We start from the raw sequence: 254,248 nt of genomic DNA, 5'->3' as shown, positions 1-254,248 counted from the left end.
CCCCGAGCCCCCGCAGCCCCCGCTGCCCCGGCGGCCCTGCCCGCACAGCCCGCGGAGCCCTCAGCCCCGCGGCCCCTCAGCCCCGCGCTGCCCCCGCCGCCCCTCACCTCGGGGACGGTCCCCGCAGCCGCACGGTGCCGGCGCTGTCAGTTCTCAGCGGGAGAAGCCGTTCCCTTCCAGCGGGATAAACTCCCCCGCTCGGCCCGGCCTCCCGGGCAGGGCCCGCCTCCCCCCGGCGCCGCCTCCGCCGGCCCACGGCGAGCGGGGCTGGCAGCGAGCGGGGCCGGGCCGGGGACGGGGACGGGGCTGGGGATGGCAACAGGGACAGGGACGGGGATGGGGATGGGGACCGGGGGCGGCCACAGGGATGGCGAAGAAGAGCGGGACGGGAGAGGCAGTGAGGAGGACGAGGAGGAGGAGGCGCGGCTCCTTCCTCGCTGTCCCCTCGGGCCGTCCGTGCAGCCCGGCCGGGCCGGGCCGCGCCGCGGAATCAGCCGCGTGTAGCCGAGGGCAGAGCAGCGCAGCTGGAGTTTGATCTCTGCTCCCTGTAATCTCCCGTAACTGAAAATTCACTTTTTCCGCCTGCCGGCTGCTTTCTCTTTTGCCTTGCCATTCGGCAGCCAGCTCCGCTCTGCGCTGGGTGGTTTGGCTGGGTCGCCTCACGTCAGGCTGTGTCCTGCTGTGACAGGAGTAAAGGCTTTTCTGACAAGGTTCTTAGCAGTAACGGAGGTAAAGCAAATTCTTTTTCACTTTTTTTTTTCCCTTTTTTTTTTTTTTTTTTTTTTTTTCGTTTGAGATTATCTCTGGGCGCTCTTCCCCCCCTGCCAGGAATGCAGAGCCGAGCGGTATAGGCTGTGCTCGGTACCTCTCCAGAGGCAGCAAGCCCCAACAAGCCTGTCACCTCCTCTATCTCAGCCTCTGAGGCTTTGAAAAAGAAGTCAGATGTGGAAAAAAAGGCATAAGATCAACAGGCTTTAGAGAGTCATCCTGGAACTCGAGGTGCCCCGGGATACAACAGTTTATCTTGAAAAACTCCTGATCCCTTGGACATCACTGGAAGGTTGAGAGGATCCCAAATTTGCCTCATTATGGCTCTTAGTCATCAGCGTTTTGAAAGAGAGCCCACATTTGCTTTATTATTTGTATACTGAAGGCAATTTATAGATTAGGGTTGAACACGTCAAAATACCTGGACTACCTACAGATACTAACTTTGCCTCCAGCCTTTTGTTTATGAGAACAATCTCTCTGTCTGCAGAGGCTTGAAGCCTTGTGTTAATTTTTATGAGAATTATCTGTCTATTTGTATAGGCTTGAGGTGTTACCTCTGCCTTGACAGATCAAGGATTTTTTTTTTCAATTCCTGCTTTTTCCCTTTCATCTGAATTTTTTTTAGCCTTGGAAATGTGGAAATATTTTTTTTAAGTGGTTCTTTTTTATTGTTTGGGTTGGGTATTTTAGAAATTATTTTAACATACTGCAGTAATAACCTATTCCAGTAATAGCCTGGCTCAGAATTAGAAGCCAGGTCCTGAAAACAAGTAAAACAAACCCTCAGAATTACCATGGATGAACAAAGAGGCAAATGTGGGTAAAGCAATCTTAACAAAGAGGTTTTAAATACCTCGGTTATTAATATTTCTACCACTTTACAGCAATAGCTGAGGTAGAGTTTCAATAGAAAATTAAAAGGAGAAGGATCTGTGCTGGACCCTCACAGAGTTCTGATTCAGCCCTGCTGAGAGCAGAACTGCTGCTCTGCTGCTGGAGAATTCCCCATTTAGTTTAAGTGTCTGAAAAAAGGGGATCCCTCCCCAAAATCAAGGTTTTAACCTGCAAACTCTTTCAAACTCCATGCAACTGGAAGCATTCCAAAAATTGGCAGGTATTGATAACATCCAGTGGGGACTGTGCAGTCCTGCTTTGAGCCCGGGCTTTTAATAAAGGCAGAAATACAAAGCACAGTTTGGATTTTAATTAAATTGCACGGGTGAGACAGATATCTCTGTCAGTCCAGAGAAATCAGCCAAACACAGCTTTCACAGGAATATTCCAAATACACTGTCAGTCTATTTCTGTTCTAAGCATTATTTTCTTCAGTTCACCTTTTGAACAGAACTCATAAAATATAAAGTAGAATGATAACTTATGTAAAAATTTCTTAGATTTTGTAAATATGCATTTTAGCAGATTGAGACAGGAAAGGAAAAGATTACGTAATCTGATTTCCTGCTTAACACGGATTTTTAGGTAGGATTTGATATTTTATTAAATGTTTCTTTTGGACAGTTAATCTTAATTTGAAGAATGAAGAGATGAAGAGCCCACACATTTTCTCTGATAATTAAAAATTATGCCTTATTTATAACTTGAATTAATCTCTTTATTTTTTTTTTTCCTTAACAAAGAGTGGGTTTTTTTCAGAAAAAGACAATAATTTCTGTATTGGTAAAGAAATAAAACAGGCTACAAATGTATTATCTATTCTGTAATCAAGTTGCTTTATGCAGTAATGAAATGGTCATAATAAAGACATTTATCAGTTTCTCGTAAGTTTTTGTTTGCATTGTTTGACTGCAGTTTTTGATGATCCAGACTTTCTCCTCTGCTTATCTGAGAGGATTCCTAAGTTTGGCTGGGAGCTCCAAGAGTTATGAAACAAGAATGAAATGTCAGGCTCAGGCCTTGCTGAACCATGGGCAGTTCTCCCCTAAGTTCAAAGACAAGCAGAAAAGACTCTCTCAGCATCAGTTCTGGTTTTAAAATTAGAAGATAATTTTCCTTCACACAAGATCAATTATACTCTCTTTTTCTTACTGGGTATAAAAGCATTAGTTAATTCTTTTCATGCGAAAGAATTGCATTTTAAACTAACTTTAATCAGCCCGTTTTTCGTGGTGGGTCTTTTTGAAGCATTTATTGCATCTGAAAAAAAAAAAATTATTTCTGCTTGCAGTTATTACTGACTGACTGTACATTACAGTTTCAGTTATTCAGAAAATTTGAAGTAGATTGGGTTGAATCATATGGCAAAAATAGTTCTCACTGAGATGAGAACCTGAAATGAGGACTTTGTGGAATTTCCAGATGGATCAGGGTGTTAGCAATGACAAAATAACCTCCCCTGAGTGGTTTCATTTCTCTTTCCCATCTTGGTGAAGGAATTTCTGTGCAACAGTTCCTGAGGAATTCCAGGTAGGCATTTATGGTTAGAAAAACTAATTTATTGGAGGTGATGCTGTGATTTTTACAATTGGCTTGAACACGCTGGCAACCTTGCAAGGATTTCTACCCCTTCCCATCTCTGCAAAGACACTAATTCCACATTTCACTGACTTTTTATGTTTCCCCTGGGTGTGTGCTCATCTCTGGGTGCATTACTCAAGTTCAAAATCGCCCCTGACGCAGTGTGTCCCATCCTGGTGCTGTGGGATGGAATGGAGAAGTAGCCAAACTTTTAACATCTAGAGGGCAATCTCCTGCTCTGAGAGTGCAGCCAGAAATCTGACAGCCTCAACAGCGAGTCCTGATTGTGCAAATTGCATTGCTTTAAAGGAATGGAGTTGAAATAAGTTCAAAATGTCCTGTATTGCTGCCTTTTTTAAAAGTTACCCCGTGTTCTGTCTCTTGGGCAATGCAATATTTTAATTCATGTATCTGGTGTCCTTTTATTGATAAAAAGCATATCTTATTTGCCTCAGCATATCTCATTCTGTCTTAACTGGCAGTTTTTGGTCTGGGAAGGCATGTTTTTAAAAAGTAAGTCATAATATCGCAGCACACTCCTATCTGCAGCTTGCACACTCTTCACTCGAAGGGAATTCAAAGTTTCAGCTGCTATCAGTGGCATTTTACACAGATATATGGCAAAAGCTGGGGCATAAACTGCATTCCTTGAGCAGAGGAGAGTGCTGGGTGAATTTCTCCTGGGTTCCAGCAGGAGGGATAGTAGAAGCAGGCACGGTGCAGATTTTCCACAGATAACTGCAGAGCGGGTCAAAACAAGAACCCCTTAAAAATGAGCCTCCTTTGCCTGAACTTCGAGGCTTGGATAAAAAGAGAACAAAGTCCAAAGCATTCTCTAAAGCCAAGATCACACCAACCTGCCTACGTCTAAATTGTAATGGGTTTTTTCCTGACCTTCAGTCTCCCCCCAACTCTTAACTTCTCTGATTTCACCTGGGAATAACTTCCTCTCTAGGACTGTCTGGCTCTTCTGTAGTGGGATATGATATTGCTGTTCCAGTCCCATTCTGATTAAATTGGCCCAAATTGCACATCACAGACAGCTGGCAGGCAAAAGAAAATATAGGAATAAGGAGCTCAAGCACAAACTGGTGTGTTAATCCATCCGAAATTCATTTCTGAAGGAATCCTTTTCAAGCAACCAAAAGGTCGTTTTGAGCCTCATTTAAAACCAGTTTATCCGAATTTCTTGGGTGATTGAGCTGAGACAGATTTATGAAGGTAACTTCAGAAATCCAGATTTCTACAATTATACATGCTTAGACATCTGAAGTGAGGAGCTGATGCAACCAAGGCTCAGGGTTGTGCTAATCTGAGATGGGAAGGAGGTGGCTGGGTTGTGGTTAAAGCATGGGACTGAGCTGCTGAGAGGTCTTGCTTCTATTCCTGGTTGTGTCACTGACTTCCTGTGGGTCACTGGAGTCACTGAGCTCTGTCTCGTTTCACTCATTTATAAAAAAGAAATAATATTGCGTTGCTAAAGCACTGTGAGACAAGTCACTGCTGTCTGTACTATTGTTTTATGCTCATAAAAGAAACTTGTGTCAGCAGATCACAACCATATTCCTAAAGTAACTCCTTTTGGATAATTTTATACAGCAATTCAATGATTCCAGTAAAGACTAAAACCTCAAAAAAACAAATTTTAACTTAAAATGTCTTGAGAATGTTGCTTGCAGGTTCCAATTAAACATTTGCTCATGAAGAGGATTGTGTTTTCCTTGTAAGAGTATGAGAAAGGTACTCAGTCCCTCATTATAATTGTGAAAAAGTAATTAATCCCCCCCATTGTTACTTTTGGAGGACTGCTCATTTTACTCATATACAAAATAGAAATAATATTGCATTGCTAAAGCACCGAGAGACAACTCATTGCTGTCTATACAATTGTTTTATTCTCATAATCTGTATATAATCAGCAGATTACATTTATATTCCTAAAATTATAGGAATATATTTAGGTATAAAACTATATTCCCACATTTATAGGAATATATCTAGTTATAAAGCTATATTCCTAAATTTATAGGACTATATCTAGTTATAAACCTATATTCCTAAATTTATAGGACTATATCTAGTTATAAAGTTATATTCCTAAATTCATAGGAATACGTATAGTTATAAAGCTATATTCCCAAATTTATAGGAAAATATCTAGTTTTAAAGCTATATTCCTAAAGTATCTCCTTTGAATAATTTGCTGTCTTAGACAGCAAGTCAATGATTCCAGTAAAGATAAAAATTTCTGAAGTGCAAACTTTAACTCAAAATATCTAGAGAACTTTGCCTCCAGATTGCAATTAAACATTTGCTCACGAGGAGGATTGTGTTTTCCTTGTAAGAGTATGAGAAAGGTACTCACTCCCTCATAATTATGAAAAAATAATTAATGCCCCCCCCTCCCATTGTTTCTTTTGGAGGACTGCTTGAGGATCTCTTGGTACTTCCATTTCCTATAACCTTTGTCCCGCTTTATAGTTTTTATACATTGTTGTGATGGAGTTAATTTGAAGTACTATTTTTAAAACCCCTGCTTTTTACATATTTTCCCCAAATCTCCAGGGTGCTCAGATGGACGTAGGAAATGCTGCCTGCCCATGAAATGCTGATGATGCTGTAGAACAGCAGTTCTCACTGCAGCTCCTAAATCCCAGGGAATCCTGGAATGGGGAGCATCTCCTCGTCCTGAGGAGCAGTTCTCAGCATTCCTGTCATGGATCTCACTTTCCCGTCTCCACAATTTTCATTTCTACTGCAAAGAGGTTCTAAACCAAGGAAATCAGGGTCTCTTTCAAATGCCCTGTGAATCAGGTTTATTGACTTAAATGATTAAACACATTTTGGAATTATTTAGGGTGGATATAGGTGACAAAGACTGAAAGAGAAGTAGATGGCATTCAGATTATCCTATAGATTTAATGATGTCTGCTGAAATGCCTCCATTGGTCTTTACAGTGAATGGGTTGCATGGCTTTGGATAAATGACCAAAGATTGAACAGAGCAGTTTCTTGATTGTCTTTGCAATTAATATACATCATTGTAACACTGAACATCCTAAAACAATGCCATTTTTCTGAAATGATCACAATAAAAAAGTTCAAAGGGTCTGAAAAGTTCACAATAAATTGTGAGCATCCTTTCTTACAGCTCACAAATTGTGCTGCAGAGGCTTCTTTACCCACAGGTGTTGTGACCTGACAAAATACACAGCACACTCTGCCTTCTGACTTTATCCAGGCAGGAGTGTGAGATCCAGACAGAACTCAGTGAAAAATTACCCCAATATTGGTCCTGTTAGGGCATCCTATTTCCCAGGGCTGTTTTGTGTAAATGCACACAGATGCTGAACCCAAAGGCCTCAGATGAGATTTTTTAAAGTGTAATAAATATCTCCTTACTCTGTGATTAACCCTTCATCATAAAAATGTGCAGGGAATTCTGCTGGGCAGAGAAACAGTGACTTTAATCCTTACTTGGATTATGTTTTGCACAAGTACAAGAGAACAAAATATGGCCAGGCAAAGCAGCTTGAAATAGGTGTTACATTAAAGGCAGCAACGTTCCAGCCATGCAAATTGTTCTCCTGCTTTGTCTGCTCCCCTTCTCAACTGACTCCTGGTAGTCTTTCAAATAAGTCATTATTTTCATTTAAGATCTGAAGACTCCTAAAAAATAAAGTTAATAACTGGTTGTTGGGCTGTGCTGAGCATTAGAGGATGCCAGGTAACTTGAGCAGTGAATCAGGGGCTATTTTGGGGAGAAAAATATTACAATAATTTTCAGGAAATAACCTTTTTGTTCCAAAACAGCTGTCATTGAACACTATTATATCTACAACAATTAAAATTATCTTTGGTAACTTTTAGTATTTGGCACTGCTCCATTATTGTTCAGTTAAATATTTTTCAAGTGTTTTAGGACTTCTGCCCACTGTGTGCCTGAAACCCTTCATCATCACTGGAGAAGCTCCTGGGTTTGTCATGTTTTGCTCTCTCAGGATACTTGACAATTTCTGTGGAGGTTTTTTTGCCATTCTATAGCAGGAGCCCTTCTGCTGACTCAACCTGATCTCTATAGAATTTGCCTTTTCATGTCAAGGGTTGAATGCCAAAAAAAATTTTAAAAATGAAAAAAAAAAGTGCTAGCTAACATATAAAGTGAATTAGGAAGCATGTGCAAACATCCTGGTGAATTTAAATAGCTGGTTGGATCAGAAATGGAGGAAAAATAACACTGGGTCAGGAACAACACACAAAGCAGCCAGAAACCTGGTATTTCTAATTTAGGATATAAATACTCCCTGCTGAAAATTTCTTTGTTACAAGATGCAATTGATTAAATAAAGGCAGGTCTAGAGTAGAGGGTAGTGTTGGTTGATGGCTTTAATATGCTTCAAACCCCAATTAAAAATATTTCCACATTGCTGGGATTTTTTATTCCCTCAGATTATAATGAGCTGATAATGCAAATAACTTTTTTTTGTGTGTTTTTCAGAATGAAATCTGAGTTATTTTTATTGTAATAGCACTTGTAATTGCTCTCTGTGGCTCTGAGTCCTCAGTATTAGCAGAGGAGAGCTGAAAAAGCTCTCCAAAAAGTCTTTCATACACATGTGAGGTATGGTAATTTTTTATTAATAGCTCATTTGCATACTACAGAATGTTTAGTTTTATTTGCATAAGTTAATATAGAAGCATCCCTTCCATGGGATGTGGAACAGATGTCATCAAACTCATTTTTTTTCTACAGAAGTTTTTTCTCTGTGAACCTCATTAAGAGTATTTTCTTCCCCTGTAGCTGTGTGAGCAAAACAATGCAATTCTGGGAATTTACAGAGGACGTTGTGCTGATTTCTGGCCTTTGAGTTCTATATAAAGCAATAAATAATAAAATGCAGCAGTTCAGTACACCATGGAGTAGAAGCTGGCAACCCACTGCTGTTTCGGTGAACTGCAGTAAACTGAATATCAACTTCCCTGCTTTTATTTGACAGTTTTGGAGATTTGGGTCTGGTCATTGTTCTGTGCACAGTTCTGTGCTCCAGCAGCTGAACCTGGAGCCAAACCTGTGGAAGCAAAGTGCAAAAATGGGGGTAGAATGGTAGGACAGAAAATTGGATTCTATTGGGAAATTCTCATGGTATATTATAATTTATTGTGCCTTTCATTTATCTATTTTATTTATTTTCCTGCTCAAATATGCTTAGTAACAAACTATCTACTTGTAAAAACCTTTTTGTGTTGTGTGGTTTGGCTCTTTGCTGAATTTTTTTCTCTAAATGGTCTTTTTAGGTAACTCAACTTCTGTCATCTATCACTGAAAAGCTAATTTTTTAAAGGATAAAAGACAGATAATAAAGTGTATCAGAAATCACGATTATCTTATCATAACCCCTCTCCTCAGAGTGTGACAATTCCAACCAGGTCACAATGGAAGTCGCTTTTTTGGTAACAGCTGCTTTTCCATAATTTTGGGATTTTTTTTTCAAGAATAATTTATACCTGCTTCCAGAGAGCAAAACGCCTCTTTAAATATGAGTGGAAAATAATGCAGAGCTTTCCCTTCCAGCCAGAGCACAGAAGTTTCAGCTCACTGTGAGTAGTTCTCACTTTCACTCCTAGAAATAGATGGGTCACTGCTGAGAGCAGAGGGAAGTTGCAGCAGGAAAGATTTTTGGGGGAAAATGGCTTTTTGTGTACTGGGACTTGGGCAGCTTTGCTCTTCAGGGACATTTTGGCAGGCAGGATAAAATAACAAGGATCCGTAATGGAATAGAAAAAGCATAACAATAAATGCCCAAGAAGTGAAAAGCAGAATTTCAGGTTTAATATCCCATGCAGTATTGCAGAGCAGGAGCACTGCTGGATTTTAACTTCCATTGAGACCAGGAGAACAAAAGAGATAACAAAATTGCCTTTGTCTGTAGATATACATCCAGAAAATTACTAGAAATTGGGAAAAAAGTTACTGGTTTTAAGAATTCAGCCTGTTCCTTGGAACTGAGTTATTAAACCTGTTAATCTTAGCTTAGGAGGAAGAAAAAGCTTGGGGTCACTGCTCTCACCTATGGCAGCAGCCTCCTTCCATTCTGCATTCTCTGGTTCCAGTTTCCTGTTTACTCATCATGCAGCTCCAGGCTGGTTTTGTCTGGAGTTCTATTCATAAAACCATACTCACATTCATTCATATTCATATTAATTTATTAATTTTTAATTTAATTGTTTTTAAAATAATATTGGAATTTTCAGCTCCATTGACTTTTTACCTCAGCTGTTTTTGTTTTGTAATATTCCTCCTTTTAACTTTTGTGATGTGATCTCTGATGGTCTAATCCATTTACCAGCTCAGGCTTTTAAATGGTCTCAAACTTTAAATTAATGTTGGTATTTTTTGAGAAACAGTTTCTATAAAAATATCTGGGTTTTTTTTTTCAACTAGACAGCATTAAAACTTTTTTCCCAGCGACATTTATTAAGTTGTCTAATACTCTGAAACCACTTAAATTGAGAAAATAAATAATGATTTCTAGTAGCCAGGTGAGAGTAGGAATGTACACAAGCTGCTCTGAGATCTGTGGGTATGGCAGCAAATCCACTTGTTAAATTTACCTCTTTCTGTCTGTATTATCTTTCCATCTTTTAAAAATGATTATCTAAATACTTTATATTTGTGCTTCTCCAATATCTGGCCAAGTTATTTATAAGACAATATTTGATAATTATTCCCTCACATGTCTAAACCCTGTTTTATAGGTGTTTTTTTCTGGAGTGTTGCTGGCTTCCAGCTACACTTTTCCTTCCCACTTTCCCACAGCTCTGCTTTTCCAGAAGCCAATTATCTGTTCCCCTTGAGCTGAAATAACAGCCATTGAGCTGGTGCTGGAGCTCTTCTGAATGGCCATTTAAATAAATTATAAAACTTCCCCAGCACTCATTTCAAATTCAAATGTGTGACTCAAAGGTAGAGAGCTGCCCTGGACCTAAGCCAGGCTTAAAATCCCTTTTAAGTGAGACAGGACTACAAAATTGTTTGGGGATCTTTGATTTGCTCAGCCATCACCTTTTACCTGTTGGGTTTCAGCTGCAGGAGCATCAGCAGCCCCCAAGATTTTTTAAAATCCTTTTTTTACTCTTTGTTTCTACACAAACCAGGTAGAAGGAACACTTCCTTACTCTAGAAATATATGCTCATTATGTGGGGCTCGGCAATAACAACAAAAATCCCAAACACCAAAGCAAAACTGAAGTAAGAGGCAGAATAATGATCCAAAAATCCCAAACACCAAAGCAAAACTGAAGTAAGAGGCAGAATAATGATCCAAAGGGCTTTAGATTGATTTGCATAATAAGAACATTAGGAAAAGCCAAAGTTAATTGAAGAAGAGTTGACTTCAGATCTCTTAAATTTGAAATCACCCTTAGTAAGACCTGGGCTTTCTGAGCCCTGGAGACACCCATGGATGTGCTGCAGTTTGCCAGAGCTGAGGGAAATGCATCTTAAATTCTGGAGTTTATTCCCTGCCTGAATGGTGCATCCTGTGCCTTGTGCCCCAAAATTCCATTTCTCCTGCCAAGCAACTGGCCAGTCTAACACTGGGAAACGAAATTCCTCTGATAGAGGAATAATTCCCCTAAAAAAGGAGGGCAGCAGGAGATTTGGTTGTCACCTTCTGACCAACCATGTCTCAGAAAAGCCAGGCTGCAGGTGGGGGAAAGCTGCATTTTGGAGAGGACCTTTCCAAAACACATTTCCAGATTTATTTCCTAATAAACCTACTGCACCTGAGACCATTCACATCACGCCTTTTGCAGAAAAAGTTTTCTCAGTTATTGGCTATCCTGTTTGGTTTTTAATATTTATTTTTTATTTTGTTGTTGTGGTTTATCTTCCAGCGCTTAAATTTCTAAATCTTTCTAAAAAGAACTGCATTTCTGTCGTGGGTGCTGTTAGCTCTCCTGTGAGTAGAAAAGCTGGAATTAGTGAGAAATGTTGACGAGGAACACAGCCCTGAATTGCCCATTACATGCAACCTTAGGTGAGTGGCTCTCATTGGTGGTTTATGGGCAGAAATGTTAAACATTAAAAATCTGCTCAATTGTGTACAAGATGCTTGGAGTAGATAAATGACCCTGCAATAACTTCAGCTCCTGAAGCAGATGTTAATTAGGCTGGGGGTAATTTTTGAAGCATTGCCACAGCCAAAGTTTCCAGAATGTTTTCTGCTCAAAGCAGAATTTGGGGAATTCTGTTTGCCAAGTGGCTTTAGTTATTCCTGGAATATAAGAGAATAAAGACATTTCCATAAATTATTGGTTTTTATTGGTGTTTTTTTTAGCTCATTAAACCAGCAAGGTGATTTGACCTTTTCTGGGATTTCCTTAAAGGACCAGGCTGAAGGATAAAGCTGGATTTTGAATGCTACAAAAGTTTTCTGTCAGCAAAGCCCTTCTGTATTTTCTGTCAATTTTTAAAATATCTTCGTGGTGTCAGTAATTGTCCCCCAGTGCCACACATGCTGGCACGTGTCTGCTGTCACTGCCATGGAATAATTTATATTCATGGGGTGATTTGTGTGTCAAGGACTGCAGGAATGAAGGCTCCAGCTCATTTCTGACAGAAAAATGAGCACAATTTAGACCTTTGCTCCTTTTCTTAGAAGTGTGGGCAGGCTCTGAGGGGGTTCTTTGCCCCAGCTCTCTCTTTTGGTGGGTGATCTGCCGTGGAAAACAGACAGTCCTGAACTGAAAATAATGAATGGAAATGTTACTTTGTGCAGCTTTGCTTTCCCAAGTCTGAACAGCCCTTTCAGACTCCCGTGCAACTGAAACTGCCCGGATGAAATCTGGTGTGCAGACAGAAAAATCCATTCCTGCTAAAACCCAAACCACTCCTTTTGTACAGAAGAAAAAATGCCTCCAGGGATGGGAGCTGTGAGCCAGCTTTTTGTCGGATTCCAGCACATGATTCCTTCCTGAGGCCGAGGAAGGTGCTAGAAGGTGACAAAGTCGTGAGGTGGGAGAGGCAGACTCCACAGAGGTGTGAAGTTCTCAGTGCTGCTCTGTGCACACTTGTTTTGCTCGAGGGTTCGTTTGTGTCTGAAAATGACCCTCAACTTGTCCCCTTGTGGGCACCTTCTCCCTGACTCCTCTTTGCTCTGCTCTCCCTGGTAACTCTGCCAAATATTCCTTTGTTGGTGGCTCCTGGTGGGTGTTAAACTGAGGAAAGGCCCTGGCGTTTCTGCACAGAACCTTTCACATGATCAGAAGGGTTTTGATGGGTGCAGGGCTCTGTTTTGTGCCACAATGGCCTTACAGACATGGCAAGCAGCTTCTTTGGGTTTGGTTTCAACACCGCCGAAGAATCCAAGTAACACTGACACGAGAAGTGATGAAATGTTAGCTGTGGGATTCACATTCTCTGGAAAAAATTCTTTGCTTAGGATTTTTCTCCTGGGAAGTTGAGAAATTTCAGAGAAAAAAGAAAACAATTATTATTTCATTTGCTTCTCTTCTGTTTTGCTTATGTGAAATGTGTTTGGAGATTGTTTATTTACCAGTAATTGTTTTATTAGTTTCTGGTGTAAGTGTTTTAATGGTTAATCAGGGCCAAGCTGTGTCAGGGCTCTAGAGAGAGTCACGAGTTTTCATTAGTATCTTTTTAGCATTCAGCAAGTATCTTTTCTGTATTCTTTAGCATTTTTTAAAATATAATATAGTATTATAAAATAATAAATCAACCTTCTAAGAACATGGAGTCAGATTCATCATTCCTTCCTTCACTGAGGCACCCCACAAATACAATAGTTAGTAAAAACAGGTGATTTTTTTTCTGAATTAATTAGCAATTTAAATGGGCTTCTACATTGCAAAGGCCACTGGAGGTACAACCTAAGGGTATTTGACAGTGTGTGGGAAGAAAGGAAAAGCAATTCCCAGCTTTGGTGGGGCCTGGAGACACCAGGGGCTTGGAGTGACCCCGAGAAGGTGAACATCAATTAGCTGGGATCGAGTCAGGTCAAACCTTTGTGTCTTCTACACCCCCAGTATCTTTATTTATTTATGGGTCTGAGTGTTGAAGATTGGTAGTACCAAGGAATTAATTTCCTTCATCCAGAGTTGCTTTCATTAATTCTTTCCTCTATGCTGAGTAATTTCATGATCAGTAAAATCCATGTAATCTTTCCTTAAACATTATCATCACATTTCCTTCATTCCTTCCTGAATCGACAAGAACACCTCTATCTCCAGAGCAAACTTAACACAGAACGCTTCGCTTCAGAGCTGTTCACAGTATTTTATGTTATTTATTTTATGTTATTTATTATTTTTGGTTTATTTATTATAGCATAATACATACTTCAATAAATATAAATAAATGTAAAATCAGATTATTCAATTAATTTTCCTATTTTTTAATGTACTTATTATAAAATAATAAATACTTCAATAAATAAAAATAAATATAAAATGAAAGAATTCAATTTATTTTACAATTTTTCAATTTATTTATTATAAAATAATAAACACTTCAATAAATATAAATAAATATAAAATGAAATAATTAATGTTATTTGTTATTTTCCAATGTACTTATTTTAAAATAATAGATACCTCAATAAATATAAATAAATATAAAATGAAATAATTCAATTTAGTTTGTTATTTTTCGATTTCTTTATTAAAAATAAACAATTCAATCAATATAAAAAATAAAATAATTCAATTTTTTTTGCTTTTTTCCAATTTATTTATGATAAAATATTTTATTTCATTCAGTACAAAATACAACTCCTGCATTACAGCTTAATTCCGTGTAACTCTATTTAATCCCAGCTCCCTAACCAGCCAGCTTCACCCTTTCTGCTCCTTATCCGGCTCTCCATGAATGTGAGCCATGTGTCCTGCCTGCCATCACACAAGCACACAGCAGAGGATGGAACCGGGGTTCTGTGATCCCCTCAGCTCCATCCCGGGCCAGCCCCGCTGCCGTCGGCTCCGCGCTGGAAATCCGCTGACATCGAGGGAGCTGCAGCCCCTATCCGCAATCCGGATCCGTCCTTCCTCCCTCCCCTGATGGGAAGGCAATTTTCTCCACATCCTGGTGCTGCTGTCAGTGGCTGCCACCTTTGTCCCCCTGGAGAGGGAACGTGCTCGAGCAGCAGCTGGGATGGAGAGCTGCTCCATCCCCGCGCAATGGGGCAGCGGTCACATCCACTCTTGGCACGTGCTCCCAGCCTTGGATCCTGTTCTGGCATCCTGGTGCTGAAAGTTCTGTTTACTACAGTTTGCACAATAGCCTTTGAGAACGAGGACTCCCAGAACACAATAGTGAACCTCCCCAGGAGTTGCCAAGAGGGGAAAAAAATCCATTTCCTTCTCTGGCACTGGTGGGATGTAGGTAAGGCTGCACAGAGCCCTGGCCAGCCAGGGGGGCAGAACAACACTTCTTGGCTGCCATGAAGTTTCATTCGAGAAAATGTCTTTTTTTTCTTTTACAATGGGAGTCTAGAATGACTTTTCTTGTTCAAGGAGGTTATATAAAAAAAGAAAGAAGGATGGAATGCAAACATTTAAGGGGAAAGGAACCCGTGAGCATCTCAATTCTCAACCTGCCCTGCAGGTAGCAAGAAATGCCGTTTAAAATAGAGTACCTATGGAAAACATGAGGACATCTTGCTTGTAGGCAGAGTATGTCTGGAAAACAGACATTCCTGAACTGAAAATAACAAATAAAAATGTAATTTTCTGCAGCTTTGGTTCCCAAGTTATAGTACTGCTTATTAAATATCAGTAACAGAAATTCTGACATGACTGGGAATACCCATGGGATGTTTCTGGAAGTGTGAAACAGCCAAGAGAATTAACCTGAATGTAGAGGACTGCTACTCCAGGGTTTTGCTGATTCTTCTGCTTCCCAAAAATGCTTTCCTTGCATGGGAGAAGGACACAGGGGTTGAGGTGAGAAGCAAGGATGATACCCATGGCATTCTTCCCTCCTTTTCCCTGGAGAGTGGGGAAAGAAGGGCACAGCTACCACTGAGGCTGGGCCAAGAGTGGTACCAAACCACTCCTTCGAGAAGCAGCACGACAGAGATCAAAGAGCTGAAGGACTTGGTTTGTGCTGAAATGGAGAGTGAATCAGGAAAGGGCTGGAGGGATAAAATGGAAACAAGGACACTTCATTGGGAAAGGGAAACAGAGGAGCCACACAAACGAGAAAGAAAGAGAAAACAGACGAGTAGAGGAACTCCATCTTCTGGATTCTGTCATTAGAGTTCCCTATATCTGGTACAGATGTTAGCAGGATGGGTGTTGATTTTGGGTCAGTTGACAAAGGAGAGCTGTGCTCTCACAGCTTGGGCAGCAGCCTGAGTGTGGCTGTGCTGCAGGCATGAGGCCTTTTCTGGGTTTTTTTTCAATTATAGTGTTAGTTTTGTTCATCTTCAGCAGCATTTACAACAGAATTAGTCAGACTTGCACTCAGCTCAAAAGACATGTTTTTTAAATTAAGCTTCAGTCGAAGAACAAATGGATTTAAATAACAGGAAAACGTGTTTCGTGAAACTTAGAGAAGTTCAGTAAAGCCCCAAACTTAAAAATCCTACAGGTCCAGTGACACCCCCTATAGAACCCCATTTTTTTCCTCCTCTCAATTACCCTCTGCAGGACTGCTTGAAATTCCCAGTGCCTTTGGAACAGAAGAGGGCTTGTGCCTTCCACACCTCAGAATCCTTCCACAACTTCACCTTCTCTATCCAGAACTCCCGATTTCGCTGTTCCAGCCGCCAGGCCGGGGGAGCTGGGGACAGTGGCAGCAGCAGCAGAGCCCAGGTGAGGGGCACAGGGCCAGCCTGGGGCAGGTGTGCCCTGCTGGGGCTCGGGGGGACTTTTCCAGGCTGGAGTGGCCAGCTGCAGGATTGCTCTGGGGAAGGGGAGGATGAGAGAACGAGCGTGGGCGGAACACGGGAACTCTCTCTGGTTGGCTGGGGCTGTGCTCCGAGTGGAAATATGCTGACTTTTGTATGTATGTGATAAATGTGTTTTAAGAATAGCACTGATTTCTTAATCCAGTTTTGCAAGTACAAACAATTACGATGCCTTGTAAAAGAGCTGCTTGGATTCCGTAGTCCCAATGTAACAAAGATCAAACTGCCTTGCAGCTCCTGCTGGTCGCTCGAGCTCCTGCTGGAGGGAGGAGGGCAAGGAATGCCAGAGCTCAAAATCAAATATTGGTATCTTAATTTTTTTATTATGAACTTTTGGGTGAAAACACTCAAAATGGTTCCTGCTTTTTTATTATTGTAAGCACTGGTGGCTTTAAACACAGCTTCTGGTTTGTTCTGGTTCCTGCTTTTTTATTCTTGTAAGCACTGGTGGCTTTTTTATTCTTGTAAGCACTGGTGGCTTTAAACACAGCTTCTGGTTTGTTCTGCAAATTCCATGTGAGTTTTCGGACACCCCAGTGTGTATGGAAGTACAAAAGACAGGCGTTTGAGCTCTTCAGGACAGAGTAAACCAATTCTCCATTAACACTTCCTTCATTAGTGGTGGGACTGGCTGGATTATGCTCTCTTCAAACACGTAGAAGACAAAAATATTTCATTGCAATATGTACGCAGCTGTAGTTTAGTTTTAGAAAGGAAAGCACACAATGATGTTTCAGCTCTATGTCCAAAAGAACCCAAATGTGGATATTCTGTTTTATCTATTTTTATTTTAATTTTTTGGCTAATATTTTGTTAGAACACAAAATGTGCACTGCTGAAGTACTTGCAGTTTAAGCCCAGTCCCTGATGAGCAGAGCTGCAGGGGCATTTGAAAGCACAGAGAATAAATCAGCACAGCGTGTCTGTTGGCAGGAATGTTTCTGTGTGTGGATGGATAATCCCAGGCCTGCTCTGCCACTTGTGCTCTGAGCTGTCCTGCATCCCAGGGCTGAGTTATTCCCTGAACACAGGCTCGGTGCTGAAGGTGTTTATCCTTTTAAAGCAGGGATTACAGAGTCTATGGACAAAACTGGAGGGGAAAAAGTTCTACAAATGGGGTTTGTTTCTTTTAGCTGGGATGCTCCAGAGCTCTGAGTTTAACTGCAGTTGTAACTTTCCTTAGGTAGCGTGGCCAAGATCTGTTTCAGAGCCCATGGGTGGAAAAAACCCCAATCCCTGTTTCTCTTTTCTGTTCCCTCGTTTCCCTTCCATCTCCCTGTTGTGAGCAGGGGGAATTGGCACTGAGGTGCACTTGGGTCAGGGCCGGAGGAACAGCCCCAAAAACCTCCTTCCTGCAGCTGCAATAAAGAAAGTGAAATGTGGTGAGTGCCTGCACTCAGCCAAAGAACTGAACGTGGAATTTTTAATTGGATGGGTGTGGTTTTTTTTAATTTAGAGTTCTACCTAAGGTTTTCCCTTTACAGCAGGCTTTTAAAATAATGCAATCATTTTCAAAAGGAATTTGTTATCAAAGGTAAGACACGGTGCATGATTTGGCAATATTTTTGTAGGTCACTCAGTTATTTGTAGCCTTCTCTCTCTCTGTTACTTATTATTTCCTCTTTTCATACGATTTCTTGTTGAGTGTACATGGAAGTTTCCAAGCTGAGGCTGCCCAATCTGAATCTTAACAAAAGAGGAAAAATGAGGAAATGATTAATTGTGCTTGAATTTGATCATTCTTTCAGTTTTAATAGCACTGGGGCTCTTAGCATTAAGCGAGTTTGGAACAAGCACTAACACGAGTTTGTTGCTGTGGGACACTGGGATAACCTGAGATGTCCCTGCGGCTCTGGGCAGAGGGATTGGAGGGATGGGGGGAGCAGTTTGGGGGGGCTGGGCACGGGATGGGGTGTGGAGCTGGGTGCAGGGCAGGATGAGGGGTGGGATGAGTATTGGATGCAGGTGCAGGATGCAGGGCTGGATGTGGGGTGGGACACGAGGCTGGTTGAGGGTGGGATCCGGAGCTGGATGCGGGAAGGTGCGGGATACGGTGACTCCCTGGTCGCTGTCAGGACCGGCCCTGGCAGCGGTTCTGTGGGGCTGGATGTGGCCGGGATATGGGATGCGAGATGCCGTTTGGGATGCAGTGCGGGATGCCGGATGCAGGACGTGGGATGCGAGATGCGGGGTGCGGGATGGAACGCGGTTCGGGATGCGGGATGCAGTTCGGCATGAAGTTCAGGATGCGGTTCGGGATGTGGGGTGCAGTTTGGGATGCGGTGGGGGCTGCGGTTCGGGTGCGGTTCGGGTGCGGTTCGGGTGCGGTTCGGATACAGTTCGAGCGCGTTTCGGATGTGGTTCGGATATGGTTTGCATGTGGTTCGGATGTGGTTCGGGTGCGGTTCGGATGAGGTTCCGGTGCTGTGCGGATGCGGTTCGAGCGCGTTTCGGATGCGGTTCGGCTGCGGTTCGGGTTCAGTTCGGCTGTGGTTCGGGTGCGGTTCGGTGCGGTTCGGGTTCAGTTCGGGCTCAGTTCGGTGCGGTTCGGACGCGGTTCGGGCTCAGTTCGGTGCGGTTCGGGCGCGGTTCGGGCTCTCCCCGGCGCCTCCAGGAGCGGCCCCGGCAGCGCCGGGAGGGGCGGGCGCCAGCGCCGCCTGCTGGGCACGGCCGGGAGCGCACCCGAGCCGAGAGAGCGGCCCGCGGGAAGCACCGGGAACCGGGGACAAATCCCACCCACAGGGAACCGGGGACAAACCCCTGACACCGGGAACCGGGGACAAATCCCACCCACAGGGAACCGGGGACAAACCCCTGGCACCGGGAACCGGGGACAAATCCCTGACACCGGGAACCGGGGACAAATCCCTGGCACCGGGAATTGGGGACAAATCCCACCCACAGGGAACTGGGGACAAATCCCTAACACCGGGAGCCGGGGATAAATCCCACCCACAGGGAACCGGGGACAAATCCCTCCTCCCAAGCCGAGGAGCCATCTCACTTTTCAGCACTGAAACCGAGCGTAGGAAATAAATGTAAGGGCAGCGACTGCCGCGGTATTAACTCGGAGTTTAAAACTTTGTTTTAAAACTAAAGGAGATCTGAAAGCTGCCTTGTCGAGATTTGCCCCACATATCCCCAGTTTTGATCTTCTAAAAAGCACCTATTTCACTTTTTCTGTAATATTTTGTGCTTAGGCTAAATAATAAGCAGTCGCTCTAACAGATAACACAAGTTCAAATGCAAACCCCAGGTGGAAAGCTCGTACAAATAATTACAAATGAGTTAGTGAGCAGCCATCTCAAAATCAATAAAATCGATCTCCCGGCTGCTTGCATCACACAGACTGTCAGAGATGTTTGCCTGACGTTGGTGGGGCTGGGTGTGGTGGCGGTGGCTGGGCTGGGAGCTTGGTGATTAATGGAAGTGCCAGGAACTAGAACATGTGAGGGACGCATTCCCAGGAGCCCAGCCAGCAGTGGGACGGCTGCAGCAGCTGGGGAGTGACAAATCATTAATTCCACACAAGCAGCAGCACTTCCAGGAGCTCTGGGCATTGCAGGAGGGATAAGGCAGCAGACAAGTGAATTAATATATCCTACTAATTTCCCTTCTCTTTGTTTTGATTAAAAAAAAAAAAAAATTAATATATCCTACTAATTTTTACAAAAAAAAGTGACCCAGTGTTTTTACAGAAATTTTCACTGAGAGTTTTCCTTTTAATTATTCATTTAATAATTATATGAATATCAGGAAGCCAGCGGCCAAAGGAGAATTCCAGAGTATCTCCAGTGTCAAATGGCAATAGGCAAATCCATCCTGACCAATTCTGCTCTGGGGAAGGGACAGGCTGGGCCTTTTCTGCTGAAGTGAGTTTTTGGCTCATATTTTCTGTACACTGTTACAAAAGCTGGTGAGCTGGAGTAAGAAATAACACCGAGTGCAGTGACAGATGAATTACAAATGTTGTGTGCACTGGGAGGCAGGAGGCTGATGTGGGCTGTCCATTCTCTTGGAGATCAGAAAGCAGTTTTGCATTAAGATTATGGTGAACATACACAGACAAACATAACATAACAGAAACATAGGAACAGATAAGGCTGAAAAACATTCCATTCCTCAGACAGCACCTCATACTGGTTTTTATTTATTTTTGAATCTATTTTAGGCAAATCTGCTCAGACCTGGGGCCCTGTGCTGCTCTCGGGGATGAGGATGCCACCGAGGGACCCGGTCCAGGTGTCCCCACCTCCCCTCAGGGCTCACCTGCTGCACCCCAGGGCTCGTCCTGGGAGGGTCCCAGAGCTCTTGATCTCTGCTGCCAATAATTGGTCAAACCCTGAGGTTTGTGTCTTTCACAACAGAACAAATCCAGCAGGCTCCTGGTGTGCTGCTCGTGTCAGTGCCACTTTTCCCGCTCAGAGTTCCCTGCTTTTCAGGAGTTTTTGGGAAAAGAGTTAGAGGAGAGCTGATCACAAAGGAGGCTTCTGGCTTTTGGGTCCTCGTTAGTCCTGAGATTCTCACTGGATCTTGAAAACTACAGAACACAGTGTTTGCATTTGGGAAATGGGTATTCCCTGCATTCTGAGTATACCTTGTGAAATGTTAATATACAAAGTAACCCACACTCCCGCTTGTTTAAAATGTAAATTATCCCTGTGATGGACAGCAATCCATTCAGCAACACCATGGCCTTTCCTGGCTCAAATCCTCCTTACAGCACACAGGATTTTTAGCCTTCATTGATACTAAAGTGCAATTGGCTTGTGAATGCAGTGGGCTCCTTTTGGTTTGGGTTTTATGAATAGAAAACGTTTGTCTTAGCAGCAGATGGGGTGCCAATATTTCACAGATAAGTAAAAAGCCCACTTTGCTCCAAAAAAGTGACCAACTCCTCCAAAATTGACATAAATTAGTTGAATTATTGCAAAACCACTTTCAGCACTGTTGCAGTGAGATTAGCTACATAAGCAGAAAATCCCTTGGCCTTTTGTGAGCGTGTCAGGAGCTCAGTGCAAACTGAGGTTTTGATCAATTGTGCTGTTAAATCTCTTTGGATGCTGATTCAGAAGGGCATGGTGCTGAAAACCAGAGCTGGCACGAAGATATTTTCTGGATTAGGTGATGGATTGTATTTTGGAGCCGCATTGTGCAAACTGGGCACAAAAGTCGCTCTTGACTTCATCTTCGTTTCATCGCCTTTTCCAGACTTACTGATCTCAACGCAGAGGAAATGGACAGACTTCAAAATTGGTTTTAAAGTCCCTCCTAAACTTCATTAATAGAACATAGGAAATGCAATTCCTGTTTCAGGAGAAGAAGCAGACTTTCTGGAACACTGTGTAATAAGCCACAAAGATTGATTGGTTTAAATGAACGGGGTTTTTTTCTCGTCCATGTCAATTTTATTCCCATATGTTTGCAATCACTCAGGATTTTTAAGAGCCCTGTTCTAAGAATGAGCCTAACTGGAAATGCAACTTTGAGATTTTTCCTGTTCCTGGAGGCCACTGTTTGAGCACCACACAGCCCAAAGGAAGCGTCTGCTCTGTCACACGGTGATGATGAAACCCCAGCCTTGTGGCACCTTGCTGAAGCACGCACAGGCTGGTATTGCTTCCTGCCAGCGCTCCAGGAAGGGACTGAAATGTTAGAAAGCAGGCACAGCGTGGCAAGCAAGGCTCAGTTTTAGTCAGAGGGGGCTGTAGGTTTGGGAGCAGGGCTGCCAGCCTGAGCAGCGCGCAGAGGTGAGGCAGAAACGTGGGCAAACTGCAGGCTCAGGTACGAACTGCCCGGGGTTTGCTCTTAATGCCTGTGCTCCGTGGCAGGCATGGAGCATGACAAAACAGGCAGAAAATTTCCTGCATCTCCTACTTCTAACACAAACTGACCAGTTCTGTGAAGACCAAACCCAAATACCCAGAAATACTCCCTTTTCCACAAGTCTTTCTTGCAAGGAAAGGAACAGGAGCATTCCTTTTCCACTTCCCCCCACACCTGCAATCGTGTTTCAGAAGGAATTTTGGCCACCCAGCCACAGTAACTTTCTCTTGGGCTGGCTTAAAGTGATGGGTGCAAACTCATTGCTTAGAGGGAAGAAGAGAAAACCCCCCGAATTCTCCTGCTGGGTCCACCCAATGGTGAATAGAAGTCAATATTCCATCTCTGATGGCAGTAGGAGGGGATACTAATAATAATAATTAAAAAAAAAAGTGTTTTAGTGTTTTAATTAAATATTTAACATAGATAATTTTGTTAATCATGGTGCTTTGGCATAGTACCCAAAACACAGACTCCTAATCAATGAGAATTTTATGAGATGTTCTACTTTTCTCTTCAGGCTTCTACAGAATGGACAAAACTCTGTTTTTTTCGAGAATGCCAAAATCACAGGGAAAAAAAAAAAAAAAAAGAAGAAAGAAAAGATGGATGAATCACCAGAATTACCAGGAATGTTTGCTCTCCCAGTTCCATTTGGTTCCAAATCCGAGTTTCCTGTGCTGTGCTGTGACCTGCAGCAGGGGCAGCTGCTGGGCCCTGCACACCCAGCCATCCCTGCTGCCGAGCAAACAGCGGGGTTCGGGGGGGACAGGGCTGGGGAGCAGCTCCTTTGGGCAGTTTTAGAAAGCACGGGGCAGGTTTGGCAGCTGGCAGGCGGCAGGAGCTGGGCTGGCTTCGGGGCTGCTGAGTCACCCCGAGCTGATGCGAGCCCTTCAGCAGCATCCCAGCGCTGCCCCCCGAGCGCTCTGCGCCCCCAAACCCGCCCAGCCCCTCGGCCCCAGCCAGAGCAGGAGGGGCTCGAAACCCTGAAAGGCTGCAGGAAATGTCAGCAGCAGAAAACCACAGCAAAATCCCTCCCAAGCAAAGCCATTCTGATATTTGCACGTGTGGTTCTGGCTGCAAACAGCACAGAGCGATCTGGGTTCAGTCGTAGCAGAAATGATTTAACTGAGCGTAAAACAAGAAATTCTCCGTTTTCAGTCACTCTAATTTTGCCCACAATATCAGATTGTATCGTTTTAATTAAGTCATTTCTGTGAGTGACTAAGTTCATAATGTTTTGTTAGCAGTGGAATGAGGACCAGCAAGGATGCTTCATTCACCTTGTGATCAGCTTGATTAAGGAGAGAAGAAACTGTCCTAAGAAGGTTAAGACTGACCTGGTGAGAATTGTGATACAAATTGTTCTAATCTCTGCAATTAGAATCTTTATTCTAAAAAAAAATTCTAAAATTCTATTTCTAAATCTTCTAAATTCTAAAATTATAATTCTAAAAATTAATCTTTGTAAAAAAAACCCAAAAACCAAAATCAACCAACCAAGCAAAACAAAAAAACAACAGCAACAAAAAAGAACAACAACAACAACCAAAGGAAAAAAAAAAAACAAAAAAAACCCCCCAAAAAACAAAAAAAAACACCCAAAACCAACAAAAACCCCCCCCCCCCATCAGTGCTAGCAAAGTGTTAAGCTGGATTTTAAATTGGCTATAGCATGAATGTAAATGAAAAATTACACTTTCAAGAGAGCTGAGGGAAGTGGGAGATCGATGTATTGCTTGTTTTACTTTAGAAGCTCTCCAGTTTAAAAAATAATTGATATTCCTTCTTCCACACCCTCCTGCCATAATTATGTAAAGAATCTGGATTATGGTTCCGACTCGATTTAACTGTTTTATAATAAGTCACAAGCATACCTTGCCTACTTGATGAGATTCCTTTAAGGTTGTGCCAGTCTTTCCATTATTAAATCATGTTTAGTGTTATGTACTGGTGGCTTAAAAAAAAAAATTCATTTCAAGCTTGAACTTGCTACTCATTCTCAGTTAGCCATTTGTGTGAGGGAGCACAAAACCCATCACTCTTAACAGCTTAACACTCTATTTCTCAGCTTAATGGAAATTTTGGCCTTTTAAAATGTTCATTAATGAGGTCTTTAGTGTTTTAATTGGGAGAATAAGATTAAAAATAAGGAAGAGCTGTATTTTGTGAATATAAACTGTGCACTGCCCCCATCATAAATTGGAGCCACTCATAGAAAATCTGACTTTTGGGTTGGTCTGTAAGTTTTAAACAGGAAAATTCAGATACAAATACAGGTGCAGGTGCTCCAGTTACTCCCTCTCCTACTGTGGACATGTTGGTTTACCTGGACCTCAGAATTGGATGAGAATTGAAGACATTTGTGTGTCTTTTTGTAACGTTTTAGGTTCAGATTTTCCATGCACATCACCCATGTCCCACCCTCATCCCACAGAGACTTTGCCCCTCAGCATCACTGACCAGTCTATGGGAATATTTTGGGGTAAATCAAAAAGCTTTGTGCTTTGTAGGACAAGGTAGAACGTTTTAATAGTGGAATTCATGTTCCAGGAGAGTTAAAAATTAAACATTTAAGTCCTTTATGTGTCCCTAGGTTGAGCTGAGTGCCCCTGCTGCCGAGTTTTTAGCATGATGTGCTGAAAGTCTGAAAAAAAAATGATTTGAAAAGTCTCCATCTCAAGAGGATGCAGCAAAATACCTCTGAAAGATGTGAGCAAAAATCCTCTTCTTGGCTTTGGCCCGAGGAACAAGTGTCCAGTGACTTTAACCATCCCTTCCCCAGGCTGCTGCTGGCTCTGCCAACACCCATTTTTGTGTCTTCAGTCTAAAAACTGACCTGCTCTGTGCCCCTGGACATAATTGTATTTTAATCCCCATTTGTCAGAACTGAATTCAAATAGAATTCAGCTTTTATTCAGTCAGACTTTATTATCTGCTATTTGTAAGGGAACCGAGGCCAATTAAGCCTCCAGTTTGTTGGGTTTTCTTTTCATTTTAGTTTTTTTTTGTTTGTTTGTTTCTTTGCCTGTTTTGGTTAAGGCTTTTTTTTGGCTGGGGGGAAGCCTTTTTTGGGGGTTTGATTATTTTTGTTTTGGTTTGGGGTTTTTTTTTTTTGTTTGTTTGGGGTTTTTTAAAACCAAATTTTCAGCTTTTGCTGTAGTCAGCGAGGGGTAGGCTGAGAAACGCTCCCTAAAACCTCCTTGGTGGGGACATTTACTGTAGCTGTGTGCTGTGAACATCCCTCCCATCCCAGCCAAGCTCTGAGCCCAGCTCACAGCATCCTGTGCTCACATTTAATCCTGTTTTAGTGTAGGATTGCCAAGTGGTCTCTTCTCCAAAGACTTCCTAGGCTGGGCTCTGCTATCTCCCAGATCAGGGAGACAGATTCTGATGTGGCTGGAGACTCTAGACAGTTAAATTCACACCAATCCACTGAAGGCAGCTTGCTTTTCAGAAGCTGCCGAGGGCAAAATTTGGCTTTTTGCAGTTTGAGGGTGGGCTGTTTAACCTGAACAAGTTTCAGCTTGTTCAGTTGTAATTTAACAATGTATTTTCCCCCCGCCCGCTGTGTTCCTCCCAAGAGATGCTTGCACCTCCTTGCTGCATGAAAGGATGCCTGTATTTAATGTACATATTAAATAAGTCTGTAAATTCTCACATAATTTTACATTTAAAAGTCCCACTCGAGGTGTGTGTCTGTGTGTATAATTTTGTTAGGTGCAGGTATAGAAATAAACCAGTCTTTGCTCTTTCTTTTTGTACCTCCTCAAGACATGTAATCTACAAAGCAGGAGAATTGCATGATCAAATGTGCCAGAGTGGAATGCATAATTATTCCAGAGGAGGGTAAGTCAGTTCAGAACTTGTACTGACATTCTTAAGGGCAGCAGGAGTCTTCTTGCCATGGAATTACATCAGCTCCCGTGGCCCAGAGTCAACACAAATGCTTTCCCTTTCTAGTAAAAAAGGCGTGAAAAAATGCTAATGTCTTCAGAAATGTACCCTGGAACAGAGGTGAGGAAAGGAATATTTATTGGAGTGTGGTGCTCACCTGGAAGTGAACCTGGGTTTCAGGGGAGAAGGGATTGAGACATCGTGCTTCTGAAAGAGCCATTTCAGCTCCTTCCATAGATTCAGTCATGACTTGCAAACAGACAAAAACCATCTAAATAAGAAAAAAGAATGCTTCCTTGATCCTAGTTCAGAGACATTCCCACAGCAGGTGGGGCAGAGGCCTTTATTTGAATTGCAGCTCTCCTGCATACACCCAAATTTGTTACAGGTGATGAGCAAACCCCACTCCCCGCTGGATGCAGACAGCAACTCCCACTTCCAGGGGGTGAAAAGATGAGTGTTTGGCTGGGATTGTGTGGTTACAACAGCAGAGATGGAATCCATCCCGGGTGGAAACACCCCTCCGTTCCCCAGGAGCTGGGAGGTGAAGCCTGCAGCCCTCAGTGCCAACGAATTTATTGGAATTGTCACCAGGACAAACACGAGGGCAGCAGCTCAGCGCAGCTCCAAATTACCATCCCTGCTAGGTAGCAATTAGCCCTGGTTCAGCTGGTGGGCAGGGAGTGACTAATTTCCATTTCCCCGCGAGGAGAAGGGAGGAAGGGAACATTTCCTTTCTCTTAAGCTAGAAATCTGGCCCTGGGAGCTGTTTGGTGGATCTATTGTGTGAGGCAAATCTCCCGTGGACTGGGAGCTGATGTGTCACCCTGGCAGCACTGTTTGTTTGCACACCCAATTCCAGCGGCAGGGTTTCAGTGGCACATCCTGTTTCTCACTGCACGAGGCCACTGGAGTTTGGGACTGAAGGTAAAAAATAATTGTGGGGAAATAAAAAAATGTGGGGAAAACCTGCCTAAAGATTCCCTGTGCTCCTGGCACTGGGGGTGCAAAGCAAGGAAAGGGAGGGAAAAGCAGGAGTTGGGCTTGACGCAGCCCAAATTCTGAAGGATTCACTGATGACAGAGTCAGGATAGAAAACCCCTGTTTGAAGGGCCCATCTGGAGGATTTCCACCATCCCCAGCTGCAGAGCCCTGGCAGAGGAGCTGGCTCACAGCTCCTGCTCTCAGAGTGAGGATGCTTTGCCCCCTCTGCTTTCTCTGTGTGCTAAAAGCACTCCTGATTTCAGGGGAGGAGGCATTTTGGGAGAGAGGCTGTGAGATTTTATTACAGCAGGTGTGAATTAAAGAAATGTCTCCTCGCACACTTTGATTGCCTGAAGAAGTTTTGCCCAATATCTCCCCACAGAAGGAGCCTTCAGTGGCAGAATTTGATGTGAAATTTGCTGTAAAAAGAAGTATCAGCGTCTTGCTTTCGTTAAAACAGAACTGTTAATCCACAAGGATTCTTTGGGGGATGACCTTGACTGCTCTGAGGGACAGGAAAATGAAATCCCTTTTTTAGGAGGGCACACTAGAGAAGCCCAGCTCTGGTTAATTTTAAGTTCAGTACTATCCAGAGTTTCTTCAGCACTGCAGACATTCTGTGAGTGATGGAGCAGATCCAGCTGGGTAATTTTATGTCCTTTCACTACATCACCTCTGAAAAGTGCCTGTCACTCAAACACTTTTAACAGGAGGTAGCTCCCAAAAGAAAAAATAGCTAAATACCAGCCCACATGCTCTACTTGTTTCTTTTCTTTCTCATTTGGAGAGACAACAGTTCTTTTGTGTTCCCAGTGTAGGCGCTTTATAAATCTGCATGATTTTTTTACCAAAAATTCACTCCTAGCCAAAAAAACAAGAGAAGAACACAAGCAGCTGCAATTTTGTGCTACTGACTGTAACCATCTTCATGGTGCTGGGAAGTACAGGTCAGTGCAAGGCAATAATAACGACTCAAAATCTTGTCTTCAGGTAAAAAAATGGTCATTCCTCAGAGGTTATAAAGCCCTGAAGGACAATTTGTCCTGGGAAACTCAAGTGTTGGAAAATGTGATGTGGATCAGTCTTTAAACCCCACATCCACCCTTGGCAGTGCAGAGCAATGCCACTGCTGAAAGAAGTTAAAACTTCAGGCCCAGTAAAAAACACAAATTCTGTTTATTTTATTTTGTTTTGTTTAAATTGATCCTCTTTCTAATTTTTTGTGTTGTAATTTGTGGTTAAAAAACTTCCAAACATGTCTCTCCTGGGCTATCTTAATGTGAAACAGGGGGTGTTGTTTCTGTTGTTCTTCTTGGCTTATTTTAAATCTAGAGAAATTACTTGATACTTAAAATATTATTTGAATTCTTTCTCTTTTTTAAAAAAAATTAGTTTTATTATCTTTCTTAATCTTGAGTTAATTTTTGACCTGCAATAATTTGGCTACGGAGGAGTGAATCACTGTTTCATGAAACTTGATGTAAAGTGTCATGTCAAGGTGGAATGCTCTTCCTCAAAAGAGAGGAGAAATCAGGGAAACTGATGGGATGTTGCAAATTTGGCTGCTAATTTGAATAACTGAATATGCATCTGGAAAACTAATCACTACTTTTAGGTACCTATTTTGAGTCTTTTGATAGGAGATTTTAAAAAAACACCTTAAAAATTTTTGCTTGTTTAGAGGTGATGTCTAAGGAAAAGCATTTCCTTGTTGGAGACAGGTACTGTCATTCAGAACTTAGATTGTGATGACACCTGTGGCAATTTAGATAATCTCCCTTCAATTGCTAGGAGTCCAAAGTCACTTCTAGCTACTTTTGGTAGGGAAAAATAAACTCTGCTGATGATCCAAATGAGTGAGTGGTTCTTTGTTTGCAGCGCTGCCTTGCTGAACAGCTCTGCTGTGCCAGGGGAGCAGAAATGCAGAGCACAGTTAAATTGCTTCTGAGTCCCTGCTGGAATGGTGACCAGGGACAGGACCCAGGAGAGGTTTGGGTTGGATATTAGGGAAAGGTTCTACCCCAGAGGGTGCTGGGCACTGCCCAGGCTGCCCCGGGAATGGGCACAGCCCCCAGAGCTCCAGGAGCTCCCAGGGCTGCCCAGGGTGGGGTTGCTGGGGTGTCTGTGCAGGGATCAATGGATCAATGATCCTGAGGGTCCCTTCCAGCTCAGGATGTTCTGGGATTCTGTGTAGAAGACAGCTGGGTGTCCAGCCAGAAAAGGAAGCTCAGTCCCAAGCATTGGCAAGCTGTGTCCTTTGGGATGCCCCTGCCCATCCAGCCCAGGCCTAGCACAGATCCCACCTCAGCCCCCTGCATCCTGGCTTCTGACACATCCAGCCCTGCTGGAAGCTGCTGTCAGTGGACAAGAGGAAATTTATTTGTAGTGTTCAGCCAAAGGGTGGCAAAAGCCCTGTGAATGCCCAGAGAAGTGCAGAGCCTTCCCCAAATCCATAAATAGGAGCTTCCCTGTACGTGATCCCTTCACTGAGCCAGCGCTGGCTCCGACAAGGGGCTTTGTTTTTGTCAGGTAGGAAGTATGCAAAGTACACACAGTGTTTACAAAGTACCTCAGTGCTATTTTGACTAATTTTTACTGGAGAGTTGGTGGTTGTTTCAAAGCTGGATTAGTCACTTTGACCATAATTACAATCTCTTGAAATCTGCTTCAGCATTTTGAATTGGCTTCAGGCCTAATGGTCAGAGAACGGCTCCATCTCAATCTCAAGACTAAACTAGATTAGTAGCTCTTATAGCTTTTATTGCAGCTTTATTTATCTTGTAGCTTTTCCCTGATTTCTCAGTGAAAGATGAGTAGAGATGGAGTGCTGTGCATAGAAACCTGTGGCACTGTGAGCCACGGTGCACATGTGGCATTTCTGTGCCTGGGCACAGAAAAATGCAAGTGAAGAACAGAGCAGTGCTCCCAGGCTGTGGCTCACAGAAATGAGCCCCCAGAGACACCCAAATTCCCACTGGAATTCCCTCCACAGCATCCCATGGGATAACTGGGTGCACACCAAGTGGAACCACAACCCCTTCGAGAAGCGAGACCGAACAGACAATCCAAGCTCCAACAGCCCTCCACAAAATCTCCTTTTCTGCCCTGGCTGTGTTCCGGAGGTGTGCTCCGGATTGAAATGCCTTAGCCAAGAGGCAGAGCCCGGGGAGAGGAGCGTGCAGCAGCTTGTGTGTGACACTCCTTGGCACGCTGGCACTGCGGGCAGGCAGCGTGTTCCGCGCTCTGTGTGGGAGGAAACACCAGGCACCTCGGATTGCATCATCCCCCTGGCTCTTTTTTTTTTTTTTCCCCCCCCCCTCCCCTTTCTTTCTTTTTTGTCTTCCAGATGGTAAAACAAAGGCTGTAGTGAAACCCGTTTTCTCCCAGGAAGAGGTGGGAGGGAATTTTTATATGAGCAAGAAACTTTGCCTGGAGTCGAAATCTGGGGCCTGGACTAATGAAGTACCTGTAATTCATATTGTACTAAATACTGCTGAAACCAGGCATGTACTAATGGTGAACCGTGCCAAACTATGCATAATTACTATGCTTTCTCTGTAGCAGTAATTAATTTGCGTTAGCAACTTTGATTAATCTCTCTAATCTAGAAGTAAAGTGCTTCTCAGACATGAAAGGCTCTCCAAGAGCTCAAGGTTGTTGTTGCAGCCTCGTGGAGGGTGTTTCAATCCAGTGGGGGGCAGGAAGAGGACAAAGCTTAAAACAAAATCGAAGTCTAGCTGATATTTATGACCTAATAACTAATAAAAAGAGTTCTGTTTGGCCACAGAATTGATCAGCTAAGCTACAGGCTTCTGTCCACAGTGGGTTCCTCCTGCAAGAAAAGAGAATTGTCGGTCAGAGAGCTTCTCCAAGGGCTGCTCCGGAGATGAGGGGCTGAGATTCCACCTCACAGAGGGCTGTGAATCAACGTTTCTATCGCTGCAGTGCAAACTCACCCAGAAATTCATCTTGGTCTTAACCCAAGGCCTAGTTCTAGGCAGGGCTGCTCAGCCCTGGTCCCAGTTGCTGTGGTCAGCCCCACAAGGGCCAGTTGTGCTTCCTGGGGGAGCTGGAGCTGCCCATTTTCCAGGAGAAATGTGTGCTGGGCTCCCTGCCCGAGCCTGCTGACAGCCAGAGCCACCAGGTGCTCCCGTGTGAGCTCAGCCCCGACACCTCTGCACATTCAATTTTCCACACTCTCTGCCAGCCTGCACCCAGAGGAACCCCAGGCTGCTGAAAGGCTTTGTGTCATCAAAAGGTGCTTGTGATCTACCCAGGCTCCATAAGCTCCCACATCTCCAGGAGCTAACATTTCTAGGCAAACAAAGGTGTCTCTACAAAGCCACTACAAATCCAAGTGGGTTTTTGAGTGACCACGGTGTTGCTCTTTCTCTACCTCGGCCGTGTTAATATTATTCAGGTTTTTTTTCCTCTTTCCTCTGTTAGCACTGTTTCCTGGCGGAGACTGCATGTAATTCATGATTAGAGATTCAGAGTGACATGAAAATAATTTGGAAATGGGTAGTCTAGAGATTACTAGCAAGCTTCTTCAGGTTGATTCAGAGAACTTCTGTTAAAATCTGCTGCTACTGCCTCAAAGTCTGGGATGAATTCTGTTTGCACGAGTCAGAAAAAAATCTTTTAAACCACACAACTCAGTAGAAAATGTAAATGTGATTCCTACGATTTATAGAGGTCTGTTTTTTTTTATAATGCTGATTCAACAAAGGAATTCATTGTGATAGTTTATTTTCTTACAGCTGTAGTTTGTGTCCAAATATTTTATAATCATAAAGCTACCCTCTTTATATCAGTCAAAATAGACAATATATATTGATGTCTAAACAAGCTTTGTAGAAGACATTTTTTAAATCAGGCATGGGACTTTACATTTATTAGAAGGTGTTCACAAAAATAAGGGTAACATCATGCATATTCTTTGCAACTAAACCCAGTTATGGTTACAGTTTGGAAATAAATTCTTTAAATAGACATATGGAGATACAGTAGTACATATACACTCTATTTATGACATTTAGTGTACTGATAACTCCCAGCAATACATCAGAAGTCCACAACCAGCTGATGGAAGGATTGGATAAGGAGGAAGAAACTGCTTCAATTTCTCACATTATTTACTTGGCTCGACAAGAATGTCAGTGTGAATGGCCTCCTGAGTCTGGGAGGCAGGAACAAGTCAAGACTATACTTCTGCAGTACAAAACATTTACACACGAAATACACATGCATTGCAATGCATTGGGAGCGGGCAAAGCGAGGAGAAACCCATTCCCCAATGCTTTATTAACACAATTCTACAAAGGAGTCTCAAATAGGATTATATACTTCAGTCACAGTAAGGCCACAAAATTACAATGGATAAGGACCTTGGAATCGGACATTCTGTGGGAGCAATGGAACCCTTCCTTCTTTCCAGAGGTTTCCACGTGTTTCTGCGTGGCATCTCCCTCACCAAAGTCCTCCTGCTATTGATTTGTGTTTCTGTAGGTTGAACATATTGCTTGGTACAACAGTGAGCACAGTAGAGAAGGGCGCTGGCACAGGGAGAACAAAACCTATGGGACATTCAGGGCGGTGTCAGACTCTACACGAAGCTGGCTAATCAGAGAACAGACTGGCAAAGGATTTCCTCAGGTTCCGGATGGTCTCAGCTTTGGCCTCGTCCTCGTTCACGGATGACCTGAAGAAGGAGGACTCTGTGAAGCTGAAGGCGTTGGTCAAGGACTGCGACTTGCTGCAAGACACAAACACAGCAATTCTGCATGGTCACGCTGTCCCCCAGCCTCCACCCCCCCAGCCTTGGATCAGGAGAGGGGAAATTGTCCCTGAGACTGGACAAAAATGAGCTTTCACCCATTTTTGTTATGTCCCACACTGTTCTGTACCCCTGACCTGAGAGTAAGGCTTGAGGATAACATTTCCTTCAAGGAACACACCGGTGTTTTCTTTCCTTTCTACAAATCTGACTAGATGGTGCAAATTAGAGCTGTGAGGTAAATGTGGGCCTGGCTACTAAATCCAAATTACAACCCAACAGGACTGATAAATAGTTGTGTTTTGGTGAGGCTGCAAACAGTTGTGCACAGAGAAAAATCAGGTATTTTACAAGAGTTTGAATCTTAAACTCCCTCTGTGCTCTCCCTCTGCCTAGTTGTATTGAACATTAATAGAGGTTTAAAGGCATTTTATATCTTTGACAAAAAAACCCAAATCAGATATATTTTTTTCTTTTCTATAGGCAGTGCCTGGCAATGCTACTCCATTCTTAATGCTATCATGTAACTCTGGTGTAAGTTCCCATAGGCATGAAAAAGACTACAAGGAAAACAAGGAGGAAAATAGCTATAGTCTAAAACTTTGACTCGTGACTTGTCAGATAAAACAGCATCTAAAAAAAAAGCCTTGAATTGAAATAGAAGACATTAATGAGTTATCAGCTTTTTACAAAGACATCCCTACATGGGTAAAACGAGTTACCTGATTTCATTTTTTATCTCAGTACAATAGATTTCAGTTTTGGCTCTAGTAAAACTGAAGCACTTTCCTTATTCAGATTGTCTCAGACTGCTCATGGTGTGCAGCTCCTCTCCTTCTAAACTAATAATGTACAGCAAACAGTGCTGCAGGCATTTTAGGTTTTTCATAAATTATAGTTGTGCTAATGAGAATAGACTGATAAATGTTTGTTTGTACTCACTGAAAGAGGGAGGGTGGGAAGCAGCACTTGACTTGATTAGTAACACAATAAGTAGCCTAATTAAATATTTATTCACAGATTAATAACATGTACATACAGGTTAGGCAACAGCATGTGGGTGAATACAAAGCATACACATGCAAATAGAGTTAATCCTACAGGCAGGAGATCTGAGCCTTGGTGTGGACCTAAAACTGCTTCTGAAAGTTAGAAAGCTGCTCTTATTATGGCTTGCATCTTAAAAACTTTCATTTCTCCTTTGTTATTTTATTTTAAAGAGGGAATCTTCCATTTGAAGAAGAGGAAAATGAATCTAGATGTGAACAAAACGCTTAAAGGAGAAAGCTGGGAAGCAGCATGTGGCAGAGCTCTCCTGTAACTGTTCTTAGCTGCTCTTCTTCAATGTCAGAAGTTTCAAACTACAAACTGATTTCCATCTTGCTTAAAAAAAAAAATCCACCTCTCTATTCTTTGTCATCTGAAATGATGGAGGAATCAATTTGAGGTTTATGATCATAAGACAGAATAAAGAAATACATTGTCCCGGGGAGGGAAGGGAAATACTGTCCTCTTTGCACAATATTGTCACCCAGCATGTCTCTGGCACTGAGCTGGGCTCAGGGAGGACCCGGGGTTGCTTCCCACTGGTGCTAGCACAGGAGTGGGTGGAACAAGGGGATCTGTGTTCCTGGGAGGAAACAAAGACTCCTTGCAGGTCTTTGTACATCCCAGACTGAGGAGATATGTCTGAGATTCTCCTGGCAATGGTTGTGTCAGGGCTGCTGTGCTGGAAAACTGCAAAGCTCTGCTGGTGCTTCCCTGAGGTTTCTTCTGTTGGCTGGGTTTGAGTTCTGAGGGGGGATTTTCCCATATTCCTTACTGGACACAGGTAAATCAGTAAGGAACCTTCCAGAAGTGGGTCAACAACTTTTTTTTTTTTTTTTTTTTTTTTTTTTTTTTTTTTCTTTTTTTTTTTTTTTTGTTTTTTTCTTTTTTTTGAGTTTTGTGCAGCCTTCTCTGGGCAGGGCTTGAGCACTCAGGCAGTGCCACTGCACAAGCAAGGGCAGCAAAAAGAACCAATTTGGCAGCCACTGTCCAACATTACCCAGCCTGGCCTTTGGAAACAGAGTATGTTGTCTCAGTGACTGCAAGGTTAAAAGTTGAACCAGATAAGACTTCCTCTTGGAGGGCAGGCTGACAGCACACCCAGCCTGTGAGTCAGTGGCACCAAAGGAGGAAACAAAGACTAGAAAGATGATGGCTTTCAGACCTGGCTGGGGCAGAAATTGCACAATGGGCAGATGAAATTTTGCATGGTGCTCAGGATAGAACTAATGCTAGCAGCTTACTTTACTCCATTACCAGAGATTAAGCTTTTTGAGCTATTCAACCTTGTTTTAAACTTGGGACTGGAACTAATGCTAGTAGCTTACTTTACTCCATTACCAAGGGCTGTTTTTTGAGCTATTTAACCTCATTTTAAACTTGGGACTAGAACTAACAGTTTACTCCATTACCAGAGATTAAGCTTTTTGAGCTACTTAACCTTCTTTTAAACTTGGGACTAGAACTAACGCTAGTGGCTTATTTTACTCCATCACCAGGGTCTAAGCTTTTTGAACTGTTTAACCTCGTTTTAAACTTGGGAACAACACGTTCATTTTCCCCCTGGCTGTCAGGGAACCCCCAATCCCAGTTAGACAAAACCAGTGCCGTGAGGAGAGAAGAAGAACGGATAAAGCGACTCTTACTTAAGCTGCGGATGCGACTGAGGCTTCTGCTGTGGCGCAGGCTGTGGCTCTGGCTGGGGCTGTGGCTGTGGCTCTGCTTCCTTTGATAACCTGGAGCTGGGAGGACCTTGGGCCTGGGGCCGAGGCTGCTGGGTGGTGGGTCCGGGCGGGCGCTGGGGCTGCGAGGCTGCGGGCTTTGCTGCCTGCCCCGCGGGGAACACGCGCTGGGGCTGCAATGGCTCCTGGCTTTGGGATTGCATTCCTTGGGGTTGCACTGGGCCCCCTAGGTTCAGTACAAGAAAAACTTCATAATGTTATAGTTGCAAAGAGGCCTTATTTAGACTTCATATCCAACACTTTAAAATCATCCTCTCCAATGTGATTAACTCTACTTTCGAGGCAAAAGTCTACTCGCGTGTGCTTGCATGGAGGCAACAGCACTGTTCACACTCACGAGGAACTTCTTGGAGCCCCCCACGAATCAGCCTTAAAACTGCTAGATAGCACCCACTTTATACCAAGTACTGACTTCAAACCAAATCAATGGAGTTACACCCAGAACAGTTTTGGCCCAAGTCAAGGAGAGGCTGTGAGGTAACTGAACACAGTAGTAATATCTAATTCAGCAAGACATTCACTATTTTCTGTGTAGTTATTGCAGGTATTTTCTTCCTCCAAAGTCTTAAAATAATTTCTGTAATATTCCTCTTAGATTCACTCTTACAGCAGCAAAACAATCTCATTTTCTGGCTGGTTGAAAGTATTTTCATAACTTACTTAACCCTTAGTGAGATATGTCAAGAACATTGCAAGAAACACAAGAAAGTCACTACAAATTCTTTACCAGGAAGGCACTTCACTGGCAAACTACTGCATGAAGTGGGAAACCACAACGTGCAGGAGAGACTCAGGCTGTGCAACCCACGGCTGAAAGATGCTACAGTATAATCCAGTGGGTTTTTTCTGTTTTCTGCCTGAAATGATGCTGTGTCAGACACCAGGGCTTGCTGCTTTTATCTCAGCTCCCAGGTCTGACCAGGAGTTTTGTGGACTGATGGCATTTGTAACTGAATTTTAATCCTTGCATATGAAAACGCATTCAGGACATCTGACTTTAGGGGAGAAAGGATGGGATGACATTCTGAGTATTTGTTTGTAATAACGCTTCACTCAGGATAAGAGCTGTTGTAACTACCACAGAACACAACTGAGCTAGACCTTCTGGATGTCTGGGAATTTTTAGCCTTGCATAGGCATTTAGTGCAAGTAAAACACTTAATCTGCTCAAGTGTCTAAAAGCAAACCTTCATATCTAGATGTACTGCTGCAATACATTATTTTTTGTTGTTTTTAAATTGATTTTATAGTTAACTTTCCCCTTACTACATGAATTCCAGTGTGTGTGTGTGAGGACAGCACGTGCTGATGCCTCAGTGAGTTTTAACACAATTGTAGCAGTGTGTTGTGGTGTAGAAAGATAAATAGCACGTACTGAATGTTAAGGAATGTGCCTTCATTGTTTATTAATTTGAACCACTTTTGTAGGAAATATTTGAAGGTGATAACATGGTCTTGCAACATCTTAATAAGGAGCCTTTTCTTATTAGTCTCCTTTCACTCAATATTGAAAACCAGAAAGGTTTCTTTCCCCCACTTGTACGTACAGGCTTGAATGCCAGAAACTTTACACTGAAGACAGATATAACTTTCTTTTATTGCACATTAAGCTGTACAAGAGATTTCACATAAAAGATATACTGCTGTCACATTTCCAGCGTTTGCTCACTTTCTTGCAGCTGGGTTGTACAAAAGGCAACAATCATGAAAGAAACTTTTACCAAAAATAACTCAACAGAACTGAACATTAAGCCTACACTGTAAAACATCTGTTCCCTGTTACCCACAATATTGCACCTAAGCATGCTGACATGCAGAGAGACATCTTGGCTTGTTTCTTGGCTGTGGGATGTAGGAATTGTGTGTGCCCCTGCGAATCCTTCCCAGGGAACAGGCTGGAATCCTGTCTGAGACACCCAGGTCTTCCACACACACACACACAACGCACAAATGTCGTGCGAAAAGCACTTGTGAATACTGGCACTACTCCATGCAAAAAATACCAACTGCTTGCAAGGAAAATCGGTCATCAGATTCAGTTCTCCACCCCAGGGCAGTATGGTTTGTTCTCTTTTAGGGTGTCTGGAGGAAAGGATTTGTGAACCTGATTTCTAGGTGGAATTTCCTTGACATAGAACAAAATAGCCAATGCCATCGTTGGAATGATCACTGACCCAGACAAATGCTGATCACTAAAGCAAAATATTCATGTAATTTACTGATAGGTAGTAAACAGTAGCACTTACCACAAACATTTAAATAGCTAATAATGCATACCTTAATTCTCATCTCACCAGCCAGCTCGTACAAATAAAAGAAACACTAAGAATGATGAGACTCACTGATAACTTTTTCCAGTGTTTGTAGGAAAAACAGACGTAGAACATCAGGCTGTTTTCCCTTTAAACATAATTGTTTGCACTAAACTAATGGCCACTACTCATCTTTGTACATATTCAAGATGAAAATTATAGTTTTGTGGCTCGCTTGCAACTCAGCTTTCTGGTATGCCAGCAGCGTGCAGCTTGTGATTCTAGGCTAGATTTCTCCCAACAGATTAACTGCCTGCCTGTGGAGCTCTCGCAGCATTGCTTATGTAAAAATCATAAAGAATTTACCTACAGAAATTCTAGCAGTTGTCAGGCACCTCAAGTCCTTTCGCATGTTTGATGTCAAGCAGTTCTTAGAAACCCTATTTATGTGGATAACGTCGGGACTGGATTTTCTTTACAGCTCTCTGGAAACTTGTAGATGTAAAATAGGAGACCTGAGTTGGTAAAGAAAACCACTGACATTTTTTGCCTTGCATTTTCTAAGCCAGGATCCTCAGCTGGTTAAAGGTACCTTGGTCTGCCATCCCCTCACGTCTCAGTATTTGCAATGAAATGAGCTCTGACAGGAAGTTTAACAGTCCTTGAGGTACTTCTCACCAAATAACTTGGGATTTAAATCTTAGGTAAGTATAAGATTTTTTGAAAGTATTTGCATTAGTTTTCATTAAAAATCTCCATAGATTACTAATTCAGAATGACAACAAAAGGTACTACTTAATTGAAACAGGATACATTAAATACTCACACTTTCACTGAGATATTGCACATAGGTGGCCCATTTACATAGCTTTGTAGCTAATAATTTAATGCAGAATTACTAAAAATATGAATACCAGTATGTAAAATAGAAGATATTTTAAATATTCCTTGGGAAGAACTGTATTTTATGGAGTCACCAAAATAGCAGACTTCCACTCGCGTATAAGTAAAACTCAAAGGTTAATAAACTTTATAAAATTATAAATAAAAAGCCTCACTAGCAAATCCTAATCTAGACTTTAAAAATATATCTGGATCACCTACCATTGGTCATGCACACGCACAGAAAAATAAAGGCTATGAGTACAGTGTGCACACACTCACAGATTAAGCAAAGGGACGGGGGGCTTGCACCTCGGGGGGATTGTACTGAACAATATCAAATACTCCAGAAATACTGTCTAACCATCCAGGGTGTACATGGCACTGGGCTCTAGAGAGGCACATTCTTTGTACACTGTTGACAGCAGCCCTGCAATCACAAGTTTACAGAGGAAGGTTGGAAAGCATTACACGCACAGACAGGAACAAGGAAACAACCAGACGGGAGAGTTGACACTGCATAGAAAAAACACAGTCCAGGTCAGCACTGAAACAATGGCAAACTGAACAAAACTGGGATGCTTGCATTCAGATTGTTTGTTTCTGTGATTTCAATTTGTTTTGTTTTGTTTTTCACTTTTCATTTTTGCTTTAACCCTTGCTTTTGGTCTCAGTTATCTAAGTAGCCTGGACTTGTTTTGGTCCTACTGCAACGCCATTACAGTCGAGAATGTACTGTAAACAACCTTGAGGTGGTGGTCGCTGAGGTGGGATTTTGTTTGGCTCTGGCTCCTTTAGTGATCCACTCTGGAAAATACATTTGAAAACAGAAGAGAAAAAAAAAATTAGAGTAGCTCGGTTCCAATTTTCCACTAATTTGTCTTTATTTTCATTAAAAAACTCTCTATTGGTGGGGCTGAACATATACTTTAAATTTATTCCAGATACCATTTTTTAATTTAGTTGCTGCCTGACATGATATATGAATCCTAGGCTGGTCCAAGGCTGAGCTCTTATAAAAACTGTTTTCCCTTTGCAGCATGTGATCAGGATGCAGGGAGTGCCTTCCCAACCTTACCTCCATCTGGGGAAGGTCTTTATCCTCAGTTCCCAGCACCAGGAAACATTTTTTTGTATTTCAATGCATCTGCTTTCTTTTTTTAATTTTTTTTTTTTTAGGACAAACTGAATAGGAAATGGATTTCAACAGATACCTTTGTGTAATTTAAGAAATAATTGATTTTTAATTATGTTCACTTGTATCCAGAAGTGTTTGCACAGCAGGAGTTTTGCCAGTGATAGTTTGACTTTGATTTGCTGGCTGTAAGTGGGGAGGGAGGTGGGCTGCTCCAGCTTCACTGTTTTGCTAAGCAAAATGAAAGAAGAAAGCAAAAACCACAGACAAATAATAAAAATAATTGAAATGACTTCATGCTTCTCCATCTGACATGTTATTAGAAACACATGTGATACTTCACTTTTCAAAACAGGAGGTTTATTTGGCAGCATCCTTTTCACATGGATACTTGTGAAAGGAAAAGATGGGCCTGAACCAAAACCTTGGAGCAGAACACCCTCTGGGAACCAGGAGTATTTGAATCCAAACTTTGTCTTAGGCCCATCTCTAACATTTTGAAATGTGAAAGACCTTAAATCATTGTAGATAATAGCTTAGGATTTTTTTAGCAATCCAGAAATCAAATTGCCATCTGTCAAGAGGAAAAAAATGCGGAATTTATTAAAGAGCAAATGCAAAATCAATTAAAAGTGTTTCCTGCAGAACTTACTGGGTTTTTTCTGATAGATTTGTATTTGATCATTCTCCTAGTACTTTATCTACAGAATAAATCTTGCTCCTAGTGCTCTGAATTCCTGCCCAGCAATGCAGTTGTTGAGTTCTAAATGGCACAACTCTCCAGTGCATGCAGCTGCTGCAAGTCGCTGTGTCTGCTTCAGCTGCATAAATAAAAGGACAAGGGCAGCTGCAAAACTCTCATTATTCAGCATTACCAACCTGCAGGAGCCCAAATGAGGAGCAAAAATGATCCTCACAAACTCTGCTCCTTGATTTACCTGACCCAGTTACACAGTGCCTGGTGAGCATCACTAAAGGGGTGAGGATAAGTAGAAAACAAGAAACTTTTGTAAGGAAAGACCAAGCCACCAGAAAATGTCAGAGTACTTTAGTGTGGTTGGAGTCCTCTCTTTTTGTTTCCCTCCTTGCTGTGATGTTCAGAGCCTCGTGCAGGAGCTGCTGGGCTGCCCTGGGCTCGTTCAGCACCCGGGATGTTGGTGGCACCACTCTGGGTAATGTGCTCCTGCAGCATCTGCATTTGCATCAGGAGCTCCCTGGAGAGCAGAGCAGTGAGCCCAGGGTGGCAGGTTGGAAAGCAGCCCTGGAGGAGCAGCTCCTGCCCTGTCCCAGGGCTGAGATGCTCCTGGCACCCCTCACTCTGGTGCTGGGGCACTGGGATGTGCACAGAGCTCTCGGAGGGAAACCACCAGGACTGAGCTTCAAGAACTCCAAGGAATTCTTTCTGGAGTCCCAAACAGACCACGTGACTTTGTTAGAAAGCACACACCAGATTTTATAATTGTGATTATCATGGTTAGCACGTGATGGGCTCCCTACCCTTCCCAAGGGCCACAGCCCAGCCTGGGGCTCTCTGCAGAGGCACAGGGTGGCCAGGGAGGATATGAGTGTTATCCTTTTCCCACTAAAACTAAAGGCTGTGTAGGTAAAACTAAAGGCTGTGTTTGATTTAGAAACACAGGCTGGCAGTTTAAATTCACATGCGCTTTAAGTGGAACAGCACTGCAGGGCCTCTGTCTGCCCCGTGCCCCAAGGCTGGAGCAAATCTGCCATTTGTTCTGGCACTGAAATGTCTCAGGCTCTTCACACAACTGCACTGACTTGACACGACACCACCAGCCCTTACACAATCTGCATATCTCTCATCTCCCAGAGAGATGATTTTATCCCAAACCAATCTTTCAATAAACCCTGTAGGAGCTCCCTAATCCTTCCCTCAGCTCTCTCTCTCCAGTGCATTCTCTGTTGAAAGTGTATTTCCCCCTCCCCAGTCACTGACTGCAGCTGTCCTGATTTTACCACCCACACATCCTTTTTTTCTTATTATTTTTTTTTTCACCAGATATCACCTGGTGCTTCCAGGAACCTCACCCACACTCCAGGCCAATCACATGGGTATATTACTTTGGCTAATTAGCCAACCCACCCAGGCTGACCCAAAAAGTCTAATTAGCATTTCATTCCTAATTGAGATATCTTACTCATAGTTTTTCAATGGTCTGTAGTAATCCAGCCCTTTTCAAGAGCCTTTCTTGCAGACAGTCAGAAACCTTGATACTTGATATTAAAGGCAGGCTTTGAACCAGCCTTGCTTGCTACCCTGAGCCAAGACCTTTAATAAAATCCAGGCTCCTTCTGAAACACCAGAGGACCTGCAGACTGTTCTTCTCACCTCTGCAAGGTGGTGCCAGAGCAGCCGTGGGAGCTCCTCTCTGAGCAGAGGTGCTGGACCAGACCTGTCCCGCACATGGATTCACCCCTCTTGCTGATTTTCTGTTTTCCTATCCTGCCCAGCCTACAAGTTCACCCCCCTGCCACCTTCTTGCAGCACAAACATGTTTTCCTCTGCTGCAGCCCTGATCTGCAGGCATGCTGGGCTCAAACACTGCAGGGATCAAGGGTTACATGCAGGATTTTATCATGGAAAATGGCCCTGCATGGGTCCTCATTTGGATGCTCAGGGCTAAAGAGCAGAATCAGTGGTACAAGAGTGTGTTTGAGATGGTTTGGGGCAGAATCAGTGCTACAGGAGTTTCTTTGGGATGGTTTAGGATTACCTGAGTGAGGTGTGGTGGCTCACGACAGGAGGAGCCCCTTTGGTTTTCATTCTGTGGAACAAAAATTTCACTTCCCAAGAAGAAGGCGTTGCTGCTGTTGACAGGAACATTCTGTGGGGCTGTCTGAAGGGGCTCTCCTGCTCAAAGGAGCTGTTTATATAACTGCCCCCAAAAATACAGCTTCACTTAGGGAAGCCTCCAAGCCACATGAATGCTGCAAATCCACTCCAGGGATTTCTCAGTTCTGGGTAGAACAAGTGAGGATTTGGCTGCATAATGACCTTTAGGAATATTGGCTAATTACAGCCAGAGCACAAACCCCACTCCTTAACTAGAATATAAATGTCTCTAGATGACTCTGTGGCACTTCCTTCCTTTCCACACTTACCTGAAAGTGTCTCCTTAGAGTTTTAGGGGTAGAACTGGCAGAAAAAGCTGTTTATTCTTCAAATAAGTTGCATTAGAACTTGATCAAGGCATTACTTCTTTTTCTACCTTTATAGAAATGCAGATTGGATTCACAGACACTTGAATTTTGAACAGTCTGAATAATGTTGAAATGGGTGAGAGCAAAAGCAGCAACTTGGCAGGGAAATAGCCCTTGGGCAAAAGAGATGCTAAACAGAGTCCCAGCAAAAATTGATTTTGATTTGGCTGAGGTTGAAGACTTTGTGAACTGCAGTTGGAGCACGTAGAGTTGTTTTTGGGTCTCGTTTGGTTTTCTTTGTAATGCAAGGACAGGAGCTTTTCATAGGTATTTCAATATTTGAGGGGAAAGCCATGCTTTCAGGTCAAGAAGGAGAGCGATCAATTAAGAGTTGCCAAAATATGAGCTGAGTTAGAGCTCATAAAGGAACAGGAATAAATAGTAAAACACTTAAGTAACACAAGAACTAAGAAAAAATGTGATTGCTGAGGAAAAAGTTCATTGAGACAGTTTAAGTGGAGAGTAAATAGTAAATGAGTTTGAAGTGTTGTAGATTATGATAAACACAGGAGGAAGGGCAAGATGGCAGGTGGGATAAAAGCTAAAAATGAGATGCAGGTAAAAATGAAACATTCTTCATCTCAGAAATGAAAACCAGCTGACTCATGAAATACAGAATTCCATACCAGGTCTCTGAAAATTGGGAATGGCCAAGCTACACTGAGAAGGTAAAGCACTAATACTGCACTGAGGGCAAGGAAGTGGCTGCTGAGGAAAGAAGCACTTATTGAACAAACAATACTGAGAAGGACATTAGAGGGAGGCAGAACTTGAGTAGATTATTAATTAAGTTGTCACAAAAAAAGTTGGTGTGTGCTGCTAAAACCTGTAGATGATGCAGGGCTGGAAGATTGCGGGGTCAAAATATTCTAAAGAAAGAATGAAATTGATCAGTGGAGTTTTGTAAAAAATATAATAATTTTAATAATAATATAATTATTAATAAAATTATATTATAAAAATATAAAATATTATTTTAATTATAATTTATTATGTAATAAGAAATAAATCTGTTACAAAGGCAGAGCTCACTCACCAGCTGAAATCTAATGGGAATGATTTGTGCAGTGAAAACCCCAGAATCTCCTCACAACTCAGTGCAGCCTTTGGAAGAACCTCTCTGCTTCGTTCAGTAAAATAAAGGGGTTTTATGAACAGAAACTGGGGGCAGTTTCGAGCCAAAGGCCAAAGCAAGCCAAGACAAAATGCACAGAATCTGAATAAAACTGGGCTGCAAATAAGCACATGGTGTGTAATTTAGCAAAGCAGTGAAATGCTGAAGTGGAGCATCCAAAACCACCGAACTTCTCAGTGAGTTGTTGCCTCCTGCTTTATCCCTTCAGCGTGCAGTGAGTGGGGCTGGCTTTTCCCTGGCTCAGACCTTGCCCTGGTGCAGGTGGCTCTGGCCCAGGTGATGCTTCTGCCCCACTGAACAGCACTAGAAATGTTGGGTTATGCTTTTTTCTGATCCAGAGATGGGTAACTGAGAGGTGTTTTAAAAACTTTTATTCTGTTTTCAGTTTTATGAGAAGGGTGAGACAATACAGGTGTTATAATTCCCACTATCATAATTAAAAGCTGGCTATTTCCTAATTACAAAACACTATAAGTGTTTCTTGGTTTATTAGCTTTTTGCCGCACTATGCTGTAGATGCTTTATAACTAGAATCTAAAATTACTCCTTGTAGATCTTACTACAATACATCTTTCATAGTTCTATTTCTCTAAAGTATCTAGTCTTATTTACAAAACCATCCTTTAAAACTTTTTTCTAACTCTGTTTCTCTTTCAACAATATTTGTCTTATTCTATAGCATTTCTAAGTCAACATTTCTTATCTCAAAGTTTACATACAAATACATACTGTGTAAGCCTTCTGTCAAGCCCTGAAAACTCTCTACAAATCCATTTCCCACAACAAATTTTGCTATTTGCTGCTTTTTGTATTCCTTGTGGACTGAGAAAAACAGCCACAATGGAGAGATGAGATTAAAAAAAAATCCACCTTCCTGTTGCCTGTGCAAGGGGGGCAGCAAGAGGGGAGTTCTCTCCTGCTTTTTACACAATTTTGGAGTGCCACTGTCCAGCCTTGCCCTTCTGCACTGAGGGAATCTGTGTGGAAAACACACTCAGCAAAAATGGGGCCAGCCTGGGGTTGCTTTGTGTTGAAGTTGTTAAACGAAACATTAAAATAAAGAATTCATGTTAAAATAAAGAATTCAAAAACTTAGAGCAGTTTTTGTTGTTGCCCAACCAAGTTTCCAAAATCCTCTCAAATTTTGCTATTTGCTGCTTTTTGTATTCCTTGTGGACTGAGAAAAACAGCCACAATGGAGAGATGAGATTAAAAAAAAATCCACCTTCCTGTTGCCTGTGCAAGGGGGGCAGCAAGAGGGGAGTTCTCTCCTGCTTTTTACACAATTTTGGAGTGCCACTGTCCAGCCTTGCCCTTCTGCACTGAGGGAATCTGTGTGGAAAACACACTCAGCAAAAATGGGGCCAGCCTGGGGTTGCTTTGTGTTGAAGTTGTGATAAAGAATTAAAAAACTTAGAGCAGTTTTTGTTGTTGCCCAACCAAGTTTCCAAAATCCTCTGCAAAACATGTCAGGGTCTTCCCCTGAATGGGTAGGAAATGACTGCTCAGAGCAGAAAACAAGCTAAACAGTGATATTTCTCCTTGGAATAGTATTTTAAAAATGCAATGAAAAGGGTTTTTTTTTTTTTTTTTTAACAGTAAGAGTATTCTAACTTTGTTTTTACAGACTGTTTTCCATTGCTACATAACTAATTACTTCCCAGACAACAGCTTCCTTCTTGAATCAGTCTTGAAAATCATAAAATCATAGAATGCTTTGGATTGGAAGGGACTTTCCAGATCTTTTTTTTCCAAAATAATCTTTTTTTTCCCCACCTGGGCAGGGATGCTCCCAGCAGAGCAGGTGGCTCAGGGCAGGTGAGCACCCAGTAGGAGCTCAGTGCTGTTCTCATGGACACTCCAGATTTCCCCTGAGATACTGGAACAGCTCAATTCCCTCTGTCCATTCCAGCCCTATTTTCTGAACAAAAAACAACCCCACCTCTCAGTTTGATGAGGTTTCTAGAGAAATTTTCTCAGGGAAAATGCATTTCTGAAGTGCCATCAGCTATGGTAGCTTTCTGCTTCCTTCCACAGCCAGGCAACAATTGTAATGGACATGGGTGCTTTTGGAATTTCTTCTTCAGCTCTTTTACTGCTTGAGGAAATCAGATTTCCCCTTGTGCTTTTGGAGCAGGGAACATTGAAACCACACAGCGGCACAGCAGCTTTCAGGCAGCTCTTCCCAGGAGAAGATTGTTCCCCACAAACAGGGAGGGAATTTGGGATAGCAGCGAGCTCCCCCGTGTGCTGACACTGCGTGTGAAGGGAGCTGGGAGCAGGGGAAGAGCTCCAAGAGCTCCAAGGCATGAAAAAGCAGGGAAAAGGGTTCAGGAGATCCAGGAGAACATCCTGGGACTGGCAAGGTGGATTTCTCTCAGCTTTCCTAGAGGAACCTCCCCATTCACAGTGGGTAAGGTGGGGCTGGACAATGCCAAAATCCTGTGCTGAGGGCTGGAGCTGCGGGGAAGATTTGACCCCTGAGCCCAGGGATTTTGGGTGATGCTGTGCTGTGTCTGCTCCTCCAGTTTTAACAAAAAGAAGGTTATTTTGATGACTATTTTGAAACATGGGATGGCAAGAGATCCTTGCATGAACAGGAGGAGCTTAAAGGCTGCAGAAGTTCACAGAGATCCATCGGTACTGGAACTACTCAGAGCTGAAGTTTATCCTTGGAAATGAGAGAGGCTGGAAAAAAAGATGCTGGAGCAGCCCAGTCTGAGAACCCCCATTCTGTGTTTTAGGGTCACACTGGAGTGGGAGGGGGCACAGAAAAGAGGCACTGGGAGAGACACCTGAGCTGTCCCCAGCTAAAAGTGGATTTCAGGGCTCTGGTGAGAACCAAACCTGACAATCATCCACAGCTCCTCTTCTTGCTCCTCGTGGTGCTGCTGCTGCCCTCAAACACCCACAGGAGCTTTGGGGGCTGCTCTGAGCTCTGAAAAGGCTCTGTTAGAAGCTGAAAGACCCCGGAGGGGGATTTTGAAACAGCTGAACACAAGTTTGCTCTGCTGGCAGCTCCACAAGTCCATCCCCACATTCCAGAGCTGGAAATGTGTCTGTGTGTGAGGGTTGCTTATTTTTATTTTTTTCTATGGACAAATCAAGAAAAGTTGAAAATGAGCTGCTTTGGCTTTGGATTCTTCCATAACTTCCCTTGGTGCTTCTCCTTGTTTAAAGATTTTGACACACATGGTCCTTATTGAAAATAAATGATGGCAGGGATTTCTGGGGAGAGGGGCAGAATTCCTGCAAATTAAACATGGAGAAAAGCCAACCCCCTCTGCTTAACTGGGTATGATTTAAAGGTCAGAGAAATCAAACAGAAAAGTCAAGTGGAGACAGGGAATAATAACAAAAAAAAGTAGAGAGCAAACACCCACCACATTGGGGAAAGGAAGGGAGACCAAGGAAAAGCCTCCAAAAAAAAAGGTATTTTGTTAGGTTCAGCTTAAATAAACAATAAGAGAGTAAAAATAGATGAAAAAAAAAGATAAAATAATAATAAAAAAAACTAACAAAGGATGTTATCTATGCTAGTAATTACAGCACTAGGACAGAAGAGAGGTCCAGCCTGGGCTGCCCTGTTGGTGTCTGTGGCAGTTTTCCCTGCTCTGTGGCCATGGGGTCACTGCTGCCCTTGCTCTCTTTTGGAAAAGGATGGGCTTTGCTCTAGAATGGAATGAGGAGAATTCCTGCAGTTTCCAAAATAACCCCAGAGGGACCAAAAAACTGCTTCTCACAGAAGTCTACCAAGAACAGACAGGCCCCTCCATCGTGGTGGGCTCAGGATTACTTTAAACCCCAAATATTTATTTTCTTCTTGAGGGGAGGGACCATGGGGTGTCAGAATTCCCAATACCACTGGCAGACTGTGAGGTGATCAGGAGATCATCTGGCAGGAGGTAATAAAAAGTTAGGGAAGGCATAGTTTTGTTGTGCGAATGAAGACAAAAAGAGAATATTCATGTTGTTACATTTAAGAGAAATGTGGGAAAGTATCTGCTAACTACAATAATTGTTTTGTTTTTCAGTTTTACCAGTGCTTTGTGGCATTCTGAATTAAAAAATCAGCACTAAGGCTGAAGCACTACAGACAACTGAGATTATCCAAATCCTCCTGGGCCTGAAGCCTGACCCTGTCAGGGGCTTTTTCCTTTGGGATTCTCTTCTAACCATTCTCGTCTATAGTTTGTGAGTAAACTCTTATCTTACCAAGCTTTGTTGGCTTTTCTGCAGAAATCATTTATTTTTCCAGGTACACTGCTGGTGATAGGCATTCAATATAGAGTACTCAGAAATTTTAAAAAAAAATTAAAAATCACAGCACACCCAGAACACTTTATTGAATTTGGACAAATTTCTGTTGATGTCAGTGGAAATTATGACCAAATAACCCTAAACCTTTAATATCTGACCTTTAGTGTATTTTTCTATAATCTTAAGGCCATGAGATCTCTTCAGAAGGGCACCCTTGGTTATTTCTTGGCACACTGAACCAAACTGAGCAGGATAACCATTATCAGTGTTCTGATGAATCACCCTCCTTTTATGGATACATTCACAGCTAAAATCCCAGAGTTTGTGCAGATTTATCTCCAGTTACCTGGGACCTCTGTTCAGGGGGAGTCTCAAACCCAGCTCTGAGCAGCTCCCTTGGCTCTCACTCCATCTGCTGGTGCAGGGGCTCAGGAAGGATTTTAAACCAATTATTTTCCCTTTCACCATCATTTTGTCAGTGCAATTCCTGCTCAGTTATTTGTGTGTTGTGTCCTTATCGATATGAAAGGTTTTAGGGTTTATTTTCCAGCATGAACTTTGTGGTTTTGATACATTGCAATACCTGCATGTGGAGTTCAAATGCTTAAAATAGTCAAACTTTGTTAATGAAATGGGGGCTGTTTTAAATACATGAACATCCCTCATGCAGCAGTTCCAGCTGAGTGCTGCCTCTCCTGTGGCCTCTGGCCCTCACATGCAGAACCTGCCCCGAGCTGGGGTCGTGCTCAAAGGTGGACAAAATAACCTCAGTGCAGGGAAAAAAAAACCCCATCATTTTAGACTTGTGATAAATAAATTTTACTGGATGAACTGTGCCCTAAATATGGCCTTTTATAAGGTTGTGGTGAGCTCAGGCTCCTACTTGTTTATTTTCTGCTGCTTTTCTTAATTCCCTGTGTTTATATTGGGATCTAAAAGAGTAACAGCTGTTCTTTTATTTTCACTAACATAAAACCTAAGAGTTTCAAAACCCCTTTTGATCAATATAAGCACACAAAGATAAACATTTCATGTGTGTGTATATATATATATATATACACATAAATAAATATATACACAGAGTTATATATGTGCACATTAATGTAGCCTATTAAAATATATTCCATATTAAAATAATAATAAAAAATGAAAGAAATGCATTACAGTAACATGATGAAAAATTTTCAAGTATGGAGCATTTCGGCTTTGTAAAATCTATAGAAAAATGGATTTTTAATGTGATGCAGCTTATGGAATAGGACGTTAATGCATTGTAATAATAAATAAATAATAGATAAATCCCCAAGTCGTTTATTCCAGAAGAGAAGCCACAAGGTGTCGCTGGGATGCAAATAACCAAAATACTGCAGTAAGGGGGCACCACCTCCGGCAAAAATGACAGTTTTCAGAATGGCTTTTGACTGAAATAACCTTTGGAACGTGTTGCATTTCAGGCTGTGTGATTTATGTGCCCCAGCAATATTTTTCCTTGCTCTTTGTGAGCCTTGATGCCAATGGTTTAGATTCTCTACCGATATATTTAGGAAGGCGTCCACAAGAACCCTGTAAGTATTTTAATAAGAAATGTAATTTATCTTACCAAGGACTATGATTTAAAAGGACTTTTATGGACAGTGGACTAATGCTGAATTCTCCATTCCCAAATAACTCCCTGAGGGGATCCCTCCCAATTAAATGTGGTCCCTTCAGCTAAGAACAAACCAAATAACTGCATTTTCTGGTCATCATAACAACTTCAGTGATTGGAAGCAAATTGCTGCTCATCAGAAGTATTTTCCTTTAAAAAATTCCACTAAAGCCAAGAGATGGAAGTGAAAGAACTGTGGCTAATCCTATGGAAATCCAGGAACAGGGAGTTTGCTGATGGATAGACTTTCTCTGGAATTCACACATTTGTTATTTACACTATGTCCACGTGTGGTTCAATTTTCTCTCTGGCCATGGAACAATAAAACTGGATAAACTACAGCATGCAAAGTGCCAGGGAATGGAGAATACACTGAGATCATAACTGGTTTATTAGCACTGTGCCACTCCTTTCTTTGACACCAAACAGAACCAGGATGGAGCTGGGAATGTCCGTGATGCTCTCCGTGATGTCATCAGGTCATGGATGTTGCACCTCTGGAGCACAAAATCCTTCCTTCTCTCCTTCCATTAAGGAAATAAATCCCTTATTCTTTCGTGGGTAATGCAACAGGATTGAATGAACATTTCCCTAACGGGATTTCCCTCAGCTTCAGCTGCTCGCACACCCATAAACATTTGCATTTTATGGTGATTCTCATGGACAATGTAATTTTCTCTGCAGAATTTCCTCCAGCACGATTCACCTCAGGACCTGACGTGCAGCTCTGAGAGGGTGTTTGACCATTTTTATTGTTTTACACACAAATGCAATGGTCAAGGAATGAGCCTGCTCCTGCAAATCCAGAGCAGAGTCACTGGGTAGTTTAACCTATTTTCTTGATTTTTAGGGAAAATTTGAAAGAGGTTTCTCTAAAAATCTGTCAAAAGTAGTCAAAGAGGTCAGAAAATATGGAAAATCCACATTTTTGTTGCCTGCAAGTAGAGCAGGTTTGTTTACGGAAAACTCTTAAAATTGCATTCCTAGATAAAGCTCCATTTTCAGCATGGTGTGGGATAAAACAAATGATCATGGTTTAAATAATAAAAACAACTTCATTTTTGATGGATTTTTTTTTACCATAACAGGTAGAATTTCTGGGAGTCCAAGTCTCCTCCTGTCCAAATTCTCTGCCCTCTGTGCACCAGCAGAACCTGCTACAGAGTCTGGGCAAGAGTTTGCAGATAAGTAAACAAATAACATAGAAAACCTATATTGAAGAAATCTCCCCATTCAGATATCTCAGCTTTAATGGGTTTAACAATCCCAGGCCCTGCCCCTGGGAGGTTTCCCTCTGGAATTTGCTCCCTCTGGCACTGGGACAGGGAGAGCTCTGCCAGCTTTCAGAGCACTGCAGGGCCAACCATCCCCACCAGGACTTGGCTGCCCAGTGCCAAACAAAGGCTGATTTTCCCAATCATTGATTTGTTTCCTGATGGATGCTTAATTGGAGTGGGGCTGACCACTGCGGGCATTTATAAATTGAGGTATGTTTTTATGTAAAATCCACCCAGTCTGGACTAAAACACTTCTGAAACCTCCAGATAACAAAGAAATCCAGAACATGGCACACCTGGAGCTGCATTATTGAGCAAGGGCTGCTTATTTAAAAGCAGAAGCAGCAAAACTCAGCAACTACTCTTTGATATCTTCAGTACTTTGGTTTCTACATGTGCACAGAGTAGATTTGGGATAAATTAGTGGCTTTGCATTTTGTGTCACCTGTAGAAATGGGCAGTGTCCCCCTGCCCTGCAGATGAACTGGCTGTTTCTCAAGAATGGGAAATAATTTCTTACATTAGGAAAGACTGTTCAAAAGTGAAAGGTTTGTTTTAACAGACTGATCTTACTCCTAGCAAAACCCAGCTAAAAATTAACTGTGCATGAGGAGTTATCTGCTTTAAATTCTACAAATGTGTTTCATGGTTTTCCCCTAAAACTGGGAAGATTTATGGGTATTTGCAAATGGAATCTTGGGCAGAAAATCAGGTCCCCTTTACCTGCCCTAAACTGGCACAACAAGGCAATTTTAAGGGTCTGATTAACTGAGAGGAAAACCAACAGATATTGCAAATATTCTAAAGAAATATCTCTGATTTTCGCAGGATTTTTTTGCTCAAGTGCAATCCATAATGTAAGCATAGGCTAAGGAAAAGAAGATTAATGTGGAATAACATCTTGTTGCCCTCAATAAAGGCTGAATCCTTCTGGAATAACCTAAACTAAGAAGAACCGACCAGAACTCCACCATCCCAGAATATTATCTCTGCATTCACCCAAAATTCTGGTTTAAGAGCAAAACTGCCTTTCCATGGACATGTGAGTGACAGCATGACTGAGGAATTTAGGAACCTTCTAAAAATGCTCCTTGGATCCTGCTTCATTCTGGACACAGGTGGGCAGGTTTTCTTTGGGAATTATTGGGAATTTTATTTACATCCAACCAACAGCCAGCTGCTTTGGATGACAGCAGTAACAGTGAACCCTCCTCCTCCCCTGGCTGCTCTGGGATCCAGGACAGACTACCCAAGACCTTACATTTTTTCCCCAAAATGTGAAATATCAACTGTGAATCTATTCATATGACAGCCATGTCTATTACTACTTTAAATTTTGATTTGTGTTGACTTGTACTGACTGAATAACTCTAAATTTACCTCTTTGCTTCATTTTAATATCTGCATAATCTGTTGCTCCTAAAAGGAACTATTTTGGCAAAAGGTGATTTATTTTTTCCCCTTCTTTCTCTCTCAGTGCCCTTTACAATGGACTTGAGTCATGTTGGATGGAAACTTCTCCATTGTATGTGGTTCTGTGGCTGAAACAATTTTGTGCTTAGTTTCAAGTGGCTGCAACATAAATAGAAGCCACACCACTTATTTTTTCATGTGGGATGGGGTATTTTTATATCTTAAAGCATGATGAGGTATTTGAAGAACAAATTAGTCACTCTGCCTCAAGAACTGGTCTGTCTGAGGTAGGCCACAAAATTGTTCTCAAATTGTTTACCTGGTGTGGAGCCTGCTGGGAGCAAAAATAGATCCTTGATTTAGGCTTGGTATTTAGCTATTTAGGCTTGGTAATTCCTGGCTTACAGTTTGGCTGGTTCTGGTGTTCAGCTGATGCCCGTGGAGTGAGGAGGTCCAGGGCAGCACCAAAACCCTTCACAGATCATGGGCAGGGTGGATTTGATTCTATTTCACCCACAGCCTCTCTGCACAAACTCTTCTAGTTCCTTACCACCCTTATTCTAAAGAACTGATGTCTAATCTAAATATCTTTCAGTTTAAAGCCATCCCCCTGCCACTCAGTCCCTAAAAAAAGGGATTATAGACCCCTCTTAAGTACAGGCCCCTCAGGTCAGCACTTGTTACTGGCCTCTATAATTCCACCCAGTTTCTTACCCATCCAAATCCACCCAGCAAATCCACACCTCTCCCAGCTTTTCTGTTCTCAGAGCCTTTTACAAAAACACCACGCTCCCCAAAGTTATTAAAAGGATCACTACAATAACCCCCCCATTTTTAAAGCATGGAAATAAAAACACAAAGGTGGTTCCTGGAAGCCAGCTGGGCCAGGGGCAGAATTCTTCATCCACACACTTTAACTGTCAGGCCATGCAAGATAAAATAAATGAAATATGCTTCTATTTGCAACCTTTGGCCCATGACTTCTACTATGCTGAACATATTTCAGAGGCTTCCTAGATTTCTAAGGTATTTTCATGAATTGCAGCACATTAAAAAAAATATAACATCATTAATTTCTCACAAGAACAAGAATTATCCAGTATTATTTTTAACATCATCAGGACAAGGGTTTTCTATGACAGTGCTCCTTAGTATCTCCATGATATTTTATATATGGGACTGAAAGGAAGCAGTACAAAGCCTGGTAATTCCCTGAACCCACGGGCAGAAACACAGCAATATTTGCACTTCTTGATTACACCTGGAGACAATCTCTTTGAATATAACAAACTGAGAAAATGTGTTGGTAAGTTCCCAAATCCTTGAGGTTCCACAGGTGTCCGAATTCTTGGAGGAAAACTTTGTGCTTAAAATGACAGACCAAGATGCTCTATTTTAATTGAATTTAAATTAAATTTTATCCTACCTGAGGCTGCTGAGTGGCAGTGGGTCTCTGAGGAGATGGAATAGGAGTTTTGGACAACATTTGGTTCATTTTGCTTACGACTAACTCGGTGATGTGCTGCCTGTCTTCAGCCTGGTGCTCCCCAATCAGGGGCATGGCACAGTCCATCACCTGCAAAATGCAACAGGACATCAGTGCTGGGAAGGAAACTGCTCCTCACCCTGCAGGAGGGCAGGCTGTGTATTTACAGCAGTGCTTTTAGCAGGAGTACACAAGAATTGCAGGCATTATATGTGTTCCTTCAGAAAATAAACAAGAGAACAGCAACTTTGCAACGTGATCCCCTCCCCATCTCCCACAAAATGCGAAGAGAAAGAACCTTCCAGAAAAAGCTTCACTTCACACCTGGGCACACACCTTGGGAACAGGGAGAGGAAGCACAGGGCTGACAAGGACAATGAGATTTCTCAGGCTGTGCAGTGATCTGCAGGAATTTCAGCTGAGCTTTCCTCCCTTCCCTGCTTTTGGGGCTCACTCCACGTTCAGGAGCTGAATTACCACAGGGAAATGCAGAGTTCAACTTCAGCTCCCTGGCACTTTGTGGAGTTTTGCTAGAGAAATCTGGATCCTTATTGATTAATGAAAAACTTTAAATAACACCTTCTTATTATTGATAACCTTTTTAAAAAAGTAGTGTGGCTGCAAAGAATAGGTAAGAATTTCTACAGAGAAATTTCTACAGGATGGCAGAGAGGCAGATAAAAATGGGCACATTTCCATTCCAAACATGACAGGTTAATAGTGCTCTGTGGTTATTTATCAGAGCCATTCCGATGAATAAAACTAACACTGAATTCTGCCACTTCAGTGGGCCCCAAGCACTTGTTATTTCTCCAGAATATTTGTTATTTCTCCAGTGTATCCACTTCTGCCACATCTGTGTTTGTTTCAGAGGAAATAAAAGCCTAACATAACCCCAGCTATTATTCACAAGGGCACTGGGTATTCCTACTTGGAAAAATAACAGGATTTAATTTACTTTTGAGAAACTGCAATTCTTTTTGCATGTGCATCAGGGCGTGTCCATGTCACCTGCAGTGCTGCACTCTGGTGTTTCCCACAGGTCTGGGTGGAAGAATTTTGTTATCTGAGGGGTGCACAGGGATCAGTCTGAAGAGCAGGAACCCACCCACATTGTGTGGATCCCTCCTTAGCTGGAAGGGATGGGGGCAGCAAAACCCTTCTCAATCCCCCAGCCTCCACAGAACATCTCCTTTATTAACAAAGAACAGAGTTTTGCCTTCCTCCTTTTAGGTTTTCAAGGGTTTCTAGGAATTATACACAGAAGTTGGGTGTTTACAGGGATATTTGGATTTAAAAGAACCTTGCAGTAGTTGGGAAGATATAAATAATATAAATCTTGAGCTTTTCAAACTATGGTGAGAGCTATAGAAATTCTTCCTGAGTGGCAAAGGGAGATTTTGTTCCAATAATGGGATTAGCTTGAAGTCCCAAATCATTTCCATGATTCTTCTGTTTGTTCATTTACAAGATTCACTGGCATTGTGTGTTGGCAACCAAAATGTTGGCAGTGCTTGTGCTGGGATTTTCAGATCTAGGAGGTCTCTGAGCTTCCTCACAGCCAAAAGTCTTGAAAATAACCCCAGGGTAAACAATGCAACAATAATTGAACTCCAGAACAAATGTTTCCTTAGAAATGAATGACTGGTTTTGACTCTAGGGCCACATCAACAGCAGTGAAGAGATGTTTAATAAGCACACTGAAAGGTTCCTTAAAGTTTACCATGTGTTTTAACACTCATAATTTAAAGCGGAACGTGCCAATGTTTTCCATTAATTGAGAGAAGAGTTGATCAACCAATAAGAATTGATATTTCTGAAGGGGTAAAATGTAGCCTTGCAGGTTGTGTGCTCTTTAATATTCATTTCTGCTCACTTACTGCTATTTAAAAAATTGTATAAACACGTTAAAGATCCACTTCCTTGCATCCTGAGCTGTTTCTTGTGAGAGGAATTTGCATGGTGCCTGGAGGGACCCAAAGTGCCAGGACTGTGAAGTGTTAATAATGACAGAATATAGAATGTTTTGGTGTGTAGGGCATTGGAGGTTTGGTTCTCCACTGCAAACCATCTGATTTTCAGAGCAGGAGTGATGTTTGGGCTCTAAAAAATCGGTTTTAATGAGAGCTATTTTTAAAAATGTGCACCATAGGGTGTAGATGAGTCCCCCTCTTACCCAACATCAGTTAAAAGTTTCCCAGGCAAAAAAACCCTCCCTTTTTTTACCATGCACTTACATTAAAACAATTACTTGGAATGACTGTGACATAAATTGCCTCCAATAAGGTCCTGCCAAAGGATTAGGCAGGATTAAGACATGGAGGATTGGGTTTGGACTGAACTTCTGCTCTCAAGTACTTCTACAACTGCAAGTTCACACATCAGCTTCCTTTGGGAGGTGCTGCCATGGTGTGTAGCAGAACTGGTGGGAAAAGTGAAAATAAGGAGCCTTGAGGTGTCAGATCTTTGTGTCCACTCCAGCAGAGAAGTTGTTACACTCTTTGAATGAAGAATTTTCAGGCATAGCCACAAATTGAGGCACATTCAAATAGGTTTGGAATTAAACCCAGAGCCATTTGCCCTTATCAGTCTCTTATCACTTGGACAGGTTTTGACCTTGTAAAAATCCTTGGGTTTGTTGCCACAGGGGCACAAATATTGTTGGCCAAGGATGTGGCAACAGAGCACCTCTGCCATTCCCTGGCAGAGCAGCTGAGATCCAGGTGGATGCTTTATACAGTGAATTTTGGTGTATTTTCTTTTCCTTTCAGAGAATACAGTCAATTTTCATTCCTAGTACAAGATTTAATGACAACTGGTTTATATTTTGATTTTATATAAATGTATCTTAAGAATATTTTGGGCAACACCAACAGCTTTTAAATCCTGTGAGTGACTACAGGAATGTCAGGCTGGCATTTCCCCCCCTCAGAAGATTTGACAAAGTTTAAACATGCACAAAGCTCCCTGTTTATAAATAGTCTATTTACAGCCTGTGCTAGATTTAAAATCCCATTTAAACCCAGCCAGTTTTTAGTTCAGCATATAGTTTAGCTATTTAAAATACTGGAGTTTCCCACTAAGAGGATTTCACAGAAAAAAAAAAAAAGGGATCTGTAATTTATAAAATCAAATACATTCCTTTTGCAGATGCCAGTAAAAACATGGGCCACTATGAATTACAGTCACTTAATTCATATCACTGTGAACTTGCATTTTTGAATCAATGCACTTTCATTTCAGTAGCCAGTTCTTTGGGATGAATTTCTCTTATCACCCAGGGACTGACTGTAAATATTAGTGGGAAAGGTGAATAGCTAAAATTTGGGGTAGAAGACTGAGACTGGCACAAAGAAGAGAAATTCTGTAATTAGGAAGAGAAATGGGATGGGATTTCTAAAGGAGCCAGAGCATTTATAAGATACCAGTAATTGCAAAGGGATCATGGTGTTTGAGGGAGAAATTCCCACTGCTACTGCCCACACCCAGTTCTGCTGCTTACCCCCAAGGAGCAGGATGTGCTGGGCAGAGATTTGGGAAGGCCTGGGAAGGGCAGAGCTGGGGAGGTTAAAGGAAGGACAAAGGTAAAGAATCCTATGGATAAAGTGGGAAAAGGCATTTCCCAGGATGCTGAAATACAAGAGGAACATGATGGAGCAGCCAGGGGGCTGTCAGTGCTCAGGGAGTCTGGCAGGATAGATGGATCTCCTGAGGGAAAACCCCAGGAATTCCAGGAGAAAACAGGATAAATGGTAAGTACAGAGGAAGGGGGAATTGAATCAGGGTGATTTTGAAGGTCCATGCTTGGCAGGGTGAGAACTGGGCAAAACCATTCCCTTTGGTGTGTGAATACAGCAATGTTCCAGAGCAGAAATGATGAGAGACTTCTGAGTTTATCAGCAATTACAGCTGGATTTACCTCCCTCCCTGAGCTGAGCAGAGGAACTCATCCTGGGAGGGAGGACAGGAGAAGTAGCTGAGGTTCTGAAGGATTTGAGGCCAAGAGCAGAACTTTCCAAACAATTGTGCACAAACACTGTTTCTTCATTTCCTCTGTTGGTTTTCAGTGAAAGTTTTCTTGAAATCCTTTCTAAGACAAAAACACCACTTGGGAGCTAATTTTAATTTAGCTCAGGGTGAAATGAAGCAAGTGGGAAAGACACCTGCAGCAGCCCATTTAATCTAAAACAAAATTTGGGGGACTTCTGGGAGGCCACTCTACAGGATTCTCTTACATTTGTTCTCTTTTACTGCTCTGATCACCATACTCTGAGCTTTTATTTAGTTTCCCAGATCTTTGCTTTTCCAAGAATGAAACAGGAAAGATAATATTCAGTGGGATCAGAAATATAAACAATGCTCTGCTCTTTCTAGTACTGAAACCTCAGAAGTGTTAATTTAAAAAAGGAAAAAGTCCTTATATTTAAAAAGTTAAAAGTTTAATGGACCTTGATTTGATGTCTCATCAGGAAGAAGAGGGGAGGCAGTTAAATAGCTGCATGTTGCAGTGATGTGTTAATAAAAATCCTGTTTCTACAGCTTGTCTGATGCTTGGCAGCTGAGAATTCCCATTGAGGGGGAAAGAACAGACACCAAATGAAGAGATGAGGCTGTTACACAGAATCATAACTTGGCCTTCATCCTGATCAACCTGACAGCCCCTCTGCTTAGCTGAGCCATCCTTTAATTAGTTCATTCCTCCCTAGGAGGAGTTGGGAGCCAGTTCCTTGGAGTAGGACAGGAAGAAACACTGTGTTCCTCTGGAGGAGGCAGTTTTGTCCAGGGAACCACATTTAGAAAACCTGTTCTGTTAAAAGGCAAAGTTACCTCTTACATCCCCCACCCAAACATCTGCAAAGAGCCCAAATCTCCGCAGAACAACACAGGTGGTTTTGTGTTTGAATAATGATAGCACTTCTGTATCTTGTCCTCTTCAGCAAAAGTAGTCTGGATATCTGAAGAAAACTTGGGTAGAATGCTCCCCTAATTCCCATTCCCCCCCAGGGTGGGTGACACACACCTGTGTCTTCCTCCTGGAGGTGACACTGGCTGAATGTGCCAAGCGAAAATCAGGAAGAACAAATCTGCCAGCATTGTTTCACTCATTAGGGAATCTGTGTGTTCCTTGTCAGGTGAGCTCTGCAGGATTAAGGTGTCAGTGGTACCCAAACCCTCGTTTTTTTCCTAGTTTTATCCTCATTTTTTGCTTCTTTTTTCCTCCTGGCATCCCTATGGAAACACGAGGCCACAGCTCCCAGAATGGAGCTGCAGCCCAGGATTTCTGGACTGTCTGTCCTGCTCAGCTCCCTTGAGTGCACCATGCACGTGCCAGTCTTAATAACATTTATTTTCCCATGCTGAAAGGACACAAAAGGAGAAAATTCTCCCAATCTTGGTGCAGACAGTTTTCCATTCCTTATTGTAAAAATTGCAGTATAAGAACTGTTGATATCCTAATTTTTCCAGATGTTCTGGTGGATGTGAACTTTGCAAACAGCCCCACATTTCAATGCCTTTTACAGATTCTAAATGTCCTTGCTGATGAGCATGCCCATCTCCAGGACAATTCAGCTGATTCCAGACAACAGCAGGAATTATCACACTTCCATTCACTCTTTTTTTTTTTTTTTTTTTTTTTTAATTGCAAGGTCTATTCTGCACCCTGATGAAAATGCTCTGTAAAGTCAGCTCCCAATGGATCCTGCAGCTCTGAGAATTCTGGGCTTCAGAAATGATGGCTGTCTGTGGCATGGAAAATCAGGGGATTTGTTGAACAGCAGGAAGTGAGGCAGTCTTAGTCCATTATAGAATTTGCAGTGGTTATTTCATTTTTAAAAAGATTTTCCTTTTTGCTTTATCAACTTTTTTTGGAGTGAGGAGATTCTGGAGATCCTTGCCCACCTACTGAATAAAATTCTAGGAAAGTGGAAGATACTGAAGAAATTGTAATAGGAAAGTGATGATAGCTTGTTTTATGGCTACACAAAGTGATATTTCTCCATAAAAATACTCAAAGGGAATGAAAAACTTCAACTTTTCAAAATTACCTACAGCAGAAACTTCTGATTCATGAGGATTCAGATCTTCAGGGCAATATTTAGGCTACAAAAAAAGTAAGTCATTTCCACTTCGACCTTAATCTCCCTTTCCAGGGCAAGGTATAATTTTGTTGGGGTTCCCTTGGGATGGTGCTATCTATAAACCTTCCTGGAAAAGCTGCTAAGGCTGCTCAGGAAAGAAATCATCAGGGCTGGCAAAATGTGCCATCCACATTTGGCTTTGTTTTGCAGTTTGTGTACATTTCCTCCAACACCAAAAGACATTCCCATCTATAGGGTTACATTTTCCAGCAAGTTCTGCCACTAATTTGGACCTGTGGCTTTGTATCATGATTGAAACAGTGCTCAAAAATACACAGCCTTGCCTGAAACACAAATAAGCCAATGCCCAGCTATCAGAAAGGTTCTTTCCTTGGCTGTTTGTAATAGCTAAAGGGAAATATTGAAAAAAAAGCAAAAGCAGGATTTCTTACCTCAAAAATATAATCTTTTCCATCCTTCCCATGTACAGCTTTAACAGCACAGATGTCCAAGCCACCAAATATTTCAGAACAGGTGTCAACCCAAAGCTTGTACCTGTTTCACAAAAATAATTTGTTCTGTGAGTGTCTCATCAGGCTCTTGATTTTCTAGAGGCTTACCCAATAATGTATGTAATATTACATTCACCCTCAATTCAGAATTTTCACTACATTGGATGGGTCTGGTTCCTGTGTCAGGAAAATGAGTGAGAGGCTCCATCCTAGATCGTGGCCCAGCTGTTTCCTAAAGGAGCCAGGCTGGTTTTATTCCTACAGCACTGAGCAAAAGGAGAAAGAAACCCAGGCAGGAAAACCCTGCAGGTGATGCAGAAGGACCAAAAATATGACATTATGTGGGTTGTGGAGCATGCAGATAAGGGTTATGTTCTTCATGTAGGGTTACAGACAACTGCAGCACAACTCAAATGGAATTTCAATAATTCCAAGGAATTCTACAACTCCTAAAAAGGCAATTTCATACAGAGTTGAGCACAAAAATTATTCAGTATATTTTGTAATGTCATGGTGAGAGACTGAGGATGGACTCTTTACCCACCCTACAAGCAGCAATATGATTTATTTTCCTTTTTTCTCCATGAATAAAGAGATTATCTGACCAACAAGGGGGTGGGGAAGGATTTATTTAGAAGAAGAGTGAGGTAATTCCTGTGAATCCTGTAGCACAAGCTCTGAGAGCCCAAAGGCAAGGGCTGAATCCCAGGACAGCAAAGGCACTGGGAATGTTCAGTGACTCCCAGCAGGGCTGGGCAGGGAGGAAATGATCCTGGAATGATGCAGGGTGATGTCACCAACTGAAGGGCATGATTTGCTAAAAAAACCCCCATTTTTAAAGCATTCATTTATCATGAATTTTCCTCTTAGCTCACTCTTGAGTCAAAAGAAGAGCTATTTCCTCTTCCAGCCCCTCTCCTGCTCCAGCCCTGGAGCCCTGATGATGGATTTGCCACCTCATAGTATTTTCCACTGAAAAAAACCCTGCTGTAATAAACAAAACATTTGATTTTGTTGTGGGATCAAAGGAAATTCCTTCCTGGGCTGAGAGTCTGATTCATGTATAAATATCTTCAGTAACAGCATCCTTTCCAAGTAAACTTATTAAGTCACATTCTTTATATTTTCTTATATCAAATCTGTTCCAATGGAAAAGCTTTTCTTTCAAGCAGAATACAAAGAAATTGATTTGAAAAGATCCTGATGGTAATATCTTAGCAATGAAAATAATTTTTTTTCCTGTGAGAAACATGGTTTTTGTCCAATATAAGAGGGTTTTTTGGATGCCTGACAATTTCAACATCTGTAGATGCACTGGCTGACTGGACTTTTTGCATGCACTTGCTTATAAATAACTTTTTTTCTTTTGGCTGTAAAATATTGTGTATCTTAGAAAGTCACGAGGACAACAAAACTTCTCTTGAACAGTAAATATCTGGACTTGAAATGGAAACAAAACCGAGGACATTTTCTCTAAAACACTGCAGCATCAATCAGATTTATGAAAGTATATTTAATAGCCCATCTTCTGCCAACAAACACAGAGCTGGAAAAATCCATTTGGAAAGAGAGGTTTTGGAGGGAGCAGCCTGGAGTGTTTGAAACCCAAGGCTTGCACAGTAGGTTTGACGAAAGGTCACGGGGCCTCTTTTCCCAGAGCCAGCGGGAACAGCAGCAATAAAGGAGAAAGGATAAAGATAAAGGATTGCTCCCAGGGGGAAATACCAGGTGTGCCAGGTGAGGTGGGCACAGCTGGCACAGATGTCTGGGCAGCAGGAGCTCTGGAACAGGGGTAAATGAAGAATTGTGACCCTGAAATGTGCTGCTCCTCTGCCTCTCCCTGTCCCTTCCTGCCACTCTCTTCTTTCTTCTCTGAATTTCTCCCCTGAGATTTGTGTTCAGCCAACAATGCCCACCAGGCAGTGCTTTCAAGGCACTTCCTCCCCATCCATGGGTGTATTAAACCCAAAATTCAGCAGATCTGATGGGTTTTGCTGTGCTGTGAACCTGCTGCAGCCCTTCAGAAAAGGCTCTTTTCCCCCTGTGTGCCCTGCTCTGCTGTGAGCACCCCCACAGGAGCAGGGCTGTACCCCCCTTTCTCTCATGGAACACATCCACCTTTCCTGTGCTTTTGGCCCCACCAGCACGAAGGAAGTTTGGTTTTGTTGGCCGGTGTGTTCATGGGAAAACCCCCATTCTGCTCTATTGACTGCCACTGAAAAACAGGAGCAGGAGCAGAGCTCAGGGAGCATTTCCAGCATTTCCAGCAGGAGCAGGGCCAGGGGAGCATTTCCCATCCTCTGGCACTGCTTTCCTGGGGGCACAAGTGGAGTTTGTGTGTTGCACACAGCCCACGGGCTGTAATTACACAGCCCAGAGCTCACTCTGCCTCCCCGTCCCAGGGAAGACTTAACCTCACTTTCTAGAGGGAGGTGGGAGGAATGAGAAAGAGAAAATAATGTGGCTGCAGTCCATGCCCAGAGGGGAGATCAGTGAGGACACAGTCTAGACAGGGGTTGGACAGCAGGGAGCTGGAATTCCTGCCTTTCTTTCTTGTTTTCACCTTTCCAGGGCAGGCAATGGTTCTGTTCCTGCGTCTCCCTCAGTTTGTAAGAGGCACCAAGTTGTAGGTTCCAAGCTTTAAAAAAAAAAAAATAAAAAACCCAAACAAACAACCCCACAAGCCAGGACTACTGTTGAACTTTAAAGCACCTTTTAAATTCCACTTTCACTGCACAGACTTTATTTCAGCTTCCACTAGTGGCAGCCTTTGGAGAAGCTGAACAGCAGAAAATTCATAGCCATTCAAAAGCCTCTGAGATTTTGTTTTGCAGGGAAAAGAGGTTTATGGGTTGTGGAGCAAATGAGGGGGATTGAGAAAAAGAGTTCTGAGCTTCAAAGTGCTGCTGCATGAATGTTTTCAACTGGACTGGAGGAATTATCCAGGATAAGAATGGGAAAGAAAAGGAAAAACACTGTAAACCAAAGTACAGAGCTGGAATGATGGCACAGGGGAAATAAAGCTTCAGTGTATCCCAGCAACAGGGGAAAAAGCCTCACAGTGCACTTCAGTGGAAATTTATAAAATGAAAAGTAAGGAGTTTGGGATTGAAAGTAGAAAAGAGAAATGGGATTTAAATAGGCAACGTGCAGACTGGATTGCTGGGTTATGTAGGAGGATGGTAGGATGTAGAAGGAGGAAAGTTTAAAAGAGGTGCGAGACTGGTGGGTAAGAAAGGGCAAATGAACCAGGAGAAATGACTGACAGGCTGGATCTGTGAAATTCAGTTTTCTGAAGGGAATTCCAGACACTTTCTAGGAGCAGAGGTGGATGTAGGAACCCAAGGGCTCATGTAACCCCCAAGGCTGTGAGTGTGGCTGGATAACTCTGAAGCCACATGGAGCTCCTGGCTCTGCTCTTTCCGCTGACGGAGAGATTCCTTTTCCCCCAAATGAACACAATGCATGCACTTACTGTGACTTGTGTACCAACAATGGGATTCTTTAAAAATCCACTTCAAATCAAACTCTGTTAATTTTTAAATTACCTTTTACATGAGACTCCACTTACTTATCTGACATAGCAATTTGTTCCAGCATGGCAGAGCCCGTGTTTGTCTTCCAGTTCCCGGATATGGAAGTTCTCCTGAAAGGGGGAAAACATTACAAAGGCAGCCAGTGGTTTCACATTGCCATTATCAAATGTCTCTGCTTTTCCCATGAGTGCAGCAGCAGTATTGACACCTTTTCCCCAGCTGGCAGCTTGTAACACAACATCTGAACCGTGAGGGGTTGGAAGAGCTTTGTCAGGAATACACTTTCTACTGGAGGTACAAAGAATGGCTGGGAAATTTCTGTCCCCAATTTATTTATTTAAGGGTTTTTTTTCTAAAAGCCCAGCCTGCTTTGATGAAGGGGCAGTGTTAGAAATGAGCTAGTGCCAGCTACAAAGGCACTGAATTATCTGTAGCACAGTGGCGCTGCAAAGGTAAATGTCAAGAAGCTTCAGCTTCTCCTTTCAAACCCACCCCACTGTGTCCCAACACTCAAAAAGCAACACATTTATGTTTCTAACACCTCAGAAGTGATTTCAGGTGTGTTTTGGAGCTGGATTTTGGTTTCTCCTCCAGTGTTCACTCTTTGCTATTTACTGATATAACCTAAACACTCTGTGTCAGTTCACCTTCTTCGATTTAGCCTCTAAGAAAGAAAAAAAAACCCATGTAAAGTTTTTTTCCTACTCAGACCTTAGGACTGCTCCCAGGGCTGGGAAGATTACTGCTTTGTGAAAGCTAAATGCTGTACTGGGAACAGGCTATTTCTGTGTCAGTTCACCTTCTTCAATTTAACCTCTAAGAAAGAAAAAAAACCCATGTAAAGTTTTTTTCCTACTCAGACCTTAGGACTGCTCCCAGGGCTGGGAAGATTACTGCTTTGTGAAAGCTAAATGCTGTACTGGGAACAGGCTATGGACACAAGTTATGAAGTGTTTCCAGTTAGTAAAATCAAGGCAACATCTGCAATGCATTAAAAGTGTATCAGGCAGCAGCCAGAGCTTTCTCTCCTTTTTCCATTAAGTTAATTACGAGGGTCAGTGGCAATTGTGGGGGAATGTTGACTTTTCTCTGGGACCCTCATAAAATTTGCTGGACTTTAAAGCATAAAGTTCTTCTGTGATGGCATGTTCTGTGTTGTGGGAGAAAAGAGAGATGGGAAGGGAAGGGGAAGGAAGGGGAAGAGGAAGAGGAAGAGGAAGAGAAGAGAAGAGAAGAGAAGAGAAGAGAAGAGAAGAGAAGGAGAAGAGAAGAGAAGAGGAAGAGAAGAGAAGGTGCTTGTTGAGTGCTGTGTGTAAGGGAACCTTCCCCAGCAGAGAGGCTGTGTTGTGATTTCTGCTCAGTTTTTAAGGTGGTGTTTATATAAATGTGCCTGCTTAAAAAGGAATAATTTTAGGCTCATTACTACTCCATACAGACTTTTGGCATCAGAGAGAAAATCCCACAAATCACAGTTCAGTCCTCTTGCAGACTTCTCATGGGAATTCATCAGAACACACTCTTTTAGGTGTCTTTTAGGAAGGAAGATGTGACCAAATCAGGGGAAATAGTTATCCTGAAGGCTTTTAGCCAGTATTTAACTCCAGATGCTCAGCTGCAGTGATGGAATCCCAGCACCACTGACTAGAGAGGCAAAGATGGCCAGATTTAAGCCCTATTTTCCCTCCACACTGGGAAAAGCTTCTGCAGAGGTCTCCAAATGGATGCTTGGCTGGCTGTGAGGGTGCTGCAGGAGTCAGAGCAGGGCTGGGGAATGCTGTGGACATAGAATTCACTGGTGGGATCACAGGAGATTGTGTGTTTGACACAGATGAACTCCAGAATGAGAGATCATGGTGAACTGATCCAAAACTACCCACCCAGACACCCTAAGCCCTAGAGATGATTTCTGTAATTATATATACATGAAACATGTAGGTTTCCCACCCTTCTTCACTTCTGATTATTGCCAGGAGCCTTTCACATCATTATTTCCTCCTCTTTAACCAAACACTGAACAATAAATAAAACAACTCCTACACCTTTAAGTGCTTTACACTTAGGCTTAACATGTTTGCACTCGATTTGGTCTTTGCAAGAAGGAAGAACTGTTTTAGAATTGCTGAACAATTCATAGTAACTTGAGCTTCCCCTTTTCCAACACCTTCCTGCTTTATTTAGTAGCATTTGCAGCATCCAATCCAAATTGCTGGGACAGGGACTTGTCATTAGAAAAATATGTAGAAATGTCTGCCTACTATTCTTGGGTAGGCAGCCTGCTCTGTGGTTTGATCCTCCAGCACTATTCCTTTGCTTGATGTGCTTTAATTTTGGTCTATTGACCTTTTGATCAAAGAACTTTAAGACTTGGACTTGCAGTCCTGCTTTTGGAGGGAAGATTTAGATACAGAGCTTTTGTACTTCTGTTTTTCTACATGGTGTGTGACCCTTTTAAACTGGATTTCCTTGAAGTCAGCTGAATGCTGCCCGGGTGCCCAGGGCAGTTAAGTGTGTGTCACACAGCCTCCAGAGGGGCTGTGGTATTTACAGGGATCCAATCCTACTTTTTTGGCCATAATCTCTACTGACAGACGATAAGCACCAGAGTTTGGTGACTCATGGATCCACTTAAACCACAATTTCCCACAGAATTATAAACCCGAGGCTCTTAATAACTCTCTTTAAACTACAAAAACAAATGTTCAGCTGGTATTTTTTGTGGTGGCTCTCTAAGCGCTCTGTTCCTGTGTCACAGAGCAAAATGAGAACCAGCTGTAGAACAATATTCTACTGACATCATGTATATGTATGTGCACATGAAGAATTCTTCAGACGTTTGGTAAATCTTCTCCTTTCCACGCTGCTTTGTAATAACGAGTCCGTATTTCATTGTGGTGTGTGATTTAAGTGGATGAAAGAATCTGGAGAAAAAAATGATCGCTAGGCTTTTAGCATTTGGATGAACCCAGAGTTTCTGAGTAGAAACTTAAAAATAAATAAAAAGGTAGGAGGAACAGGCTGTCATTTTAACTTATTTTTGCTGTCCCTTAGGCCAACTGCTTCTTCTGCAGAGAAGAAACATTTATGTTTCAGAATGATAAATTTACCATGGTTAACTCTTCCAAAATTATTCCTGACGCTGAACAGCATTTAAATTTCAAGTCAAAGGGGAAAAAAAAAGTGGGGCTCTCTTCTACAAAATATTGTGGTCCAATTTCTATCACAGGGGATGAGCCCAGTACTGCATCTGGTACCTGGCCACGTACTGGAGCCATCAAGTGCTGGGCCTTATCCCTAAACTCTGCCCTTGAGAGTGTAAGAGTGGGAAAAATCAGCTCTATTTATTTGGGAAGGGGAAAGATGGGAAGCACGACTCAAGGAATCTGCCTGTCAAAGCACCGACAGGAGAGAAAAGAGAGGAAAAGAGAGAAAAGAGAGGAAAAGAGAGAAAAGAGAGGAAAGCCCCATGCAGCCCTGCAGAGTGGCATGGGAAGGTCTGTGGGGAGAAGAGGGCTGGGACTGGGAGCAGGGCCAGAGCAAGGCTGGGGAATGGCACTGAGGAGGATCCAAGGGCTGAGGGACATCCTGGGCACTGGGAACAGCTCTGGCATGAGGGACACGACTAAGGGACAGGAAGGCTGGAGCAGTCTGGGAAAACAGCAGGGCTGGAGCACGGCCCGGCCCAGACAGGAGGAGAAAGGGACACTGGTGGTGCTGTCAGAAGAGGAGGATGGGAGTCCTCAGAGAGGGGAAATCCAGGGAAAGTCAGGTCTGGAGCAGCAGTGTGAGACAAACCAACAGAATTGCAATGAACCCTTCTGGGAAGGCTGGGGGATAAAAGCTGTAGCATCTGTTTAAGGTTCTCGAGCCTACAGGGAGAGGTGGGGAAGGCCCAACACACCTGAGTTCCACAGGGAGCTGAAATCACAGTCCTGGCATGAGGGACACGACTAAGGGACAGGAAGGCTGGAGCAGTCTGGGAAAACAGCAGGGCTGGAGCACGGCCCGGCCCAGACAGGAGGAGAAAGGGACACTGGTGGTGCTGTCAGAAAAGGATGGGAGTCCTCAGAGAGGGGAAAGCCAGGGAAAGTCAGGTCTGGAGCAGCAGTGTGAGACAAACCAACAGAATTGCAATGAACCCTTCTGGGAAGGCTGGGGGATAAAAGCTGTAGCATCTGTTTAAGGTTCTCGAGCCTACAGGGAGAGGTGGGGAAGGCCCAACACACCTGAGTTCCACAGGGAGCTGAAATCACAGTCCTGTATCACCAAAACCACCGAATATTCCAGAAACCTCTGCATCCTCGTGAGCTTTTTGGGTGTCCTGCCTTGCTCACTGTACAGCTCACATTTCCGACACACAGATTTTGCAATTTCCAGCGAATTCTGGGTTCAGAAGGACTGGGGGTCCACACTGAGGGTGGATCTGACCCCTGGGAACTGTGCTTCCACCAGATCTGTGCTTTCCTGAGCCCCTCACATGTGAGGGAGCAGGGATTTCTGAGCAGTTTTGGGAAGGCCAGACCTTGGATGTTCTTTCCCAAGGGGCCCTTCAGTGCCAGGTCAGGGCAGAGCAGCAGATCCTGTGCCAGCAATGTCTGGGTGAGAACCCAAGAGTGTGTGGCCTTCCAATATCAACCCAAGGAGAGAAATTCTTCACCTTCTCCCACCCTGGTTTCTATTTCCTCATGGCTGTTCTAAATTATTTGATTCTTAACATCAGCCCTGTCTTTTAAATTATAAAACATTTTATGGATTTGCTTTAACCCAACTCCAGCTTCTCTCAGTATTTATGGTTTGCTTGCAATTTTTTACTGATAAAGAACTTAAATGTACCTTACAAATGATTTACAAGGATTCACTGATCCCTCCAATGTTCAGGAGTTCCTTGAGAAATATCCCTGTGTTGGGATGTGGGTGTGGACATGTAACTGTGTATTTTTATCCATGTTCTGTCCATTATTTTATCCATGTTCTGTTACATTTTCCCTGCCTCGGGATTGTAAATGTGAGGGAACAAAGGCATGAGATGACCTAACTTGTCACAAAAATGAGATATGAAACAAGTGTTTGTCAGATTACACTGCTTGGTAATTGAAAGAGTAAAAATCTGCATAAACACAGGTACCAGAGCTCAACTGCTGCATCACAACTGGTTTGCTGCTCCAGCTGAATGTCATTGTGAAGCTGAAACATCCCCTGAGCCTCTCCTTTAGCCATGGCCTTTAAACAAACACCTGGGCTCCAACACGAGAAGAGGTTTTCATGATCTCTGTGAAGGGCACTGCAAGATTGGATTGTTTCTTTGATGGGTTATGTCAAAAGGAGAGGACTTTGTTCCATTAAAGTGTGACAGTTGGTTTGTTTGTGTGAATGAATGCCATCCAACTTATCCGCAGAGGGGAGAAGAAAAATTTGAAGAAAATTTGTCCTTAAATTGATGAAAAGGTACGAAGAAATCTGAATTAACAAGCCTTCTGTGCAACCAAACCCTCTTCCAACTGCTCCTTTCTTTAAATGAAAATACTGAACACAAGTTGGCAGCAAAACCCCTCTGGCAGGCTCCCCTGGTGTCTCATCCTCCTCCTCCCAGCCACAATCAACTGATCAAAAGACTTTGGATAAATCCAGAAAGTCTAAAATACTCTTTCCAGAGAGTGTCACAAGGGAGGCACCATCTCAGAGACTCATCCAACACCCTTTAATCTCACCGGTGCTTATCAGTTTTGAAACAAAAGCAGGAAAGAACATAAGGATTTGGCTCACATGTATGCCTTGTAGTTACTGCCTATTTTTTGGATCCTGATGTCATATTTGGAGTCTATGAAGGGCTCAGTGGTGGCGTAGGTCTGAGTGAGTGCTACCACGCTGGCTATGTCCTGAAAATCGTAGTGGTTGTCTACCTTGATCTGGAGCCATCAAGCCACAAGAACACAGCACAGACAAAAGAAGAAAAGAGTAATTAGGAATAAAATGTAGAATTTGGTTGCAAACGGCATTCATGAGAAGCAAGGTTTTGACAAAATTTAAAAAAATTATATTTAATTTGATTTCTAGGTTCTATAACATTTCTGCTTTAAAATATCTATTTTTCTAGGCAAAATATTACCTGCTCATTTGGAGAAAGCAATTTGCGGGCACTGAAATTTTATTTTGGTTTTTTAAAAATTTTGTTTGTTTATTTGTTTTTGGTGTTTTTTTGTTTGCTCTTGGTTTTGTTTGTTTGTTTGTTTTTGGGGTTTTTTGTTTGTGCTTTTTTTGTTGGTGGTGGTTTTTTTTGGGGTTTGGTTATTTTTTTTTTTTATTTTATGTTAGTCAATTATAGATCGGCTGGCCTCAAAATTTTGGTTTTTTAGGTGTGACATGCAGTTCCAATTGATGTAGATTCTTATTGGTTCTGTAAATTGCTCAGGTAACTGAATATATGTGAAGCCCACCAGGAATTTTCACATCATGCCATCAGCTTTTCCTGTGAGGGAGGAGCTGAAGGGTCCTGATATCCTGGGGAGGGCAGGAGCACAGGGAGCACAGAGCTGGCTCCAGGCAGCAGATTTTATTCTCATTTTTCCATTATTCTCATTTTCCCTCTGCTCTGAAGGAGCTGGGCTTTCCAGGGGTGGGATTTCCCAGGTGTGGAACGCTCTGCTGAGGTGGTGGGTGACACTAAAACATCAGCTTTTACACCTTGAAGGAACAGGGGCATGGACAAGTAGGGAATGCTGATCTAGGGGACAGGAGAAGGAGATTTTGGAGGGCAGAGGGCGGACAGAGACATCACCTCTGGACAGGGAGGACAATCCCTGTGGGGACTCAGAGCTGGACAAGCAGGAGTGAAAGGGGCTGGGGAGAGAAGCCGTGGGCAGTGGAGAACAGGGAAGTGGGGCTCTGATCCAAAGGGCATTTCAGAGTGGTGAGGAGCAGGCAGGGTCAGGGTTTCCCATGGTGGCCAACATGAGGAGTTTGCAGCTCTTTGCAAGCCCAGCACCCTGGCTGCTTCTCCTCCTCTTGGGACTGGAAAACCTGAGGGCCATGGCTAGGAGATGGGACAATAAACGGAATTTGGTGGAGATAAAAGCCTGAAGTCTAAGTATTTGCCCCCAGCTCTCAGATGGAGAAAGACACAGAGTAATTTGCCATCTGAGAGCCACAAACCAGACACAAGGTCTGGTTTCAACTTGATTTTCTGAAGACTGACTGGCCTGTGTGGGCTTAAATGGGACCTGTGGAAATCTGCTGCCAGCAGCGTCCTCAGGGAGGGCTGGGCTTGCAGGGGAACCTTCATTTGCTCTCTGATTGAATTTAATCTTGGAGGGTTTTAAATATTGCACAGCTAAAAGGAAAAATAACTTCTAGACATTTGATACGAGGAACATTTCTGTGCATTTTTTCCCCTTTTCTCTAAATGAGAGGCGAATATCCAAAGTACAGCATAAACATTCTAACACTTCACATATGCAATCCACAGAAAGTGCAGGTTAATTAGTGGTTCACTCTGCCCTCCATTAAATTGGCTGCTGGACTTCCAATTATTTACTAAATATGAAACAAAGCAAAACAGTCATAGGCAAAAAATAACAAACAGTACAAATTGTAATCAAATCAGTTTTCTATCTGAAAATAGCGGCAAATATTATGTTCATGGAGCTTTGGAGATTCAGGATGATAAATGTAACTATTCTCTGATTAATTGTTTTAAAATCTCACCACTTCTAGCACTGAAATGTTTTCAGTGAGTGAAGTTACCCTGCAAGGATTAGGAGTTGGCACTGATAGCAGTGAAAATGGGATTTAAATGCTCTCCCACTGGCCCTGCACTGTGAGATAAGTGACACCAAAACATCTGTACTCACCACTGAAATGCAATTACTTTGGAGAAAGAAAGCAGCAGTTATACACAGGTATGAAACAACCACAGACAACACATCAAGACAGGAAATCAATGTTCAGTACCAAGCTGAAACCAACAAAGAACCAAGGCAAAACCTTCCCACACTCCCAGCTCCAAAATTTGGATTGTGCAACAGACCTTGACTCTTGAAGAGTTTCAGTGCAGACAATACATTAATAAACAAGGTTTTGCTTGCAGAAAGCATCTCAGCACAGTTCAAAGCACATCCCACACAGGGCAACTCTCAAACTGCAAAGGCCAAGTTGTAAAAATACTTTGGGCATGTTTAATTTTCCTAAAGAGAGATGCTTTCTGAGCAGGGACGGGCAGAGATTTGCAAGGGGGCATCCAAGACAGGGTCTGGGCAGGTCAAAGGTAAAACCTCAGGGGAGAAAGGAGCATGCACAGGTAAGGGACAAACCCCAGGCTCCCAACATGCAACAAGTAGCATCTGCACCTTTCCCATGCCTGAGTGAGCATGTCCAATCTTCACAACAACAGGAAAGGTTGGCATTGTGAGCTGGGGGAAACAAAACAGGAACATTAGAGAAGAGAGCGACCACGAGCTCCGAGATTAAACAGCACAGTCTAGGGAAATTATTGAAGCATGATTGTAATGGGGCCAAAGCTCTTCTGGCCATGTGGAGCCTCCAGCTGTTCATCCTCTGTGTTCTGGTGACTTGCTGGGTATATTTTCTGAGCACAGTGTTATTCCCAATACAGACAATAGGTGTTCTGAACTTTTCTTAATATTAACATCTTTTGTATGTCTTTTTACTTCACTTTTTAGACTGAATTTCTGCTGGTTCCTATTTCAAGCTTAGCTTCTGTGTTTTCTGACTCACAAACTCACACTCTTCAAGGCTATAATCAGCAATGATGCCAAATTAACCACCTTTTCCCTTCATTTCCACTATTTACAAATGTAAATCCATTTTCTGGCCACTTATAAAAGCAGTGATGTCTAATTCACAAAAACTTGCTTTAAAGGCAGATCCTAGTTTGTGCTACAGAGCATCCAAGTTTTCTAGAGAAGGCTCCAGCTTCTGCCCAGAATGCAGGGAATAATTTGGAATAATCCAACCACTGAGTACGAAATCAAATATACAGAAGCATATGAAAACGCTTTATCCACTGATATGGGTGTGCTTCTGACCCTCAAAAAGTGCTGTGAATGACCACTTTTACTTCCATCATTCATTTGAAAAAGTTTGAGATCTCCCAGTCATGGCTATGCTTGGCACTGCTTTTTTTTTTTTTTCACTTAAAATTTGCATCTATTGAACTTCTATGACTCAAGCACAAACCTCATTTCACAGAAGAGGTTTATAACTAGAAATAAAAAGCTGAACACCTTCAACAAATAATTAAGCTGGGCAGCAGCAGGACAGTGTTACAGGCTCCAAACCCTCCCTTTAGTGCCACATTCCAGCACAGTAAATACAGTCAGAGGAAAAGCTGATGCTCTGGAACATAAACTAAGAATTGTAGAGGTTTTGTGAGACAATGACTGGTTTCAGAATGACCAGAAGCACTTGCATTACACAGTAGAGGTCACTCCTACAGGAATTTAGGAATGAAGTTCTTGCTAAACTGCAGCAACCAAAGTTCCTGCTTAGTCAACATCCAGTCACTGCTGTATCACTTTCAGATTTTAAACCAGGCTCTTTTTTTCAGTTCTTGAGGGTAGGAGGGGAACAAATCATTGCCAGACTGGAGATTCATCAGGGCAGCAGCACATTTCAGTGTCTGAGCTGCAAACCACTGCAGTGGGGTTTGTCATGGAAATGCTGCAGACCTCTGAGCGCAGCAGTGCAGATGGCACTCCTGTAATTAGCAGGGCCACGGATCTTCCTGTGATCCCAAAGCTGTGGAATCCTCTGTGGCCCACAGCAACCAACACAACTCACATTAAAAGAAAAAAATAAAAAAGAAAAATAAAGGAAAAAAAAAAAGAAAGAAAAAGGAAAAGGAAAGGAAAAAAAGTGCTTTCTCCCTCAGAAAAGTGCAGTAACATCATTTTCTCTGGACCCTGTTCCTGAGATTCCACGTGCTCCACCACATCCCAGCACAGACTGAGGGAACAGGCTCTGGATGCTGCAGCTCAAACTTCAGAGAGAAAAAAAAACAGGCAGGCAAAACTCAGTAATCCCAGCACTTCTCTTGTTTTTAGCTGTCCCTGGGACAGGTCCACGAGGTTCAGCAGTTGTTATTTTGGGGTTTGAGCAGCTTTTCCTTTACTCCTGCTCTGATTTTATCTATCCCAGTTCTCCCTCTGCCGTGGCGCAGCACCTCTCTGCCACCAACCCATGGCCAGGGCGTTGTTCTGCCAACAAAACCTGAAATGCCCATGGAAATGAAAGAAAACCTGACCAGAATCCTCCCATCCCATTCCCAATCTGCTTTTTTCCAGGCACTCCCCAGACTATTCCTGCATTTGGTGAACATTATATATAATACAAGTGTGATAGTGACAGTGAAACTTTACCAGCATCACGGATTTCCCTTTAATTTGCATTATAATTACTGCTAATTATAATTTATATTAGAATTACTGCCATAAAAGCTGTTTGCTTTGAAAAGTATCACTGAGGGGAAAAGGCCATTTTGCAAAATATTGTGGTTTTTGGAAAGCTTTCTTAAAATCAGGAAAGTAAAAATTCTACAAATTCTAAACATCCTAAAAATTCTGCATACTAAAAATTCAGAAATTTAATTCTGGCCATTAAAAACTGAAGGGAAAACCCCAAAAAGCGACCAGAGACATTGAGAAATCTGCCAAGTTCATAAATGTGAGAGATGGAAGGGTCTGCACTGCATGAGCCCTCCCACACACATACAATATACACAAAATACAGCAGAATAAAAAATGGGATTACCAGGAGTTCTAACTTAAATAGCAAGGCAATAAACTACCATTATTAATTAGACAGAAACCAGAATATTTGGCAAAGGTGGAATAAAATTTTCAAAATGTATAGTCATGTATGAATATGATTGGACTGGTAATAAATATTGGTAGCAACTGGAAAAACTCCTGGCTCCTTGTGGGAGCACATATGCAAACAGCTGAGGAGCACACTGACATTGGCCAATCCAATGCCATTAATCAAAATAACAGCAGTGAATATTCAAATTTTAGCCAGGGAGGATAAATGTCACTTCTAGATGAGCATGAAAATCTAAAAAGCCAGTTCATTTCATTATTCCCTTACTGATGTCACAACAGCAAGGATAATTATTATTAATTATGCTTTCTTAGTGTTTCACCTGCATCAACTTTTAAATTTTAAGAATTTTTTGTACTAAGAGCTTAAAAGGCAAATACTTTATTGTATCAATCTTCAGGATCTGGCCACTTAAAGATTTTGTAATGGTGCTTAGCTTGTTTTTACTGTAAAAAGGAATGTTCTAGTTTGATAAAATTCCAGAATACCTCCAATATCACCCTGGCTAATTTGTGATACAGGCAATTCAGTTACCCAGTAGGTGGCTACAGAATTAACCAGCACAGTCCCCATCTGGATTGTTGTTTGCATTTTTCCACATGGAATGGAAATCCCTACCCTTCCACGCTGCAGAAATTTTCTGGAGTTTCTAAGTCTGGTTAATGGAGTGTCATCCTGCAATTATAAGTCTATTAATTAAAAATAAAACCTTCAAATTTAAGCTACATACATTATTATAAGTTCTACTGCAATTTAAATATTTTTGAACAATTTCAATACAAGCTGGGGTTTTTTTCCCAAAAGATATAATTTGAATTTTTCTAAATTTACTTTGAATTCTTTTAACTGAGACATAGTGTGAAATATAATCAAAGACTTCTATAAAAATAGAACCAGGCAAAGATTATCTGAAAAAAAAAAAAAAGTAAAAAAACCCCTCTGCTGGCAACAATACAGACAAAAGAGTTTTCTGAAGGTGGTATTCACCCTGCTTTCATGTCCTCGGGGTTGAGCTGACTAGAAAAGCCACAACAGGAAAAAAAAAAAGAGGGGGCGGAGAAGCAGTGACAAAAAAACCCCCAGATGTTGCATAAACATGACTTACCTCAAGTTCAGTGTTTAAATATTTATCTTTCCAATAATCCCCAAGCAAAGTTCATTTAACCACTCTAGTTCCATGTAATTTATTTGTGGAATATGCATCAGCCTAAATCTAATTTTGCTCTGCTTACTTTGGAGAAAGGAAATTAAAAGTGAAATAATGAAGGTGGCCTTTTATTCATTTTCTTTTTTTTTCTTTCCCAGAAACAGGCAGGAAGAGCCCTAAATCAATAAACAAGCAGCAGATGTACTTTCTCTGGTCTGTTTGGTTTGCAGAAAACACAATTTCCAGATCAAGTGGGGGCTCAGCCAGGCAGGAGCTCCGTCACCAGCAGGGCCAGTCCAGCCCTGGCCTCTCAGCAGAAAACCCCACACCCCACCAGCTGCTGGCCTCAACAAACACAGGCACAATTTTGGGGATGTGGAAGCACATTTTCCTCTCGGCAGCTAAAAGTATGTGTAAAACTCTCTGCAAGGAATAGGGTTTAATACCCCCAAGCCAAGGGGGAGGCTGAGGTGATTTGTGTTATCTTTTTAGCTAGGGCAGTGAAGACACTGAAAGTTCAAGGGGATAAAAAAGAGTAGAGCTTAAATTTATCCGTGGGAGAGGAAAATGTGCCTGATCTGTGAGTCCTGGACCCAAAACTTAAGGTTGAAATGGTTTGAGAGCTAAGTGCAACACAGGTCCCAGGGCCACCTGAGTTCCCAGGGCCACCAGTGGGAATTGGCGCAGAACTGAGCTCTCTTTGAGACTGCCACCACCACCTGGAGAGTCTGGAGCTGCACAAAGCAGCTCCACATGCCCCCTGAAATCAGCCAAAGCTGGAGAGGATCCTGGATTATGGAGTAACTCCACCAGACCACCTGGAGATCCCCCTAAAACACCTTTGTCCTCACAACTGGTGTGTCTGTTAAAAAAATCCCAGTGATCTAAATGAACTCAGAGTGATCTGTTGGCAGAAAGTCTGCTGTTTTCAAACCTGCACAGCATGAAAACAGAAATTGTCGTTAGGAAGGAAAACACAAAGTGTAATTGCAGTGAATCAATGAGAGCAGCTCCCACAGATCCCTGGAAGAAGCTCTGAAGACAAAAACTCGGCAGAAACAAATTCTATTTTGATTGTGGCCTGTCAGTGTTTAATTCATCCTTCCACCAGCTGTTTGGAAAACTGCTGCCTCGAAAGTCAAGTAACACTTTGCCACCTTATAAAACAATTACCCAAATTGCTGTGCCTATAAACCATAAGGATTTTTTGCTGTAGTATTTCAGAGGTGACAGCTCTAAATACCCTCCTGTTTGAAGCAGGCTGTAGCTCATACAGAGGCACTGGAATTTAAAATCCATAAAATCTCACCTGAAATATTTCATGAAATGCTATTCTGAATTTTCAACATGATTGTACAGGTGAGGTACAGGATGTGTAATGTGACTTCATCAGGTAAAATGAAAGTAGATTTTAGAGGTAATTGCAAGGCCAAAGGAAAACCAGGGAGGGAAGAACAGAGTCAAAGCACTAAGTAGGCAACAGATGAATTCTGGGTTGCTGGAATCTGAAATGCAAAGAACCCTCAGAACTTTGGGCCTGTAAGCCAAAGCTTAGAATTAAACACAGGATTTGATCTGAGACCTTCCAAACTTAAGTGCTAGAGGCAAGAATGTGGATTTATAGCTTAAAGCAGAGACACGTTAAGCTAAGTAAAAGAAAGTTTAGAGTTTTAGAGTTTAAAGTATAGAAAAATAAGAGTACTTACAGAAGTAAACAAGGAGTTTAGAATGCAGTAGTGTAGGTTTGTGTGTCATAACGTGATTGGCTAAGAAAGCTTACACTGTAGCCTGAGTCCATAAAATGAAATATTTAAAGATTAGGTCAAAACCATAAATATCCTTGTTAGCAGTATTTTATTAGTCAAGAACTCCTTAAAAAGTCTTGTCACTAAGGGTCTTTTGACCTTCTGAACTATGCCGCAATGATGTGAGCCAAGCTCACCCTTCCTACCTGTGTAGGAGATAAGAAAAATAAACTGCATCACCAAAAACAATTCAAAGGGCCCATCTCAATTTCCTTCCAAAATTCCCCACAAGTGAATTATCACAATGGGTCTGGAAAATCCTGCCTGCTACCATTCTCAAATAAGATTAATTTTCCCCAGTAAAGAGAAAATCAGATTGATATGGACAAAAAATTGCACTCTGTGCACTGGCAGAAGCTAAAGCACGGAGCAGGCAGACCAAGCAGAAGACCCTGAGTAGACTCAAACTGCCTGACAGCTGGAAGGGACAAGGAGGTGGCTGTGGCATGTCCCATCACAATGAAAAACCCTTCAAAGAGCTGTCTGGACAATCCCTGTGCAGCAGAGTTCAGTGCTGTCTGACCCAGCTCCCAGGCTGAGCGTGAACTCCCAGAACTCACTCCATGAACTCACCAGAGCAATGCTGGTGAGCAGCACCAGGGACGGACAGACTGACTGCCTGTGCTGCCTCCCTGGAAACATGGCAAGGGCAGGAGCAAATCCAGCACAGCCAGGCACAGGGGATCCTGCAGCCCTGGGTTATCCCAGAATCCTGGGTTTTCCTGAAATCCTGGTTTATCCCCAGCCCCAGGTTATCCTGCAGCCCTGGGTTACCCCAGAATCCTGGGTTATACTAGAATCCTGGGTTTTCCTGAAATCCTGGGTTTTCCTCTGCCCTGGGTTTTCCTCAGCCCTGGGTTATCCTGAAATCCTGGGTTATCCCCAGCCCTGGTTTATCCACAGCCCTGGGTTTTCCTCAGCCCTGGGTTATCCTGAAATCCTGACTTTTCCTCAGTTCTGGGTTATTCCCAGCCCTGGTTTATCCCCAGCCCTGGGTTTTCCTCAGCCCTGAGTTATCCTGAAATCCTGAGTTTTTCTCAGTACTGGTTTATCCCCAGCCCCAGGTGTGCCCCAGCCCTGGGTTATCCCAAAATCCTCAGTTCTGGTTTCTCCCCAGACCTGGGTGTTCCTGCAGCCAGAGGCTGAGAGAGGAGGGGATGGGCAGGTGGGAAGGGCAGGAATCCCCGGGGCAGAGCTGCCCTGGCACAGCTGCCCTCCCCACCGAGCTCTCAGCTGATGGCCCTCATTCATTCCCCCATCACCTGTCACCTCCAGAGGACAAAATATCCCAAACCCTGGGGTCCAGGGGAATCACCCAAGAGCAAGAGCCCAGTGGATTTAGTGCAGGACTCTGGGGTTTGTTAAAAGACAATCAATGATGGCAACTCCAATTATCAGTGCCCACACTGCTGTTAGTGGGCACTGATAATTGGAAAAAATAACAAAAATAATGTGCATTCTACACGTTCAGTTGAAAGTATTTAATTCTCTTCTATATCTAGAAGATAGTGGACAACTAATTTGTAACTTGTCATAAAATAATTTTAAAATTTTGTTCTGAGCATAATATTCTGCTATTGATTATGTAATTAATTGGATTGTACTAGGTAGAAAAGTCTTTAGGACACCCAGAACATGGCTGGAAGTGTTGTTCTGGAGAATCCTGGACAAAACGTGCCTTAGAGACCAGTAGAGAAGAGTGTTTGCCCAACATATTTCTTTATTATTTGAATTTTGTGAATTCAATTTGATATGGAATTTTATCAACTTGGTCTGTTTAAATCATCTGTAACAGCAGCCCTGTGATAGAAACCAATCAATGACTCCCAATGAATTCCTTCATCACTTCCCAGTCCGAGGTTTGGGATTTGGCAGTCCCAGGGGGCTGAGCCCAGGCACTGGCACCCCTGCCCGGGGCTTTTCCTGCCTCCCTGCAGCTGAAACTCCCCGTGCACACTTCCAGTCCTTCTCATCCCTCACCTCACAGGAAAGAAGTCCGTTTCTTCTAGGTAAGAACAGAGATGTTAACAGGTCTAAATTATTTTCAGGTGTTAGTCCTGGGCTGGGATCCAACCTTATGATTTGAAGCCAAAACTTTAGACTGGAAAAGTAAAAAATCCAAGTGTGGCTGCGTGAAATCAGGACATTTTGTACAGGATTCCTGGCTCAGTGTTTGGTGTAGGTCTAAAGGCTAAAAACTAGACCCAGTTCTAATAATTCTGAATGTTTGTGGGTTTTTTTCCTAACAGACAGAGTGTGTCTTGAGGGGGATGGGAATTAAAAAGAAAAATAATCAGAGCACTAATATTTGTATAACTGTGGAGAAATGAAATAAATCTGCTGTTGTAAAGCATGTACACTTCTCTCTAAAGGTAACAAGCTGCTTTGGGCACACCTAAACCTCAGCCTCAACAAAATACATTTTCATGAGCCTGGATTGGAATGGTTCAGGTCGTGTTAATGAATTTTCAATTCCTAGGCTTGATTTGGGTTGTGACAAAACACAGAATTGTTTAAGCAGCCCTGTCCTGCATGCCAATCCAGAGATGTTCTTTATTACTCTCTAATCAAACCTCGGGTTGCTTCCTCATGGAACATTTTTCTTTATAAAAAGAGGGTGCCCACAGGTTACACACATCCAGATTGCCACAGCAACCAAAGCTCTGAAGGTGGAAAGGATTTCTGAATTCTGCATTTATTCCACTGAATTCCACTTCCAATATCAGCCAGGAAATACAGGCACAGATCTGCTCTGAGCAGGATTTGCATTAATAAGGAATGCAGGGAAAGAGCCCTGCCTCCAAAACACACCACTGGGATGTTTTTCCTTGCTATTCTAAATTAAATCTGCGATGAAATAATTTCGTTTAAGATGCCTTTTATTGCGGCTTTGATGTGTAATTGGTTACTCCCTGTAACCAGGGATTGTTGGAGGCTCACAAGCAGAGCATTGAGAGGTTTCCTTTCCATGAATGAAGTTCTGTCCAGCCCGCGAACAGGGACGGCAGCTCAGGAAAATGCCCAGAAGTGCAGGGGAAGGAAGATCGGGGGCTGCGAGCAAACGGAGCTTCAAACAGGACAGCTCTGTTTACTTGCCCAAAATAAGATCGCAGGGCTGGCTTTTAAATCCAAACTGGACGCAAACTCACTCGGAGGAGATAAAACGCTCAGAAAATCAGCTTCAGATCCGCGTAAAAGCCGGTTTTGTGGGAGCTTTTGGCGATTAACATTTCCACTCCCGAGCTTCTTTGGGACGATGTCACCAATAAATGAGCTCTGAAGCGCGGGAAGGCGGAGCCGGGGCTCGGCGCCGGGGCCATAAATAAGAGGGTCCCATGTGCGGGCGACCGGAGCCAGAGAGCACCGGCAGCGCTCGCAGCATCCCCGAGCGAGCATCCCAGCGCGGCCGGGACACCGAGCAGAGCCGTTCCCCCGAGCGGAGCATGAGGCGAGCGGGCAGCGGGAGCGCCGGGAGCCGAGGGGCAGCGCTGGTGCTGGCGCTGGCGCTGGCGGCGCTGCCCGCGGCCGTGTCCGGCTGCAGCTGCGCGCCCGCGCACCCGCAGCAGCTGCTGTGCGATGCTGCGCTCGGTGAGTCCGCGGCCCGCGGAGCCTCCCCGCGGCCCTTCTGCAGCCGGGGAGTGGGGAAAGGGCTGGTGGGAGCTGTGCTGCACTGCCCCTAACGCAGGGGAAGAGATGCCGGGGGTTGCTCTGCGTCCCGCGCGCTGCCAGAAGGGTTTGTGGTTATAAATTGCTGGGATCGCTGGGTTGGAGAGTGGCTTTTTAGTTATTTTTTTACGTGGTTTTATATATTTTATATATATTTTTATATCTATTTTAATATCTATTTTAATATCTATTTATATATATTTTTATCTATTTTTATATCTATTTTATATCTATTATATCTATTTTATATCTATTATATCTATTTTCTATCTATTACATCTATCTCTATATCTCCATACCTCTGTCTCTACATCTCTATACCTCTATCTCTACATCTATATATCTATATACACCACTTTTATATTATAAACACTATATATAATTATATTTTTATCTTTTATATGTATTATATATTATATATGAATGTCTTTTTATCCTTCGCGTATTTTATATAATTTATGTATTATCTTATACTTTGTATGTTTTACATCTATTACATATAACAGATATTTCCATACTTTATATGTGTTATATATTTTATATATAACATCTATTTTATGTATTTGTATTTTAGGTCCTAACTTAGAAAATACCTGAGCTTTCGAATATCTACTGCTATATGTAGCAGTATCTACTATATATATAATATTCTATCTAAATAAGCCTGCAATGTGTAAAATGCTCATATAGATATTTTTATAGCACTTCAGGGAAAAAAAAACCAAACAAACAAAAATAAAACAAAAAACCCCCAAAACACAAAAACCCAAAGGACCACAAAATATAAGTCCCCAGTGCTAACTTGCTGAAACTTTTGACCTTTGCTCTGCTACTCTATACTTTCTTTAGTTTATTCTTGGGGTTTTCTATAATTTTCTGGAGCAGGAAGCTGATGGGCCCTTTATTTTCTGCAGATAAACTGGCCACAGCAGCTCTGTGTGACCACAGCTCTGCAGCTTTGGGACAATTGTGCCTCATGAGAGCCAGGCAGGACCACAGTTGTCAAACAACTCATAGAAAGAGCCTAAAGTACCCAAAATTAGGCTGCAGGGGGATGAGAAAATGTGACATTTTGAGAAAATGTGACATTTTGCAGCCTTTTGATTTCATTAGCTCAGGCTGAGGCTGGTTAGCTTCCATGGGGTGTGAACAGTAAATGTAGAACATGAGTTTCCAAAGTGCCACAGAATTAGCATCTCTATGGGGCAGGCAATACCTTCTGCATACTGATTCATTGCTTTTATGCCCTGACAGAAAATCTTTGTGGCCATGACAAACTCTGAGCTCTGTTTGTGGCCATCAGTTAAATTGGTTTTTAATCTGCCCGTGTTCAGCAATCCCTTTCGTGGAGGTACCTCCACCAGGCATCACAGGCTTGGGGGTGTTTAAGGAATGGAAGGAAATAAAAGTTGTGCTACAACTAAATATGTGTGCATTTAACTGTGCACGAGAAAGTGACAGCGTTTCAACAGACTTCATGTAAAAATTTTCCAAAATTAACAATTTTACAGTGCAGAGGAAACTAAAAATATTCATTATGGGCCACCTTAATGAATATTTTCATTCATAGGGAAGCCATTCTGATGATACAGATTAGTATTTACTAATTTCTTAGATTTATTTTACAAATAGGAACTATATCATGCACTTTTAACTTTTCTACTATATCATGCTACTTTTTATTTAAATACTTATAATAGTTTTATGCTACAATGTTTGGACTTGATGCTCAAGCTCTCACTCCTATAAATATTCCTATCTAAGTAAACTTCCTCTTTTGGCTGAGGAATGTTTATGTCAAGGATCCCTTTGTTCACTATTTATACTTTTAAAATACCATTTCTGTATGTCACAAAACGGGAGATGAAGGGAGTTCTTCACCCCAAGAAGTGCACACATGTTTTTGTGTATACATTTGCATGTACACACACACACACACAAAACCTGCTCTGAGCGTTCATGGCTGAATCACTGGATAATCTTTGGCCACACCAACAGAATGAAACCCCTCGGAAGGAGCAGGAGTGGAGCTGCCTGTCCTGTGTGGGAGGAAGCTCCAGGGAGCAGCTTGGCAGAGCAGCTCCCCCAGGCTGTGCCAGCAGCCTTTGTGCCCAGGAGAGGAGCTGTGCCCGGCAGGAAGGGGCACCCCGGGCTGCAGCCCTGGCCAGGCACTGCTCATCCCCTGGGAACTGGGGCTGTGCCTCCACAGCTGCCTGGGGACACACCTGTGGCCTCGGGGACACACCTGTGGTCTCAGAGACCTCAGGGCCACCTGGCTCCCAGCTGTGTGCTGAGACTGTTCCAGTTCTTCAGTTATTAAATTCATTAATTCATTAACTTCATCCTACCTAGTCACAAACTAGACTCCCTCACAGACTAAACACAGCCAAGGACTCCCTCGCAGGATTTCCCAGAGGATCTTATTAAAATAAAGATGCCCTGACCCAAAACTCCGCAGTAAAACCAGAGATAAAGTCTCAAACGTGCTCGTGGAGCTACCAACCACCACATGTCCTGCAGCCACTGTGTAAAGGCAATATTTTTAATTTCCTCCAGCATGACTATGGTGGAGGTGAAGGGATTGAACTGACGTTCCCCGAACCACCAATTGAATGTGTGAAGCCACTCAGCAGCAGCATTTTTGAGAGATTCAAGGAAAAACAAGAACAGAAATTAATTAAGTCTGGACAAGCTCTTTTGCTTTGCCTTTTGTTAAGATGATTGGTGCTGTGACACTTTGTCCTTCACTGCCAGGAAGGTTTTGTGGCTCTAGGTCCCCACAGGCAGTGCAGAACCTGAGAGAGATCAGGGGATGTCTGACAGAGCTGGAGTCAGGGAGAGCTCCTGGTCCTGCCCAAAACCAGGGATGGGTGGAGAAGCCTGCAGGGCTGAGGTTGGGAAGGACTGTGGCATTTGCCAGGGTACATCAGAAGTGCTGTGCCAGTCCTGCCATCTGCCTGACCTTGTGTTTGTTCACCTTCCCCCAGACCCTTCAGAGGATGTGATTTTGTATAGTGTCGTTATCACTGCTAATAACAAAGGGGGGACTGTTTTCAACCCAGGAACGATTTATTGCTCAGACAAACATCAGTCTTAGGGGCCCTGAGGAGCTAAGAATGATTTATAGCTCAGACAAACATCAGTCTCAGGGGCTGTGAGATTTTAGAGGAGCAAGCAGTCACCCATAGCTCAGGAGCAGTCACAAGTTCTTTGTTACAAGGCAATACAGAATTTCTGACCCAATGGACAGCTGGCACAGGGTTTATTTTGCTTTTCTAACCCATCACCTTTACTCACTTCTGCTGCACTGCAGACACTTTTGTCCAATGGCTTCTGTGTCACTTGCACACAAATGCTTCTGTTATAACTCCTGAACTCTCAGCTCACTCCACACAACCCCACCCCTACACTACAAACCCTTCACCATCTTACCAGTGCAGTTTCTCACTTACTTAAGGCATATTCTTACAACCACAGAAACATAACTTTATGATTTTTCTACTTAATGTCTATGTATTGTATTTTTACATCAATCCAAGCTTCTTCCAAGGCTGCAGATCAAACCCTTCAGTGTCTGTGGAAGTTTCTGTTTTTCTGATTTCCACAGTACAGATTGGAGAAATTGTCATGAGCTTCTCAGTAATTTTAAATTTCCCCCCAGAGCGAGGTAACTCCTCATTTGTAGGAAGTGCCTGGCACCAGGAGATCCACACCTTTGATACAAAAACAGAGATACATCCCTCTTGTGCTCTTTTAAATGTACTGAGTTCCTTCAGCCCTAGCAAACACCTCTGCTTTCCCAGAGGACTTGCCCTGGGAATGGAGGGGTTTAATTAACCAGATGTCCATGTTAATTATCAGTGCTGACCACAATGCCCAGGTTTTCTCCTCATAAAAATGTGGGAGGAGGTGCTGGATAACAAATTCAGTAGTGAGGCCCTGGAGTGCCCAGCCAGCACATGAAAACTCTTTGGATAATTACCTTTTTTTGGAGAGAAACACAGATGCAATTGAGTTAACCAGATAGTGCCAAGGTAACAGATTTCCCTTTTGCCACTGAATTTGTCATCCTGGCCCCAATGCTGGACAAATGCGAGCTTCAAATCAGGCAATCTGGAGGCAAAAATGGGCTGTGGGCAGCACTGATTCCTTCCTGAAGTCTGGCACTTTAAATTCATGCTGGTTTTTCCCCCCTGGGCTATTTTTTGGACAGTAGGAGAAATATATAAATAGTTCACATTTCTTAGCTGTGTAACACCAGTTCCCTTCAAAGTTGGTTGTATTCATTCTGATTTCAACTGTCTTATTGTTTTTTCATAAAAATATATTGAAAATTATATTTTTACTGAACAGCAATGACTAACAGGTCTTGAATACATATGTATATATAATATAGCTTTAGAAGACATTTCTGCAGCTTTGGAGAAGAGTGGCACATTTCAAAATAGGATGGAAACTTTACAGCTGGAGCTTGGCAGCATTTTCAGCCCATTAAAATCTCCCAAGATCACGGAGATCAAGCACTGTAAAGATGTGCCAGATGATATATTAAATTTTAATCACATTTAAACATAACAGTACAAATTTTCTTTAAATACGCCAGAATTAAGTTTTCAGAGTCAGCTCTTCTGGGAGATAATCACAATATGCTGTTTCTTCATTACTGAGTTTCAAATGAAAACCTTCATGGCTCAGTGTCCCACAATTTTGCCTCTCTGCCATGTAATATCCAGTTTTGTGCTGGAATGGATTAATTTGAACATTATTAGGTGGGAAGTAATTTTTGCGTGGTGGGAAAAAATCAGCTTTGGGGAATGCACTGGAAAGGGGGATGGTGCTTGTTCCAAGTGAGGAGAGGAAAGGTGAGCCGTGAAATTCAAGGTTTTATTGTTATTTTATTGTGTGATACCCGCTGGCAGTGCACTGGGCAGGTCTGGTCCCTGCCTGCCCAGCCTGCTGAGCCCTTCAGGGGGGTCTGACACCAAATTCAGCAGTGGTGCCACTGCCCCTTGTGTCTTTGGGGGCACAGTGTCCATCCAAGCAGTGGATCTCATAAACCTCAGGAACTGGTGACACATTTAATTATACAAAGGACAGTGGTGTGCCAAACCTTGGCTTTCTGTGGAGTTTTTTGTGAATCCTATGAAAAATCTGGGTTCTTGATGCAGTTGGCTTGGGCAGGACAACTCCTGGCAGGATCCTGGGTCATGGGCACTCAGACACCCCAACCTGGGCTCAGGGAACCCTGCAATTCCTACAGCTTTTGGGGCTTCTCCAGAGCAGGGAAAACTCATTTCTCGTCCTGCCCTGTTGAGCAGAGGCAGATCCCAGTGCTTTGCACCACCTCCTTCCCCTGAGTGCAAACCAGTGCCAAAAATGCACATTTCCAGTGCCAATAATGCACATTTCCATTGACAATAATGCACATTTCCAGCGCCAATAATGCACATTTCCATTGACAGCAGCTGCCATTCCTCAAGCCACACTTCCACCAGGACGGAATGTGCAGCTGCCATTCCTCAGGGCAGAAGTGGGAGCTGAAGTTCTGCTCCTAGAATTGGGAACTGGGTGGCAGAAATGCTGTACTGGGCTCATGCTGTTCCAGTTCCCTACCAAAGAACAGACAAAAAACCATCTGACTGTGGTTCCTGCAAGGATTATAGTGGGGAGGCAGCGCTGGGACCACTGGAGGAGGGTGCTGCCAGTTTCTTCTCCAGAACCAATGAATCTTCTTAAAAGAAGCTAAAATTATATTAATTTCAAAACTGATGTTGGTAGGTTTATGCAGAGGAGCTGAAAATGAGGCAAATCTCAGCCTTTTCCTCAGCAAGGGGTGGAGGAAAAAAAGAATTCCAGTCCTGTGTGTCCCCCCAGTGCTCAGGAAATCAGTGTGGGCAGGTAGGAATCATTCACAATCATTCTTATGTCCACATTTTATATATTCCTATATCCAGATTTTGTTATATGACAAATGTTTGGTTCATCAGCAAAAATTATTGAGAAATTAACCTCTTTTTCATCAAGTTTGGCTGCACAGTGCCCTGTCAAATGCAGAGAAAAGAAGACCAGGTTTCTTTACTTCTCTAAGTACAAAAGAAAATAAAATTAATTTTTCTTACTTTTATGCATACTTTTATACATATTCTTAGCACTTTCAAAAAAATTTGTAAAACACTGGACAGCATGAATTCTGAGAGGTTGTTTAGTTTAAAAGAGCTGCTGATGCATTTAAAGAGAAGAAAAAATACCTGGCCCCTGCAAAGGCCCATCCTTGTAAAAATTCCCATGAATGGCAATTCAGGAATAATTGCAGTACACATAAATTGCTTGGTGTCACAGCCTGAAACTTCTGAATGCTTTAAAAAATGCAAAAATCCTACAAAACCTCTGGCTGCAGGAATGCTGTGGTGTCAATCCCAGTTACAGTTCTGTGTAATGTACCTGAATATCCAGTGAAAAACCTCAATATTCCCATTCAGTGAATTCCTGGAATGCTGCTGTGGGAATGGCACTGAGTCCTTCCTTTTGCAGCTAAATAGTGAAAATGAATGTCACTAAAATATTATGTTATTTTATTGTGTGATACCCGCTGGCAGTGCACTGGGCAGGTCTGGTCCCTGCCTGCCCAGCCTGCTGAGCCCTTCAGGGGGGTCTGACACCAAATTCAGCAGTGGTGCCACTGCCCCTTGTGTCTTTGGGGGCACAGTGTCCATCCAAGCAGTGGATCTAATAAACCTCAGGAACTGGTGACACATTTAATTATACAAAGGACAGTGGTGTGCCAAACCTTGGCTTTCTGTGGAGTTTTTTGTGAATCCTATGAAAAATCTGGGTTCTTGATGCTGTTGGCTTGGGCAGGACAACTCCTAGCAGGATCCTGGGTCATGGGCACCCAGACACCCCAACCTGGGCTCAGGGAACCCTGCAATTCCTACAGCTTTTGGGGCTTCTCCAGAGCAGGGAAAACTCATTTCTCGTCCTGCCCTGTTGAGCAGAGGCAGATCCCAGTGCTTTGCACCACCTCCTTCCCCTGAGTGCAAACCAGTGCCAAAAATGCACATTTCCAGTGCCAATAATGCACATTTCCAGTGCCAATAATGCACATTTCCACTGACAATAATGCACATTTCCAGTGCCAATAATGCACATTTCCATTGACAATAATGCACATTTCCAGAGCCACACTTCCAGCAGGACGGAATGTGCAGCTGCCATTCCTCAGGGCTCACACTCAGAAGTGGGAGCTGAAGTTCTGCTCCTAGAATTGGGAACTGGGTGGCAGAAATGCTGTACTGGGCTCATGCTGTTCCAGTTCCCTACCAAAGAACAGACAAAAAACCATCTGACTGTGGTTCCTGCAAGGATTATAGTGGGGAGGCAGCGCTGGGACCACTGGAGGAGGGTGCTGCCAGTTTCTTCTCCAGAACCAATGAATCTTCTTAAAAGAAGCTAAAATTATATTAATTTCAAAACTGATGTTGGTAGGTTTATGCAGAGGAGCTGAAAATGAGGCAAATCTCAGCCTTTTCCTCAGCAAGGGGTGGAGGAAAAAAAGAATTCCAGTCCTGTGTGTCCCCCCAGTGCTCAGGAAATCAGTGTGGGCAGGTAGGAATCATTCACAATCATTCTTATGTCCACATTTTATATATTCCTATATCCAGATTTTGTTATATGACAAATGTTTGGTTCATCAGCAAAAATTATTGAGAAATTAACCTCTTTTTCATCAAGTTTGGCTGCACAGTGCCCTGTCAAATGCAGAGAAAAGAAGACCAGGTTTCTTTACTTCTCTAAGTACAAAAGAAAATAAAATTAATTTTTCTTACTTTTATGCATACTTTTATACATATTCTTAGCACTTTCAAAAAAATTCGTAAAACACTGGACAGCATGAATTCTGAGAGGTTGTTTAGTTTAAAAGAGCTGCTGATGCATTTAAAGAGAAGAAAAAATACCTGGCCCCTGCAAAGGCCCATCCTTGTAAAAATTCCCATGAATGGCAATTCAGGAATAATTGCAGTACACATAAATTGCTTGGTGTCACAGCCTGAAACTTCTGAATGCTTTAAAAAATGCAAAAATCCTACAAAACCTCTGGCTGCAGGAATGCTGTGGTGTCAATCCCAGTTACAGTTCTGTGTAATGTACCTGAATATCCAGTGAAAAACCTCAATATTCCCATTCAGTGAATTCCTGGAATGCTGCTGTGGGAATGGCACTGAGTCCTTCCTTTTGCAGCTAAATAGTGAAAATGAATGTCACTAAAATATTATTGTAACAGCTTCCTAGGATGGAGCCTGCATTTGCTGTTTGGGAACAGGAAGGGTAAGACCTGAATAAGACCTGCAAATAACCCTACATCTACTTGGGGCTTTAGGATAGGAGCAAATGCTTTGAGAACTTGAAAAATCCATGGAAATTCAGTTTCCTAACTCACATTTCAGTGCTGAATTCAAGGCTTGAATCACACTGCCAATGCCATGGAATTCTGGGAAATGATTCCCAATATTCTGTGGATGAGTGCCCTTCAGAGCTCTGCCACTCCAGCCTGAAAATGGGGCTGGGGCTGGGAAAAGCCAGGCTGAGCTCTGCTTCCCCTGCTCGCTGCATTTTCATGGCACTGTTCCCAACCCTTCAAAGCTGTGGCTGTAAAAGGAGGTGGCATCACAAAACTGAACAACAGGATGGGATTTTAAGGAGCCAAACCCACTGAGCACAACATTCCTGTCAATTAGGACATAGCTGAAAAATGTAACTTAATTTAGCTTTAGTGAAAAAAAAAAATACCCCAGAGCTGGCTATTGGGTAGTAAAATGAAATTTCAGAAGAATTGTGCTGCTTGCCTGACTTAGAAGTAACTCAGTCACACCAGCTTGTTGCTGAGTGTGCTCTAAATTCAGGAGAAGAAAACGAAAAAACTGAGTTATTTTATTTAAAATCATTTGTTGTAACTCTGGGAAACCGAACCCCATCATTTCAAAAACAACATTCTACACACACTGAGGGCAGAAACAAAACTCAACTTAGAAACAAAGATTGAGTAATATAAAACAGAGACCATGAAAGGCTGCCAAACTCTTAATCCTATTAATGTGCCAACTTCAATCCAAAACTTTCTCATTAAATGTGATTTCAGCAATGTAGGGTTCTGTCCACCCCGTGTCCCCATGAATGGAAATCCACAATAACATCATGTACGCTGTCCTACAGGCTTGGAGCATAAAGGGAGTGTTATTCTCCAGCTGAAATTAGGCAGATGTTGATTACCAGTCAAATGATGTGGTATCTGAGGCTTGTGAAGCAGAGAGAAATGTTCCTGGTAACACGAGGAGCAGCTGTGAAAATAAAGCTGACCTTGAACAACATTTGGGAATCAGTTTGGGTAGTTTTTAGGTGATATTTAAGTTAAAAGAATCCCACACTTCTGTTAAAAATACACTAGTCTCTTCTATTTGAAAGTTTATAAAAATGAGATTCTAAAACCTCACTCTCATAAATTGAATGTATTATTCTAATTAAAAAAAAAAATAAAACCAATAATCTTCTGGTTTAACAAGGAAGCAAACCCAATTAACTCCTGCCTTCAACATGAGGAATTTGTGCATCCTGAGCCAAAAACACAGAGATACACAAAATCCTGACCTACCTGAGAGTCCTAATGAGCTTAAATATTGGCCTTCCACAACCCAAAAGCCTGAACTGGAAATGCAGTTTGGATGCAGACTAGAACAGGTCTGTTTATAAATTCTGTAGGGTTAATAAAATAACCCCATAGGATTTATTATTAACCCTAATAGGGTTAATAAAACCCGACAGAGTAATCAAATTCTGCAAAGCATTTACCCTGAGAAACAATGCAGTGCAAATGAATATCCTTATCACAAGGTCATTAAAAAAACATCCTTGGTATCTGTTTTATCAACTTGGAGAGTATTTATGGGGTTTTCAGTCTTCAAAAGTTCTTCAAAAGTGAAGTTCAGTCCAAGTCACAAACTTCCCTGTTTGATTTCTCAGTTACAGATTGGATTATCTCAGCACCCTTATCTTCTCATGCAACTGGAAACATCACCCAGACTAAGAAATGCCCTTCCATACATTGCTTCTCACAGAATAAAGGGAAAATCCTGCTATAGTTACAGTTATATTCTTCAACAAGCTCTGTGCTTACAGATCCAAAACACCTTTGTTCAAATAGTCCAGAAAGCTCCACAATTTTTCCTTCTCATGATTTCAGAAACTGTGCTTCAGTTGATTACTGTGTAATGATTTAGTTATTTTACAGCTGGCTATAAGCATTTATTGATGGAATGTTAGGAAACAAAAATACAAAGCAGGAAAAGTAAAACTGCCTTTATATCCCAGCTAGCAGAAACATCTTCTGAACTGAAGATTCCTCAAATTTGGGTCTGGGAGCTGTGGAGCAAGAGTGACAATGTAGATGTACAAACAAGTTTTGGGGCAGCTTTGCTGCTGCTCATTCTTTTTGCATCTAGAACTGAACTCATCCCACAGCCCCAAATATCTGAGTTAGTTTGGAAATGAAGCTACTGTTTGCTGCTCTGTCCTGATGAAAGATTAATTGATTAGCCACTTGCTGAAAACATTTGTTCTTTTCCAGCTGTTCAAAGATCATTCAAAGAGCATTCAACACTGACTTGTTCTCAAAAGAGAAATAAAAATGTAGGTTTTCCACTCCTGAAAGAATCAGGATGAAGCAGCACCTCAGCAGCCCCTGAAGCAAACATCTTTCTCTCTCCTGCAGTCTGAAACAATTCCAAGCTGTGCAATAATTCTGAAATCAGCACTGCAAAAGAAGGGCTGCAGTCCCCTGGGTGTTGAAGGCATCAAAGGCTGTGTGGGACACCTGCACTCCAAGGCTGCCACAGGAGTCAGTGGAAAAATTTCCCAGATTTTTTCTCCTGGCAGTGTGTTGTATCTATCTCACCCCCAACCTGGCAGCACCATCAGTAATTTGGCAGCCCTCCTGTGGGAGTTTAGGAGTCATTTTTGACCCCCACAAACACTGCCTGAGCCATTCTGACACACATCAGCCATCACTCAGTGCCCCGACCCCACTTCCAGCCTGCCCCAACACTGGGAATCTTCTGCACAAGAACGTAAAAAATGGATATTTAAACTATTTCCAAAGGTGGTGAAGGTGGCTAGCAAGTTTTGCTTACAAAACCTCCAACAAAGCCACCTGGAGGTGAAACACTTGGACGCCCGTGGCAGAGGTGGTCTGGACTGACTGGGAGTGTCCCAGCAAACTCATAACACTCAGATTCTGAAAGATCCAATTAAATAGGAATTGATTGCAAAAGTGAGAGTTGCCTGAGTTCAGCTCAGGCTACTTTATGTAAATAAAGAGAAGGATTCATGCTACCAAGTTGCAAAACAAATTCCTGAAGCAGTAAGAAGCAGGAGAGCTTTTGCAAACACAGAGTACAAACCTATTCCATGCAACACAAACCACCTCAAAATATGTGAGAATGAGTTACAGCTCCAGCAGATCCTCCTTTTTTGGGCTCAGAGTAGAGAAAATTGCCACCAGGCAATTTTAAGTGGAAAAAGAACAAAAATATTGGCATTTCCATGAGAGTGTAGTTGGCCGATCCCTCAGCACGAGCAGATAAACCCAGAATATTTGCTGTTCAGGGACTTGCTGTGGAAAGGTCTTACACAGTTATTGACTGATTCACATAAAATAACGTGTTCAGGTTAAAGGCAATTTATTGAGCCATAAAATCACCCTGCTGGCACTGGCAGGGGTGGCTGCTCATGGCAGAAATGGTCCCTGCTCCCAGGGATGTATGGAATACATTCCCAGAGATTTCAAATGACTGACATGGCCTCTGCCTCTCCTGCTGGAAGGCAACATGTGCAAATCAAATACTGAAACACTAAGAAAACAAAACTTTAATTCTCCCCAGAATTATCTCTAAAATAATCTAAAAATATCTGTTAAAAATATGCGTGTACACACTGATAAAAATATCAGTGTGTATGTAAAGGTACACATTGGGTATTAAATTAATTCTTTTCAAACATTATTTTATGTCAATCAGTCAATAACTTTTCCCTCTTTTTGGCAGCATTAGTGATACCTGTGAGCTTCAATCAGAGTTACAATCTGTGTTACCAGAGCTTCTTTCTTCCTCTCATATGCATTCTGAGAAATTACAATGTTTTCTGTATACATGAATATTTAATCTAGTTATTTTGCTCTCTTCATTGGCAAGAATCAAAGCTTCACCATAAGCAAATATGGCAAGTAAAGCTGTGAGACCACTGAACAATCCAGCATGTTTAGTTAGAAGAAGGCAGGGAAAGGGAGAGTGGCAGTGCTGGACAGATGGGACTGTTGCTCTAAATTACAGAGGAAGATTTTACACCCTCTTGTACATTTTAGAGGTTTTGTGAGCAATATAAATCAGCAGCCAACAGACCATGTTTAATTTAGAATTCTGTCCAAGGTATCTATTCTATCCTGTGCAGTGCTGCTTTTAGGGGGTTCATTCATCTTGGTTTCTTGTGACAAATTCTGTGCAGATTCCCCTTCTTTTTGGAGGTTGATTATTCCTTCACTTTGCCTGCTGACTTTGTTCCCTCTCTGCAAGAAAAGTGAAGTGTCTCAGATGTCTAGTTCCCTATCTAAAGATTATTTTTGTCATATCTGTGTGCTCCTGAAACCAAAGTGTTCCACCCTGTTCTTGGGCTCTTGGCAGCTCTGATGGAATTTCTTGCCATTATTCTCCTCCAAGATACCACAATATATTGGGTTCAGCTTCTGTGCCCTCCAGACACAAAGGCCTGAAATTCTGTGGTCACACCCTCTCTCCAGAGATCTTCTTGGACTCTTTGCATTATTTTACCATAGCTTGACTTTAGGTGACTGCAGTAGATGAGTTCTGCTCACAAACTTGAAGTTATTTTGCTTTCTGGTTGCTCACATTTAAATTCTTGGCCATTTCCAGATGCCTGACTTCAAGTGGAGGCAAATCTGAGCTGCAGTGGTGTTTGCTGGCCAGGCTGCACACAGACATTCCCCCTGGAGCAGCTCCCCCCGTGAATTCCAGTCCCCTTCTGGGATTCCCAGCTTCACTCTGCTCTCACACTGAGCCCTCTGAACTCATTCCCCTCCCAAACTGAAGATGGGCACTGCTGAACATCTCATTATCACATTTCCCAGCCTTCTATTGCAGAATACAAATTTTAGCACTCGTGGTGACAGGGTGTTAATAAAAACCCTTCTTTCTTAATCCCACAGCAACCCCCTGAAGGAAATCACCAGTCCTCTGGTTGAGAACATTTGCTAATGGAAAACTCCTGGCTAAGCTTTGTTCTGACTGTGGCACCACCAACACTGCACGTGTGGATGGATGGACGTGCATCATTTTGAAGGCCCTCATATCCAAATTAACTTCTCTCTGTAAAAATCTGTCCTTTCACCAAAATGAGAGCACTTTCGTGAACAATATTCAGCTGTTTCTGCTCTAAGTGGTTTATTTCTAAGTGCTTTATTTCTAGGTGGTTTATTTCTAAGTGGTTTATCCCAATGTTCAAATGAAAATAAATACTATTACACCATTGATTAGTTAATGCAGCAGTTCTGGAAGCTTCTGTTACGTGACTGCAAAATAAATTAGGATCTATAAAATAGGAAACATTACATATCATAATATCACATGCTATATATCATAATGTCATATAATATCATATACATATCATGTATATCATAGGATGTACAAAATAGGAAGCATAAAAAGTGATACAGTTACTTAAACGAGGAGCTCTTAAAAACAGACAAGCACATCTTTGTCAGGCGGTGTAAAATTGTGAGAATTGCCACAGGGGAACTGAGAATGGATTTCTGTTTTGCTGCAGCCAGCTAAGAAAGCAGAATAAAGGAAAAACATCACACCTGGAAGTAACCCCTGCCTGTCACCCCAGGGACAGGGACAGCCAGTGCCACCCAGCTGCAGAGCCCAGAGCCACTTTGGTTCCCTTCTGCTTTATTATTCTACTATTATTATTATTATTACTATTATTATTATTATTATTATCTAATATTTGAAATTCTATTATATTATTCTAAATTTTATTTTCTTATTCTAAATCACTGGACCTGAAAACTTGACCTTTACAGTTCCAAACCCCTCATGTGGATTCTTCTGCATGTTCTTCAGACAAATCCTTTCAGTGTGTAAACCCAAGACACTACAGTGTCATGTTCCAGCCAGGTTTGAGTAGCCTGGGATCAGAACTGCTGCAAAAAAATGGAACAGAATTATTTGGATTCCTTTGGATATATAAAACGGTGCTGGATCTCACAAAAGTGTTGCAATGAGGCAAAATCCTTTTTCAATAAATTCTTTTGAGAAAAAAAAAAAAAGAGTCTACATATACACTTTTGAGGAAATAAAAGCCCTCTTGTCCCCCACCCTCCAAAAACAATCCCTTATGGACAAGAAGAGTTTTTGAACTGAGTTTGCAGTTGTCACTGTGGGATTTTCCTTCTACCAAAATTCTGGGTGGGATCTTCTAGGAATTTGAGACATTCATGGAGCAAGTTTTAAGCTCCTGCACCCCAAAGAGTGAAAAAGTTCTGAAAGATAGAAAAATAGATAGAGAGGTAGATAGATAGATAGATAGATAAATAGATAAATAGATAATAGAGAGATAATAGATAGATGATAGAAGTTTGAGTTAATCTTCCAGCAGAAGAGTGAGCAGAAACAGCTGCATATTGTGTATGAAAGTGCTTTCATTTTGGTGAAAGGACAGATTTTTTCTGGAAAGAAGTTAGTTTGAGTTTAAGGGCCTTCAAAATGATGCACATCCACATTCTGTGTACATAGCTCTGCTACATTTCATACTGCAAACTCTGACTATTTCAGAAAAACACTTTTTGGATGCTTTTTATCTATATTTAGGATGCCGTCCTCACTCCAACCATGTAACAACCACTCATTCTCATTTAGGTTCCTCTCCTTGTGCCTTTTATTCCTTGTCCCTCCAAGAACATCTAAGAGCAGCTTGACTGAAGTGTCAGACACTAAAGAGACAGGTGGAAAGAAGTGCCCAAAAATACTCTTTGTATTTTAGGTAATTAAATGAAAGGACTAAATTGAGCCTTTAAAATACAAGAGGAAAAAAAAAGAGCTTCATGAGTCTTGATAATAATTTTTAAGTAGCTTATATCTTTTCCTGTGAACATAGTTTTTGAAGTGTCATTTCAAGGTTTTTGTAGCAAAGCTGATTGTGATTATAAACTTGTGAGGTAGGAATGAAACTTTCCTGATTTCTGCAGAAGAAGGCTGCTTAGAAAGGGTGGAGATCACATTTCTATTCACAGAGCTCTGGTGCAGCCTGTCAAAAACCTGAAGTGAACTGGAGGCACCGAAACCCAGATTCTTCCTCAATATGCCTATATATATTTACCTATTTATCTATTTATATATTTAAAACAAGAATGCACATAAGGATTTCTATATAACATATTTTCTTGTTATATGTCCAGCAGTATCCAAAATTTCTTAATTTATTCTTAATTATCTTCATTTATTGAATTTCTACTTCTTATGCCCAGCAGTATCTTAAATATCTTCCTAAATAATTATTTTTTACCATGCTGTTTCTGGTACTTAACAGATAGTGGAGGAAAAGACCTCATTTTTTTTTGTCGTTTTTTTACCTTCTCCTTTAGCTCCTGCTTCTTAGAATTATAAAGTTTATCTGGGGACTAAACTCCAACTTGCTTTCCCTTTTGAAGGAGCAGTAAAATTGGTTATTTTAGCTAAGTAGAGTTGCCTGTCTTCTAACACTTGGACTGTGAAAAGTAGCTTGAGGATAATCTCACCACTTCAGTACAGTAATATTATATAAAATATTAAATACTGCAATACAGAATGTCTTATTTAATAATACCTACTTGTAACAATGAGAGTAATTCTTCACTCAACAGTTTTCCCTTCAGTTATTGCCTTAGAAATAACTCAGAGTCTAAAAAGGACACTACTTTTAGGGAATATATTAATTCCAGTATATCAATATATTAATTATATAATAATATATTTTAATATGAATATATTTATATATTACTATAAAACATTATTCTATTATATTCCAATCTAATATTTTAATATTAATATATTTTATATTCATATATTATTTTTCATTAATTTCAGGGATTTGGTTTATCCAGATTCCATCCATATCTGTGCCTTGGAATGGGCCCTGCAGTGACTGCTCAGTTCTTTGTGTTTTCTGTCCCTTCAGATTTCATTGGTTTTGTCACTGTGGTGCAGTAAAATCAGTCTCATGGCAGGGAATTTCCTCAGAGCAAGGAAATGTGCCTGTAATAAAAGTAGTTCCTCATGATCACAAAAACCTCTAACACACAAGGTGATGTTTATTTAATTAGTATTAATTAGTGTAGCTAATTCTAGAAGGAAATCACCCAGGTTTGGGAAAGATGATGTTAATTCCTGTCTTTCTACCCTTACTGCGTATAAACACTTCTGTATTGTACAAACCTTGGCACTTTTCTCCTGACTGTAAAACCACAAATACATCAAATGATAAACTAAATATGTGCTGTGTTTTACCCATTTACAAATGGTTGGGAGAGGATCATTATTATTCAGGAAAGAAGGAGTGAATGTGTTCTGAACACATTTCAGGAGAGTGCCCAAGGGCTGAGCATTGTCCTCCTGTACCTCAAATTCATTTCCTTCCAGCTCAGTCACCTGAGACAACCTCCAGCTGCAAAGTGAGGATAGCAAATGACATTTTATCAAAGTTGAGTCCACAGAAGAGCTCCATGCTCCTACTGAAATGTTAAAGTCTGTATTTTTAGCGCAGAACGAATCCGAGGCATTCGGAATTGCTGGCACCGAAACGTGAAATCCGTGCCTATGTATTCCATAGATGCAAATTCCTCATAAGGAAGCAATAACAGCTAAAATGACATTATTCCTGAACAACCAGAGGCTGTTCTCACTCACACAGAGAGGCCAAGCCAGCCCTGGAATGCTCAAAACCATGTCCTGAAAGAAGTGCAGAGTCGGAGGAATCCTGAGCCCCCCGAGCCACCAGAGAGGAGAGGGAGATGCCCAGGAATGCTCCAGCAGGAAGTGCTTGTGGTTAAAAACAGGAGCAACCACATGAATCAGAGGTTTGAGGAGACAGCCAGACGACACTGATGGCAAAAAAATATTAATGCACAGAAAATAAAAATAAAAAGGAACCCGAGAAGAATTAAAAGGCGCCAAAAGATCCCTGTGTGTTTGGTTTCAGGAGAACAGAAGGGTAAAACCCAAATGGCTCAAAGTTTAGACAATTAAACTTTCTTACTGTTAAAAAAATAAATCTCAATTTGTCCTCCTTTGCCATCTGGAAGTTTTCTCTTAAACAAATGAAGGAAACACACACAACACAAAAATGCTTCTCATTTTCATCTGCACACCCACTGAAAGATCTCCGCATGACAAAGCCCAGGACGTTGCACTTTCAACCTTGCACAGCTCTGTGGAGACCCCTGGAGCTATCAGGGATTATCCATAACCTTCCTCTCATGTGCTAACAAGTGGAATTTCATAAAAATATGGAAATGCACCATGTTTCAACATTGGTGACACGTGGGGAAAGCAATTTCAATTATCCCACACCGAGTAGGCAGGAAAAGATTTCCTGCACATAAACCATGTTATGGTACTTAGAAAATAATGTCGTTTTCTCAGCCCTTTCTTTCAGAATTGAACAGGTTCTTTAATGCTTTAAATCCTTTTTTATTTTTAGGGAGTAGTGATGCAAAGGAGAACATCTCAAAACAAAGCACCACCATCCTAATTTGTCCCTGGCAGCAGGGCAGAGCTCGCCCAACCCACAGCACTTTTCCCCTGGAAGGAGATCAGAGCACTGCAGACACTCAGTTAATTTGTGGGGTTGCTCACATCTGCAGATGATTAAAGAGATGCTGCCACTTTCCACGTGAAATGAGGAATATAAAAGCATGAATTAATGCTTGTACTGAAAAGAGCTCTTTCCTCCCAATAAGTCCAAAATGCTCCTCAAGAAGGGTTTAATGGAGGGAGCATCCTGCTGGAGCCTGGAAGCTGCAGGCATCTGCAGCTTTAATAATAATTAACACGTTGATTTTAACAATAATTGAACACGTTGATTATTCCATCCAGTTTGTTCAGCTCATTAGTGAGGAAATGGGAATTGTCCAGGGTTAGGTGGGACTGACCTCCACCTGGCTGTGTTTCAGCCTGGGTTTCCTATTCCTTTTCTTTAGCTATATGATGTCAAATGTGATAAAAATGAGGCCAATCTAGTAAAAAAATGGGGTTTATTTGTGGGGGGAACATGTGATTTGGAAGTCACAAGACTTTGCTCTGCTCTGGCTTTGCCAGTGTCTCTCCACAAGCACAGGCTGCTCTAACCCAGGAGCTGCAGCAGTGGCCATCCAGGACAGAGCAAAAATGGGGCTCTCACTAATTCTGGGGGATAAAATCCCCAGAGGAATTTTGGCCATGCCCCATATTCTTAGAACCACTTTAGAACCACAATAAAACAATGAATATTACTATGTCTCTGCTTTTTTACTGTCTTTAGTTTTGCCTGTAAAGGGAAACATATGCAATTTTTAGGTGGTTTTAATTATTATTATTATACATCTAATCCAGAAGATAAGAAATTGAATAGAAAATAAATTGCTTTTGCTCGTCTGATGGTGCTTCCTGATCAAATAACTAAACTGAAAAGCAAAGAGGAAATGGGTATGTTCTGTTAGCTGTGCCAAACAAAATTCTGTTCAGCTGAAATCCAAGCTGCGTTCTGATAAATTTATCTTGGTGGCACCAAGCAACTCAATCTAATTTCAATTTTTCCAAAGAGTTCTGGTGTATTTTAAACAGCACACACAGGAGAGATGCCTCAAACAAGGAGAGGGGGAAAGAATCCATTTCTTCTTTCATAAAATCTCCTACTCTCCTTGATTAAATAACAGGAAATAAATTCAGTACCTCTAAACAAGGAGTAATTGATTTCTACAGGTTAACACAACTAATGGTGTGCTCTGTTAAGCCTCAGAAAAGTGAATATAAGATTATTCTTCTCATTTCATGCATGAAATCAATGCTTTCATCTTGCCTGACACAGGCTTTGAGGGGCTTACTTCAAGTCTATTTATTTGATCAACAATTCTGTGATCAACAGAGGTGTCCCTTTCCTCTGCTCACTGATTGTAATGATGGGTGTTTTGTCAAATTTTATGGGATTCAAGTCTTCCAGAGATTTTGATGGACATTTTTTGTCAAAACTGAGTGGTAACATCAATCAGGTTTCCACATTCCTGGGAATTCAGATTTCCATCACAGACAGCCCACTTACTTTTGTTTTCAGGAGCTCAGCTGGCGTTCTTATGGTAAAATCTTTCAAACCTGCTTGTACCTGAAGTGTCAAAACAATGCCAAAATCTATCAATGTAATTTTCATTTTTGCGTGTAAAATTGGGCATCTGCTCATGTGCATTTAAATCTCTCTCTCTCTCTCTCTCTCTCTTCCAGTGATCAGAGCAAAAATATCCAGTGAAAAGGTGGTTCCTGCCAGCGATGATCCCCTTGATACCCACAAAATGATCCGGTATGAAATCAAACAAATAAAGGTACATGGAATCACTCAGCTTTTTTGAAGTTCAATGCTGATAACCTCTGCATCTTTCAGCCCAAAATAATTTACCCCAAAATGCTGGGAGAGCTGCTCCAGCTGCCCCCACAGTTAGACCCAGATGAAGAAATCACAGGAGGGATTAAAAAAGGGGAAAGAAAAACAAAGAAAAGGAAAATTTTAATGAATCTTTGCATTTTAAGGGTATAATAAAATGTCTGCTTAAGAAATAAATACATCAATGCCAGAGAATTCCCTTTCCTCCCACTGGCACTTTAATGTTCTGCTGCTACTCTGCAGCAGAGGAACTTGAGAGATATTCAGGAGGTTTTTGCAAAAAAATTATATTTGCTAAAAAATTATATTTTGATGAAGAATTTTGCTAAATAATGATATTCAGGAGGTGGGGTTTTTTTTGATGTTCAGGAGGTTTTGCTAAATAATGATATTTTGATGAAGAATTTCACTAAATAATGATATTCAGAATGTTTTTTTTGATATTCAGGTTTTTGCTAGATAATGGTATTCAGGAGGTGGGGTATTTTTATATGCAGGAGGTTTTTGCTAAATAATTACATTCAGAAGGGTTTTTTTTTGATATTCAGGAGTTCAGCAAATATTTTTCTGATATTCAGGATATTCAGCAAAAATTCATTATTTGCTAAATAATGATATTTTGATGAAGAATTTTGCTGAATGATGATTTTGAAGGCACCAAAAATGTGCTTCATTCTGTGAGTGCTGTCAGCCCATCTGGGTTTGGAGGATTCCTGGTCACCTGTGCTCTGAGTGTGGCAGCTCTGCATGACCCAAACTTTGCAAGGAGAGGGGAGCATTTCAGCTGAGGGAGCAAAGCCTCTGTTCATTGTGAGCAGGGATATTTGCAGGGCCAGGAGTCCTTCCCTCATACTCACACAAACAAAAATCCATTTGTATGAAAGCTGCCGGGGAAGCAAACACCCAAAGACACAGATTCAGAATCTCACAGGGTTTCCCCACCCTTTGTTCAGCTCCAATAAGGAGATATATTCATTAATGAAATTTGAGAAGACATGCCTTGAGCCCATGGAAGTCACCATCAAACTCTCACTGGTGCTAAAATGATCGTGATGATGATTATTAAAATGATCATTTACTTTTTTGTGGAACATACAAGAAGTAGGTAATCTCTCTAAATTAAAATGTGAGAGTGAGGTGGATTGGCACATTAAAATGTGCACAGGTGAGGTGGATTGGTGGGTTGGTTTTTAAGGTAGTTTCATTTTTCACTGAATATTATTTTATAATTGTTGCACTTTTCCATTTACTGGGAACACTTAAGAAGGTCGTTATGCATGACTACATGCTTTCAAAAATAAAATAAATTCAATCAGTCAAGTTGTACCCACTGATAGAATCCCCTCACAGGAGCTTGAGTAGGAAGAATCTCTGGTAAACAAGAATATCTCCAAGTATTGACAGGGGTGGTTGTCACATGTGACTCCTTGTAAGGTTTTACAGCAATTTCAACAAGTCAGTCTCTACCTTGCTAAAACAAACCCCAAAGCTGTCCCCATCAGGCACTTCCCATCTTCTTAAATGTTAAGGATTTATTCAAATGTTTCTTTACAGAAATAAATACACCAATGCCAGAGAATTCCCTTTCCTCCCACTGGCACTTCAGTGTTCTGCTGCTACTCTGCAGCACTTCAGGAGCTTGAGAGAAATGCAAATCATCCTCTACCTCAGCACAAACAAGAAGAATGAGAAATCTAATCTGAGTGATTATTTTCAGCCTATAATCCCACTCTTTAGCACACTGAACCTCTGAAATATATTTATGTGTTGAAACTGCTTTGGAGTTTCTCCCTAATTTTCAGCAGTGGAGGCTGTTCAAAACTCAGGCAGCAGAAAGAGGTGTTTATTTAATTCCAAGTCAGCCAGGCCTGGACAAAGCAGAGATGAGTTTTTAATAAAGATGCTCTACATCATCACACAAAATACTCTTTTCCTGACCCAGAAATGGGCCAGAGAGTAGCGTTTTAAAAACTTTTATTCAATTTACACTAATAACAGAAGGGTTGTGATAACCCCTACCCCTCAAATCCTTCCTCCTGACCAGAGAGAGCTCAGGAAACCTTCCCCTGCCCCAGGACCCAGCTTCTTGCTCCAGGCAGGGAGGGATTTTGGGAAGGGAAGGATTTCTGGGGGAAAACAGGAGCTCTGTGACCTGCCCACCCTCTGTGCACACAGTGTGACACCAAAATAAACCCAGCAAGGCAACTGTGCCTGATAAACCCCACAGGAGTGACAGGGAGGGGTAACCTCTGACATCCAAGGAATGTAACTGAGGTGAAAATTAAACATGCTGAACAATTAGTCAGCTGAGCTCAGAGCAAGAGCTTGAGCACACCATGTCTCACCTCGGATGGCAGCATTTTGAAGAACTGAACTCCACAGTGTGTGTGAAAGGTGAGGATATTCCACCATTCCAGTCTCTCCCAAGTGCTGCTGCTTTCTCCCGAAGCCCTGCAGTCCCACACGCTGCAGGGTCCTTTGGGTGTCCAGTGGCCCTGACACAGGGCTCTGGGTAATCTCACCATCCTCGCTGCCCCCTCTGGACGTGCTTGAGTGTCTCAATGTCCTTCCCAAACTGAGGGGCCAGAACTGGACACAGCACTCGAGGTGCTCTGCAAGCCCAGGGTGGGGGAAGAGAATTTGCTTTATGTAACACAGCAGGGAAGAACAGACCCCCAGTCATCTCTTTTGGGCTGTAAAATGTATCGAAAATTAGCACCAAAAATTCACAAAAATTATCACCTCAGTGTGGGTTTTGGGGAGGGCTTTTAGACCACTCAGATGTTCACACTTTCCTCATCAATTGTCCCCTCTTGGAAAGGGAACACAGAGCCCTTGGAGGTTTTATTTGAGTGCAACATTCAGCACAATGCTGCTGTTTCTCTGCTCCATTGCTCTCAGGGTTGTTGAGCTGTTCCATTAATGGGATGGCTTACATTCTGTTTCTCTCATTTTAAATCCAGTGCATTAGGCTTAGCATTAAAACGTTGATATTCTAGATGGAAATATTAGATGTAATTTGGATATTTATTTTCAGAAAAAAAATAACAATGAGGCTATTCATTTTATAGCAATAGGTCAGCATGTCAAGAAGCCATAAATGTTTTCTATTACTGTTCTTTTCTTGCAATATTTACAGCATTATATTAAAGAGAGAAGATAATATGTGATTTCATGCAATTGAATATTTCTTCATCATATTTTTGTAACTGACTTGATCATCTCACTCATTCTAAAATCTTCAAGCAAAGCCATGTGCTGGTGCTGGTTCCACCCCTCAGGAGGACAGGGATGGTGTCCATACAGACTTTAGGAGCAGGGTCACATTTCTCTATCCCCCAGATCCTCACCCTATTTTCCTATTCCAATAAAGTCCCACCAGGAGCTCAGGTGAGCATGGATCAGCATCCAGCATCAATGCAGAACCAAACCCAACCACCTTATCCCTCTGCAGAGAAATAGTCACGCTTTTAGAGAAGGGAGAATATGACTGAGAAGATTAAATATGATTTACTGAGTTAAACACAAGATTATAATCTTTAGAAATGCTGTAACAATTATATAGGTCAAAACCAGAGATAAGTCAGACAGTAATTAAAAAAATAAAAACCAACAAAGCCACCAAAAACCCTGCAACAAAACTCTAAACTCATTTAAATATTAACTAAATCTCCATTATCTATTGCTGTGGATATTTAGGGTTTTTATAGCTAAATCAAGGTGTGCTGTCTGCACAAAGCCTCCAAAGCTGCGACCAAAGCTGAGATATCCATGGAAAATCTGTTCCCTACAAGGCCCTGAAGGTTTCTAAACATGGGGAAAGCTTGAGGCAAAGTTCACCTGCAGAACTCCCGTAGTGGCACAGACAAATTTCCCTCTTCTTTTTGCAGATTTTCTGTGATTCCCACTGCTGCTTTGGACAGGGTGCCAGTTTGGTTTGTGTTTTGGTCTGGCTGGGCCCGTTTGTTTTATTCTCCAAAGCATTTCAAATCCCAGCTAATATTTTTGGATCAGCCGCGCAGTGACAGCAACGTTGGCTTCTTTCCCCCCTCCATAAATAAAGCTTCAGAAAAACCAACATATTACAGAGTATTTTCTAGTGGCCCGTGCTATTTAAATCCCCTGGGAGGGCTTGAGGAACACAAACACATTTTTCCAGGGACACCAGCTGCAACTGGGAGAGCTGTGAGCCCCTGCCATTGTCCCCAGCTGTCAACACGTGGCATGATGTCACCGGGCTGGTGGTGGCACACGAGGTGACGACAGGCGCTCAGCAGCACCTTCTGCTCCCTCCCCGCTGGCCTTGGGCACAGCTCTGCTGGTTTGCATCTTTTAATGCCTCACTTCTGATTTCTTTTTGGGGTTGAAATTGCTGGTTAAGGGGCAGCCAGCCTGAAAAGGGCTTTGATCCCAAATCTCTCCATTTTGGCGCTTGCAGGGTGGAAATCCTAAGGGCTGGGTGATGTCTTCCAGCAGTTATTTGAGAAGGTCCCATGCAGCTGCATTTCTCTTCACAGGCACAACTTCCCAAAGATATTTCTGGGAATCACAGCTCTGAACCTCAGAGAAGGAAAAACCAATTCTTATCTCATTTACTACTCCTGTGTTTTAAACCAAGTAGAATGCATTGTGGAAGATAGTATACCTGAAAATAATTAGTAATTAGGTTCTGGTGTGAGTGTTTTGATTCACTGACCAATTGAATCCAAGTGTGTGTGTCGGGACTGTCAGCTGACAGTCACAATTCAAAAACAAAATCCAAATTCTAAACAATTGAGTCAAGTTGAGTGCTTGTTTAGATTCAGTGTAATATAGTGTAATATAAAATAATATCGTATAATAAAGTAATTAATTAACCTTCTAATAGGATAGAGTCCTCCTTCTCTTTCTTGCCTTGTTGGGGTTGCCCTGCATTTCCGATAGTCCCACTGGTGAGAATTTGGGATGTGGAGAACCACTCTGCTTTGGTGACCAAATATGAAAATAATGCTCTGGAAATGCTCAGTTCCTCAGCATGTTTGGTGTCCCAGGAGACCCCAACAACTCCAGAGACCGAGAGAAAATTCCCCACAGGAATAGACTGAGAAGTATTTGCACTTTGGTCAGGGTGAATGCTGCCTCTGCATTGCTCCTTGAATAGAATATGCCACTAGAATATAAACTGAAGAGAAAGTTCTAACAATCCATGAAATACGCTGAAAAAGCACATTTTAAAAGCTATAATTTAAAAAATCAAGACCTACTTAATTCTCTCCTAAAACTCTCGGATGAATTTCATTAAGTGTAGAGAAAAAGTCCAGTTCTTGGTGTTTTCTCACATTAATTCAGACTTTGGATCCTTCTTTAAAGAGACTCACCCTGTACTTCTTCCAGCTCTTTTTTGCAACTGTTTTTTCATGCTTGTTTTCCACTACTGACTCTGTTTCTGATCATTTTCAGATGTTTAAAGGATTTGAAAAGCTCAAGGATGTCCAGTATGTCTACACTCCTTTTGATTCATCACTCTGTGGAGTGAAACTAGAAGCCAACAACAAAAAACAGTACCTTCTAACAGGTAAAATGAGCAAAGTCAATGCTCCTGGAGATTCAGAAGTGCTGCTTGGAGTGAATTTGCTAAAATATGCAAAAGAATGCATTTATGTACTAAATACAAACACAGCAGGATGTAAAAATTGTGTTCAGCTGTCGTTTTGGTGTGACCTTACACGTTTTCCACCCTTCCTGCAGCACTCTTAGAGCAGTTCCAGAGGAAGGGAAGGTCAATGATGATATAATCAGTAACTAGAAGGAATTTTGATTCAATATTTGCCATTATTATTTGATTAAACCAACAGTACTGATTTTCCCAAGAATGCAAAAGTGCATAATGAGAAAACACCTGCCTGTGTGTCTGCAGGCCTGGGGTTCCAAGTAACTACAGATTTTTCCAGACATCCTAAAATCCAGTTTAACTGCATTTGCATCCACCCCTTGCTGGTAGACTATCAACATCTTTAGAAAAATATCCTTCTTCAATCTTTTACTTCCATCCAGCATGAAATTAGGAGAACATTTTCTCTGTTATAATTAAATTAATTTAAAAAATTTTAGAGTATGACTAATTTGATACAATTAGTTAAAAGCTCAAGGTATTCTTACACTTCTAATATTTAGAAAGCACTTTTATTGCTTTGATTTCTTGTGTTTTCCATGCTGCAGGACAAATTTTAAGTGATGGCAAAGTGCTGATCCACTTGTGCAACTACATTGAGCCGTGGGATGATTTATCCTTGTCTCAGAAAAAGAGCCTGAACCAGAGGTACCAGATGGGCTGTGGCTGCAAGGTAAGTGCAGAGCAGATAAATTTAAATAAATCACATTTATTCACATTTTTGAGAATAAACCTTGGTTCAAAGGAAGCTGTAATGTGAGTGCAGAGCAGATAAATGGAAATAAACACCATTTGTTCCCATTTTTGATAATAAACCCCAGTTCAGAGGAAGCTGCAAGTCAGACTAATTTCAGAGCAGATAAATGCAAATTAATCATATCTAATAATATTTTGGAGAATAAACCTCCGTTCAGAGGAAGCTGCCAGGTGAGTGCAGAGCAGAAAAATGTAAATAAACACCATTTTTCTGTATTTCTTGAGAATAAACCCCAGTCAAAAGAAAGCTGCAATGTGAGTGCAGAGCAGGTAGATGTAAATAAACACCGTTAATTCACATTTTTGAGAATAAACCCCATTTCAGAGGAAGCTGCAATGTGAATGCAGAGCAGATAACTGCAAATAAGCACTGTTAATTCACATTTTTGAGAATAACCCCATTTCAGAGGATGCTTCAGGGTGATGAGTGCAGAGCAGATAGATGTAAATAACCATTAATTCCCATTTTTGAGAATAAACTCCAGTTCAGAGGCAGCTGCAAGGTGAGTGCAGAGCAGATAGATGTAAATAAACACCATTTATTCCCATTTTTGAAAATAAACCCTAGTTCAGAGGAAGCTGCAAGATGAGTGCAGAGCAGATATATGTAAATAAACACCGTTAATTCCCATTTTTGAGAATAAACTTCGGTTCAAAGGAAGCTTCAGGGTGAGTGCAGAGCAGATAAATGTAAATAACACCATTAATTCCCATTTTTGAGAATAAACCCAATCCAAGGTGGCTGCAAGGTGAGTGCAGAGCAGGTAAAAGTAAATAACACCATTAAGTCCCATTTTTGATAATAAACCCCAGTTCAGAGGAAGCTGCAATGTGAGCGCAGAGCAGATAGATGTAAATAACACCATGAATTCCCATTTTTGAGAATAAACTCCAGTTCAGAGGAAGCTGCAATGTGAGCACAGAGCAGACAGATGTAAATAACCATTAATTCCCATTTTTGAGGCTAAACCCCAGTTCAGAGGAAGCTGCAATGTGAGCGCAGAGCAGACAGATGTAAATAAACGCCGTTAATTCCCATTTTTGAGCGTGCCCGCAGCCCGAGGCGGCTGCAGGGTGCTGAAGGCCTCTCTCCCCAGATCACCACGTGCTACACGGTGCCCTGCTCCATCACGGCGCCCAACGAGTGCCTGTGGACGGACTGGCTGCTGGAGCGGCGGCTCTACGGGCACCAGGCCCGCCACTACGCCTGCATCAAGCGCAGCGACGGCACCTGCAGCTGGTACCGGGGCGGGCCGCCCCCCGAGAAGGACTTCATCGACATCAGCGAACCCTGAGCGCTCCCCGTGCCCAAAATCTGCCCCTGGGAGGCTCCTTCCGTGCCACCCACAGCCCCGGCTCCGAGCTGCCCGCGTGCCTGGCCTAGAAACGAGCGCCAGTTGTCCCCAAAGGGCCTGTGGGGCTGGCACTGGTGCAGGACGAGGGACAAACCTCCTGGAGGCACCTGCTCTGCTCTGTTATGCTTTGCACAGAGGGCTGGCAACGTCCTCCAAGGCACAACAAATCCCCTTTTTTTGCCAATATGAATGTACAAGAACAAATTTTGCCAGAATTTTGCCCCCTGTTTTGATCGCCTGCAGATTAAGAGCTCCCTGTGTTCTATTCCAAATCTTTCCGATGAACTACGGAATGTTTTATAGAACTATTTTTTTTTTTTTCTGTATGAAAGTCTTGGATATGAAAGAATTATTGTACAGTGTATATGTAAAGTATTATAACAATGTGCTATTAAAAAAAAATCACAAATATTTCCTTATCTGTTGAAACAAGTTGAACACTTCTGTGATTAAAACAATCTGTGCTCCACATTTTGTACTTTCCTTATGTCACAGCTTCCTTTATCCGCAGAGTTGTAGCTTCCATTGATAACTAAATCAAGAAACAGCCTTGATAATCAAAACCCCCTTTCCAAGTCAGCATTCCTATGGACTAACCACACCTTGCTGAAGGAAAAGTCAGATTTTTAATCCATGGGTTAAAGCATTAATCCATAGATTTAAGCTTTCCATGGAACAAATTCTAAGCCCAAATGATGACAGGCTAAAACTGCTCAGAGCTACAAAAACTGTGTCCATCCTCAGGGCAGCTGCAGCCCTTAAAACCTCCCTAAATACATGACCAGTACTTGTACCCCAGCACTGTTAAAACTTTAGAAACTCACCTGAAAATACATGCAATAAATATTGCATAACTTACACTGCATGATTTCTGGAAGCTCTCAGATATGTGACCCTGTTTGATAGGATTTAATTGTTTTTCATTCATGAACACCCACCATGCCCTGTCAGTGAATTTGGCTACTTGTCAACTCAAACTAGAGAAGGGTTACAGCACATTTTGCCTGTAACTTCTTTAGTGTCATAACTTTCCTGAATTGATGACTGGAGTTAGTAACTAATCCTTCACACACATATTTAAGGTTATAAAAATAATTCAGTTCACAGTGGTGAAACTTTGGGAAGTGTAAATGCCAAAGTCCAGACTATTTGTTCTCCAGAAAAAAGGGGCAGAGCCCTCAGGCAGGATGGGAATCTCCTGCAGCTGCCTTTTCTGACAGATGTTACTATCTAAAGGACAGGTTTGGAAATGCTCTTCTAAAAAAAGATTAACTTTTTCTGTGACTAATTTTACACATTTCCAGTGACATGCAAATGCTGCAAGGCCAACAGGAAAACATGTCATTATCCTTTGAGGAATATGTGTCCCTCAATACATAAAAGCCAATGTTTCACTTTTTATTTACTATAAATCAGTCTGGCTCTTTTCATTTACAACCCTAAATTAAAACCATATATATGTGCTGCCAAATGTAAAGCCCAGTTTGTTTTCTGCTTTACTCAAGACAAACCAAAATTTTCCCAACACTAACAATTTGGACCACAGACTTACATAAATGAAACAAAAAGAATAAAAAGCTACATTTTTTTCCAAAAAATAATTGATATTGCAGTAACACTATCGGCAGAGCTATTTACTGACAGTGCTGTGCATTTATATTATTAATTTCCAGAAAAATTCAAAGCCAGGCCTTATTTCCTTGTGTCAGATCAAACCAATACCTAGGGAAGCCCACAGAGTTTAATAACCACAAAGGTTAATTTTCAGTGGTCAATATTCAGTGGTTAATATTCAGTACCAGTCCTGTATCATTTGTCTCCAAATCCATTTTGATGGGATGGTGCTTTTAGAATAACAGCAAACAGGTATTTTCTGCTTTTTAGCTCCCCAGAGCTCTGGTCCTATTTCAGTTTTACAGTAATTAGCCCTGAACCTCAACTCACCCAGCCCAGATTGCCTTCTCTGTGCACCTTGCACAAAGAAATGCTTTCTCTGATATTTATGGACAGACTGCAATACAAATTTCATGCCACAGCTAGTTTTAAAAAATTTCCTACTTTTCCTGCTATAAAATATCCCTCATGAGGTGTTTCACAATGAAGGTCTGTCTACTTTGATTTCTGGCTGAGCAGAAATCTGCCCAAACTTCCCACAATGGAAGGTACCAAGATTTGTTTTTTCCCCCTCATATCAATAAATGTGGCAAGAAAAGCTTTACACAAACCTGGCTCAGAATGAGATTTCCCCGAGGAAGACTCTCAAAAGGCTTGACTACAACGTGGCATTCTGAATATGTTATTTTAATATCAGGATTTTTACTGTAGTGGCATGGATACCTTATCAACAGCAGATTCTTTTTACAACATTTTCTTTTTACTTCTTGAAACTGTGTTTGTGTTATGTGAGAGGGTGGAGCAGAAATACGGCCTGGCACAGCATTTTAATTTAATTTGAAAATGGCTTCACATGACTTTTGGTGAGAGTAGGGAAAAGAAGAGAGAAGGGAGACTGTATAGGTGAACAGGGGAAAAATCACCACCTGGAATATTGCTGGTGTTTCCTCAACGTTCCAGATAGGTTTTAATTAAATTGTTCAGCAATTACATTGGGAAAGCCAATGTGTTGTTTTGACAGAGAACAGAGGAGGTGGGAATGGAGTAAAATAAAGGGAACTAATTACTGAGGGAAAGGCTGTAGGTATGACTCAACCAGCAATGAGTTCAAAAGCCTCACAGCGTTTTTGTGATCAGTCTGGGATGAACATTTCTGTTTCAAAAAGTGTTTCATTAAAGCAGCTCCGTTTTTACACAAAAGAATGGCATCTTTGTTTATTTACCTTGCACTGCCTAAAACCTCGGCACAAATCAGGAGAGGGTGGAAGAAGCACCTCCGGCATGCTCAGCTGACCCTCAATTCCCAGAAGTTTGGGGCTTTTTCCCTCTCCCCACATCCCCCATGAGCTGGTTTGCATTGAAGGGGGGGACAGCTCCAGGTTCCCATTAGGAGAACAAAAAGGGAAGGAAAAAAATCAAGAGGAACACGGAAAAAAAAAATTAAACTGTAATTGCCAAATTCTGCATCAACAAATGCCAGTGAGGCCAGCTATTGATGAAGTGTTGAAAACCAAAACAAAATAACATGATATGGTTTCAGTGCAGCATCAGAAGACTCTGATTTCCAGCTCATCTTACAACCCACTCCAGAAATTCAAACAAAATGTTGTCTTGTACCACATTGCCTGATTATTTCCCAAGCCACAAAGTTCCAGATGCTTTCTTCAGGAGAAATAAAACCAAACAAATGAGTGTCATCACAGGCAGCTCTTGCAGCAGTTCTCAGTGGCAATGCAATACCCAAACGGATTCATTTTCTCTAGATTAATGTTCATTACCATAGAAATACGTAAAAAAAAATAATTTGGCTGTGGAGAATGACATTCAAAAGTTAAAAAAAAAAAAAAGAGAAATAATTTATAAGTTCTGGCTTTAATGAGCAATGTAGAGGCATGAAGACAGGGAAAACCACTTACAGGGTTGCTACACTCAGAAAAATATGCCATATAAACTTATAAGTCTGACACATTAGTTCTTGCCCCAAAATGAAATGTTCTTTGTTTCTATGGACTGCAGTTTAGCAATGCACCCAAAAGTCCCGCTTTTTTCAATACAATTGCAGCCAATCTTAAGTTTGAAGGATCCCTTAAGAGTCATTGTGTCCCACTCCCTACTCCTCACTGCTGCCTAAAACTGAACCACACCCTAAAACCATCATCCAGGTGCTCCTTGGACTCTGACAGGCTCATCTATGTTCTTCTTCTGCTGTCTGTTAGCACTGGGAACCAGTGTTAGCTCAGGTACCTGAAGATCACAAGTCACAACCACCCTGATTTTGGGTGAGTTCAAAGCCCTGCAGTGCCCAGTGCATCACCTCCAAAGACCACAAACAGAGTGCACTAGCAAGGACTGGGGGGAAACAAACCATGGAAGTGACTCCTGCACTTCCAGAGCTGTTCAGTGTCTTTGTAGGCATTTAATCTCCCTGAGATCTGCAGCTGGGCAGCTGAAAAGTGACCACTGTCCCATGTGGGCACCATCCAGCTCACCATCACAGTGAATTCAAGCGCTCACCCTGTCCCTCCCCCTGAAAGCTGCCAAAATGACTTTTGGAGGAGGCAGTAAATGGGGAAGGGGATTGTGCCCCCAGTCCCTGTTTTACAGGCACAGGGAGCAGGGCATTGTGTCCCCCAGACCCTGTTTTACAGGCACAGGGACAGGTATAGCCCTGCTCTTGGCACCTACCATCTCCTTGTGGTTCGGGTAGAACGTCTGCTCGATCAGAGGGAACTTCTCTGGGCCCAAAGTTTTGTAGACAGACACCAGCTGGGCAAACTGCAAAACAAAGCAGAGCAAAACAGAGCTCAGGAGAGAAACCACACTGTGCCCACATGAGCTCCTACTCAGGACATTTTGATTCTTGTCCTGGGTGTTTGATAAACTCAGCAGACCCAGGGGTGCATCCTCTCTCCTCCTCCTCCTCCTCCTCCTCCTCCTCACACACCCCTTTAATCCACCCAAGCTGTGACTTCATGTACAGACCAACACAGAGAAACACCTGAAAGGTTAAACCCTCACAGGTACAGGAGATGAAATACATGGGAATACTGGATTTCAGATATCTCATTGTCTGTATGTTTGAAGATGATTCTGTGATGATAAAATCATTATAATTCTGTCTTTTCTGTCATCTTAAACCCAAAGCCCAGGCATATTTACCATTTATTTAGTGGCTGGCACCTCTCTGACATTGATTTGGCAATGCTGGCAAAGAGATAAAAGTAACTGTGCCATGCTAACAGGGCAGATGAGGAACAGACTGGAGAAGATTCATCTCCCAGGCTGCAGCCTCGAGCCATTCCCACACGGCCATGGGCGTGATTTAAACTGCTCCCTGTTATGCCAATCCTATCCATGTTTTTTACAGAAAATTCTGATATAGCACCACATGTTGTATCTGATATAGCACCACATGTTGTATCAGAATATTCTTGTCCCTCCACCAAAGATGGGGATGATTTAAGCTGCTCCCTGTTATGCCAATCCTATTAATGTTTGTTTATAGAATATTCTGATGTAAAACGTAGCCATTCTTGCCCCACCACCAAAGATGATTTAAACTGCCCCCTGTTATGCCATTCCTATTCATGTTTTTTTCTAGAATATTCTGATAAAACATGTGGCCACCCTTGGATGGGGCTGATTTAAACTGCACCACATGTTATATCAGAATATTCTTGTCCCTCCACCAAAGATAAGGATGATTTAAACTGCTCCCTGTTATGCCATTCATACTGATGTTTTCTATAAAATATTCTGACATAACATGTGGCCATTCTTGCACCACCATCAAAGATGGGGATGATTTAAACTGCTCCCTGTTATGCCAATCCCATTAATGTTTTTTATAGAATATTCTGATATAACAGTATGTGTTATAGATGAGGATGATTTAAACTGCTCCCTGTTATGCCATTCCTGTTCATATTTTCTATAAAATATTCTGATATAACATCACATGTTATATCAGAATATTCTGTCCTTCCACCAAAGATGGGGATGATTTGAACTGCTCAATGTTATGCCAATCCTATTAATGTTTTTTATAGAATATTCTGATATAACAATATGTGTTATAGATGAGGATGATTTAAACTGCTCCCTGTTATGCCATTCCTGTTCATATTTTCTATAAAATATTCTGATATAACATCACATGTTATATCAGAATATTCTGTCCTTCCACCAAAGATGGGGATGATTTGAACTGCTCAATGTTATGCCAATCCTATTAATGTTTTTTATAGAATATTCTGATATAAGAGTATGTGTTATAGATGAGGATGATTCAAACTGCTCCCTGTTATGCCATTCCTAGTCATGTTTTCTACAGAATATTCTGATTAAACACATGGCCATATAACAGTATGTGTTATAGATGAGGATGATTTAAACTGCTCCCTGTTATGCCAATCCCATTAATGTTTTTTATAGAATATTCTGATATAACAGTATGTGTTATAGATGAGGATGATTTAAACTGCTCCCTGTTATGCCAATCCCATTAATGTTTTTTATAGAATATTCTGATATAACAGTATGTGTTATAGATGAGGATGATTTAAACTGCTCCCTGTTATGCCATTCCTGTTCATATTTTCTATAAAATATTCTGATATAACATCACATGTTATATCAGAATATTCTTGTCCTTCCACCAAAGATGAGGATGATTTAAACTGCTCGCTGTTATGCTATTCCTATTAATGTTTTCTGTAGAATATTCTGATTAAACACATGGCTATCCTTGGATGGGGCTGATTTAAACTGCTCCCTGTTATGCCATTCCTACTCATGTTTTCTGTAAAATATTCTGATATAATATTCTTTTAAAGCTCCCGTGGCATATCCTGCCTACCTGTACTCTGGGCTGCAGCAGCTTCACACAGAACATTTACATGTAAGACAGAGAACTCTATGAAACAGAGATGGGTTTGGGGCTGTTGTCTCTCTTTGCTGAGCAGATACCTCTCCTCTGGTAACAGTTGGGGAAGGAAATCCCTCCAGAGCCCGGGCTGAGGTTTCCAGGGAGCAGGAGGCTCTGGCAGCCCAAGGGCAGAGCTGTTCCAGGCTCCAGAGCCCTGGCTCGGCCGTGCCTGTGATGTGTTCAGCTGTCACCGTGCCAGCGTGGGACATAAACAACTCAGCACAACACTGAATAGTGGGATTTGCTGCTTGCAAACAGCACAAAAAGCACAGAACAATAGAACTCTGTCCATAATGCAGATAAAATACCTACTCTGAGGAGAGGCTCGGGGGCTGGGAGAGCAAAAACTGTTTAAAGGGAAAAAAACCCAAGAAAGCTTTGCTTGCATTTCCAGCTGGCAGAGGGGACTTGTTTAATTTAGTGGTGTTTACTTAGGTTTGGTAAAATACATCTTTAAATTTGGAGGGCCAGTGGAAAATACCTTAATGATGAGCAGTCTTCACCAAAAGCCTAAGGAATTGTAGCTGGGTTGTGGGCTGTGCAAATCAGGCCTCAGGGAAAGGAAATATTATCACAGCTACCAAAATAAGGTGGTTTGTGAATAGGATTCCTAACAAGTTACCCAATATTTCAGTTCTGATCCGAGAGCCGAATTCCAAATTCCACAAGAAAATACTACCATTAAATACATAATTTTTGCCAAGCAATTGTTAGGTTTAAATAAATCTATTAACCTATCTTTAAGTAAAAACCTCCAAAGTAAAAAAATAAAATCATATGATTGTGTTTCCTGTGATTCTTTCCCTACTTTCTTTTCCATTTTCCCTGGATGGGAGCAAAAGACACTGAGAAAATGGCATTTTTTTATTTTTTTTTTGTAGGGGTTATGGCATTCATGCAAGAGGTAAGAAAGCTGTAATTGAGATTAATTGCTGGCAAATGTTTGTTTACTTAAAATAACATACTATCAACCACAGACAACAGACATGTATCACTCCAATAATCCAGTAATTCAGCTAGGAAACAGCAGGTAGGAAAAGCAGGTTTGAGTTTTTGAGGGAAAAGAGAGAAATCTCTCAAACTGCCACAGCTGGGGGATGATTTATCCTTTACCCTGCTGAGATGCTGCTTCACCTCCACATTTACAAATCTGGAATCCCTTGTCAATCATTCCCCCCGCCCCCAAAATGCAACCTGATAAATTCAGCCCCAATTCACACCAAATTTCAGCATTCTAATTGTGCATCCATAAATTGCCATAAATCCTTTTTATTTCCCCTTATTGCTGCTGGGCTATTCATAAAGAATTTCATTTAAGTTTTAATGACCTTCTATCAATTTTTAAGTGGGATTGGGACTATATATTTTTATATTTTCCTTTTCAGCAGCTGAACACCAGTCCTGGGCAGGAGCATCATCTTTTTAGATGATAAACTACTGAATTGTGTAATCCATTGTCAAATGTTTACAGACATGGGATGTTCATGAAATAGAAAATATGATCAGAGCCAGTGAAGTATTTTACATGGATATCAAAGGCCATAATCATCTAAAAGCCCCCCAGCTCCTAGAGCTTACTATTTCAGCAGAAGTAATTTTTACATTTTAGGAAAAAAACCAAGAAAATGGAAAAATGTTCTCAGTTTATCAAGCAGAATTTACTTCTCATTTTCCAATATTCCATCTTATTTCCAGTCAAAAAGGGATATCCTCAGGTACATGTGTTTACAGTTTACAGATTGGTTTTTTTTAAAGAAAAATGGTTGGGTTTTGTAGCATTTGTTATAATTTCAGCTCTTTCCTAGTCAGGATAAAATCCTTCCACACCCAGGCCAAGATTGTTCCTTTATAACAGAACAGGACAGTGACAGCAGCTGTGCTTTTTCTCCTCTCCAACAAGGTGTGACACAGAGAAGAAATGTTTAGTAAAAAAAACCATTTATTTCCTTTGATTTCATATCAAATCTTTCTGGGGTTTCACCACCCCAAGACTGGAGCTCTAAATTTGACTGTACAGATCTTGCTCTAACCAAGCAGGAGCTACCAAAAATCCCTTTGCTGTCTCCATAAAGAGTCATACAATTCCTTTGCTTGTCACCCTCGAGGAGTTAAAATGTGTTTAATTCCATCTCTGCCACCTCTGAGGGGCTGGGGTTTGTTCCTGAGCAAACCACACCAACTCCTCCCTCGAAGATAATCAGATATGATATTTAAAACCAATTTACCATTAAATACATAATTTTTGCCAAGCAATTGTTAGGTTTAAATAAATCTATTAACCTATCTTTAAGTAAAAACCTCCAAAGTAAAAAAATAAAATCATATGATTGTGTTTCCTGTGATTCTTTCCCTACTTTCTTTTCCATTTTCCCTGGATGGGAGCAAAAGACACTGAGAAAATGGCATTATTTTTTTTTTTGTAGGGGTTATGGCATTCATGCAAGAGGTAAGAAAGCTGTAATTGAGATTAATTGCTGGCAAATGTTTGTTTACTTAAAATAACATACTATCAACCACAGACAACAGACATGTATCACTCCAATAATCCAGTAATTCAGCTAGGAAACAGCAGGTAGGAAAAGCAGGTTTGAGTTTTTGAGGGAAAAGAGAGAAATCTCTCAAACTGCCACAGCTGGGGGATGATTTATCCTTTACCCTGCTGAGATGCTGCTTCACCTCCACATTTACAAATCTGGAATCCCTTGTCAATCATTCCCCCCGCCCCCAAAATGCAACCTGATAAATTCAGCCCAAATTCACACCAAATTTCAGCATTCTAATTGTGCATCCATAAATTGCCATAAATCCTTTTTATTTCCCCTTATTGCTGCTGGGCTATTCATAAAGAATTTCATTTAAGTTTTAATGACCTTCTATCAATTTTTAAGTGGGATTGGGACTATATATTTTTATATTTTCCTTTTCAGCAGCTGAACACCAGTCCTGGGCAGGAGCATCATCTTTTTAGATGATAAACTACTGAATGGTGTAATCCATTGTCAAATGTTTACAGACATGGGATGTTCATGAAATAGAAAATATGATCAGAGCCAGTGAAGTATTTTACATGGATATCAAAGGCCATAATCATCTAAAAGCCCCCCAGCTCCTAGAGCTTACTATTTCAGCAGAAGTAATTTTTACATTTTAGGAAAAAAACCAAGAAAATGGAAAAATGTTCTCAGTTTATCAAGCAGAATTTACTTCTCATTTTCCAATATTCCATCTTATTTCCAGTCAAAAAGGGATATCCTCAGGTACATGTGTTTACAGTTTACAGATTGTTTTTTTAAAAGGAAAATGGTTGGATTTTGTAGCATTTGTTATAATTTCAGCTCTTTCCTAGTCAGGATAAAATCCTTCCACACCCAGGCCAAGATTGTTCCTTTATAACAGAACAGGACAGTGACAGCAGCTGTGCTTTTTCTCCTCTCCAACAAGGTGTGACACAGAGAAGAAATGTTTAGTAAAAAAAACCATTTATTTCCTTTGATTTCATATCAAATCTTTCTGGGGTTTCACCACCCCAAGACTGGAGCTCTAAATTTGACTGCACAGATCTTGCTCTAACCAAGCAGGAGCTACCAAAAATCCCTTTGCTGTCTCCATAAAGAGTCATACAATTCCTTTGCTTGTCACCCTCGAGGAGTTAAAATGTGTTTAATTCCATCTCTGCCACCTCTGAGGGGCTGGGGTTTGTTCCTGAGCAAACCACACCAACTCCTCCCTTGAAGATAATCAGATATGATATTTAAAACCAATTCCTGCACATGGTGCCACCTCTAATCCAGAAAGCTGCTAATCCCTCTTGCCAGGCTGCAGGATTTGTGGCACTGCCCCTTCCAGTGGGGAATTTCCAGGGATGTAGGAATTTAGTAGGATTTTAACTCCAGGAATGGCATCTCCTTCACCAGTTCCCTGCTCAGGCAGCACCCCTGGGCTGTGGGTGTTACTGAGCCCGTTCTGTCAGAGATTTCTCTCTTTTGAGGGTCCATTACCTGTCCCCTTTACAAGCTGAGAATTCCAGCTGGCCATCAAGGGCTTCATGGGAACTGAAACAATACCCAGATTCTCTGGGGAGTCTGCTACACCCACCCAGAGGAGCTGCCGTTCTCCAGGAGCTGAGAAATGGGAAAACTTGGATGGGTGAACACTTCTTCAACCAGTCTGTCATAAAAAAAAACCACTTTCAGCTGAGATTTAACTCATCTCTGGCTGCTCCAAGGTGTGGGCTCACCTTAAGAGTGAAAAAATTCCATGAAATACCACTTTTCCTCTGGATGTCCAGCTATAAACTTTCCTCCTTCCAAAATGCATTAATGAGGCTCAGAATTTGTGACTGAAATCCCTGAAGTTAATTTTTTCAGTTTTCCAGTGTGATCTCAGTGCTCACCAGGGATGGAGGCCTCTGCCATGGGATTTTCCCTTTCCGTGCACAAAGGGAAGGTCCCTTTGCCCCACAGCGACCTGCACAGGGCCCCTGGAGGTTTGGTTTGCATTATGGGCTGGTTAGGTTATAATTTTAGGGATTTAACAAAGAAAATTACACCTTGACTTCTACATCTCTTCAGATGGCACCAGGAAAAACGACCTGAAGTCAATTTTTAGGCTGAAATGTCCCTTTCCAGGCTGAAATATCCATTTTCAGGCTGAGGCTCAGAAATGTGGCTGGTCATTCCATAAAGGCAGGGTTATCTTGTGAGAGTGAGAGATGAAGCACAAAGAGGGGTCCTTGGAGGCCAAAAAACTGAGACACAAACATTTGAGATCCTTCCGAGGGAGGAGGAATGGAGCAGTTGTGTGGAAAGTGCTGGAAGGATACATTTGGCACACATTCTCTGTGGGAGTCAATCCACTTTGGCCAAGATTTTTCACTATATCTGCATTTTAAACACAGTGTCTGTACCGTGTTTTAATATTATATTACTGTATTTTTTATATTATTATTACCTGGGAAGCATCTGTGTTACCTTTTTGTGCCCTCCATGTTCTTTGTTGAGATTGATGAACATTTCTTCTCTTACATTTTAGCAAACCCTGAATGAACATTCCTTCTCTTAGACTTCAGCAAACCCTGAATGCTCTTCCAGAGGGCTGAGTTCACACACCCTTGATACCTGACAGGAGAATGGAGGGGAGCAGACCCTGCCTGCAGCTGACACCCCCCTGTGCCAGCAGGAGCTGACACACAGCTCCATGCAGCTGTTCAAACTCCCAAAGTCCACCCAGACCTTGCCACGGGCACCGAAGGGTGGAACAGCTCCTACAAATCAGTTTGGGCACAGGAGCAGAGTGCAGAGGAGATGGGAACTGGAACAAAACTCGGTGCTCCTCCAGTGGTTTTCTATCAGTGATGACGAGAGAGAGACAGGGATTTGGTGTGATGGTCAAAGAATCCAAATTTATTGTGGAGTACAACTGCTTGTATACTTATTCTGGGAAGACTAGTAATGTTTTACTACGGTGATTGGGTTAATCATCACATAAACATATAAATTTTAAACATCTCTTGCTTGCAGAAGTCTGAAACTTTCTTTTTCCCAGTAAACCCCTCTGATTGAATCTTCTTGAAGTCTTGATTTAATCCTCAAAGTCCTGTTTGCTCTTGCCAAGGCAACCAAATCTCTTATGCTAATAAAGTCCAAAGTCCATCATCTGTCTTGTCCGATATGTGTCCCAATATCCCAGTGGTTTTCCAGCAGGACCCAAAGCCAAAGACAGCACAGCGGGACTGGGAATGTGAGGATCACCTCCATGGACCCTGCATGGTGAGTTTGGTACCACAGGTGAGGTGTGCCCTGAGGCTTTGCAGCCCAGGCTGCACAAGAACCCCAGGGGGATCACCCCAAGGCGATCTGTGCCCCTCTGGATGAGATCTGTCCCTGGAGCATTTTCCCCTCAAGCCCTGCCCAGGATCAGCAGCATCTCCCCCTTGTCTGTGACTGCAGCTGACATTTCCTGCCCTCCTTTCCTTTAGCTCCCTCCTGGCCCTCTGGGGTTCTTGCAGCACCTCCTGAGATGGAGCTGCTCAGCCCCTGTGGATGTGCTGGCCCTTCCCAGAGGGATTTGGGCTGTCTGCTCCGGCTATCCAGAATTTCCAAGGGCGTTTTCTGGGCTCCAGCACTTCCCCTGCAGCATGAGAACTGCAATCCAAGAGGCACAGCTCTCCCACTGCTAATCACCATGTAATTAACTGCTGGAATATTTTCACATTAGAATTACAGCTGATGAGATGCAAACCAGTAAGAGCTTCTACAGGATGAAAAAAAAAAAAAAGAAAAAAAAAGAAAAAAGCCTTAAATAAAAACCTCATGCCCTTGGAAGAGCTGCATGAACTGGCTTACAAATTAGCAGAGTACATCCATGAGAGAAACAAAAAAGTTTTCTACAACAGTTGGAAAAACAGGATTTAAAAAAATCCCAAAGAACCAGAAAATGGTCACAGTCAGAGACATAAAAACATCTCCTGGCTTGCAGGGTTGGGCAAGAAGGCATCTGGCAAGGAGAGGCACCTTGGCTGGTGGAAGAGGCACTGACAAAATGTGTAAACAGTGAGGAAAGCGAGACTTAAGGAAGACATGTGGATTAAAATGAAGGAAAACAGCCTATGAGCATAAGAGAGTAGAACACAGATCAAGACATGCCTGGTATAAAAGAATTAGCAAAAGGTAATTCCATGAGGCCTAGACTGAGAGGCCTTCTGGAGCCCTTATTTTGGAATGAAAATTTAGAGAAGGAAGAAAGTAAGAAAGCTGATGGAAGTGAGAGGCTCTGGGGACTCCTTCCTGGGTGCTCCTCCAGCAGTGAGAAAATGCACTTTATTCCACTGTTATGGGAACAGGGAGCTCAGTGTTCTGACCAGGGAAACATTTGTGCCGTTTATTTTGATAGCCTTGGGCTTAAGCTCTTTTCAGAAAGGTTTGGGGCTCACTGCAACAGAAAGAGATTTTCTTGTTTGTGGGGCTTTCAACAGATGAGGCCCAGTTCAAATTGGAGGTTTCCATAAAAATGCTGAGTTCAGTGAAACTTGTAGAGGAAGGAATCAGTGGTGGGCTTCTGGGGTGGGTTTCCAGGGTGGGTTTGAGGGTGCATTTCCAGGGTAGATTTCCATGGTAGATTTCCATGGTGGATTTCCATGGTGGATTTCCAGGGTGGAGATTTCCAGGGTGGAGATTTCCAGGGTGGAATTCCATACTGGATTTCCAGGGTGGAGATTTCCAGTGTGGATTTTCATGGTGGGTTTCCCTGGTGGATTTCCAGAGTGGAGATTTCCAGGGTGGATTTCCATGGTGGAGATTTCCAGGATGGATTTCCCTGGCAGGTTTCCAGGGTGCATTTCCAGGCTGGGTTTCCAGGGTGGATTTCAAGGATGGGTTTCCATGTTGGAATTTCATAGTGGGTTTCCACGGCGAAGATTTCCATGGTGGGTTTCTGTGGTGGGTTTCCAGGGTGGGTTTCCAGGGTGGAGATTTCCAGGCTGGGTTTTCAGAGTGGATTTCAAGAGTGGGTTTCCATGTTGGAATTCCATAGTTGGTTTCCAGGGCGAAGATTTCCATGGTGGGTTTCCATGGTGGGTTTCCAGGGTGGAGCTTTCCCTGGTGGATTTCCAGGTGGATTTCCCATTTGGATTTCCATGTTGGGTTTCCAGGATGGATTTCCAAGGTGGATTTCCAGGGTGCCATGCCACCCCTCAGACACCACCAGCCAACCTCTGCTAGGCCCAGCAGGGAAAGCCAGAGGACTCTTTGGGGTGGCTGATACCCAAACAGGGATTTCACAGAATCTTAAACTGAACCACCCACTAAAAACACCTCAGGGAGCAGGGGTGGTGCTCACACACCCCAAAAAGAGACCAGGACACTTTGCACCCATCTCAGAGGGGGCTGGAGCTGAGGATAGAAGTGGAATATCCAGGAATGCCAGAGGGGAATGGCAGTGCTGGTGGGAGCTGTGGAGATGATGTGGGAGAGCTGCACTGGAGGAGAGGGAGAGGATGGGGTTGGGATTGCCCTGGTGGAGCCAGCACCACAGGAGGGATTTTCCTGGATGGGTGACAGATTCCTGTGTCAGAAAGGGGAGTCTCACTCCACTGATCCTTCTGAGTCACCACAGGCACAGCTGAAGGAGCAGTTATAACCTAGATTTTAACTGAAAAAAATATTTTCTAAGATAATTTAATAGGATATATAACACACAAGTTTCCTTTGTAATTACATATTAAGATTGCACAAGAGATTAAACTTAATTTCCATAATCTGGCCTTCAGGTGTGGATATCTGCCTTAACCAAGCACAAAAAGAGTTTCTGAGTCTCTACAGTAGCAGAACCAGCAGATAATACAAAGGACTTGAACCCCAGCTTTACAGTCCTGTTTTGAATATTAACTTCACAGCCTCTGTTTGAAAACAGTTTCTCTCACTAGAAAGTAAGGAACAGTTAAAAAGTCCATTTGAATTTCCTGCCCCTAGAAATGCCCAATGCAATGGAAGTCTGTAATGAATGTCAAGAGTTCCCACTGCTGCTTTTTAGTGCAGAAGACAGCAGGGCAGAGTGGCAACAACCTACTACAAAATTCAGGAATGTAGTCAAAAATTCTGAGTCTATTTTTGCTTTAAATTATCCTGACGGCAATAAATGCTGGTCAAAGCAAAATACTCCAATACTCAGTTTATATATAAAGCACTTGTGAGTGCAAGCAAGGATTGGTAAATACAGAGCTGAGGGAATTATTGGCTGTATGGAACAGAAAAATCATCACCACACTGAGATTTATTTATTATTTAAGGATCTCTGGGTTTTTGGTTTTTTTTTGGTTTTTTGGTTTTTTAAACCAGGAATTTCAAGTGACCTTTACTTATTTAGGAAAGCAAAATCAGCAAGGAAGGCTGGAATATTTCCTTCCTATTCCAAGACTAGATTAAGCTAAACCAGCTCTATAAAGAGGTGCAAAGAGCAAACACACTACTAGGTTTAATGCATTTAGATTTCTATTTATGTATTTAAAGTTATGATTGTGTTTATGAATTTTGCTCCAATTCAATGTTCAAACCTGGTATTAAATTGTCTTTTGACCAAAAAGCTTACGATGTTTTCACCTTCCTTCTGACACAGTTTTGTGAATTTACTTTCAGCTCTTGCACGACAAATCCACCAACATGTTTTGCTCTAAGTGGCAGACTGGGCAAGGAGGCCAAAACCTTCACTGGCTGACAGAGAATTAAAATAGGTCTTATTCAGGTTTTTTATGCAGGTTTTTTGTTCTTAAGAAAGTTCTGCTTGGAGAAAAAGCACCTGTTTGTTTGTTCTCTGCTTGCCCTGGAGATGCACAGGCCTCTGAATGCACTTGAAATCTGTAAATCCAACAGCCCTCTGTAAATCAAAAATTCCTGTGGATAAAGGCCACACAACTGGCTACTGGTGCAAATATTTGCTGTTGGGCACGTGGAATTTGATACAGAGACTGCCACACATCATCACCTGGGGCTGTTCTAGTCCTGCCACCTACATCCTGGTGTCTCAGGAGCAGCTCTGCCCTGCCTGGGAGAGAAGGCAGCTCCTGCTGCAGCCCTGGGGCAGGGAAAGGGAATTCTGCAGCTCCCTGCAGTGAGGGGGCAGGAGAAGGTCCCTGCAGCCCTCTGGCTGCCCTGCCTTCACCTGTCAGTGAGATCAGTCTTGCCAGAGTGGTTGAAACCAGAAAGTTCAATGCTGGCCCCAGGTTTGATCTAATGGAATACATAAAACTGACTGAAATACATCTCAATGCTCCTAACCTTCATCATGGTGGCAGACATCAAATCTGAGTGTCCCTAAATGTCTTCTCTATCTGAGCTGCATCCAGATTGCAGGTCAGCATTCTCCAGGCTTGACCCTTAAGAAAATCCCCTCTGGCATATAAAAGAGAGCAATAACCAGCCAAATTCTGTCCCATTGCTCAGCATTATTGTACAAGTCTGACTTTTGCTGACGAGCACAGGATTTTCTCACAATGAAATAAACATTTAGAATGTCTTTTTTCAAACCCAACATGGAGTAGCATTGAAAATCTCCCAGATTTGCAGCAAATAGGTTTTCAAAATGCCTCTCTTCTTGCACACATTCATTTTGTTTGTTGTTTGCTCTCCAGAAGATGCTTTGACACAAAATTGAATCTCCTCTGCGTGGTTGTGTCTCCCATTAGCATAGCTTCAATAATTTGTGTCAACAGGAAGCTGGAAGGAACAGAGCTCATCTCTTTTTTTCTGCTCCTCCCTGCAGAGCCCCGACAAATGTCCTGCCAGTGCTCCAATCTGTTGCTCAAGATTTTTAAAGTATAACTGGGAGTGGAAAAAGCACAAGAGACCAACTTGGAGCAGCAACACAGAGGAGAAAACAAGGTGGGCAAGAGCACTAGAAAGCATCAAATATCAAGAAAGGGCAGTTAAAACAGACCTTCCAAGAAAGCAAGGTAAAAATAAAGAAGTTAAATGTCCAGTTAGAGCAGAAAGGTGAAGACAAATAAGCAGAAAAGCATCTGCAAAAGACAGGCAAAGCAGAACACAGCACATGAAGTCACAGAGTTGTGTAAGCTTGGCAAGAGGAGCAAACCAAGGAAAATATCAACAAACTTGCAAAGAAGTGTTTGGCTGTCTGCTCCCAAATGAAGGAAAATAAACAAACAACTGTGGGATTTCCAATACTACCAGGTCTGACAAAAAGAGCCATACCCAGCCTTCCCTGGCAATGGTGTGGCTGAGAAAGGAGAGAAATTTTGGCATAACTGAGTGTTCTGTGGCACTTCTCTAACATTTAAAAGCTTAATTTAATTTATAAATTTCTATAACAATAAATTCCTACAACGGGGCAGAGTGGGACATCTGAAGATGTTTCAGCAGAAATGAGTTTCCATCTGGAGCTCTGTGTGAAGAACACCAGGACCCTCCAGCTCTCTTCACATGCTCCCAGGTATCTCTGCCTCCCTCTCTGCCAGCTCTGGCCCAGAAAACCCTTCCTGGCTGCTGCCTCTGTTCCCACATCCCTGGAGTGCTGGAGCAGAGTGCCAGGAGTGCGCTTTGATGGGGCCAAGCTGCTCAGCACCAGCTCCCATCCCTGCAGAGCCTCTCACAGGCTGGCACAGCCCTGCCCAAGCTCAGCTCACCTGGGCTTCCCAAATCCCTCTGGGACTCCCTGCGCTCCCTCTTCCCTAAATACAGACCCTTCCACCACCCTGGCAACAGCCTGTTAGGGTCACAGTGCTCACAAATGAGGGTTGTGCCCCTCCTTCAGCAGAGTGAATGTGTGATTGAGGCAGCAGCAGATCCTTGAAGCCCCCACAGCACCCCTGCAGCTCCCAGGAGAACAGATGTGCAGCCAGCTGCAGGGGCTGGGATGCTTTTCCTCTGCACTAAAGGAACCAGAGCAGTCCTCATGAAACTGGGCTGATTTTGTGAGGGTTTTCTTCCTCCTCAGCTGTGTACAGCTGCTGTGCACAAGTGCAGCAGTTCTGGACTCTGCAGGCCTGGAAGGTTTAGCACTGTCAGAAAGAAGTGGAAGAACCAGCCCAGCCCCTGTAATGCCTGTAATTATCACATCACAGCCAGGCTGAGCTGAGAGAAAACCCAACCCTTTGTTCCATCTACAGCAGCATTGGACATTGAACCTTGCAGGCCCTGACAATTAAATCAGAATTTGCCTGTCTGGTGTCACTCAACTCCACCTCCCTGCCTGACCCCACTTATCAGCAAGCTGCTGGACACAGTGGGGTGGGCAGGGAATAAACTGGGGTGCTCTGAAATACTGCACCCCTATCACCAATATCTGCAACTGAAGCTAAAATTCAGCAGGGTTCAGTTGAAGGAAATCCTTCAGCATGCAAGATTCACATCAACCTTTACAAGAATCATGCAAATGGATGCATGCAGGAAGAATAATTTTTTTTTTTTTAATTCAACACAGGACACTGGCAAATCACTTTTTGTATTTTTTTAATACATGTTGTTTGGTTGGTTTTTTAAAATATTATTTCCCCAGTCTAGATAATGGGATTTTACCTAATGCTGCAAGCTCTGATATCATCACCACATTTTGCAGTTCCTTCTGGCCTCCACAATTACTTCACACACCCCCATAGAACTACAGACTCATTTGGGATTTTACCTAATGCTGCAAGCTCTGATATCATCACCACATTTTGCAGTTCCTTCTGGCCTCCACAATTACTTCACACACCCCCATAGAACCACAGAGTCATTTGGGCTGGAAAAGCCCTCCGGGATCACCAAGACCAGGAACTAACCATGAACTTCTAAGTCCACCACTCAGCCATGTCCTTAAGTTCCACATCCACGTGGAACTTAAATCTTAAATCCCTCCAGGGACAATGACATCATGTACAATGAGAAAGTTTGCATAAAGCTCCTAAGCCTCCGTTAAGGGAAACCTCCCTTATTTCCTGAATGATGTTTTCTGAAGGAAACCAGATAATTTAAATGATATCAAATATTAACTATGGATAATTATTGGTGCTTTCCCCCCCTCTCTTTACTTTTTCTTTTCATAAATGCTTTACAGCAGGATCTGCACCCTATTAAACACGAGTAAGGCTGTGAGGAGAATTGGGAATCCACAAGGACACTGGATGTTTTTGCCTTTTGCCTTGCCTTAACTCAGTGTAGCTGTAAATTGAACCAGGTAAAACTCTAGTCTTGTTTGATGGGGTTATTTCATGCCTAAGACAATTCCTTTGCAACATGACCCTGCACTGAAACTTTCTAATGTTTTAATAATAATTCTTCAAGGAGGGCACAAACCCCAAAAAGATTCCTCCGTAGTTCTGTGTGAGCTCAGCAATAAAGAACTCAGCCTTTATTCATAAAGGCCATGCTTTCCCCCCAGCTTTCTGACATCCTTACTAGCATTTCAGTGAAATCCATCTCGAGGCAGGGCCATGAATTTTCCATGAGCTAAGTGCTAAGTGTTATCACAGAAGTGAAATAACCCGAGCGCTGTAACAACCCCCCACTCTGGACACGTTTCAGAGCACAGACATCTCACCACACACACTCCTTCCAAGGTTTCCTTCCACCTGGCTGCTCTCAGCCCAGCTCCTCACAGGGCTGTGCCGTGCTCTGAACTCCTGCTGTGCATTTGGAGGAGCTGTGCATGCCCTGACGGCAGGGAATACGAGCTTTAAATCCTGCTCTCAGTACATTCCTGGCCATCGTCCCACCACACCCCACCTTTCAATCATACACCTCAGATCAAACACAAATTTGTTCACTGCCTATTGGCAAGTGCACAGAAGGCCAGAGTACAAAAAGAGCTTTCCTGCAAAATTAAGGGCAGGTGCTGCAGCTTGTGGCACGGAGCGTGAATCTGCCCTCAGAGCTGCAAAGATGTTCTACATCTGGAGCTGTGTGTTCCTAAAACACCGAACACCTGACACAGTGAAGAGCAATAATTTAAAACCCAAAGACCTTGTACATTGAGTTCTAACTCTCGTTTTATCTGAGAGCCCTTTTATGACCAGTCTCACCTCCCTGACTTCTCCTCCTAGCAGATCTACACTACTCCTACTTTTGCTGTGATATAAGGAAGACTCATTGCCCATGGCTAACTCAATAATTTCCCATCCTTTTAAGGCCCATTCCATTGCACACCCCCCTTTTCCCCCCTGCTGTTATCAAAGTTATAATTCCCTTCTGCCACTCCACATTTTACCTGCAGGAAAGTCAATCTATTTCTCATGAATTAATAAAGATCGTTACTTATGGTTTTTTGTAGAGTTCTGCTTCCCCATTTTCCACAGGGCTTTTGCACTTGAAATGTTTGTAGAGAGAACTTCCACACAAATATCAGGGCACTGGTGTTGACAAAGGGATTGTGCAGGAAGAAATCCCTGCCATGCTCTGAAGAGGGAGTTAACTGATGCCAAATCCAAGCACGTCCATGGCCATGGAGGGGCACAGTGGATTTTACCCTTCATTTCAGCAGGCAGCAGCAGACTGAGGAGTGCATTCCCAGGCATCCACAACAGTTTTCAGCAGGGATTTCACCCAGGCAGGGAGCACACACCAGATTGGTCCAACCAAACAAGACAGATGATGATACTGGCAAAATCAACAGTGCCTGGATTCTGCTGCAACATCTGAGCATCCATGAAGTTGGCTGACTTAAGGGATTTTTACCCCTCAGGGTATCTATTCTGGAATGGCCTTATAGAAGCAAGGAATATCCTGAGTTGGAAGGGACCCACAATGGGCATCGAAGTCAAACTCCTGACCCCACATAGGACATCCCAAAAATCCCCCCATGAGTTCTTCCACTGTTGTCCTCTCCCAAATCTGATGAAGAATTCATGCTGCTCTAGAAACACAGTGGTCTCTACATCTCCCAGCACCACCACCACCACCACAAGGCAAGACATTCAAGTTAAAAAGCCAAACAATGCCCCCGGTGTTTGTACAGAAATTATTTCTGTGCTCACACTAAAAGCTCACACTCCTCACTAAAAGAGCCATGATGACTTCATCAAAAACACTCAAACCAAAGGGAAAAAATTGAAAGAGCCATGCGGCTTCATGCAAACACTCAAACCAAAGGGAAATGATAAAAGATGTAAAGAGTCATGATGGCTTCATGAAAATCTGCAACACCTTTTATCTGTTCAGCATCCCCTCAATAATGGGGTTCCATTAAGAGGAGAGAGAAATTTTCATGGATTTCAGGTTGTTTTCCTTGCTGACAGATAAATCACATCTATAACTTCTAGGTATGTGTTTTGTTTGTCTTCTCCAGTTTCTGAGCAGTGACAAGAAAACTAAAGCAGGCAAAGGGCTATGCCACAAACTTTTGGGCTTTTGGGGAACAATTTAATTTTATTTTTTTTTTCACAATTATTGTCAGGCTGTTTTAAGGACAGTAAGGTATGAAGCAACCACATTGCTGGCAAATGGAATCAGACCATAATGGAGAGAATCACGACTGGACTTTTGATCAAGAGACTTGTCAAAATGAATTTTTTGACTTACAGCTGCATTTCCCCCTTTTATCTCTGGTATCTGACCAGCATTTCCCCTGCTGCTCCCCGTGGTTCCCTGCCTATCACCCTGCACCTTTGCCAACAATTTGACACCATCTTCACCTTACTCCAACCCTGACATTGTGTTACTGGAGAAGGTTATGGAAAACAGAAAACACAAACCAACAGAACAGAGCCTCCAGAACAAGGGCAATTCACTCCTAAATCTGATGGTTGAAAGAGCCTTTTCTGCATTCCAGTTTTATAGGGGAAGAAAGCCCAGACTAGTTTGAAGATTTCAACTTCCTAAAGGAGGTATAACTGCAGGGTAAATTAAATTAGCATAGTAAATTGGTGAAATTATTTACATGCCTTGAATAAATACAAGCTGTTTACTGGGGTGAGACACTCTGAAGATTAAAAAATTGTTCCGAATTCTCAGTCTGGTAGAATAAAAACAACAATACAGTTAAAATGCACGTTAAAATTGCTGTAGCAGTTCTGAGATCCCAGCTTGGGTGCAGCAGTCCAAGCAGATTAGCTGAATTCTTGGATTTCAAATCACAGGCTCAGAGAAGTGTTTGGGTTGGAAGAGAGCTTTTAAAGCTCGTTTTCTTTTCTAGTGAAAGGCACTAGTGGACATCTTCCACTGCCCCAGGGTGCTCCAAACCCTGTCCAGCCTGGCTTGCAGTGATAAAGACACAGATATGGCAGTCTGTAAAGAGGAATTATTCCTTACTTTTTATTGCATATAAATGCTACTGGCTTTGAGTCCCCACCCAGCTTTATTGCACCCAGTGAATCAAAGCACTGGGAAATGCCACACAGCTGGAAAATGTGATGCACTAAAATAATGAATTCAGCAATGTACAGTGTGTACTGAGAAGTTGTAAATGCTCTATCAATTATTTATTCCCCTCCTGCAGCAGTTTACTGCAGCATAAAAGGATAATAAAATGAGCTGCAAGAGGTATATGTTAAAAACTACTGACAATTGTTTGGAGGGATTTTCATAGTAAGTATTAAAAAATTAACATCTTCAAGGCAATAAAAAGTATTGTAGTAAAACTTCCCTGCAGTGTGAAAAATATTGACAACTGTTCTTTTCTTACCCAGATACCAGAGGAAAAAATGAATTTTTGGCTGTTTACAAGAAGTGGGATTTTTAAAGTTGTTTTAGCTGTTGGACAATGGAATTGTAGGAGCAGTGACTGCACCATGGACCAGCACCTTTTACAGCACCACATTTTACCTTGTTGCTGCTGATGTTTAGTTCTTCATGAACCAAAAGGATCCCCAAATTGCACCTCCATTTCTCCAAAATTTGTCAAGAAAAACAGCATTGGCTTCTCCACTGAAACTGGCAAAGATCAGTGGCTCTCCAGGGTGCCTCAGTGCTCCAGGGGTAACTGAAAGGACCAACCCCTACCGCAGAGGCACAGGGTTATGAAAAGGGCTTTCAAATGAGGAAACGAGTCACTTCAGATTGCCCTGCTAAAGCATAGCCCCAAAAATTTCACAGGAATGAGGAAAACACTGGCTAGAGCCTGTTGAAAATGTGTTCAAAACCACAAATATGAGAAATATTCTCAGCTTGCTTTTCCCAGACAAATTGTGAATAAACACTCTTTCCTCACTTGAGGAAGCATGTTAGCAGTGGGGAGGCATTCCGTTGGATGCCTCATTTATTTCTCTATGTGTACTACAAAGATTTTTCCTCTCTGTCTCCACGCTGGCTCTTTGAAAAAAAAAAATTATTGAAATATCTTAGTTTGGATTTTAATCCTTCCACTGTTTCACTGGTCAGCGAGGGAAGTTTGATAATCAACGTTCATGAAGGGGAGTGAAACACACAGTGCAGCAGCTGAAATGCCAGGCTCTGGAAATTTCCAGGTGCAGTGATTTAGCTTTTATGTTTTTAAATCCAGTTTAGGATTTAGCTTTTATGTTTTTCAAATCCTGTACTGCATTAGGGTATAACTTTAATACTCCATTTAGAGTGCTTTTATCACTGCTATTAATGAAGGGATGGGACTATTTTTGGGTTAAAAATTATTTATTGTTCAGATAAATATTTTAGTTTTGGAGGTTGTGAGATTTATGAGAGTAAGTAGCTGGTAACGGTTTAAGAGTAGTTATAAGTTTTATTGTTATAAGGTAATATATAACTTTTTAACTTAATAGATAGTTGCTATAAGGTTTATTTTGTTTTTCTGACTTATTATTTTTATTTAATTTTGTTGTACAGTGGATATTTTTGTTTAATAGGTTTTTATAGTTTTTAATGGGTTTTATTTATTGGTTTTATATTCATATATGTATGTTTCTGTTATAATTTTTAAACTTTTAGCTTATTCTATACAGCCACACCCTCACATTATAAACTCTTCACTATTTTATTAACATAGTGTTTTACTTACTCGAGGTATATTTTTTCTTACAATGCCTGCTGAAGGCTTTCATGAATCCCCACTTTATTCTCCTAACCTTGCCTGGCCTCTGCTCTGGGGGCCCCCAAAGGCAGCAGCAGCACTCACCACCCAGGGCTTGTCACAGAAGTTGTAGATGGACTCGAGGGAGTTGACGCTGGGGATGCCGGCGTACTGCATGCCGATGATCAGGTTGCGGAAATCCTCGTTCTCCACCATGCTGTAGGAATGCTGCCGCACCAGCACGAAGTCGGGCCGGAATGACCTGCCAAAAAACATCCATCGTCGTGATAATCCACCAGCAAACTGGTTCTCCTTCTACAGCAAAATCTGCAGAGGGTGGAAGATGGCTGGTGGGGGAGTAGGGAAGAACATGTGAACCAACGGGAAGTGACAAAGTTGGAAAGAGCCACGATGGCTTCATGAAAAACACTCACATCAAAGGGAAAAAATGTAGATCCAAAATTCTCAGCATTATGTTACAGAAAATATAATTTTTTTCGTGTTATGATTTTCATTCACACACATAAAAAAGTTGGTGCCTGTTAAATAATTTTTTCTTCTAAAACTGAACCAAACCAGCAAAATTTTAAAAATTTTAATTGTGGCTCCAGCATCAAGATCCAAAATTCTCAGCATTATGTTACAGAAAATATAATTTTTTTCGTGGTATGATTTTCGTTCACACACAAAAAAAAAGTTGGTGCCTGGCAAATAATTTTTTCCTCTTAAACTGAACCAAACCAGCAAAATTTTGTCATTGAAATTTCTATGATTTTGCTAACTAATAATTTGCTCATAAATCTATGATACAAGGTCACTCTGGGCATCAAATTGATAACAAAAATCTCCAATTATTACAGAAACAGAGAATTGCTCTCCCATCATGCCAGCACCTCCACAAGCCACATCCCCACGTGTCACACACCAGATTTGAGGGAAAATTATCAGCTTCAGGTAGTTCTATTTGCATAAACAAATTACCCATAAAACTATAACAGTGTTATCTCATTCTCAGAGTTATCAGATAACACAAAGTTCCTGTTTTTTCCTAACAAAAGCAGCATTTTTACCAAGTTTTCTCATGACCTGCAGATCTTTGGAGATGTTATTTTCTGGAGGTTCCCAGCCCTCATTTTCTCCTGACATGTTTTGATGGTAACTTGGCTTTGATACTTTTTAAAACACTTTTTGGAATAGTACAGAAAAGCCACTAGGGAGCAGTGATCAAGATTTCTTGGCTCCAAAACTTCCATCATTGGGTAAAAAATTCCACCAACCCTAAGAAAAATCAAATCTCTAACTCTTCTGAGGAAATAATCTTGCGGGTTTGGCACAAGATCATTGTTTTTGTATTAAACTGCAATATTTTTGAAACATGCCAGAGAGTAAAGAATGGGAATTTTGAAGCATAAACTTATTTTTAATATTTTTCCTGGAGTGTTTTTTTTTCTTTGTTTTGTTTTGATATTTTGGGGTCTTTTTTGGTTATGTTTTTTGTTTGTTTGGGCTTTACCAGTGCCACTGTAAAAATAAATTAAAAACCCAAACCTGCACCATTTGGCAAAAGCAACATTAAGGATTTGCAGTCAAGAGTCGTCAAAACGGCACTGAAGCTCAATGAGCAAAATCTGAAAAGAAATCCTTGCCTTTAAATAGGATTCCTGAAAAATATCTGCAGCACAGCCCTGAGATGTTGTGATCAAGGTCTCATGGGGGTGCCAAGAGTCTGGGACATGGAAATCCAATTTACTGGCCCAGCATGAACATAATACTTAGAGGATTAATGATGCTTTTATCACTGCTATTTTTTCTTTGTTTTGTTTTGATATTTTGGGGTCTTTTTTGGTTATGTTTTTTGTTTGTTTGGTTGGTTTTTTTACATGTATGAGTGGACACATTCAAATCTTTTATTTGGAGATGTGTTCTGCAAACCATGAAGATCCAGGACGTGCTTGTGTGGCTCTGCCTTTAAATTCAGTTTTTCAGCCAAACAACTGCTGCACTTCACTTGCACATAAATGCACCAGCCAAAATAGGAGCAATTCTCACAATTTAAATAAAATATTGGATATTGTTTTGATAATAATTTTGCCAATATAATAATTTTGCTGATATGATTTTTCTATTAGTTCCTTAATTTTTTCCTTTGCCCTGGTTTCTCCCCTCACATTTAGGAGGCTGTTGATGTCCTCTCTGAAAAAAACCAAAGCCAAATTTACCCTGCCTTCATTGGCATCATCCTTTTTAGACAAAACAGCCGCTGGGAAATCTGAGGTGTTTAAACCAAAATGTTTCAAACAGGCAGAAATATTCCAGTAGCTGCCCTGAGAAGGGTGTTATGACTTGGTCTGTTTCAATAGAAAATATTCCATGCTGGAAATAAATTCTGCTATTCTGGGAAAGTCTGGCAGGCACAAAATCACCAAATTTGGGTCCTTCTGTAGCAAACATAAAACCCAAATCAATAACCCCAACTCCCAACCATGTATTCTTTATTCCTTCCCTTAATAAATCCATTTTCCCCATGATTAAAATGTCAAGATGTGTCACAGGAAGGGTGTCACAAATCAGATATTTTGTTTTCTACTCTCCCTGAGGGGCATCACTCAAGGTCCACAAACACAGCCCAAGCACTCAGCACCTCTCCCATCCACACATGATGTCATTTATTGCTTTTTGTTGCTATTCCATGGAGTTTTGCTTACCTGACAACTTTTGTGCCATTTCGAATGACTTGGATATCAACTGCATAATTGCCATCAGCATGGGCTATCAAGTTGATTTCTGAAAATTCTGCCTATGAAGAAAAGACTCATGTTAGTCAAACTGGTTTATTTTACCTTTATTTTCCAACTCCCTTATTTTCAACATTAGGGCCTGAAGTGCTGACAATCTACATTTGAAATAAAATGAGCATCAAGGGGGCATTGATCCAGCAGTATTTGTCAAGTGTGATACATCACATTTCAAAAGGTTTTAATCCAAAGAGAGCAAAAGGTAAAAAAAATGTTGTGGAAATGGGTTGTGGGGCAGTACAAGTGGATTTACTCCTCCATGTCTGCACAGAAATGTAGGGATTATATTTTTGCTTTGCACAATGTTATCAAAGAGATTAATACAGGCTCAACATTGACATAAAGTTTTGAAGAAAAACAGTACAAAAGCAGTATTAAAGTAACATTTTCTCAAAGACTTTAGTGTCTCCTCATACTGCTCATCCCTTTTGATTTTCATTATGTGCATTTACTCTTTTTTTTAAAGGAGCTGGTGCTAATGAGCAATTGTCTCACAAAATTCTCAATTAAAGCATTTTTTCCAAAAGTCTTCTCACCCTGGAAATGTGGAATTTAAAGGGGGCTGCTCCCATACTCTGAATCTGCAGTGATTTGAAAGGAAAGGACAGGATGTTTTACATTTATCCCCAGCCTTTCACCAGCTTAGACTCTCAAGGCACTCCACAATAACATCACCCAGCAGAAGAATTGAAATGCAGCCAGCTGTCTCCTGGTGGATAAATAAAAGTGTCTTTGCTGTCCCGGGAGCAGCACAGAATAGAGAGTGTCACAATCCTCGTTAGTCTGCTCCTGAAAAATGGAATTACTGCGAGTCTTCCTGGGGCAGAGCGGGGAGCGTTTCGCACCCCGGGGCTCAGGAAGGGAGGGCTGAGCTGTTCCTCCCACTGCTGCAGCCCAGGCATTGCACTCAGGGCTTGGATTCATTAAACCCAGACACCCTCACAGCTCCTGGGATCCCTGGGACAGCACTCCCCAGCTCATTGCAAAACCAGTGCAAATGGGGAGAGGATGAGCTCTGCGTGTAGGCACTGCAAATGTCACACTCAGTCAATCCACTCCGAGACTGAGAACAGGTATCTCCAATTAATAAACCACTTTAAAAGCTTAGTGCATGATGGAAGACATTGTATGTAGAGAAGGGAAGTGTAAAAATGAAACAATTACTGCTGCAATAAATGGTATTAGCAGCAGGACACTGCAGTAGTTGCTATTTCTATGCTGGTGTGCAACAAAAGGCTTTGTGTGGCTCAGAAACTTGCAGTCTCTCTCTGATGGAAGGTCTAGCAGCACAGGAAGGGAATTCCAGGTTTACCCCCAGTTTTTGCTCCTGTTCAAGAGGTGGGGTGTGCTGTCAGCTGCCTGCTCTGGCCTAGGTGGGAATGGACAAATCAGCTGTCTTCTTTTTCCTGCCTCTCCCTCAATACCCTTGAAGACCCCTGGCAAAGCTTTCCATGCTCCCAGGCCAAGGGCATCAGATATTCAGAGGTGTAAGGAGTGGATGCTGTACCATTAGAGCGAATTTAGATCAGCTGGATACACACAGTTAACGACAACTTTCCCTCACTCCTTGAAAATCCAATGACAAAACAACTCAAGGACTGATGCTTCATGCAGCAGCATCTATTTGAGCAATTCAAGATTCAAAGCAGTGAAAAGACTTCTTTAAATCCCTAGTTTCAGCTTAAATAAAATAGCCAGAATTGTAGTGCACCCTAAATTATATCTCCATGCCTATTCCTATTTATTATGGATTTTTTTTTAAACCCCCACAAGCTAGCACTGCACCCAGAGCACATTTATATTCCTGAGTGGGGAATTAGTGATACAGAACTGCCACACGTAATTCATGGAGTGTCTGGGAACTTCACAGTCTCTAAGCAACAACTCCTGAATACAAGATGTTTTTCATGCTGTGAAAATTATGGTCAAAATCCCCTCAGAAGAGCCCACTTTGGGTGCCAAAAAAGGGCTGGTGGCTTAACCCCAGCTGGCAGCTCAGCCCCGTACCCATTCTCACCCAGAGGGTAAAAGTGGGAAAACTGTGGGTTGAGATAAACAGAATTCAAGAGCTAAAGCCAAAGCTGTGAGTGGAAACACAGGAAACCAACACCCCAGCAGCTCCAGGGGGGGGAATTAACTGTGCTCCAGCCCAAACCATCACATTTCCCTAATTGTGAGGGGTTTGGGGTACAAAGATTGTGAATTTTTCTGTACATAAATGCACAGAGAACCATGGAATCATTTGGGTTGAAAAAGCCCTCTCAGATAATCTCCATTATCATTAATCCAAGGCCACCTCCAAACCATGTCCCCAAGTACCACATGCACACAGCTTTTAAATCCCCCCAGGGAGGGTTTACATATGTGTATTAAATATATGTGTTTCTACAAATGCAGAGATATAAAAATAACAATCAGGCTAAGTCGGTTACCTGTTCCACCTTTATGTCATACTCTCCATGGACCTTTTTTCCACGAAAAGCCTTGGCCCTGCAAGAAAAAAAAAGGAGAGAAAAATCAAGGATGTATTTATCTGTAATCAGTGTCTGTAGAAGACTTCCTGTGTTGCCTACAATGTCTTGAAAACACACAAACATACTGATGAAATCTATCTGCTGCGCATGCACAATTGCCCTTCTTTGCCACCCTTGTATTCTTCACCCCACCCCACAATATTTTGTAATAAAAAGAATAATGTGGTTTCCAGCACTGAAGTGAAGACGCACTGAAATGATGAAACATCAGAAGTACACGTTTCACAGCTGTTAAACAGTATAAAAGGAGTCCTGTTAAACAGGTACAATCTTGCTCTCAAAGTCAACAATGGCAGTGGAAATTCATTTCCCTGTGAACAACTTCCTAACAACCACTCACATTCATCTTTATCTGTCTAAATTGAATTAATTTAGAAAAACTGGTTTATTGGGAGTCCTGTGCTTAGAAACCTTACATTATTTTTAAAGTGTCAGAGAACTGGAGACTGCTGTTGTCAGATATTTGAGTGCTTGGTTTCCTAATCAGTTTTCTTTCCTCTAGACTGAGTTGATATGAAATTATTAATGTGAAGGAGAGTTTATGAGCAGTTATTATGCACCAGGATTTCTGGGACAGAACAGAGCTGAATTCACTGATCCAAGCCTTACAAACAGACATTCCTCCAGGAATCCATCCCTTGTATCCCTCAGGCTGAATGTACCTGCTTTGGACTAAAGGAGGATTTCACAAAAAAAGATAAATCTGTTGATAAAAAGGAATTAGTCTGACATTCTGATGTTGTTGAAGGAATAGAGGATCAGCCTCTCTGCATTTTCTTTGTTCAAGCCAAAGCTTAGGGCACCTTCCCTGCTTTTTTCTTGCACAAGGAAAAAATTCGTTGCACAATTCAAAACCTCAACACCACAGAACATCACCTCAAGTGTTAAAGAAGAGCAGCTTTGTGCATTTCCAGCATCTAACAAAATGCTATTTTATTACATGAAATCTACCTCACCAATGAAAGCCATAGCAATACGTATATTAATAATATATTTCTGCTGTGATCCAGAAGAATTTCACCACTGCTTTCAATAGTGGATAAACAAAATTTCTTAATAATCAAATGTAAACACTGCCTTGGGCAGCATTTCATAAGGAATAAGGGTATTTCTTAAGGATATGGATAATGGATGGTAGAAGTGCTTATACTGAAATCCCACACTAAAATATTGCCCAACCATTAATTCTGTATAAACATGCCATTGGGAAGAAGAAAGCATTTGTATTATTATGTTTTTTAACTGCATTCTTGCAATAAATACACATGAAAGATGAAGTTTAAAATCCATTGTTCTGTTCTAGGAGGTGCACACTCAGTGTTAGCAAATATTTTTGGCAATACTAAAAGTAGATGTTAAATATAAACCTAATTTACAGAAATATCATTAATCACTTATTTATCTTCCAAATTTGTTTTGGAATCCCTTAAGAGGAATGTGAGCATCACCTCTTGGAATCACTGGGGACTCTGGATGTGTTTTATGGGAAAAGCCGGGAGATTTGTGCCAGAGCTGGAGGAAGGTCCCACAATCAGGGACCTGCCTTGGGAGGAAAGCACCCAGCTCACATCAACAGACAGCTTTAATGCCTCTCTGAAAAACTAAAGATTCACCACTGCAAAAAATACTTCAAACTCCAGTTCTGGCCCCCATGGATTTAACAGCATTATCCTGGTTAAATTCTGGTGGGAACAGGATGAGCTCCTGGGTTTTATCTCTGATGCAGCAAGAGGTGAGCTAAATGCATTACTGGACATCACACGAGACATTTAATTTAAATACAATTATCTTGGCTACATTATATGACACATTTAATTTAAATATAATTGTCTTGACTACATTATAGTGAAGCTGCCTCTTGGCCACTGGAAAACCAGTTTAAATACTCAGTTTCTATCACAGAAAAAGGCAATCCCCCTGGCGGGGAGTAATGTGCTCTGACTCCGTGATTCAGAAGGCTCAACAATTGCTTTATTAAACTATACTATATTACACTAATGCTATATTATAAATATGCTAAAAAGATACTATACTGTACTAAAGAAAACTCGTGACTCTCCAGACAGTCATGGCACAGCTTTAAGTCATTGGCTAATCACTCAAAACAACTTTCACTTGTGTCCAATACCCAAATCACTTTGGGTAAACAATCTCCATAACACATTCCACATGTGCAAAAACAGGAGCCGTGATAGAGATAAGGATTGTTTGCTCTTCTTCTCTCTGTGCTTCTCACTGCCTTCCCAGGAAAAATCCTTGGGAAGTTGTGCCTGCTGCTCTCTGTGAAGAGAGCTGTGGCCACAAGTTTCTTCCAGTTTGAATGGTAACTTGGCCATCCAGAGACTAAACCTGCCCCAGAAGCTGCCCTAACAAATATCAGCAACTGGCAGCTCTTTGAGAGAAGGAATGGAACTGGGAAAGCAGGGAGAGCCCAGGACAGACCCTTCTACTCTTTACTCCAAGTCCACTGCATGCATGTGTTAGTGAGATAACCAAAATACTCGTTAGCTGTTAATTAGTGAGATGTTATTACTCTAAATTCAGTCTTTCTACTTAAACATGAGGCAATCTCCAAAGAGCTAAACTCTGGCACGATTCACGTTTCAACAAATGACTTCAGCTTTGGAAACAAACAGGAGTAGTGAGGACTGAAGTTAAGCAATCTGAGGCTTGAAAACAAGCCTGACATTCAATCATTTAAAGAGAATCGGTTTCATAGCAGCTTTTGCCAACAACTTTTATAAAAATGTATAATATTCCACAATATTCTTCAAATGTTGAGCCCCAGACTGCAAGAATTTATCTGGGTATCTGTTGGAACCCTGGCTGCTGAGAATTTCAGACTTTCTGTGCTGCCAGGCACTGACCCCCAGGAGAACACTGCATTTCACCTGAGGCCATGGAGAAAGCTTCATAATTTAATGACAGAACTGGGATTGAGGGTGTTGAGTTTAAATAGAAGTGTGTAATATCACATAGTAGAAAACTTAAAGTTCTAAAATATAATAATATATATAAAACCAGATAAAAAGTTTTAAAACATAAATTAATCCTTCTTCTTCACCTTCTTCTTCATAAGTTTAAGTAGCATTGTGTAATTAGATTAAAAAATCCACATTGCAAACCACAAGGAACTAGTTATTAGGTTAAAAATAAAAATAAATTGTGTCATTTCTTAATTAAACAGTTTATCCTATAACTGAAAGTTTCATGACTTGAGCATTTCAGAACAAAGTCTCAGAATTAGTTAGCATGTGTCTGTTGTGACACAGAACCCAGTTTTAATTTTATTTACTCTACCTTGGAAATTCAGCCATGCCCTGCTTGAATTATTCCCCATGTGCAATAAAACAATAAAAGAAAGAGGCAGTCCTATCATAATGACATTCATTACATACTTACGGTAATTTATTTTATTTTTTATGGAGGGGAGCTGAGGAATGCAATTGTTTGGTGTTATTTATTTACAGAATTCCACTCACTTGCAGGCTCAAATTCCTGTTAAGCTTTGTTCCTCTTGGCACAGAGCGTGGAATGAATGTGGACAGGGCTCTGAGGAGGGTGAGGTGAGCTGCCAGCAGGAGTGAAAGTGAAAACCAAACACACCCCAGATCAGGGGCACTTACAGTAGCATTGTTCTGCTGTTGTGGATGATTTTGCATTGTAGGTAAAGAAGAAAAGGAAATGAAATCATCCCTCTGACACTCCACCAGTGCTTTCCAAAGGCCACAGAGAGCTGGGAAGGGATGCTGCCCACTGAAGGCACTGCCACGCCTCTTCCAGCCAGAGGCTGTTCAAAACACCTGAAATATTGATGCATTTCTTGCTGCACAATTCATATTTAAAATTAAACCACCAGAGAATATGCAGCTGCCACAGAGGCAGCCTGACACGAACTCACTCCATCACTGACCTTTGCCAAGGACAAGCAGAGAAGCAGAGTCGTTAAAGGGGTTTCAAATATATAAATTATCAATATGATTTATTTCCCTACTCAGCTACACAGCATCTACCTGCAGGTCCACAGTATCTTACTATGCCATGAGACCAGCCTGGTCTAAGATGTGTATCTCTCTCTCTCTCTCTCTATATATATATATACACATATCTATATGTGTGTGTGCATATATACAGAATATTCCCAAATATTCTGTATGTATATATCATATATATATGTGTGTGTGTGTGTGTCTATATATGTATATATACAGAATATTCCCAAATAACTGATTTACAGGAATTATCAATGAACTGCATGTAAGGATACTGACAAACAAATGACACAGACCCAGCCAGAATTCCATGGGCTTTAAAAGTGTCTCAGTGACAGGCTAGAAAAAGCTGAAGAGAAACAAAATCTTGTCTTCAAGCTAAGATTTCAAGCTGAGCCCAGTCTTCAAGTTCAAATGGGATTAGAAATAATTTGTTCTTTAGTTCAATTAAAAAAGACTTTTGTAAATACAGGAAGACCACAAGATGCTGTTAACAAAACCAGTGTATGATAAGATCTGCACAGCATTTCCATTTTATGGGAATTAAACCACATCCCACTGAAACCAGGGGGGATTTCTGTGCCAGCATCCATGTGCTCTCCAACTGACAGTACCACCTTTGCTGTGCTGCCTTCGCCATCAGCCAAGCTTTGGGTAACACCTCTGATGAGTTATCGTGCTTAAATAGAAACTAACCCCAGTGATTTAAGGCTTTCTTTTATTTACTTGTTCCACATCTTTACAGAAAAATAACCTGCTTAAAACCTGACTCTGCAAGGCCTTGATATTCCCAAATGTTACTGAGACTCTGCAAAGAGCTGTCTGGATTTAAAGCACGTCCTTTTTGTGTCTGCACAAAAAGGTGGAGTTCCAGCCTTGGCAGCTGCCCCAGCCACTCTTTCACTCTCACATAAAACAGTGACGTTTTCTCAAGGTCTTACCTCATACAGAGATTGCCTCAGAAGGAGCAGCCCCCCAGCACAAAATAAATGTCAGAACACACCAGACGTGTGACTTGGAGTGACTTTTGGCTCTAGCAGTGCTCCCTGCTGGGCTGGGTTCCGTTAGACTGATGACAATCTCCATTTACAGCAGGAGCTGTAAATGCACAGCAGTGCCTTTGCCTGGCTCTGGGACAGCACAGGTGATCCCAGCAGCTTCCATGGCTCACACTTCCACAGCTCTGCTTGCTCTTCATCACCCAGCTGGGTGAAATGCCCTCTCCAGTGGCAGCACAGCCATGCCAAGGACACAGGGATTGCCCTTCAAAGCCATCCACCCCAGGAGGTGACAATTCACAGAAACCCCCACTGCAATTTGATTTATTTCATACATTTTTTTTCCCCAGCATGCCGGGTAGGACATGACTGAAGCACTTCTTCATTCTCAGTCCATCATTTTGAAGGGGAAAATAAACGGCTCATAAAAAAACAAACAAAAAAAAAAGGTGCTTGTGCCAATATGTCTGAGGCTTCATGGTGTCTCTGTACCTGAAATCACTGCATCAAATATTTCTATGCCAGAGTTGTCAATCATAACAGATGGGAAGAGAATTACTGGGGACAAAGCAAGAATTCCTGTCCTGGTGCATCTCAGCACAGTCCTCCCAGCTGGCCTGCCTCTGGCACTGTCACAGTTAATTCTGTCAGGATTTCTGCATCTCTGAGCTGCCCATTTATACAGGAGCACCAGTGCTGGAACCCTGGAAATTGAGAATTCCAGACTTTCTGTGCTGCCAGGCACTGACCCCCAGGAGAGCACTGCATTGACCTGAGGCCCTGGAGAAAGCTTCCAAAACTGACTGATGGATAGAGCTGGAATTGTGGGAGCACACTTTAAATAAAAGTGTGCAGTATCACAGGGTGGAAAACTTAGAGTTTAATAGAATACAGTAATATATATAAAACAAGATGGAGGGTTTAGGGCAGAGGCTCGTCCTTCTTCTTCACCTTCTCCTTCACCTTCTTCTCCACCTTCTTCTCCATGGGTTTGGGTGGTTTTGTGTCATTGGATAAAAAAGTCTCCATTGTGGACATGGGTGGTTGGTTATTGGGTTAAAAGTGAAAATAATTCTGGTGTCATTTCTTAATTGGACAGTTTATCCTTAAAAGGCCTTGTAGAGAGAGATGGGGCTCCATTTTCAGTTTGTTGGAGTGAAGTGCTGTAGAACTCAGGGTTTGTGAGACTGTGGCATAGAGAAGAACTAACAAACATCTGAGTCCCAACAAGAAATTCCATTTCATACATTTAATCCCATTCCTGGCAGAAAAGAAGATGAAACTCCACACACGAGGGCACAGCCACCCCACAGCTCACACTGAGCAGGGCAGGAGAACACTGCAGGAACCACTGCTCCTCTTCTGCAGGGGTTTCCTGCCCTCACCTCTGCAGCCTGGAGCAAAGAGCTTTGTTACAAATTTGCTTAAAACCCAAGTATGAGGGTCCTGCATGCACCCTCATCCCCTTCCCCAGCAATGGCCACACTCATGAAAAACCACAGTGAACACTTCCCAGTGGAGGATTTCCCTGCCCAAAGAGATCCAGCTCTAAAAACTTATTAAAAAATAACCCATAGCCTAGCTAGAAATAAAGAACACAATTTTATTAAGCAGCAATTATTCCATCTCCCTGTCAGGGCTGTACACAGTTCTTGCTAGAAAGGTGGGGTTTTATCTTCACAACAACTTTATTTGTGGCACCTTCAGAGGCTTCCATAACCTCCACCTTCATTCCTTTTTTTATTCTCCTAATTCATTGCCTGCCCCTTTTTAAAAAAAAAAAAAAAATTCTCCCATCCCCTGACATGTATCAAATCCCCTCTACTCTGATCATTTAAACTAAACAGAGCCATTTTATTAATTTAATTTTTTATTCTTCCAATCCTTTTTATTCTGGAGGTTTTCTGTTTGTGCCTCTGCTCTGTGCCTGAGCAGTGTTTTCACTGGAGATGTAATGCAGAAGAAAATGCCTCCTACTCCTGAATGTCTCTGTTGAACTGAAATTTTCTGGGTCTTTCAAACAGCATGCTCAACTGAAAATGCCTCACTTTCTGCCCACTCGAGGTGAAACAAGCCCTCTTTCATGCCCAAACACCAGTCTGCCTTGCTGGTAATGTCTCAAAATCCCACACCTCCCATTATGTAATATTTACCATTAGCCCATTTCTTCTCTGCAGGATTTATGGTCACGGTGTAACTTCTGTGAGCTCCTTTTTTGCAAATGGGATGACAAATGAGTATTTTTAAATGTTCATTCCCTCACCAGCAGAAGACCCAATACGTGATGCAACATATTCTAACCTTTTCCAAATCTGTTAGACTCATTAGGACTGCTACTACACTTTCCCAGGGCTGGGGTCATAAAAATATTTTGTACTCATGAGATGAACAGAAAGTTCCAACTTTTCTACAGGAAAACACTGCCAGCCAAATTACGAAATATTACTGCTCTGCATCCAGCTTTTATTGGTGCTCAAGCCTCAAGCTGCATCTTCTGCACCAGCTGCCCTGAGCTCCTTATCTCCTGTAGCACATATCCCAAGATAAAGTAACAAATTTTGGCATTTCCCTACCAACTTAGTAGTCCATTCTTTCCATTTCATCTGCTGATAACCAAGATAAAGGAGTACAAACAGTTATTGAGCAATCCTGTGCAGAAAGGAAGGCTCATAATCTTGAATCATTGGCAAAAATGTCCCACAGTGCAGCCCCTGGTGAATAGTTTGTGACAGGAAAAAACCCAAACCAGCTAGGAAGATAACCCAAAGGTATGTTAGTTTATTTTTTCTTACTGAGGTAAAGAAAATCCAGTGAACCTGAGGACTTTACACTGCCAGGAGGTCACTTCTGGCAGCATCTGAAAAGCCAGATAAACCAGCATGGGGTGAAAGAGCCTCTGAGACTGAATCCAATCCATTTTTTCATCAGAAATGCATCTGGCCTTTTAATTGTTCTATTTATACCGAGTTCTCCAAGGTGTTTCAGATGTTTCTAAGGAAGATGTGTGACTCTCTGAGGTAAATTCAAATAATTTATGCCTGGAGAGACTACAGTGCTACTGTACATATAACGTGTTGCACTATGACATTGTTTGAATTTTCACCTTTGAGGATCCTGAATTTAACACAGAAACTGTATCTTAAAAATCTCCCTGAGCTTCTGACTGAACCACTCAAAGGGAGGCAAGAAAGAGGGGGAAGATGCAAGTCATGCACTGCCACTAACATCACATTACAGGAACACTTGAGGCCCCACCCATTTGGAAAAAAAAAAAAACCCAAATAATCAGCGTAAAACTGCATTTTATGTTTCCATTTTCTTTTTCATGCAGCTGAAACTTATGTTTTTATATTTATACTCAAGACAACCACGTGCTGCCCTGGTTTTATTTGAGTGGATCAATCAGAAAACCTCACGTTGGTTTAGCACCTGCACAGCTGCAGGAAGGAAAGGAGTTTATGGCTTTTGCTGCCCTCTCCTGTAGGCAGAGATGCAGATGAGATTGGCCAAAGACTGGTTTCCAATCACTGAGAAACTGAGCCACGATCAAAGCTCTGGATTTCCTGGCTTTAAGGGACCTGCCCAGGTGTCAGCCCCTCTTGGGCAGGAGTCACAGGGAGGAGGTGCATGGAAATACTGGGAATATTTCAGTACCTGCCTGCTCAGGGATGGGTTATAGGCACCAAAGGCATGAACCTGACTCATAAATTGCTTAAATCTACCAGAAAAAGCACATTAACAGAGCAGTCAGAACACTCTCGATGTGTTTTGTGCAGCATTAGCAACAACTCACAATGAAATTAATCACTGACTTCCCATGGATTAAATTACTGCTAGTTGCTGATGCTTTCTGTGATCCTCTGCCATTTGCAGGTGAATTAATGAATATTTCAAGGTGGGCTTTTTTCTCACGTGTTCCCAGAGTTTCCATTGGTTTCATGAGTCTCCTCTGACTCAGAACGTGGATCTGAAAGCTGGGGGGTACTTCCAGTGCAGTTTCCCCTCCTCGAGGGAAGGAGAATTTCTTGCACTGTGCTCAGCAGAAAACAAAAATAATTTATCAGTTATTCTGGAAGAAAGAAGCTCAGAGACATACATTTCCAGAGGAAGGTCCAGAACGCTGCCACAAGAACTCAATTACCCCACGATACTCATGTTCCAATAGCCATGGAATGACATTGTACAGATAATTCTCTGTGCAAATGGATACCAAGAAAGTAGAAAATGTTTTTGCCAGTATCACCTTTTCAGGGTTGTTAAGCTTCCCAAGTGTGTTGGAAAGCTAAATTCACCACCTTGTAGTTCAATATTACACCTTGAAATACAATCACATAATTTTGTCTGTACTTGAAAAACCCATGCTTGGTTTATTGATTTCAATATTCTCTAAAAAGCCAAATAACCAAGGGCCTGTGTTTTGAGGTTTTTCAGCTTCTCACTGCAGATTAGGGAACAACAGAATTTTCCAGTACTGCTGGTTTGTGAACTGTTTTCTACAACAATAAACCAGCACCACAAGTAATGCTCCAGACATGGACATTAAATCTCCTCCCCAGGTGAGCCTGACCTTGGGAACATGGACTTTAAAAATTCCCACACAGAAACAGCCCATAAAGCTCAAAGCCAGGAAAGTCTGTGGGGATCTGTAGCACAGAACAGAGCCCAAGGTGAGGATGCTGTGACAAAGGGGAAGCCACCAGAGATGAGAAAGGACTTTGCTGACAGTGGTGTCTGACAGGCAGCTGTGCAAACACTTTATTTGCTCATGGTGCATCTAACCAGGAGCTGAATCAAAAAGCAGAAAATCTCTGTCAGAGACAGGCACACTCGTTTTGGTGTAACTGTGCAATGAAATAATAGAAAGTCCCACCATGGCTCACACCCTCTTGTCACTTGTACAGCAAAAAGGAGCCGAGTTTTCAGTGCTCAGTGACCACTGGAACCAGACAGGCTCCACACCCTCCCAAGTGCTTGGTGCAGAATCACCCAGCCAAGGCCTGCAGCACTCAGGGCATGCCCAGCTCTGCAGTGGGGGAGCATGGAGCACCAGAGGTTTGGGATTTGGGGATGCAGCAGCGTCCCCAGGGCTGTGCTGCACACCCCCAGCACCCCCAGCCCTCCCAGCTGAGGGGAGCAGAGCAGTGCTGAGCACAGGCTGCGATTCCAACAAATCTGCCCTTCCCCTTCCCTCTTTTTTCTTTTTTCTTTTTTTTGCACAGCTTAGTGCTGGCAGGTCTGAGATTTACTGCTAAAGCATGGCAGTGTAACAGGCACAAAGCAACTGAGATGCAAACAAGCATTCTCTCCTGACACACAGCCCCACGTAGCAACAGTTGCAATAATTACATAATTGAAGGATTCAGAGCCATAGGATTAATTCCCCCTGTGCCTATAGGGGTGAGAACAAGACCCCCCTGTGTTCTTTTTTGCACACAACAGCAAAACCTGTTCCAAAACCTCAGGGGTTTGAGTAGGGCTGATCTCTGCCTGCTCATTCCTGGGTGAATTTCCCACAGCCCTGAGCCCAGGGTGCCCAGGAGATGAACTGGACCCACCCAACTCATCCTCTGGGATTCACCCATGGTCCCCGGGAGATGAACTGGTCCCACCCAGCTCATCCTCTGGGATTCACCCATGGTCCCCAGGAGGCTGCACGAGGCTGTGGTCCCCTCCCTGCTGATGGATCCCTGGTCACCCCCGAGGCTGCAGCCCCTGGCAGTGCTTCCTCTGGAGAAGGGGGTGGGAATGCTTTTCCCATGGAGAAGCTGCCATTTGGCAGAGCCCCCCAGAGCAGCCCTGGTTATGTAAGAGCCCAATCTGCAGTTGGTTACTGGTAAATATTTTCACTTGTGAATTTATGACTCCGGGCAAGGCCGATCCACCCAGCGAGTAAACAATAACAGCACTCAGAGGGAGAATGTGTTCCTGATTATTCCACAATAATCCTGCTGGGACACAAATCCAGCATGTGTTGAAAAGTTCTTGGAGCTGGAGACCCAGGGTGTCCATCCTGCAAGTTTAGGAAGGGAGGGCTGCTGCACTCAGCCTGCTTTGCTACTGCATCCACACAAATTAGTCTGCAGCTCTAGCAGACACCGATTCCAGGCAGCTCTCCTATCAAAATCCCACACAATGGCACTCTGCCAGTTCCTTCTCAAATCCTCTTTTTCATTTGTGAGTAGGGAAGAAACTAGAGCACACAAAATGAGCAAGTAATGCCCAAGATCCCAACAGCACAATCAAGAGAAAATTCAAAAGGATTCACAGACATGACCATTAATTTTTTAAAAAACAAGTCCATGAATCTTTCTGACTACTTTTGAAGTCAGAATTTTCTATCTTTTCACTTGAGATGTTCTTTCTTACCCAATCAGTAGTTGTTATGACCTTCTGAACCAGCCCCTATTTCCCACAGCAACAAGAACACACCTGGTGAGCATTGCACTCATTAACTTCATTGCAAGCTCCTGCAGTCTGAGTTGCTCCATTCTCATTAATTACTTATCCTGTTCCCCTGACCAGCAGCTAATTAAAAAAAAAAAAAAAAAATTGCACTGTTGAGTTACAGACAGAACCCAAAATATTGTTATCATTATGTTTTGTTTTGAGGCTATTTTTAAGATTTCTTGTTAGTGGATCTCATTTTTTTGGATAATCCAGCCATAACACACACTAACTGTGAAGAAAAAAAAAAAGGCAGATTCCTTTATGAAGATTTAAAGGCAACAAAAGCCAATCTTAGAGACTTTTAATAAAGGTTTTTGTGTTTATGGGCATTTCTTCTAAATGTATTTCACATTGTCAGCTCAACCAGGATCACTCAAGACAAAACTCCTACATTTCCTTAGATGAGTTTGCCCCTCCAGCCATTTCAGACCTCACTGGGGTGTCGAGGCCACCTCTTTTCCAGGAAAGGGAAGCAAAGCCAACCAAGATCCATTTCTGCCAGGTGTGTTTTTGGGGAATAACGAATCCCTGGAGTGAGTTTGAGCTCCTGCCCCTTCCCAGGCTGGAGGAGAGCAGGTCCCACCTACATCCAGTCCAGCACTGCCATCTGCCGGGAGCTGGCTCTGGAAAATCACTGCAAAACCACCCCAGTCTGGAGTGCTTGCACCAATTTGTCAATCTAATTACTAATTAAAAAGCAATGGCGGTTTAATTTTAAACCGAAATATTAATCGCTGTAAATAAATCCGGAGCAACCAAAGGTAATTTGAGCAGTAATTTCCATCTATTCACCATTGCTGCCTATTGAGCTCTGATTCTGCAAGGTTTCAGAGGGAAAGGAAGGAGCTCACGTATTTTCTCAGCAGGATTTTAGATTAAAAAAATAATTAAGAAAAATTTAAATTAAGAAAATAACTTATCACAATCCAAGCTGCAGTGAGGCTTCCACAAGACACACGGGTACAGAGCTGGCACTGACCAAAATCCATCTCTGCCTTCTGCTTTTACATTTTACCTCAGCTTGAGAGACTGAAAAATCCAAAAATATATTTTAAAAAACCATTCATTATTAATTATTTCATAAAATAACACTAACTAGACTAGATTCGCTAAAGTTTTCTTTCTTCCATCAGAGTAAATCTCACTTTTTAAGTTATGCCAGGCGTGGAGAGCCTGGTCCCCCATTACTGAGGGGACACCTGGGCCTGCCCTGGCTGGGGGACAGCACCAGGAAAAACTCCCCACTGGACAGGAAAAACTCCCCACTGGACAGGGAGGTATGGAGGGAAAGCAAAGTGGAACCTTGTGCCCAGAAATGAACACAAGACAGGTCTGGATGCCAAAAAACTGAGACAAAGAAAATGGGGACATTCTCAACACCAGTTTATGACGATTTTTTTGCATCACTCATCCAAAAGAAAGAAGAGGAAACATGGCCACTTTTAGTCCAGTTTATCATTAGGTATCTACACAGGCAATTATGAGTCTCATCATTTTTGAGAGATTAAATCTTAATTTTTAGTGTCCTCATCTTGCCAGCAGCCCTCAGTGACAGCCAGGACAGCTGGGGACAGTGCCACATTGATGGCTTATGTAGTAATAATGGCTTGTTATAAAAATTAATGTTTATATACATTAATTATTGTAATAACAATATTAATAACAATACCTTATATACTTCACTATACACAACAATTAATAAATAAAACATAAATTTTTTCCATTCAAGAGAGAGGGGGAAATGTGGGAAATGGATTTGTAGAATATTCTCCCAGCCTGACAGAAGGCTCACATAGCATACATCTGTACACAAACCTTGAGATAAAAATACTGACTTAGAAATACTATAGAATAAGAGAAACATTGTTGAGACAAGTAGAACTAGAAACAACTTTCCAAAGATAGCCTTACAAATAAGAGTAGATACTTTAGAAAAATAGAACTACAAAAGATACATTATAGCAGGACCCACAAAAATTAATTTTAGGTAATTAAAACATTTACAGTATAGTGTGACAAAAACTAATAAGCCAAAAAATGCTTGTATTATAATTAAGAAATAGTTAACTTCTAATTGTAATAACATGAATTATAACATCTATATTGTCTCACCTTTCACATCAAATTAAAACTAGAATAAAAGTTTTTAAAAGACCTCTCAGTTACCCCATCTCTAAGTAAAAAAAACAATAATCCTAAGCCAACAAACAGCTGCACCCCTGTTCCTCTCCATCTTCCCTCCCTAACTTCCCCCAAATTATTCCCAGCACCCACTCCTGGTGGCAGGATAATGTGTCTAAAATAGTTCAGATCCCCCATTTCCAGCCCAGAAAGGAACAGATGGAGGTGAGCAGCTCTGTCCAAAGCTGTGTTATTTCCTTGGTGCGCCTGACAGGAACCAGAGGAGCATTATTGCACATTCAGACACAATTCCCAGCTGGGAAAACACCTCAGGAACACTTCCCCAGCCAGAAATGGGGCTGTTTTCTGTACTTAGCTGCTGGAGGAGGGGATAATTGGGTTTGGTATTGACCTTCCTCTCAAAATGCCTTTAATGACACCTGAGAGGAGCCCCAGCACAGGCAGCAGTGAGAGCAGCTGAAGGAATGGGAGTTGTTGTGTTCCAAGGAGCAGCACACTGGGGGGGTCCCAGCTGTGGGTTTCTCTGGGACCAAGACCATCCCAGCAGGACTGAGCTGCGAGGGAGGGACGGGCACAGCTCCACAGCCAAGGATGGGAAGGGTTCAGGAGCCTCTCTGAATTACAGCTCTTCAAAAACTATCTCCAAAGGCTTCAAAATGTCAGCCTTTCCCTACTTTTGTGAATCCCACATTTTGAGCCTCTTTCCTGCATTGACAGCTTGAGGCAAGCTGTGTTTTAAGGGCTTAATTCCAACCCACAATATTGTGATAACTTTGATTAATCTGCAGTTCCAGTGTGAGGCATTACTTGGTTCAGACTTTCCTGAGGGTTTGTTTTGGTACTATCCCCCAACAAAAGGTATCACAACTTTCTGTCTCATGCCTGGATTCACAGTTTCTTACTCCTTTTCCCTTCTTCCCTCTCACATATTTAAGAGTTGAGAGCTGGAACCCTTCTCAGTCCCAATGTTTATCCAAGGTTTCCATTTCATTATCACACATATCTTTTTTTTCTCATTCTGTAGGCAAGCTACAGCTCTCATTTTCCTGCAAGACAATCTCAAATTATTTATCCTATTTGCCTTGGATGGAGTAGTCCTGGCAACCAGGTTTAAGCAGACTCCAAGGACTAGTGGTGTCTTGAGATGCAATTCCTCCCTCAAATCCTGCAATATGCTCCTTTCTGAGCACAGGCAGAAAACCCATTAACCTGAACAGATGGGAGGGAGTCTGTGGGCAGGCAAAATCTGTTAGAGCAAAAACTTAGAATACAAAAAAAAAATTAAAAAATTAAAAAATCTGACTCACAGGCCTGGTAAGAATCACAAGATTGCCATCAGAGATCCCAAAATTTTAAGAGGAAATGTGTATTTTAAAGAAAACAGACATATGAGCCTTTATTTTTGATGCGTGCTTTTGACTCCCCTCAAAGGAAAGGAACCCTGATTTATTTGAAAGGAAAACTGGGGTCATGATTTGTTTACAAAAGCTTTAACCCTAATCAAAAAACAACACCAAAAAGAGGGGCACAGTGGAACCCCCCTGAACAAACACTCCGTGCTCTGCTGCTCAGCCTCCCAGCAAAGGCACAGAATAAATACCCACAACCATGAGGATTTATTTTTTCCAAAGCTGCTATTCCAAGGATTTAGAGTTTTCTGCGCCAAGCTTAATTTGACATCTCCTGGGCTTCTCATTCCCAATGAAATGCATCCCAGAATGCACAGGGCACGTGGAAAATTTGTGGAATTATCCACAGCATGGCAGTGACAGGATGAAGAGAAGGATGAGGAGGAGGAAGGAGTTGGGAAGGAAAGGACCAGGAGAACAAAACAGACTGAAAAGTGATTTTTCCTGCTGCCCAAGAACATTTGTGCTGTCAGTGGAGCAGCAGGAAGGCGGGGACAGGTAAGGACACCTCGCACTTCAAACAGCAGCACTGGTAGTGACCTCAAAGAGGCACAGAAATGGAGCCACAAAATCCACTTTGGTTCAATTTGTAATTCTCCATAAATAACACAGTTCTACGTCTTGTTAGTAATTCCTTTTCATTTTTAAATAGATACATATATAAAGGATCTTTATATATTCTTGTATCTTTAGATCAATGTAAAATATATTTCTATATTTTATGTATTTAAACCCCTTACATATATAAATTTTTATTTATATATAAAATATATTTTATATCATTTATACTATTATTTATTTATAAAGAATAAATAATTATTTAGTTTAATAAATAATTTATATATAAATAATAATTTTATTGTTTATAAAAAATTTTACTATTTATTTATAAATAATAAAATAATATTTATAAATTTCAGTTCCATAAAAACCAGTTTCCATAGCCTAGTTCACCATGATATAAATGTACCTTTCTCTGAAAAATACAAGACTACAAAAGGAATACGCTAATGTTTTCTTATTTAATTTTTAGCTGTTTATCTAACTATAAATTTTTAAAATAAAAGTAGATAGGGCAGGAAAGTCATTGCAAAAACACAGGTCCCAAAACAAACACAGAACCCAAAAAAAACCAAAAAAAAACCAACCCCCCAAAAAAACCCCACCAAACCCTAAAGTTGCAGTTTTAGAGGTACAGGGGAACAAGAAAGTGCTTGTAGGAAAACTGACTCCTAGGCAAAATAATTTATTTCCCTCTACACAAATTTCTCCCTCAATTAAGAAAAAATTGCATTACTACAAAAAAAAAAAAAAAAAAAAAAAAAAAAATCTCACACCTGGAAAAAAAATCAATAAAAGGTTTTGATTAGGGAATACACAAAAACAAAATGATTCTCTTCCTTTATCAACACACAGAAGAAGTTACCATGGGCCAGAGAGACTCTCAGAACAGAAAATAAAGTTTGCCCAGCACATCAAATATTCCATGAAATTCCCAATCATTTACACAATGGATGTGTACTCCACAAGAAAAATATTCCTGATTGCTCAAGGTCATTTGGATAGAAAGATGAATGAAAATCTGAGTGCAGGTAGTTAATACATGAGCCCATAAATGCTCTTAAGAGACTTCCCTGTTGCTGACCTGGGTGCTGAAAATAGTAACTCTCAGTGGCATGTTTATTATTAACACTGTAACTTGATGAGAATTTCATTTACAGCAGATGAGAATGGGGAATAGAAAAAGGATTCTACACCACAGCATTGGGGGAAACAATTTTTGAAACAAAATAAGAAAATGGAGCAGCATTTGGCTTTGTGTGCCTTCATTCTCATAACTCATGTATTTTAAAGCCCCACATATCCCAGTAATAGCGGTTTTTCAGGGACTTTATTATTCTGATATTTATTATTTTATAATATATTTATTATTGCCTGCAGAGGGTTGGCAGACCTGCCAGCATTCTGGCAGGCATCAATGATCTAGAAAAAAGGATCACCTCTATTTTTCATCACTCCCATGGCTCTGGGAGGCTGATTTTACCTTCCCTGGGATGGAAAAGGAGAATTTCCACAGAGGAGAGGCCATTCCTCACTCTGCATTCTTCCCAAACACAATTTCAGTCACGACTTCAGAGCCAGGCTCCAGACTGGGGATTCCACAGCTGGAGGAATTGTCTGTCCCTCCCTGCACTGTCACTACAAATGGGTTGATTCCCTCCTTCCAAATTTTCCCTACTGCTCAAATTTCCCAGCCTCTTCCAGTGGGATCCCTATCCCAAAAAGCTCACAGCCCTAAAAGCAGAGCAGGCAGGAGCTGTTTATTCCTATTTATTCCTGCTCCAGCCCCTGGAGCTGCAGGTGCTGCTCTCAGCTCCCTCTCCCAGAGTTCACATTTATAAATTTTATATTGTAAAGTTTGTATTGTAAAGTTTGTATTGTTCATCTGGTGTGGGACAAGGTGGGTTTATTTATAAATTTTAGTTTAATGTAAAGTTTGTATGGTAAAGTTTGTATTGTAACATTTGTATTGTTCATCTGGTGTGGGACAAGGTGGGTTCTGTGCTCAGAGCCCCCCTCACTACAAAGCAAAATGTCACCAAAATGTATTCCCTGCAAATCCCAAGCATCCTTCAGATCCCACTGGCTTTAAAACCAGAATATCAGATGGGTATTTAGCTATTATTTACCACTCTTTTATAATGCCAGCATCATCTTCCAAATGTCATCACCCTTTGCCTCAGCCTGGAATCTAGAAGCTTGATTATTTCATACACAAATGTCTTTATTGTGCTAGAAGATATAAAGAAAGCCCTCAAATCTGCTTGACATGAAAATTATCAGCCCCAAACCCTCCTCTGGCCTACAGAATTTACATTCCTAAGGATGTAAAGTCTTGCCTAAGCCAAGCTGTGAGGGTCTCCTTGCTTTTGGAGAAGTCCTTCTGCATGTGATTTCATTATTATAGCCAGAGCTAAATTTGCTTTAATCAGAAAAACGTCAGCACTTTCTACAGTGTCAGAGGTGGCACTGTAGAAAAGCCTGCAGAGAGAAAAAAAAAAGCAGAAAGGAACTAAAGAATACAGAGCAAAGAGTGGCTTGACAAAGCTCATTGTGCTGAGAGGGGAGCTAGAAGGGACGGGGACAAAAGGAGCTGCAGCGGTGCCAATCCATTTGGAATGGGAGCAGCAGGGACTGCAGGGACTGGGAACAGCTGGTGACTCATCCCTTCATCCCTTCTCCTGTCCTCTGGGCTCTGAGGGCTTTTCATTCCCTGCTCTTGTCTTGGTTGGAAAGCCAGGTGTGTGCTAAGGAAGGCAGGAGCCTCCCCTGGATAAAAAATCCAACAACCCTACCCTTCAGAAAGCTAAATTCATGCCAAGTAATCTTTAAAACATCCTAAACTCTTCTAAGATAATCAACTTTATAATCTAAAGAATTTATAATATTACAAAATTTTATAAAAATTAATTATAGAATTATTATCATTATACAAAAAGGTTTTAAACAGATTTAACACCAAATTTTGCTAAATGATGGGCTTCCATATTTGGAAGATGATGTGGATGCAGTAAGTTGTGACAGCTGCCATAGTTTAATTTATTCATGACAGAGGATCTGTGCCACAGGAATGGCCAAGCAAAGGGCTGACACTGCCTGGCACACAGGGCAGGGCATTTCCTGCCAAGCCAAGGTGCTGCAGAGCTCTGTGGATGCTCTGAGAGATTTTAGAAGTGGGAATTGAAAAGCAGAGTTCTCAGAATTTAACAAAAATGGGTTGAGTTTCAAATCCTGAAACCCTACAGTTATTAATGACACTAAATTTCTGTTCTCTCCAAACCCTTTTCCCTACCAGTGCCCACAGTGGAGAGCAGCTGAAGGAATGAATTTTTCATTCCCAGGCATCACATGAGACAAGAATTTCCTCAAAAACACTAATAAAAAGCCCCACACAGGTCCAGCATCCTGTACTACCAGTACCTCTGCAACAAGAGGATCTGTACTAGAAACAGTGGCACAAAACTAAACTGCTAAGAACTGATGTCATGCACAAATTATCAGCTGGTACATGGGCTCACAATAATATTCTATCTTGAATTTATCAACAGCTGACATAATTAATGATAACAAATGATGGAATATTCCATGGATTATTATTACATCACTGAATTAAAAAAGGGAATTTTGTCTGTATATTCTGTACCCTTCATCTTCCCTTCCTTTCCCAGTACCTCTCCAGTTGGACTTTGCTTGGGGATTTTGAAAAGAACAATATTTAATTTCCAGGCTGACAGTTTCCAAAATACCGTTTTGTTGCTTTTTGCATTCCTGACTTAATCATTTTGCAATAACACCGAGTCACTTTTTGTGCAACCAGCTCTGTACATCTGTAGTTACACCTCATGGTTACAAATATTACAATTGCAGATACATTGCAATTCAGCAATCTCCCATTTTAAGAAAGTGTTGCAATTTCTTCAAGGGCATTGTTGCATCAATGCTAAATAATTGCTACATGAATAAACACAGGGGGAAATCCAATGTGTGCTGCTCAGAGAAAAAGCCTTGCTTTTTTCTTTTTTTTTTTTTTTTTGATATCACCAAATCCAGAGAATGTGGATTTTAAAAAAATTTATAATCCAAACATGTCCTTCCACACTGATTTCATAGAGAGGAATGGCTATTTCCTATTATCTTTATTTTCTTTATTTTCTATTACTTTATTTTCTATTCTTTATTTTCTAGTCTTTATTTTCTATTACTTTATTTTCTATTTCTTTATTTTCTATTACTTTGAGTATGTTAACATCATCCATCTGATGAATAAAATCACGTTGCTTTCCTGTGCTTCACAAAGTGATTTATTCCAGCGATCAGTCTGACTGCACACAAAGGTTCTGGAAATAGATGGCCTTTGCAGGGAGAGATGAATTCACTCTGCACTCTGAGTCAGCTGGAAGGGAAGGAGCCTCAGTTATGCAAGTCACAAACCCAGCTGAAACCCTGATTTCACATGCCTGCTTCCACAGCCTGCTTACACACCCCCCTGTATACACAGAGATGCAAATCACTTTATTCCACTTCTCCAAAAGCTCCTGTGTGGTGAAGACAGGGAGATCTTCTGTCAGTGAGCTGCGCACAGGCTGACTCCTGAGTGAGGAGGAAATTAAATCCTCCCTGAAGGAGCAGTCATAACTGTGCATTATTACATGGAAAAGAAGGGCCACACGTGAAAAAGAAAATAAAAAATGCATTCAGACATGAATCACGGACTCACATTCAAAATATCCCCCTGGGATTGTCATCAGCAGGCACTCTGAGCTGAATCCAATGCAAAATGTGGGTTTGTTTTCTCCCCTAGCTCACACAGGAATTTTCTGACAGATGGGAGGTGAGTAAGAGGCCGTGGGCTCTCCCTGCAGCAGCAGCAGCTCCAGAACGGCCCTGCCCGCTGTCCAGCTGACTCAGACCCTGCCACCTGGGCAGAAGTCATCTTGCCCAAATGCCGGAAAAAACCCTAAAATGTGACAACACCTTTGCTGCAGACAATTTCTGCCTGAGACCGAACCAGGAGAATCCATGGGCTGCCCCTAAAGCAGGGCTGAGCACCAGCAGCCCGCCTGTGCTCCCAGCCCTGTGAAAAATGACCAGATAATATTGTATTTATGTATTAGCTTACGCATGTTGTGGTGAGTATAAGTATTTAGAAATAGTACCAATTATAACTCTTTTTATCTGCTTGTTAATATAATCCATCAGTTTAAGAGTGCGGTGTGTTGCTCACAGAAATAGTAGTGTAATGAATATAATATCTGTCTATCACTTGTGGAAGTAATAGCGTGATAAATGTATTGTGTTACTGACCTTAGCAAAACATAAGATGTGAAAAAAAAGGGCTTTTGTGTAACTAAAACAGTGTAAGGCCATGCACTGACCAACCTGTCCAGGTGATAACTGTGACACAAACCAGAGGACAGTTAGGGAATACCATGTTAAATTTGAGGAGAACACTAAATCCTTATCAGAGGATGTGAAACAGCAGGACGGAGACACAAGAAGAATTAAAATATATTGACCTGACACGCAGGACGTCATGCAGATAAACTGGAGAGTGAAGAAGTGAAAAAAGGAGTTCCCAAAACATCAGAAAGTTCCCAAGAATGTTTGGATAATGAAACACATGAATATGCATGCACCTCAGCAATGTAACAGTATAAGGATAATATTGTCTGTATACCCCCCTGCTGTGTTCTGTGGCTGTTGGCCAGGAGCACCCCAGCACTGGAAATATTGTCTTTTTTTTAATCCTATTATTAATAAACTTTTAAAAATTCCAAGGAGTGAACTGTGTTTTTCACAGCCCTGGCACAGCTTGGCTGCTCACAGGGACTGGTGCCAGGAGCAGAGCAGGGACAGCCAGCACAGGTGAGCACTGTCACTGTCACTGCACAGGGACACAGCGCTGGCACGGCCAGGCAGAACACAAAATGCCTCCGTGGTGCCCCTCTCCATGCCACACATGGAAATTGATGCCTTAGGATTTAGCTTTTGTGTTTTTCAGATCCTGTACTGCTCTGGTGTATAACTCCAAACCCCACAGCCCATCAGTCACTGTTCTCCCATTTTATTCACACAAAACAATTCCTGAACCTCAAGGACACCTCACTGCCTCAGGCCCCAAAAATCTCCAGCCTGGAATGGAGCAGGGCAGGCTGGGGAGGCTGCAGTGCTTGGCTGAGTGTCCTGTGGTGTAAACACCTCACCTGAGTGTGCTGTGGTGTATAAAACTCACCCTAAAAACAGCTCTGTGAGACACATCTTCATCAGCAAAGTTTAGTCCCACCTGAGGGAGGAGGATTTAGAAAGGGTTGAACTGGTGGGGAGGAATTGCATCACCACTTGTGCTCCTAATTGGTGATTTTTGTCAATTATGCTGATTTGCTGAATTTGTAAATCTGCATTCACGCCATTGGAAGGTGGATTTTGTGGATTTTTCCATATCTGCCCCTGGAGGCCTCCAATAAGGACCAATGTTTTCATTACTTCCTATGCCAATATTATCTCAAAAGCTGAGCAAATCGTAATTGACAAAAATCACCAAGGAGCTCTCAAAGAGCTGCTTGGGCCTTGGTTCCCAGAGAGAACCAAGACAGGACAGAGGCTTTGGAATGTGTTTGGTCCTTCTGCCTAGGGAAAAAATAGGGAAAATTACTGGGAAAACCAGTTATGAATACAACAATAAACTACAGAGCTACCAACCCATGTGTGAAGAATACAGAGAATAAATTAAAGGGAAAAAGGCCAAAATCAATCCAGCATCACTTATTTCCATACACTTCCTCCTGTGTAACATATATTTAGCAAAGAGCTGTGGTGTTTCTGTTCTCTCCCCTGAGCTGTGCTTCAGCCCTGCAGCACGACTTCCCCTGCAGTCGTGCCTCAATTTTCACCATTCAGGCACTCAGGCACAGAAGGGCCCAAAAATAAAACAAGTGCTTCCATTAGTAGCAGCACTTGGCAGCTGGGGAAAATCAAGTTTCACATTTCAGTTTGGCTCAGCAGAGCATAGTCAGATCTTTCTACCTGCTGAGCACCAGCTTTACTCATCTCACTTGTGTCCTCCTCACACCAGCAAGGAGAGGGATGTTTTGGGGGCAAATATGTAATGCTGAAGTTAATTGTTGTAAAGTCATGAAACTGTAAAAGCTGAAGCAGCTGATAACAAACTCAACACACACACAAAAAGGAGAAATCATGAACATTATGAATTAACATTTAAAAAACAAATTATTAACAATTATTCCAGTTGGGAGAAGGCAAGCTTGTGGATTGTAACTGGTAGGATTCTACTCCTCCATTTCTCACTGTGTTGGATAGAATGTCCAGAATGAATCTTGGTGATTTTGGGCATATTGTGGGGTGCTTCACACAGTAAATTTCCTCATCCAAAGTCAGCCCCATCTGATGGGCTGTGTTCAGAACACCTGCACATAAATTGTCAAAAAATATCTTTTTTTACACTGAGAAAAGTGTGTAGAAATTGTAGAGATTATATTTTTTAAAGTGAGGCTAAGGCCTTACTCATGTAGTTCAGGAACTAAAATTCTTGCACTGCAGTCTCAGTCAGGTAACAAAACCCATTTTATGTCATGTCTGCCACTGGATCCTCAGACTAAAACTAATTGTAGTTCTTAAGGTGATAATTTCCCAGTATAATTAATTGCATCTGGCACCTAAGATATAACAGCTACACTGTACTTGATATCCTGACAAATACCTCCAAAAACCAATTACCTGTCATATGCTTTTCCCACTGAAATGAGAAGGGAAATCACACAGAATGTGTATTTAGACTGAGGAACTTCATGCAAAAACACAGAGATTTTACTGCAAAGGTTAGTTCAGCTTCCCATCAAAGCCAGGCTTGTGTGATCATCCTGCAGCCCTGGAAACTTCCTGGGCACTTCCAACTAAATTTGAGGGAGAGCTGGAACCTTATAATCCATTTAACTCTGAGAAAATAATACAAGGAAGTATAAAAATACCTAAAGCAGCATCTCTTCACAGATCAGTAGCTGGACAACACGTTAAGGATTTCATCCAAACAAGCCAAGCACCTCTGTGGGATTTTGGACACCACTCTAAACCCTTCCTCCTGTTTCCCTTGCAGTCATTCCCTGCAGAAGCACGGGGAGATCTCTGCACAAAGAGCCAGGCTCTGCTGTGATAGGGATGAGAGGAATGAGGGATTTGTCTTTACAAAAAAGCTGTGGGTCTGCAGTAGCTAAAACCAGCACTGAGAGATAAAAGAAATAACGGGAAGGATTCTACTGATTGATGAATGGAAAAAGGTGTTTGCTTTTACAAATAAACTTTAGGTTTGCTCATAAATGAAATTGGATGTTGAAAGATGAAAGCAACAATGGGGGAAAACCCTGAATTCCATAAAAATTAAAAATTAAAAGGGAGGGTTATACATTAGAGGGCAATCACTGGTATCAGGTGTATTGGGAAGTCTGTACCTCTCAAGTGCCTCAGCCAATGGGGAAAGAGAGAAGGGAAATGCAGCAGGAAATTGGGGTAAAAAGGGAGGCTGCATCCTCTAAAAATCTGAGACACCCCAGGGGAATGCCCCATGGCCTCTCCCTTTATTGGAATAAAGTAAAATAACTCCTTTGTCTCCTTTTTGGACACAAACCTCTGATGTCTGTGGATTAATTTCCTGACAGGGTCATTCCCAGCTGGCTCCTTCCCCCAGCCTGAGGCAGGAGCAGCAGTGTGAGAGCAGGGCACTCAGGCAGAGCCTGTGCTGGGCTGTCAGTGGGCATTCGCTCTGTGCTGCCTCCTGAGTGTCTGTGCACACACCCGGTGTCCCCAGCCCCAGCTGAGCTGTTCCCAGTGCCAGGCAGGGCTCAGCGCCTGCTGCTGGCACCGGGACACGGGGACAGCACACCCGTTTCAGTGCTCCTGGGGCAGGGGCAGCCAGGGCCAGGGGAACACGCAGCAGTGGGGCTGTGAGGAAAGGCTGGATGTGGTAAGTCCCTCTAGGAAGGCTGTTCTCCGCCCCCTTGGAATTATTTCTGGATTCTCCATCTATTTAGGAATGCAACTTTAATGAATGCAATGCAACTTTAATGAATTTGGTTTTTCAGTCACCCTCCACAGGCTCCTTTAGAATAATCCCTGGGCTGCAAAGCCAGAGGCAGCACCTGGAGCAAGGGCATCTCTGCTGTAAACCTTAAACCTTTTGTTGTCTTTGTGAGAAAATCAAATGACTTTGCTCTCATGCACCACATTCCAGCTGGTATCTCATGGGATCTGCTGGACAGGACTTGGGTAAAAGGTGCCCCATGTCTGGCAAGCAAAATCAGGGAATCACAGAGTATCCTCAGGGGGAAAGGACCTGCAAGGATCACTGAAGGCCAGACAACCCCAAAATCCCAGCCTGTGCATCCCTGGGAGCGTTGTCCAAATGCTGCTGGAGCTCTGGCAGGCAGGACAGACTCCCCAGGCTTTTCCCAGCTGCTTATTCCTTGGAGTCTGGAGAAAGGACAGAGCACTGCAGCAAAAGAGGGAGAAGAAGGTGGAAGACGAGCATTCTATGGATATTTAGCAACAAATAAAATGTTCATGAGCATCCAAGTCCTTGATTTATATCTGCTGTCCTGGAAATGCTTAATGGAGGCAGGAGAGCAACCCTGCTTACAAGGCTAACTGAAATCAGTCCATAAAATAATGACTGACTTAAACCACAGACAGATCAAGAATCTTCCATCTTCCCAGTTTCCCTCTCAGGTGCTACTCTGACTGAAATTACTGGGCTAAGTGATGTGATCTAGTCTGGAAAGTTAAAAACCAAATTTTCTCCATGATAATGGCAGCATTAGCAAGAGCACAGAGATGCAAGAGCACAAACAGATGCCAAGCAATCCAGTACCTGGTGCTGACTTGCTGAATTTCCACAACAGCTCATGAAACCTCTGCACAGGTTCAAATTCAAACCTTGTTCAAATTGAAACCAGTTCCAAACCCCGGGGAAAGCAACTGCTGGTGCCACCAGGAGCAAATGGAACACCACAGAAATTAAAACCAACCTCCCCCAGCAGGCACAGGGCTCCTGAGGGTTTAACTGCTCCACTGAGCAGAATTCACAGCTCCCTGCCTAGGTTTTTGTTTCCAGGTAAAAATAAGGCAGTTCAGAAAATAACTTCTCCTTGCCTCTGGTTAAATTACGGGTGAATTAGAAATGCTCTCTGCACTCCCTGCCTTCCCAGAAATGATATTGGTGCTTTTGTTTGGGTTTTCACTCAGCAGCTGGGGGGATGTGCCCTTCACAGTCACCACAAGTCCGTGACAAGCCAAGGGTAAAAGGGGAAGATGGAAAAGCTCAACAGAGGAGTAGCCAAGACTACACAGTTAGAAAGTGTGAATTAGGTAAAAACCACAGAAATGAAATTTTAATGACCTTCCTTCACTTTGCCAAGCTTTGACCCCACTCTGACCGTGGAAGGAGAGAAGCATTGCTAGAATTTGAACCCACAAATCCAAAAATTAAACAAAGAGGGTGAAAATGATCTTTTCCTTTTGTAAACATCCTGGATATAATGAAGATGCAGCTGAAGACATAAAGGAAAATGTCTTTTGGGCAATATTATCCATAGAGTTCTTTAATATTCATAGTTCATTTGGCAGGGAGTGTCTTCATTTGGATCAAAACACAGGAGAAAATTTCAAATTGAACAAACTGTCCCTGACTTTAAAGAAAAATTAAATCCATAAAGAGAGTTTCTGTGCCCTTCCTGGGTTTATTTTCTGGCCATTAAAAAAAAGATGGGTAAATAAATAAGGTCTTTAATGGCACCACTTAGTAAGGATTATTGACATACCAACATTGTATTTCATAAGTCTTGACTGTGCCAGAGAAATCGGAGTGAATTTGTAGCACAGAAGAGGGAAGGAATTTCTCAAAAAAATTTGCTAAAAAGAAATTGTATTAATGTTTGAGGGTCCATGGTTACAGCAGCAAGATTTCTCCAAGAAAAATGCAATCATTGGGTTATGCTGCAGGCTATAATCTACAGATCATTTAAAAACCTGTAATATTTTTTTTTTTTTTAGTTCTGATTTTCTAATGACAGAACAATATTTTGGAGGAATATTTATCTTCTCAGGTAAATAAATAAAATAACTTCCTCTTTCACCCTCCCCTTTGACTCCCCACAGTGAATACTGTGCATTGCACCAGGGGCTTCTTGTCAGTCAACAGCTTCTTCTTTTTTTGTGCTGTTACTTTATCTTTTAATGCTGTTAATATGAACCAGGCCCAAATTTTTAAACCAAAACAAAACCTTGAAAACACCTTGAAGCAATTTCTTGGAGGTAGATTAGGAAATTATTTACGCTTCTGAACCAACCATTCCAGCCAAGCCAGACCTTACTTTCTGCAGAGCTGGCACCCAATCCTGACAACATTTTTGGAAGGAGAGCTTCCTGAGAGCCACTGGAAATTTGAAATACCACTGCAAGTCCACAGCAGCAAGTTTTTCAAGTACTTCTTACAAATCAAACCCCAATTAGGACACCACTCCAGCTTTTCGACTCTAAATGATGCTCTGCAGTAATCACCATGGGCACAAATACCCTCATTTAAAAGCAATTAGCAAGTTGCATCATTTGTAACAGAACATTCTGAATATATCTGAAATCTGGCTGTGCCCTGCAGTTTGTTTTTTAACGTTTCAATTCCATTTTTTGCACTAGAAGAAAGAAATTGTTAGCTAAACCTGTAAAAACCTGCTGTTGTATTATTTGGAAAATCCAACAATTCTAACAGTGAAAGCATATTGTTGTTGGAAAACCACCTTTCAATAAAACTGGACAAGTATCCTGTAAAAAATTATTTAAAAACAATAAATGTCTATATTGTGGCAGAAGTCCTAAATCTGCCTGACTCTAGCAGATAAAAGTTATTAAGCTTTTATCTGCTAAAAGCTGTCAGGTATAAACTCTGAAAGAACAGGACCACCATTAACAGGGAATAATCCCAATTAAATAATAATTAAATAAAAATTAAAGAAATAATAATTAAATTACGATTAAATTATAATTAAATAATTCAGTAATCCAAAATGGTACCTGAAAGCAAACCTCTAGCTCCAAAAACCTGGGTGACACACCTCTCACACAGCCATGGCCACTCTGCCTCTTAAATCCAGATTTCACTGTCTTTCAGCTCTGAGAACAGCAAATAATGTTTTATAGAAGGTGTGTTGATAATATTTTAGCAGAAAATACAAATTTCAGAGGAGATGATGGCATGAGACCCAGCCATGAGCACCAACAGCACTTTGGAACTGTTTGCAGTGAGAAATGTTGGAATTCCGAGGTATTTGTGAAGTGCTGGACCCAAATGGGCAGCAGAGCTTTTATTCTGACATAAAGAACACACAATTCCTTCAGCTCCTGGGCCCTGACTTTGAGAAATGGGAACTTTTCAGTGCACAGGCAGGACAGATGGGATTCCAGGGAGGAGATGGATCATCTGACACCATGTCCTGCTGGGAGGATTCCAGAGGCTTTGCAACCTTTGCTGCTCCCCTCAAGATCTGCAAGTTTCTCTTACAAAAACACCCAAAAAACAAACTGAAGATGACAACAAACTTTCACCTCTGGGATTACCAGATGGAAATGAATTACCAGCTCAAGATGCAACAAGTTCTGGAGGAGCCACCTCAAAATACCAATATTAAAAAAAGAACCCACCACAAGCAGAAAGCAGCCACGGGTATTCTACAGAACAAAGACCTGGACAAGAAGGAAAAAGAAAGGTGGGGAATTATTCTCATTTTTGCAGCTCTAACTCCTCTGAAAAATCAGATTTCAGCTGTGATATCAAGTGATGACACTTGGGCCTGACCTCCCCATCTCTCAAAAGCCACCAATTCCGAGCAGCGCTTTCCATCCTCCCAGCTCTGGAGCTGTGCAAAGCAAACTCCATTTCTCATTTCACAGCTTATCTTTGAGGCTGTTTGCACAAATTAACATCAGTAATGCTTGAGCAGTTTGAAAAAGAGGAAAAAAGGGAAATCAGCAATCTGCAGAAAGCAGTGACTAATGTCCTGGAGCTTGTCTGGGCCTTTATCACACAAGAACAGATGAACTACAACAAAATTTGAGCCACCTCTGCTGCCAAAATTTTACTTGAAGTGCAGCACGTTTACAGCAGCTCTACAAAAGAACTTGCTTCTTTTTTTTTTTATTTCTTTTTTTTTTTTTAAATAAAAATTAATACTGAAGGAACAAGAAGTGCAAAGAAGATAAGCATCAGGTACCTGAAGTCCTTCCAGGCCCATTTTGCTGGAATGCTATTATGACTATCCTCAGATGTCAAAATGTCATGTAATAATAAATGTTTAATATAACTTATGTGTGACTTGCTGCTGACAAGCAAAATAATCCCCAAGTTTTGTCACTTACACTACACATAATTTTGCTTTAGTGTGTTCCATGCACAGGTCTGGTCCTAAAAGGATTCTCTGTTTCCTCATGAACTTGCAAAATTAATGTTAACTTAGAAATATCTCTTTAATTCCTATGCTTATGTCATGTTGTGAAAAACATATTCAATGGAAAATCCAGATATTCAATGGGTTCATCCCCATTTTCACAGCAAGCTCAAAAACCTGCCTGAGTAAGTTCCAGTTTGGACTAAAATAACTGGACTGGCATGAAAACAATATGTAGGAATTAAATTTTTTAAAAAATATATATTTGGCAAAAAACAGAAAAGGAGTAACACTCCTGAACACATAAATACCATGAAGGAAAATGGAGCAGAAATTTAAACCACAGCAAAAATGGAGGAAGAATCCCAGGAAGAAGCCACGATGTGTGTATTTACTGCTCCCATACCCCACAGATATAAATTGAGTTCACTGCCATGGAATTTCTCATTTTCTGTTACTGTCTGCACATGGTGGTGCCTGTTCAGTTACTTGGTTTCTGCAAACTGGACAAGAGTTCGTGGTGCTGGATAAGCCTAAGAAGATTCCAATAACTCCTCACCCACGGGAAGCTGGAAATCTGCATTACCTTGTGTTTGCCCCAGGCTAACTTATTCAGAGCATCTCTCTTTTCCCAAATATCCTGAGCTCCAGCATTGCTTTGCCTTGATAAAAAGCACATTCCAGAAGCTGGGGAGTTGACTCATCCACTCCACTTTAATCTGAATATTCCTCCTTTGAAGTTGGGAGCTGAATGCTGACTCAGACCCCTCATAATCCATAGACTGCCATGAAAATTAATAAAAGATTTGATTAGCGTGACTGTGAAATTTTATTTTTGTAGGCTACCCCACTTCTGGGAACGCAACAGAAGAATTAGAAATTATTTTATGTTCTTGAGGCAGCCCCCAAATGAAGGATGGCACATCAAAAACTTGAGTTTGCAAATAAAGGCACTGTTAAGAATACAAAATTCTGTTGGTTCAAACAAATGTCCAACCTCTGCACCTTTGGAGTTCAGCTCTAAGAGACACAATGCGTTTTCCTTCCATTTTAATTCTGCTCTTTATAAAACACTTGGCTTCTGACTGGAGGCAAAATGTTCAAAGGCAAATGACTCAACCCTTCAAAACTGAAAAGGGCAGAACTTTCAGATTGCTGAAAGGTGAGGCATGAAACAAACGAAACTTGCACCAAACTGATCAGCACATCAATCTATATTTGACCTCTACTCAGGAAAAAAAAGCAACATAAGCTCCTAATGCTGGGCTGCTGCAATCTGAATAATTGCCATATGGCGTGTGTGGAAAATATATGCAAATATTCTGCATTCAGCACAAGTAGATCCTGCCATAAACTTGTCTGGCTTTGGGTTTTCTCTTTTCCCTTTTCATGGCAACGCCAGCAGAGCCAGTGCCGAATATTCATGGATTGCAGACCTGTCTGTCCATTTGGGTACTTTTACTTATGGTTTATTGGTGTTTTACTGGTTTATTCTGGTTTTCTGTGCTTGAGGAGCTCAGCAAAGCTCCAAATTACTGGAAAGGGGAACCTTCTAACCCCCTTGCCACTAAATATTGATGGCAAGCCCTCCCCCGCTGTGGTTTCAGCACTTTGGGAGTGCAGAACCTGAGCTTCCACAGTGGGTGGAAAAATGTCTGACAAGTTCCCTTGGGAAATTACAGCTGGCTTAATTACAGGTTCTCAGCGCAGAAATAAATAAATAGAGTCTTATTGGGTTAGTTTGTGGGGAAAAAAAAGCCTGCTCCAAGGAAAACTGTGAGCTGCGGGAAAATAAATGTTGAATTATCCTGCTGGAAGGTGTCTGAGGCACTCAATTGCACAAATTCAGTGTTCCAACCCATGGAATTAATGCTACAGTCCAGGGAACACGGTCATTAAAAGACATTTAGAAGCCCTGTGGAATGTAAACAAAACAATTCCCTCCCTACGTGCCTCTCAGGCATCAGCATCCAGATAATAGCAGCAAATTTTGTTAAACTGATGCTTAATAAACTTTAAAAAAAAAAAAAAGGAAAAAACTAAGCCAAAGAACTCCAAACCTGAAGCCTGAATTTTAACCTTTCTGACCTGAGTTACAGTGTTATCACCCTTCATAAAAGCAAAGGTACCAGAAAGTGTTTATTCACTATAACCAGCATAATCTCCATCTATTACCTTTAGGAAAGTCTAACAAACCTGATATTTCTGAGCAGTCCCTGCCCTCTCTATCAGAACTTGTCCAGCCTTATTTTGTAAAAGATTTCCCTTGTTTTTAATGTTTTTAACCTGCCTGAGGGATGACTGAACCCTCTGCTGCAGGACTTTCTGGGCTTTGTGCACATTCCCATCCTGTTCTGCTGAAGGAAGCTCTGGGACCGCCAAGACAACAAGCTGGGTAAAACCACAATTATTCCTTCAGGATATATTATTCCTTCAGGATAATTCCCAGTCTGTGTCAAGGCTCAGACTCCTGAAAACAGCTCCAGGGAATCTGTAACCTGGCACCAGAATGTATTTCTAGCTGCGGTGCTGCTGTTTTCCACCAATCACTGGAATGACTATCTGGCTGTTAATTAGTTAAAAATATCCTTTTTTAGGATAGCTCTGCCTACTGAAATGCAGCTGAAGGGTGGCAGGGCTGGGTGTGCTCTGTGCTTCTGCAGCATCCAGCACCTGCTGGGGGGTCCTGGCCCCAACTGTGACACAAACCAGGCACACACAGGGAGGGCAGAAGATGGTTATGAGAGGGATGAGGGTGAGCAGAGCCCCTTCCACAGCCCCAGCCCTAAACTTCCCCTCAAAATCAAATAATTCTGGCACATTTTAATTATTCCTCATGAAATAGGACATACAATTTAGTAATTTATTAAATTTTATTAATATAAAACAATTTTGATTAATTAATTATACTTTATTAATATCATTTTAGTGGTTTTAATTTTAGCAATTTATTAATAGGAGATGAAATTTAGACTAGATTAAATCGGTTCTATTTCAGATTAAATAGGCTGAGTAACTCATGCAGATACAGCTGAGCTGAAATGCTGAACTCTGTTCCAGCAGGAGTCAATTCTGTCAATGATTTATGGAAATAGAGGTATAAAATGAAGATTTTCCTCTTTTCAAAGAGTGTTTTCAATACCAATAATGTCTTAAAATTTCTTCCTTTAAATACAATTATTCCAAAAAATAAGCTGCTGAGAGCACAGCTCACATTCTTCTTGCCATGAGCCATTTTCCAGCTAGAGGAAATGGAAATATACTGAGCATCCACTCAGCACAACTCGAAATAAAATCTCCTGGATGTCAGAGAAAACTGTCCCCATTCTATTCAAACAGCTGCCACTGAGTAAGCAACTTTTATATGGGGGAAATAAATTTTTAAAAACTCATTTAAGTGGGTGGACATTTAGTGTTGCAGAGGATTTGTTTCCCTCCCTGACCTCTGTTCTGATCAGCAGAATTGTAAACAGAAAATACAGAAAATATCTTTCATTTTCTCCACGGATGCTTTGGAAAACATAACCTGCCCTTTTATAAGAATAAGAAAATAATTTCCATTTCTCTCATCTGTCCCTGCTCTAGATTTTAACAAAATTTTATCACTGCAGTGGCTCAGCCTTGCACTAGCTGAACTGATATTTCTTTTAGATTTTCCAATGGCAGAGGTGAACTTCAGTGTTTTAAATTGTGCTTAAACAAGGCTCAGACACCTTGAAATGCTTATTCCAAAACCAGCCTCCCACATTTCTGCTTATTCACACAAACAGCTCATGCTGAAACCACCCAGGATTCTTTACAGGTCTGCTCTTGTCTCATTTGATTTTCTTCCTGAACCAGAGAATGGCACATACTAAAACCAGCAATTTATTTTGATTTGTTCACCACAACTAGAATGGGTTTTGAGAAATTTACAAATGTATAGAATTGGGGGGGACCTAACAAAAGAAACTAAATTTTGATTGAGGGTTTTTTCCTAATAACCAAAATAAAAACCAATAAAGCAAAGCCATTCCTGAGCTTCATGCCACAGCAGCTCCTGGTCCTACCTGTGTTTTCTGCAGCCCCAAAGATCCTTTCCTCCTTTCCTTCCCCACCACCGGCACCACATTTTACAAACTGGTTTTTCCCCTCCTGCTTGCCCCTTTCTGGTTGCTCCTACTGCAAGGAAATAATGGTTGTGCTGCAGAGAAATGCCCCAGGAAGCACACAACAACACAAGAGGAAAAGAGAAAACCAACCAAAAAGCAGAAAACAAAACAAAAAACTACAAAACAAACAAAAAATCCACTCAAAAGAAAAAAAAAAAAAAAAAACAAAAAAGAGAAAACCCCAAAAAACCAAAAGGCAGAAACCAAAAATCTTACACATTCTCCTTCCATAAGACATTCTGTAACTCTTTAAACTTCAGTATCCAAATCCTAGTTTCTAACTGTATTTTTTCCTACAAACATGGGATGTTTGAGCAGCAGAGTTGTGGTTTTGATTTCTACTTTTGCAAAGTGAGCAGGTCCCAGGCTGCTCTGACAGAGCCCAGCCTGAAGCTGAGGGATGCTGAGTGCTGAGCTTTCACCCCTGGTGCTTCCAGGGATTTCAGGGGCTGAGTAAGTGGAGCCTAAAATCGATATCTGTCCATTCTGAGGGCAAGGTTTGGATTTCTTGGGGTTTCCACGCTCCTTTGAGGCATCTCAGGGCACAAACAATGTGTAATGTCAAGTGGCCATGCTTATACACACCGAGCGTTTTTGCAATTTTCAGGTTGTTTCACAGGCTATCAGTGAAGTCATCAACATGCAAATATATTTAAATCTTGTAAAAAAATACTGTCTTTTCAAAGTGGAAAATAATGTCCTCTGAAAAAAAGCATTTAGTATACCAGGATCTGATATGTCACCTTTAAAAGAAATATAAATATTTTACATGAGAAAATAACTTGGAATATTATGTCTGTAACACCCTTAGCTCTGGATAAACACAGAGTAGCAATCTGGGCCAGCTAAAACAGCTCAAAACTCACATTTTCTACTCTTTTTTTCCATATGTACCTAAGACAGCGAGTCTGTTAAAACCTCCAGAAAAAACCCTGCATTAATTTTTGCGTGTCAGCCCCAAAAGAGAAACCCTGCCGGTGGGTTTAGGCAGCATGGTCACGGGAGGTGATTTCCCTCCCAAAAACACAAAGCCTTGATTGCTTGGAGCCATCTCCTGAATGAAACTTCAAAGAGCCCATGCAAATCTCCTCCCCAGATCTGCACTGCCTGATTTCAATATTGTCACTGCTAAATGGGTATTTAGCAATCGTTTAAGGCTCAATATTCTTCCCCTTGTATATTTACTGGAATATATTTGAAGCAGGCTATTTTTAAATCCTGTTTTGCTGTTCCCTGGTCTGAGTCATAGGGAAAGCAGCGGGGCAGGAGGGGATGGCACAGGGATTTTGTGCCAGCATCGTCCCCTCTGCAAGGAAGCAAAAAGGAATCCTCTCACAACACTTTTCTACGCTGCCCAACTTCCAAAAAGTGGAGGAAAAGAGGTTTTATTCATCCAAATTAACAGCATTTCAGTCCCTCCCAACAATGCCTAGCATTTCCCTCACCTAACTCTGGGCAATTACTGAGTTGCCAGGAATTCTGCTGGAAAATGGCCTGAGAAGAGGAATCCTCTCACAGACCCAGGACAGTTGAACACACGGCTCAGAGGTGAATAATTCCCACTGCCCAGGAAGAAAGCACTCAACTGAAGGTGCCTGCATGGTTTGTCATTGCCTAAATTCCATTTTTACCCCTCAGAACTGATCTAATTTGTAAATACTCGGTGACAAACCAAGTGAGCACCAGAAGCACAGCGCAGGAGATGGAGAACAGCTTCACTCACACCAGAGGAAATCCAGCCTGAGAAATCCAAATCACAACCCAAACCTGCAGAGGGGTGGCTGCGCTGCAATAAAGCAAAGTGTGGCAGGAGAGAAACAGGACTTGTCAACACTGACACAATTGTCACAGCTGGAGACTCGATTTTGGGGTGTCCAAGCCTGCTATCAACTGCAATCAATGCCCAGGCACCTAAATTCCACCTATTGCAGACATTATTAAAATTACTCCCTGAATGCCACAGCCATTAATTAAAGCAAACAGCAGGGGAAAGGGCTGAGCAGAAGCCAGGCTTTCCTTCTGAGCCCCTCCTTCCCTTTTGTAGAGATGTGTGAAACATTACAGGTGTCTAAATCCCATTTCTGAATTGGGAGGAGTCCGGCAGGGTGTTTGGCTTCCCCTCCCCAGGACAGGTGAAGATCCTGGCGGCACAGGGGGAAATGCAGAGGTGACAGCAAGGACAGCAGGGATGGCAGTGCCACCGTGGCTGTGAGGACAAGGGCTGGGTGACCTCCATGGGGGCACTGGCACTGCCTGCCCCAGCGCTGCTCAGCCAGCCCAGGGGTTTGGGGGCAGCACACCAGGGAGAAACCACCCAGGAGGATAAAAATTCTCAGTGGACAGCCCTGAGCATCCTCAGGGATTTACGGGTGGAGCTGTGAGAGGGGAGTGATGCCGGGGTGACTCTCACGATTAAAAGGCAAATATCCTGTATAATGTCAGGAGATGCTTTATAGATTTATAGTTGTGTTTTACTCCCCTTGTGGTGTTATTATGGGGTGCCCTGGGTTTGGGACATTTGGGAGGCTCACTCGTTACCATGGCAACAGCTGACCTCCAATCAAGCTTAAGGAAGTAAAACTCCACCACAGAGGAGGAAAGGAGGAGTCGATGGGCAGAACTTTGGGAGAGCTAAAGGGTTAAAAGGAAAAACCTCCATTGTGTGGGTGAGCACACGGTGGGAAAAATCCTCTGCTCCTGGTGCTGTTGTATTTTCTCCATTCAGTCTCCTGTTGTGTTTTTGATAAGGTTTTAATAAACCTTTTAAATTTTTGTGAAAGTGAGGATCATTTCTCACAGAGGGAATAACTTCAGGGACTGCAGATGGCCCCGACCAGCACATCCTGTGAGGCATTTTCAATCCCAAACCTGATGCCTTAGCGTTTTAGCTTGTTTATTTTCCATCTGTTTGTACTCCTGCAGCTCTCTAGTGTAGAACTCCAAACCCCACACTCAGTGTCAGCTGCAGCTTTCCCATTTTGGGCAGACACAACAATTCCTCTCCAGGCCTGGCAATCAAGGACACCTCACTGTCCCAGGCCCCAGAGATGGGAACAAAAGGGACTTGGGGGAGCAAACCTGGGGTCAATGACTTCATTACCTGGAGCTGGAATTGGCAGATGAACCCCCAATGTACAAATGGACCAAACTTATGAAAGAGTGAAAACCCCTGACCCATCATCCATTTTGGGTGTAGGCCCTGGGGGGATTCATCTTTCCTAAATGTACCTGAAAGCCCCTCAATAAACAGAACTGCTTTTTATTCCCTTAATTCTGTCTGGCTTCTGGTTTTAGGTAGCCCCAAAAGGCATCAAAGAAAATATTGGATTGTTTTGCCAGGCACTATAAGAAACAGAATTCAAGGACAGCACAGGACAGCAGTTTCCATTTGCTTAGAGAAGCTGAGAGTTAAACAAACAACCTGGGCATTATTAAATGCATTATCAATCAAATGCTGACATTAATTAGCAGAACAAGCAGTAAAGAAAGGCAGGAGCAGCCTTCTGGCACCCTGAGTAAATTTTGCTGTCAAAATTGGCCTTGTGAAAAAATAATTAATGTCATTGGATCTTGGCTGGTGCACACACAAGGTGTGTGGAGTAGAGGAGTAGAACCTGAGAATAAAACCTGAGAATAAAACATCATAAATACCTGTTAATATCTGTTTAAATATCACAAATTGCTGGGTTTACTTTCTTGAGTGCACTCATCTGAGGAAGTCTCAGCTCATGGTGGCTTCAGGGCTGCTGTGGGTGTTTGGGGATGTCTTAGCTGGGACAGGTTTGTCCCCAGAACCTCTGAATAAACAAGCAAACCGCTCATGAGCTGATTCCAGCCCTTTGAGCCACACACAGGAGCTCTGTAAGACAACAATGCACAATCAGAGTGCATTTTAGGCACTTTGGGATGACTTCTGTACGCACACAGAGTCAGCCTCTCCTTCAGTGGAATGGTTCATTGCATCAATAACGTAAATCAAGATGTTGGGCTTTTCCTCAGTCAGTCATTTTCCCATGCACTTAGAGCTTTTGTGGCACTCTGCAGTAGCATTTGAAGCACACACTTACATTGTTTACACAAGGAAAAATACTGGCTTAAAGGAAATATTTCCACACAGAAAACTCCATCCTCAGTTGTGTCAAATGTAAATGTCATTTTGCCTCTTTGCTTTCTCTGCAAACCTATTCTTGAAGAACATTGCAATCTTCCCCAATCAGAGGAAACTACTGCCTGATTTTTGGATACCAAACCACAGGTATTTGTTGATGTTTGTTCTTCTCCCACTGTCCTTTACATAATCATCTCCTCCAGACACCTTCACACATTCCAAGGGCGTAGGAAGCAAATTAAAATTAAGGATGGCAGTAAAAGCAAACAGCCTGAGATCTGATCCAGGCTGTAACTCTCCAACAAACTGCCTGCCAGGCTGGTGAGAGTCAAGCATGTGTTATATAGGTCAGTGCATGAAACTTGCTTATTTTAGATAAGATTTTATTCCCCAAAGGGAATGTGAGCTACTGAGACAAAACCAGACCTAATCACAATGGGAGAGCTACATTCAGAGTGAAGAGAAATGTTTTTGCAGTGTCAAACAACACTTTTCTACGCTGCCCAACTTCCAAAAAATGGAGGAAAAGAGGTTTTATTCATCCAAATTAACAGCATTTCAGTCCCTCCCAAAAATGCCTAGCATTTCCCTCACCTAACTCTGGACAATTACTGAGTTGTCAGGAATTCTGCTGGAAAATGGCCCGAGAAGAGGAATCCTCTCACAGACCCAGGACAGTGGAACACACGGCTCAGAGGTGAATAATTCCCACTGCCCAGGAAGAAAGCACTCAACTGAAGGTGCCTGCACGGTTTGTCATTGCCTAAATTCCATTTTTACCCCTCAGAACTGATCTCATTTGTAAATACTCGGTGACAAACCAAGTGAGCACCAGAAGCACAGCGCAGGAGATGGAGAACAGCTTCACTCACACCAGAGGAAATCCAGCCTGAGAAATCCAAATCACAACCCAAACCTGCAGAGGGGTGGCTGCGCTGCAATAAAGCAAAGCGTGGCAGGAGAGAAACAGGACTTGTCAACACTGACACAATTGTCACAGCTGGAGACTCGATTTTGGGGTGTCCAAGCCTGCTATCAACTGCAATCAATGCCCAGGCACCTAAATTCCACCTATGTGCACAGGAAATCACTGAACACACAGGGTTCTGGCAGCTTTTTTTGCCTTTCCCAAGGTAAAACCTGGCAGGCACTTTGCAAACCATTTTGTGAAGCTGAAGGACTGCGAGCAGTGGGAAGGAGCTGAAACGGGAATTCAGAATTCAGTTTTTAGCCTGTGGCCATGTAGTAGTATCTTGCTAGGAGGGGCTGGAAATAACTCATTCAGACTTATTTTAAAGTGCTGAATAAAACAACATATTTTCCTCCCCAACCAACAGCTTCTCAAGACAGAGTTTCTCACGGAGGAACTATGAACTCCCTCGGAAGGCTCAGTCGCAGTCTCCTCCTGACACAACCTCCACAGATCAGCTGGGAGTTCCTAAGCACACACAACTAAACAGTCTTGCCTTGGTCGAGCCACTATTCCTTAAAGAATAAAACAAACAGAGCCAAAATTCAAATGCACCTCCAGAAAAAAATAAATCCACATTGATTTTGGCTTCTTTTGCACTGCTATTCTTTACCAAAAGGGAATCATTGGAAAACTTTCATGGACTACAAGCAGGATATAACAGTCATCTGCTGTTTGAAGCTATGCCTTTGACAGAAATCCCACTAAAAACACAGGTTTTGATACTTCAGAGAGAAAAAACCAGAGTTGTTACCCTTACCTGTAGATGTTAAATCTCTGAATTATGCATCCCACCTCACCGAGGGCCAGTCACAAGCTCCAGTGGCCACTCAGTCCTTGCTGACACAGATTTGCCAGAGGAGCTAAAACACCCCAGAACGCACAGCTGAGAAGCTTTTCACTGTAACCTCTTCTACTTCCACACTTCCACTCTCTGGTAAATGATTTGCAAACCCTTTTGTGCGCTCCCCAGCAGCACATTTAGTCAAGTTCAACCTCGTGGTGTTGCCTTTGGCAGTCCTTGCTGGCTCCTGGCTTTCCAGGTGTGGATTGAAATTATTCAGCAGCTCTGCTGGCAGCACAGCCCCGGCTGGGGAGGCACTGGGGGCACTGGGAGTGAAGGCTGGGAGCTCCAGAGCAGAGGGCACAGCCCTGCCCATGCCCATCCCCATCTCAGTGAGCACTCGTGGCCCAGGAGTATTTTATATTAATGATACAATATGATATATTATTATATATCATATTATATTACATTATATTATGTTGTACTTATCATGTTATATTTATTCTATTCTATTCTAATGATAGAATAATGTCATTTATGTTATATAGCATATCATATTATTATAATTTTATGTTATATTTATTATATTTATTATATTCTATTCTATTATGTTATATATGATAGGATATATGATATATGATATATTACATGATATTGTATTACATTGTATTGTGTTATATTATGTTACATTATGCTTACTATATTATTATATTATATTATATCATATTACATTATATTACATTTTATTATATTATATCATATCATATTACATTATATTATGTTATGTTATAATTATTTTATTCAGCTATAGATAACTGTCTTTTTCGATGGCATGAAAACAATCCACCCCTCCTTTGCTCACTGACATCACTCTGGAACATTCCTTTGGATATTCCTTGCAGCTGGAGTGCCAGGGGTGTCACACCTGAGGCAGCTCCACGTGGTGCCTCAGCTCTGGCTGAAGCCTCTGGTGGGGTCCAGCTCTCCTGAGGTTTCTGGGCTCGGGTTTTTCCTCCAACAAACCAAATCTGGGGTGCTGAAAGGAATGGCTTAGCAGAGGTAGAAGGGATTCTTCATAGGAACACTGATAAATTAATCAGAGCAGAACATTCAGCCAGTTATCTTCATTACTCACAGGGTTTGAAGTGATTTCCACACTAAATTAGATTTTGTCTAATTTGTAGATGAGTGGTTCATCCCAGACACTTTGAGGATGCCTCTGAGGTCACTATCTGGCACTATTAATACATTCCAGAATTACCTGCAGGTCTTAACTCACAGAATCTAATCACAAAAACCAAAATACCAATCTGTTAAGTTTGCACACTCCACCTGCAGAAATTTCCAATTATTTTGCAAGATTTACCGGCAAAAAGAAAATAAAGCTTAAATAGTTCATATTTTTGTTACTAAATTATTATTACCTTCTTCTGGTAAATCAATTTAGATAAAGGAGTTACCTTATAAAAACCACTCTGACTCAGCTATAAGGAGCCTGTTATTCTGCCTCGTGGTACAGATTCTTTATTTTGCAGACAGTAAACATTTATATGTATTTAAATACTCTTTTCACACTGCTTTCCATTAATGACATGAGCTCAATTATGCAAGAATAACCTTTGGAACACCGTGAGCAGGAGCGGTGCAGTGGATGACACACCAAACAAAACTTCTCTCACTGCAGAGTCTGGAAAGAGTAAAACCAAATCCTGAAACTGTAAATATGAAAATTTAAAATGTCTACCGAAACTGAGCAGAAAACTTGGTTTACTTAGCAAGATAATATTGCCAAAGTGTAAACCTGGGTGTCACTTGGAAAAGTGAGAAAAAAAACAGTAAAATTAAGAAATCTGAAGACAATACAAAGAAAATACAATTGAAAGAATGAAGTTCATGTCCCCAAGATTTTCAACCAGTTCCCAAACAACAGGGAAATTCTCAATGCCTGCCTTTCTGATCTGAAAAAAAACAAATCTATGATTATTCAGTCCAAAATTACTTTCTGAAACTTGTCCTTCAATGTTGTCACTGCTGCTGACAAGGACTAAATCTGAAATCCTGATGCCCCTGGCTGCAGTAAAACCTCTGCTGCCACTTGTTTATCTGAAACGGACCCAGACAGCAAAAGCTTCATCCCTCCAGCCAGCAGAGCCTGCCCAAATGATTTCTCACTGAAAATTGATCTGGAACCCAAGTTGCTCATAAATATTGCAGCCAATTCTTTCATCGTTAAACATCTCAGGGCACCAAAGAGCTCCTGAAAGCAATGGATGGGGAAAGGGCTCCACAATCAGCTCAGAAGGAATTGATGAATTGTTTACATTAGAAAAGGGTGGGAAGCATAGGGAATGTTCTGGTGGTTTGCCAAGAGAGCTTAGGGGAAAAAAAGAGCGAGAATAATTGGTTGGATAACATTTAAACACTTGTACAGAAAATAAACTGAGGCTGTAATCCCCTAAATCTTTCAGGATTGCATTCTAAACCTCCCAAAATGTCTTCCCAACTGGCACCTTTCAAAATAACTATAAAGCCTGCCAGATTAACTTCATCTTGAAACCTCAGATCTTGCTACATGCTTAATCTCTACAAAACATGGTTTAAAATGCCAACACCACAAGGTATGGTCAAACCACTATAATTAGCTTCATAATTTACAAGTATTCAATGAGAAAAACATTTTTAACAAAAAAATCTCTCAGTGAGTGAAGAGAGAAGGGGAATTTTATGAAAGTAACAGCTCACCAGTTTTCAGCCAATCTGTAAATTGAAAAAGGTAATCTCAGTTTATCACCTGAGCCTGGGTGCAACTTCAGACAGGAGCACAAAGAAAAGCTGCTCAGAAGCAACCTGACATTGCATGGGGGTAATGCAGAAAACTGGGACTAGGGCTGGGGCTTGAGTTGGTTTGGAACGTGGAAATATTTGGTCTGTGGTATTTGAATATATTTGAATATATTTGGTCAGTGACATTGGATTTCAGCACCTGATATTCACATGGTCAAATCCCCCTGCTAGGATGCTGGCACGGGTGAGGAAGAGCAGGATTTGCAAGGCTGGGTGTCTGGGGAAGCTGTGACACAGGGGCCATGAGAACAATCCCCTGGAGACTCCAGATGGAGGAGAACGAGGGCACACACTCACATCCTCAAGGACTTCCAAACAGTGTGACAAGGCAGGAAAGAATTTCAGTTTTTGTCATTCTATCCAAGCAGGGACTCATGTAGAACTCAGCTCTAAACTTGAAAACAAACACACGTGAGAACAGGGAGCCAGGAATCAATGGAACAAGAGCTAACAGCTGCCACACCAGGGAAAACAAAAATAGATGCTTTTCCTCTTCCTTTCATCCCCAAGGACACAGCAAGGCAGAGCCTGGGCAGTGGAACCGTTGCTGTGTCCTCCCAAAAACACAGCAACCCTGACCTCCCTCCACTCTCCACACTCCACCTCCTGCAGATTCTGACAGCTACCCATCCTCTTTGGCCTTTTAATGAAAACCAGCTTCAATAAAGTCCCTGACAGCTTTTACAGTCATGCAAGCAACCTTAGCATTAAGAAATAAGTCCTTATTTGACCGGTTTCCTCTGAATTAAAAAAAAAAAAAAAAAACCCAAAACAAACAAACAAAAAAAAACCAACAAAAAAAACCCCAACAACAAAAAACAAAAACCTGCTGAAAAACACAGCCACGCTTGACACTGAAAATGTGCTGAACACCCAGTGCTTGCAGAGGATGGAGCTGTCCCAGGGGATGGAGCTGTCCCAGAGGATGGAGGTGTCCCAGGGGATGGAGGTGTCCCAGGGGATGGAGGTGTCCCAGATTTCGCTGTTCCATACATGTTTCCACCTTCCTGCCTGCCTGCTTTACCCTAGGAATGTGCTGTCTGTAACAGAATAATTTGGTACACCCAGGCTGAAGCCTCTCCTGTGTCTCAGCATTCCCGGAGAGCTGCGGGGATGGGGAATGCGTGGGGAGGGCACCATCATCATCAGCAGCAGCATCATCATCATCAGCAGCATCATTAGCAGCAGGAGGAGAAACAGAATCAGAAGAAGGAGAAGAAGAAGCAGAATCAGAAGGACAAGAAGCAGAATCTAAAGAAGGAGAAGAAGCAGAATCAGAAGGACAAGAAGCAAAATCTAATAAAGAAGGAGAAGCAGCAGAAGAAGGAGCAGAATCAGAAGGAGCAGAAGAAGAAAAAGGAGAAGAAGGAGAAGAAGCAAAATCAGAAGGAGAAGGAGAAGGAGAAGGAGAAGGAGAAGGAGAAGGAGAAGGAGAAGAATCAGAAGGAGCAGAAGAAGAAAAAGGAGAAGAAGGAGAAGAAGCAGAATCAGAAGGAGAAGAAGCAGAATCAGAAGGAGAAGTAGCAGAATCAAAAGAAGTAGAAGCAGAATCAGAAGAAGGAGAAGAAGCAGAATCTAAAGGAGAAGGAGAAGGGGAAGGAGAAGGAGAAGGAGAAGGAGAAGGAGAAGGAGAAGGAGAAGGAGAAGGAGAAGGAGAAGGGAAGGAGAAGGAGAAGGAGAAGAGAAGGAGAAGGAGAAGGAGAAGGAGAAGGAGAAGGAGAAGGAGAAGGAGAAGGAGAAGGAGAAGGAGAAGGGAAGGAGAAGGAGAAGAAGCAGAATCAGAAGGAGCAGCAGCAGCATCAGCGGCCGCCCCCGGCCCCGCGGGGCAGGAGCCGCAGCTGAGTCACGGCTCTGCCTCTCCCCCCGCCAGGGATTTTCTCTCCAAGCTCGCAGACATCGCTGTGACGAGGCACTCTTCCTTTCAGGGCTGAAGCTGCAGCGTTTTGACGTCTAAATTAGGGATTTGTCCAAGCGCATCCTCATCCCTGTTCCGTGGTTAATGCCACCGCCCTCCCCTTCCCCCCCGTGTCTCTGCTCAGGCTTTTGCTGGAACCCAAGGGTGAAATAAAATCCATCATCATAAACAATCAGTGCAAATTTCCACGCCCATGAACTTATCCAAACTGTTATATTTATTTAAACTACAAAGTATTTGCCTTGGACTCATGTTGTTGTTTAATACAGTCCAAATATGTGCAATTTCATGTTTATCACAAAATCCTTCCCAGCCCTGGAAATTCAGGAGACAGATCCAAACTTGCAATTCCTTTGGATAAAAGCCTCTGCTTCAGAAATGGGGCAAATCTGTTCCAATGGTTTGCTGCAATGGACAAGGTTTACTCTTTGCTGTCCATCAGCTGTCAGGAGGTCAAAGCCTCCTTTCTTGAAATGTTTTCCAAATTATAAGCCAGGTGAAAGAAAAAAATTCCAAAGCCAAGGTTCAGAACTGCAGGAATTATATAATAATAATTTTAAAAAAATTATTTTAAAAGTCAAATGAACAAAAGATGCTCTTTGCCACCCAAAATCTTGTATTCCAAGCTGGTTAACATATGGAACAGGAGACTGAAGCCAGTTTATAATTACTGCTCTGAAAAGTCTCTGTTAGTATTTATGTGTTTAATTCTACATTTGCTGGATGCCTGTGGGGATAAATATGTTTTGCTACTGAAAAGCAGGAAAGAAATAGTGATAAATACTAATTCAATGCAGAAAACTGGTCCTTTTTTGTTTATTTTAAATCCCCACAGCTTTGCACAGCGTCACTATATTCCACAAATACTTAATGTACCAAAAATAGGCTACAAATGTCAACTTTGGTGCATCCCAGAGGTGTCCAAGGAAGGACTGGATGTGTCAGAGCTCCTGGCTGGTGACAAGGTGGGGATTGGGCACGGCTTGGATTTAAATCCATTTGCTTTGTGTGATGGAATTTCTCAGTTTTATGATAATTCTTTACTGCTAATTTTTTTTTTAAATCTAAAATTTAGGGTGTTCCCTGCATGTCATCACCAAGACCACTCCTGACTTGTAAGAAAACTAAAAAGGCAAATATGGGCTTGCCTGCAATTCCTGAGCTGATTACAAATAAGTTGTGGTGTTTTAAAGTAATTTTCTGGATCAATACCTGACCAGGAGCCAAATTATCTTCTGTCCCAACTCTGCCCTTCCTTGCAGCCTTAGCTCAAAGCTGTCCAACTCTCAATTTCATCCTCCTCCTGATTTATTTTGCAATTTGTAACTCTGTGCCCCATGATTCAAGCAAACAAATCACAGGTTCAGGAAAGCCCTGCCAGTCTTGACAAGGTGAATGAGATTTTCTCTGCATTCCCCAGCCTGCCATGAAGATTTGTTTCTCCAGTAATTCTTGGCCCTAACAGAAAAATATAAGCAGCTGCTTCTGAGTGTTGTTACTTCTTCCCATGATTCTGTCTTTAATCACAATCCAGAGTCAGATGAAAAATTCGAGATTATTAATGGATGTTCTACCTCCAGGAGCATCCTGCAATATACTTGAAAAATTTAGGACTTGCCCAATCTGTCTTCTCAAAAGCTGAGCTGCTGCAATGCTAAAAATGTGTCCAAGAAAAGGGCATGGAAGATTGGAAGGAGTTGATGCACATTTCAAACACTTCCCTATGAAAATGTGGTTTCCATATTCTTCCAGTGTACTCATAACTCACAAAAAAGGAATACTGGAATTTTACAATATAGGACATTACAGTAATTTATTTCTGAATTGTGCTATCCAATTATGGGCACCAAATTGCTCCCAAACTCTGCTTTGCTACTGGAACTACAAGATGTTCTTAGTGCACATGAACCAATATCTAAATTCAAGTACTACACACATCTTGCCTTAGTTTGATTCTTTTTAAACACCAAGATCAGCACAGGGAATCTGGAAAGTCAATTGGGCTTTAAGGAAGGAGTAGATATTGGGATAAAGAGCAATATGAATGTATGGTAATAATAGACAAATAAATAAATATTATAATAAATAATAAATAGTAACTATTATATAATATATTACATATCTAATATATAATATATATGGTATAATATATATGTAATATATAACATATATAATATATAATATGTAATATATAATATATAATATAATAATAAATAACAAATAAATATTATAGTGTATTAGGAACGCTGATAATTTATCTTGGATAAATTCTGTTGAAGAGGAACAGGAAGAGGAAAAGTTAATTTCATGCAGACAGCAAGAGCACAAGGAAAGAACTTTGAATTATGAAGACCTAAATGCATTTGATCCTGTAATTTAAATGTATGGCAAAACAATAATCTGTTCAGGTACTGAATGTAATTCAATGTACCAGGGATGAATTGAGTATTTTAATAACCAGTCATGAGAATTTTCAAATTCATTGTCACAGCTTGAGCAAGGACAATTTCTTCCAGCCCATGTGCCCTTTACAAGCTGAGTATTTCTAATCAGTGAGAGCTGAATGACCAAAGGAATGAACAAATAATAAGAAGGAATAATGAATAATAAGGAACAATGAGAATGGGAGAGGGGAAGGGATGAGGAGGGGAAAGCAAAACCAAAACTTCTGGAAATGTGGATTAGGGGAAACTTGGCTCTGCTATAAACTCACACATCCAGCAGAACCGAGGGAGGGAGGGAGGTGAGCAGAGCAAACAGCCAATTTCCAGCACCCAATTTCCAGGGCCTTGTGCCTTTTTGGTGGAACCTTCATTTGCATTTAATCATGCTCTTCATAAAAGGCTCTTGGAAGGCTGCAGAAATAGGAGAATGTAATCCCATTATTCCAACACAAAGAAATAGGAGAATGTAATTCCCTTTATTCCAGCACAAAGAAATCCAGCAAGGTGATCTCTCAATGGCTGAGCCACAGGAGAATTGCAAGTCCCAATCATCTGATTTTTTTTTTTTCCCCCAAAGAGATGCCATAAATGGAAAGAAAATTTCTCCAAGTGAAAAAGGCTTAAACAAAACATATTTTTCCCACCAAAGTATTGGAGAGGGGATTTTTAAACAATGCCTGCATTAGCTACAAGAATACTTTATGCAGAAATCAGGCAGGTACCTTTGAGAAAATGTGTTTGAATAATGGCAAGTATTTTACTTTATAGCAGCCTCTTGAGCTGCACAATAAGAATTATGTCACTCTGTTCTGTGATGAATTCTTGATGTAAAAGTCTAAATTTTCCATTATTTTCCAACCTTTTCTTTAGGAGGACTCTAGAAAAACAGGAGGTGAACAGGAAGAGAATTTCCCAGGTGACAGTTCCTGGTGGGCTGTGGCTCTCCCACCCTCTGGGGATGGTTTTGAAGGGTGGTTGTTAATGGGTGCTGGAAAATGTCACAGTGACCATGGAATGAATGCAGCTCTCCTGGTCACAGAGCTGTGCTGGAGCTGCACTCCACTGAATACTTTTATTTGCTTGGAAAAGCCTCAGAATTCCTGGGGTTTGTGGAGGTATTTACACCATTTTACAGCTTAAGCTGGAAATTTACCAGCAGGGTATCACCATTTTTGTCATATTAATTTAATGTCACAACTCTTGTCTCTTTGAAATGAAGGGTGACAGATTAAAATCAGGAATCAATTCCTCAGAAAAATCAACAAGCAGCTTGGAACAGCTCTTGTAAAAAGGAGCAGCAAGTTAAAATGCCGTGACTCACCACAGCACATCATTTCCCCAAAACATCACTGCTGTCACATGCAGCTACTTCACTGCTCATGTGGAAACAATACAAGAGTAAATAAACACAGGAATTGTGAGCAGAACATGCCTAATCACTGTTTAATGCCTTTCACTGCCACCTCCAAGCCTCCACAGTAATTTCACCCTGAGTGTTCTATTTTGCTTTCAACACAAAGGGCCAGATTGGAAGTTTTTAATTAAAAAAGACAACGACATGGAAACTTCATATACTTGGATTTTTCTTCTTCACCCTTTCCAAAAGGTTTCAGTAATGGTTCATTCAAGCAAAAGCAAGTTCTGAAATATTCTTTTAAAGCAAAAATTTCAACCTTTAAATAATTCTTGAAGTCTGTGTATTTAGTTTTAACATGGTTAAGTGACTGAACACTGACCTCAAAATGTGCAGCAGTATTAGTGGGGACAGCTGACAAAGAGAATTGTAAAAGGCAGTAACTGTGCATCAGTTTAATTTGAGTTTGGACAGAAAAAACCTTATTCCATCTGAATACAATAAAAGAATCTACACAGGCAGGTCCTGTGCACTGGAAGCTAAACAGAGATATTTTTTGAGAGGGTATTAAAGATGACTGAATATTTATAATTTTAACAATCTGATCAGAGCTGTTTCTAATCAATTCATTTTCCATTTACAGACGTACAGAACTTCTGCTGGTCCTACAGTCACAGGTTTTTACCCTGAGTTTTCAGGCAATGTTTCAGACAAAACTGAGGAATCTGTCCTCATTATGCAGAATAATTTTATGCCTTGCACAGCTCTGTCAGGAAAATGCTGCTGGATTACTGCAGGCAGGCAGAGATGAGCACACATTTTACACATGTGCAGATTAAGCTGCTTCTGGCCCCAAATGAAATTAGTTGTGTGTGTTAACGAGATTAGCAGCACAGCACTCCAGCCAGGCTGCAGCAGAGATGGGGACTTTGATACTTTCCAACAGCTGCTTTTGCTGATTAACATCATTAACTCTGATTATGTATTACTCATAATCCTATTTTCCAACATGAAAGTTATTTGCTGAAGTCCTCGAAGTGAAAATATTCTGTTTTCATCTTGAGGAGTCCAGTGTCTAGATCTAAAGAATTTCAGTCATCTATCAATTGTCTAGATCTAAAGAATTTCAGTCATCTATCAAAAAAACTACTCTAAAACACAGACTAATTAAAGAAATACAAAAGTGACTTTTAGAAGTATTGCTCATCCCTCAAAAATAAACGTTTTCCTGACACCAATTAGGTTTGCTTCCTTTCAAACACTCACTTGAAAATTCCCAAACTGAAACAATCCTTGAAATGAAGCAATGCTCTTTAAGCCTTACACTGGTGTTTGTTAAAGAGTTACATGCACCACGTCTCCATCCCATCTTGACAGACAGACAGACAGAGCAGTTTGCCAAGTGTTTTTCAGGAGGCAGAAGCCACTACTGGAATTCAGTTCCATAGACAGCATCAGAAATTCCCAGTTCTGGATCACCCAGCCAAGAAGTGACAGACAAACACTCAGGAAAAGCCCCCACCAGCCCAATGACAAGCCCAGCAAAGGAGAAAATCGAGATTTCGTTCTGTTGTTGGCACACGGAGCCTGGATTTCAGGAGAACAGCACCTGGTGTGTTTATTCCATGGTGAAAACCTTGCTGAGAGCTGTTCCTGAAACACAGGGACATCATCAGCGAGGGATTTGGGCAATAACCATCACTCTCTGCCCTCTCCTTTCCTGTGCAGGTGTGTTTGACTTTGAAGGCCACTTAGGAGCTGATTTGTCATCACTGCACAGCCCAACAGCCAAGGATCTGGGAGCTGGAAAAGACATTTATAATGGGTGAAAATATTCAGGGGAAAAAAAAAGAAAACAAAAAAGAAACCCACCAAGCAATAACCTCAAAGATCCATTGCTGCCTCATTTTTTTTGGAAAGGACTTCTAGCAAATAAAAGAATAAAACAACAGAAAAGCACTGCTGTAAGACCTCACCAAGCCAGTGGAAGGGATTGGAGTAGAAATAATGTAAGCAATAATGCACATTAATTATACTTTCTGTTAGTGTCTCTTGGCTCCTCCCATGTATTACTATTGCCAAGGCAGTTAATCTTGCCCCTGTGTACATTGAATTATTGCTGGTCCACATCAAACATTTCTTCCTTAGCAAGAAAATGAATCAGCACAAAAATCCTAGGCCATGGGTCCAACTGAAAGAATTTAGGCAGAGAACAGCCTGACACAAATCCTGAGCATCTACATCCCATAATTTCTGCACTATAACCCACATAATGGATGATCATGAGACCTGTCTTCAAAACACCTGTGTGACTTTTCACTGGCACCATGGAGGAGCTTCCTTTTATTCCAGTGCAAGAAAACTGCAGCCATGGACTATTTTCCAACTGGACAGCATCCACCTGTGAAAATTCCTACAAATTCTTCTCCCAGAAAACCCTTCTGCATACAGATGTACATGGCTACATACATACAAACACATTTCAAAAGGCCTATCACAAACACTTGTCATTTATTGGTATATATTGTATGGAACAGCCACACAAAAAAACAAAAGTATTCTAAAGGTTTTATTAGAATTCTTATTATCCTTTCTTTTAATTACTGTTAGTAAATTTTTCTTTATACCCTTTTAAAGTTTTAAGCCTCCTTTAACTTTCTCCTAATCCTATCTCACAACAAGAATTAAGCACATTAGTAATTAACCAACACCAAACCCTAAAACCACACTCTTTAACCAAGAAATCTCAAAATTAACAAAATCTCAAATTAGCAAACCAAAACCACTACACAAAACTAGTGTTTCTACCCCGTTTCAAACTAAAACCACCACACTGGACAGCATCCACCAGTGAAAATTCCTACAAATTCTTCTCCCAAAAAACTCTTCTACCTGCAGATGTAAATGACTACCTATCTCACAACAAGAATTAAGCACATTAGTTTCTACCCTGTTTCAAACTAAAACCACCACACTGGACAGCATCCACCAGTGAAAATTCCTACAAATTCTTCTCCCAAAAAACCCTTCTACATGCAGATGTAAATGACTACATGCACACAAGCACACTTTAAAAGGCCTATCACAAACACTTGGCATTTATTGATATATACTGTATGGAACAGCCACACAAGACTCAGGAAAATTACCTTTGGTTATCTGTTAAAAACAAGGGCTTCATAAACAATTTTTCCTCATTAAAAGTATCCCTAGGATTTTTATTTACCTTTATATCAAAATGCATGTACCATACACATCTTGCCTTAGTTTGATTCTTTTTAAACACCAAGATCAGCACAGGGAATCTGGAAAGTCAGTTGGGCTTTAAGGAATGAGATATTGGGATAAAGAGCAGCATGAATGTGTGGTGATAGCAGATTCTTACAAATCAATATTCTAATGAATTAGGAGCACTGGTATTTTATCTTGGATAAATTCTGTTGATGGAAAGTCAGTTGGGCTTTAAGGAAGGAGATATTGTGATAAAGAGCATGTGAATGTGTGGTGACAGTAGATTCTTACAGATATTCTAATGAATTAGGAGCACTGGTATTTTATCTTGGATAAATTCTGTTGAAGAGGAAAAGGAAGAGGGAAAGGTAATTTCATACTGACAGTAAGAGCATAAGGAAAGAACTTTGAATCATATATATAGATATTATATATATAATGTAGGTATAGTTATAAATAGATATATAATTTTATACATTTATATATATATATTATGTCTAGATGGCTGAGACAACAAATCTTGAGTAAAACAAGTTCTGCAGTCATAGCACACTATGAAACCATATTGCCACTCAGTGGAATTGGATGTATTTATCATATTTTATGATTAACCTTTTTCCCATAGTTTCAGAATTACAAAATTGGTATGATGGCTTTTCTAATATTAATTTAGAAACTTTTAACATCTTTTAAGACCTTCTCAGTACTGAAGTGTGTGTATACATAGAAAGCTTTCTTTGGAAATGATCTTCAGTGCAGAAGAAACCACTGAAAGAAACTGAGGGGTAGTGAAATGCTGAGCTGAGTGTTCCTCTCTGGAGCCATCCTGGTCTCCCTGAGCACACGTGAGCCCTAAGAGACTGGGACTGATCTCATATTGGAGTTTAATCCTCTAAATCTGGGCTCTTTCGGTGGAATTATAATCAGTTTTATTAGTAAGAAATCGGAAGGGATAAAGAAGAAACGAGGTCAAACAGAACAAAGGCGAGGTCAGGCACGGAGCTGTGCACACACAGGGCTGGAGCAGCCCCTGAATTAAAGGGATCCCGGCTCCATCTGCACTGCAGCCGTGAGCAGCTGTGCCCTGGCAGCAGGAGATGGGCAGCCAGGGGCCAGCAGGATCCCACAGAGCCCGGAGCATTCCCTGGCATGGCTGGAGCTGAGCTGGGTGCCCGCAGAACCCTGCACTGCCTGGGACACCTGGGCTCTGCAGGACACCAGGAATTAACATCCTGTGCCCTCGGAATTCAACACTTCTACCACTTCAGCTTGAAAATGTAAAGAAGGATTTGACCTCAGCCACCTGATGCTTTAGGGTTTTAGCTTGTCTATTTTTCATTTATTTGCAATCCTGCAGTTCTCTAGTGTAGAACTCCAAACCCCAGACTCAGTGTCAGCTGCAGCTTTCCCCTTTTGGGCAGACACAACAATTCCTCTCCAGGCCTGGCAATCAAGGACACCTCACTGCCTCAGGGCCCAGAGATGGGAACAAAAGGGACTTGGGGGAGCAAACCTGGGGTCAATGACTTCATTACCTGGAGCTGGAATTGGCAGATGAACCCCCAATGTGCAAATGGACCAAACTTATGAAAGTGTGAAAACCCCTGACCCAGGGTCCATTTTTGGTGAAGACTGGGAGATTTCATCTGCCTGAAATGTACCTGAAGGCCCTTCAATAAACAGAACTGCTTTTTATTCCCTTAATTCTGGCTGGCCTCTGGTTTTAGGTAGCCCCAAAAGGCCTCACACCAGCTGTTTGGTAGGAATCTCTTTATTCACATTTGTGTGTCAGCCAGGGAGGGACAACCTGTGGGGACAATGAGGGAGGAAAAAAGGACAAAATCTTTGCACTTTTTGCCCAAAGCTGGAGCAGCCTGCAGCTGTCCCTGGCAGCCTGAGAGCCCTGAGCTCTCTGAGTGTGACTGGGCACAGATAAAGCTGTTTAATTAGCAGGAGCAGCAGTGCAACCAAGCACGGAGCTTCCACTGCAGAGGCAGGGCTGAGGCTGCCCTCCACCCACGGTGTCTGGGAAGTTTTATCACCTCACTGCACATTTCTGGCACTCCGCAATGTAAGCTGCTCCTCTGTGGAAGCAATTCATTACTGCAGGTAACATTTTACTTCATAATTCGTGGCTTTGCTTTTTGTCATCTACAACGTTGCTTTCTCTGCCAATTTACTCTTTTCCATTCTTGACAATTTTTGCACCTGCCTGTAATTACCCTTTGCTGCTGTGTTCAGCCAAGCAGGTCCAAATTCCTTCTGTACCTTCCTTTCCGTACCCAAACCTGGCTGCCTGCATTTGTTATTCCCTTCCTCAAAGACAAATTTATACTCAAACATGGTTTTCACTGAAGCCTCATCACATCTTTAAATGCAGATTGCAGTGTACCTTCTTTATAAATGTATAACCCCCCCAAAACGCCATTTATTTCAGTGGTATTAAAACAGATTTCTGTGGTTTAAAGCATTCCTAATGGGATATAATGATGTTATACTGGATATTATATTTCTGTGGGTCACTCACATGGTGCTATTAAGAACTGGGTACTAAAACTGCATAAAATGAAGTCACTACTTTTAGAAACTCCTGTGGGAATATTTAGCATCAATCTTTTGGGGAAACATGCTTCCAGGCTTTTCCAGTGTCCTGCAGTGTTTACACAATGGCAAATCCCCACCATATAAAACAGGAAATCCTCTACACACATTTTTGCAATATGAAGAATAAAATATCTAATGTTACTGTTTTTAACACCCTTTTGTTCCATGCCTTTCCTATTTCAACAGGTTACAATTTGTTACTGGCAAGCCATTATCAAATTCTGAATAGGTTGCAAGTAGAACTTCTTATTTTATGGGTTTCCACATTCTACCAAGCAATTTGTTACTCCTTTCATCTCTCACCTCAGTCTCATTACTTTGAAATGTACCTCCCTAAAATGTCTTTGCCAATTTTTCCATTTCCTTTCTCTGAAGGCAAACTTTAGAGGAAAACGTTGGCAAATTTTTTTCTCTAATGTTACCCATTCAACCAAACGTGTTACCACAGTTTTCATGGCTTCAGAGGCATTTCTAGTGTCTCTTAAAGACAGGGAAAAAAGAAAAAAAAAATCACTTGGATCCTGAGCACGGGGGACTGGGGTGGGATGGGATGGGATGGGATGGGATGGGATGGGATGGGATGGGGGTGAAACCACAATCTGCCCAAGTTTGTGGCCAGCATCTCATTTACACTCAGCTGCCTAAAATAACATCAGAGCTTGCAAGAGCTTGTTTAGATAGAGCAACACAGAGAGCATGGAGGGGAAAGTGTTTTCCACTCAGGGATTTTGTTCTCATTCTCTATCTTGTCAAAAAGGTAATCTCTCTCACATACTGTGTTTGCCTATTTATACCAACACAGCCAAGTATTACATATGACAGAACTGCAGATAAACAGAAAAAACCCCAGCAATTTCCTTTCTTAGATCATCTTAAAATACCAGCACAGACATTGTCTGGTGCTGCACCAGCTGGCTGTTGGGAGAGCAGACATGGAACACAACTTGGGTGAGGTTGCTGTACACACAAATTCAGATTTAACATGTTCCATGCTTCAAAATGAAACCCATGAAACACAGTTTGGGTAAGGCTGCTGCACACACAAATTCAGATTTAACATCTCCCATACTTTGAAATGAAACACACAAAACACAGCTTGGGTGAGGTTGCTGTACCCAAAAATTCAGATTTAACATCTCCCATATTTGAAATGAAGCACATGAAGCACAGTTTGGGTGAGGTTGCTGTACACAAAAATTCAGATTTAACACCTTCCATGCTTCAGTTAGCTCAGCTGCACGCCCTGCTCCTCCAGCCCTTGCCCAGTGTGGAATTAATGCTGAAAACACGGACAAAGAAGCAGTGTCAAGGCTCATGAGCTGTTTTACCCCTTGGAACACCTCTTGCAGTGGCTGAGGAGGCAGAGCTCAGGATGAAACTGCAGAAACCCTCGTGGTTTCCTGCTGAGCCCTCCCAGGCTGCAGAGATGTGCTGTTTGTGCCTGCATCCCTCCTTTAATTGTGTTTTTATTTGGATTGCAGAGGCAGAGAGCCCTTAATGCAGAGCTGGGAGCTGCAGGCCGTGCTGGGAAGCAGGGCTGATCTAATTACCAATTACCTGCTTGGAAGAAGCACACACTGGCCTCATGCAAAAGCTGCTGGCCAGCTCCCTTTTGGAGGGCTGGGAACCCACTCCAAAGGCCACAGCTCGAGTGAGACTGAAATGGCTCACAAAGATCATTTTGAAATGTGAAATTTTCAAATGAAGCAAAAATTAGAGAGAAACTACAGTAAAACCTTTGTCACTCTTGCTCAGTTTCAGAGGTTTTAAGGAACCTGTTGACTCCTTGAACTATGACAGTGTTATACCAAAGGCAAGGTTGTTTTCCTGTAATATCAAGAGTTTCTTGTTGCAAAGGGCATTTTAAATGAATAAAGATGATTTAGTATGTGATTTTTCTCCCCATATAAAATATACACATTGGTAAGCATTTTGATAAGATTATCTTTTTGTTACACTCCACATTTGGCCATTTGGTCAAAGTCTGGAGAGCAGAGACCCTTTAAAAACCTCCTCCCTGCTCTACAGCACTGCTGAATTTGTCTCCAAACACCTCCCACCTTCACATCCCACCTGCCAAGGAATCCCTTCCATCCCCTCCACCAGCTCCACTTTTGTCCCAAACTGGGTTTCCCTCCCCATTTCCCACCTGGCTCTGGATTTTCTGCAGGTGGCAGAGAGCTGTGCCATCCTGGAGGCTGCAGGGAGGTTGTTCTCCTCCAGAGCCATCCCAGAGGGCTGCAGAGTGCTCTGGCAGAGCAGTTCCCTCCTTCATGCATTATTCAAATCAAGTGATGCCTTCTAAATTCGGGAAACTCGCTCACTGAAGGCTTGCACTGAATGAAATGAAAGCTGCAGCTACTAAATCAACGTGTTACAACTAAATACATGAGAATTCTGGGCCAGTTGGAGTTAGGGACTGCTAATTAGTTATGCACAATTGAGCCATCCCTAATGAACAGAAAAACTGCAGTGAAATTGTCATTGTCGTGTGTTCATGCACGTTCGGTAGTTACGAAAAACAACAGCACACAGTTTTAATTGGAGCTGGTTCCCACCTTCTAGTGAACAAAATAAAACCCCAAACAAAAATCAAACCTAAGAAACTCACGCTGCTTGCTTCATGAAATTTTTGTGTCATCAAGCAGTCTTTTCTTCACTGTGTTCATATTAAAAATCTTTCTGATGAGCAATGTTGGCCCATAAATGACTGGGTAATTTTAAACCAGAAAGTTTGCTCTTCATTTAGCATTTGTCCCAGCCATTTGGGGTTTATCTCTGGAGCCTGTCACAAGCTGAGTAACTGCTCAGGCAGTAAACATGAAGTGAAATGTGTAATTGTCTGTGAAAAAAAAAAAGGTACCGATACTTACAACCAGATTTGTGCTTAAAAAAACACCAAAACAAAATTTCCCAGCTTCGTTCTTTTTATAATTTCATTGCTGCTGCCAACAAGTCTTATATTCAAGCTTTAAAGGACAGGACACACTCAGTGATGATTAGTTTTCAGTACTGAAGCAGCTTTCTGAACCTTATACATAAGTTTTTAATAAAGATAATAATCTATACACAGCACCTTGGCCCCTTGCCACCGATGTATGGCCTCTCATCAACTGCTTGTTCAGCACTGAATATTCAGGACTGTTTGTGTACAGAACAAAATGGTTATTTCCTGAGGAAATTGAAAATAAACCTATTTTAACCATTTCAAAATAAACCTATCTTGCTGAAATTCTGGACACAATGCAGAATTAAAAGAGAAGTCAAAGCAAGCTGTCTAGGTTTAATTTAGCTCTGTCAGTGGTGGCTTGGATGACCTTGAACAAATGATTCCACTCCTTAGTTTCCTCCATTTGTAAAATAGCAACAAAGATCCTCAAAGCTGTGAAACAGCCACGGAAATCTGTCACATCCAATCACCATTGAACCTCACAAGTGGTTCTTGAGGCTCTGCCCTCCCCTGCAGCTCCTTGGAGCATCAGACACTTTCCCACTGCAGCTCAAAACCCTCCACCAGCTGTGGGAACTCATCCCAGGGCTCTGCAGGTCAGGTATGGAAATGCCTGCTCCAGATGCAGCTGCAGATGGAAAGGACATCACACCCCCGTGCACAAAGAGCAGGCCTGGAAATAAATCAGCTTTTCCAATGCCTTTATGTACATGTATACAAATTAACAGTGCTGGTCCACGGGAAGGGTTTGCACTCTTCCTCGTGGTGCTGTTCTGGAATGACAGGAAATTTCCAGGATAACTGGGGGAAATGGTGGCTGACTATTTGCTTCCAGCTATGGGCTAGAGGGTCATTTATTGTACAAAGGGACCAGGAGAAAGTCTTCCATGAGAACCAGAACCAACCAAGATCCCTTGCCATGGATTTATTGACTACAGCCTTTAGCCTATTTTCAATTTGTCCCTTCTCTTGACACCAAGGCTGGTGGAAAAATCTTTGATTCAGCTTTTTTTACACCCCTGCCTTCAGGAGAAGCATGACCACTAAATGTGGTTGGAAGACTCCAAAGCACCTGTAGGAAAAGAATTATCCTTTACAGCTCTAACACACCCTGGACTAAGAAAGGAGGGGGCTTTGACACAGCTGCATTTACTCTTTCCTTAAGAACTAAGGAAAAGGGTAAAAACCACACAGATTAGTATAGACAAGCCAATTCTCCCATTTTTTTCCCCCTGTCCCATGCCATAAAAGTAAAGTAATTGAAATGGAGAATTTCAAGACTTTCAACAGGACAAACCTCTTAGGGCAAATGGAGGAAAGATGTCACTGAGATCAAGATTATAAAATGCCAGCAACAGCTGGGATTTGGTTCTAGGTAGAATACCCCAAGTGATTCCACGAGCAACAACAACAACAACAACGTTGGGTTACTGAATCTTAGACTTGAAGTACCAACCTTCCACAGAAATAAAATATATTGGAAACAAAACGTCCCTTAATGGCAGGGGTAAGAGAAAGGGTCCCTTTATGCCAGGGTTTCTGTCTTTGCTGATAGAAGGAGGCTTATGTTTGCTCTGGCCCTTGCTGAGGAGAGGACACTGAACCAGTGAGATTTCAGTGTGGTCCATCCAAAACCCTCGGATTTCTATCGAGCCTGCAACCCACAAGCAATACACGTTTTCAATTGAAGGCAAACAAACACAGTGCAGCACAAAACACCACAAAACCAGAGGCCAAGCACCTGATCCTCCTGTGAGGAGCAGAGCCCAGCAGCTTGGAGGGTTTCTGGAGGCTCTCAGGGATGCTGTGCTGCTGCTCCTGCTGCTGTTGGCGGGGTTTGCTCAGAGCATCACATGACAGAGCTGTGCCAGCCTCCCCTTGCAGCACAGCCCGGGGAGCTGGGGGTGCCCAGCAGCCACTGGCACTCACCTGCTGCCCCTCCCAACCTTCCTCTGCCTTGCCAAATTACAATCCATATTCCATTTTAGCCCACAGAGTCAAATACCCCAGCAGATCAGTGCACGGAGATCCGTACTTCCCAAGGTATGAACAAACTCCTCTGCATGAATTACCAGAATTCACACATCTCTGGAGCTGGAAGGGGCTCACAAGGGTCAGATATATCATTTTTCAAAATATATTTCAAAATCTGCTACAAAACAACTGATTCTTGGGAAAGGAAAGAGCCAGTACAACAACAAACTGGTTTTTTTTTACAACTACTATGTATCCATGTCACATACTATGAGGGGGAGAAAAAAAAGGCAAAAGTAAGCAGGCATGAGTAACCAACCTTGTGTGGATGTGTGAGGCTCCTACCTGGAGTGCTCCAGGGGGAACTGCCCATGCAGGGCTTTCAAAGCTTTGCCCCTGTGCACAGATTGTGCTGGTTTGGGGTGCATTTATCAGGTATGTAAACCACGTATGGAAAACCACGTTCAAAATACTCAGACTGGCTCCAGTATGCACAGAAAAATCTCCCAGAAAGAAACCTTATGGGCAAATACAATTATTGAATGTATCAGGCAGAGAGCTGTGCACTCTAGAATATAAAATAAATAGATGTTTCTGCAAGGCAGGGAGCAGTGTCCATGGATGCATCTCCATGACGTAGCTACAGAGGCTGCCTCAGTCTGGTTGATACAACCACCTTGTTTTTTCAAAAAGAAAAAAAAAACCAACAACACCACCCCCCCACACACACAACCAACCACACAACCAGACAGAAGAAAAAAAGAAAAAGCCTGGAAAATGTAACAGGTAATGTTATCTTAACAGAAATAACGTATCTGCTATAGTTAAAGGCTTCAATTTTCGTTCCAAGTATTTTATTGAAGTACCATTTTTAAAGCAAATTGGATCAGATCACAGCACTGCACGAGCCCAGACAGACAGCAAGGCTGTAAATTCGAGACGCTGAGAATAAAACCCTAAACCCACAATCCATTACCGGGTGATCTCAGCGTCACAAAACCAGACTTGTTTTACTCTGCATTATTTTAAGGCGCTGCTAAGACCTTCTGCACTGTAATGAGCACCAGCGAACGAGAGGATTGCCAGCTCGATGTGCAAACACACAAGTTAGCGAGGGATGGATGGGAAGATGTCCTTCCTCTAGAGCACAGCATCCAGCAGTACAAACAGGTCTGCAACAGCCATAACCTCTGCTGCTGTACCAGCCGGCACGCTGATGGCCAAGTCCCACGCTTGGAAAATCCCATGTTTTTCATGCTACCAGCGGGAGCCAAACACGCAGCCCAAATAAAACCGGCCGAGTTAATGAAGCAGGAATTCCCGGAGCTAGGGCAGAAGCAGGGCTGTTAATGAAGCCCACGGCAGGAATCCCCTGAGCTAGGGCAGAGCCAGGGCTGGTGCCCGGCTTCCCGGAGATGCTTCACCCGAATGCCACAGAGCAGCGGGAGCTGCGTGAAAACAAACCGGCTCGTAAACACGGATTAACACACGCAACGCCACCACCACAGCAGCTCCGCACAGCAATCCCTGCCCAGGGCACCTAAATCCAACCTGACCCTGCACACGGGTTCTGTGCTTCCCCAGAGAACACAGGATATGCTTGGTCAGGGCGCTATATATGTTTTATTTAGTGGTGTGATGGGAAGCAGATTTCACGGCTAGTCAGGCGCTCCAGGGCTCCCTGGGGCTGGGTTTTTTTGGTTTTTTTTTGCTCCATCTTCCAGTCCGTGAGGCTGCGCTCCAGCCCCTCGGCGGGGCCGGCTGCGGGGCTCTGCCCCAGGTGAGCCGCACCTGCCGGGGGCACCGCGGGGAGGACGGGGGGAGGACGGGGGCACGGAGGATGATGATGATGATGATGATCATGATGATGCAGGGGCATGCGGGGGGGCACCTACCAGTCCGTGTGCGGCTCGTCGATGACCAGGAGCAGCTTGAACTTTCTGCCGACAGCGGCAGAGACGGCGGCGGACGCGTCCACCAGCCCGGCCGAGGCCGCCGTCTGCTTCACGGCGTTGGAGAGCGAGCTGAAGAAGCTGCTGCCCGCCGACTGCTGCGGCGGCTGCTGCTGCTGGGGGGGCGCGGGCTGCGGCGGCTGCCGGCGCTCCGCGGCCGGAGAGCCCGAGGCGGGGGCCGAGGAGCCCGCGGAAGGCGGCGGCGGCGGAGGCTGCTGCGGCTCCGGCCGCTGCAGGTCGGTCATGTAGCCATTGGGCAGGTTGGCGATGAAGCTGCTGTCCGAGAGCCTGCGCCGCAGAAAGTTCATCATCTGGCCGGGCGGGGGGCTGCGGCGGGGCCGGGAGCGGGCTGTGCGATGCGCCGGCGGCAGCGCTCCGCGCTCTGTGCGCCGCGCTCCGCGCTCCGTGCGCCGCGCTCCGCGCTCTGCGATGGGGATGGGGAGAGGATAGCGATGGGGATGGGATGGGGATGGGGAGAGGACAGGGATGGGGACAGGGGTCAGGGAGGGGACACGGAGGGGATGGGGATGGGGACAGCGATGGGGGCAGAGATGGGGACAGGGAGGGGACAGCAATGCGGACAGGGATGGGGACAGGCCACAGCCAGCGTGGGGATGGAGTGTGTGGCTGTGTGTGGCTGTGTGTGGCTGTGTGTCCAGCCGGCACAAGGGCCGCGTTTCCCCCCGGCACAGCAGCCCCGCCGTGCTCGGGACAGCTCCATGCTGGCTCGGGGCACTGAGCCTGCAGCGCATCCCCCGGACAGCTCCAGCGTCAGCCCGAGCATCCCGGGACAGCTCCAGCCCGAGCATCCCGGAACAGCTCCATCCAGAGCATCCCGGAACAGCTCCATCCAGAGCATCCCGGGACAGCACCGGCCTCAGCCCGAGCATCCCGGGACAGCTCCAGCCCGAGCAGCCCCTCGGGCACTGCAGCCAGGTCACCGGGAGTGACAGCAGCCCTGTCCCAGGCGATGGCTGCGAGCAGGAGCAGCCAGAGCCGCACTTGCATTCCCCCAAATTTTACCAAAACCTCTGTAATCACAGCCCCCCACATTGCTTTATCTCAGAAATCGTTTGAGGAAGGGGTGCTGTGTATCTTCAAGAAATTTAACCTTGTCACCAGAATTTGGGTGCTTTTCCCACCAGGCTGTCTTTCAGAGTAATTCAGATGCTCTTTCTCCAGAGTTTTGGGATAAGCACTGTGTGTAACATAAAACACATAGCCCAACCCTTTTCCTTTTATCCAAAATACACACAATCACAGCTCATTTGGCTGCTGACCTTTACAGGCCATATAGAGTGGAAAAGGTGCTCTAATAATAAATACAGTAAATCCATGTAACAGCTTCTTTTAGAGTTAGAAATTTAATAAAATCCTGGGTACTACCACTTCCACAGTTTGAATTTTACACATTGTAAGGTAGAACTGTGCAGGATTCTTTAATTAAGGGTTGAATTTAGAAATATTTATGTACTACAGAATGACAAAACCAAATAAAACAGCAGGGCTAGTAGGTGATGGTTGTAATTTAAACACCATGGACACACTGGGAGACGAATTATATATATAGATAAATGACATTTCAATATCTGTTAAAGTCCTGTTCCAGACAGAAGGGTGATTATATAAAAACACCCTCTCTTTGGACACACTGCTTCCTGTACAGACTCAGGACTGCTTATTGCCTGAGAGCATTTCTGGGTGATTTGGCTCACTCAGACCAAATTCCCTGTGACTGGATGAGAGTTCCATTTTCCTGGGCACAGGAAAACAGATTAACAGGTTAGCAGGTTAACATTTTAACAGGTAAGAGGTTAGCAGATTTGCCAGGTCCCTTCTGCAGGGCTGAAAGGCACCTCCAGTGCCAGCTGAGCTCTTTGTGTGGCCACCAGATGCCCGTGGCCACCAGAAATGCTGGGAGCACTCTGAGTGTCAGGCCCCATTGCTGTGAAACAAACTCCAAAGAAGATTAAACAGAGTGATTATCCTGCTTGGATGGCAGTGACACAAGGTCTGGCCCTGCTTGCGTATTTCTGTGGAAAGCTTGTTTTCTTAGTGATGAAATCTGATTTCTGAGTTTTTTTTTGTACAGTCTCAACATTTGCTTTTGGGTTTGAAGGAGTGATTCTGGCTGGAACCACGGCTAGCAGACCCTTCAAAACAGTGCCCCACAGTGGTTTCTCTCCCTCCTGGATGTTTGGGTGAGTAGCAGGAGCCCTGTTCACCCACCCTGTGCGCTCTGAAGGTGTCATGGCTATATAAAAGAAATAGGATTTCCCACTTTACACACTTTATTCACTTTGAATCTATTGGCCCTTCTCTATAAGCAACTTCTCAAGGGAATTTTGTGGAGTTTGATTGCTGGTTGATTTTTAATTTCCCTCTTTACATTGCCACCACTTGCTGACAAACATCTTTTAAAATATCCATCATTCTCAAATGCCAGAGTCAGAGGGGTTCTAAAACATCTTGTAGAGCATTGTAGCAACCTTAAATCCAAATCTGCACCAAGGCAAATGGCAACTGAACTTGGTGGAAGTGTCAAAAACTTGGTTTTTAATGCAGAACAACCAAAATGCAGAGCTCTCTGTGAAGCACTGCTGTTACTGGGAGGGAAAACTTTGTTGAAAGAGTATCAGTTGATATTACAGGGAGTCTGATGAATTTAATAGCGCATAAACCTATGCCTGAAAAAGAACAAATGGCATTTTTGGGGTCCAAACTACTGTTTGTGATGCTTGAACACTTCAGAGCACATTTGTGAGGCAATTCAAGACGATTGTGTCTGATAGGATGTGAGAATACTGAATTGCTGGCATGTTAAATGACAGGAAGGCTCAATATCAAAGGAGAGAACACAACAGCAATCTCAAATCCAGTTTTGTTTGCTACCACTGAAGTCAAAATGCTGAAAGAAATCAAACGATTCGTGATTAGTTGTGTTGACAAACTGAGAGGAGGAGAGAAGGAAAGGGTGGAGCATCCTAAGGTGCACTCTTTCAGTGAGTTTCATCAGACACCTCAGTGAATTCTCCTCCCAGCCCAGGCTCTCACCCTCTGGTGGATGAACATCGCCAGGGAACACAATTAGCTGGAGTTAGGCTTTTGTCAGGAGGGAATTTCCTGAATTATGGTCATGCTCCTGGAGGAGAAGCAGCAAAACCTGCACAGCATTGGACATCTTCTGTGCTCAGCACTCCATTAAAGCTCACCTGGAAAGCCCAGGACAGTTTATTTCATAGATCATCCTTCATTAGTGACAGACTTTTACCCCTGCAGGCTTTGAACAGGGATGAGCTCCTGCTGCAGGAGAGGGGTTTGTACTCTTGGGAACAATTCCTGCTGGGATGTGAGAGGGAGCTCAAAGCAAATTCTGTGTGTGACATGAGATCAACCGGCAACAGCAACAGGCAGGTGACAGCCCACAGGAGTGACAGGTCAGATAAATCATTACAGGTAAATAAAATACAAAAAAATAGAAAAATTCAGGCAAATAAAACTCTCTCTCTTCCAAAACCTGAAGTTATGATAGCAGCAACAGTTATCTGCCCATTTCCTACTGAGAAATTATCTGATTTTTTGGTTCAGTATTTTCTGTACTTTAATAATCGTTAACATTTTTTTAAAATTTTATTTTATTTTTGAAATACCTTGATACAAATGCAAACTTCAGGCAATTTTTAGCAGGTATTTAAAGCTCAGATACTGCTGATCCTCTTCTGTACTACTCAAACTATTCTGTAAACGCTGAAGTCAATCTTGCAAGTATTCCAGAGCCCAAGCCACAGAAGTCTAAATAATTAATTTTAAATACAATTTCTTTTAAAAATTACAACCATTAATTGTAATTGTTAATTGTCCATAACCACATATGGACCGACAAACTGGATAGATAAAGAAGAGGTATATGTCACTCAGAAATTTGTGTGACAATATATATATATATACAATAAATATAATAAATATAACATATTATATATTATATATTATATGTTATATATATGTTTACTGGCATTGTGTATCTGGAGGAATGCAGCAATAAACCTGCTCTTCCCACATCACCTGCTGGATTTCTTGGTTTTCCATCTTTTGGGTTTGAGCCCTTATTTTACTGTTAGAAACAGCTGATTTATTTCTCTTCCTCTCATTGAACTGTTCTCCCCCCATGCTCTGCATTACAGAGAAATCAGCAAATGCCCTGGTGGAGAAACCCAGCCAGCGAGGCACACTCAGCGTTTTGCAGAGCAGTAAATACACATCTTTTTGAACCAAAACTGTTTGCAAACTGCAGGTACCACGGAGGGAGAGTCCCACCAACACAACCTGGCCATTTCCCAGCCTGGAGGAGAGGCAGCATCATGAAAAGCAACAAAGAGCAGATGTTCTGAGGCACAGAAATAAACTGCACACGAATGTGACACCGGGACGTGACGAAGGCAGCAGAGTAAACAGATTTCTGACAAGCAGGAAAATATCCATTCCTCATAGGCTCCAGTTAATGGATTGCTGTTGTATCATTTAGGTCTTCCCTTGGATATCTGAAGAATAAAAATAACAAGGATTATTATGAAAATGCTAGAGAAAAGGGGTGGGAGACAAAAATGAGCAGAGGTGGGCTCGAGATACACCAGCTGCACTTGTGTGCTCACCCAGCCTGGCATTCTTGGCCTGTCAGAGCTGAAGATTTTCCCAATCTGAGAAAACCCCACAACAAAATAACATTTTTGTCCTCCAAGAAGGAGGTTAAACAGTCTATAAGCATCCCTGATGATGAAGAAGTCTGCCAGGGCCAGGCAAATCACAGATACTCAATTTAATCAGCACAAAAGTGGCATGGTTTGGGTTTTTAACATTTTTCTTTTGCAAATGTTTTATTTACCTTATGAAATTTAGCGTGAAAGTGTCCAACCATTCTGAATCATATTCTAACTGATTGAATGCATAAATGTGAGATCAACTAAAGCACAGTTCTGTACTGCAAAAGGAACCCAGCACTGGCTGCTCATAAAAAGGAATAAAGCCCGGCAAACCACAACTCCAGCTGAAATGCAGCAAAAAAATATGACACTTAAGTCCAGTTTGGTTATCACATTAAAAATGTAATTTCCTTTAAAAATGACTAATCAAATTACTAAGATGAACACGCATTTACCTAATTAATGGCCTGCTTTAGTTACCACAAGTTAATTTTGAACATCACGTATGTGAAAGTCTAATAAGTGTAACACCCAAAATGAGCAGAGGATTGAGGGGATTAAAGCACAGGGCTGAACAACAACATTTTAAAAGTTTAGCATTGTGTAATTCACTTGATTTTAATGGGCAGCAAGGCAAAGTGGGAGAGGGTTTGCCTTGTTGCCCATGAAAATCATGTGAATTGGAGAATTGTTTTTCAGTGAGTAGCCAAAAAAAGGTTCTCCTCTCTTTCTGCAATTACCCAGAGCTTGAACAGGTTCTCCTTCACAGAGACTTAAAGCTTGGATGTCCTCACAGGTACCCAGAGTAAGGCCATGAGAGAAGGGACACCCCTTGCCTTGGGGTTGATGACTTTGGGCTAAATCCTTGATTTAATCTGTGCAAGGGAGCGCACAACAAGCGGCAATTTGTTTGCTGTTAGCAGGTAATTTCCATTTTGTGTTTAACCGGAATAACTCCAGCACCAGCTGAGGGAGTTCAGCGCTGTCCAAACTCTCCCGTGTAAATCCTGGATGCAGTGAAGCCCTCTGCCACCCAGAACATCCGTGCCCTGGAACACGGCTGCGGCAGCAGCACCATCAGTCTGCGGCCATCTGAGCAGCGCAGCTGCTTCCTCTGCCCCTAATCACAAAACACACAATTCCAGGGGGGCTCGTTTCCCCAGACTATTGAGAGAGGCCTCTGCCCCAGCCCAGCCTTGCTGCACTAATCACAGCCTAAGCAATCCTTGCTGCACTAATCACAGCCTAAGCAATCCTGCAGCACAGCCTTAGCACGTGTTCCATTCTTCTCCGGGGCGCAGAGCCCAACCAGCAATCAGCTGGATATGAAACACACGGCTGAGTGCTCCCTGAAAGCTGATTTTACAACGTTTCCAGTTAAAAATATCGGGAACCAGCCACGCACAAAGCACGGACACCAGCCTCGCCAGGTGTTTGGGTGTTGTCTTGAAGGCTGGTGCATCTCAGTGACATGTTTGTGTGAGGTGAGGAGCTGAAATCATACAGCAGTTGTTGCTAATGTGCTGTAATTACACCTAAAACTGTCACATCACTTTTTAAATGTTATCTGTCTCATTAAGTGCAACGCTCAGAGACCATGAATGAAGGAAAATGGGAAGAAATCTCCTTTGCAGTATGCTCTTGTTGGAGATCAACAGGGCTCAAAGATGCAGGCACAGGTTTAGGGCCTTAGGAAGGTTTGAATGTCTCAGAAAATCAGGAAGATTTCTGAGTTTTGATGTGCTATAGTTATTTTGTCATATGTTCAAATTACTCTAAGGTGATTGTGCTTTAAGCACTTGATTCCTCTGAGCCATTTTAGAGTCTGTGGTTTAATCCTGGTTCATTTACAGATCTGCAAGAGAACAAGAGGCAATCTCAGGCATCTGGTACTCGGAAATGCTACAAATGGTGCAATATTCACCTCTCTCATCCTTTACAAAAGTGCTACTCCCACGAACCAATAAACTTCCAAGGAAGAAAAACAGTCTTAGGAAATGGGTAAAATTTGGAGAAATAGAAACTAGAAACTAGCTGGCGACATTTCTGGGAAAAGGGTGGAGACAAAAGAGAGACCAGCACCAAGGAAAACTACTAAATCACAAATCAAACCATAAACCCACTGATAAAACAAAAAGCACGATACAACATCATCTCAGGCATCTGGCACTCGGAAATGCTACAAATGGTGCAATATTCACCTCTCTCATCCTTTACAAAAGTGCTACTCCCATTATTTCCAGTATGAAATCAAATAAAACTACTGTATAAAGTACATCAACTAAGTCACATTGTTCCTGCTTACAGGGATTAATAGTAGAGCATTTTTAAGTAATAAAATAGTGTTTGGATCTCTCCAAACATTACCTATGTGGGATTTCCCCAATCAGTCACTGACCTTTGCTGGGCTGTGGTTCCTTCTCAGCTGTTCCCTTTCACACCTTCAGATCTGAGCACAGAGCAATTTGCAGTGGTTTGGGATGAAAAACCCTTAATTTTTACCTGCCCCTTCACAGAGTAACAGTCACAGCTTGTGAGTGAAAATCAAAGCAAGGAAGGAAAAATGGGAGGAAAAATGTGAAATGTCACAGGACGGGAAATTAGAGCTAAGAACACAATTAAAGAAGATTTTCTCTTAACCAGGTCTTAGCACTCATGCAAAATGCATTTATTTGGTTTCACTGGTGTTTTCTCTGTTCTAGAACCACGGGCATAGCCCCAAAGGTGAGCTCCTCTCTCTGCACCTGCCAGGACCAGGAGAGGTGCCCGAGCTGCACTCATTTCCCTGCCCCAGCAAATAGGCCAAGAAATAATTCTGGCAGCTGGCAGGAGCTCTTCCAGGAGAACACTGGGATCAGAGAGGAGCCTCCTCCAACAGCACCAAGCAGGCACTGGATGTGTAGACACAGGGGGCTCTTCCACAGCTGGAACCCTAAATCAAAACCAGCAGTGAGAGAACATCACAAAAGGAAAGCTTTGAGGGAGATTTTTCATTTCAACACCCAAAACTTTTATTTCTAGAATTAAACTATTTGTCCAACATACTCATGTCTTAGGTTGGAAATGCAAGGTGTGGCTGAGGGTGTGTGTTCTATTGCCATCTGTTAGAGGTGGGGCAGTTCTGTTCATAGTTGGCATTCTCTATTTTAAGGGAGGCTCCTGCCTCCCTTAGCAGACACCTGTCTTTTCAAACCGAGACAGCACAACAATTTTAACTTTCTGCCAAGAGTTCAGGATGCTTTCCATGTGATGTTTCTTCTTTATCCATGGATAAGTATTAATACTAAATATAAAGCAATGAGACTGACAGGAAAAGTCAGGGGCTTACACTTTGCAAGAAATCTTGATTTATCACAGAATTTGGCAAAGTACTTAAAAGTGATTAGCTAAATTTACATGCCATTAATATGGATTTCTGTGTATTTTTACAGAATATCCTGTGTTTTGCTTCCATATACAGGCAAAATATTCAAATTCAGGCAGAAAAGGCAATAATTCAGCTTAGCTGAGTCACTCTGTTGGAGCAACAGCCCCATCTCAGTGGGAAAAAAGGGATCCGTGAGCCTCATGCGGGAGCTGAGGGCATCACCAGCAAGGAAAGGGACTAAGAACAGCCTCCAAAAATCTGGCATTGCGAGCACCAAGGTCATTCATAAATATCTTTATAAACATTCACAACGTGTGCATAAAATAGAGCTGATGAACTGCTGCAGAGCAGGAAAGGTTAATTATAAAAATAGAGCAGTTTGCTGCACACTGTCAGAGGTTCAGTCAGTGCTGGGTTTGTGCAGTGAATTAACCCTTAAGTCGTCTGTGTCTGTCTCCAGAATCCTTTACTGGATGTTCTCCCAGCCCCTAGCTCATTAATGAGGCAGCAGAGCCTTGTTTTTTTCTCCAGTAATGAGTCTGAAGGCTCACAAATAGCTCTGATTATAGCCCTTGGGGATAAAAGAAAAAAACAAAAAAAGAGAAAATAGGATGATGAGTTTGGTCATCTGAGTCACCTGGCCTAAGTGGTGAAAGCTTCCCAGATTTGATAGATTATTTTTATTATATTATTATAGTGTAGAGAATTCATTCACCAGGGCAGTAACCAATGTCTGTGTTTTTAACAGCTGCTTCTCGGGGTTCCTTCCCATTTTGTGAGGGCTCTGCATCTCTGACAGTGCATTGTTATTCACACTTTTGGTTGTTGCATCGCTGTGGTGCTGTGTGGGACACGGATTTGTGGAGAGCTCTTAGGGCTTGACAGAAGGCTCACACAGTGTGTACCTGATGTAACCTTTGAGATAAAAAGTTCTGACTTAGGAATGCTATAGAATAAGACAGATATTGTTGAGAGAGAAATAGAGTTAAAAAAAGTTTCAAGCAATAGCCTTGGAAATATCACTGGATACTTTGGAGAAATAGAATTATGAAAGATACATGGTAGTAAGACTCACAAAGAGTAGTTTTAGATTATTAACTTTAAGGTATTTACAGCATAGTGTAGTAAAAAGCTGATAGCCAAGAAACACAGTGTTTTGTAATTAAGAAATAGTCAACTTCTGATTGTGATAACGTGAATTATAACGTGTATTGTCTCACTTTTCTCATGAGACTGGAAATAGAATTAATGTTTTCAGAATGCCTCTCAGTTACTCAGTTACTCTATTTCCAGGTTAAGAGAAGGGTATTGTCTGGCAGTGCTGCATCATTCTGAGCTCATGTGGCAGCTCTGCCACGTCTGGAGTGTTATGAATAAAAAGTTATCTATTTTTTTTTAAGGTTGCAGAGTTAAAACAAGTTGGACCAGTTGCTGTTGAGTTAGCTTCATTGTTAAGAGTTCTTCTTCAATTACCTGTTAATGGTTGGTGATTAGCCATTGTCCCCCTGATGCTTGCCAGAGAGTGACACCTGGACCCTGCAGTACCAGGAGAATGGGAGTGGCATCAGAGCTAGTATGCAGATGAGAAATGCATTGCACCAAATTTTACAGTTTTCCAGCAAAACCTCGAAAAACAACGAGCCAACATAGATTTCGGGGACCTAGGTGATGCCTAAGGATGGGCGCATAGTCCAGTGCCTGCTTGGAGCCTTTTTGCTTCTCACCCTAACCTAAAAGGATGTTGACTAGAAAGAGGACCCAAGGTGTTGGGCCGAAAAGGCAGAATCTCCTAATCTCTCATGAGGACAGAATCCCCAGCTCTGCCTGCAGACCAACGGACAAAGCTGCATCACCCTCCTCCTCCTCCGTGCCACTCCTGGGAGCAACGGCGGTGTGGGCACGACCTGTCGATTTCTCCCCACCTGAGCTGATTCTTTTTAATAGAGGCATTAAAAAGGAGAAAGATCTCCTGCCCACTTATTTCATGGAGCACTTGGAACGTTTCAAACACACAAAACCGGCATCAGAGGGATGGCAAATTCACCGAGGGGCCTCGGGAGCAGAGCTCAGAGCGGTGTGCTGTGGAACTGCCCAGCCCTGGTGAAAACAAACAGCTGGCAGGAGCACACCTTTGTGGGCTGGTCTGTGTTCCTGCTCTGCCCTCCACAACAACTGCTTTTTGTGAATTCCCCCATCATTTCCAGGGCTGCACATCAAACTCTGATAAAAACAACACAAATCCCACCCCCCCGTCAGGGTGAAGAGGATTAAACTGTGTGGGGATTTTGGGAAGGAAGTTACCAGGCAGATGTGTAGGTGAAAATTCCCTGGTTTTGTTCTTTTAATTGCTGCATGCTCTGCTGACAGACGGACAGACAGACACAAAGTGCAACACCAGGCTGGGCCAGCACCACCCTGGCTTCTGCTGCACCTGCAATTTCCAATTGGACTTGAATCACAGCTTTGCAAAGAATTTTTTTAGTTTTTTTTTTTTTTGGGAAGGAGGGAATGACAATATGACAGAAACCCAATATTAATAGTAATATTTTAATTTAATATTTATTTTAATTAATAATACTAATTTAAAATAATTTTATAAATTTACATTTAATTTTGATATTTTAAATTAATTTTAATATTTAGATTTAATATTAATGATTGTAAAGGAAATGCAGTGGAGTGGAGTGAGCATTGTCCACTATCACTGCTCCCCTGTGCATAATTTGATTTTATATCCACCCACTTCAAATGTGGATATTACTGCTTCCTATTTCTTGCAGAACAACCCAGTATCCTTGGGGGAAACAAAAAAGGAAGTAAAGACTGAAAAAATATCACTACCTTACTGTGTAAAGTCACATTTTGCCATTTGACAAATCTTTGTGGAGTCAAATAACAAATTTTTATCAGTATTTTTGAATTCCATGAGAAGGAAAGTTTAGTTGAAAAAGAGAAGGCAATGTTTCTTGGGTGACAGGAATAATCCAACACGCTGAGAGGCAGCTGCCCTGCAGTGGCAGCATAAGTGAAAAGTCACAACGTCCTGGAACTGCAGAAGCCACGCAGTGTGAGGTGTGGACAGATCAAAGCCTGCAAGTTGGGCATTCAATCAATAATTACCGCACAAAACACTAAAATTGTCCTGAAACACCACAGAGGAAAGCACCATTTTTTGTGCCAGATGAGGGTTTTTCACATTTGGGACAAATTTTAGTTGGAGGCATCATTTAATGCCATAAATCTGGTGAGAGCAGCTTGGACAGCTCGGGGCTGGTTGAGGCAGGAGCGGCACCGGGGAGGCAGGACCAAGGGCACCTTCCCTGTGTCCCAGGTTTTGCTGCATGCCAAGAAATTCCTGCCAGGTGGGGAGGCCAGGGAGAGCCCTGCAGGACAGGCACACAGCCAAAAAATGCCAATAACTGGGCTGAAGGGTTCTGAAAATCCAAATAATCTGATTATGAAGAGAAATAAAATATAATATATATATATATTATATTTTATATAATATATATATATTTCCTCATTTCCATAGATGCTGCTCAGGCCAACTGTTCTGGTTTGATCTTGGAGCTGAAATCCCCTTATAAAGCTGTAGAGAAAAGCCTCTATTTCCCTGTAACACATAAAATCCAGGGGAGATGAAGAGTTCAGGTTGATATCGAGGAAAAGTCTCCGTGCCAGAGTAAGCAGATGTTCAGGTAGCTGTGATCCCGTGAGAAGCTTGAACAGGGAAGGAGAGAAGAGTGCCCCCAAGAAGAAAAGAAGATCTCTGTTCCCAAGGATAAAGATGAATTTGGAGATAGATAATGAGAATTTTGCCTTTGAACAGCACATCTTGAAAAGGGCACCCCATAAATTGGCATGCCCATAAACACAGCTGTGGGAAAAGCTGTGGGAAGTGGGAGGGATTTCACAATTACAGATTTCCCTGGGCAGCTGCTGTTCATAACAAAATTGACAGCCACGAAAAAGCTTTTTCTCTTGTGGAAAAGTCTCCATAACATGAACAAGAGAGACTTCTCTCCCTAAGTGAGCTGAGGAAAGACTGTTCTAAATCTGGTAAACTGGCTGAAATTTTGTTTCTTTATATTTTCAATAAGAAAGAAAAGATTGTGGGGACAGGAGAAGTGTTCTGAATGTTTTATTCTTATTACTCTTTCTTATTCTTATTACTCTTAGTTACTGTTAATAAAATTTTCTTTATACCCTTTTAAAGTTTTGAGCCTGCTTCACCTTTCTCCTAATCCTACCTCACAGCAGGGGGTGCATTAATAATTACACAGTCATTAGTGCATTAGTTGAGAAATCTCAAAATTAGCAAAATCTCAAATTAGCAAACTGAAACCACAGCACAAAATTCATATTTCTACCCATTTTCAAAGTGAAGCCACCACATCAAGCATGACCCATTCCCTGTTAGTGATTTCGGGGGTCCTGAGGGTAAGATCCACACCACGAGGGTAAAATATAGGTGGATATATATATTTTCCAGGTTAATGCAAAATATTGGGCTGAGCTTTCCACAGCTGTTCAGTGCAACATGAAATGAATGCCTGGATTTTCAGGCATCTGTTTGGTAGAAACCTGGAAACTGCAGCTCTGTTTGACTGAGCAGCTGATGTGCCACAGCCAAAATCGATGAAATTTCCAGCAGATCCACAGAAACATCAGTAGGGCATCACTTGCAATGTGATATTAATTGTGTTACCTTGTGCACCATTTAAGCCCAGGTCAGAAAATGAAATTGTCAGCGAGCAGATGGCTCAGTCCTTGTGCTGCTGCCTGGTGAAAGGATGGGTTTGCTCACACCACTGCTACGAAAATGGCTTTCTTTGGGTTTTGTTTTGCCAAACGTGGGAGCAGGAGGATCACGCTGAATTTTTGGTTCATGTCCTCATATTTCAGGAGCAGAAAAACAAACATCAGTCCTTTCATTACAATTCACAAATGAGGGAAGGAATTAATTAGCAGCCAATTGGATGCCTAGCTCCAGCTGTGGGTTATTCCTCATGGATTTGTTTTCCAGCCTGCCACTCATTTACAGACATCCTCATCAGTCTGATTACAGCTTTTGTATTCCTGGCACAGAGAGCCAGAACAATGTCCAAAAAAGTCATTCTTGGCTCAGGTGTGATAATAAATTCAGAGTGCAGCTGAAAGTTGTCATCAAACTGATGATCCAAAGTCTCCATTAAAAAAAAAAAAAAAAAAAGGATATTTAAACACAAACATTCTCAAGTGCATCAAGGTAATTAAAAATAATTCTTGTAAGTGATTTTACAATTCTGCAATGCCTCCAAGGGGCCCTCAGTAACTGGTTTCCTCAGGACACCTTTCCACACAAGGGGCTGAGAGAAAAACAAATCCACAAACACAGAAATAAAACGCTTTTCATGTTGGAGCTTGCTGGCTGTTAAGGGAAAAGTGATTTACTTAAAACTACCTTTACTTTCAGAGAATTTACAATAAAAACTGCATCCAAAATGTGCATTGAAAGACAAAAATAATCCTCCAAATGAGAGAATTAATGACAGATTGGATAAAAACCAGCAGAGTCTGTACTTTAACTCTTTATTCTATTATTGCAGTTTCTAGTTTATTGTTATTCTACATTATATATTATTAGATATACATTATATTGTATATTATGTATATATAATTTTATATGTCATAGTCTATAATTTATTATACATATTATATTATGTTATATATTATTATATATTCTAGTCTATTGTCATTTTCTACAGACATACAACAATATGAGCAGAGGAATGGAGAACACTTAAATTAAAAAGCATAAAATGATCACATTTTTAAAATTATAAAACTAATTAACTGTATTTTTTAAATTACAGCAGCTAAACCAAGTGAAACAGCAGAAAAACTTTGGTCATTGGAGACAGAACGACTCTAAGAAACCCTGCCTCAGTTTCACTCTGCTTTCACAGCTGTTTCATGCCAAAAACAGAAGAAAAGTTAATAAGAAACTTCCATTTAAATCATCATTTTACATTGCTTAAAGTTAATTTATTAACTTAAATGGTCATGGGGAGGAAATACATAGGAAAAAAACTCTGCAGCTTTATAATACATCCCTTTCTGCCCTTCATTCTCAGGGCAGGCTATGTAAAAAAAAATCAGGAGATTTTGTTAGGAGTTCTGCCTCCTGACCTTTTAATTATCACTGGTACGTTAAACAAGCTAATTTATTTGATTTAAACTGAATCTTCAGAGGTTGCTCTAGACACAGAGCACAGCTTAGGGAAGAAACCAATCAAAACCTGCTCCAATTTTCTTTATTAATAAGAAAGCAGGAGTGGCTCCTGTGGCAATGGTTCCAAAGGAGAATTTAAGAGATAATTAAATAAAAACTTGGTAGATACATGCAGATCCAGAGAACATTTCTGGGCCAGTCACGGGGGTTTAGTGGCAGGTAAAAAGCAAAATAAACCTCAGTGATGCAGCAGAACCTTCTGCACACCCTGAGAGCCAACCCCTGCAAAAGGCAGCACTCCTGGAGATGGATTAATCTAAGATACTGATGGGTGTATTTGATATCTATTGATGGATATATCTGAAAGCTGAACGTTTCTGAGGTGCTGTAGAAATCTGTGGGACAGATTGGGCTGTGTGAACTCGACACAGATCTGCTGCTGCCTGCTCTGCTCCTCTTGGCTCTCCTGCTGTGGGGGAGCATTAAGAAAGAAAAATACCTGGCAAAGTGATTCGTTCTGAGACCCCTCTAATTATAGCCTGCAGATACCAGCATAACAAACTCATCAAATAGACTGGGTATAACCTTGTCAAAAACAAGGATAAATCACTTTTAAAAGATGTATTTTATAAGAAAATAATTTTTCATCCACTCAACCACCAGGAAAATAGAAACAAAGTGAGGTCCACTGAAGTTTGAAGAAGGATTTTTACACAGAAAATCAAAAGGGGGCAAAAAAGGCACTTTTTAGTTCCATACTCACTGCTACACTTGGTGCAAACACCCCAATGTCTGCTGTTAACTTCCACCCCTGAAAACCTTTTTCTACTTCTGGCAATAAATTCCATTAGCAAATCTCAGTCTGAGGGCAGGCTGGGCAGTTCTGCCAGGTTCCAATGCTCTTTATCTGCATTCTCTGACATTGTAGACACTTTCCTTCAGACAAGGTTTGGGTTTGCAAACACACACCCTGCCAGCTGTTACAGAACCAGCAGAACAAAAAAAAAATTATCTATTATTAGAAATAACATGAATAAGAGAGCCAAGGGGATTTCATGGACATATTAAGCTGATTTAAACTGAAGAGATTTGGTGGGCAGGAAAATCCTGATATTCCATACACAAAGCCTGAAGGACTCGGTGGGGTATTTTAGGATGCCAACAACAATTCCTTTGCCCTAAATAATAAGCTGCCAGGTGATGCAAATGGGATAGCTCTGGTTGCACTGCAGGATGAGTCACTGGCTGAGATAAAGGAGCAGAGGAGATGAAAGCTGTGACACCCTGAGGGTGTGCCAGCTCCAGTGGGGCAGGGACAGGGACCCTTCCCCTGCCCCAGTGCCTGAACAGCCAGAGGGGCTGTGCAGTAAAAATGCTGTAAAATCTGTATTCCACGCGTTTGTCTTCCATTCTCAGGCATGTTTGTGGGATTTCAGGTTGGAAATCCTTTAGGAAGAGTGGTATTCACATTCTCTGAACGCAGAGAGAGATAATTCTCTCTCCCAGTATTTTTTTCTGGAGAAGCACAGAGAGAACAATTCTTATCTCTATTTGTGCTCCTGTTGGTTGGCACATGTGGAATGTGTTACGGAGATTGCTTACCCAAAGTGATTTGGCAATTGGGATTCTACTAAGGATTGTTTTGTTTCCTTGGCCAACTAGAAAGAGCTGTGTCCTGGCTGCCTCAGACAGTCACGAGTTTCCTTTAGCGTGTCATTTAGTATAGCACAGTATAGTATCTTTTTAATATAGTACAGTATTCATGTATTACAATATAGTTTTAACAAAGCAATTGTTCAGCACTCTGAACCAATGGAGTCAGACACAAACATTCCCTGTGTCAAGGACTCCCTAATTCTACTATAAGGAGGCAGTGGTTTTGCAGAGATATATTAAATAATGCACAGGCACACTTAGAGCCCCAGGGGTAGGTGAGAGGCTTCAGGAGCACTGCACAGCAGTAAAGAGGCACCCTGTGGAAAAAGTTCCATTGAAAATGCAGCAGTCAGACTGTTTCAAACCCCAGTAATTTGATTAAAAAGCTGTAGATATTTGATAAAAGCTATTTTGTGCAATAGCTAGTGCAGACTCAATCTCATCTCAGGCAAACACAGGCTCGAGGTGGATGAGAAGGGAAAACCTCTCCCCAGAACCTTCCCAGCAGGTCAGGAGCTGCCACCTGAAAGTAAAATCTTCTTTACTTATTTGTAGGTATTGATTGATACTCACAGGCTGATAATGCCTCTTGCTGGTGGCACAAGGAACCCGTGGAGATTCATATCCTTGCATAAAAATAAACACTAAAAGAGGAATTGGAAGAAAAGCAGAGTGTCTGCAGGACTGGAGTCCAGCAAAATCATCCCCAGCAATGGGAATGATTTTGTTCAGTCCATCATTCCCCTCACTCTCCTTCACAATAGGTTCAAAGTAACAAAATGCTATTTCTGTTGGATGTCTCATGCCAACAAAAAGTCCCCAAAATGAGGCATTGTGACCTAAGTTAGATCTTGTAAAGTAGAATTCACTTTTGGGATGCAGTCCTCGTGGGGAAAGGTTCACAGACATGGTTTTCAAATAAAAGGAGATTTTCATATCATTAAATGCTTTGCAGTTCATTTTCATATTATCATTTGATCTTTCAGAAAGCATGGTTTTAATTAAGTTCCTGTGCTCTTTCGAGCCATGTTGATTCTAGCATTTCAGAGCTTTTTATTCCAATTTTTCTTTTAATGTGAAATAAGTAAACAAGTGTTGAACCATTAAAAACCACCTCTGCAATAACTATCCTGTTAACTTCTACCCATTTTTATCCTGTAAACTTCTACTCATTATTATCCTGTTAACCTCTCTGCTTTCAGTACTTTATGGCTGTAGAAACGATCCTCCAATCAAAAGAACAGTGCTGGTAATTTTAATTGCATTTCTAATGCAAGCACTCCAGGCTCAAGGCTTGAAGGCAGTTTCATCCTACAGGTATTTTGCTTCCTTCACTTACCTGACGATGATTTAAGCCAAATTATTTTAAGCTTTAGGAGTACAAATTGGAAGCTTTGCAGCCACACCTGGGTAGACCTGCAATCTCTGCAGTGACATCTTTGCACTGCTGGCAAAACAAGTGAGACAAGGTCACACATTTCAAACTTCCAGCTTTATTTTCCAGCCCTGCTGCTGGCACAGGCGAGTGTGGAGAGTGCAGACTGAATTTTGCAATTCAGGCAACAACTTCATTTCCGACCCAAGAAACCATCCAGGCTGACACTGAGCTCTTGTGTTCTCACGGCTTTTTTGTTTTACATCTGAGCTTTGATTCAACGTGAGCTTCAGTGCTGATGCTTATCTGAGAGCATCCTTCAGCTCAGGATAGTCAGAAATGGGTACAATAAATAAATAAATCATCAGCCATCAAAGATCTCTGCTCCCTAATAGAACACATCCAACTTCTGCCTCCTTTTTGATAAACCTGTTTATTTATCATCATTCTGTCCATCAAAACATAAACCATTGTGACCTCTGCAGTCACTCTGCCCTCCATCCATCAGTTTGCTCCCAAAAGGATTCATTCTCTCTTTTCACAGCTTCTCAGACCTCCCCTGGCAGAAATTCCAGTCCAGACTGCATTATTATTTCCCCCTCCTTTTGTGGCTCCCCTGTTAGAACTCGAATGTGGCTGCTTCATTAAATAAACTCATTTTAACATAGGTGGTCTAGAGCAAGTAGAAAGTGTTTATCCAGGGCCCAAGTGATTAAAAAGGCTTTGCTCCACTGCAGATTTGTAGAATTAAGTGTAGACTTACAACAGCTGGAAATTTTGTCAATTACTGCCAGGGAAGAAAAGCTCTGGGGAGTTATTGACACTCAGACTGTTCAAAATTATGAATGTGCAAAATTAGGACCCAGTAACTTGGGAAGGACCCAGTATTTAAAGGGAAAAAAAGATATTTGAACATGTTTAAGCATTAAAAAAGAAAAAAAAAAGTTTCTTTAAGTTTTTCAAACTCACTCTGAAACCCCACAAAACAAACAAAAAACCCCTGAACGACCCAACCCAAAAAATCTCCCAGTTTCCCTTCTCAGATCCTGCAGATCAAATAGAGAGTGTGCCAGAAATCCTGCCTGGGAATACAGAGTGCCAGCCCACTCCCCTGAATTCATTAGTTAATTATCTGGGCTGGTTTCTATTTCCAGCCCAGGGAAGTGGCACAGGCTGGATGTCACACTCAGCTCCTCAGCACCACGGGGTAAAAATCAACTCTGAGCTGCTGAAAGGGTTAAATCCTGCCAGAGACCCAGGCACAAACCTCCCAATTCCATCTTCAGGGCAAAACCATCCCGGGTGGGTTCAGTGGGGAATTTCCCCCTGTTAAGTGAGGAAAAATCCCTGTGAATTTATCTCAAAAATCCAGGAACAGGCTCTTACTGCCATGCACCTGTTTGGCCTCACTGCATGGATTATATATTCATTTACAAACTCACTCTGAAATCCCACAAAACAAACAAAAAAACCCCTGAACGACCCAACCCAAAAAATCTCCCAGTTTCCCTTCTCAGATCCTGCAGATCAAATAGAGAGTGTGCCAGAAATCCTGCCTGGGAATACAGAGTGCCAGCCCACTCCCCTGAATTCATTAGTTAATTATCTGGGCTGGTTTCTATTTCCAGCCCAGGGAAGTGGCACAGGCTGGATGTCACACTCAGCTCCTCAGCACCACGGGGTAAAAATCAACTCTGAGCTGCTGAAAGGGTTAAATCCTGCCAGAGACCCAGGCACAAACCTCCCAATTCCATCTTCAGGGCAAAACCATCCCGGGTGGGTTCAGTGGGGAATTTCCCCCTGTTAAGTGAGGAAAAATCCCTGTGAATTTATCTCAAAAATCCAGGAACAGGCTCTTACTGCCATGCACCTGTTTGGCCTCACTGCATGGATTATATATTCATTTATTTCTCTTCATCATCAAGGTTTCATAACTGTAAATGTTGTCCTGTGAGCCATCTCACGACCTTACACTAATAAAAGATCTGATTTTTTTGGTAATACACTGATTTTCATGCTCCTGCTTGGAAGTTTATTAGTGGTGGTAGTGCTTTTTAAAAATAAAATTAAAACCTTTGGCATTTCAATTAACTGTGTAAATTAATAATTCATATTTTGGTCATTGCTTGAAATAAATTATTGATTTAATGGTAGTTTCCCTAAAGGTAATTATTTTGGTCCAATTAGGCTTTGATAGAGAATGATTTGGTGTTTATCAGTATTGTGATTTACTGTCCTTTTACCAAAGGGGCAAAATAAAGGAACTGTTTATAGTGACATCCAAGCATGGACAAAGACTTTACTCACATCTCACACCTATTTCTCATAAGTACTTATTTAAATAAAACAGCTCTTCCCAGCACTTATTTCCCCTTGAAGCAGATCCATGGACTCAGGGGGTTAAAAGGGACTCAGGTAAGCTTTGAAATTTATTTTGTTTTCTCCATAAAACTGAGCACAGAGGAGAACACTCTGATTCCCATTAGCCCAAAAGTAAATTTGCTTTTGGAGGTAATTTATTACAAATGGAAGAGGTTTAGTGGTTCTTAAGGGAGGTTATTAAATATTTATTAAATTAAAACCACCTCAGCCTTCATTTCAATGTGTAGGCATTGATTGATACTCACAGGCTGATAATGCCTCTTGCTGGTGGCACAAGGAACCCGTGGAGATTCATATCCTTGCATAAAAATAAACACTAAAAGAGGAATTGAAAGGAAAGCAGAGTGTCTGCAGGGCTGGAATCCAGCAAAGCACTTAAACACATCCATGTTCTCATTTACCTCAGGGACCCCTCCTGTGCCCTGGGCATCTCCTGTCCAGCCCAGCCTGGAGAGGAGCTCTGTCCCAGCACTGTGCAGACAAATCTGGGCACCTCCCAACTCCCTGGAAATATTTCATTGCCATTCAATCCTCTCCTCTACTTGCGTTTCCCTCCCCTTCTATTCCGTGGCAGTTTTCCCTCTCAGGAAGTGCAAAGTTGATTTGGAAGAAGAGAACGAAAGGGGAAATACTCTAAAAATCCCCGATGTGCTGGTGTGGCTCAGTGAGGGTGTGTGGGGCTGGGAGCCCCAGAACTGCAAACAGCAGCACCTGGCACAGCCCAAGGAGAAGCTGAATTTTTCAGAAAATTAATAGAATTAATTCAAAAATTAATAAAAGAAAACATAAATTAATTTAAAAATTGAAATAATTTCAAAATCACCACGGTCCTATCCCTTCCTTCAGAGACCGCAGGGTGACTGCAGAGGAATCAGAAATCTCCTTTCTTTCCCCTTTATCTACAAAGGCACTGGGTACTCCCATCCCACACAGCCCAGAGGAGCTGTTCTGCACAAAAATTCTGGTCTCTGCAGAGCTTGTGAGCCACAGCCACAAAAGCTTCCCAGCATCTCCATCCCATGCTGTGCTTGAAAGTAATTCAGTTTACTCTTGAAAATATTCTCAGTATGAATGAGCTCCCTGCAAGTGACAGCCCCAGGAAATACTCATTCCTGAGAGGGAAAGGGAAAATTGTCGAGAGCTCTGATAAAGGTTCTCGTCTGTCCTTCCCTCACATCTCTACACAACGAATTCATGGAAAGGCAAAGAGTTACAGAGGCTTTGCTGTAAGGAAACAGCAAATGAAAATGCCTTTTACTTAAACTGGAGTACTATGGATTTATCTTAAGCTGCTAAAAGAATGTTTTTGTGTTAGTCTCAGTAATGCAATCAATTTCTTAATGAAAAGCAAAACAACAGATCTCGAGTTGTTCCTCAGCAGCACAGCGCTGGAAACTGAGCTTCACTGGGGAAAGCAGTGCAGTGCAGCCAGGGTGCAGGGAAAAGGAAAGTTCAGGAAAACCAGCAAAGATCCAGGGCCAGCATTAATGCTAAATTCCTACTTTTTAAATTGCATAACCAGCCTAGCCAAATCAGTGCTTCAAGTACTAATTAAGGGATTCAGGAGCCCTGGGAGGAGGAACTGGTCCCCATTTATTTCACTGAAGCACCAAGAGGCTGAAGCATGATCCTGCCCTGGATTTTTATTTTGCCATCTTCCTGCTAGTTTGGGAAATTGAAATTGAATACCCTCTAATGGCTTTGCATGGGCTCATTCAAAACTGATAAAGATGTCAATTTTAAATCACAGTGCACTGAACATTCAGAGTAGTGATGCAGTAATGCAGTTAAATGTAACTATTTGCTTCCATCCTGATAAGCCCAATGCCATTTCTTGCTATTTCTCCCAAGAGCTTGAGCTGTCATTGCACAGGGAGGTTCTGCAGCTCTTACCAGACTGAGGGCACAGTGACAGTGCTTGGGTTAGGAACAGACCCACACCTGCCACGTGACCTAACGAGCATAAATTGAAAGGAAGGGAGTGATAAATCCCAAAATTATGGGACCCAGGGAGACAGTTCATCTCTGTCCTCTATCCTCAGCTCACCTTCCACTGTCCATCATCCTGCTCCCAGCCTGTGCCCTCAGCCCTGCTCCCACTGCCCCAAACATGGGGATTCTGCTGCTCTAAGCTCACCTTTAATGCCAGTGCAGCCCAGCAAATGGCACAGTCTGCTCAGGATCTCCTCCTCTCAATAATTCTCCTGCAAGCCTCCTTGCTTTGCCCCAGCTTTGATGTGACTTTAGTCCTGCCCAAGCTTGCATGGATAAAAACCCCAAAATACTCTCTACTGTATTTGCAGGCACCCCCGTGGCAGGGAGGAATGACGAATCTCCATGTTCTCAGAAGGCTAATTTATTACTTTATGATACTATACTATATTAAAGAATACTACACTATACTAAAGAATACAGAAAGGACACTTACAGAAGGCTAAAACAATAGTATTGAAAACTCCTGACTCATTCCAGAGTCCTGACACAGCTGGGCCCCAACTGGCCAAAGAGTGAAAACAACTCACAGCAGAATCCAATCAAACAATCACCTGTGGGAAAACAAGCTCCAACCACATTCCACACATGAGCACAACACAGGAGAAGCAAATGAGATAAGAATTGTTTTCCTTTTCTCCGAGGTTTCTCAGCTTCCCAGGAGAAAAACCCTGGGTGAAGGGATTTTTCAGAGAATGTGAATGCCACAACTCTCCCTGCCCTGGGTCTGCAGGCACAGCTCGCTTCTCAGTTGTGTTTCTGCCACAGACCTTCTCCTGTTCCTTGTGTTTGGGATTTCCCACAGCTGGCATTCATCCCTCAGCTTCTCTCCCCAGTCCCACACACTGGAAATTGTGGATAACCCGGATCTCTGCTGATGGCCACCTCTGCCTCCAGCTGCTCTGTGCAGTGGTTTATTTCAGATATTTTTCCTCTGTCTGCTTGCCAAGAACATCCTCTCATTTTGTTTAGGGGTTTTTTGTTTTCTTTTTTTGGTCATCGTCTCCTTAATTCCTGGTTTTGTTCATTTCTTCAGTGCTGATTCTCCTGTGTGAGTTTAATTGACAACCTTCCCTCTATATTAAAATACAGTTCCCTTACCCAGAGCTCTCAATGTCAGTGTAGTGTTTTTAAAACACTTTGGTTGTTTTAAAACGCCAAATTTCTGTCTGTGGCACAGGCAGGCAGCCCCCACCTGACAGAGCATGTCCTGAAGGGAAGGAAACGAGGGACTGCCAAACTCTGCACCCATGTTCCTGCACCCCAGAGGAAACAAGGACCAGCTTGAAATTCCTCACAGCCTTGACTCTCCATTCCTGCTGGTGCTTTCTGTGGCCAGTCCTCTTTCTTATTTAAGCCTTTGTAACTGTTTACATGAACAGAAACTGAAATAACCTAAAAATGGAAAAGTCTGCATTGAAATGAGTCTGGAAATTTTCACCCTCCACAGCTGCTAAAGTCCACTTTTCCATTTCTAGTCCCGAAAATGTCTGTGATTCAAAATTTGCCTGCAAAATTTTCTTTTTTATTTATTTATTTTTTAAATGGTGTCTTTAAACCGAATTCCTTCCCCACACACTGCATCCACTGCTATGTAAGACAGTGCCACAATGTTAATTTCCCCCAGGGTGGCATTTCCAACCCAGGCTTGTTCTGTGTGTGGATAATCACATTGATTATTACACACAGAACACAGGATTGATTAATCTGTGGGATAATCACAGTGAGTTTTAGGAGAGCTTTTAGCTCCATCTTGTCTGGAGATGACCACCAGGCCAGACAGCAGCTGGGGCATCAACAAAGCCTGGCTCAAAACTTCTCCTGGAGCTTTTGAGGGCTAGCACTGGTATGGTACCAACGAATCTGAATTAATGGAATAAAATTCTGCTCCATCAAAGTGCCTTCACCCTGCATCCTGATTTACACACACCGATGAACACACCAAGGCAGATCCTGGGGAAGACAACAGCATTTAGCTGCAAGTTGTGTGGCTTAAAGAGCTGGACCATAGCTCCTCTTTACACCAGAAAAAAGGATTTAAAAAGGATTTGAGCATTACTAAAACAACATAATGAGCACAAGAAGGCTGAAAGCTGCTTGCTCACACTGAACCCTTCAGTGTTTAATTCCTGGAAGTATTGGTGTTAGCATCCTAACAATCAGACAGCAATTTGTGTTCAGGGCAAGGAGGATTTTTTGTTGCTTAGTTACCCTACTCTTTATTCTACAAACTCATGGCTTTGTTACATAAGCAGCAGTGTTCCATCCATCCTGAGAAAAACACCACCAAAACCTGCCTGCCTGAGGGGAGGGGCTCACCAAACAGATTTCCATGAGGAACAGGAAGGTTTTTTCCGTTTTTCCTTTGCACACAGATTCGCTCCAGATGGTCTGAAAAGGCTCTAGATGTAAATGGCACTGCAAAATATGCAGCAAAGGAGGAGATTATGGAGCTTCAGAAAATTCTTTGGTCTCTTCTGCAAACATAAGATGGATTAAAATGCAAAGCCTTTGGTGGATCCCATCCCTGCACAGCAGGAACAACTCAGTTTCAGCTCCCTTGCTGCCTGTTAAGAAGAATGAGAGAACAAAACAGCAACAAAACCCCAACAGTGAGACAATGTCATTAACAAAGGAGTCTTCCTTGCTTTGTCTTTTCTGCCAGACAAACTGCTCATTGCAAATTAAATGGCTGCTTAATTACCAGTTTCCAAGTTCTGTACACAAAACAAGATATAACTCTCAGGTTATGTCTTTAAATCCGATGCAGCTTGGAGGGAAAAGAGGAGCAAGGAGTGATGCACAGAGCTGGAAGTGTGGCATTCTCCCTGCCAGGGGCCAGGATGGCTCTAGATGAAGAAAAAGTTGGATTTTCAGTGCTTGAATTGTCATTGCACAGAGAAAATAATCCTGTTGCAGAATATACCTGTTCCCTTCCCAGCTCCCTTTCAGCTTCAGCATCACCTCTGCAAACTTGCTGACTTTGAAGGGGAGACAGAAAGTCAGACAAAACCAAGGAAGGTTGTTCTGCTGTGTCCAGCAGATGAAGGAGTATCAGAAATACTTACAGGAAAATATTTTTCTGTCAAGTCTTGGGATTTTAATCAATCTTTGGATTTTGATACAGGAAAAGGATGGAGTTCTGCTGCACCATGTGACCACTGGAGATCTGCTACAGTCCTGACTTTGGAGATGTTGTATATTCAAATTCCAATCTACATCCAGCCTGAATAGTGGCATAAAACTCATCAGATAGCAACAGACACAGCTTTTCTCCAGAGTCTCAGCAGTTAATCATCTCCTGTATAAGAATCATTTTTCCCAATTTAGCTACACGTAAAATAAGCTAAAGTAAAATCAAAATGAGTGAAAATGCCCTGACTAATTTTAGGAATGATAACAAGTGAAAGCTGCAAAACACAAACAACATATTTTTCTAGTCTAGTCTAGTCTAGCCTATTCTTCTTGAAAGTTTTCTTAATGACTTCTTGAGATCATTAATGAAAGCTTCCAAATGTCAATGAAATTCCATGGCAGTCTTTTGTCACTGAGAGTCAAAGACCAGCACATTTAGTGCAGTAGTTAGTTCACAATAAAATTTTGTTACCATTTTTTCAACTATGCTGATTAAAAATCAATTTATTGTTAATTGGGCAAAACCCATCCTTTCTAGACTAGAGGGTTTGGAGGTTTTATTAGTCTTGAAAGGATCTGTGACATCAGCTAAAGTGCAAGTCTAGATGGAGGAAGGCTCAGAGCAGCAGAAATAATTTAGGAGTTGCTAAGGAAAGATTGTTAGCAAATCCTCATTTCAGTGCTGTCTTTCTTGTTACCTACATAGGACAATTCTCAGACAGCTCATGTCAGATAAGGTTGAGTACATGATGAAATAGTTTTGCCTGCTTTTCTACAGAAAAGATCTCTAAATCAGACACTGAATTGTCACAAGTGAGACCTGACTTTCCCAGGAATCCCCTCTCTATGGCTTTGCTAATCTGGGCACTTCATTTGCCAGGTTTACTTTTTAGCACTTTACAACCTGCTCTGTGTCTATTGAGGGAAATTTAATTGCATCTTTTACCTCATTGCAGCGACTGTGGCATTATTCATGCAAATGGGGTTGGTGTTGCTAACAAGAAACCAGCCTCTCACTGCCTGCAGAGACAGCACAGCAAACCCAAAAGCACTTCAGCTCTCTGCTTTTCAGCACACGAGCCCTCCACCAGTGAGTTCTGATTTTAAGCTATTCTTGAAAGGTTAGATGAAGCTCAAGGGTGCATTATTTGCTAAATATAAATGAAAGCTGTGTGCTGTATGAGTTAATGCTGCACAATATCAGTATTACCAAAGGCTTCCACAGCAGAATCCCACTGTGGGCTCTGTTTCAGAAGTGATTTATATTTTGTTTCTAGGAAAGCAAACCAGACTTTCTGTCTGGCTGATCCTGCAAGCCTCTCATGTATGGCTTCCCAGGATGGGAACCAAGCACAGCACAATAAAGGCACCAGGATCATTGAGATATCTGAGTATTCACTCCTGGTTCCTAATGTGTGTCAGGTGGGAAGCAAATACTCTCAAAAGGAGCAGCACACAAACTGTTCCAGCATTCTCCTGAAGGCCAAGAATGGCACTTTCACTTCCCCTGAGCCAGAGGCAGTTTGATTTTAGCAAGTGTTGCACTGAGCTAAAAGGCCTCTGCTGCTGCTGCTCTGGTTTTCCTTGGAGGAACATTCTGGGACCACTGCTCATTGCCATTCACTCTGTGCCTCAGTCAGTCTAGCTCTGAATCAGTTTCCATTTATTACTTTGAACGTTTCTCATACTCATCAGGGAAAGATGGCCTCACAGAATATTGCTGTGAATGGAGTCAGAGGGACTGAGTCATGACAGGATGCTGATGGATAGCAGCCACCAGAGCATGTTGTCCAGGTGCCCTTTTGCTCAGGGAAAACTCAAATAGCTGGAGCTCAGCCTGTGAAACAAAGGAGGATAACTATTAAAAGTGTTGGCACCTTGGTAGCTGGCAAGGTGAAACAAGAATGAGTGATGTCCAGAAATTATTTGTGTATTTTATTGCAATAATCAGGTTTGGATCTGCTTCTGTTGAGTGCTGCCCTGTTCAGTTTTGCACAGAGGTTATCACTCTCCACCCTGGGCTCCTGCCCAGGTCAGATTATGATGCAACAGAAAGTCTCTAAAAAGAGGAAGGGTTTGCCAGCATATCAGTGCTGGGAGAGGAAAAGAGCTTTATCACTGCAGGAAACTCTCAACAATGATAATGAGTAGACTTTGAGTAGGATAGAGAATAATCTTTAATTACTGCTGTCACTGCTACAAAACAAAACTATAAAATCCATTTTATGCAATACTGCAGCCAAGGTTTATTCTGCCAAACCTTTCTGTCATCAAATACATCCCTCATTGCTGTGCTCTGTTTTCAATAGCTCAGTCAGGCAATAAAATCCATTTAAACCCTCTGTGCTGTGTGTATCAAACAACCTGACTAAGCCCGGGCTCACACAGGTTGTTTTCTGTCCTGTGCCTTGTCCACACTCCCACCACTCACAGCACACCGAGGACTGGGGAAGGAAATGTGGAAGTGTTGCACTTCATACTTGGAGTAGAAAATATTACAAAGGTTTGTAATAATCCTTTTATTGGGATTCTTTCTGCACTCAAGTGGGAGATTAAAATAATAATAAAAATACAGGTGAATTATAAGAAAATTTTCTGTAATAAGTTTCCTTAGCTATAGATTGATCCTACTGGTTGTCCCAGCACCTGAAATAAAATACAGGCTAAGTATTTCAGAGTGGTTATCCTCAGTATTGCAGTCTTCCTGTTTCTGGCAGTTCCTCATGCATGTCACTGACAATCCTAGACACAAATACATATTTGACTAAGTACATTAAAGCTGTTCCTTTCATTCTCCCAGGTAACTTCAGTGTGTCTGCAAAACATAAATATTTCCTCATAATTCAGTAAAAACCTCAAATAGCTAATAAGCAAAAGATAAACAGTTTGATAGAAATGTTTCTTAGTGAAAGACCTGGTAATTCCAGCATTTAAAACAGCTCAGTGTGGGTAATCTCAGAGCATCTCTGTGTAGCACAGGGCAAAGTTAGACTTCTGGAAACACCTGAAAACAAGGCAGAAGCAAGAAATTACTTGCAGGAATACTTTGGGGTTTATTTAATTTTAGTGAGATCTGTCAGAGATGAAGGCACATAGAGCACAAATCCTGTGAGCAGATTTCAGTGATCTGTCACTGACAGGTCACTCTCCAGGACAAGCAGCACAGCTCCTGGGGCTGTTCTGGGCTCAGGGGCTTAATAAGCAAAAGATAAATAGTTTGATAGAAATGTTTCACATGATAAAACTTAGTGAAAGACCTGGTAATTCCAGGATTTAAAACAGCTCAGTGAGGGTAATCTCAGAACATCTCTGTGCAGCACAGGGCAAAGTTAGACTTCTGGAAACACCTGAAAAGGCAGAAGCAAGAAATTACTTGCAGGAATTATTTAATTTTAGTAAGATCTGTCAGAGATGAAGGCACATAGAGCACAAATCCTGTGAGCAGATTTCAGTGATCTGTCACTGACAGGTCACTCTCCAGCACAGCTCCTGGGGCTGTTCTGGGCTCAGGGGGTGCCTGAGCTGTCCTGAGCCCAGAGGGCTGAGGATGGCAGTGCTCCCCTGCCACTCCCAGCCAGAGGGCATCGACAACCTGTAGCCACATTTCACAGAGAAAATCCGAATCTCAGAGAAAGGAAAAGCAACGCTCATCTCCTTTGCTGTGCCTGCGTTGTGCCGAAGCAGAACGCAAAGTGGAGATTGCTCACCCAGAGTGGGGGGTTTGTTTCCTTGGCCTGTCGGGGCCAGGGCTGTGTGTGTGTGTGTGTGCTGGGGCTGCCTGCTGACAGCCACGAGATCTGTGCAGCTCTGTGCAGCTGTGAGCACAGTGAGTGCATGGCAGGTTCAGTTTAGATGCAATGTAATGTAATATAACACAGAATAATACAGTATGATAAAGTAATCAATTAGCCTTCTGATAAGATGGAGTCAGATGCATCATTCTCTCCCCTTTGTCAGGGGTGCCCTGAATACTTCATTAACCCCCTGCTCAAACCCAGGAGGGATGTGCCTGCTCCCAAATCCTGCTGCAGAAACGCTGCCTGCAGTGCTGGCTCCAAAACTGCCCAGGGAAGGAGCAGGGAATGAGGCAACAAGGGAGTTTCAAAGGGGATTGTTTGTGCTGAACAGAGGGATTGCAGCTGGTCTGGGAGTTTCACACTAGGCATAGCCCGAAAATACAAAATTGGCACCTGACTTGCAATCTGATGATAACAGAGTCAGGATTTCCCTTTGGAAATGGAAAGCCAAAGAATAAGACACAAATGAATTTTCCAAGGTCATTATTCAATGAACATGGGGCATCCCAGTGTTCCTTGCTCCTGGTTTCCTTTTCTCTCTAAGAAGTTGCCAAGAATTGCATTTCCTGATTGCACTGACTGGGAAAATTCTGATAAAGCAATCCAGGACCACAAATGCCTTCACTATGGAACTCTCCTAATGATTCACCACAAAATAGTTAGAAATAAAGACTATTAGAATCAAATGCTACAGAAGTAGCTTTCAAAACTGTTTCTAAACTTTCCACACAAAAAAGCTCAGTTTGTTGTGGGAAATGCTCTGCTGTGGCTCTCCTCCCCACCTGCTCTGCACAATGTCACTGCAGAACAGCAGTGCTCAGGGAAGGATTTACAGAAATAATAGGTACATCCATTTCCTTTCATCACTTCAAGAGATGACTAAATGGATGTCAAGAAGTTTGAAAGAGAAAGAAAATTTGATTTTTACTTCTGTTCCACTGAATTTCTGCAGAGGTCAGCATGAGAAATACTGAACAATCCCAAAGAGGGAGAGAGAGCACTTTGCCTGGTTTGCCTGAGGATTCCATACTCAGATAATATTTAAGTGCTTAACAAGTGTTTGACAACTTTGCCATATCCTTAATAAGCTCTCATGAATGAGTGAGATAAACCCATATCTTTCACATCTTTCCTTCTCAATATTTACATACTACCCAATGCCTTGCCTGTGGCTATTTGCATCCAAAAGCCTTAAATAATTAGCATTAATTAGATTTATCATAGCAGGAATATTCAATGATCTCTTTATAAAAACTGGATTGTACAATTCCATTTCTTCTTATTTCTTCAGTGTCTCTTCATTCACACAAGTGAGATCAGTATCCAACACAAGCTTTCTTCTCCCTCTCCATATTTTCCTATCATAGCGAGAAAGTCTGTGTGGTTTCTTTGCTTTTAATAATTATTTAAATTGCATAACTCAGGTTATCCTATCAGGACAGGCCATGACATTTTTTAGTTACAATGCAAACCCACACATAGCTGGTTACAAAAGCCCAGGATGTAAATAAAAACCATGTAGGAAAAAACCTTAATAGCTGACTCACTTTTAAACAAACCCAGTTTGGAACAGTTGCTGGTTTATTTTGAAGGACAAATTTATTCTTCTCTTCTCTTCTCTTCTCTTCTCTTCTCTTCTCTTCTCTTCTCTTCTCTTCTCTTCTCTTATCAGTGTCACAGAGGAAGAGACACCAAAACTCAGAGACAGGTTCAGTTCTTATTCAAGAAAGTTATCATGGAGCCAGCCCTGCTGGGAAATCTCCATGGGAATCTTGGAATTTGGTTTGGATCTTAGGTTATGTAGCAGAAATAGTCTTTAAATGTCCTGACTGAGCAGTTTTAGTGATTTAATTCATATTCTGATTTAACTGCAGGATGAATGGCTGGAGAGGGGAAGGCACATTGTGTTCACTCAGTGCCCCTTTAAAGAAGCGTGGTTTAACCTCACATTATTCATTTCCTAAACAAGAAAAAACCATGACAAGATCAGAGAGATAATACTTATCAGATTAAAGATCCATAATGAGAGCCAGCTCACAGGACAAGAGCTGCTCCATCTCTGGGATTTCCTGATGAGATCCATCCAGACCCAGAGCATGCCACCAACAGCAAACCTGCTGTGCTGAACAAAGAATAAAAGCACTGGGTTTGGGTGGGCACAGCCACACTGCCTCCCCTCGAGGAGAAAAGGGGGGCAGAGGAGCCCCAGGGCAGGAGAAGTAAAAATACACAACATTTATGTTGCTTTTATTTCAGACAAACCACTTTAATGAACAGGGGTTTTGTTCTGAGCCAAATTGGCATTCAAGCCAAATCAATATACTTTTGTATTAGCTTTGATTTTCCTCAGTGACAGGCTCTGAATCTTGCACAGCCACATCTATATCTATGTCTTTATCCATTTAGTTTAAAAAAAAATATTCAGAAAAGTCTACTTAATATTCCTCTTAAGCTTTCCTAATGGAAATTATGTACCAGCCTTCAGAGAGATTGATGGAACACATCTGAGGACTTCTACTATTAACACAAATTAGAGAATGTATAAATGATTTTCTGAGGATAAATATGCATGAAGAGAAAAATCAATCCTGTTGTTTCCCTTTTTCAATGGAAAAGCTTCAACACCAATTTGAAGGTACAAATTTTAGGTACAAGAATTTTTTTAAAAAGCAATACAAGCAAAACATACAAACTGCTGATTATGTTTTACACTTGGAAGCAGAAGGATTCCCTCCCTCCCTACCTGCCAGTGAAACCAAAGGCTGAAATGCTGTGTTGCAGTGCTCTGTGCCTGCTCCAGGGCCTGAAAAGCAAGGAGCAGAGCAGGCAGCAGAGAGCTGCTGGTCAGGGAGCAGCAGAGAGAGGAGCAGGCCGTTGCAGTGCTCTGTGCCTGTTCCAGGGCCTGAAAAGGAGAGACCAGAGAGCTGCTGGTCAGGGAGCAGCAGAGAGAGGAGCAGGCTGTCCCCAGGCAGCAGCAGCAGCTGTCAGCCACAGCAGGATGCTCTGTCCAAAGCGTCCCCGGGGCAGGACGTGCTGCTCCCACCTGTCTGCTCTCCTCCCCCCTGGGGAAGAAAAATTGATATATTGGAGCTGAACAAAGAACATTCTCCGTAATTCTCCTCTATCATTTGACTGGACTCTCTTCCAGTCACTTTGGAATATTTTTTAAGCTTTGTGTTTTTTAAAAGCAGCCATTGCACGTGGAAAGTGGCAGAGACTACACTTATGACAAACCTCCAATTTTTATTTCATGCTGCTGCTTTCCCTCAAAGCAGACACCAAAAGAAGAAATTAGATATATTTTATTAATAATATTTTTGTTATTAATAAATAATAATAATTTTATTTGAGTAATCTGTTGGAAAGGGCAAACTGCACATACCTAACAGTATTAGTGGGAGATAGTGAAGTTCATAATTAAACTTTTAGATTAGCCATTGATAGATAAAGCAGGAGAGATAAAACATGGGGAGCTGGAATCAAATCCTATAATGGCATTTCTAGTATTCAAATAGGACAGTTGAAAGATGAAGGGCAGCCATGCAAAGAACCTGGGCTGCCAGATTGTCTGGGGGAGGACTGGCAGGAAAATGCTCACCTGAGCCTTGGGAAATTCAGGTTACCCAGAGGTTCTGCTGCATCCTGTAATTAAAAGCACTCCTCACTGCAATATAAGACACCCAGTCAATACTTTATGCTTCCTGCCTCTTTCCCAAAGGTATCCCTTTGCTATGAAGACAGCCTCAGATGTCTGTGTTTTCACCTGGAAGCTTTTCTTAACACGGATTAATACCTCCCTATTTTTTTCAATTTATTTATTTTCTTAAATATCTTTAAGACTGGAGCCCAGCTCTCCCAAAAAACCTGAGGGACCCCCCCCAGATGAAATCCTGCATCTCTAGGGCTCCAGTGGCTCTCAGTGTTTTTGGAGTATTTTGCCAGCAGTCACATTCTGGTTCACATGATGTTGCTGCCTTCCCACACCGTGCCTCTTGAGGAGGCAGCAGAGATCTGGAAGAACAAAGCCTGCTGGAAACAATCTTCAGGGCCCTTTCTCTGCCAGGGACTGAGCATCACAAACAGCACCTGCTGTAAGTCAGGCTGCTGGATCAGTCAGGCTGGGGTGACCAGCCCCACACCAGCTCTGGGAGGAGGATTTGGGGTTCTGGGAGGAGGATTTGGTGTTCTGTGGGTGAGAGCTGGACCTGTCCCAGCCCAGAAATCCCCATGCCCAGTGTGGGCAGCAGGAAAGGGATTGGGATTCTGCCCCTCTGCCCGCCCTGCAGAGCAGCCCCAGCCCTGGGCAGCACAGGAGGAGCTGGAGCTGCTGCAGAGCCCAGAGGAGGCTCCAGGGTGAGCAGAGGATGGAGCAGCTCTGCTGGGAGGAAAGGCTGGCACAGCTGGCATTGCTCACCTGCACAGGAGAAGCTTTGGGGTGACTGAGCTGTGGCCTTGCAGGGCCTGGAGGGGCTGCAGGAAACATGGAGAGAGACTTTTTAGGAGAACATGTGGTGACGGGGCAAGGGGGAATGGCTTCAAACAGAGAGAAAGTGAGTTCAGATTGGAAATTAGGAAGAAATTGTCCCTGTGAGGGTGGGCAGGCCCTGGCACAGGGTGCCCAGAGCAGCTGTGGCTGCCCCTGGATCCCTGGCAGTGCCCAAGGCCAGGCTGGACACTGGGGCTTGGAGCAGCCTGGCACAGTGGAAGGTGTCCCTGCCATGGCAGAGGTGGCACTGGATCTGTTTTTGGGACCCTCCAAACCCAAACCATCCTGTGATTCCATAATACAGCAAAAAACATCAGGCAAAGTTAGAGGCTATGGATATTAATCTGCCTTCTAGTAAAAAAAACCCCACACTTGAACTTGAAAGTGGATAAATGCTGTAATTGTGTATAACCACCACACTCAGAGGAAAGAGGTTTTTTGGGGTTTTTTTTGGGCTGGAATGTGCAGTTCTGATTTACAGCTGTGGAGGTGTCTGCTGCACAGAGCAGCAGCATCCCTTCACGTGGAAGTTTCCAGTGGCTGAGTTCTTTCTTGCCTTTCACATCTACAGTTCATTAAACTTGCTCACAGTTCCCTTGTTGGAGCACATGTTTCTACTGCACACTACCAGAGAAAAATAAAATTGGGGATTATGCAGGAAATTGAACACCTCGTAGGATTTTTCTGTATTGGTCAGCAGTGCTTTTAAATTGTAATTGATCATAAATAGAAGTCAGTGCTTTGCAAAATCTGCCCTCCCTGCAGGGCTGGGACTGAGGCAAATCCTGCCTTTGCCATGGGAAATGTGGCCCTTCTCACTCAGGTTTTAGAAGGAAAATAGAGAGGTTAAAAATAGAAATAATGTCTGTTGGAACCCTGGCTGCTAAGAATTCCAGACTCTCTGTGCTGCCAGGCACTGACCCCAGGAGAACACTGCATTGACCTGAGGCCCTCATGGATAAGAGCTAATAAACATCTGAGTCCCAACAAGAAATACTGTCTGGTGCATTCAATCCTAACCCTGCCAAAAAAAAAAAAAAAAAACACAAATGTCCCTCCTTTGTAGCTGCTCTTTCCCTCTTTATGTGGGTATTTGTGTCACTACAGCGTCAGGGGTTTGGCTCTGGTCTCCAGACAGACATTAAGCACAAGGATTCTCATTTTCACATTTCCAGCAGCAGTCAATCAGTGTCACAAGTGTCACTCCAACAAACAGCAAGCCATACCTTGGGGATGCACTGCTCAGAAATTTAATTCTCTCGAAGAGAGTTCAGCAAATCTCCCACAGCGAGTGGCCCTGTCACTGCTGCTGTGTGAAAATCCCCTCCACTCCCAGAGAGAAACTCACTTATGTAACAATAGCTGCTCCAGCTGTGAATTGAGAAGCAGTGAGCAGCTGCAAAAAGTGGAATAAATGCACCTCTGAAAAATCACCACCTCATCTGTGAGATGATGCTCAGACATATCCAGAGAATTTAATGCTTCTATTTAACCAGCCAGACCTAAACCACCTTCTGCTGCTTTCAGTCCAGTCAGCTTCTGTAACCTTTTCAGACCTTGTTTTGAAAGCTGCAGTTATTAATTGGCTTCTCTTTAAAAACTACAATGACAGCTCTCCTATTTCCACAATTTAGCTCATTCTGTGCATCCCATATTTGCTTAAAATGATCTAAGCCATGCTATTAGGCATAATAGCTAGTGGGGAAAAAACAAATAAACAAACAAACACTAAAACCAGATGAGGACATGAACTTTAGGAGAGCAGAAAATTCTCTGGAAAAATGTAAGTGAAAGCAAAAAGGGAAGATGCAGCCATCAGAGAAAGGCTAAGAGAAATCTTGTGGAGCTCTTAAAAGGAATCAGTCAGTGTATCAGCCAAAATTACAAAAGTGCACTGTAATGGGAGATGTCAAACCTCTGACATCGCACCAAGGGCTCTTCAGGAAAAAAAAATCCCCTCAGAACAAAAAGAAAATCCTCTGCATGGACTAATCTTTTAACAAACAGAAAAGGTTAGGAATAAGTGGAGAGTTTTCACAAAGTGATATTAATATTGAGCCCAAGTTTTGGGCCTGGTACTGTTAAACACTTGTAGGAATGTTCTGCAAGAAAGGGTGAAAACCACTCAGTTTAAAAAGGGTGAAAACCACTGAGTTTTCCAGTGTACTAAAACCTAAAGCAGGCTTCAAGGATCTCATTCAGTGATGAGAAAGTTAAATGCACAACGTCAAGATGTGCAAAGCAATGAATAGTCAGGAAAATCTAGTTTTCTTGCTCAATTACAGATTTAAAATTAGCTGCTAGCTCTCAGAAAATATATGGAAGATATTCTGATGGCTCTCTGAAACCACAGGATTAACAAGAAAAGACACTGAAAAGGTAAGAAAGTAATAGGAAAAGGATTAAGAAGAAATTGGAGGATTAGAAGGTGTTCTGCTACTTAATAACAGTCTTATAATAAATACCTGGGGGAACTGTGACTTCTGTCCCACCTCAAAAAACACAGATGGATTGGAAATGATAAACAGAAGGGGGAATAAAGCCAGTAAGGAGTGCAGGGAAGTTTGTTGTGGGAAGGGCTGAGAAGGCAGGAATTCATTCCTCCAGCAGGAGAAGCAATGCTGGGAGATGGGCAATTTGAGCAAGTCCTGTCATGTAAGTGGGAAGCAGTTCCATCCAAAACCAAAAGGAAATACTTGCTGAGGGAGACAGAGGAAAAGTGCATTTGTTTTTAATTAAATGGCTTAATTGAAGCTCTGTTGGTGGCTGTGAAATGCAGCAACTAAAATCTAAAGCAGCTTCAAGGACCTCATCGAGCCGTGAGAAAATTAAATGTACAATGTCAAGAAGTGCAAAGCAATGCACGGGGCATAGTGCACTGCTCAGCTGGCACAGAGCAGGGCACAGAGGCACCTGGCACCAGGTGCCAGCTGGAAACACAAGGGCCAAAACCAGGGAGGAGCACAGCCAGGGCAGCACCCACAGCCTGGAGCCCGGGCCCTTCCCCCTGGCCGTGCTGAGAAAAGGGCTCAGCAGCCCCAGCAGTGCCCACCACGCCTTGGAGGAGCCCCCAGAGCAGAGGGAATAAAGGGTGAAGGGAATAAAGTGGGGATTCATGAAAGCCTTCAGCAGGCACAGCTCGGGCAGCCACAGCCTCCAGAGGCTGCACCCAAGGTGGGCCATGGGCACGAGTTTTTCACACAATTGTCAGTTTGGGACATTCACATATCAGGGGTTAATGCTCCAATTCCAGCTGCAGGTAATGAAGTCATTTACCCCCAGTTTGCTCCCCCAGCTCACTTCTGGTTATCCTTTTTGGGGCCTGAGGCAGTGAGGTGTCCTTGGGTTCCAGGCACAGAGGGGAATTGCTGTCTCTGAATAAAGTGGAAGAATGGTGGCTGACAGGCTGTGGAGTTTAGAGTTATACACCAGAGCAGTACAGGACCTGAAAAATAGAAAAGCTGTGATAGATGAGTGATGGGAAGGTTGACTCTCACAATTAAATGGCAAATATCCTGTATATATGTTAAGATAAGCTTTATAGATTTATAGTTATGTTTTACCCAACCCTTGTGTTGTTATTAGGGGGTGGCCTGGGTTTGGGATATTTGGGAAGCTTGTTACTATGGCAACAGCTGACACCCCCCCCCCACCCCCCACCCCCCAATTAAAGTTTTAGGAAGTAAAACTTCACCAGTGGGCAGGGAAGGAGGAGTCGATGGACAGAACTTTGGAGAGCTAAAGGGTTAAAAGGTGAAACCTCCATTGTGTGGGTGAGCACACGGTGGGAAAAATCCTCTGCTCCTGGTGCTGTAATATTTTTTCTATACAGTCTCCTGTTGTGTTTTCGATAAGGTTTGATAAGGTTTTAATAAACCTTTTAAAGTTTCAAAAGTGAGTAGCATTTCTCACAAAGCTCAATCCTAAGGCATCACGCAGGGGGATGGAGGTCTGTCCATGCTCACAGCCATGGCTGGCTCATCCAGGAGCAGGGACAGCCCTGCTTTGTGTGGGAACTGGTCCAGGTGATTCCAGAGAGCCCTTCCAGCCTCTGCTGCTCCTCTGCTGCTCACCCTGCAAAAATTCTGCTCCTTCTGACTTTTACTGATGGCCACTACAGGCAATTATCTTGCTGGTATTATTTGACTCACAGGAATGTTGTCATAGTCCCTTTCAGTTGTGAAAAAGGCCTCAAATTGAGTTTGGTTTGAAATGCCCTGTGCCTTTCCCTGGTGAAAAGTCTCAAACTGAGTTTGGTTTGAAATGCCCTGGAATGCCCATTTGCACCAGGCAGGGTTTCCTGCTAGAGCTGCTCGTGGCTCTGGCACTTTGTTCAGCACAGCTCCTGGCTTCTGCACGTTCTGCTGGATCTGGACAAGATAAAGCTCCTACAAACAGAAGCAGCACGCAGAGGACAGAGCCTGGGCATTTAGTCTCATTAATTACAATTACCAGGCAGCAAAAGCGTTGTAACAGGAACACTCAGGGGTCCTCTCCATGCTCTGGTTCTGTGAGGGGATGACAAACTGGACTGATATGGAAAGAAACTTCCTTTGAGAATATTAGGGGGGGGTTTCACATAAAAACCTGGAACAATATTGGAACATTAATTTTGTTTCATATAGAATGACTAGCCACATGCCAAATTAGCCCTTGAGAGAAAGATTCTGATTTTTGCTCATCCAAAACACCACCATTACTAGAGAACATAAGTAATCCTTCATTGTTTACCCTCTCTCAGGATAAGAAATAAACTGTGATATTTTTATGTCAAGATTTTCTCATTAAAAGAGTCCTATCTCCAACAGTTATGAAATAGATTCTGTTCTCTCAGGTCCTGTGAAGGGAAAGTGGGAGAAGGCTCCAACTCACAAACCGGCAGAAATTTCATCATTCCTCCTTCTGGAAAACAGGCAGAAAAGTGGGTTGTTTCTCCTTTAATTAGAATGTAAAGGGCAGAATTGAGAAACTGTGGCACATTTATCACTCCATATGCCAGTGTAAAAGAATGCCAAAGAGACTCGAGCATTTTAAAAGCTCAATGTGTCATATAGGTGTTTAGGCTGAGCTAAACAAATATTTTCATCTCATTTTAAATCAAAACCCCTATGATCATAGAAAGGTGCTTTTCTCCATCTCTTTTCACCATCACTTACTCCTACTACTATGCTTTAAAGTAATTTTACCCTGATTTTTTCTACCCATAAAAAGTCAGTTTTGTCTTAACAATATTCCCTTCATGTTTTCTCTCTCTTTTTTTTTTTTTGTTGTTTTTTTTTTGGTTTTTTTTGGTTTTTTGTTAATTAATGGCTTGCATGACTCAACATTTTCCACTGTTTTTATCAGTCCAGGCAGACTTTTTTTTTCTTTTTTTGTGCTTTCAATATTTTCAAGCAACTGGTCTATTACAGCAGGGTTAAAATCCTCTTGCAAGCCACTTCTACAATTTCAGAGGTGGCTATTTAGACACAGGTGATACAACTTTTTTTAGCATAGGAAGGGGCAGTTTAATAGTCTGTTTACTGAACAGCTCTGAGTCATCTTGTCCAAGCTGTCAGTGCTCTCAGTGAGGTGGAGGGAGGGAGAAGAAAAACAAAAATAAAACAGAGTGTGCGAGAGAGCAAGAGAAAGCGAATGTGATCATGTCATTAGAGACTGCATTCGAAATGATACACAGTAGGGAGCTGAATTAAGATGGTAAATCCCCTGTGCTGAGTGTTATATTTGTCTTGTTCAGAGAGCAAACCCATGTGCTGACATTCCAACCATGCTTGCTGAGGGAAGCATGCAAAGGAAAACAGCATCACTTCCATAGGGAGCAAATGCATCCTCCTGCATCTCCTCCAGGCCTGTCTCCAAGCAGCACATTCATGTTTCAAAATATGGTACCAGAAATCCCAGCTACCTGTACCACACTCACTTTTGTTTTGCTTGAAATGTCAATAGAATCTATTTACATCCAGCAGACGAAAACGTGTGTGTTCCATTCTCTTGCCCCAAATACCCTTAAATCCAAATCCATTATTTCCTCTGCACCCACATCCCTCACAGAAGTCAGTATCTCTGCACAGGAACAGCCACAAACAAATTCTGGCTAATGAATTAATATTAACAACTCAATTAAATATTAGCAACTCAATTAAATAGGGCTCTCATCATTAACTGCTGAGACAGGGATTGCTGGAAAAGGCCAAGAGGGTTTTGTGTTGCTCTCTTTCAGAAGTGTGGCTGCTCCCCTGCAAAACCCCTCAGGGATTTGTCTCCTGAGGTTTAACTGGCACAAGGAATTTTGTAAAACTCCTGCAAATCCCTGGCCCTGCACACTGTGTTGGCTCAGGCTTCAAGAGGAATTTTTCACTGTCAATCACATGGCCTGTAAGAGGAAAGTGAGAATATCATTTCTATCCCATCTCATCCAGTTCCTTGCTAAAGGCTGCCATTTAGCTTTTCTTCCAGTGCTGGGATGAGGGATGGATGGATGGATGGATGGATGGATGGATGGATGGATGGATGGAGGGATTATTTGGATCACAGAACAGATGAGTGCTGAATATACACTAGGAAGAAAAACTTGTACATTTCATTTCAGAGCAATGTTAACGTATGGAGCTAGGTGAGCAACCCAGGTTCCAAGTAAAAATCTTCCCAATTTCCAAAACACTAACTCGTTAAATGGGATTTCAATTTAAAAATTCCATCTAATGTTTTTACAGCAGGATGCTAATTTTGAGCCACAAACAAATACTGGCTAAGGAATTAATATTAGCAACTCAATTAAATAATGCTCTAATCATTAGCTGCTGTGATAAGAATTTCTGGAAAAGGCCATTCAGAGGCTGTGTTTACTGTATTTACCTAGTACTCTTCAAAAACACTCTACAGGAATACTTTTCACTCTTGTAGTTTAACACAGCACTGTTATTCCTGTGCTAGTCCTATTCCTGGGACTGCTGCAGTAGCAGAGCTTGTATTTCTGACCCCAGGTTAATCTTCTGCCTTGGTCTCATTGTATTATGGCTAAATGGTGATCTCTGCCTGCACCCAAGCTGGTGCAAGCTCTGAATTTGCAGCTTTTACAGTGCCAAGATCAAAGGATTCTATGAAAATAAATTCTCCAAAAGTGAGTCTTGTCTTCTGCCAGTGCAGGGGGAGCAGCCCAGGGAGGGGAATAACTCTGGGGCTTTCTGTGGGAAATACTATGCCAGTCAGCCCAAACAACAGATTTTATTTATAGCCTCTACTTACATTTTGGCCAGGCAGCAATGTCCTTCAGGATTGGAGAGAGACATCCACTCCCTCCAGGGGACAATCAGCCTGTCCTGAAGAGAGCCCCTCTCAAAATGCAGATTTGTTTTCATCATTCTGGATGGGGGAAAATAAGTCATTTTATGGGTTAAGGTGTTGGCAGAACTGCCAAGCAATTCATTCTCAAGTGGTTTTCTTTGTTCACCACCTAAGGTGCCTGTAATTTTGTTAAAAGGAGCATATTAGCTCTGACTCCCCATCGTGTAGAACCTTACCTGTGCCTGCCCAAGGGCCCAGCAGTGTATATGCAAAAATATTCTTATATATCACTTCAAGAAAGATAGAAACACCAGGAATAACTGGCAAAAGTAACAACTGAGTCAAAAAACCCCAGGTTCCAGCTTGTTTGGAACCATTGTTTAACACTTCTCTCAGCTTTCATGCTGCTGTTCACTCTCCCACTGCCTGAGGTGAGAGACAGCCCCAGAGAGCATCCCAAGCCCTGCAAGGATGAAGGAATTTCAGGGAAGAGACTGAGGGAATGCTGCCTTAGCCCTGTACCCTCCTCTTCCAGAACCATCCTTACCTTCAGTGTGCTGACTAAAGCTCCATTTCCTCTCCAAGGATCTGCAAATGTTCCCCAAAACATTCCAATTAGAGCTAAGCAATAAATAAGTACATCAGTGATCAATGGATGTAGGAAGATCATTTAATCTGCCTGACGTTGCTGTTACATCACCTCAGTGAGTGGAAACATAATGAAATTGCCAAACTGATTTGCTACAAATCCTGCTTTATGAACTGCACTGACTCCTTTATTCCTTCCCTTTATGCACAGATCCTCTCCTCCCTGGAGTGATTTAGTTGTAGGAACAGAAAATAAGCATTGTACCACTGCTGGGAAACCCCTGATGTTCAACTATCAAATCCCAAACAGAAGGTTTCCAGATATTTTTATAAGTACATATTATAAATTATTCTTACATATAATGTCAGAATAAAGTAGTAGGCTCTGAAAGAGTCCTGCAAAGGAGACTGATTCTGAAATTAAAGATCCAATATCTTGTTAGACCCACTTAGATCTTCACGGAGCACCACAAAGACATGAAGTTGTGTATTTCCCTCCTCCTTTTGATGAGTCACTGCTTGTGACACGGAGACGCTGTGCAGACCTGGTGTCTTTATGAAGATTAAGCAGTCTTATGAAATGCAATTAGAATAAATATGTACCTGTCAGTTTGTAATTGCATTCAGAGCAAACCTCACGTTAACAGCAGGATGAGGAGCCAGCAGCAGAGGAATACAGGCTGCATGGGTCCAGCCAGTTTCCCCAGAGCAGCAGGCAGAGATTCACAGCCAGCCTTCCTTTCTGACTGCAGCAGTAATCAGTTTATGCCCCAGAGCACAAAATGGGAGCCATTAGGGCTGCCTCTCAAAATACAGGGATATCTGCTTCATGTGGCTGCTGAATCAGAGGCACCTCAGAGGCTCCATGGGAGGGGTTTCTGGATAATCCACTAAGGGAGAGGAGTTTGAACAGAAAGAGTTCTGGGAGCAGCCAAAGGAACTCCTGTTGGCCGTCCATCAGTTATTGTATTTGTGGGGTGCCCTTGTGGCAGGAAGGAATGATGAATCTGACTCCATATTTTATTACTTTATAATACTATACTATATTAAAGAATACTACACTAAACTGTACTAAAGAATAAAGAAAGAACACTTACAGAACGCTAAAAAGATAATAATGAAAACTGGTGACTCTTTCCAGAGTCCCGACACAGCTTGGCCCCAATTGGCCATTGAGTCAAAACAACTCACAGCAGAGTCCAATGAAACAATCACCTGTGGGGAAACAATCTCCAAACACATTCCAAAGCAGCAAAACACAGGAGAAGCAAATGAGATAAGAATTGTTTTCCCTTTTTTCCTGAGGATTCTCAGCTTCCCAGGAGAAAAATCCTGGCGAAGGGATTTTTCTGAGGATGTGAATGCCACAATCAGTGAGGGAAGGAACATGTGTGAGGAGAAGAGTTGAGGTTTGGGTACCACCCTACAGAAAGCACAGCCCAGGCAATGCCACACCTCCACCCCAAGATTTCTCATAAACTGATCTTAAAAATCCAAACTAAGATTTATTTCTGCTATTTGCTTTTGTACCTCAGTCAACCAGCTCTTAGCTTTCCTCTCACCTAATTTTCCTCAGAAGGCATAGCTAAAAAGCGTAACTATTTAGAGACAAAAATGAGGTACCACTACTTTTACTGCCACTTCTACTTTCTGATGTGATGATGGATGTCACTTGGGGAAAAACAAACCAGGAAAGTGCTGCAGGATTGCAAATGCTGCCAAGCTCGCCCCTAGCACAGATTTGACATCCAAGCAAAAGACAATACTTCAGTTCTCTGAATCAATCCCAAGAAGCAATCAAAACCCAGGTTTGTCTGATATTTTTAACCATACAGAAATAATGACTGCTAATTACTATGCCCAGCACTCTGTGTGTTTATTTACAGAACTTCCTCAGGAGCTCTGAACTTCACCTTGATTAAACAGTGAAATAACAGTTTCAGTTCTTTCACAGAGAGAGAAAAATATTCAGTGTCTCCACATGGGTATATTCACTGTTACTGCAAATAATATGTACAGAGTGCCTGTGAAATGAGGAACCTGTGCTGGGGAGGGCAAAAGGGGAGCAGGGGCAGGCAAACAGCTCCCTCAGGAACAGCAGAACCCTGAGCAGCCTGATGGAGGAGGAAATTCCGGGCTCCCACTCCTGCAGGTCAGTGGCCCAGCAGATGCTGCATGCAAGGCCTGAAAGAAGAAGAGCACAGTCAGTCACTCGGAGATGCAGAGAGGAAACACCTCACCCTGTCTAATTTGTGCGGACCATCACACCCACTGCTCAGGGAAAGTTTTAATTAGACCTGGTGGGGAGTTTGCCAAAAGAAACTCATTAGTCTGTTGTCTGTGACAATTGGCTGCAGTGCGGAAAACATCACTTTAATTCCTTGTTCTGTCCTTCTCCCCTGCTCCCAGGTAATTCCCCGACCAACAGCTTCTCTGGCCAGCTCCTTCTTAATGCACATATTTAATGGTCTGTAAATATTCACAATTCAGAAAAAGGTTTTCCAGGCATGGATTTCAGGTATTTAAGATCTTGGCAATATGAATAGTTACACACAGTTGTACAGCTACAAAAAGGACAATGGAGAAAACTGGATAAAATGTCAGCCATAAAGGCACTAAGTGTAATGGGAAACCACTGTTTCTGGAGAGAGGAAACATGTTAATATTTCAGGTTGTTTATTCATATCTTCTTACTGTTCTCAGAAATGGTTTTTAAAATCTTGGGATCATCCCAGTGAAGAACAGGGATATATTATATTGTACTGTATATGTATTTTCCTAAGATTTTGTAGAATGAAGGAATGTTTCTGTGAGCAACTTTTAATATATTGTCCATTTGTGGTTCTGCACTTGCAAGAGTCTTTTGTGGTTTCACCACTCGTATGTGGTAATCAGAATATTACAAGTGCTAAAGGCTACAGACAGTGTTAAATAAAAAATGAAAGATTCTCCTGAACTTAGCCAAACAAAACTCATTGTATTATATGAACGAATTCTCTTCAACTGCAATGTCTCAAAACCTTTGGGTTGAATCCAAGTTCTTTCCCACACACAAATTTCAGCCGTGTTGAATGCACTTAGAGCTGACAGAGTAATCAAACTCTTGTTTCACTCAGAAAAAGCAAAGGCAAACAGGATTTCATTTTGCTCATTGTCTTGCAGGAGTTTGTGTCTATTCCTGTTCCCCAAAGAATCTCCAGTATCTACCCAGAGCTAGCAGCAAGTATGTGAGAGTAAATTGTCTGTTGAACAGGACAGTGCAGTGTGCTCCTCTTCAACCACAGATTGACATCCATAACCATCAGTTTAAGTGTCTCCAACTGTTCCACATTTACCAGGTACAGCTTCATGGTTTTATTCCTTGGGTTTTCTAGAGGACCCAGAGCCCTGATTGAATTCCTACAGCATTGCTTTTGTTTCCCATATTTAGCAGATGAATATCACCTGCAGACCAAAATGTTTACTACAGGTGTGTGCAGTCTGACATACAGGTGTGCAACCTGTTTTATCCTCATCTGCAAACCTGTACAGGAATGCACAAAATAAAATTCCTACAGAAAATAGAAGTTCAAGTTTCTTGAAGCATTTCAAAAGAACATTCTTTTTTCTCTTTTTCCTTACTGTCCTCTCCTGTCACTGCGTACTTGGAAAAATAATGAAAGCATTGCACAATGGAGAATACATTTACTCAAGCATGCGGGACATTTTTAGTGTTTCTACTGTCTGACATATCAAATGAGACAAATTAAATATACACCAAGCAGCAGCAGACAAAAAGCACAAGTGACAAACACAGAAGAAAGAGGATGGAGAAAGGATGTGGTTGTGGGTTTTTAGAGAAAGACCTCAATGGATTTATCAAGTCAACAACTCTGTTCATGCTAAGAAGTTCTTAAGGGTTGAACCCTGTACAAGGACACAAGGGTTTGGTCAAATGTTTCAGTGCCATGTGGAAAATAAAGCTCTGCTTACTGCTGGTTCTCAGTACCAGCAGAGGGAGGAGAACAGTGTCTAAGGAAAGCACATTTCATTGCAAGGCAGTTTTGGGTTAATGCCACCTCTAACTCCCACTGCCCTTCAAATGTGAGATTAAGAAGCCCTGTGCTATGGGCATGGCTCAGCACTCACTGACACCCAAATTAAAGTCATCCAAGTCAAGCTGTCCAAGCTGGTGTCAGCCCAGTCAAAGCCATCCAAGCTGGAGCTGACATCGTGATTGTCCGAGCCATCATCGTTATCTGAGCTGTCATCATCATCATCATAACCATCATCATTCCCAGATAAGCTAACCCTTATCTGAGCCGTTCTCTTCCGAGTGAGCATCCAAGTCAGCCTCTGAGTCACCACTGGCCATGTCCAGCTCACCATTTCTGCCAAGGCCATCCAAGTGATTGTTGTCCTCTCAGTCATCCCCATTGTCACCCAATCATTCTCTAATTTACTGGAACACTTCTCTTATTTGGAGGAATTTATGTGCTAATTATTTAAGTTAATATTAGAGATTAATTGTATTTCATAAACTCAAAACTTCCCAACCCAAGTTATTTTCTAACTTAACCCTGTAATGGATATGTGTTTCTAATAGTTTTAAAAAAAAGTGGGCTTTAAAGTTTGGGATTGTGTTTAGGCTTTTCTTTCCTGGAAAGTTCTAGTGGGGACAGAGAATGTTTTATATCTGTATCAGCTGCATATAATACCAGGATGAATAACCAGAAAGTGCTCTTCAAGTGTTTTTACAAATAAATTATTGAGTCTGTTAATAATATATCAAGATTAAAGGAGAAATGAAAGAATGAAAACCAAATTTTTATTAGAAAATGTCTTTATTGTCACATTCTAAGGAGAAAAAAGAGAGAAAACCAGAACTTCTGGATTAGCCAACAAGGGACAGAAATTTTCCTTCTAACTAGAATACACAATGTTAATGTTGCACAGCATTTCTTAAATGTTAGCATGCAAGTTTAAACTAATTATTTTAAGACAGGCAACACTAATTTTATTCTCAAAGGACTGAACTAGCTCTATCACAAATTTCATTAAAATACAGATCATTGTCCAGTTAGGGAAAGGTAATGGAAATAAAAAGGAGACAGAAGAAAAAACTTCATTGTAATAAATAGTAACAGATTTCATACTTATAAATTTCATCTTTATAGATTTCATACTTCCATTCTCCAAAGTTCTTTACCCTAACTACTCATAAATGGTAAGAAAGCTCAAAATAAAGTCTATTTTAACAATAACGTGTTATTCAGCTACTGTGGGCAGTCATAAATGATGGTCCTTAAAGATGCTGTACACAAGCAAATAATTTAACTGTCAGGAGCACAGTAAAAGCAGCCAAGTACACATTTCAAACAATGAGAAGTTTTCTGAGTAACTGTTAAAGAGCTGTGCAAGAACTCAGAAAAAAAACCCAATGGATTTATACTGAGTTGTGCAGATTTATAAATTTCTTTTTAAAAATAAATAAGAAATTATGTATGCCTTTATTAGCAAACATTGGAGTCTTTATAAGATCAAGACTGTTGCAGACATAAAATAAACTGTAGCTGAATTCAGATTTCTCTACTGGATTAAGCAAGAAATCCTGGCTGCTGACCTGAAAGGGGAACATTTTGTGGTCGTCTCCCATCTCCCCAAGTTCAGGCATTGCCTGCCTGAGGCTGCTGCTGCTGGGAGCAGCCCCAGCCCAATTCAGAGCAGAGTTTGCAGGTCCTGGAGCTGACCCAGCCTAAACCTGCAGACAACCCCAGCACCTGGGCAGGATCAATGAGGATGAAAAAGTCACAAGATTTTTTTTCCTTCAGTAAGGTCCAGCACATCTCCATCACTAAATTACAGCCCTCTTTAGTATTAAACTCCAGCTTTCCCCCCTGAAATTTGGATCCTATTATATATAATTTAATAATTTGTGTATCAAACTGGAGGTTTTCAAGGTTTTCTGCTAGAAACCTTGTCTTTTCTCAGTTTCATACTTTTTTCCTCATCTTAGACATATTGTACTGATGAAATTTTTAATACAGACTTTTAACACAAACTATAATTTGGCAGCTGTGAATTGTTCTGCAGCATTTATATTTAACTTTAGAAATGTTATTTAGAAAAAAACATTGTTATTAATTTATCAGATATTCGTGCGTTTCCACTTATTTCTATTTGCAGTTCTGACTTTGTACTCTCTCCAAGTGAGAGCCATTCCAATGCTTTTGGCTTTAGCAGGTTCATTCTCCACTGCTGTTGTTCTACAATGGTGCCCATGAGAAAAGACAGTTTTTCCTTGGGTGTTTTGTTGTACAGGCCTGGCAGACAAAGCACTGTTCTCCAGGACAGCTGACCACTCACAAGAACTGTGATTTGTCTGTCAGCAAGGAGGAATTTCTTCTCCCAGCTATAAAGTTACGAATACAAGAAGCAAATGAAGATACCACCTTGGAATTCAAGGATTCGACAAACAAAAACACAACGGTAAGTATGACTTGTCAAGCTAAAATGAACAATGAACAAAAGCAACCAATAATTTTCTAATTCTGCACAAGGAACCTCTTGCCAGCACCTCAGTGTTTAAACACATGGCTCGTGCTGTAACCTCCCCGAGCCAGGCACGCTGCCACTGCCACCATCAGCTGCTTGGCAAAGGCAGCAGTGAGGTCAGGCAGGAGCTGCAATTCCAGAAACTCCTGCCAAAACCAGGCAAAGGCACCTTAATAAAGGGCATTCTGATGCCTAACACAAGCTGTGTCCCCCCAGAGCTCATCATAGATGGGCTGGCTCAGAATCCATACTTCTTGTTTTTATCTTGTGGGGTTTTCTAAGGCTTCAAGATCATCTCTGCACCGTGGAAGCTCCTCCAGTCTCTCTGTGTTGCTATAGGAACAGATTATTTCACTTACGCTGCTCTTTTAAGTGGTCAAATTGGGTAAATGCAGAAATCATCAGCTGCAAAACTGAGCTGATTACTCTTTTCAAGTTCCTTCTGAGTATACCAAATTTTAAGAGAAGTGAATCAGCAAGACATTTGGCAATTGAAAGCAAAACCGGAGCAGAATACAACTTTAATGGGTATCTTAAAATATATCTTTAAATAAACTATATAACATATCTTCTTAAAAGAAAATTAAATTCTCTTTAATTTCTCTTGAAGTATGCTTGCTCCTCACTATGTCATAATTTCTGGACTGTTTGTGTAAATCTGGACTGAAAGAACACACATTTCCCACCCCTTCTTACTGCTCAATATATTTGATCACTCCCAATTTCCTCTTAAAATTCAGCAAGGAAAGGAAACTTTAGGAGAGGAAGCATTTTAATTATTAAACCATGCTGTAATAAGGATGGCATGGACTGGCCACAAGGAAAAAGACCCAAATGATATTTCTGTTGTAGTCAACAAAACAACTCCATACAGTCATCCTTTGGGATATTGTTCATATATAGTAAATAGAGTATGGACACTAAAATTGAGGTGGCGGGGAGGGAGAATCATGGCCATTATTCCATGGTCAAAAAGTTAAAACAATCTGGAATTCCATAGGAAACTTCATTTGCAAGCAAATCAACATTTGGGGTTTTGTGACGGTAAAGGTTATAGATGTTTTTTTAATAGATAGGACCCATAAAATTGGAATACAATAAGGAAAGGATGTGTTTCCATAACACACAGACATTAATCGCACTGGAATTACTTTATCTGGATAATAGTCTGGTACTTTTTTTTTTTCTAAAAGAACTTTGGACCTCTGAGTAGCTTTTCATTGTGCAAGAGTTATTAATATATTAAATGGCTTTCTACTGTCCTTTAAGAGCCAGATTGCTGAAACCATCCTGAGTGAAGGAATGAGAAACCTCAGGAATATTCTATTTGGGCTTTGTATCTCACCTTTCCTGTTGGGAAGAAGAATGCAACAATTCCTTCAGAGCCCAGAGCAGGTGGAGAACACCAAAGAATTGTTTCCATGCACAGAGCAGCCCTGACCATTTCTTCTGCCTCACCGTGTGCATTAGTAAAGTGTCCAGAGGGGATGGGGCCAGCAGATGGTGGAGCTGCATCCCAGGGAATGCCAGACTCACCACCCTGCAGGGAGCCCCTGGGTCAGTGCCTTAGCATTTTAGCTTGTCTATTTTTCATTTATTTGTATTCCTGCAGCTCTTTAGTGTAGAACTCCAAACCCCACACTCAGTGTCAGCTGCAGCTTTCCCATTTTGGGCAGACACAACAATTCCTCTCCAGGCCTGGCAATCAAGGACACCTCACTGCCCCAGGCCCCAGAGATGGGAACAAAAGGGACTTGGGGGAGCAAACCTGGGGTCAATGACTTCATTACCTGGAGCTGGAATGGGCAGATGAACCCCCAATGTGCAAATGCACCAAACTTATACAAGTATAAAAACCCCTGAGCCATCGTCCATTTTGGGTGTAGCCCTTGGGGGGCTTTTTCTGCCTGAAATGTACCTGAAGACCCTTCAATAAATAGAACTGCTTTTTATTCCCTTAATTCTGCCTGGCTTCTGGTTTTAGGTAGTCCCAACAAGGCATCAGAGCAGTGCAGGAGGCCCTCACCTGGAGCAGCTCCAGGTGAACATTGCCAAAATGTGCAGGGTAAGATGTGAGACAGGGAGCCAAGGCTGGGCTTATCAGAGCTTGGAGAAAAGGCAAAAATATTAAGTGTAACATTCTGGAGGGGAAAGGGAAGCTTGTGATAAACTCAGGAGAGGAAGGGTGGGTGATGGTACCTTGAGGGAAGAGGGGGGGAAAAAAAATTAAAGGAAAGTCCTGAAATAAAACATTGGGAACCTGATGTAATGAGAAATGCCCCAAGAAAAATGTGTGCATGAACAATCTTGGACATTTGATTGAATTAAAGATGGACATTTGTCTGTGAGTAAATTTGACAGGAATATTCTTCACGTCTGTCTGAATCCCTGATCAGTATTTGCGACCTGCAGAATGCACTAGACTTGCATTGACTTGATGCTCAACTGAAAAATAAATCCGTGCCTGCATTTAAAATTCTGGTTGCGCTGCAGATGCTCAAGTTCTTCTGCAACAATTTGACTAATTCACCTTCCCTTCAGAATAACACAAGTCCTTTCTTACACATTACTTTATTATTCTTCATCCTACAGCTGTATTAAGGATATGACTCACTAAATAATGAGCAGTTTCTCACAGTTTAGTAATTTTCTAGCAGGTTAGATTTTAACTGTGCGTCCACAGGACATGTCACAAGCAGGAAGGGTTTGCTTTGCACACCCAGAGGCAGTGCAGACACTTGAATTCTCCCTCTCTGCTCCCCAGCAGAGGTCTCATTATTGCAGGCAGGACGAGCTTTGGCTCCCTGGAGCTGATGGGCTGCATCTGCCCAGATCAGAACTTCAGAAAAGTCACACTGTGAGCCAGCAGAAATTTCTACAATCCATTAAGAGTATTCTCTGAACAAGACCCTCATATACTTCTCTCTGCTTGTCCTATGGGAAAAATCTTTTGGTATTTTGCAGTTCTATTTTTCTCCAGTGCTCTCTGTAAGAGAAAAAAAATCATTTGCTCATGATTCATTTTTGTCTGAGAAGCTCTGCACATGTCACCGTGTAAAAGAAAGCACTCAGTGCCAAGCTGTGAAGTATCCTGCATTGCCAATGTGCTTTTATTTTTTTGGTTATTTGAGAGATATAGGTTTTTTTAAATTAAAAAATGAGCTCTTCCCTTTGAAATCCAACCCTAATATTGTCAGAAGGATCAGTCTGTTGTTGATAGGGAAGGAAGCAGGGCTGGGGATTTTTAATAGTGCCCAGAATGTCAACAGAAACACTTGACATTGATCCTTGCTCTGGAATGGAGGAGTCTTAAAGAACTGAAATCTGAGCCAGCTTAATTGACTTGGATTCTTTACAGATCTGGCTTAAAGTGGGTGAACCACTCTGTCAATAGAGTATTTTGGGAGGCTGTGCATTTAGTCTGAAAACATGAACGGTGACATTTCAATTCTCTTGGAAGACAGCAGAAAAATAGATCTGAGAATTCAACCTCCTACATGGCCAGAGGCCAGGGACAGAAAGCACCAAGTGGCTGCTCCAGCTCCTCCTGTGCTTCTGCCAGAGAACTGCAGAGCTCACCTTCAGCAATGCCCCCTGTGCTGCCGTGTAATGATTCAGAATTATGGCAATAACCTACACATTTCAGAGGGATATTCTTCCTTTGGATATACAAAACGGCAGGAACTGGGCAGGAACCGGGCAGGTTCCACCTGGCCAAAGCTGGTCACCTGCCATGTGAAATGTGCTCCAGTCACTGCTCAAACAGGAGCACTGGCAGCTCCCTTTAATGACCCAGTTTGTGTTCTACTCCTTAAATTCAGCCTGCCTGTAAAGGTGAGGATATCTTTTCTCCAACTAACACAGAAATCTTTTTCTCCTCAGTAATGTGTAATTAAATCTGCCAAAGAGAGCTATAAAATTGTTAGCTGTCTACTGAAATAATAACTTTAAAGCACTTCCCTTTGGGCAACTTAAAATAAGTGTGGAGAAAGGAATCTAGGACTGGCCAAATCTCTAAAAACTGCTGTGCAAAATTCAATATCAGAATTTTACTATTTGGGCATATATTGGCTATATAATCACTCATACTGAAAAAAGAGTTAACAGTAACATCCCATAGTTTGGGCTCAAAATGTATCCAAGGTTTCCAGCCCAGGTATGCACAGAATAATTAGATCACTGGTGTTAATGAAGGCAGACACCCCTGAATTCTGTGGTGAAGGGCTAGCAGAGCTCTACCTCCTTTCCCAAAGGCTACAGGAGCACCTCAAACACACACCTAAACCCCGACATCATCAGAGCAGAGTGACCCTTCCAAGAACTGCTGTTACAAACATATTTATCTTTTCAGAAACTGACTTGCATCATTAGCCCAGGCTGTTTCCAACAGGGCACTCAAATACAGCATTTTCACTTGGAAACAGTTGTTATTCTCATTTACTACAAAGGTAAACAGCCAGTCCAGAATTCATCTGAATTTTCACTGTGTTTTAAGACGCTGCTAATTAGAACCTAAGGAAAGGACTAAAAATAGCTGGAGATGCAGCTGACATCTCCCTGATTCAACGTGAGAACCTTCTGTGCTAGCTGAGAGCAGTGACTAACACAACTGCTTCAGTGTGTGCTCTGCCATCAACACTGGCACGCACTTCTGCCTAAATAAGATGGATAACTTAGGTGAGAAAAGTTTTTTTCCCCTGCTGTAATTATGAAGAAATTCAAAAATTCAGTGAACAGAGCAAACAGCCAAAATTTAATATCTTCTGAATGAAGTAGATTCAAGCTGCTGGGAAAAACAGCTCCTGATCTGTAGTCTAAGTCCATCAAATGTAAATGAGATTTTAAGCAAAAGCTTTTCAGTATTTCCTAGACTTCTGGTGAAAGCCTGTGGTTTTACTCTGACAAAACAACAAATGAAAGGAGCAATAATCCAAGGAGCAAACAAAAAAATAAACCCCAGATAATGTCATTAACACTATCAGGTCAGAAACTGTGGAACTTGTTGCTCTGTGTATCATAAAGCCCTTCAATATCATTGTGGCTTCAGATTAAACTGAAATATTATCTCCAGGCTTCTAAGGTTTTAGTCTGATTAGAATGGGATGACAGCACTTTGCCAATTTTTACTGACACATCCAAGAAGGGAATAAGAAGAACATCCCAAATTACTGATCAAAATTCAGGCACTCAAATATATAGTTAGAACAAAGAGATACAATAGAAAAAGAATTAATTACAAATTACTGAGCAAAATTAATTAAAGTCCCACTCCAGCAGAAGAAAAATGCCTAATATTCTTTTCAAAAATTGGCTTCTAAATCTATTTATTATAGATTAAATCTAATAAGAGTAGTTCTAAAAGCAGACAAAAGAGGAATAGGTAATGTAAACTATTTGTAGGACATGAGTCTAAGTAATACAGTCTATATTTGTCTATTTAACAGCCTTGTATTTAAGTAAATATTATTTATGTTACAGAAAATGTCAGAAAGAGCATTTTATGTTCATCTGAACAGACCAAGGTGATTTGCATCTTCATCTTTCATAGCTGTCAAAATTCCAGATTCTCTGATGACAAGTAGAAATAGAGTTTCCTACTAGCCCTAAACATCAGGGCAAGAGAGCACCATACAAGTGGTGTTCAAATTCAAGTTATCCAATTCAAAACTTGGCTTGGAGTGCAGAAAAAAACTTGAAACCACTTTAAGCTCCTTTAATAATCTTTTATTTTGGTTTGAAATTATTGCTTATCTGCAGCCTTTTTTTTCCTTTTTTTTTTTTTTTTTTTTTTTTTTTCCCTCTGGATACGTTAGGTAGTTCTCAGCCTTTGGAATGCAGAATTTTTGCAAAATAAATAAGAATTTAAGAACTAGAAGTGAACAAAACTTCTCTGAAATTCACCTTTATGTGGCTCCATCTCTGCAGTTTGCACTGAACATGAGCCCTTCAATTCAGAGAAAATCCAATAATGAGAAATTACTTTTCTCTGGCTTAGTATCAAAAGAGAATAGATTTTGTGTTGCCTTCTCCGTGGCTGCACACTTGCATTCAAACAGGTTAACCTGAAGAAAAGTGGGCAGTGATTTTCCTCCCTAGTTACACACAAGGAATATCAGGCCAAATTTCAGATTTTTGTATTTCTTTCCCAAGAAATTCTTGCTCCCTCCTGCCCCTCTCCTATCATGTCTGAGAGAATTCTAAATCTCTGAAACAAAACTCCTTTTACTGTTTCCTTGGGGAAGCTGGTAGGCCTGCAATAAATCATTTATCCTGAAATGCATTCATCTCGCTTCCTTTTTTAATTTCAGTTCAGCAATGCTAAATCCCCCAACCACCTACCTGAATTAAAATTCTGTCTCTCCACACCGTTTGAGACTGTTTCCACCACGTAACTCTTGAGAGGTTTTGTGAAACATCCTGATTTCAAAACATCGTGCCAGATAATTTAATGCTTCCATCTAGAGCATCTCAAAGATTTGGGATCAATTCTGAAAGTGAAGATTCCTAGGGAATTATCCTTTTTCCTGTAATAAAAAGGTTTCTCCAGATTTACCTATCTATGATTAGAGTTACTTTGGACACGACACAATTAAGATGAATTTTGCAGATCTGCACTGTTAATTTACTGCTTCAGCGCTTATGTGCACGACTGCTTTCATCAGCTTATCACAAATTCTTTAAAGAAACTCAACAGCAATGTCCTATTTTGTTTTGGAATCTAAAGCAGACTCAAAATCCAGAGAATATTTTACAAAAAAACATATGTACAAACAGAGACAGACAGCAAAGTGGTTTTTGAGAATCTCAGAGTATTAACAAGGCCAAGAACATCTAAAAACTTCCCTTCTGGCAACAACAAATCTTACACAGCTCTAAAACCAAAACTGCTTTATTGGCTGCACTGGGATGTTCATGGTCTGCATGTGGAAGCTACTGTTCCTATCCTAAATATGTTTAAAAGGCAAATAAATTCCAATAATTCATAGAAGTGTGAGACTTTTAGAAAAATAGGAATAGTCTGATTTAATTTTGATAACTGATATAGGGGATTTTTTCAGCACTGAAGTGTCACCTACTTACAGCTAATTAACCTGGACTGATGGAATGAGCAAAGCCAGGCCTTTCAGAGCATTTGAACTGCATTGCAGAGCAGCACTTACACACCAAATCCTTTTATGTGGCAAATTTTTTGTTTTGGTCTTCCTTGCACTTATGAAATCTTCAAGGTGCTGTGTTCAGCAAACATCTCCAAACCTCAGTGCACTCATAATCGCACAAATGTGAAAGAGAACTTGTTGAATTTTAACATCTGTTGAAAATGTTGCTCTTGCCTTTTATGCAGAGGTTCAAAACTGTTGCAAAAATCCCAGTGATGAGCTTCTTTTGCCACAGCTTTGCAGGCTGCCTTGTTCATGTGTCTTATAGGACATCTTTATGAATGACTAATTATGTTCATTCTCTATTGTGCTTTTTATGAGTCTAATTTACTATGAGATTAATATAATTTGTAACACTCAGAGTCAGGTAGCTCCACCACCCCAAGCAAAAGTTAAATTATATTCTTGCAGAAGTTTAACAAAATTTAAGTTTTATTCTTCTTATGTATTAGCCATGGATCACATAAGATATCCTATAAGACACATGAACAAGGCAGCTAACAGTTTTGAACCTCTGCATAAAAGGAAAGAGCAACCTTTTCAACAGATGTTAAAATTCAATAATTTCTCTTTTGCATTTATGCAGTTATGAGCGCACTAAGGTTTGGAGATGTTTGCTAAACACAGCACCTTGAATATTTCCTAACTGCAAGGGAGACCAAAAGAAAAAATATTCACCACAACAAAGATTTAGTGTGTAACTGTTGTTCTGCAATGCAGTTCAAATCCTCTGAGATTCTCCTAAACAGGGAAAACAAAACCTTATGCAATTAAATGCAGAAAAAGAAAGTAA

At 42.0% G+C, this 254,248-nt stretch overlaps 3 protein-coding genes across 3 annotated transcripts in view; 1 reads left to right on the top strand and 2 right to left on the bottom strand.

Annotated features, from left to right (window-relative positions):
- The window catches only part of PPARG (peroxisome proliferator activated receptor gamma), a 51,463-nt gene extending 51,275 nt beyond the window's left edge, over positions 1-188 (bottom strand). Inside the window, exon 1 of the mRNA XM_041459135.1 lies at positions 108-188. The gene's annotated coding sequence lies outside the window, so the exon portion shown is untranslated. The remainder of the gene's footprint in view (positions 1-107) is intronic.
- A 31,554-nt stretch (positions 189-31,742) lies between these two features.
- SYN2 (synapsin II) lies at positions 31,743-199,203 on the bottom strand. The gene is made up of 13 exons (XM_041459116.1): positions 198,735-199,203; positions 138,415-138,472; positions 135,893-135,984; positions 133,293-133,449; positions 113,519-113,608; positions 72,622-72,684; positions 70,043-70,185; positions 64,318-64,392; positions 60,687-60,789; positions 54,095-54,244; positions 39,325-39,385; positions 35,349-35,610; positions 31,743-32,634 (listed from the first exon to the last, which is right to left on the bottom strand). The coding sequence occupies exons 1-13, from the start codon at positions 199,100-199,102 to the stop codon at positions 32,499-32,501; spliced, it is 1,758 nt and encodes a 585-aa protein (XP_041315050.1). The 5' UTR covers positions 199,103-199,203; the 3' UTR covers positions 31,743-32,498.
- TIMP4 (TIMP metallopeptidase inhibitor 4) lies at positions 81,420-109,688 on the top strand. The gene is made up of 5 exons (XM_041459117.1): positions 81,420-81,652; positions 101,302-101,399; positions 106,898-107,012; positions 107,657-107,781; positions 108,962-109,688. The coding sequence occupies exons 1-5, from the start codon at positions 81,508-81,510 to the stop codon at positions 109,157-109,159; spliced, it is 681 nt and encodes a 226-aa protein (XP_041315051.1). The 5' UTR covers positions 81,420-81,507; the 3' UTR covers positions 109,160-109,688.
- Positions 199,204-254,248: the final 55,045 nt, after the last annotated feature.

This window comes from Pyrgilauda ruficollis, unplaced genomic scaffold (genome assembly GCF_017590135.1).
Source record: "Pyrgilauda ruficollis isolate IOZ18807 unplaced genomic scaffold, ASM1759013v1 scaffold131, whole genome shotgun sequence".
NCBI lineage: Eukaryota > Metazoa > Chordata > Aves > Passeriformes > Passeridae > Pyrgilauda > Pyrgilauda ruficollis.
The sequence above is the reverse complement of the archived record's forward strand: the minus strand, read 5'-3'. Positions and strand labels throughout refer to the sequence as shown.

Bases quoted from the DNA above. Each gene is read 5' to 3' on its own strand.
- TIMP4 (XM_041459117.1), top strand. From the start codon at position 81,508: ATGAGGCGAGCGGGCAGCGGGAGCGCCGGGAGCCGAGGGGCAGCGCTG. The intron at 101,400-106,897 runs GTACATGGAATC...GATCATTTTCAG, and splicing joins ATGAAATCAAACAAATAAAG to ATGTTTAAAGGATTTGAAAA. The intron at 107,013-107,656 runs GTAAAATGAGCA...TCCATGCTGCAG, and splicing joins AAAACAGTACCTTCTAACAG to GACAAATTTTAAGTGATGGC.
- SYN2 (XM_041459116.1), bottom strand. From the start codon at position 199,102: ATGATGAACTTTCTGCGGCGCAGGCTCTCGGACAGCAGCTTCATCGCC. The intron at 133,450-135,892 runs GTAAGCAAAACT...GTTTTTTGGCAG, and splicing joins AATGGCACAAAAGTTGTCAG to GTCATTCCGGCCCGACTTCG. The intron at 32,635-35,348 runs GTAAGAGTCGCT...TGTGTCTTGCAG, and splicing joins CAGTCGCATCCGCAGCTTAA to CAAGTCGCAGTCCTTGACCA.